The 270,427-nt window shown below is 41.2% G+C and overlaps 1 protein-coding gene across 3 annotated transcripts; it reads left to right on the top strand.

Annotated features, from left to right (window-relative positions):
- Window positions 1-41,224: 41,224 nt before the first annotated feature.
- Window positions 41,225-206,410, top strand: GABRB3 (gamma-aminobutyric acid type A receptor subunit beta3). Of its 3 annotated transcripts, none has more exons than XM_037898739.2 (9): window positions 41,225-41,489; window positions 42,188-42,279; window positions 42,465-42,532; window positions 154,300-154,520; window positions 160,063-160,145; window positions 161,105-161,242; window positions 167,858-168,010; window positions 169,874-170,118; window positions 187,078-192,108. In XM_037898739.2, the coding sequence occupies exons 1-9, from the start codon at window positions 41,410-41,412 to the stop codon at window positions 187,426-187,428; spliced, it is 1,431 nt and encodes a 476-aa protein (XP_037754667.1). In that variant the 5' UTR covers window positions 41,225-41,409; the 3' UTR covers window positions 187,429-192,108. The 3 variants fall into 3 exon arrangements, with proteins under 3 accessions (XP_037754667.1, XP_043393596.1, XP_043393589.1); XM_043537661.1 differs by lacking the exon at window positions 187,078-192,108 and adding an exon at window positions 206,207-206,410 and having other exon boundaries at window positions 41,362-41,489; XM_043537654.1 differs by lacking the exons at window positions 41,225-41,489; window positions 42,188-42,279; window positions 42,465-42,532 and adding an exon at window positions 153,246-153,264.
- The last annotated feature ends 64,017 nt before the right edge of the window (window positions 206,411-270,427 follow it).

The raw sequence follows: 270,427 nt of genomic DNA, 5'->3' as shown, positions 1-270,427 counted from the left end.
TGCTCAAGAACAATTTTAATACCCAAAGTCAGGGTCCATACTTGGATGTTTTAGACACAACAAATCCTGCATCTTGGCAGGAGGTTAGACTAGATGACCCTTGTTGTCCCTTCTAACCCTCTGATTCTATGAAAAGGAGAAGCCATTTATTGCTCTGTATGCCTTATCCTGGGACCCATACCACTACAACTATACTGCATACATTTCCCTATTATGGTTTATTGTTTGCTGAGTGTTGACAATAGGCTTGAAACTTTATAAAGCACTTCATAGAATATATAGGGCTGCTCCTGCAGGTCCTTCCTGTAACAAACTCTAGTATACTTTTAATGACATAGTCATTTAGTATTTAATAGGTATGTGATGTAACTAGAGACTTCATGGTAAGCTGAAATAAAGAAGGGAGGCATCTTTTTCCAGCTCCCCTCATACAGACAGACACACCTCTCCATAATGATGTCCCCTAAGACAGAAAAACATAAAAAGGTCTGTCCTGCATGAAACAAGCTCTCCATTCTCTCTAAGAACAACTGACTGATGATGAACATACCTCCTGTGCTAACTGCAGGATGCAGGTCATATAAATCACTTCACTGAGAGTACTTGTACTTTATTTTTTGGCCTACATTTCTTACAGATATTTAATTCAGTTGCCATTTTTCATTCTTCAGAAATGTAAAGATAAAGTTTGTGCTGATGTAATTGTACTATGTAGCATAACTATATTTAAAGATCTGTTAAGATTTCTGTTATATTCACTCCTCTTTAAAATGAAATGTGCAGGTGATTGATCCATGGTCTGTACTGCTGTAAACTTTTAAATAGTTAAGTGGCAGTTTGTACAGTTAATATACTTAATACCATTGTATAGTTAATAGTTGTAATAAGGTTCCTTGGTAATACATTACTTGTATTACACATTTCAGAAGACACTGTGATAACTTCAATATTTTATTGTGCATGCATACTAAGGATAACATTCAAAACTGAATAAACCTCTGTCAGGCAGAATATTTGGTGTACTCTTTTCACTATGCATTGAAACCATACAATAAAACTCTTAAGAGTTCAAAAGAATTGTGATGATATAATAGTGTGAGTGAACCTTACAAAAAATACACCAAGACTCTACTAGCACATCATTATAGTTCTAGTGATAGGCTGTGTGGCCTTCAGACAGCATAATGGATCAATGGAACATTTTTTTTAAAAAAATATCCATAAAAATCAAGGAAATCAAATGAGGAAAATATAGGATTTATCCTGCCTCCATTGGAGTCAATGGCAAAAAACTCATTGGTTTTGTAGATCAAGATTATGTTGGTGCATATATGAATATAGCTAGTGTCTGACTGAAAGCCCCCAAAACAAGCAAATTTAGAGTTCACTGCCAAATCCTGTAGTCCTCACTTAAGCAAAACTCATGCTGAAGATTGGGCTTTATGGTTGTAACTTTATTTTTTACTCATCTGTTTATGCATTTTACAGGTTGTTAAACATTGCACCCATAGTGGTCTTAAATGCAGAGCCAATGCCTTATATTTTCCTTGTTGTACATTAATAACTTAAATTGGTGTGAAGTTATGAATGAATATTAACAACAGACTACTCTTCCATGTGTTCTCAAATACCTATGCAAAATAAGATGGGTTAAGTATAGACAGTTTCCTTGCTTTTGTGGCTTTCAATCAGACCCTTAATTTTGTTTTGAGATTGATTTTTTTTTAATCTGAATTAATTATATGTAAAGGTGATAAAGCAAAATTTCTCATAATTAAATAAAAATCATGATTAAAGGTGCTGGCCTAGATTCTTCATTTTAACTAGTAAGAGTTACATATTTTTTAGCTCCTTGTTCTACTTTTCATGTTAATGTAGTCTAACATTACTTTCTTTAACTTGTTAGATCTTTTCCTCAGAGCCATATGCTTTGGATGAATATTTATTTAACTAAATCAAAGAGAGAAATCATTAAAAAAAAAACCCCTCTGGAAATTGGATGCTGGTAAAATGTTAGACCACCCGTAACTTCTTGAAGAAAAATGGAAAAGTGCATTTTCCCTTTAAAACAGAACATTTGATAAATATCAATTTAATTTTAGGAAATTGTGCTTTCCATGAAAAATGTCAATTTACAAGCACACAATGCTAAATCCCATCTGTTCTGTCAGCATATTTTGTTATTTAGTTGAGTATTCTCAGTAAATATGTGTAGTTTGTTACTGGACCATTAGAGGGTATCATAGTTCCATATAACCATAGTGTTAAACAGAACTGATATCTCTTGAAAAGAGCCATGCTCAGAGAATGAGGTCTGCATGTGAGGTTAGAATACTTGGTCTGATGGTAAAAAGATGGTGGAGCACTTACAATGTAACATTCCCTGTCTACTCCGCAGAGTCCAGGACCTGTGTATGCATGTGCATGTATATATAATTTTGGCAATTGCAAGTAAAACGCAAAAGATAATTAATCAAAGAGAGCGTGCAAAGTACATTTCATTGGATATCAACCAATTACCGTGCAATACCATAAATATGATAAAGGAAAAATAAATTGGCTTGGTAGAAAACGTATAAAATATAATGGGGCAAATGAGAGACTTGTGGAATTATATCAGGGATGAATTTGGTCCCTCAGTTCTAAGCAGCATTGCCGATTTTCCCTATAGCATTTTCTATACAGTACTATTGTAAAATAGAATTGACTCTGTATGCCAATTAATTTATCCATCACAACACTATATATACAAAATATGTTATTCATAATGAATGACATTCACCCTTGTCAAAATCCTATTTTGAGAGATTCAGTCAGACATTAGGTGGTGAATAGGCTTTTGTGTTGGGCCTCTGCATAGGGGAGAATTTCACCCAATGAGAATTGTAACCTTAAAATTCCTACTGATAATGGGATTTGCTTTGTCTTCAAAGAATAATATATCTATGTGAGTTTCAGTATGATTTTTTCAATAGTTGCTTTGTGGTTTATAAAAAGAAAGGAGTACTTGTGCACCTTAGAGACTAACCAATTTTTTTGAGCATAAGCTTTCGTGATCTACAGCTCACTTCATCGGATGCATAAAAGTGGAAAATGCAGTGAGGATATTTTTATACACACAGACCATGAAAAAATGGGTGTTTATCACTTCAAAAGGTTTTCTCTCCCCCCACCCCACTCTCCTGCTGGTAATAGCTTATCTAAAGTGATCACTCTCCTTACAATGTGTATGATAATCAAGGTGGGCCATTTCCAGCATAAATCCAGGGTTTAATAAGAACATCTGAGGAACGGGGAGGGGGGGAGAGAGGAAAAAACAAGGGGAAATAGGTTTCAGAGTAACAACCGTGTTAGTCTGTATTTGCAAAAAGAAAAGGAGTACTTGTGGCACCTTAGAGACTAACCAATTTATTTGAGCATAAGCTTTCGTGAGCTACAGCTCACCTCACGAAAGCTTATGCTCAAATAAATTGGTTAGTCTCTAAGGTGCCACAAGTACTCCTTTTCTTTAAGGGGAAATAGGTTACCTTGCATAATGACTTAGCCACTCCCAGTCTCTATTCAAGCCTAAGTTAATTGTATCCAATTTGCAAATGAATTCCAATTCAGCAGTCTCTCGCTGGAGTCTGGTTTTGAAGTTTTTCTGTTGTAATATCGCAACTTTCATGTCTGTAATCGCGTGACCAGAGAGATTGAAGTGTTCTCCGACTGGTTTATGAATGTTATAATTCTTGACATCTGATTTGTGTCCATTTATTCTTTTACGTAGAGACTGTCCAGTTTGACCAATGTACATGGCAGAGGGGCATTGCTTGCACATGATGGCATATATCACATTGGTAAATGTGCAGGTGAATGAGAGAGAAAACCTTTTGAAGTGATAAACACCCATTTTTTCATGGTCTGTGTGTATAAAAATATCCTCACTGCACTCCTTTTCTTTTTGCGAATACGGACTAACACGGCTGCTACTCTGAAATTTGTGGTTTATGCTCACTCTATCTGTATACTCAGCTTCCCTGTTCAATTTAAAAGGACACTCTTCAGTAAGTGAAAAATTAAGTGATCTTTACAATGATCAAGAAGGTATTCCTTTTGTTACCAACCTACATTCCATGGCAATGTCCAACCCAGCATGACAATAACCACTTCATGATGTGGTTTCGGTTTTTTAATTAGTTTGAGAGATAGTAATACACTGTCCACCTCCATTTTTCTGCATTTTGAGATGTAACATGGATCATTTGCAAAGATAAATATATTGGGCTAGATCAGGAGTGGGGAAACTATGGCATGTGAGCTGAATCCAGCCCCTCAGGGCTTTGGATCCGGCCTACGGAATTGCCATGCCCATGGCGCTGTGGGCCTCGCGCCGCTCCCGGAAGCAGCCAGCACCATGTCCCTGTGGCCCCTAGGGAGGGGGGCAGAGGGCTCTGCACGCTGCCCTCACCTGCAGGAACCACCCCCTGCAGCTCCCATTGACCAGGAACGGGGAACTGCAGCCAATGGGAACTTTGGGGGAGGCATCCGCAGGCGAGGGCAGTGCATGGAGCCCTCTGCCTCCCCTCCCCCAGGAGCCACAGGGACGTGGAGCCGGCTGCTTCCGGGAGCAGCGCGGGGCCGGGGCAGGCAGGGAGCCTGCCTTAGCCCCTCTGCATGCTGCTGCCACCCCAGAGCCGCTCAAGATAAGTGGCGCCTGGCTGGAGCCCACACCCCAACCCCCTGCCCTGAGCCCCCTGCCACACCCCTCCTGCACCCCAACCCCCTGCCCTGAGCCCCCTGTCGCACCCCTCCTGCACCTCAACCCTCTTCTCTGAGCCCTCAACCCCCTGCCCTGAGCCCTCTCCCATACTCCGCACCCCTCCCTGCACCCCTGCCCTGAGCCCCCATCCCACACTCCACACCCCCTCCTGCACCCCAACCCCTGCCCTGAGCCCCCTTGTACACCCTGCTCCCCTCCTGTACCCCAAACCTTTGCCCTGAGCCCCTTCCTGCACACTGAACCCCCTTCCACACTCCACCCTCCCTCCCGTACCCCAACCCCTTGCCCCAGCCCTACTTTTATGGCCCTGCATGCAATTTCCCCACCCAGATGTGGGCCTTGGGCCAAAAAGTTTGCCCATCCCTGGGCTAGATTATCTGCTACGCTGATAAAAATCACAGTGGAGGATAGGTTCATCAATGGCTATTAACCAGGATGGACAGGGATGGTGTCCTTAGCCTCTGTTTTCCAGAATCTGGGAATGGACAACAAGGGATGGATCACTTGATGATTACCTGTTCTGTTCATTCCCTCTGGGGCACCTGGCATTTGCCACTGTTGGAAGACAGGATATTGAGCTAGATGGACTTTTGGTCTGAACCAGTTTGTCTGTTCTTATGTTCTTATGGAGGTAGGAAACTCCTATTCTGGTATGGGCCAACAAGTTTTACACACATACCCTCTGCCTCTGGGAAATTGGCAGAAAGTACAATTCCTTGGGTAGTGGCTGTTCTAAGATCTGGGTATACCAGGAGCATCTCTCTACAGTGGCTCAGAGTTTCTGTTCAATTTAGCAAGCCACCCCTTCTTCACCGAGGAGACATGCACAAACCCCATGGGACTGAGCGGAGGTGAGTGGGAGATTCACAGAATAGGAACCATGCAGGCAGTAAACACTTTCCCATTTGCCCAGCCAATGTATTTCAGCCCTGAGCTCTGGGGTGGCAGAGTAGTTAGTTCTCCATATATTTTCATTTCAACTTAACTAATAGGGCATTAGTATGTCATAATAGCAAAAGCTTACCCAAAATCCATCCAGTGTTTTACAGCCACATTTGGCTGTGATCCTCTGTTCATGAAGCAAGCCCACTGCCTGCTTACTTCCCACATGAAAGATACCAGGGTGTCTCTTTGCAACCCTAGACATGTCAAAACAATCCTTTGATCGGTTTCAGAGTAGCAGCCGTGTTAGTCTGTATTCGCAAAAAGAAAAGGAGTACTTGTGGCACCTTAGAGACTAACCAGTTTATTTGAGCATAAGCTTTCGTATGCATTAATGCATCCGATGAAGTGAGCTGTAGCTCACGAAAGCTGAGGACCAAATAAATTTGTTAGTCTCTAAGGTGCCACAAGTCCTCCCTTTCTTTTTGCGAATCCTTTGATCTTTATTCATAAACTAGACACCCTTCCTCATAAACATTTTGCAATCTTGTTAATTTCTTAATCTTGATTAGCTGGGGGTTTAGTATGCAAATAGGTATCCATTGTGAAATATACAATAGTCTTGGCATAATTCAATTTTTTTTGTTTGCAATTTTGCTAATTTATGTACATTTTAATTGCAATCTTTTTCTCAACATTTAACCATTTTAATTTTTACAGTTGTGGGCAATTATGGGAGGGTAGGGTTGAGGTTCGGGTTCAGGTTAGGGCAGCGCTGATGGCAGGGCTGCAGGGGGTGTCCAGCACGGACAGTGGTGCTGCAGGGGACTCCAAGTGTTTCCAAGGGACCCAAGTCACCCATGTTCAAGATGTGGGAGAGGCTGTGGTCTTAGCCTGGTGGAGCAGAGGGTCCTGGTCAGGGCTGCAAGGAGGAGGACAAGCCCCTGACCCTTGGGGAGGTCACCCCATTGCTGCACATTTCCTGCCTGGGGACAGTCACCCACCTTGATTGCATTGGCCTCGTTAGCACTACAAAAGTAATTTTCCCTCTCTTGATATTCACCCCTTCTTGTCAACTGTTGAGAATAGGCCACTTCAACCTTAATTGAATTGGCCTCGTCAGCACTGACCCCCCACTTGGTAAGGCAACTCCCATCTTTTCATGTGCTGTAATATTTATCCTGCTTACTGTATTTTTCACTCCATGCATCTGATGAAGTGGGTTTTAGCCCACAAAAGCTGAGGCCCAAATAAATTTGTTAGTCTCTAAGGTGCCAGAAGGACTCCTCATTGTTTTTGCTTATACAGACTAACACAGCTACCATCTGAAATCTGTCACCATGCAAGGCATTTTGATGATATTTTCCAGTAGAGGTAGAGAACTCCTTAACTATTATCCTTACTTACATTTTACAATGGTTATGACGACCAGTAGAGACCTCACATCCCACCCTTTGCTAAATTATTATGCATGTGCTTGACCCAGGGGATCCCTGTAAAACTGTATGTGCTCCCTATTCCCTGTGCCAGTTGGCATCAGGAGGTTCCTAGGTCACAGGCATGCTTCTCAGCGAAGTGAAAGGGTAGTTACGTACCATCTTTTAGCTTGTGCATGCCTGCTACCCAATGCCATGGACAGTCAGAAAAACAAGTGTGTAACATGCTTTTCACTTGTCTGACATGCATGCTATGAACTGAACTACATTGTGTGACCTATCATGTTGGTGTTTGTAAATATTACTTAATGGAGTTATGTAATATTTGGCCTGGTTTTGATATGTAACTTTTTTCAAAAACAAAAGAAATGATTTTGCTCATTATCTGTGGTGACCCAAGTCATCTGGTACCAAAATCCATAAGCATCTGATAAAGTTCATCCCAGATAGGGTGATATTCTGTGTTTATTCAGGTTAGAAAAAAAATGACGGCATGTATTTTCTGTTTGCCAGTATAGGCTTTCTGTACTATGCCAGTAGCACACACGTAAATCCATCTCCAGATATTAGATTAGCTATTGACTGAACACTGATCATGTGTTTGAATACAGCAGATCAGGAAAATCTTTCCTTGTCCCACAGAGAAGACCTAATTCTGCCCTTAGATGCATACCACTGAAGTCAAAGGGAGTTGCACAGCATTGTGAAAATGTAGTTAATAGATTTCTTAGATTTTGAGGCCAGAAGGGTCCATCTAGTCTGACCTCCTGTATAACACAGGCCATGGAACTTCACCCAACGAGTCCTGAGTCCCCGATAGCAGTATAAACTGTGACTTTCTTGTTTTCCTCCCTCTTGTTTTGTGAGAATGCAGGCAGTTTTTTCTGGGAAGCCATGAACTATGCAGCAAATCACCTCCTCTGTGTCTCAGTAAACATATTCGTGCTGTTAACTAACCTTGGAGCTGCTCTATGTATCATTCTTTACTGACACAACATATGTAAGAGGAGATTGCAGACCAGTGAGACTGGCATTACAAGTAGAGGAGGATTTGAAATATGATGGGACACACTCAAAACTTAAGACTGAGCATCTCTGAAATATGAAGAAGTCCTGGTCTGCATCCAAATCTAAATGACACCTCTTGTCTCTGACTTTGTAATGACTTAAACTAAGGTACTAGATTCATATACCATTGGAGTTTTGAAAATTCTGGATACAGATATGAACTTTACATCTTGTTCTCTTCTCTGATATGGGTTAATATCCATTGCCATATCTGTAAGTATAGGTATCATGTTAATATATAGGAACGACTATGCAAAGGGATGTGTTTAAGCCCCTGAACAAAGCCAGTGTAAACTAGATGCATCCAAAAAGTAGAATTGTACAGTTAACAAAAGCAATGTGTTTCTCTCTTCTCTTAATCTGATTTCTTATGCAACATTACACTGTCTGTATGCATAATTCCCAGACTATTGCAAATTTACCTGTGAAACTCCCAGATCCTTAGAATTTTGCTTTCAGACAGTAACAATAGAAATCATACTGTTATCAGATTACAATTATAGAGGATGGATAGGACTGCACCTCTAGCCACCCCTAATCCTTGTCACTGATGTATTCAGGTAAATTAAACTATATTAAATCATGGTACTATGTACTTATTGCTAAGAATGTTATCTGTAGGCTCAGAACTTTTTTAAAAAAAATTAGCACACTGTCAGGCTTCAGCCTAGAAGCCCTTCTGAAATTAAATTGTCTGATCTATCATATATCAAGCAACGTTAGCCAATTTATTTTAAAAATGGCTAAATTTGTTAATCAGGATTTTTGGGTAGCTGGAGGTGCAGTCCTATGTATACTTGAAATAATAATGATCCATTATGGTAGCACAGTATATTATTTCTGTTGTATTTTCTAAGGACTAAATCCTACTATCTGGTGATCCACTGATTCACAACAAGCAGTTCATTTTTATTATCTGGATCCAGTGTGGCCCTCTTCCCAGAAGGACAGAGTATCTCCACTGTGCACATCTATAGCTATGCGATGGGGTAAAAAATAGGCCTACTCCATATTCTGGAATGTCTTAGAAGGCCAGTATACAAATCGCTTAACTCAGTTTAGAGATGTAAATAAATAAATAAAAAGGAGTTGTAAATACCTGCAAAGTGAAGGGACAGGTTTTATTTGCAAATCAGATTTGTTCTATTTACCCAGTTTTAGTGCATGGAATGGAGACTGTAACTGGAGAACACTTCTCTGTACCATATTTGTGCTATTTCTGTACAGCAGCTGGATACCAAACACTACTGATTGGTTGAAATTGTCCTTGAAGTGGCCATCAGGTTCTAGCATGGGGTCTCAACAACACTATACCCCTATGTGCAATGCGTCTTACTTCAGTTTTGTACCTGACATAACTTCTGTGAAATACCTCTTAGTCACCCTCATAGCCTACCTTCTAGAAGAGAGTAATGGAGCAGGAGCCCAATTCTAATCAGTTCTTGCACAATCAAGCCACCATAGTCCTAAACAAGGACTGCCCTTAGGATAGTGAATGCTGACCATGCTACTTTGCATAAAACTGCTTGTGAAAAGGATGTAATGTACAGCGAGCCAGTGTACATCCTGGATAATGAAACAGAGAAGAATTTAAAGAATGGTAGACAAAGACTACACAAGAGATTATAATGTGATTATAGATCAGGAAAAGCTTGGTGGGAGATGATGGCTCAAACTATGCTAAAACCAAGAGTATTTGCTTGGTTCAGATTCTGCCACCCTGACATTATTATTTCTAGGTAGTCCCACTGGTTTCAGAAATGAGGTACTACTTAGTGTAAGAATGACAGAGTCTAGAGTGTTGTGAAAAAAGGCAAACAAGAGCTTGGGGTGCATCGATGTATCTCACACATATATACGCTGTCACACAGTGTCTGTGTGCATATATGTGTGTGTTCATATGTGAAAAAATCTACTGAAGTATATTCCATGGGGCTGTCTCTCACACATTTATTACACATACGTATATATTCAAGAGAGTAAGCACCATGGAATATACTTCTATAGATTTTTTCAGGTACTTTCAGGGACTTGGAAGCTCATGTTTAAAATCATGCAATTCCAGCCATCTTACTCTACAAAGGATACTGAGATAGAAAGGGCTCCATGGAGAGCAACCAAAATGATTCAGAGTTTTATTAATATGATTCATAAAGAAAGATTAGCCAGACTTAAGCTCAAAGGTAGAGGTTCTTCTCAGCATGCAGAGATTTATCTACATAACTCTTAATGCTACTTGCACATGTAATTCCCTGTGCACCACGATGGGATGGGGGAACAAACCCTAAAAGGAATATAATAGAAATGTACAGAAGCAGACTAAAAGGACTGATGCTAAGAAATTGTTTGATAGACATAAGTTGAAATGTCCATTGAAGTTGAAGGAAGAATTTCTTTACCTAATATTGGTAGTGATATTAAACAAGACAGCATTAGAAGTCTGCAACTGTAAATCATATGCAGTTCAGATGCTAATATACAGTTAGATCATTATTTTTTAAAGTAAAAGGGCTTTGATTAACTCTATTTTTTTTCTTGCTGTTGTAGTTTCTATTATGTTTATTGAGTTTTTATATGTGTGAAGGATACATTCAAATAATACGTTATTTCTGCTTCTGATAAACACAGATAAATATTAAAAATGTCAACAAATATTAGTTCACACCATTATAAAATTTTACATAAACTTACCCTGTAATGATTCACTGTAATGAGTACAAAAATATATTAAGAAATACCATTTGGATAACAGCAGACACAACATACATTTATTTTAGGGTCTCCAATATACTGCTTTTCAGTCTGATTTAATTGGCATTGTGATGGGGTTCGGGGGTGCAATCCAGACCAGTGAGGGGCTGTGTCACCACTTGCCCTGTAACCCTGGGTGCCTCACAATGCCTTGCTACTATCATTCCCAGCCTGGGCTGCTCACAGCTCTCCTAGCATGCAGGTCACACTCTGAAGTGTCTGTGTGCTAGTCAGCCCTGGTTCAGCAGCTCTGAGCCCAGCAGCCTGTCTACAGCCCCACATTGGCTTCCCCCAGCCTTAGTTACAACCAGCAAAGTGACCCCAACACATTCCTAGTCCTGAGTTTTCCCAAAACTGTGTGCTCCATAATATCCAGCCCTTTCTTGGACAGTTCAGAGAAACAATAAGGTTCCTTTGTTCTAAAGACACAAAAACACATCACAACTTATTAACTTAACTGGGGGAAATACACCCTTCTGTTTAAACACAGCAAAGATGGTTTATATTAATAATAAACAAGTTTATTAACAAAAGCAGATAGGTTAAGTGATGCCAAGTAAAAGGAATACAGTTAAAAGAGTTATAAGCCAATACAAGTGAACAAAAGTCTTAAACTTAATTTAGCAAGATACAGGCTTTGTTCAAGATGGTTTGTCACCTACATTCAATTTCCAGAGACTTCAAGCCCCCCATCCCCCTTGATTGAAGGACCCATCCTTCTCAGCTTGTAAGAGTTCTGTTCCCTTGTGTCTGTCTAGTGATGGATACCAAAGATGGCTTTTGTCCTTGCTTATATCTTCCAAAGTGCAACGACTTGTTTCAAGGAGCAGGATGACCTCATGCTGTTCTTCCCTTCCTGCGGGCTTTCCATCCCCCTATATAATTGTAGTGTAAATGGAACTTCCATTGTTTCTGATTCCACCCTGCTTAATTTACATAGATAAATATACAGATAAATATCTGTGGCATTTCCTCCTGCCTGGGCAAACTGTAAAGCCTAATATCGATGAATACCCCTAATTCCTTATATGGCGTTAATACAAACATTTCACAATGATATCATCACCAGTGTGTCATTACCTTTCAGAAAAGACCTCACTCTATACACTTTTATAAGACAGTAATATTGTATACAATCAGTTGATTCAGTTACTTATCACTTGAGGTTTAGCCCCCTGTCTTTATAGACGAATAAATCTTTGAAATGGATTCTTCTGAAAAATAAAACCCAGACCAAGCTTCTCTCTCCTACTGGGTGTAGATGCCATGCTGTCTTCTCCCAACTTGCTAATGTGAGGTTTGCCTCCACCACCACCCCTTGTTAGCTTAATCGGTCTGTTTACACAATATGTAAATACATTCTCATCATCTTTCAAAGTACTTTGGAGGTAACTCCCAGCAGGTGGGGAGAACACATTCTTTTCTCTGGGGCAGACCTGTTTACCAATTCCCTGGAATGCCTGGTTTAAATACACTTTAGTAACCTCTTAATGCACATTACACACATATATCACCCAAGAATGTTAATGATCAATGAGTTATTCATTTTCAAATGATGTTTCACAAGGCATATTTTGTGCAACAAGTATTACAATAGTATGTAGGGAGTGAATACAGGGGTGCTTAGTGTCACAAGTGTTATGTGGAAATAAAGGTACTCTGCAGTTCCTAATCCCATTGAAGCTGATGCCTGCTCTACAGATTCAAGTGTAATTAATGTAATTTCAAGGAAAAGGAGTTTGATCAGCCTAGAATTACATGCATTCAAATTAGAAAGTGTTGTTTTTTTTTAACTGAAGGTTCATCAAAGTACCAGGTAGGATACTTTTATAACGGTTATTTTGAAATAGAAATTGATGGGGACTTAAATCATGACAGACAGTGATATACATATTATACCACAAAATAAAAATAAGAACTGAATAATATCCAACATTTATACAGCATCCATACTAATGAGGGGAATGAGATCCCACAGACAAATGTCAGAATAGTTTTGTCAGTACCATGTGAACATGTGTATGTATATACTACAGTCCATGGGCCAAAGCCTCCGCTGGTATAAATAGGCATAAATGGAAGCCAATGGACTTATGCTGATTTACACCAGCTGAGGCTGTGGTTCAATGAGCCTGATCCAGCAGTCATATTCAGATAAAACTGTCACGGAAGCCAGTGGGAATTTTGCTTGAGTCAGAAGTACATGATCTGACCTAAATATACTATCAAGTACAAAACATCAGAAAAGGTTGAAATGCTTTTCTCACCACTACTCAGCCATAAATGTATATTTTTATTCTAATCCAACTAAGCTCCATATTCATTATTGCCTTTTATACAGTATCGAGTTGAATGTCCTTCTTCTAAGCTGCTGGCCTCTACCACCTGCTCTGAGCAGATCCCTCTTCTATGTCATGTGGCTCTTTTACAGATAAAGTGTGGCTCACAGAGCCCCCCACGCTCCCCCATTCTCTGACTACCAGACTGGGGGAGTGGAGCTTGTGGCTTCTGCCCTGTGGTGGGGTGGTGGGGGTAGAGGCTTCTGCCAGAGATGACTGGTGCCTGCTGAGAATGGGGAGGCACAATTTAAAGGCCCCCCCTAACAGCTTGAGTTATACCCCCCATGCTCATCCCCTTGCCCTCAGCAGCTTCCAGATGTTAGCTCCACATGAAGAGGCAGCAGCAAACAGCTGGGAGCTGCAGGGAGGGGCTGCTGCTTTAGCTCTGCAGGGAGAGGCAGCAGCAAAAGCAGTGGCTCTCCCTGCAGCTACCAGCTGTATACTGCTGCCTCTCCAAACAGTCGCAGCTGTATTGAGCAGCCATTGAGCTACTGCTGCTGCTAGGTTTAAGAACCAGTCTGCTGGCTTCCTCAGCCAATCAGGCAGGGCGGTCCGTCAGGCAACCTGGCTGGCTTGTTAGGGTGTCAGAAGTAACAAGCAGATGCAGCTGAGGGCCTTACTCCTGACATATATTACAGTGAGAAGTGGCTTAGAAAAGACCATGAAGAAATTAGTAATTTTTTATTCATTGCAGGCTTTGGATGGTGTGTAGTAAATAAGGCAGGGACTACTAACTGAACGATGAGGATACAGTTATGGAACAGCTGCTCATTAGTGAGCAGCGTCCACCTTGTGCATTGAGTGAGGCAGGGTATACGGCCCAGCGGGTCTAGAATTCAGGCCTGTAGAGCTGTCAGGCAGCAGACAGCTCCATGCTGCCTCCAGCAGCAGCTGCAACTTGTTTATGCTCCACTATCCACAACCCACTATGGACACAGACTGTGAGAAGTCCCACCTCAAGGGGCAGCAGCCTCCTGACTCCGGACTGGGTTTATGTAGGATGGGGAACCAAGGAGTGGTCCAAGAAGCATCCAGGCATCAGTGTGGCTCTTCTGTAGCACCCATGATCATTCCTGCTCCTGAACTCGTGGCTTTGACCTTGGTTTGATTTGGACTTCGCCTCCTGACCTAGACCCTGAAACCTGACTTGGACTCTGACCTTTGGTATTGACCCTGGCTTGGAATCTGACTATGAATGCCTTCACTACTCCCAGCCTCAGACTTGACCCCACTCCAACCCTTGGTCCTGACTGCCCTTGTTAGGGTTCTGACATGGGGTCCTGCAGGGAAAAAATGTAGGTAATCACATAATTAGACTAGCATAATGCATATACATAAGGGAGCCAAATTAAGGTTGCACATCTGAATTCTGGCCTTTCCTAACTTTTGAGTGTTTGACTTTGAAAGCTAAATAACTTTCTTTGGTCTTTGTTTGTATATAATTAGGTCTATAACTGGGATCTTGCCATAAATCCTCAGCTCCCCAGATTAACGTTTTGAGAGGGTGCATGTGCCCTATACCTCATCTGTCATTTCTATCTTAAAAATAGGAGGGGGAAAATGTGGTGTTCCCTCTTTGTTCTGTTGACACCATCATTTCCCTGGTCTCATGTTGCGCTCTTCTGGACTCTCGGATTACTCCCAGGGCAGCGGATCTATTTGCTCTCATCACATAGCAGTCTTGTCAGTGAGTACAAATAACGCCCCTGCTCCCAAAATGCTTCCTTTTGCACAAATTAATTTTCATATTAGCCACAAAAATGAGCGTCGTTTCAAAGCTAAATTAATAGATCAGTGCAACTGTCAAAGTGACATAAGCGGCCTGAATTACTGAAAATAACAAGGAACACAGGGAAGCCCACTCTACAAAGTGGTAGGCTAACACTCTAGTCAGACTTTATTACAATAATTTGAACATATTTAATCTCTGGTTCTATTCTTCATTAGACCATTTCTGTCACAACTGTGAAAAGTGTGTGCAATACCCAAACCAAGCTGTAAAAATATCTCTTTGTAATTACACCATTTAGAGATCTTTATTGTCATTCTCATTTTGTATTTGTATATAGGATGTGTCAATGCAGTGGTAATGGAATGTGAATGAAGATAATCAAAGCCACAGTTCCTTTCCTTTGTGTAAGAAGATGAATGTCCTACCCAAGATGCAAGTTGTGCAAATCTGTTGTTGGTTTCTCCCACAGCCAGGTGCATAGTGGATGTGAAATCATTATGTACCAAATCGGGATCATGATATTCTGAGGACTCTTGACATAACAAGGAATCATCCACTGCACCGTGCATGTGAATGGGCACATAAAATGGGGGAATGGGTATAGTTGCCTCATAAAGGAACACATTTTATCCTATCTATGTCTACAACTTTCTAGGCATTCATATCACAATCCTCTCTGTGGTATCTGAACCCTACTCAAGATAGTTAAGTCCCAAGCAGACTGCGAAGAACTACCAAAAGATCTCACAGAACTGGGTGACTGGGCAACAAAATGGCAAATAAAATTCAATGTTGATAAATGCAAAGTAATGCACACTGGAAAACATAATCCCAACTATCCATATAAAATGATGGGGTCTAAATTAGCTGTTACCACTCAAGAAAGAGATCTTGGAGTCATTGTGGATAGTTTTCTGAAAACATCCACTTGAAGTGCAGTGGCCGTCAAAAAAGTGAACAGAATGTTGGTAATCATTAAGAAAGGGATAGATAATAAGACAGAAAACATGATATTGCCTCTATATAAACTCATAATATGCCCACATCTTGAATACTGCGTGCAGATGTGGTTGCCCCATCTCAAAAAAGATATAATGGAATTAGAAAAGGTTCAGAAAAGGGCAACAAAAATGATTAGGAGTATAGAATGGCTTCCACATGAGCAGTGATTAATAAGACTGGGACTTTTCAGCTTGGAAAAGAGATGACTAAGGAGGAATATAATAGAGGTCTATAAAATCATGACTGATGTCGAGAAAGTAAATAAGGAAGTGTTATTTACTCCTTCTCATAACACAAATTAAACTAAAAGGCAGCAGGTTTAAAACAAACAAACAGAAGTATTTCTTCACACAACACACAGTCAACCTGTGGAACTCCTTGCCAGAGGATGTTGTGAAGGTGGAGACTATAACAGGGTTCAAAAAAGAACTAGATAAGTTCATGGAGGATAGGTCCATCAATGGCTATTAGCCAGGATGGGCAGGGATGATGTCCCTAGCTTCTGTTTGCTGGAAGCTTGGAATGGGTGACAAGGGATGGATCACTTGATGATTGCCTGTTCTGTTCATTCCCTCTGGGGCACCTGGCATTGGCCATTGTCGGAAGACAGGATACTGGGCTAGATAGACCTTTGGTCGGAATCAGTATGGCCGTTCTTATGTTCTTAAAGACAATAAGGTTGCAGTAGTGTAAATCAAGGCAGAATATGGCCCAAAAGGAATATGGAAAGTGGAATATAATGCATACTATTTCAAAGCATTTGTGCTCTCTAGTTTTATTTAGAAACATCAAAGTGATATCCATCACAATGGATCACTTCTGCAAATGTTATTTTATTGTGAGAGGATCTTGCAACCAATTATGCCCATGAGTAACTCCACTCATGTGAGTTCAGTCCAACTGCTCATGTTTCAGGAATCAGAGCTTGTAGCAGAGCCAGGCTGCCTAATTGGCTACCTCACTTGATTGGCTGGAGGGTCCAGCAGGCTGGCACTTAAGCCAGCAGGAGCAGCCAGCTGGCTGCTCAGTGCTCATGCCCACCACTGTGACTGCTGCTGCCTTGTACCCAGCCTTGTTTCTCTCCTGGTCCTGCACCTGCCTTGAACCCCTCCTTGCCTGCTACCGTGCTTGCCCAGTTCCTGACCTCAGCTTGACCTGTGGTTCTGGCTTCTGACTGCTGCCTCCAGCTTGACACTTGGCTCTGGTATCCAGTTTCCTGCCTTCCAGCTTGAGCCATGGCTCCAGTTTCTGACTACTGACCCTGGCTCTGACACTTGGTGCCTGATATCTGACCGCTAGGCTAGACCACCCTCATACTGGTTGCCTGACATCATGTGTGTAAAATTATTCCCATGACAAAGTTACTAAGTGTTTGTAAGATTGTCTCCTTAGTCTTCAAGTCCCTATCTATCACTTTTGAATATAAATCATTGGTGTTCTAGACTGTGTACATCAAGTCCAGGGTACAAACAGCAGGCACACAAGTGTTTTCATGGATGGGGCTGTGACCAATACAATTTGTGAATTAAACCTCTGCCACCTTACACTGAAAAAAACATTTTGAAGTAGTTTGTACATGTCCACTACGTTCTGCAGGAAAGAAAGCATGAAAAGGATCATCATCAGTGAGATTTCAGTAAATAAATCTTCAGCTTGTTCTGAATGCAGCACTCCAGCTGCTCAAAAAAGCAGTTTGCCAGGCACACACCATCCTGTTATGCTGCTTTCTGAGTTGTGTCCCCGTTGAACAAGGAGTCCAGTTCAATTCACATTTTTATTTCCAAAGCTCTGGATGGCATTGGTGTTGGCTACCTAATATTCTTAGTCTCTTGCCATGACCATGACCTCCCACAAGAGCTGTGTTCCAGTGGAACAATACTACTGTTGGCCAATAGAGAAAGGCTCATAACCACAGGAAACATAATTGTCACAGAAACTCAGTGCCAGAATAAATAAGAATGGGCACAAACTTCACTGCACTTGGAGCTAAGTGCAAAACTCACCTCTTCATCCAGGCTTTCATATAGCAGCACCCTTAGTCTCAGTCACTGGAAAAAAAGTTGAAACTCCTAAGTCTGTGTCTTGGTGGTTGGGAAGACAAAGAGAGAGAATTGTCATCTTTTAAATTGTGGGGGGTGCTCTAATTACTGTGAGGGTGTGGACTATATAGTACCCAGATGGTTAGACAGCTAGAAGAAACTTTGCATTACTAAGTACTACCCCTCCAATACCATCTGAAGATAGATCTGTGGGTCCAACACAACACAATCTGTGGTAGCTAAGAGCAACTATACGATTGCTACTTTTTTAGATTCAATCAGTTATGACTCTTTAAATATGAGAAATTAGTCAAAGTCTTATAGTGGCAGAGATCTGAATTACATTAGCTGTGTTATCTTTGTTTCTGTATGTAGCACTCTATTGTGGGGTGAGAGCTGACTGGGAAGTCATGCTCTGATGGGGGCATAGGATTCCTGAGCTATATGCTAGATGATTAAATGGGTCTGACCACTTCAGGGTATTTATCTTCGTAAAAAAACAAAAGAAAAGCAATGCTGCTATTGGATTACCCTTAGACATGTAGATAGCTGCTTAGATAGGGAATACCAGCAGATCAGTTATCTCTATTGCTTGAGAAGCCTTCCTAACATCAATAACTGGTCTTGTTTTTTCTTTGGTTTGAGCAGATCTTTATGTATACAATTCTGTTTAAGTTTTCTTTCTCCTTATCCTCCCCCTGAACCAATTTCCTCATTGGTTAAAAGGTTACATTCTGATCCAAGAGGGCAAAGAAGAGGAGACCAGTGGTTGCTGGCTGTTGTTTCCTCTTGTTGATGGAAAGTACCCTATTTTCATTCAAGCCATTTCTCATGAAAATGTAAGCTATAACGTGTCTTAATGTAAAGCTTTGTTTAAAGTGTGAGTGCTAATGAAATGAGTACAATAGTACAAGTGGGAGTGTAATGCACTTTGGACAAGAACTACAAATACATAGGTTAATATATGCTCCCACATCACTGTAGTATCTCAGCATGTCACAGACATGACTGGGTTTATCCGTACAAGGCCCTGTGAGTTGGAGATAAATACTTCATCATTTTACAGATAGTGAAACTGAACCATGGGGAAATGATCACAGTTGCATAGGAAGTTTGGTAGAGGCTGGAGTAGAATCCAGCTTCCTGCTGAATGCCTTAACCAAAAGCTCATCTTGACTTCTGCTAAGTGAGTATGCTGGTGTGGGGAAGAGCATAGTGAAACCTCTAGCACAAGCAGCAGGGATTGCCTGTTATCTAGTGTTAAAGAGAGCCTCTAGGCCCAGCTACCGCACCGGATGGTGCATCTCAAGAGGTGTATTCTGCCAGGTTTCCCACATTCCCAGTTGACTAACTGGTCAGCAATGATGGTCAACAATAAGCACTATTCAGAGGCATGTGCCTGGTGATACTTTTCAAAGGAGGAGCAGAGTATGCTTATCAGTGCATTGCAGCTGCCCACCCTGAGGGATGTGTGTGTTGGCAAAATAGCTCTTGTATCAGATACCAACCAGTAACACCCCCTTCCATATCCCTGTCTTTCCTGAACCCCTGTGGGACAGATTCTCTGGATTGTGCTAGTCAATTTGAACTGATCAGATGGCACAAAGAAAGTCAAAACATGCCCTAAATTCCCTGCTGGGGATGTCATGAGCTCCTACACCTTCCTCCCCACAGCACCCCAGTGCAGGAGTAACCAGAGTGCCAAGAGCTCCAACTAGTGCAGTTTAGAGCAGTCTCCAAGCTGCTTTTGATTGAGCAGCCTTCAAGCTGCTGTTTGGCCAGGGCAGAGAATTAGGGCTCCCTGACAATTCAGAAGCTGGATACTACCGAGACTCTGCCCCTTAGTGTTTAGCATTCATTAAAAAGAGAACATGGAATTAAAACAAGAGAAGACCATCTGGCCCAGTGTGCCCTCAGTTTAAATAGCATGAAATCACTCAAATTTACATGTTCTTTGGGGCTTTTTGGATGAGAAATTGGGTTAACTTAAGAACGCTTTTTCAGTTTTAACTGGGGCACCTCTTGGCTTTCAACGTATTAAATCACCATCAGCGTAACAAACAGCTCCATACTAATGTGGATGTCAGGACTAATCACTGTTACTGTATTAGCAGATTACAAAGTTAAAGGAAATCTCAAGGACTCTTCTTCTTCCTCACCCTGACAGTCTCTCTTTAGGATAATATATCAGTGTGATGTATACCAGTATAAGACCAGATTGTGCAAGAAATGCCCCTACACACACAATCTTCCAGTGGACAGTCTAACCACAGGTGTAGTGTCTGCGCTTTGCTGAGTGCTGGGCCTGCTCCCCAGTAACACCATGACCTTGCCCTCTCTCCATGCTGGCCTTCAGAGGTGGCCCGCCACAGAGGGGAGCACATACTGCCTTGAAAAGGTGTCGCATCAGGTGCATGCCCTCTTTGCACCATGCAGCTCTAGGAGGCAAAATGCTTCCTGGGATTCCCAATGGACAGTGCAGCTTTGCATAGCCTCCAGGGCAGGCTTGTGTCTGCCAGGCACAATCTGGCCTGTAGTATCCACCTGTTATCTAACTCCAAAATATAGCTTGTCAGCACAGTAATGTTTTCAAAGTTTATCATTTAAAGCATTGTTCTAACTGAATCATATGTACAGGGGTCTTTGAAAGATATTGATAAGGGCATAGATAAAAAAGTAAGTTTAAAAAGGATTTGTTACGGAAGCCAATGGTTTAGAAGGGAAACTGGAAAAGACACCAGCACATGTCACAATGGAATATGCCAACTGTCAACTCTGGTTCCTTCTCTGCAGGATTAATTACAGTGGACTTGTAGCAATGTCATTTAGTAATGAAGGGCTCCGATCAAGAAGAAGAGTACAGTTAAATGTTGATGAGAACAGTAAGTTTGGAGTGTTTTCTTAGCTTGCTACTGGTTTAAAGACTGTGCGTTTAAGTCTTCAGAAAGGAATGGTGTCTCAGAAACTGAATGATAAGACAGAACTTTGCCTGGGAAATTCTCTATTAAAAGCTTAACTCTCAGGCAAAAAGTAAACTAGATCAGGTTCAGCTAAGTAAATTTTATTCCCATCGTGGATATTTCTACTGAAATGCTTCGTTAAGATTTAAGATATCTACTACTACTAATAACACACGTCTCTTTTTAAATGACAGCCCATTAGCAAACTAAGCAGTCTATAATAAAAGATATATGTGTAACTGCAAGGGTATTCGAATCTTAGGAGTGCTCCAGAACAGCTATTTGAGTCAACAGGGATTTTTTCCTCCCTAACATCTTTGGAGATATTCTAGAAAACATATGAGAGCTGCATTACCATAATGAAACTAGAGGCACTTTTAAGATGATTTAAGATTTAAGATAAAGCTAGCAGGTTGTCAAAACAGCTGGATTCTATTCCCATCTCTGCTACTGGTTCACTTTAGAACTTGGTAAATCATTTAATCCATCTGTGTTTAGTTTCCCCATCTTTTAAATGGGGAATAAACAGAGGGTTAGGAGACACCATTAATGAATGTTTATATAGCCCTTGATGCCTTTGGATGAAAGGCGCTATATATAGTTAGCGTTCAGCATTTTTCTATTAGTATTCTTATAGCCTCTAGGCCAATCAGCAAACATTCTTACTGTGTATGATACCTTTTTGGTGCTTCCAAGAGATAATACAACTTTCTAAAGTTAATTATAAACAAAACCATGCAGCATACTGATTCTAGTGGATGAATTAACACAGTGAGATCTTGACCAAATATTAAAACCACTCTAAATTAGAAAATAAGGCTCATGCAATGAAAAGGAGTAGGGTGGGGTGTCCCATTATATTCAGACCAATTTAAATGATTTTTACTAAATAATTTAGACAGATTCATGTTTTATAAAAACCTGTAAAATATAAATGGTGTTAGTTCTTCTGAGTTACTTTTCCGGACAAAGAGTGTCTCCTTGCTCTTCCATAGAGTGCCAGAACCACTTAGCTTCACTCTATAGTTCTTTCGCTTTACCACTTGATGTTAAGTAGAGGGAATGAGAAGATACATACTCTTTGTTATTGACACAAATTTGAATGAGTGATCCTTCGCATGAGAACTTTCTGATGTGTAAGGGAGGGTTGTGGATATAAGAAAACACCTCTTGAGGAGATGTTATGATGCTCTTAGATGTCCCAAAAGAAACACATTCTTAACTATTCGACCCAATTCTGAAGAATAATATAAAGATGAGAGTTGTGAGTTTACATTCAAGTTTCCTAACACATTCTGGGCCAATTTCATTTGATTTTATGAGGACTCCACCTCTAACAAAAATTATAAAATTAAATACTATTTAAAATGGTTGCTTTGATCTTTGCTTACAAAATGGGATAGTGTAAGTTGTTTATCAGGTTGATAATATTGGTTGAGTCTAAAATTAGCAAGTACAGGAAAAATGCTTTCTTGAATGTATTTGCTTAATTCAGCTCATGATTCAATCTGGTTATGTATATTTGCACACTTTTTTATGTTTGTGGGGTGGGAGCTTACATTCATGAAAATATAGATATTTGTGCAAAAATGAATACATGCATGTATAAATGAACAAGTTCATTAAAGCTGGTCAGGAAATGATTTTTTCTCCTTGAAAATGTTGATGAAAATGAACATTTTTTTAAAAAATTGTCAAAACATTTCTGTGAAAAATTTTGGTTTTTTCCTGAAAAGCCAAAAAATCTTCAGTTTTTAGCAAGCAATAACTATTTTTTTTGTTTTAAACCAATAATCTAAATCGTTAAAACATTTTTGCTTTTCAATTGTTCATCATTTTTCAGTTTTGTTGATAAAAAAGGTGAATATTTTCACTTTAAAAAAATCATGACAAATTTTGTTTTTGATGAAAACCCATTTTTCAGCAAAAAATTTTTAATTGGAAAAAAAGGTCTACTGGCTCTATTATTCATGATTAAAATGCCTGCCTGGTGCTTCTATATATTGTAATTTAATTTATACTATGATAGCACACAAAGGCCTCAGCCATGATTGTGGGCCCCTTTGTGCTAGGCATTATACAACCATAGAAAGAGAAATCCCTGTCCTAAAGATTTTAAAATTTAAGGCTCTTATCTTGAAAATCAAATTGGTATGGGGACTCCAGAACCCTTGGATGTCATGGATCCTGGGATCCATACTGCTGGGTTGCATTGACCTAAGAAAGAGTTTTTGGTAACTTGGTGGGGATCTGCCAGGAGATACTGTAACCAAATATGAAATTTTCTAGATGGCCAATAAATGTAGCTTATATGTTTCTTGCTTTCACACAGATATTTTAAAATCTAAAATGCACATACATAGGCAATTATAATGATTTATTGTCCAAAAAGGACAGGAAAAGATCTTAAATATCCTAGGCCTCTTTTTATTTCCTGCTTTCTAAAGTGTTTCCAACTCTAACTCTGTGAGAGATTCAACATCCAGTGATGTTTTGTCTCATACAGCTCCTGTATGTATATATATATATATATAATGCTAGACAGCAGGGGTGGCCAACCTGAGCCTGAGAAGGAGCCAGAATTTACCAATGTGCATCGCCAAAGAGCCACAGTAATACATCAGCAGCCCCGCATCAGCTTCCAGCCCCCCACTACCAGCACCTCCCACCCACCAGCAGCCCCACCAATCAGCACCTCTCCCTCTCTCCCCGCACCTCCTGATCAGCTGTTTCGTGGCGTGCAGGAGGCTCTGAGGGGGAGGAGGGAGGGCACGGCAGGCTCAGGGGAGGGGGCGTGAAGGGGTGGAGTGGGGGCAGGGCAGAGCCAGGGGTTGAGCAGTGAGCACCCCCCGGCACATTGGAAAGTTGGTGCCTATAGCTCCAGCCCCGGAGTCAATGCCTATACAAGGAGCCACATATTAACTTCTGAAGAGCCACATGTGGCTCCGGAGCAACAGGTTGGCCACCCCTGCCATACAGCCAGGAAACAGAAAATATTCTGTGTGAATTTAAGTGGCCAATCAAACAGCTTGAATAGTAAATTCTGAAGATTCTAATGAATACGCACTACAGTTTGCAAGAACCCAGTTGGCTCAAAGAACAATTACCAACAGTGAACATACTCAGAAAAATCATGTTTGTGAACAAAAAAAGGGGGCTATATCTGACAAATTGTTCATAACAAATAACTCAACCAGCTCCTGTTAGCATTTAGGGCTTGTCTTAATCCTCAGGATTATGTTACAGCAAACTAAGATCACTTTACTCCTAAATTAAATATGATTTAATTTATGTGCATTGATTTCACACTTTTAGTTGAGTCACCTTAACTTTTGAGTGCCACTTTGTAGACAAGCCTTTAGATATTATAGTGATAGACAAGATATTATCAAAAAGGCATTTTTATTTTACCTGCATTAGTCATCTTCCTCCTTAAGGTGGAGGAAACTATTTGTGAGACTAAAAAGAGGCTTAAGGAGTAGGTTAGGATTTTTTATGTGTATTTACTTGCCAAATGAGGGCATTAAGGGCCTGGTGCTGGTTTTGGACTGCTGAGAGTGTAGGTTCAGTATCCAATCCAGCTCCATGTTACAATTCCCATTTACTTCAGTGATACAGGATCAGGGCCTCAGACAGCTGGAGATCATGTCCGCCGCTGGCCCACATAATAATATACACACCATTTTTCCTATCCTATGGGAAACTCTCTAGGGTTTACACAAGCACTAAGGCCAAGATTTTCAAGAGTCATTAATTATTTTGGGTTGCTCAGTTTTGATTCCCCAACTGAGACACCTTAAATGGGCCTGATTTTCAGAAAGTGCTGAGCACTGCCTTCTGAAAAGCAGGCTCCTATGAAGTATCAGATTCAGCATCCAAACACTGACAGCCAATATCACTAGTTGCTTTTGAAAATCTTGGCCGAAATGCATTTGAAAGTCTCCATTTCTAAAAATAAACATACTTTGCAAAATAATTTTGTAACTCACAAAAGTTAAGAAAGACACATGATCAGCCTAGCAGTGCAGATAGTGCCACAGGGAATAGGAGCAAATATTTAAAAAGTATACAAGGAGATCTCAGGTGAAGTACTGCAGGACAGGTCTACACTGGGAATTTATATCTGCATAGCTACATCTCTCAGGGGTGTGAAAAATATACACTCCTGATAGATGTAGCTGTTCTCATCTAACCTCCAGTATAGACAGGGTTAGGTGGATAGAAGAATTCTTCCATGAACCTAGCTACTGCCTCTTGGGGTGCTGAAGTACCTCCGCTGATGGGAGGACTCCTCCCATTGGCATAGGTCGTGTCTATACTGAAGTGCTACAGTGGTGCAGCTGCAGCTGTGCCGCTGTATTGTTTTAAGTGTAGACATACCCACTGACTTAAGAAAAGCGAATCAGAATCTATTATATATATATACAGCACATGCTGATGAAATCTATAGGATCTCTGAAGGGTTGATAACTGCTTTAGTGGCATGTTCACAGTAAATTCAGGGGCATATGTTTTTGAAAGTATAATAACATAAAATAAAGTGCATTAAATGAACTCTGTGGGTCAAGTTCATAGTGTAAAGTCCGTTGAAGTCACACCAGATATTATTCGATCCTATATATATTGAGCCCACTAGTGGATTAAACTGAGAGTAAGTAAGAATCAATATCTTGACACAGTCTCACTTTTATACTTTGTCATTAATATCCTTTGTACCTGATCCCGAAATGTAAAGGAATATGGAGACTTCTGATTCATGAGCATGATCCTGAGTGATGCTAAACATCCACAGGTCCTGTTGACTTCAAGGGAAGTTGAGGATGTTTCGCACCTCATAGAATTGGACTTTAAATGTGTTGTACTGACAATTTTTGTACTGTAGGAAACTATGCTTTCTGCACTGTTTATGGGACTTGATAGAAAAAGGGAATATCCAGGGATGCAATGAAACATCAAGGAAGTAATAAAACTATCATAGTCACATGTAACTTAGGCATCAGAATTACATAAAAGCATATTGAATGCTTACTTAACATAACATTTGAATAAATCATCATGCTCACTGAAACATTTATTTCAGCTAGAACCGCATACTGTAAGCTTCTCATACATAAACATTTTTTGGCATTTATTTATGAAAACTTGGCTCATGCATGCTTTATTTATGCATTAAAAATAAGGGATAGATAAGTGAATTTCATATTTATAGCAGAATCCTCCAGTCTGCTGCCTACTGTGATTTCAACAGACTACAGTGTTAATTCAATAATTGTGTCTTTAATATCAAGGAATTCCTACACCCAATTTGTAGTTTTTGCATTTGATATTTAGAGTGTGCATTCTTATTTTTCTTGATAGGTTTCTACTCATTTAAAATAATTTATCAGCATCTATCATTACCAACTAAAATTCATATATTATAAGGCCAGAAGGAACCATTGTGATCATCTATTTTGGCCTTCTGTATAACACAGACCATAGGACCTCCATGAATTAATTCTTAATTGAATTAGAGCATAACTTTTAGGGAAAAAAATCCATTCTTGATTTGAAAATTGCCAGAGATTGAGAATCCACTATAGCTCTGAGTAAATTGTTGCGGTGGTTAATTAAGCTCATTGTAAAACATTTGAGCCTTATTTTCAGTCTGAATTTGTCTGTCACCAACTTCCAGGCACTGGATCTTGTTTTACCTTCGTCTCCTAGACAGCAATTAGCCAATTTTTGTTCTCCATGTAGATATGTATATATTGTGATCAAATGCATAACCTTCTCATTGTTAAGCTAAATAGATTGAGCTGCATGCACTCCTCAATCCTTTAATCATTCTTTTGACTCTTCTCTGAAACTTCATCTATTTATCAACATCCATCTTGGATTGTGGACACCAGAACTGGACACACAAAATGAGCAGTGTTTTCCCAGACACCCTCCCCTGCTATCAGGTGTTGAACCTTCTAGGAAAAGCTTAAGTGGTTTCACAGGTCCAGGTGCCTCATTCCCCCTACTGGATGTAAGAGAGATGGGAGTATCTAGGGTGTAGACTGACTAGTCTTGAAGTAGAAACCCTAGCAACAGCTAAGCCTGGGGACATGTTTTGAGCTGAATTTTTCTATCTTATTGCTAATTTTAGTGATAATTAAGCCAAATTCCAGTAAGGGGGTGAATTTGGACTCTACCCAGAGTGTGTGCTTCGGAAGTTGGGGAAAACACCTGCTCACACTAGCCTTTAAAGAGGTTAAATATAATGTGTCAGGATGCAGGAGAACTACCTGGTCCCCACAGAAAAAGAGAAGAACCTCATCTCAGTTTTCTCCTTCTGCACAGGTACTTGGGTGAGGACTACAAATTTGCTTTCTTTAGAGGCAAAGTGGAAATCATTACTAGGGGTGATAGGGCTCCATGTCCAGGGTCACATGACTGTTTTGAACTCCAAGGCAGAGAGTTTTCTGTTAATTTACTTTGTTTTCTTGTTATAAGCATTCTCTCTTGAGTTATAAACATTATCCCTTGCAACTGTATTTTGCTGCTGAGTTACGCCATTACATGTATATATAGTATTAGTAGTGTTCTCATGACACATTTGTGATGTTTTGTGTCCTGGCTATATTCCAGCAAAGGTAATTACATTCCACCTCCCTAAATATTCCTGAAATACCAAGTGAATATGGTGTTTTTCTTTATTCCTTGTCTTAAACTATCTTGCACTCTTGAAAGGTGCTAAACATAGCTTGTAATGTCATACAAGTTATGTGAGTTATGTAAATTTAAGATGTGTAAGTTATGTCATGTTAGGTCATAGAACACAAACACACAGTAGGTGCATTTTTTGAGTATGGAGCTAACATAAAGCGTGACAACATTTGTATTCCTTTGCAGCCCACTCCCCTTTAACAGAGACAACATTCAGGGAACACAATCCTGCTAAGCAAATGCTGATGATCTTCTTTCTGGAATCCTAAAAGCTCTCTACATTTGTATTCTGTACTACTTCTGTGATTTAAGTACTTCAGTGTACAGCGCTGTCAGTCACTTAAAAATACTATGTATTTCTTCCCCTCTCTCAGACACTATCACCTTCTACAAATAATCCAAAAGGCTGTATGCATACCGCAAGGCATTGTCCTTTACTTAGAGATCAGATCCAATGTCCAAACTCATAGTACAAAGGTAAAGTACAAGCCTTGGTCCTCACCAAGCCACCGTCTGTTTTCTGAGAGATATTCTGAATGTCTCTTATGATATTGTCCCAGAAATTCTCCATCTTGGAGAAGACGATGACTTTTACATTTAGCAGTTCACATGGCAAGTCCTAGCTAGCAATCCAGTACAGGTTGTTCACGGTGTATTTTTCTGTGTCCCATCAAGTGTGATTTATGGGGAAAAACAGTTGAGTTAATATTTTTAGTACTTTAATAAGCACAAAATTGCAAAACCTTAGCCTTTTCTAGCAACAAAACCACCACCACCAGCAGCAATACCATATGCCCTCCTTTTGATTTACCATCAATGACTGCCTGGCTGCATACAGTGTTTCTTTGCTTAATAATGGCTGTAGGCAAGTGCATGCATACTATTCAAAGCAGTTTTGTTCCTTTATTAAATCTTGTGATAAGGATACCTTATATATAATGATATTCCTATACCACAGAGTGCTTTTAATGTAAGTAGTTCATTCCTGTGGTGTTGTGGGAGGGGAAAATCATGTGATCCTTTCAGGAGTATACCTTCCATTGGTACTCAGTAGAAAGCATCAGTAGGAGATGAGGTTAATTTACTCATCATTCACACTGAGGCATCCTTTTTTTGAAGCCACTAATAGAGTTTTGCAAGTTTACTCCTGTGCCGAATAGGAGAGTTTCAACATCAAGGGGTATCTACATTTTTGTAAAAGAAAAAGAAAAGGTGTATTATTACTCTGAATAAAAGCCCCATTCTGAAATGTAACATTTAAAAGACTGCATTTAATTCCTTCAATTTTCCAGTGGCAATCATAGTGACATCATTTGCTTAAACTGTTCTTCTGATACACCTTTGATGTTATTACCTTTCTTCTCAAGAAAAAGCCTGAGTCAGTTCTTTGTGCTGATGTATGCTAAAAGGAAGTGTGGTCATGTGGCTTACTGTTTTGCATTCTCTTATGAATTTTAATTGTAGAGATATTACAGGAAACTGTCATTAGTATATCCAAGTCATTTATACCTAAGGAGAATCTTTATATTTAATTGGGTAGATTTCAAATAGACATTTTGGCCATTTATAGTTTGAATACTCAATTTGAAGCAAACACGCTTGTGCCCTCTTCTACCAGTAGTTAATTTGGCACATAAGCTATATTTATTAGGACTACTATACCTTTATTTATCAGTTACTTTTCCTAAACATACCTAGTTAAAAGACTTATTTGCCATCAAGTGTAAATGCCATTTGTCACAGTTACCTATGTCCCCTTTCTGGTCTCTCTGAGTTCACTCCCTCAGTTCTTGGGCCTCTTGCCCTAAATTGTATTGGGGTGGACTCTTGTGATTCTTCTACTCTTAGACTGGGACTAGGGTATACTGTCCTGTGTTACCAACTTTTATCACACTGCAGGTTTGACAGGATTTTAGGTACCTGCATTTCCTCCCTCTGACAACCTGTGACCCGTGAAATTGACTAACAGTCTTTGTAAAGTATTTTATTTAGCAGTTGGAACAAGGCATTAGCGAACATGATTTTAAAACAACAAATGTATATTTAGTCTCATCAAAAAATATGCTTCACTACTAGCTAAGTTTGATGGTCTTTCCTTTTGAGTTACAGGTTAAGCTGTGTACCAACAAACATGCTTTCAGGCAGCCAGGTATCTCTTGGGACCCAGCCTGGTCTCAACTGGTCTCTGAGGGTATATCTGCACTGCACGGTTAAACTAGGCTCCTATCACTGTCCTCCCCTACTTGCCCCCCCACCGCCAATCCACACATAAAACCCTCTGAACAGGGTTTGCTTTTAAATCTGGATAGCTTACTCACCTAGGGTTGTGGGTTAGAGCCCGAGGTCCAGGCTAACTCAGGCTGAAGCCTGCCCACTCAGCTGTGAGGATGAAAGCTAAATCACTTGAGAGCTGACAGACATTCAATGCCTTCTTACAATTGCCCCTGAAGGGCAGAGAAGGTTCTCCCACAATTGACACGATTGGAGCACCTCAGCACAAAGATCCATGGGATACATCCTCCAACACACATGGATGCATGCAGAAACAGTGAGGACACAGTAACTCAGGTATGACTTTGCTGTGGGGAATACTCACACCCTGGCTAGGCTAACCTAGGTGAGCAGTCTCAGGTGTCAATCATCTAGTTTAACTCTGTAATGTAGACATGGGGTATGTCTGCACTAGAGCTGGAAGGTATAATTTCTAGCTTGAGTAGACATACCCACACTAACTGATCAAGTTAACACAGTAAAAATAGAAGAGTAGCTGCAGTAGCGTGGGCAGCAGGAGAGGGTATTTGCCCAGAATATGTACCATGGGTCTTAGATGGATCCTATTCAAGTTGGCTAGCCCCTCCTACTATTTGAGTTGCTGCAACTACACTTCTATTTTTAGCATGCTAGCTTGGTCAGAGATCTCATGGGTATTTTACCTGAGCTGGAAATTACATCTCCAGCTCCAGTCTAGATGTACCTCTGTAACCTGAGAGTCTGTCTCCTGTTTCCCTAAGAAAACTGGTTTGTTTGTTTGTTTTTGTTTTTGAGCTGCCACCCTCCCTGTGCTTGTCTGGGCCCCCAGATATGACATCTTCCTTCTACCTCTGGCTGTTTCTTCCAGGTTGGCCAGAGCAGTGGCTCTCAACCTTTCCAGACCACTGTACCCCTTTCAGGAGTCTGATTTGTCTTGCGTACCCCCAAGTTTCACTTCACTTAAAAAAATACTACTTACTTACAAAATCAGACATACAAATACAAAAGTATCCCATCACACTATTACTGAAAAATTGCGTAAGTTCTGGTTTTTACCTTATAATTATAAAATAAATCAATTGTAATAAAAATATTGTACTTACATTTCAGTGTATAGTATATAGAGCAGTATAAACAAGTCATTGTCTGTATGAAATTTTAGTTTGTACTGACTTTGTTAGTGTTTTTTATGTAGCCTGTTGTAAAACTAAGCAAATATCTAAATGAGTTGATCTACCCCTTGGAAGACCTCTGCATGCCCCCAGGGGTATATGTACCCTGGGTTGAGAACCACTGGGACAGAGCATCCAGCCAAGCCATCTATAAGAATGCAACTGGTTCCTGCATTGTTTGCGTAGTAAGACCCAATTCAGCCTTAACGGCGTATAATCACCCGTGATTACCTGTGGGTATGAAAACTGTGTGATCCCTTCTGTTAGACTTAAACACATAGCACATAAATCACATTTTGGGATACAAATCAATAACTATTGCAGAGCACCTCCAACATTTATCACACCATTCTCAAAAACTATCTTGCTTAAACTTCTGTTTTTATACTAGTAATATCAGCAATGTCAACAATGCTCTGGAAACACTGTCTGGGCCTGCTCTTCCTCCCATTGAAATCAATGGAAGTTTGTAACTGACTTCAAGTTTTGGTTCTTGGCTAGTTCCTTCTGTCATGCCAGCAGAAAGAACCTAAGAGAATATGGATTTGTTTTGAATGTGCCACAAGATCAATGACTTTGTTTTGTTTTTAATTTCTTGGCAACAGAGTTATAGATACATAATTTAAAACATGTTTACACTATTTCCTGCAGATTGAAACAATCTTCTCATGGCAAAGATTGGACAAGACAACTAACGGATATTTTTTTTTTCCATATTTAGATTCTATAACGAAGGTGTGAAGATCCTGTAGGCCTAAAACTCTGTTTTATTTAGATTATGAATATATAATATATAAATAAATCACATTTACTTTCTCTTTCTCTAGGAATGCAGTTGAAGAGAACAAAAAATTGTATGCAATTTATGACACAAGGTAAGTAATGAACAATAACTTCTAATTGACATTATGTTCTTTAAATGGAGCATTGACCCTTTTAAAATGTTAATAATCTTTATGAACACATACTTAGAAAGCCACTTACTCTGAGCCACATAATGATCTTTAAATTAAAGTAACAACACACACACCTAACAGTAATTTCACTTTTAAAATATAATTATATATTTATGTGGCCAAACTTATCCTAAGTATATTTCTTGATGCAGTGGATGTATATATCCTAGGTGTACATATATTAATTTCAATAGTTACATCAAGGAAGAATTTGGCACACTATCCTGATATTTGGCATCCAGGTTCTTTCTCATGTCACTCTTGCACAGAGTGCACCAAAAACACTGTCAGCATTCTTAGTATGAAAGGGAAGAGCTGTCCAGCACTGCCAAAGGGATATATCCCGGTCAGGTGAGAGTGGGGGTGGGGGTGTGTCTTTATTCCTGAAGCTCAAGAGAAGGGCTCAACAGCACTTTGACAGGCACCAACAGGGAGTGCGTCTGGGCAGGGTGAGAGTGTGGACGCAGTCTCCTCATAGACATCTTTCCACATTCTTCAGACACTGAAGGTATTGCTTACCACCTAGTTCCTCGTGTTCCACGGCCTGTTAAAGCCATACTTTTGCGTAAGTAAGAAACTGTGTACAGGAGAGCAAAAAGGCTTAAAGCCATCTGTCATTTTATTTTTCTGTTATTGTGCATTACCACCTTCAGAACTCTTCTTAGTCTTAGCAAGTCAGGATTGATGCCAAGTCATTGCAGGTTTTTGGTTGTTTTGTTTTGTGTTGAGTCTTATTGTTTTGTCATTGCTCAGGACAAAACTGAAAAGGACATTTGGCAAAAAAAATCAGCACAAGCTTATGTCTCTTTGTTTGTTTGTTTGTTTCAGCTAGTCCTTATCCAGAGGCTACTACTGTATTAAAGTTAGAGTTACTAGTAATCAACTTGACCTTTTCTTCAGATATATGTGACATTAAATATCAACAATCAAATAACAAGCCCTTTTCTATTTTACTCTGGCTTGTGCAATGTATAGCACAATGGAGCTGCAGCCTTGACCAGGACCTCTACTGTTACAATATAAATAATAACATAAAGATTAGCTAACTTACAAATCATATGAATAAATAGTATTCATAATACTATTTGATAAATATGAAAATACAGATACATCTGATGTACCCTTATACTCTGTGCTGATATATATTCTGGAACAGAATGTAACTACTAACATTTAAATTTATTTTTATAATCTTTTGATAAAGATATTAGGGTTATTAGTGAAGGAATTTAGATAGGAACTCTTGACAGTCTCCATGGTAAATAGATCTTTCATCAACTGCCAACTCAGAAACTCCATTTTGTTTGTTTGTTCCAGACCTAAATTGTGCTTTCCCCAAGAGAGTCATTAAGAATATTATTTCTAAGGCACTTCAGGCTTCTCTAATGTATAAATGTTACTTGAGTGCATAAATATTAATCTTTATTATGAAAAATCAGGGTTATAAAGAGCCCTGACCATTTTCACTATGCCAAATTGTCAATATATTTTTATTTTGATGGGTCTGATTCATATTCTGCATAATTCAGAACTTTTGCCATATAAGAAATTGTGGTCAAGCTGCAAGAATACTATTTTAAGTCTATTCAAGTAAAGCAAATTTCAGTCAAGTTTTCTTGAAGTTGTGGAAATAATGGTCTTAGTTTTTGTAACTGAACAATAAACAATAATTCAGAACAGTTTGGGTCAAACATCACATTAAGGACCAGAGTATGTACCCATTACTCACATTGATTAAAACCTCACCTGCATGTAGCCCCACTAAAATGATAAAATCCATAGTCAGTCAAAACCTTCAACATAACTGTTTTAGTAAAATTAGATGAAAAATAAGTTATGCAACTAAAACAAATGGATTCATGCAACACCATTCACTACTTGCTATTTTGAAATCTGTAGCACTATATGCAGGGGAGGTATCACTCAACATGTGCAAGAATGGCACAATGTGCTCCTAAATATGCACACCAGGTACACATGAGATTATTCTCCTAAAGTAGTATGTCCGGCAATCATGATTCATCATCTGAATAGATGTGAAGGCAGTGTGCATGGTTGTCAGACAAGGTTCAGAGCATTCCTTATGCCCTGACCCCAGATGCACATTCTACAGACTTTTGCCCTCACTGTAAAGCTCTGCCAACACGAGGGAATTTTAGGGGAGAGGAAGGGAGAGGGGGGAAGTGAACAGTGTCTTCTTCCTCATGCAATTTCATGATTTTAATCAAAATCTTTTTGGACAATATTTTTCAGTTTTTGGACAAAGTCAAGATTTTCCATGAGGGGAAAAAAAAAGTTTTCCAATGAGCTGTATTAATTACATCTTCTCAGCAGGTTAAACCAGCAGGATATTAAAAATGCTTCAAGGCAGAGCAAACAGGCAGTAGCATACTTCCAATTTTAGTACAATTAATATCCCTAATTTCACAAAAGATACTGCTTCGGTTCTAGCAGTGATTCTCCCTTTCCCCCTTTGGATCTTGTCTGCCTTTAATTTGGGTTTCTGAACCCTTTGAGTTTACATTCTTCTCCTTAGGCACATTGTATCTTCATCAAAGTCAGCCACAAGAAGCCAAAGAAGGGGAAAATTAAGAGAAGATGCTCTGTCAGGTAGTTCTGAGCCCAATACGGAGACTGAGACATATCCATTTTGCCAGATCCAACTTGTCTGCCCAAGAGTCCCGCGACTGCCAGTGCTGTCTTACAAGGAGTGGTTGAGTCCCTCTTCCTTGATTTTCAAGCCAGCATTTCTGCTGCAGCCTTGGTGATTGATACCTTGCAGAGAATGCATGAGTTGCTTGCAAGCAGACCTCCTTAATGCATTGATTGGCTCCTAGAACAGTGATCTTCCTGTCGGTGCCTCCTCTTCTGTCTCTCCAGAAGTGTTAAGGTGGATGTTCTTGCCTACAGGGAGGAAAGCTGGAATTCTCCTCAAGATTTTGGATGCCTCCTCATCCCACTTCCACTTCTTTCAACAAGTCCCAGCGCCCAAAAAAGATTCTTAGCATCTCAAGCCCCACCCCCCTCTTCAGACAATGGTTTCCACCATAGTATCAGAGGACTACTTCCAGAGAACTACCTCACGTCTATAGGCTTGGTAGGCACATGCTTCTATATACCTAATCATCAACTGCACAGATACCACCTTAACTTTTCATACCATATCTTCCATACAAGAGGTCCAACTGCTCACATTTGGCCTATCCATTTTCCCTAGGAATAACTGTGGCAGACCTCTGGAAGAGAGGAATACAAGTTTTTCTGGTCTTGGACAATTTTTTAATCAGAAGCAGATCAGCTGCACAGAGAGTGACCCAAGAGTCCAGGAAGCTAAAGTGTTTCATCAGAATGAGCAGCTGCACCACAAATTTTCATTATAAATGGTTCCACTTATATGACTTGATCCTGAGCATGAGGGACTGCTGGTAGGGATGAGAATGGAGTTCATTCTCTACACCTGGGGTTCTCAACCTTTCCAGACTACTAGACCCCTTTCAGGAGTCTGAAGCCTGAGCCCCACTGCCCAAGGCTGAAGCATGTAACTCAGGTTTGCAGGGCCCTCGTGGCATGTGGCCAGGGGCAATTGCCCTACTTGCCACCCCTTAACATGGGCCCTGCCCTTGCGATCCCCCTGGTTGAGAACCACAGCTCTACACATATTCCATTCTGGTTCTTCTGCTAAGTCTGCCAATTAGTGACTGTTGTCATAGTGCCTCTTTGTATTGTGGACAACCGTCCACTAAGAACGGGAGACCACTTTCTCTTTTCCATTGAACATCTTTCATGTCATAATCATAGAATCATAGACTTTAAGGTCAGAAGAGACCATTATGACCGTCTAGTCTGACCTCCTGCACAACGCAGGTCATGGAATCTCACCCACCAACTCCTGTAACAAACCCCTAACTTATGTCTGAGCTATTGAAGTCTTCAAATCGTGGTTTACAGACTTCAAGGTGCAGAGAATCCTTCAGCAAGTGACCCATGCCCGACGCTGCAGAGGAAGGCAAAAAACCCCCAGGGCCTCTGTCAATCTGACCTGGGGGAAAATTCCTTCCCGACCCCAAATATGGCGATCAGCTAAACCCTGAGCATGTGGGCAAGACTCACCAGCCAGACACCCAGGAAAGAATTCTCCATAGTAACTCACATCCCACCCCATCTAACATCCCATCACATGCCATTGGGCATATCTACCCAATGAAGATAAATTAATTGCCAGAATTAGGCTATCCCATTATATCATCTCCTCCATAAATTTATCAAGCTTTGTCTTTAAGCCAAATATGTCTTTTGCCCCCACTGCTTCCCTTGGAACGCTGTTCCAGAACTTCACTCCTCTGATGGTTAGAAACCTTCATCTAATTTCAAGTCTAAACTTCCTGATGGCCAGTTTATATCCATATGTTCTTGTGTCCACATTGGTACTGAGCTTAAATAATTCTTCTCCCTCCATGGTATTTATCCCTCTGACATATTTATAGATAGCAATCATATCTCCTCTCAGCCTTCTTTTGGTTAGGCTAAACAAGCCAAGCTCATTGAGTCTCCTTTCATAAGACAGCTTTTCCATTCCTCGGATCATCCTAGTAGCCCTTCTCTGTACCTGTTCCAGTTTGAATTCATCCTTCTTAAACATAGGAGACCAGAACTGCACACAATATTCCAAATGAGGTCTCACCAGTGCCTTGTATAACGGTACTAACACCTCCTTATCTCTACTGGAAATACCTCACCTGATGCATCGCAAGACTGCATTAGCTTTTTTCACGGCCATATCACTTTGGCGGCTCATAGTCATCCTGTGATCAGCCAGTACTCCGAGGTCCTTCTCTTCCTCTGTTACTTCCAAGCAATGCGTCCCCAGATTATAACAGAAATTCTTGTTATTAATCCCTAAATGCATGACCTTGCACGTTTCACTATTAAATTTCATTCTATTACTATTACTCCAGTTTACAAGGTCATCCAGATCTTCCTGTATGATATCCAGGATCTTCTCTGTATTGGCAATACCTCCCAGCTTTGTGTCATCCACAGACTTTATTAGCACATTCCCGCTTTTTGTGCTTTGATCAGTAATAAAAAGATTAAATAAGATTGTTCCCAAAACCGATCCCTGAGGAACTCCATTAGTATCCTCCTTCCAGTCTGACAGTTTACCTTTCAGTGTGACCCGCTGTAGTCTCCCCTTTAACCAGTTCCTTATCCACCTTTCAGTTTTCATATTGAACTCCATCTTTTCCAATTTAGCTAATAATTCTCCATGTGGAACCGTATCAAATGCTTTACTGAAATTGAGGTAAATTAGATCCACTGCATTCCCTTTGTCTAAAAAAATCTGTTATCTTCTCAAAGAAGGAGATCAAGTTGGTTTGACAGGATCTACCTTTTGTAAAGCCATGTTGTATTTTGTCCCAATTACCATTGACCTCAATGTCCTTAACTACTTTCTCCTTCAAAATTTTTTCCAAGAACTTGCACCCTACAGATGTCAAACTAACAGGCCTATAATTACCTGGATCACTTTTTTTCCCCTTTCTTAGAAATAGGAACTATGTTAGCAATTCTCCAATCATACGGTACAACCTCTGAATCTACAGATTCATTAAAAATTCTTGCTAATGGGCTTGCAATTTCATGTGCCAGTTCCTTTAATATTCATGGATGAAGATTATCCAGGACCCCCGATTTAGTCCCATTAAGTTGTTCGAGTTTGGCTTCTACCTCGGATGTGGTAATATCTACCTCCATATCCTCATTCCCATTTGTCGTCCTACCATTATCCCTAAGCTTCTCATTAGCCTAGTTAAAGACTGAGGCAAAGTATTTGTTTAGATATTGGGCCAGGCCTAGATTATCCTTAACCTCCACTCCATCCTCAGTGTTAAGCAGTCCCACTTCTTCTTTCTTTGTTTTCTTCTTATTTATATGGCTATAGAACCTTTTACTATTGCTTTTAATTCCCTTTGCAAGGTCCAACTCTACATGGCTTTTGGCCTTTCTCACTTTATTCCTACATGTTCTGACCTCAGTAAGGTAGCTTTCCTTGCTGATCTCTCGCATCTTCCACTCCCTGTATGCTTTCTGCTTTTTCTTAATCACCTCTCTGAGATGCTTGCTCATCCAGCTTGGTCTACAACTCCTGCCTATGAATTTTTTCCCTTTTCTTGGGATGCAGGCTTCTGATAGTTTCTGCAACTTTGACTTGAAGTAATTCCAGGCCTCCTCCACCTTTAGATCCACAAGTTTTTCAGTCCAATCCACTTCCCTAAATAATGTCCTTAATTTTTTAAAGTTACCCTTTTTGAAATCAAAAACCCTAGTCACAGATCTATTTTTGTTTATCCTTCCATTTAGTTTGAACTGAATTAGCTCATGATCACACGAACCAAGGTTGTCCCATACAATCATTTCTTCTATGAGGTCCTCACTGCTCACTGCATCTAAAATGGCATCCTCTCTTGTCGGTTCAGCAACTACTTGGTGAAGGAATCCATCAGCTATAACATCCAGGAAAATCTGAGCCCTATTATTATTATTGGTTTCAGAGTAACAGCCGTGTTAGTCTGTATTCGCAAAAAGAAAAGGAGTACTTGTGGCACCTTAGAGACTAACCAATTTATTTGAGCATGAGCTTTCGTGAGTTACAGCTCACTTCATCGGATGCATACTGTGGAAACTGCAGAAGACATTATATACACAGAGACCATGAAACAATACCTCCTCCCACCCCACTCTCCTGCTGGTAATAGCTTATCTAAAGTGATCATCAAGTTGGGCCATTTCCAGCACAAATCCAGGTTTTCTCACCCCCCCCCCACCCCCTCCAAAAACCACACACACAAACTCACTCTCCTGCTGGTAATAGCTTATCCAAAGTGAACACTCTCCTTACAATGTGTATGAAAATCAAGGTGGGCCATTTCCAGCACAAATCCAGGTTTTCTCACCCCCCCCCCTTCCAAAAAACACACACACACAAACTCACTCTCCTGCTGGTAATAGCTTATCCAAAGTGACCACTCTCCCTACAATGTGCATGATAATCAAGGTGGGCCATTTCCAGCACAAATCCAGGTTTTCTCACCCCCCGACCCCCATACACACACAAACTCACTCTCCTGCTGGTAATAGCTCATCCAAAGTGACCACATGAGCACGTGTCCTCCAGTCTATATCTGAGAAGTTAAAGTCTCCCAGGATCACACAATTCCCATTAGTATTTACTTTGTTAAAAACATTAAAGAGGTCTCTATCCATATCCAAATTGGATCCCAGCAGTCTATAGCACACCCCAACCACTATCCCAGGGCAGACTCTAGTAGCTATCTTCCCCAATGTGATTTTTGCCCAGACAGACTTTCAGTTATTACTTAGATTGAAAGCAAGGTCCAGGAGGGCAAATGCTTCATATCCCATTTCCAATTCCCTGGCCTAGGGACTCCCTGTTGGACTATCTTTTAAACTATCAACAAATAAATGGACATGGGTTAATCTGAGAGGTCAGATAAGAGGAAGAATATTTTAACTTAAGTAATAAAATGTGATAGACTCTACAGGAGTGTTGATTCAGTCACACCTCAGATGCATTTCAAATGCACCTGAACAGGGCATTAATCAGATGTACTGAATCCTCTAAAGAATATTATTTCAATTATAAAATAGACAATCTATTTAAGAAAAGTTCTCAATGTTTTAAATGTATTATGCAATATTCTATTTTACACAAGGTGTATTCTTTCAGCATTCTCTAACCTTTTCTTTCTTCTTTTAGGTTTCTTGGTAACTCTCCCCAACTTGCACGTTCCCTTTGCAGACACAGGTTCACTATGGCCAACCCCAAGCATTCTAAAATCACATCAGGCCTTAAAATCATGAGGATCGTTCTCTCTGTGTTTTGTTTTTGGAGCCCAGGGTATATGCTGAAGGGTTGAGACAGCTAGAGGCTTGATTTCCCCCTCAGAGATGCTGAGCACTCACAACTTTAATTGAAGTCAGTGGGAGCTACAGTTGCTCAGAAGCTGTGAAAAACAGGCCCAAGATACCTCAAATTGTGTATTCAAAATGACTGGACCCTCATGAAAATTGGTTCTGTAGCCACTTCCACAAAGGTTCTCTGCCCACTCAGGGACCGCCATTCTCAGGCACTGGTACTGAACTTCTAAATCTCGCCTAACCCCCTTGGTTGGGTTAACTGCCTCATCACGCCTCTGCCAAGCCCTGCGCACAGCCGCCCACAGGTGCATTAGTGGAGTGGGACTGGGGAGGGGCGGCATTCCACACCCAGTCCTGCTCATGGGTACCAGTGAGCGGACGAAACTTGTTGCATGGGCTGCAATCATTTCTCAGCCCCGTTGGTGGGTGCCTGTGTGTTTGCACCCAGGAAGTGCAGCACCCGCTTGGCCCGGGTCAGGGGTGGACTAGTGGAGGGAGCTGTGGCCATGAGTGGAGGCACTGGCTGAGCTTGGTCCATGGCGGTGCGCGAGCGGAGGGCACAGGGCATTGTGACCGTGAGCCGCCCTCACTGAGCCCGGCCCAGGGGTGCGGAAGCGGAGGGCGCTGCGCGGTGGAAGCTGCGCTCACTTCTCAGCCCCTGCTCGCAGGTGCAGCGCTGCCCGCGCGGAAGCGGCTCGCCCCCAGCGCCGGGCGCTGCTCCCGGCTGCGCGGGCCAAGGGCGCTGCGCTCACGGGCTGCCCCAGGGGCTCAGCCTGTCCCGGGGGCACTGAGCATTTTGCCCCCACCCCCCGGCTCAGCCCGCCGGCCTTTGGGGCCGGAGTGCGCGCTGGCCGGCGGGGGCGGGGCGGGGCTACCCCCCGGGGCAGTGGCGGGAGCAGCCCCGGGGCGCCAGTGGCGCCTGCCCCGCCGCCGGGCCGGGCTGAGGCGGCTGCCCCGGCTGGTTCCTGGGAGCGCGGGGCCGGGGCGGCTGCCGCTGGGGGGTGTCCCAGCCGGGCGCCGGCTCTCGGGCTCCCCACGTGGCACCGCAGCCAGCCCCGCAGAGCTTCGCTCCCCGCCTGGAGGAGCCGGGGCAGCCGCCGCTCGCCCCGAGCCCCGGCCCAGCCCGCTCCCCCCGCCCGCCCAGACCGAGGAGCCCTCCCCTCCCCGGGCGGAGGGAGAAGGGGCGGGCGGGAGGCGGGGAGGGGGAGCCAGGCAGCCGGGCTCCGGCGGAGGGGGGAGGGGGTTGGGGGTTCCTCCGGGGCTCGGCACAGCCCGGCGCCGGGGTCTCTGCAGCCCGGCGTGCGGGAGGCTGCCGGGGCCGGGGTGGGGGGTGGGGGACTGTCGCCTTCGCCTCCGCCTCTTCCTCAGCAGGCGGCTCTCGGGTCGCGGCAGCGGCGGCTGCTGCGGGGAGGGAGCCCGGAGCGGAGGGATGTGGGGCTTTGGGGGAGGCAGGATCTTCGGGATCTTCTCCGCTCCCGTCCTGGTGGCCGTGGTCTGCTGCGCCCAGAGGTAGGGGCTGCTCCGAGCCAGCGCGCCCGGCGGCCGCGGCTGAGTTAAAGGGCTGCGTTTCGGAAGGAAAACAAGCTGATCCCCTGTTTTCTGCCCCTCTTCCCTCGGCTTCCCCCCTGCTCGCCTCTCTGCGCTCCCCCTCCTCTGCTCTCCCCATCTCCCCTCTCCTATCCTATCCCCCATCCCTCCTCTGCTCTTCCCCTCTCCGATCCCCCATCCCTCCTCTGCTCTACCCTCTCCGATCCCTCCTCTGCTCTTCCCCTCTCCGATCCTCATCCCTCCTGTGCTCTACCCTCTCTGATCCCCCATCCCTCCTCTGCCCTTCCCCTTTCTGATCCCCCATCCCTCTCTGCCCTTCCCCTTTCCGATCCCCCATCCCTCCTCTGCTCTTCCCCTTTCCGATCCCCCATCCCTCCTCTGCTCTTCCCCTCTCCGATCCCCCATCCCTCCTCTGCTCTTCCCCTCTCCGATCCCCCATCCCTCCTCTGCTCTCCCCTCTCCTATTCTATCCCCCATCCCTCCTTTGCTCTTCCCCTTTCCGATCCCCCATCCCTCTTCTGCTCTCCCCTCTCCGACCCCCCATTCCTCCTCTCCTATCTCCCACTCTCTCTCCCCAATCCTACCCCCCCTTCTTTTTCTCTTTATCTTCTTTACCCCCATCGTTCGCCTCCCGCCCCCGCTGCCCATCTATCCCACAGCGTGAACGATCCGGGGAACATGTCCTTCGTGAAAGAAACTGTGGATAAATTGTTGAAAGGCTACGACATTCGCCTCCGGCCGGATTTTGGAGGTGAGTTGCCCTGTTCAGACGGAGCTGCGGTGTCTGGCTCTTTCCCGTGTCTCTGTGTGTGAGTCTGTGTTCAGCTAGTCTCTGTGTGGACGGGAAAGTGTTTCCTGTTAGGGCAAAACGTGTTGCCAGCAACTCTGTGGGTGAGAAGTGATGGGTAGGGGCTAATGGCTTCTCCTCCTCTCCAGGGCCTCCTGTGTGCGTGGGGATGAACATAGACATTGCCAGTATCGACATGGTTTCCGAAGTCAACATGGTGAGTCCCCAGCTGGTGTCTTCTGTATGCAAACGGCTTGGGGCTGGTGGTTGTGTTGTTGTGTTTGTTTTTCCTGGTTTTGCAGCTGTGTAGGGTGTGGTTGGTCCCCAGAGAGAAGGGACCGAAGTGTATTCGTTGGTGCTGTGGTAGGAGCTCCTAGCTCTGGCTGTTGGAGGGACCAATCCAGTGGACCAAGGCTCAATGAGTAGCTGAGCACTTGTAACCAGACGCTGCCCTTAAATCAATCCACCTGGCGGAAGCGTTTGCTAGCGCTTCTAGGACTCATTTAAGAGCTGGATGCTGCCGGGGGCATTTTTGTAGGCGGTGATATGTCACAGGTGAACGTTAGGTACAGCAGGATCGAGCTGGAAACTTGATGTCCCTGGAAAACATTATCTTTGCCACTGGAACGTGCTTCATGTTGATTTGGGAAGCTATAACACGTTGGCCAGCAGCGTCTATCATGCCTCAAATGTGCCAAAGGGCAAGTCATTCTCTGATATAAGGGGTTGGTTTTGGTTCCTGGTAGCAGCTACAGTTGCGTACTGAACCACCTTGAAATGAATACAGCTCCACGCTAAGGAGCTGTCCTAGGTGCTGTAAGTGACTCTCTGTTCCCCAAACTCTTCTGTTGCTGACTGTGCTAAAAATGGTACCTGAAACAGGATTTTAAGCTGTGCAAATCATGCGCAGGTGAAAGTATACATCTCGTGTTGTCTGTCCCTACTGCAGAGTGTTTACTGAATTGCTCAGATGGACTGAAAACAGTATGGAACAAAAATAGCATTTGTTTGCTAAAAATGTCAGTTCATAGCTGGTAAACCAACTGCATTTTACTTCCTGTAATTTCATTTAAATCTGTCTGTTAACATCATGATCAACTTTTTTTGTTAATGGGGCCTACGTCAGTCTCTTGCTTTAAAAGATGCATTTGATTTTAATTTTTTTACTTAATGTGAAAGCTTTAGAGGCTGCTGGAAGCAAAGGAAAATGCAGATTAGACACTGAATTGCAGATGAAAATATAAATGTAAAAGCCATGTTTATCAGGGTTATCAATTCTAGCTATAGTAAAGATAGTGTTGAAATATTTTGATTATATGCCAAAAATGCTACATTTATCAAAGGGCAACTTTTAAAATATTTCAAATGAAGTGCAACATATATCCGAGCATTTGGAAGATAGAAAACATTATTTAAATTTAAATCTGTCTCATAAATGTTAAATACCAATAGTAATTTTACTAGTTAACATAACATTAGCCCTTTTCCTCATAAAAATGTTCCCTGCCACTATTAAACACACAGGTTTAGGCTGCTCAGCTGTGATTCAGGAGCAATCCATCTGACATTCAGGCAAAAAAAAAAATAGTAAAAAATAGAGAAATCAAAGGAACAGTTGATCAAGTAACATATAAAAACTATTTTACAGTTGGAAGAAATAATAATGGAGTTTTTTATATGCTTTACCTTTTTAAACCTTTAGTTTTGTTGAACAGGAGGAAAAATAATAGTCTTTAACCAGATCTCAGGTGGTAAACCAGGATTAGAGAAAGTAATGAGTACTCACATGTTAGAGTGTTTGGTTTTTTGGAAAGCTTTCAAACCTCTCCCCAACTTCTGTTCTTTCTAGAAGAATCAACTCTGTTTGAAGAGCTAATGAAGAGCTAAACTGTGTCATGATATAAGTTATTCTTAAATATCTAAAACAGCACTATACTATAAGTACTGTATTTCAGCCTCTCAAACTATTTTGGGGGGGGGTGGAGAGGGAGTCTGTCTGATTCATTAAAGCAAAAGAATGTGCAAAGTATTTCATGGTTCCTTGGTTCCTTTAAAAAGGCAGCATTGTCTAATAGATGATCATGGGACTAGAGGGCAGGAATCTTTGAGTCCTAATTCCAAATCTGACACTTACAGTACAGTCTTGAGTATGTCAATCATCCTCCCAATATCTCAGTTTCTCTCATCTACAAAATCAGGATAGCAATATTAACTGATTCCACAGGTCTTTTCATTACATTTATGGTATTTTTGGTTCCCCAGACTTTTGAAAGCTGAACCTCTTTCCCTTTTTAGGAAACTGAAATCAATCACTCACCCTCAGAAACCCAACCATGTGGTGTTGAAGGTTTACACATCTTGATTTATACATTTTCACACCTTCATGGGTAATCCTGTGTGCCTTTCCCTATCCCCTTGCACTTTGAGCAATGCCAATGTGGATCTTCTTAGTATACTTCCTCTCTTTCATGCTTCTTACATGAACAATGTTATAGTTAATAATGTTCACATTTAAAGTGTAATTGGCATCTGAGTTTGCACCCATTGAGATGAGTGGGGCAGTTCATACCTCATAGCTATTATTTCAGGCTTTCTACAAACTCTAGTAGATGGCTCTGCATCAGTTACATGCCATTTTTCAAGGTTTTCTCCACAATAAGAACAGCTAGACGCTTGGTGTTTTTTTAAAAAAATAAAATGGAAGATGAATCTTGTGAGAATAATTGAGAGCTCTGTCTGCACCCCTCTGGCTAGTCTGTTGGCTGCACTCCATGATTTGGAAACTCTGCATTATGGAGTAAATTAATATTTGTACAGCATTTTGTATATGTAAAATGCTACATAAAATATAAAGTATCATAGAGAGATAAAGAATGCAACGTGTATTTCTTTAGGCATGAAAGACTCTTGGTGCTAAATTCTGACTTAGCCTATCCGCCTGCACAGTGTTGTAAGGGACAATAATTACCAATCACCCTCACCTTATGCCACTGCACAGGCTAATCAGACCTTGGGTTGAGATAAAGCTACCTACTTCTACCCTTAATCCTCAAGACAGGTCGTTGAAGGTGGGAGTGCTCACCCCTTCTGACACAGTAGCCTGCACAGGTGAGCTGGGATGATAAATGTTTTTCTAATTTTCTGCTGGTCAGCAAGTTACTACCCACTCTCCCCCAGTCTCCAGAGGTCAGAGGAAACAGGTAAAGAATTGATTTCTATACTGTTTTGTTCATAGGGCATGTGACAAAGCTCCAACCTAGCACTTATTCGTTACTCATCCGTGGTTAACAGGTGTTATTTATTCAGAACTCCATAATAAAATACTAACAGGCTAAGATTTTCATAACAGCAATACATAGTGATTCTAAAAATAATATTTTGCTACAAGCACAGTGTTCATTTCTTTTTGAAAAAATTGGCAGAAAACTCTTCTAGATCTAGTTGGTGGATAATTTAATGCAACTTGAATTTTTGAAGGAAAAAAGACAACCAGAGTCTTCATTTACAGCTAGGTTCAAACAGTGGAGGTAGGTATTTTTTCTTTACCTGTTTCAGGTGACTCTGGACTAGTTTGGAATAAACCCTTAGCTATATTGAGAGGGTAGAGACAGAAAAGAGAGGTTATTTTGCTCACTAAATTATCATTTTTGAGATAGTAATTTGCAAAAATATAGGACACATTTAGTTTGAAGAACTGAGCCAATCTGTTGAACCTTCATGCTGGCTATCAAATTTTAATCTTCGACAAATACTGTTTCATTTAATTCCAGACAGCTACTACTAGTTTTAACGTTTAACCTCATTAACTATTAAAAAAATCTTGCAGGCATTACTCTTTATAAAATGTGATAACATTGACATGAATTTCTTTAATTTAAACTTTTGCTATCACGTTTTATATAGTTTAGCCTGTTAAAATTCATCTGTACATTAAAGATAAAATAACCAGAGGATTTTCTGCATATAAATAAAAAATTACTACAGTGATATTATTATACTGCTGTGTAGGCAACAACTAATGGGACTTTCGGTGATATGATGGGAACTCTTTGAAACTAAAATGATAGTTTGTATTGTTTTCTTTCCTGAATCTTCAGCAAACTGCAGATTCCAACATAAAAATCATCCTATATAAATCTTTAGGTTTCAGAGTAGCAGCCGTGTTAGTCTGTATCCGCAAAAAGAAAAGGAGTACTTGTGGCACCTTAGAGACTAACAAATTTATTTGAGCATAAGTTTTCGTGAGCTACAGCTCACTTCATCCAATGCTTCCGATGAAGTGAGCTGTAGCTCATGAAAGCTTATGCTCAAATAAATTTGTTAGTCTCTAAGGTGCCACAAGTACTCCTTTTCTTTTTATAAATCTTTAGTTACTGTAAATTACAAATACTAAGTTTTAATTAACTTTGTAACATATTGGGGTTTGGAACTTCTTTCAAGGGCAATTCTGCTGACAACTCTTAAAAATCCTTTAGTCCTACGTGACTTAACTGCCTGGTTTTTTAACATGGAAAATGGAGGGAAATGGCATTGGGCCCCCAATATTTCTGTCTCTTCTTCCTGAACTGAACTCCATGCCTCTGACCGCCATCCTTACCACCACCTCTCTCATTTCAATAAAATTAAACCAAAATCAACATAATCCAGTAGGCATAGTTAGCTATACAGTCATTCTGCTGCTTATGAGACTACTGTACTCATGAAATTAGTCTTACATAAAATCAGACCATAAAACTTTGTTGTTTCCAAAAAGGATGTAATCTCTTCTATGTTAATGCTGTAATCATTATTTTTATATTTGTTTAATTGTAAAACTGAAAGTCAGCAAACAGACTTCACTGAATTCCTACTGACTTTCTTAGCAGTTTTAAATTCTCCTGATAAACTACAGTTAGTTGCTATTGTAAGGTCATCTAACTTTATTATTTTCTAAGGAGAAGTATTGTCTACATTGCCTCAGGGGGTGGTGAATAAACAATGTTTTTTAAATGTACTACTACTGTTTCCTCATGCTGTGTCATAATAAGCAGCTCCCTTGTAAATATTGTCTTTCTTTACAATTTAAAATTTATATCAGCCATTAAATTATTACTAGCATAATGTGCATCTTGTAATAAGATTCACATTAAGTTGGAAAAATTGGGTTGGCTAGAGTAAATGATACAATTGGATAAATATTATTTAATATAAACAAAAATAAAGGTCTTTTAGCTAGAGAGAAAATCTATATGATTGGAATTCACAACTTTCTCACTAATTTAAAAGGTTAGTAGATTGCTATCAGCCAAGTGGCAACTGAAAAGTATGTATGTTGCAGCTATAAGGACAAAAGGAGTTAAAAATTAGTTTTCCATTATTATGTTAATTATCTGAATTGTAGGGACCCAGGTATGGAACCCTTGCTCACGTTGTTCAAAACTCACAGGAATAGTCTGATTGGTTTCAATGGAAACATGTGTGTAAGTATTGCCAATGTGAGCCCAGTTATGTTCAGAAACATTCCTTAGATCTGATTCAACTCCCATTGAAGTCAGTGGGAGTCTCTGCATTGACTTCAGTGGGTATTGGACTTTGGCCCCTTAGGATATGGGAAGGCAGTACTTCTGTGTGCTGGACCTTAAACTTCTCTCTCCTTCAGCTGACAATCTTTGAAAATGCTAGCACTCTGACAGATAAATTGTCCGTAAAATGCTATAAATGGTGACGATTCATAAAGAGTTGCAAACTCTTTACACTTTGCAGTTTTTCCTAATCCTTAGATGATAGGAGTAGGGATATCCAGGAATGAGTGATATTTGTACTATGTAGATCCTTACTCATGATGGTGAGAACTTATTCGAATAAGTAGTTCCAGTGAAGTATATGTCTCTAATTATACAAGAACTCAGTAGTTTGAGAAGAATAGCACAGCTGAGTCCAAGGAATTTTGGAAAATAGTAGCACCAAAGGATGAGATCAGTTAGTAAGACTATTCCTTTTCCCAACAAATATTATTTTGAATCAGGATTTGATTATCTAAAAAAATTAAATTTCAGCTGTGTCACATGTAATCCCTTAGTGTTTATATTAGTATAATAGAAGCGTGTTTTGGAGTGTTGGGGGGAGAAGGATTTAGTAATATTTGATAAACAGAAGGTGTTTTAGTCTATCCAGAACAAACCTTTTTTTATCCAAATATGACAGCTAGTCCAAAAAATATAGCTAGGAGAGGAATCAATTCAAAAGGAGAGTTCATTTAATATTTGTAAATGAATTTCACACTTCTGTATACTTACATAGATTGCAGGAAAAAACCGTAAGTGTAAGCATGCATAGCTCATTATTATAAATGTGATTGAACCAATAATTTTAGCAAAATAATTTGTTCTCTCAGCAGTTAGGAACCAGTTACAGGTTGCTTTGTTAATGTAACCTGCAATACAAATTTATTATTGTGTAAAGGGGAAAATGAAACTGAAACAGCTGTGCTGGGGGCTCTGCATTTATGTTGGGTAACTGACAGTTCCTTAGCAGTTAATGACTTTTTTTTCTTTATATTCATCTGAATGTTGAATTTTCATTAGTGTATGTGAAAAGTCTTTAGTGGAGTCCTAAATTGTCTTTTTTATTGCATTATCACTTAATTCATTTACATTATAAGAAAATAAATTGAAGATGCAAAAGAACATAAGGCCTAGGATATGGGACTTTTTGCATATATCATTATGAATTTAAAAAGTTACATGTAACACATTTAGGATACAGCTAGCTCAGGTTCACTTCTGGCCTTTGCAATTCTAGCATTTTGTCTACTATTCCTCTAGCACCAGTGAAGCTCCAGTAGTGGAAACACTCTTGTGGGTCAGGCATAGGAGATTTTTACCACTGAGAGTAGAGAATTAGACTCAGGCTAGGGAGTTATGTTGCATGGGAATTGGGCGTGCACTTTCAACTCCCCTGTTTTTCTCCCCCACCTCCTCCACAGCAATGTAGTAACTCTTAACTGAGGAGTCTTATTTATTTTTTAGGCTACCATTGTGCCATGGATTCACCATTCCCTAGAAAGCCACATATATATTCCTTTATACCCTACAAATATAGAGTAGATAAATAATATAACTGTGATGTTTATCTTAGGGCTCTATATACGTAGATGTTGTCTTGTAGAAACTTATGAACACGAGTGGCTTTGCTGGTGTGAGTAGTCCCATTGACTGTAAGCTACTCGTATGGGAAAAGTGTATGCAGGACTTACAAAATAGATATTGGGACTCATTCCGCTGCTGGAAGAGCCTGAGTGTTCAGGCACCAAAATCTGTGGATCATTCTTTTTCCATGCTGGTCTTGAGACATCTTCTGGACTCAAAGGATATCTATATTGGTTCTCACTTACTTCTACCCTGCCACCTGGCTTTCATATTGTCCCTTGACAGCATGGAGATGGCAGGATACAGAGTTTCACAGTATTACAGGGATACTACGTCATTTACTGCACACTACTTAGATTAACTTGTTTCTTGGTGGAGAGGGAGATTCAGACCCATAGTCTTCCCCTGCTTCTTTCTCACTTATGGAGGCCTTCTAAGTGGTGGAGGGGAAGGGGAATCATACCATAGAGCTAACTTTCTCCTCTTCATAACTCCCATGCTCCAAACCTGCAATCTTTCATTCCTCTCTTCTTTCAGAGTACCGGTAGCTTGGAATGCAGTATAAGTAGAGATGAATCAAAAACCAGGAGCTGGAGAAATCATAAGAGAGCAATGAGTTGCAGAGGAGAGGAGTAGTAGCTGAATCTGAAGGGAAGCAGAAGGTGTCTGTCTTTGGGCACTAGGGGCTGTATGTGTGCATGCGATTTCAGAGGTCATGCATGGACATGCCAGAGAAGTGTGTGTGTGGGGCGGGGGGGTGGGAGATGGTGCGGGTGGGCATTTGTGGAAGTATGTGGGTAAATAAAGGACATGTGTTAGGGTCAGGAAATGAATTGTAAGGAAATACGTCAGTTACTGGTTCTATCCTCCTTTTCCAAAGAAATGGCATTCCTTGTACTTTGTCAAAAAACTGGTTGGACCAGCCTGATACAGGATAGCTACTTAAAAATGCTGAGTATCTATCTTCAAGATTTTTATGAGCTCATTTAAAATGAAGAACAGGAAAAAATCATCATAATAAAGGGATGGTCAATAAATTAGAAAATGCATTTGAGAGTTGATCAACTGACCTTTACAGTGGAACCTCATGTATTATTAACCTGACAATAAAGCTTTGCGTCAAAAGTTAAAGTTGCTGGAGAACAGGCAGTGGAGCTGGCTATAAAGCAAACACTTTAACATTTTTTCCTGGCATACCCATTTGTGTGGTATTAGTATTTGCCTTTTGATTTGCATGCTGAAATTGGAAATCAAGGGATTACTTGATGCAATCTCCTTATCCATTAGCAAGATGTTTTCCTTATCTTTACATTAAAAAAAATCACTTTCAACCTCTAATGAGATCTCTTGCATTTAGTCTTCCTATATCAGTAACCTAGCCAAAACCCTGATGAGGATGTCCTTTTCCTTCCATTAGTCACATCTAAAAGGCTCATTTATAATCCTGCCTTGTTTTCTTCTAACTTCAACTTAAGATAAAAAAAGTATGTCATTTTAGTAATGTGCTTCATACAGTCTGCTTTGTCTTCCAAATGTTTTCACTGAAAAATTGTTGCTCTACTCAGGGAACCGTTCCGTTTAATTTGACCATTGATGCTAGCTGAGCAGAACTCTTTTAAGATAGAAAGTAGTTGTCTAAATGATTAACCATTTATAACTGTCTCTCTCCAAAAGTTCCTGAATGGATTTTTTTTTAGTAGCTCAAGAAAGGGATTGAATCTCTTGTGTTCAATGAAATGGACAGTTGTAATTTTACCCTCTGTTCCCTTTCTCCTATCCACCTTTACTGGCCTTTGAAGTAGGAGACCGAATTTCTCATTGTATTTATTCCTCTAGTCATTTTCCTCAAGTGGGCCTGTGACAGAGTCAGAGTAGCCTAGGGCTGGCTCACCACTCTGTGCACTTTGTAAGTGTTCCTGCATGGGCCAAATTGGGAGATAATTGATTAAGACTGGGTGATTAACCAGTTAACAAGAGATTCAGCGCCTCAGCTGAGCTCTGTTAAATGGGAGACAGGGAGGGAAAGGAGGGCTCTCCCTCCCTAAGGTGTTAAAAGTGCCAATGATACACACATGCAGCAAATGTTTGTAAAGGGAAAATGAGATGCAGTAAATGTGGGGAAGAGCATGCCTAAGAAAATTATATAGAAAGGATGGCGATCAAATGTAGTAACTGTGGTGGATATCACAATCCAACATATTGAGGGTGTATTGCGGCAAGACAAGCTAAAGACATACAAAAGACAAAATTGTTAAGATATCTTATGCAATAGCTGTAAGAAGACTCTCAAAATATCAGGCAGAGAAGGAAGAGAAAATCAGCACAGGAAAAGGGGACTGCAGAACACAGGAAAGAATATGATAAACACCAGAGACTGAATAGGCGATGATATACTGATAGTGAAAAAAGAAGCGTTTATTGCATTTATGATAGAAGTGATAAATTGCAGATAACAAACAGGGAAAAATCAGAAAAAATGAAAGTTATAGGAAGGGCAGCAGAAAAATACTTGTCTGTTATCAATCTGTCAATGGACTGTATTTATGTGATTTTTGAAAGAGGCTAATAGTGAAACATAACTAGTATGGGGATCACAATCTTTTGTTGGAATGTGTACAGTTTAATAGCAGATGGTCAAGAGCTAAAAGAAAATATCCTGGAAATGAAAACTAAACCCGATATCATATGTATCCAGGAAACATGGCTGGTTAAAAAGCTTGATTTTAAAATCCCAGGGTATACTGCCTCTAGTCAAGACCAAAAACTAGCAAGAGGAGGAGGCATTTGTACTTTCATTAGGGAAAGATTAAACTAAATAGCAGTAGAGAATGAAGAAGTAAGTCAGGAGTATAACACTTCTGAGATCCCAGTGCAGAAGAGAAATATTCCTTTAAGGATTTATAATATCTATAAGCTGTGGGAAATTAGAAAACTCAGCATTACAAGAAATAATGAAGAATGCTAAAAGACCATATATTATATGTGGTGACTTAAATAGTCATAATAAATTGTGGGGAAGTAAGACAACTGATAAAAATGGTGCAGGCTTAGAAAAGTTCATTCAAAAAAATCTAGTAGTTTTAAATGATGGAATCCCAACTAGATTTAATGCAGCAAATGGTAGTTTCTCTAGCGTTATCCTGGGAATTATAATGGGAGACATTGTATGTAGATACAGATGGGAAATATATAAAGAAGAAGGAATGGGGAGTGATCATTTCCCTATACTTATTACATTGCCCTGAAAAATAAAGTTGAAATGATTGATGATTATCTGTTCTGTTCATTCCCTCTGGGGCACCTGGCATTGGCCATTGTCAGAAGACAGGATACTGAGCTAGATGGACCTCCAGTCTGACCAAATATAGCCTTATGAAAATTACCCACATGGAATTATAAGAAAACTAACTGGGATATGTACTGCTACAAAAAATGTATTGAATTTATGAATGATCCTTGTGTGAGTGATGACATAGGTAATTCCAATGACAATGTAATAAGGGATTAATTGCACCAGCCACTATAGCCATATCTAAGATATTGAAGTATCTCAAAACTGAAAACTCATTTTCATGGTGGAATGAGGAGTGCAAAATAGCAGTTAAAGAAAGGAACAAAGTCTGTACAAAAGCAAAAAATACAATAAATAATGAAGATCTAATGAAGTAAAGAAGTAATAAGGCAATAACACAAAGAATTTAAAAAAAAATCAAAGAAAGAGTTGGAGGAAGAACTATGAGTGGATAAACAAAGATACAAAGACATCTGAAATATACAGGCAAATTAGAAGAATGACGGGAATTCAGACCAAGAGTAATCACATCCAAGGTCTAAAAGGGACTGACAAAATAGTTAGAAGTTCTGATAATGACAGAACAGAAGTTTTAGCAGAAACTTTCTGATTTATGAGTTATGGTGAAACTCAAGGTGCAGTTTTCCACCAGAATAAAATATCTGATGTTAAATTACTTTGGAAAGGTCATATAGACTATGGCAAAGGTAATGTATGGGAAGGATTAACCTGCACAAAAATCTTGCTGGGACTGCTGGCGGGGGGCGGGAGATAAGAATACATTGCAGATGGTATACAAAACCTTAATCAGATTAGTTATTGGCTATGGCTGCAAGCTTTTGGGACAGCATCATAAAACATTAGATTTCATACGAGCCCAGGCACTATGAAATGTGTGTGTGTGATATATATTACAACACCTATATGCACTACAGCGAACTTCTCGTGAAATGCCAGTTACATTATGAATGAAACTATTGTACCTAACTTTATGGGCCCAAGGTAATGGAAATTGGAATGTTGAAAGTACTAGACAAATATATGAGGACTCTTGGGAATTTGATAAGCAAACTATATAGCACATGATGTTAGCACTCCACATCCCATTTGAGTTAAAGTGTGGATGCAGAAGTTGAAAGACTAGGAAGAGCTAAACAAAGCCAAAACTTTGCTGTGGAAATTTAGTGATGGATGGAAAGTCTCATAGAATCATAGAACTGGAAGGGACCTCGAGAGATCATCTAGTCCAGTCGCCTGCACTCAAGGCAGGACTAAGTATTATCGAGACCATCCCTGACAGGTGTTTGTCCAACCTGCTCTTAAAAATCCCCAGTGATGGAGATTCCACCACCTCCCTAGGCAGTTTATTCTAGTGCTTATCCACTCTGACAGTTAGGAAGTTTTTCCTAATTTCCAACCTAAACCTCCCTTGCTGCAATTTGTCCAATTTGCAGTGTCCAACTGTGGATTTAGATTTATCTTATAAACTGAAGTGTAAAAAGAGACAGTTGATATTAAAAATAAAGTATATAGATGAAAAATTGAGACAGTTTTGTCAAATATATACAGTTGGGTGAAAAAAATAATCAGGAAAAACAGGGGCAGCATGTTATATACCAAAACTTAGAATTAGTACATCCAACATAATGTGATTTTGTAGCTGTCATGACAGCCAAACTAGTAGCATAATGCTAGCATTAAATGGGATCTTGGTTGTATGTTCAACAGTGGAGGTCATTTTTTTTTTTTTGGACTCAGTCTCACCTTTTATGGCAATGAAAAAGGGTATCTCAGTATGTGGAAGTGACTTAATCAATGAAATTATATTTCTAATAGTTAGTACAGATGGAGATACATGTTGCATTAGCTTGGATCTCAGTACATATTGGGATAATGGAATGAAATGGTAAACAAAGCAGCTAAAAATGCGTTAAGAAAAGAAGGGATTGACACATAAATTCACCCTTGAGTAAACAGGAATTTAAAAGCCTAGTACAGAAAGCTAAAAGAGGAAAGGCAAAAACTTTGGATTAATGAAAAAAAGAGGAAAATATATTTTTTTTAAAATTGTGCCCTAGAGTTGAGGGATAGTAACATACTTCAGGGCCTAAAAAGGAAATAAAGGAAGTGATTTTGTTTAGAGTACTAACTGGCCACTATGGCTTAAACAAAAATCTTTTTTAGAATAAATAGACACAAAGGTGGACTGTGCACTCTGTAAAGTGTAAGAAACAATTGATTATCTTTTATTGGTATGTAAGGACTTTTGTAAAGAAAGGGAAAAGCTTTCCGAGTAATTCAAATGTCTTAGGGTAACAACAGTTTCAGGGAAATCAGGTGTTATTAGAAATGTTCGATTATATGAAAGACACAGGGCAGAGCGAGACAATATAAACTGTTAAGTATTTAGGAGTTATAGCTGGTGGCAACTATAGACTTTTCACTCAAATCTGCTTCACTACTAAAAAACAAAACGAAAGAAAAGAAAGAAAAGAAAGAAAGAAGTGGGTTGGAAGGAAGGGCAAAAGAAGCTCAGGATCTCAGAGAGATGAGACATCTCACCTCCCCCTGTGCCTAAGTTGCAAGATGAAGCTTGGGAAAAGCTATGGAGTTGGGACATGAAACTGCAAAATATGGTGTAAATAAAATACACTGTTGTGAACCTATGTAAGAGTGGGTGAGGACTGCTTGCAAAGAGAAATCCAGGATGAGGGAGTGTGCCCTGTGACAGGGCCATCTAAAAGAAATAAATTAATTAAATTTACTCTTCTGATGGTAGTTGTGGAGAAGACAGAAAAAAGCATTGATGACTTAAACTAAGCAGAAATGCAGGCTTCTGTTTGTGGACACCAAATTAGCTTGTTATTCTGAGATCTACAACTTTTTCATGCATAAAGTGTTAACAGGAAAATCCTATTTTTTTTTTTTGCAAGACTGTATTAATGGAAACTACTAGTTGATCACAGAGAGAATTTAAAAAGCATCTTCTGTATTGTATTATGTGTCATTGAATTCCATGTGTCTGAACAAGCACTGTTGGGTTACTATGACCTCCTTTGCAATAATATAACAAAAGAGGACCTGAAATAAAATGATATGGTAAATAATATAGTTAACGGACAATCACATCTGGGGAATTAATTAAAACATAGCAATAATACAGTAACAGTGTTGAAAATTTAGAAGATGGATATAGCTAATTGCTTCTAGAGAACATAAAATGACATTGTTTATCTTTCAAAGATGAGTGAAATCTTTATACATAATGAAATAATAGGTGTGAACAATGGATGAGATGTGATGCTGATGAAGGCAATCAAAGGAAAAATGTGTCTGGGTTACTTTCAGTCTGACATTGAATTGCATCTATCATTACAATATTTTGTCCTAGCCACTGGTCCCTCTAAGCTGTGTGTGCGCACAGAGATCCTAAACCCCGTGCACACGGTGAAACACTGCATGCACAAAAATTTGCACAGAAGCACAACAATTTGCACAGAAGAAATTTTTTGTGCACATAGCCTGTCAAAAATTTGCACAGAAGAAATTTTTTGCGCACATGGCCTGTCAAAAATGAGAGGGAACATTGGTCCTAGCTTCTGCTAAGATTTGCTCTGGTATCCCTTTCTGTCTATTGTTCACTACGCTCCTTTTCATGCGAAGAGAACTTTGCTTTTCATCACTTCTTGCAACATGACCAACCCATTGCCACTTGGTCTTTTTTTCGTCATCTTCAAGATGTACTTCCTTATGGTTGGCTTCTATGGCTCAGTGCTCAGCCTTTGGCTTCTATTAATTGTCTATGTCTCCTTTTCATATCAATGTCTCATGGCTGTCATGACTAACTTGCTAATTTTTCATAAAGCAAAAAGTACTTATTTTTTAATAATTGTGTCAAGCTGCATCTTTTTGATTTATTTATTGAGACTTGTAAAAAAGCACCTTGGTGGTTAAATCCCAGGCACTTGTACAAATATAAAAAATTACAATCAAGGATAAATATTGTTGGGGATTGGTCCTGCTTTGAGCAGGGGGTTGGACTAGATGACCTCCTGAGGTCCCTTCCAACCCTGATATTCTAGGATTCTATGACAAATAGGCTTTACCACCCAGAGCCACGTTACATTTAGAACACTTGGGATGCTGCACAATATATATATATATATAGTTTATATTTCCATGAGCTTCTTTTTGGTTGGCACCAATAAATGTTGAATATTTTCTAATATTGAATTACAGAATAAAGCAGTTTTTCTTATTTTCAATTTTTACAGCAGTGTAAAGTGATTAAGTTGCATGGAGGTTTTTGTTTGGTTATGATTGCTTAACTGGACATGTTCTCCCTTCTTCAAAAACATAGTGCTAGGAAGGCAGTTATTCAGAAGGGACCATTGCCCCTATCAGATCAAGAGTATTCAATAAAAATCCCCTCACAAAAACCTGTTTGCATGATTTACTGAAAAAAATTGAAGGAATATTTTGAGGAATATTTTTTCCTTCCTTTTGGAGGGGAAAAATCTGAAGAGAAATTAACTCTGTATGTAAATTTATGCTATCACTTACATTGAAGCCATGAGAACAGAATTTGGCTCACAATCCAATATATATATATACTTATTGTGCAGCATCCCAAGTGCCAAGATTATTTAATTACAAGATTAAATTTTGAAAACATATTTTTAGAGTCTCATTTATTTTTAAAAAGCCTCTTGTTTTTTTCAGATATTTCCTGAGCTGAAATGAACTAAAACTATCCATTTGAAGGCTACTGGGAGACACCATTCTTATGGATTCTGACATCAGCAAAATTCTAAAATAGGCTTGAGCTAGCACTAAAAATAGCCACTAAAACAGCCATATGCCTTGGGCTGCAGCTCGGGCTCTAAAGTGTAGGTGATCGGGCATGCTTGATAGCTAAGCTTCAGCCATCACCGCAACATCCACAGCGCTATTTATAGAGGGATAGCTTGAGCCCCTCTAGCATGAGCCTGTCTACTTGGGCGGGAAGGCTCACTCCTATCTGCAATATAGACATACCCTGTGTAAGGAGGAACGTGTCAGGCCTATGTTGGGACGGGGCAGAGTGCATGGTGATCTGCCTGATCCTCACCTGTCACAGCAGTCCCACTCGTGGGCAGCCCATAGGCTGCTCCAAGTTATTCCTAGAGTCATTTCAATCCCTGGTCAGCCCAGGATCAAAGGAGCTGATAATTAGCTTAGAGCCACTGTCCCCCTCAGCTGTGCTGAGCGTAAATTCTGTGCACCTGAGGATTGATCCAGTAAATAAATTTTCAAAACTTTATGTTATTAAAACAAACGTAGACTCTAACAAATATATTGGTTAGTTCAATTTCTGTTATACCAACAGGGCCAACACAATTTTTCCTTGGCTTCATATCACAGGAATAAATAAACTAGGACATGAGTCACTGACAAAGGGGAAAAAAACTGATTTATTTATTATTCACTAATCTCTAGGGTTTTGGTGTCATTCAGTGTTAGTGTATATCCCAAAGAAATTATTAAACACTTTACAGTTCAAAGAAGTTACTGCCAGGAGGGGAGTGTGTGTGTGTGTGGCTGTGGGACAACATCTATAGAAACTGACTTTTAATGTGGCTTCCACTTTTGTGTGCATACTTTCTGTGTAGTGTCACCTGCATTCTCAACCGATACAGCGTGCACATGTACATGTGCAGAAGTGGAAATGGTCATGGTTTTTCTGGCATGGATACATCAAAGTTTTAGACTAGTAAGTCAAATATTAGCCTTTTTAATGCAAAAGTTTGATATAACATTCATTTGTACTCAACGTCCCCACTAACTCAGCCCAATTAGTTGGGTGAGGTTAGATGTCATTAAAATGCCCCAAAGGCTTTCTGCCCAAACCGTTGTGGGCCTCAGAATTTAAATGTCAGCTTCTCTGGGACAGACAAGATGGGTGAGGTAATATCTTTTATTGGGCCAACTTCTTCGATAGTCATTTTGGGTTTCTCACATGGTCTCCAGGTAGAATTCCTGATTTTTTTGTCCTTCTGGTGTGTGGGAGTACGTGATGATTTCTTGTTTGAGGTAGTGCCTTCCAGAGTATGAGAGGTGCAGGAGACAGTTCTTTTTTTCTGAAGTCCTTCTGCAGAGCTGATCAACATATTTGGAGTTTCCATTTCAGATGGCAAAATTAAATACCTTTCATTGTTGTTTGCCGTATTGTTGTAGTTGTTGGTCCCAGGATACTAGAGAGACAAAGTGGGTGAGGGGATATCTTTTATTATCTATAATGAAGTTGGTCCAATAAAATATATTCTCTCATCCAACTTGTCTCTCTAATATCCTGGGGACCATCCTGGCTACAACACTGCAAACAGCTTGTCTTGGAGTATTTTTTCCTTTTCTGAAAACATCTTGAGTCTGGACTGTTAGGCCAAAGTCCTGAAAAAAAAATTGAAACATTTCATTCCAAAAATGCCAAAATGGAACACTTCAATGTTATTGAAACACGGTGTTGATTTTTTTCTAAATGAAATTTCATTGAAATCAATATGCTCCTGCAGAAAGAAAAAAAATGTTCTCTTTGAAAATTCAGTCAGCTTTACTAATTAACAAGTATGTTTCATAAAATATAGTTATTTATACTGGGACACAAGGGTGCCGTAATCAGGGGGGCCAGAGGGGTCATGCCCCCTCCCCACTATTAAAAGTGACGGCCATCCACTCCCACTTTTTAACATGGATGTAGTAACCTCAGGCAGGTGTGGAGTGGCAGGGGCTGTGCTTCATGGCTTCATGGCAATGAGGAGAGCCTCCTGGCTCCAAGTATCAGGGATTCCAAGGGGGATCCAAGTCACAGTCAAGGACCTGCCTTCAAGGACAATGAACTTCGTAATTCAAAGAATGATGAGGCCCTTAATTCATTAAAGAGCCTCAGGACTACCCAGCATTCCCTGGGTCTGTACATCCCAGCCACAAGAGAAAGAAAGCAAGTCCCCAGAGCTCCTTCAGGCAGCACTCCTCTGCTAGTCTTACTGTCAGCCTCAGATGTTGACCTCAGAGTCTCACGGCATCTCTCAAGGACTCTTTCCTCCACTTTGGCAACCACCTCTTCTTACTTTTGGAAAGTCTGGACTCAGATCACCATGCACAAGAGGGTCTCCTGACAGTCCTCCTGTCCAATTTCAGTCACTTTGTACCCTACGCTCTCCTTCCCCCCTCCCATTTCAGAGATCCTTTCCACAAGATACTGGTCAAGCAAGAAAAGGACTCCCTTCCACAACTGGGAGCAATGCAGGAGATGCACTTACAGTGTGGGGGTTGGGGTGGGGTTATTTCCATTGCTCTGTCATCCCAAAGAAGAAAGGGGGTTGATGTCTCATTCTGGACCTCTGATGTCTCAAATTCATCTAACACTTCAAGTTCAGGGTGGTCACTCTGGCCTCCCTAATTCCCTCATTAGTGTAAGAGACCAGGGTGTAGGCAGTCTGGCTGAACAGTCACAGCTGGGCTGGTGTCCACAAGTCAAGCATGGACACGGAGGCAGCAGGGATCAGAGTAATCACTTGTGTCAGGATAAATAAGCAAGAGTCAGAGGCAGGCTGAGTTCAGAGACTGGAGATAAGAGGTAGAACCAGGCTGGGATCAGGAGGCAAGAGTCAGGGTCAGAGTCAGGCTAGGGATGGAGACTGGAGATCAGAAGCAAGGTGCAGTCTGGAGTCACAGTAGGCCAGAATTCTATGTGGTTGCCCTCCAGGGTTAAAAAGTGTGCTTGGCCAATCAGAAGTCTGCAAGTTGCTGTCAGTCTAGACCCTTTGGCCAGTACTTGCTGTGACACTTAATTTCACCACAGTGCTTTTTGGCTGTGGCTCTGCATGCCCTCCCCATGGTGATGTGGGAATGTCAGCCATCCCAGGCTCTGCAGACCCAGATTCTAATCCCACCCATCCTTACAATTAGATCCTCAAGAGTGGTTCTCGGCTCTCAACAGTGTCCCCTTCTCTGCACATCTACCTATCAATACTCCAGTGACAGTTACCTCCATTCAGGGTGGAAAGCCCATATAGATCACCTTCAAACTCAGGGTATGTGGTCCCCATGCTAACTAAGCAAACTGATAACTGCTCATCAGTCACTAAGAGTGCAAGTGATGTGGATCATCATTCGAAGCAGAAAGAACAATTACCCTACTTATTGTGGTTCTTCTGTATGTGTTGTCCACATGGATTCTGTGGCCTGTTATCCTTTCCCACTACTACCAAGTCCTCCTCCTTCTGAGATTCTCTTTTCCCCAGCCAGGTTGTGTAAACTGAGGGATGGGTAGGCCCACTCTACCCTTTATACCCTCAGATGGGGTGAGGGGACTAGGACATCTGGGGTGCAGATGCAGCCCCAAAGGACAAAGCTGGGCAAAAGGATACAATGTCATGAGCTGGGGGGAGGGAGAAACAAAGCTCTCTCTCTCCCTGTCTATGACAAAGTGGGTGAGGGGATATCTCACCCCTCACCCACTTTGCCGGGGACAAAACAAGAATGGAGTCTTAGAACTTAGTAAGTAAACTAGCTAGATATGCGTTAGATTCTGATTTCTTTGAATGGCTGAGAAAATAAGCTGTGCTGAATGGAATGGATATTCCTGTTTTTGTGTCTTTTTGTAACTTAAGGTTTTGCCTAGAGGGATTCTCTATGTTTTGAATCTAATTACCCTGTAAGGTATTTACCATCCTGATTTTACAGAGGTGATTCTTTTTACTTTTTCTTCTGTTAAAATTTTTCTTTTAAGAAACTGAATGCTTTTTCATTGTTCTTAAGATCCAAGGCTTTGGGTCTGTGGTCACCTATGCAAATTGGTGAGGATTTTTATCAAACCTTCCCCAGGAAAGGGGGTGTAAGATTTGGGAGGATTTTGGGGGGAAAGACATTTCCAAAAGGACTCGTTCCCAGTAACCAGTGTTAGACGTTTGGTGGTGGCAGCGAAAGTCCAAGGGCAAAAGGTAAAATAGTTTGTACCTTGGGGAAGTTTTAACCTAAGCTGGTAAAAGTAAGCTTAGGAGGTTTTCATGCAGGTCCCCACATCTGTACCCTAGAGTTCAGAGTGGGGAAGGAACTTTGACATGGTACTCTGAAACCTTATATCAACAGTGGAATCCATATAGAGAACATATCTCAAAGAACCACAGTTACTATAAAGTAATGGACTATTTTTTTTAGCCTTGATTCAGGTAAGCATTTAAGTAGGTGCTTCATTTTAAGTACATACTTAAGTGCTCTGCTGAATCAAAATGGAATTACTCACCTGCTTAACAGCCTTGCTGAGTCTGGTAGATAATCATTTCCTGATACTGAAGTGCTTAGCAGTGAATCTTTAACTATCTATTAACTAGGTTTTTTTAAACAGAATGTATGATTTGTAATATATATGTCCAGATAGAAATAGAGATAACATATCTATATGTCAGGTATAATTGATTAGTACAGGCGGTAGCTGTGTTAGTCTGTGTCCACAAAAACAACAAGGAGTCTGGTGGCACTGTAAAGACTAACAGATGTATTTGGGCATAAGCTTTCGTGGGTAAAACACCACTTCTTCAGATGCATGGAGTCGCAGTGCAGTGGGTGCCACAAGAGGAATTTATGAATGACTCATGCATCAGAGAGCATGTGTCAGTGGCAGCACCACGACTCTGAAGGGGTGGTGCTAGCTCCAGTCAGTTCTGCTAATAGGTGGTAAGGCTGTAGCCTTGACTTTATCCTACATGCCATTGCCCCTTTTGGAGAGGTTCGCATCACCAAACTACCAACAGGGCGCAATGACTCTATTCCCCAGCCAGATCGTAAGGCAGGGGAAGGTGTCTTGTGGCCTCTTTTACCCCCTGCATGCTCACGTAGGACTAGCCATGATCTGGCCTATAGTACTTTGTCCTTGTAGGCATGCTTTGGCGGATTCCTGTTTGAAATCAGTTTATTACATGTATATTTCTGTCACCAATGTTTTCAAGGGCCCTCCCTGGAATATTTTAATCTGTCTGTGGCACTATTGTACCAGCAAACTTTAGAGAATGAAACATTACTTGTCTATAATGCTTGTTCTCTGAAGATATGTGGAAACAACAGCTTACATTTCAGCATACTCCCACAAAGTTGGGGCTAAAAAAGCTAAACCAGTACAGACACCTATATATTGGTTTAACTCTATTAGTACCAATTGTACTAAATTGTACCAGGCACATCCATGCATGGAAAAATTGAAAAAAAAAATGCTAGCATCTTATCAGAAAGGCTGCTAATATAGAAGCAAGCAGGATTCAATAATTATTCTAAAATATAGAGTGAAGCATCTGTTTTAATTATATTGTTAAATTACTTTTGTCATAAAAGTTCCTTAAACCCTTTTTTTTACACTTAAAACACTGCAGATAATTAATTTTACGTGAACTGTAGTGAGGATGAAAATACTTGTCTATATATCCTAATTGCACCTGCAAGCCCCCAACCCAGACAAGCACCCTGACCCTCCAAATGCTGATTTTCTCCCACCACTCCTACCAAATGAAGCAATAGCCCAATAATAAGACATCAAACCTTCCTGCAAGAGCACCTCAAGCCTCTTTATATTCCAGCTGCCAAGTTCCCTTTTGCTGGAAAAGGTTTTCATGGGACATCCCTCCAAGTTTACATCCCTCTTTTTCATACAACTGGAGCCCTTTAACTTCACAGGTCCATGAAATCCTCCCATGACCCCTGAATGTGCATCTCCACATCTTCTGGAGAACACGCAGAGACATATCCTCAGATGGTATAAATCAGCATTTCTGCTTTGAAGTCAATGATACTCTGATGCTTTATATCAGCTCAGAATCTGGCCCTCATATCCCAATTTCCCTATGCTATGTATTAGAAACTGTTTCCTTGGAGAACTTCACACTGAGGAAGCAGTATATTGTTTCTTTACATGAGAGTTTTGAAAATGCTGGACTACATTCTGGTATGCTACATTGGTAGAAATCTGTTATTCCAGATTCACACCAGTGTAACAAAGCAAAATTTGGGCCAAAGTACTTCATTATTAAAAATAGGGCATTTGGTTGCATAGTGAGTTAGAGCATCAGCCATTCACCTCTACTGAGCCAAGATTTCTGTTCTGGCTGCTTTGTTTGACAGATGCTGTATTTTCTTCCTTTGTGCATGAATCTCTGAAATTTTCAGGCAATACTGGTAGTGTACTTGTAGACCAGAACCTATTTAAGTTGACTAGAATTAAAGATGCTTAGCACCTCTCAGAATCAGTGCTACATAAACAAGTTAATCATGCGATTGGTTCACATAGGAATACAATAAAAAGTTCCACTGAGTTCTACTGGCAAAGATCTCACCCATAGGAATTTTTCTGTAATGACTAATGATGTGAGCTGTAGCTCACGAAAGCTTATGCTCAAAAAAATTTGTTCATCTCTAAGGTGCCACAAGTACTCCTTTTCTTTTAATGAAAACGCAGTGATGAAGGGAATGAAAATTATTTTTTATAACTCTGAGCCTTGGGTTATACTACAATACCAGTATAGTATATATATATATATGCCTAAAATGAATTATTAAATAATTATGCACATAATGGTGCTCAGCAGCTCACAACATTAGGTCAATTATTTGTAACTTATTGATTGGGTGAAAGAGCACTACACATCTGAAAGGTTTTGTTGGCTGTTTGATTGATTGGTTTTTTATAAACTGTTGGTTTAAAAAAAATACTTTGAAAGTTTCAAGTAAATGTTTCCTGGCCTCTTGTAAATACCATTGTCAGTGAATTCATCAGAATGACATCTTGCCTTTTGTTCAAACTATGTTTCTGCGTGAAGAGTTCATAGGCATTTTTGTAATGTCTGAACTGCTTCGACTCATGTGATAGACTTTTGCCTCTAGGGTACAGTCCTGTATTGCACTAAATCTTCTGCAGATCCAAGTAACATTTTGGAAAGGTAAACCATGGATAAATTCTGCATTTCTAAATTGGAATGAATAAGACAAAGGTAGCAAAACTACAACTTTACATTATTGTTCCACACAGCACTATTATTTTTGTTCACATACATTTAAAATTTAATGGTTTTAAGTGAGATTCCTTGTATCAGACCTTTAGTGTTAGTGAATCTAGCTATAGATTACTCTTCTGTTGTGAATTTTTTCCATTAGTCCTCTCCCATATTATTCTAGGGTGAAAAATTGTCTTATTTTGATATAGTTTTCCTTCTTTTCCTCTCCTCCCACAGTTGTTGAAAATTCATTTTCCCTAATAAATAAGATAAAGGTAAGCCAAATGGAGAGCAGTGAAACAGATACATTTTATTCTTTAGTACAGTTCCACTCTTATGTAAAGATTTCAAAATCAGTTAGAGAAGCCTGCCTAATTTGGAGAATATTAATATATTACAGATAAAATAATGGGACATTTTATAGTGACATCTGATAAAAGTAACTAATCTAGCTTCTCCCATTGTACTAGGATTTAACATTTAAAGCCTTGTTGGATATGTAGCTAGCATTTCTGCACGTTATAGTTTTATGCAATGCAAATTATAATGCAGCAGTGCTGTGTGGGGAAGATCCAAAGACCCTAAGAGGATCCATGTAGATTTTCTGTTCCATTTATGTCAAATAATTTCTGTAGTGTATAAGTGTTTCCATCCTCATCACTTAGAACTTCTGGAAATTTCAGGATAAAATTCTCCAGGTTTAGTCTCTGCCTCAGGTGGATTTTCTTGATTTGGGATAGTTTGAGCAAACCCAGGGTAGCCCATTTGGAAACAGGAGTTCTTTTAAAAGTTAAGTTTTTATGTCGCAGTTTGTTGTTTTCTGTTCCCTGCAACTTGGAAAAGCCCAGAAGTCTGCACTGGGGAGAAAACAAAATCCTTTCTTTTATGCTAGGTCTACTGCCTTCCTCAGAACCTAGGAAAGGAGAAATTCTCAAGATGTGTAAGAAAGTGAAAGGACGGACCTCAGGATAGGAGAATGTTTTATAGAGTAATTTTTGGTGGAGAGCTCCACTATTGATGGAGCTGGAGATGAGATAGCTTAGTATGCTAACATGTTTGAAATAGTTACTCCACCTAAAGTCACCCATTTTAATTGAGGCAAGATTAGTTCAGATCTCTCCACTTAACATTTTAATAAATGCAGTGGACCTGAATGCCTTCTCCTGCAGGACACTGGGCTCAAGTGGGAGGAAGTCTCCCTAAGGTTCCCCTCACAGAGCTTTCTCTGCAATTGTTTCATCAGTTGGCAGGTTAATGGACACACAGACATACCCCTTAAGCTGTGGGGCTGGCTACCAAACCCGCAGACCCTGTGGATCCACTAGAGGAGTCAAAGGCCAGCTGGATGGAGGCTCCATGACTCTGCACTGTCTTTGGGTCTTTAGCGCTATAACAGGGCATAGCAGGGCCCCCCTGGTCCTACCTCTGCTCCAAAAAAAAACCACTCAGACCTCCTAGCTCAGCAATCACCAGTGCAGTTTATTTACAGCACATAATCCTACCACTTTCTCACCCTATAAAGTACGGGGGTTTCAGTCTGAAGAACTTTCCAGCCTCTGCAACCAGGAGAGAGAAGAGGCACTCCCACTTTCTGGCTTCCCCCTTTCTGTCTGCCTCCCTCACTTCCTTCCTCTGAGGCTTTTATGCAGCCCAAGGCTAATCATGCTGGCAGCTATTTCCCGTTTTCCAATCAGGCACAGGTTTCTCTAGCTAGTTCCAGTTTACCCCCCTTAATTGGAGCTGGAGTGACCGAGGGCTGGCTCAGCAGTCCCTGCCCAGCACCCTGTCACAAGCTCCTTGCCCTTTTTCCTGACAGCGTTTCCCATGGGCCCCTCCTTAAATGGGAATTCCCCACTGCAGCAGGGCATGGAAATGTAATACAGCCTTTATACCGACTTTATGTCCCCCATATTCTTGAACAGAACAGAGCATTAATTATAAAATATGCAAATCAAGCAGTCAGACTTCAACAAGCAGCTCTGATTCAGCAGTACCCTCAGCCATGTATGTAAGTCCTATTGAGGTCAATGAGATTTGAGCAAATTCCTAAAATTAAGCACGTTTAAGTGATTTTCTGAGTAGGGATGGAAAAATCAGGGCCACAGTTAGATTGAGCAAAAATACATCTTGTAAACATGCAAATAAGACTTACAGAATGCACAGCTACAGGCAGACTTTTTTGTTGAGGCTGCGATATTAGTAAATTTCACTTGTGCATTAAAACACAGAACTCAATTAAGTGAAAAGTGATAGGTATCTGGGAAGTAAAGCAACATCTGAAGAGATCCGGATCTATAAGCTGATCAATACTGAGCAGTTCTTCAAATGTCAGGACCAGAAACCTTGGGTCAATGGCATCTCTGAGGGAAATACTTCACTTAGTAGTTTTGAGCATGCTTGTCTCTAAAGGATATACGCAATTTCTTGTAACACCAGTAAGATTTTTTGGGAATGAGGAAGGAATGTATTTCTTTAAAGATTTAAAATATACACATTTTATTTTTGCCTTCAATATTTAATTTTGGTAAAATATTGTTATCATCCCTGTAAGCCATAGAATTGCAAAACTTATGAGGTGTGATATTGGTTGAATTTTAAAGTTCAGGTTCTTGTCCTCACTAAAGGCGTGATTCAAGATCACAGCACAGATTTTGGTGCACTGTATAAACACTTAAGTCAATATAATATAATGTAGGTTCTGGGGGTTGGGTGTATGACTGGTAGGGATTGTTCTGGCCACAGGGATGGTGCTTGATTGGGGAACTGATGCATGATGTAGGCTCTAGGCAGGGTGGGGAGTCTAATGCTGGCTGCTGGGTGGTGGAAGTTCATCCATAGGTGAGGAGGGTTCCTGCTGGGAATGCTTCTCACATTTTTTTTTAAATCTGAAATTATGGGTCTTTATTTGCCTTCTGGCTTTTGAGCATTTAGGGTTTAATTTTTTTAACTTTTATTTTCAACCATGAGGTCCAGAAACTTATTTTTTTTTAAATTAAAGTCTAAGTTCTTGTATAAGAATCTAACTCCAGGAGCTGAAGCTCTTTAAGAAAAAGAACAAATTTTGCAAGACTCACTACAGAATTGCCAGAATTAGCAACGCTGGTTTCCCCTTGCACAGGGCTCCTCTCCAAGCCACTGCCTTTGGTCCTCTTGGAATGATACTTCTCTACTCCTGAAGTAGATTTCTGTATGGGTAGGTAGGGGGTGAGGTGTGAGAGTTGCATTGGGCTTGGTTAGGGTGTGAGCTGTAATAGCTGGAATGGGGTTGGAGCAGCTGAAGGATGGGTGAGAGAGCAAGTTGCTCCTTACCTCCCCTTCGGGCACTCTCATGGGGTCTTAATAACCACTGAATATTGATGGATTTCTTTTTCTTTGCATTCTCAACCAATGGGGCATAACCCAGCGGTTGTCCTCTTGTGAGGTCATTTGAAAAGCCTTTACTGGCATGAATGTCTTATTCAAAAGTGACCAAACCGAGCAAGTAATGAAGATTCTGTGAAATAAATGGCAGCAAAGTCTCTCTCTAGCCCATTATTAACCTTCTGGACACTCTTCAACACCCACCTTTTTTTCTTTTCTAAGGTTGTTGAGAAGGGGATGGACTGAGGTGGATCTATATATTGGCAGTCCTTTGCTTTGTAATTTTTAATTAATCAGATAAGGCACCTATAGTTGCATTTCAATAATATCTAGCTCTTTGAAATTTGAATACATAAATAATAAACTCACAAATCTGACAGGGGGTCTGGGGCAAATTTTCACAACCCTCCAAGTGGATAGGGTGGCCTGGGAGAGGCTGGGCCCAAGGCACCTGGGAGATGTGGTGATTCAGTGCACCACCCAGTGAGGCTTCACTGGCCAGGCACTTTTGGAATCTTGTCAGAGTTTAAAGCTACTCTCACTTTCCGGAAAGTGGTAGCAGTACAGCTGTCTGCTCTCCCCCAGGAGTGAGTCCTTATATACGCAAAGGGGGAGAAAATTGTAATCTCTGCTCCCACACTGGTGAAATAAACCAGTTAGCCTTCTACCCCTTTTTATCTTACATGTAGCGAGGGATTTTTTTGAGTTTTTTTCATGGCGTATTATTCACCAAAAATATAGTATTAGTGGTGTTATAACTCTTCCAGTGATGATCTCTTTCAGTATTCACCGTGGGTGTGTGCATGTGCTCCATGCGCCCCAGACTAAAAGATTCTTCAACAGCCGTATACGTCAATGAATGCCTGTGCACTGCACCTCCTCATGCTCTGAACTGAGGACATAAGGGGCAATGTGTACCAACTATCTCTCCAGTTCTTTTCTACCACTCGTGGTCTGAGATGGAACTTCTCAGTGTCAGCAGCTTTGCTAGCATTCCTGTCTTCCTGATCAGGTTTCAGTTGTAAATATTTTATCTTCTTCTTATAGTTAGCTAGTTTTAGTGTGTAGTTAGTTAAGTAGCCTGTGGTTTGTGGTGCAGCATAGATCCTCACACTCTCCTCCTTTCTGAGTTCTGCTTGTGAGTCACCCACAATAAATACCCATCGAACCATCACTGGAGAGGAAAAGACAGTGACTGTAAGGTAAGTAACCTGAGTTCTTTGAGATGTGTGGTTTCCGTTGTCAGACTCTGGGTTCCAGGTGGTCAGGCCTGGTGGTTGGAGCAATGGTCAAGCACAGGTACCAAGGGTTGAAGCCAGGACATAGAGTGGGACCAGGCCTAGGGCAGCACTGAAACTGGAGTCTGGGGACAGGCCGTGGGTCAGATCCAGGGTCAGGATCAGAGTTGGAGTCTGACCCAATGCCAGCCAAGGTTGAAGCCGAGTTTGAGTCAGCTCAAGGGTCTGGCCTGGGTTCAGAAGGCAGGTACAGGGCTGAAGCAAGTTTGGAATAGGGTACAGACAAGGCTTAACAGGGCTGGAACAAGGTTCAGGCAAGGTTGGGACAGGAACAGGATTGAGGGAGGCTGGAAGTGTATGGCGCCTAACACTGCAAGGCAGTAGGAGGGTTCCTAGCCGAGTGGTACTGTTGCACAGACTAACTTGTGGCTCTGGCAGCAAGAGTGAAATACATGTGACTGGGGGTTTCTGAACTGGGCTTTGCCCATGAATAGTCTGGTGAGGTCTGAAGGGCTAGGAGTGAGGGGCGGGAGGGAAGAACAGGGTCTGCTCAAGGAAAGTGATATAGGAAGGCGGAAAGGCTTCCCTCGACTCCTGGAGTATATGTCGGGGGACTCAAGGGGTGGATAGTCCAATGCACCAGCTGAGCACTAGGGGATCCAACTCGTCCCTCTAGTCATAGTCCAGGAGGTCTCTGATCCTGGTGGTACCACCCAGGACCAACCTCCGGTGCACCAAGGGTGACTCTGCCACCTGCACACTGAGATGGGAGTTGTGAGGGGCTCTGTGAGGAGGTGCTCCTCCTCAGTGGCCGCCGCAGACCTTTGTCACTGAGACTAGCTTCCAGGTCCTGAGGAGGTCCTGGTAAAACACTGGCTGAATGAGAAGCCTTGGTCCAGCTGTGGGTTTGCCTCACACCTCTAGGCACTCCACTACCTGCTCCTCCTTCCCCTCTGTTTCAGATCATTCCTAGAGGATTCATGGGAGAGTAGGAACTGGAAAGGCTGTGGGCCCATGCCGTCCCTTAAACCTTCATTTCAGAGCACAAGGAGACAGAGGGTGCAGACTAATTACAGTTGCCATATGCTGTGTTTTTTCCAGGATCCTCCCTTTTTTGAGGTAGCTGTCCTGGGAAATCTGTAAGGGTGCTCAGTTCACACTGCCAGCTGTACAGTTTTAAGGGCTCATGATCATCCCAGATGTCCCAGATTTTTGTACTTCAGAGTTGGCAACCCTAGGACTAACAGACACTACTACTGATGAATCTTCCAGTCTTTGGAACATGGAGAGTATGCACACCCACAGTGAATACCCATAGGGTATTCTCAAAGAACTCCAGTTACTGTAAATTAAGTAACCTTTCTTTTAATTGATACAGACCAGCCTGAATAGAAATTTTAAATGTGGAATATTTTTAAGGTTAAAAGGCTTTATTTTATTATTTTGTGAAATTGAAACAAGAAGAGAGAAAATTATATATACAAACCAAGCTACTTTTGAAGAGCAGAGGGGAAAAAACAATTCTACATGTATATGTTGTGTGCAATTAATCTGTTTGAAGTATTTGAAATATTCTGTGAGTTCTTACTTGTTTTAACTGAAAATTATTCAGAAGTCTTGAGATGAGAAAATACTAAATGAAGTTACGTTAGGAAGTTAAAATCCTCTCCACCTTTGTGATCTACAAATTTGAATTAATCCAGAAACTAATAGGTAGCTGAGAAGAATCTTTCCAGTTTTGTAAAATAATTGTATTGATACTGTGACAGGCCAAGGCCAGATGGCTATAGAAAAGTAGTGGGAGATAGATATATTAGCTCAGGCTAAACAAATCCCTGGTACCAGGATAAGTGAAATGGCAGCTGTTCCAGGTCAATTAAGACACCTGGGGCCAATTAAGATCTTTCCAGAAGGCAGGGAGAACGCTAGGTTGATTGGGACACCTGAAGCCAATCAGGGACTGGCTGAAACTAGTTAAAAGCCTCCCAGTTGGTCAGGTGGATGTGGATGTCAGGAGCTGTGGGAGGAAGTTGTGCTGTTGGAGAGACTGAGCAGTACACACCATATCAGGCACAAGGAAGGAGGCCCTGAGGTAAGGGTGAAGTGGAGCCTGAGGAAGTGGGGGCTGCTCTGGGGAAGTAGCCCAGGGAATTGTATGTGTCTTGTTTCTAAAAGGTCAGCTACCATAGCTGATACTATTAGGGTCCCTGGGCTGGAGCCTGGAGTAGAGGGTGGGCCTGGGCTCTCCCCTTTGCCCCACCCCCCGATTAATCACTGAGACTGGGAGACAACAGAGACTGTGCAAGGGAGGATACCTTCTCCTCACCTCCCTCGCTGGCTTATGCTGAAAATGGCTCAGTAGACTGTGACCCTTGTCTCTAGAGAGAGAAGGGTTATGTGGAGGGTCACAGTGAGCCTCTGAGGCTAGCGAAATCCGCCAGGAAATGCGGGACCCACGGAGACAAGGACAGATCTTTGTCACAATACATACATCTGTTTGTCTTCTAATGTTCCTGAGTACTTGTTCATTTGTTTGGATAATAGTTAAGGCATGTTTAATAACTAAAATCTGGGGTAAGAAGTGTGTTTGGGAATAACTTTCTTCCTGAAAGTGGGTGATGCAATAATGAACAAATGTGTTCTGTGCCATGTGCCTCTTCCACCGTTAGTCTGATTCTGACAGAATTGTTTCAAACATCTTAACAGGCTGTCCACATTGCTTTGCGAAATAAAGGGTAGAATGACAGCTTCTGATCCATGTGTGAAGTTTACAATAAATTTTCTTCCAGTCTGTAAATGACAGCGATAGGCCCATCACTGGCCCCCAAAACTATTTAAAACCTAGTAGTGACTTAACTCAGCAGATAAATATGTCCAAAATGCTCAGAACTGAGTGCCAAAAGTTAGTTGCCTAACTGGTTTGCTTGTTGGGGGTGCTGAAACCCCCAGTTCCTCACTGAACTCACAGGGAGCTGAAGGTGAGCAGCACCTCAGAAATTCAGGATACTTTGTATTTAGGGGGTCTAATTATGGATTTAAGCATCTTAGTTAGGCATGCAGGCCTAAAAATCCAGAAATGGCTAGTGATTTGGGGTGCATCAATTTCTGAGTGCCCAGTGTAAGGCATTGTGAAGGGGCCTGATTTTCAGAGGATGGGTGACATCAGCACTTGCTAAAAATCAGGCCCTTTCAAGGTAACTCAAATTGGGCACTCAAAAATTGAGGCATCCAGAATCACTAACTGGAAAATCCTGAGCTACGTGTTTGTGAGTGTCTGAAATTATATGGAGTGTTAACAATTCAGATTTCAAACTCACAACTGAGAGAGTGTGGGATATCATTAAGATTAAGGTTATTAATTGTATATTGGATAACTTCCTGGAGATGTAGATTACCAGAAATATTAGGGGTTATTTTTTAACCAAATCAAGCACTGTGCAATAGACTGAATACATCTACAAATGCTGTTTTATCTCAATGGATAGAACACAGAGGATTGTTTTGGTAGTTTATGGCAACAATGCCTGACCACAATCTTCTAATGCTGATACATTTGTTACTGATACTTCTGACTGAAGAAACCCTCTCTGCATTTACAGCTCCTGGTAGTGTCACCCTACACCACAGGTAATGGGTCAGAAATCCCATTTCAGATTTTCACATGCTGAAATGAGTAAAATCCATTTACCGTGATATCAAAATGAATTGCTGGTGTGCAAGATCACTAAAGACTAACAGATCTACAACTCCAGCATCTTGAAGGGGAAATACTAGAAAAAGAATATACTGTAAATAGAAAGTATTGGCTACAGTAAATGTTTTAAAGATTTTTAAAAGAACAAGAAAGCATCCTGATGCTACACTGCTCAAGGACAGTTAATAGTGATAAAAATATTAGCCTCTTTATTTTGGACTCAAGTCTCTTTGATCGTGGCATGTGCCACATACCTGTGATTTTAAGAAAAACAGAGCTGGGGAGACTTCAATTATGCCTGTAAAGTTTGGAAACTTTTCTGGATATCTCATTCTTGAACTTTACCACGAGCTTCTCTGTGTGTGGTTTTATAACAAATATGATGTTGACCCTGTTACTGACTTCTGTTTTTCTCTTCAGCCTCTACAGAGGTTTGCTACAACTGCCAATAGATTGTTGTACAACCCAGAATTACCAGAGTGCAGAGCAGTCCAGCCACTCCCCTGCCCTGGTATACCCCTGATCCAGGGATTATGCAGGGGTGACAGGGGGCATAGGTAGGGACAGCAAAGGGCTGCTCCACCCTCCTTTACAGCCCTAGTATGTCACTGGAGCAGCGTAAAGCACCCATAGCAGAGACCAGAATCTGGACCTACGTTTTAGTCTGGCATTTGTGTGAGTGGAGCACGGTGTAACAACAAGATAACGTTAATAGGGCAACAAAAATGTATATTGTTGCAACTGAGCAGCTTTAAATGATTTAAAATGTTGCTGGGTATATAATGGTATCTCCTTGTGATTTCTCCCCCCATCCCTGATAAAAATATTCAGAAAAAAAATAGCTCATCCAATTTGTGGCCATATTATCACTGCCCAAGAATAGGTGTTCTGGGAGAGGTAGGGATAATATGCATGCAGAATGCAGCCATTAATGGGTTGTCTGATCATTCCCTCTACACCAGTTTGACACAAGTGTAACTCCGTTGAACTTCAGTGAAGTTACTCCAGTAACTGGTGTGATAAGAATCCGGTTCAGTGGTGTCTATCTATGCTGAGAGTGCAAGGGTACTCACAGTGACCCCAGAAAGGATAGATCTGAATGATGTAGGCCATAGTCCACATGTTGGCAAGTGGCTGCATGTAGAGGTGCTCATAGGTATAGTAACTACTGCTGGTGAGCTTACTCCTTGCATGTATCTTGCATTCCTGCTCCTCGCTTCTGCAGGTATAATGGAATGGACTTCAGTGGGGTCAAGATTTCACCCAATACCTCCATGCACAACTGCTCAGCCAGTGCACCTTCTCCTCTCTTCCTCATCCCTTGTTAGGACCATAATGAGCTTTTATTGTTGAAACTAAAGGAGAAGTCAAATTCAGCCCTGGTATAAGGGGTACACCTGCTTATGCCTGGACTAAATTTGGCTCAAATGGATTACATCCCGATTTGTAAAGATGAAAATACCTACTGTTGGCCCCTTGTCTTCACGTGAGAGCACTGTTAAACAGGAATTGAATGTTTTTGAATGGAATGGAACATAAGAATGGCCATACTGGGTCAGACCAAAGGTCCATCCAGCCCAGTATCCTGTCTACTGACAGTGGCCAATGCCAGGTGCCCCAGAGGGAGTGAACCTAACAGGTAATGATCAAGTGATCTCTCTCCTGCCATCCATCTCCACCTTCTGACAAACAGAGGCTAGGGACACCATTCCTTACCCATCCTGGCTAATAGCCATTAATGGACTTAACCTCCATGAATTTTTCCAGGTCTCTTTTAAACCCTATTATAGTCCTAACCTTCACAAGCTCCTCAGGCAAGGAGTTCGACAGGTTGACTGTGTGCTGAGTGAAGAAGAACTTCCTTTTATTTGTTTTAAACCTGCTGCCCATTAATTTCATTTGGTGGCCCCTAGTTCTTATATTATGGGAACAAGTAAATAACTTTTCCTTATTCACTTTCTCCACACCACTCATGATTTTATGTACCTCTATCATATCCCCCCTTAGTCCTCTCTTTTCCAAGCTGAAGAGTCCTGGTCTCTTTAATCTCTCCTCATATGAGACCCATTCCAAACCCCAAATCATTTTAGTTGTCCTTTTCTGAACCTTTTCTAATGCCAGTATATCTTTTTTGAGATGAGGGGACCACATCCGTATGCAGTATTCAAGATGTGGGCATACCATGGATTTATATAAGGGCAATAAGATATTCTCCGTCTTATTCTCTATCCCTTTTTTAATGATTCCTGACATCCCGTCTGCTTTTTTGACTGCCGCGGCACACTGCATGGGCGTCTTCAGAGAACTATCCACGATGACTTCAAGATCTTTCTCCTGATTAGTTGTAGCTAAATTAGCCCCCATCGTATTGTATGTATAATTGGGGTTATTTTTTCCAATGTGCATTACTTTACATTTATCCACATTAAATTTCATTTGCCATTTTGTTGCCCAATCACTACCTACTGATGTTGCCCAATCACTACCTACTACCTATTGATGATTCAATAGATAAGCATTCTGGTAATCTTTCTATTAATGCTATAATATGGTCTCGTCACTTGTATCCTCATAAAATATAATTAGGTTTGGAGTGATCGCATTCTTAAATGTTCAGCTTGAACTACCCTGTGTTTGGACTTCTCACAGATGAACGTAACTTGAAAGTGCTACTCACAGTATTCTTGTAATGTGTCACTTCTGAATATTTTGTGCTATCTATCCTTTCCTTCAAAGAAGATTTTTACTATTGTATTAGGATTTCATTTTATTTTGGCTCATTAGAGTTTAGTTCATACCTACAGCTTTTGCTGACATCAGTATGTTGTGGGTGATAAGTAGAGTTAGCCATATTTTTCATCAGAACAGTTTTTCAACAAAAAAATGCCATTTCTATCAAAATCAAAGCGTTTAGAAAAACACATCTATTTTGAAAATTTCATCTTGAAAAAACAAAGTGGAGCTTTTTGATTTGGAATGAAATTAATTGGGTTTTAATATACACTTTTTTAAAGGTTGGAATTGGAACAAAATGTTTTGATCGACCAAAAACAGATTTTTTATTGTTTACTTTGGAATTTCATTTTGCAGAAAATTTTGAAATGTTTTGTTTTAATTCTGTTTTAGAACAGAAAAAATATTTGAAATGGTGGAGTTTCCCATAAAATGGAAAATCTGATTCTCTCCTCCTTCTGCCCCCCTACCAACTCTAATGATAAGCACATCTGAAAATCGGACCACTTATTTAGGTGCCGACATATGTATTTAAGTGCCTAACTTTAGGTACCTAAGTTTAGAAAATTTTGGCTTAAATGCCTTGCCCAATGTTACACAGTGAATCTTTGGCAGAGCTGGGGCTAAAACTCAAGAGTTCTTGGCTCTCAGATCTATGTTCACCTACTACATAATGATGCCTTTAGCACTTTTATCCCACAGCACTTTAAAGACTACATGTAGTTATAAAATATTTATGGGAATTCTTCACTCACAACTGAAATATGGCAATTTGTATTCTATTCTATACAGATTCTTAAACTGTGGATTTTTTTCTACTAAGGATTTTCACACTTAAAATACTCATCAATCTGAAAAAGACAAGTGCAGGGCCATATTTACATCCTTACTATGAAAGCAACACAAACGCAAACACAAAACTGATAAGTAAGTAGCCTGTGCTGTAATTACAACCAATGCTACCTTCCGATATATTGAACTTCCACAAGTCAAGAAAAATTAAATGCTTTGACCAGATCATATTCCTTCATCAGTGCTTGTAGTTTGAAATCAATGGGATTTGTGTCCCTATGTCACTCTTGGTGCTTTTGAAAATCCCACCTAAATATGGTGTTAGTAGTTTAACTTTTAGGCTCCTCTTTTTGAAAAGTTTGTCCTGCGTATATAAAACACACTCACAATAACTTTGTTAACGTACTGGATGTTGAAACAACCTTTCACTGGTAACAGTGATGTAATCTTGTTTTGAAGTGACAACAGTTTTTTGCCACTCAGAGAAAAGTTTTTAACAAAAATACAGTTCTAGTCCCTGATTCTGGTAACATTTATGCCCAGGCTTAACTTTAAGAACACGTGTAGTCCCATTGGAGTTAAAGGGATACAATTATGAAGTTACATGCACACTTAAATGTTTGTAGGATCAGAACCTGCAATAGCTTGAAGTTAAATGGACTGTTGGAAGAGTAAGGTACTACTCAATGAGTATGGGTGCCAAAATTGGGTCCCTTAGATAATGTAAAATTATTTGGATCCTGTGAAGGGGGACACTCTCCTCCTGAATTCCTCCTGTAGCTACTTGTGGTGCTGCATTCTTTCTTGGCTCTGGTGCCCCCTAGAGGTTGGTGCCTTAGTGGGTCAGGTCTTCAGTGGCTCAGACTTCTGGCTAAGTTACACTGTCAGAATTGATGAGTGAACTCCTTCTGGGGTAACAAAGGTTCAATACATGGTATGCCCCTACTAGGGTCTTCAGCACTGTCTCTGGGCTCTTGTATATCGCATCACAGTTCCCATGTCACTTTAGGACCTATTGGATTTGTCTGGTGGTATTTCTTTACTTTCTATTCTCACCAGTCATATACTCTTGCTCCACTTATTTATCACCTCCATTTCTAACCTTACACTTAGGGCTTGTCTATACAGTGTGTTAATCTGTACTAGAAAGTATAAATTCTAGTGCGCACTAGCATGTTGCATACTAACTATCCCATGTGGGCCCTGTTGGGTCACACTAAAAGTTCCCTAGTGAACATTAATGTAGAATTGTTTGAAATGAGACAACATTAACGTTTACTAGGGAACTTATAGTGTGTGTCAGCAGCATCCATATGGGCCAGTTAGTGTGTGACATGCTTGTGTGCACTAGAATTTACAGCCCTCTAGTATAGACTAGTGCACCTGGTAGACAAACCCCAGAGAAAATCTGCCATGTTTAAACAAAGTAGTAATCCTTTGGCAATGACATTAGTTTACTGTTGAATGAGGATCTGATTACATGAGACAGCAATAAAGTCTTTAAATATAAGCCACCAAAATGGTCTAATTGAGCAATACTTGATTTGTCAATTTTGTTCTGTCAGCTTTAGATGGATGGCGCATCATGATGCGACTAGAGGATGAAAACAAGCGTACTGGGCACAGAAGTGAAGTGACTCTGAGATCACTTTTGAAGCTGATCAGTCTTCTTAAACTGAAATTGGTCTTTGACCAGATTGTCTGGACATGTCAGATCCATTTTAATTGGATTCCAACATATTCCTAACAGCCGAGACTGCCATGTCCAGGATGAGAAAATCAAAACTGGAGATCTCAGCTAACTTATTAGAGATGGAAGCGTCCTGTGACAGATTTTCTGTGAATAGACACACAGTTGGCCTTGACTGAGGTAGTGCCACTGTTGTGTATACTTTTCACAAATATTACAACAATTTGAGTATTGCTCACTGGAATGCTCTGAAAAGGAGAAGTTTAAGCTTGCAAGCTGAAATATATACACACTGCAAGTGGTGCCTTTTACATAATGATGGGGCACTGTTTATTAACAAAACTCTCTTGCTCACAGGCCTTAAATTCTGCTACCCTTAATCACTTCTTAATCCGTGTGCTTAAAATCTTGGCCCCATTGAAGCTGATGGTAAAACTCCCTTTGACTTAAATGGGGCCAGGATTTTGCTCTATGACGCATTTGCAGAGTAAAGTACTCTATCAACAGTTCTCAAACATTAGCAACCCGAGGACCCTCATTTTGATTTAAATTTTTTGGGGACCCCCCAAGCACCCCTGCTCAGCCCCAGGCCCTGACCCCATTCCACCTCTTCCCCCAAGGCCCCATCCCATCTCTCCCCGCCCCCAGCTCACTCCATCCACCCTTGCTCCGTCACGTGCTCTCTCCCACTCTCACTCACTTTCACCAGGCTGGGGTAGGAGGTTGGGGTGCAGAAGGGAGTGAGGGGTGCAGGTTCTGGGGGGGAGTTTGGGTGGGCTCTGAGCTAAGGCAGGGGGTTGGGGTGCAGGAGGGGGTGAGGGGTGTGGGAACCTGCCTTAGCCCCACTGCACTGCTGGACTTTTAGCTCCTAAAATCTCCTAGTTTGGCTTCAGTAGCCTCCGGGAGATAGAGGGAGGGGGAGGAGTTGATCAGCAGGGCCTGCAGACCCCCTGGAGTATCCTCGGGGACCCCAGGGTCCGCAGATCCCAGTTTGAGAAATGCTGTACTATATGATATGAGTGAAGGTGGGAGAATCTGGCCCATGATGAGCTTGACAACAACCTGATTTGATCCTTCACAGCTAGGACTGCACATATTCACATTTAGGTCTAAAATGTTTGAAAATATGTGCTACATCTCCTTAAAACTGTTATTTTCCCTTCAAGATACCCTATTGGTTTGTTCAAATATTCTTCTGACTATAAGAATTATGCGTATCCATTCAGAGAACAGAATCCATGCCTTACAGCTTTGACCAATTGCGATTAGCCAATGCTGCTCAGATTTCAAATGCTTGGTAACGAATACTCAGAACAAACTGTTTCCAATCAAGCCACACAATACGAAAAATTGCAAATGTTATGTAAATTTTGAATAACAAGTACATGTGAGGAAATTGTGATGTGCTTACAGCCGTTCTGGAAACAGAAGAAGAGATGAAATTTGTTAAATAAATTATTCTCTCTGATTTATTCACTGAACTTTAGAACCAGTGATCAAGTATCGTATGAGCACAGCAGTTGCACAAGATAAAACATAGGTTTTTAAATTAGCTTTAAATGTCAGAATGTTGACATGAATTCATTCCATCCTAAACCCTGAAACTTGTGACAGCTGCATTGCATATTATCATGGCACTAAAAGATCACTGCAATCTATTTACTTTTTGCTTTTAATTTGTTACTTCAGCACATGGCTTGTTTGTGATTTTTAATATGTATTATGGTTCAGATTCTTCACTGAGCTCATACAGGAATTTGTACAGAAGGTAGCAAAACTACTGTAGCATTCTTTTGCTTGTCCTCACTTTTTATTACATTGTGGAAGTGACGGTTCCCATGCATGAATCAATTTGTTTTTAAGTAGCCAAGTGTGTGATCAGTTTTTGACCTTTCAACTCCTTGTTGTTTTAGTTAGAAAATTTCTCTCTCATCCTTCCCTTATTTTTCCCGTCCCACATTGTGCTTATTGTGGGTAATTTCTATCATCATTGTTCTCTCCTCAACCACATGCTAAACTTCAAGGGGTCAGGAAAAATCAAATCAGTACTGTTTTCATCCCTGCTAACTTACCTATACAGTCATATTAATATAACTATTTTTTGTTTAAAAAGTATATAGTTCTAGATGTTTTTTTATATTACTATATCAAATCTTCTGTGAACTGTAATTGAACATGGCATAATAAAACTGCATACAAAAGGAAAGGAAAATGTTATTAATTTACACTTAAATAATGACAAGTAGCAGGTGTGAGTGCATTTCAAAAGCAATTTTTCTCTTTGCCTTAAATATTGTTCAGAATTTCTTCCAGTCAGATCTATTTTTTTAGCCTAAACCAGCATTATGTTAGAATTTTTGAAAATGAGATTCTAAGAGCTTGATTCTGATACCCTCACTCATGCTGCTCAGTGTCTTCTCCATGCGTGTGGGCTTGTTGAAGTTAATTGGATGACTTCTGAAGTAAAGTTCTAATAAACCAGAGTAAGAATATCAGAATCTAGACCTTAATATGCTTTTGCTATATGACCTTAATGCTTCTTCATGATTATCTTTTGCATAACAGATAAGGTGCATGAAAAGACGCTTTCTTTCCTGCTTTTGGCTATCTTGCATTTTGGCTACAAATGACATATCAAGAATTTCATGACTCCCTTTATTAATATTCTTTATTAATACTTTCTGAATGGGATAATTTTCCCGATATACATAGCTGCAATCCCGCTGGAAAAAAAGCTGTTTCTTTTCTGTGTTTATTCTAGGTAACTAAACACTACAATATCGCTTTCTTTTGTATTCAGTCTCTAATAAGCCAAAAAATCCCATTCATCATTGAAATATTTATTAAAATTCTTAGTCAGTGGATGTAATTAAATAGACTCAGACTTCCCGCAGGGCAGTAGACACGGATCACTATTAAAAAGGCAGGACATGTAAAATAATTTCTGCCATCGTTTAATCAAAGGAATGAAAAATAGAGAACTTTTGACACACAATAGTGAGTCTAATTACTTTTCTATTCACTTTAGTAAAAATTTCCCTCATCCTAAATAAGTCGATAGCATCAAAGTTCTGTTTCTTTCTTAAGAATTTTGCTGGGCATGGGAAATAATGGGAGATTAGTTTTTACTGTTATGGTTTTTTTTCCTTTCAGAATCAGAATTTACATGGTATGTTTTAACGCAGTTTAATATATATCATGTCCTAATTTGTGTCTCCTTTGGATTTCCTCAAGGTTATTTAATGTGCAGCGCATTATATATTAGATCTATTAAGAAAGGTTCAATGGCATTTATCATTTCCACTGACTATAAAAGTTGGAGAACGAATTTTTAATAGTGAAGTATAAATACATATGTTTTAAAGAAAAAGGGCTACATTGTGTCTTGGGCTATATGCCTGGCCCAAGAGAAATAAGGGGGAGTAAGACCCCCCTTGCACTCCTGGGTGTGCGACCTGCTTATTTCATCCTGAGCTCCTGAAGCGGAGAGGCAGGAAATGTGCATAGTTTTGGCAACTCTAACTGAGCCAGCGCAAAGGGTGTTGTACTTTTGTTGTTGGGTTATACAGCAGCAAAATGCTATCACCCCAAAGAGGAAGTGGGAAGAGAACTATGCCTCAGAGGAGTGTCTTAGAGGCACAGTATCTGCTGTGGCTTCTGGGGTGGTGGAGTGTATGCACCATCCCTTTCTCAGTGCTGTGTGTAAAGACACAGTCTAGCCCAGGGGTTCTCAAACTGGGGGTCGGGACCCCTCAGGGGGTCACGAGGTTATTACATGGGGGGGTTGTGAGCTGTCAGCCTCCACCCTAAACCCCGCTTTGCCTTCAGCATTTATAATGGTGTTAAATATATTAAAAAGTGTTTTTAATTTATAAGGGGGGTTGAACTCAGAGACTTACTATGTGAAAGGGGTCACCAGTACAAAAGTTTGAGAACCACTGGTCTAGCCCAAAGACAGAACACTAAGAATGAGCTAGTCTGAGAGCTAAGTGGGGAATTTTACAAGTTCAGCAGCAGAGTAGAGGCAAGCAAGAATGCTAATGGTGCAGAACATATGATTCTTTAAAACACACTTACATTCATATTCAGTAGAGTGCTTTTGTTTTAATCAGAGCAAAAATATCAGAAACCTCTAGGATTCTATGGTAATCTCCATAGCACAGTTAAAGAAAATTGATGTGTAACTTGCCCTTTTTATTATGCAAGCATTTTTTGCTTATTTGGTGCTGCCTCAACATTTCTCTTAAATAAAGCTTCTATTAATAAAAGAAATTTTCACTTTAGTGAAGAAATGTAATATAGCAGATATTGTTTAATTAAATGGCTTGAGCCAAAATCTTCCCTGATAGTGTCACTGGAATTACACCAAGGATGAATTTGGCCCAAAGTTTCTACAGCACTAAATTACTTGGCAAGTTACTATTTGAAACCAAAAGGCAAAAAGCTATTAATGGAAAACAGCTTGCGTAGTCCAGTACCATAAATACGTTAGTGGTCTAATGATTTCAGCTATTGTGCTACTTCAGCAATTTTCTAGGGAATATGCCAGCTGAAGAGGGTATAATATAAAGTAACAGCACTGACATGTTATATTTAAAAACTTTTACAATTCCTTATCTGTACAGTACATTTCCATAAACTATTAAACATAAAACTGTCCTCATACTGTCCCCAAGTTAATTGTTTCGTTAATGCTAGAGCATATAAGACTTTGTAAAATTACCTGTGATAAGATTTTTAAATCCCTTTGCCACCTTACCACAGCACTAATCTATCTAAAGTTATACACCCTGTTTAATTTATACTTCATAGAAAGGAAGGCGGATTACCGAATATTTAATTAAATTAAAGGACCAAGTTGTCTCAGTCTAAACCCTTTAGATCCAATACCATGTCTGACTACTGAACCAGTGTTACTGAAAGCTTCCATGCACATATGTGACCCAGCCAAATACTGAATTGCCAGATAGTATGTTTTGGTTAGGTGTGGCAGAATTAAAAACAAAAGTACTTCTATGTCTTCAGCAATGTAAAGATATTATACATAAAGTAATGAAACACTCATCAGAATTTAATTTTGTGTGTGTGCTTTGACGCTTTTTTTGTTTTTTTTACATTTTGAAAAATATTTGAACTAATTGGGAGCTGGCAAAAAAAAAAAATCCTTTTAAGAGGGGACCATTACCATGCATTCTGTCAAAGACTTCCAGTGCTGGCCTTGTAACTGAAAATGAGGTCCTAGAGTCAGTACTTCTCAGATAAGCCAATGCACGTTTTCTACATATTTCATCTGTATCCTACATATTCCTCTGAATACTATTTTTTATTTTTAAAAAAGGCTTTATTCTTCTGTACTGTTTTGTGCACAATGTTCTCTTTCCTCCACTTTTGTTTCTAAGGGCTTGTCTTCACTACTGTGTTACATCAACGGGAACATGCTCTCCTGTCAATGTAATTACTCCATCTCAACCAGAGGTGGAAGCTATGTCAGGGGGAGAGCATCTCCCGCCAGCATAGTGTGATGTAGACACTGCTTTAAGTTGATGTAATTTATGTCGCCCGGGGTGTGTGTGGTTTTTTTCACGCCCCTGAGCAACATAAGTAACATCGACTGAAGCGGTAGTGTAAGACAAGACCTAAGTGTTTTTCTTACAGTTTTTTTAAAAGAATGTCATATGTTTATAGTAATATGTTCAAATATCATAGAACCAGTTTTGCAATGCTTCAGTACATTAATAATCTTTGATAAAGGAGGATCCTTTTATAATAGAAACTTGAAAAGGAAAATAAAACACACATGCACTTCCACCGCCCAAAAAGAGACTCAAAACCCTACAAACTATGTCTCCTAATATGCTAAGGTAGGCGTGGCTTTTAACCTACTTTAGTAATGCTACAGTAGAAGCCAAACCTTGCTCACTGTACACAAGCAACCCCTCTGAAGTCACTAGGACTGTATTAGTAAAGTAAGACAGATTTGACACAAAACATACATACACACACACTTTCTCGAGAATTAAGGACAAAATGCCTACACCCTATTTGAGTTAAGCACTGGAGTAGCATCTTTGGAGACTCAGGGCATGTCAACTAGGGGGGGCCAACTTTCTAATTTGTGAAAACCGGACACTGAGTGCCAGAACCTCCCCCACCCCCTGATCCACCTCTTCCCTCTAGGCTAGGGATGGGGACCCTACAGCCTGCAGGATGGATCTGGACCGCTGCTTAATTTAATCTGGCCTGCGGCAAGTCTCCACACTGTGGGCCAGAAGCCCCAAGCCTTGGCACCGCTCTCTGGGGCTCGAGCCAAAGTGCCAGCTCGCCCTGCTGCGCGGGGAAGCTAGGGTTGGGTCTAGCTCCCAGAAGTGACCAGCATATCCCTGCAGCCCCTAGGTGCAGGGGCAATCAGGGAAGCTCCGCGTGCTCCACCCCCAGTGCTGGCTCCACAGCTCCCATTGGCCGGGAACTGCAGCCAATGGGAGCCGCGGGTGCGGTGCCTGTGGGCGCAGGCAACGCGCACCATGCAGGGCCCCCTGACCCTTCCGCCTAGGGGCCGGATATGCTGGCTGCTTCTGGGAACAGTGCAGAGCCAGGGCAGGTGGGGAGCCTGCTTTAGCCACACTACGCTGCAGACGGGGAGCTGCCTGAGGTAAGCATCCCCTGCCCAGGGCCCACACCCCGAACCATCTTCCCCAGGTCAGAACTCCTCCCACACCCAAACTCCCTCCTGGAGCCTGCACTTCAAACCTCCTCCGGCACCCCAACCCCCTGTTCCACTGCTCTCTCTCCACCTCTGTCGGCCCATCAGGCGAGCAGGGCTCAAGAGGTGGAGGTTGACTGGGGCAGGACAGGGGAGGGAGAGCTGCATTCCGGGAGGTGGGGGGTGACTGGGGAAGGATGGTGGGCAGCACTCTGGGGGTGGATGGGGCACAAAGGAAGCTGAGAAGGGGTCCCAGGAAGTGAGCCAGGCCATTGGCCCCACTCCTCAAACACTGCATGCTTCAGGATTTCTCCCTCCGGGTGCTGTTCACGGTACCTCTGTCCACTGAAGCTGGACAGTTCCTGAGTGTTCCTTCAGCTCCAGCAGCAGCTACTCTTCCCACCTTCCCAGCAGTGGAGTGGAAGCTGACTATGGATGGTTACTTTGGACACCAAAGGTCTGATTACCTGTCAGTATACTGTCAGGTCTCCTTTTTGACTGGACTTTCTGATCAAAAACTGGACACCCTAATGTCAACACTGCATCTGGGAGCAAGCCTCCCAGCCCAGGTCCACAGACTTATGCTAGCGGGACTCGCATTAGTGCTCCAAAAGTAACTGTGTAGACATTGTTTTGATGTTGTGGCTTGGGCTGGAGCTCAGAATTTCAGGTCCTTCCCACTTTCACCCAAGGCTTGAGAGCCCAAGCTCCAGCCTAAGCTGCAACATCCACGCAGTTACCATGAGTCCTACTATCACAAGTCTGCGGACCTGGGCTGGTAGGCTCACTCCCCAGCACAATGTTGGCAAACCTTATCCCTTTGAAGTCAGTGGAAGTTACTGTTGACTTCAGTGGAAACAAAATAGGGCCCCTACTGAGCAAAGCTTTTAAACATATGCTTAAGTCCCACTGAAGTCAATATGACTTAAGCACATGGTTAATAGCTTTGCTGAATGTTGTCCAAGATCTTTTTTCATAAAGAGCAATGTAAAGAATAACACTTCTTAGACAGAGGCCTGCCCCAGCCTTTAAAGGCAACCAGGAAAACTGGCTTAGGCAGAGGCCTATTCTAGTTTAGGTAAACTAAGGTTAGCCTGGAAGCCTGGCAGAGGGCTGTGTAGTATTAGGGGCTGTGCCTTTAAGAACTGAGCTTCCTAGAGAGAGAGTCTGGGGCAGAGCACTGTGAAGCTGTTGTTGGTGTTAATATTATGCACAGCCACTTGTAACTGGATGCTGCATAAAGCGGAGCTCTTGCAAGCAGCACAAGCCCTGAGTGATCACTGAACGCTACAGGCTGCACCAGACTGAAAAGATTTTCTTTAGCCTGCACAAAGGCCTGTTCTATCTCTTGGGGATTTTTCTTTAGTTGGCAGTTATATTGTTAGGAAGTTGCTATGGGAATTTTTGTTACTTAAGTTATTCAGTTTCTTCAGGACCTACAATTAAAAGTAATATATTTTCCCCCCATATTCTTAATGCTCCTGAGTCTTTTACTGAGCCTTCTGTTTCACAGTATCTGAATCTACAACCCACAGTTCACATGCATCAGAGATTTCAGAATTTCTGGACAGTTTGTACCTTAAACTAGCACTAGTGTTAGATTAGGGTATGCTAATTCCAAATATTTTGTGATGTGTCGCTGAAGTAGAAGATAACTAACTGTAAATGAAATTCACCCCGAGCACATTACCTATGTACAACTTAATCCCATTTAAGCACTGCTCTGAGTGTTTAAATAGGACTTGGCAGTGTTGCCAACTCTCAGAATTTAGTCACTCTTGTGATGTATGGTGCTTTTCTTAAAACCCTATGAGGGTAAATGGAAAATCTCAGTTTTGTTTTGTTAAGTAATTTTTTAGCCCTCTTGTTTGTGGAGAAAAGCTTGAAGGTGTGAGATAAGAATACTCTAAAGGTTTTGAAACCAGAAACTAAATGAACATAACCCTACATTTATTATTTTGAAAACTCTCATAGGTTTTTAAGCCAGTCTCATGGTTTTTGGGTCCTGACTCATCATTTTGAGTGCTTCAGGTTGGCAGTGCTGCTTAGGTGGAACATTGGCCTTCTGCTGACTCTTTGCACAGGGGCAAATCCCACCTTATCTTTGTGCCCAATCCAATCATTTTGTATTTACCCTCAGCTCTTGTTGACTTTGCTGGATTGGGACCTTTAGATGCTGCATCAGACAGTTTTCAGGTGTTTGTACAAAAACATGACTTATTTTCCAACTTGGGCTTTGTGATTCTGAATAGGAAATTATATCTGTATAAGAGAACTTCCTTGATGTACATAGCTGTGGATTGGTTGTAAATAAGCTCCATTTCTGTTTTTCTTCAGGCAATATTTAAGTCCTAACCAGAGTTGATCCTTTTGTCTTTAATGTGCTTTGAGATCCTTGGATGAAAAGTACTAAATATTATTTATTAGCACCATCTCACTCAAAGTATCCATTATATTAAAATTCTTTTTCACTTGGGTTTTTGGTGATATTGCAAAGCAATTGAGTTGCAGTTTTGTAATGTAGTATGATATATAATGTAACAGAATACTTCAATGTACTGTGCTTGTAGCTTTGTAGTTCAAACATAATTGTCTGTATATAATTCATTCATCTGATTCTGAATACTCTTTTACTTTACATCACTTTTATCAGTTTCACATAATACATTGTTGCTTCCTTTTTTGGGTTTTATATATTTCTTTTAATTTCATAATTTTCACAAAAATTATTCATTTTATATTATCTTAATATAGTTAGCTTTAATGGGAAAGTTAAAACATTTGTTTTAGATGGGTTAGTTGTGCACTGGGCATCACTAAAAGGTTCTCTCTTACCTTTTAAGTGGCAGATAAAGTATTACTAGTTATAATAGTATTCCTCATTATGGACCAGGCTCTGAACCCTGTACTTACACTGAGTGCTTACTCACACAATTAGTCCCACTGAAGTCAATAATCCCCAATCTGAGTAAGGGTTTCAGAATCTAGCTTTCTGAGTATTGTTAGTATGTTCTCAAACATCTCAAGAATCTTTCTTACTGGTAAAAAGGCATGAGATTACTTTACATCTCAGCCACTTTTATTTCCTCAGAAGAGAAAATTTAAAGAAATATCAGAGCAGTCACCTGGATCCCTCCACCTAGATCTGAGATAGGAAGATCTCTGAACATATTTCATAGCCGCACTGTAAAATAGAGCTAGTTGAAAATTTTCTGACAGAACAGTTTTCTGCCAAAAAAATTGCTAATTTGACAAAATCAAAACATTTAACTGGAATATACGTATTTTGTCAAAATTTATGAAGAAAAATATTGAAATATTTCGATAATGAATTTATTCAGAATTTTTGTTTCACAAGAAATTTTGACTTTTCATTCTGATTTGAGATGAAAGGAAATTGTTGAAACTTCGAATTTCCACCCCATAGGAAATTCCATCATTTCAAAATCTCTGTTGTAGCAGTCATGTTGCAGGCCCTCGAATCATGCTATGTCAGAATAATCTCCCATTAGAGAAAGGGAGTTGGTGCAAATAGACTGAATAGCTGGCATTTCAGGCTTAACTAATAAAATGAATAGCCCTCTGGCTCCCCTTCAGTTCCTCTTTGCTTCTGCTATATAAATAATAGCTCTGAAAGAGTGGGGAAAGATAGAAGGAATATGTGGATCTGCAGAGATAGTATATTCAAAGAACTATGATTACAAATAAAGTTTTCTTTTCTTCATCTTGAAATTGTCTCTGCAGATCCCTAGTATAGTAGATTAGCAAACAGTATGCCACCCTAGAGAGAGGCTGAGGAGTGCTCAGTTGAACAAAGGTGAAAGACTGTGCTGCCAAATTGAACCTTTGATCTGGTCCCATCAAGAGTACAGCATTGAGTAAATATGTGGATCAAATTCCAGCCTTACAAATCTCTGGAATTCACCAAATTGCAAACACCTGGAAGACAATAAGTAACAGTCAGCATGGATTTGTCAAGAACAAATCATGTCAAACCAACCTAATAACTTCCTTGGACAGGGCTTGTGGATGGGGGGGAATTTGTCTTTAGTAAGTCTTTTGATACTGATTCACATGATCTTCTCATAAAAAAACTAGGGAAATACAACCTAGATGGAGCTACTATACAGTGATAGCATAACTGGTTGGAAAACCATTCTCAGAGTAGTTATCAGTGGTTTATAGTCACACTGGAAGGGCATATCAAGTGGGGTCCCATAGGGATCAGTTCTGGGTCCGGTTCTGTTCAATATCTTCATCAATGATTTAGACAATGGCACACTTATAAAGTGTGCGGACGATACCAAGCTGGGAGGGTTGCAAGTGCTTTGGAGGATAGGATAAAAATGCAGAATGATCTGGACAAACTAGAGAAATGGTCTGAAGCAACTAGGATGAAATCCAATAAGGCCAAATGCAAAATACTCCACTTAAGAAGGAACAATCAATTGCACACATACAAAATGGGAAATGACTGGTTAGGAAGGAGTACTGTAGACAGGGATCTGGGGATCATAGTGGATCACAAACTAAATATGAGTCAACAGAGTAACACTGTTGCAAAAAGAGCAAACATCATTCTGGGAGGTATTAGCAGGAGTGTTGTAAGCAAGACACAAGAAGTAATTCTCTCTCTGCTCCATGCTGATTAGGCCTCAACTGGAGTACTATGTCCAGTTCTGCGTGCCTCAATTCAGGAAAGATGTGAACAAATTGGAGAGAGTCCAGAGAAGAGCAACAAAAATGATTAAAGGTCTAGAAAACATGACCTATGAGGGAAGACTGAAAAAATTGGGTTTGTTTAATCTGGAAAGGAGAATACTGAGAAGGGACATGATAACAGTTTTCAAGTACATAAAGGTTGTTACAAGGAGGAGGGAGAAAAATTGTTCTTAACTGCTGAGGATAGGACAAGAAGCAATGTGCTTAAATTGTAGCAAGGGAGGTTTAGGTTGGTGTGACTGGGGCCCCAGTGTTGGCCAGCTGTGGTCACTCAATTAGGGTGAACTGCAAAGAATGGGGCAGACAATCCCCAAAAAGCTGGTGGATATTCAAATACTTAGATTTACCAAGCCAGCATAAAACAGCTTCTTTATTACCTTACTGGTTATTCAGAAGTCCAAACAACACAGTTTCCTTAAAGTGATCCAGCCTCAGGCCTCCATCCAGGTACGTAAGTCAAATATAATGATTTCTGCAAATGTTATTTCATCATATAAAAGAAAAGGTTCTATCAATCCCAAAGGATTGGATACATTACCTCCCAGGTTATTGAATATTCCAGATCTTACCCAAATACATGCTACAGCCAATTCTTATTAACTAAACTAAAATGTATTAAAAAACAAGAGAGAATATTGATCTTTTAACCATATACATACAGACATGAGTTCAGCTCGCTGAGGTTCAGCTTCATAGCAGAGATGGTGAGCTTTGTAGTTGCAAAGAGTTCTTTCAGAAATAGTTTATAGGTTATAGTCTGATGTGCAAATATCATATTCAGGGTGTACGAGCATAACTGGGACCTCAGTTTTGCTACTCAAACTTCCCCCAATGAAGCTTAAGCAGATCTGAGATGACAGAATCAGGACCTAAGGACCTTTTTTATACAATTTTATGTTCTCTTTGACAAGTTGGAGTTCCTAAGGGAACAAAAGGTAATTATGATAACTTTGAAGGAGGTCCATCACCAGTACTTAGCTTTACGAATTTAACATAAGGCAATTAGCTTGTTCCTCCACCATTCACAGATGATTTGCTATACATTTCAAAGAGAGATGAATACAGAGCTATCCTGTGTTTACAATTCATTTAAATCAGGGGTGAGCAAACTACGACCCGCGGGCCAGATCCGGACCCTCAGGGCTTTGGATCCAGCCCACGGGATTGCCACCCCCATGGTGCCATGGGCCTCGCGCCATTCCAGGAAGCGGCCAGCACCACGTCCCTGTGTCCCCTGGGGGGTAGGGTGCAGAGAGCTCCGCGCACTGCTCTTGCCTGCGGGTACCTATGGGTACCTCCCCTGAAGCTCCCATTGGCCAGGAACAGGTCCGTGCATGCCACTGCCACCGCCACCCTGGAGCCACTCCAGGTAAGCAGCACCAGGCCAGAGCCTTAACCCCTCCTGCATCCCGCACCCCAACTCCCTGCCCTGAGCCCCCTGCTGCACCTCACACCCCTTCTGCACCCCAACCCCCTTCTCTGAGTCCCCTCATACACCTCGCACCCGTCCTCTGCCCCAACCCCTTGCCCTGAGCCCCTTCCTACACAATGCACCCCCTACCCCAGCCCTGCATGCAATTTCCCCACTCAGATGTGGCCCTTGGGCCAAAAAATTTGCCCACCCCTGATTTAAATGGTTGGATGTTCTTTTGATCTCTGAATTATCAGAATACAGCATAGACAGGGACTGTTGATAACATTGTGGACCCTACCCATATACATGTATATAGGCAAAACCACAAACATTATCTCCCCATGTATTTAAGAGTCGAATTTGAGTGGTTTATTTTGCAGGATGTTTGACCCTTCCTAGCTATGCGTCACAGTTGGACATTAGAAAAACTTCCTAACTGTCAGGGCGGTTAAGCACTAGAATAAATTGCCTAAGGAGGTTATGGAATCTCCATCATTGGAGATTTTTAAGAGCAGGTTGGACAAACAGCTGTCAGGGATGGTCTAGATAATATTTAGTCCTGCCTTGAGTGCAGGGGACTGGACTAGATGACCTTGTGAGGTCTGTTCCAGTTCTATGATTCTCTAATAGATTGGAGTGCCCAAGGGGCTTGTCTATAACTGCATGTTAAGGCTGATATAGTGTCTGAGGAGTTCACACTTGTTACATGGTTGGAGAAATTTAAGTATAGCCAGGTTGGGGTCTGTGACTGTGCCCTTATTTCTAAGAGTTTCCCTGGAAGTTGGCATTCACAGTCTTGAGTCATTCTAGACAGCTTGACAATATCAGTAGGGAACCTAGCACTGTCTGTACTGGAGCTAGGATGACATAGTTACATTTCCCAGGAGTAGCTACATCAAGGCCCTTTTGACATTGTTTGTGAAGCCTAGCCTCAGCGGGTAAAGTATGGGTTTGGAGGAGGAAAAAATGGCAAATAGTTTAGTATAATGATAGAACCACCTTAGGCAGGCACGTCAGATGATGAGGTTGCAACACCATTTTATCTTTGAAAGAAATTATGTGGGGTCTCTACCCTCCTGTCTTGAATCTCAGGTAGGATATAGCAGCTCTACACTACCTTGGGATCTCCATGCCAGGAGAATCCTCCATCAGCTGCTTAAACCAGTATTATGGTTATAACTGCTTCTGCAGAACAGTGTGGCCAAGGCTCTGTCCCAATGTGTTCTTTGTATTATTGTCTTTCTGTCTATCTAATCTGTCAGATTGGTCACAGTGATATAAACCAGAGCATGACACTGGCAGATCATTCTCTGTGAGGACATCATATGGAATCTATACCCTTATGGAATTTGTACCCTCCATTCCCCTTGATCTGTAACAGTTCAAATCTGATGACCTTCAGGGCATGCTACAAACCTCATCTGTTTTCCAGAAATTTGAAAATGGGCAAAAAAGTGAAATATTGGTGGGAGTGGGAGAAGCATCTGACATTTTAAGTTGCATGGCTCACTGGTTGTGAATTATTTTAAATGTATACTACTGTACTTAAAATGTATTTTTAAGTTTTATGCCCAGGTAACTGAGAGTGTGGAGAAAGATATCCTTTTTAGCCTTTCTATGGGCTAATCAATAAATATATTCCCAATTGATAATCCCCTAAATTTGTGTAAATTCCTAGCCTAGATTTTTAGTTAGACATATTGACAAATTTATTTTTGTTACTTTTCCACTCACTTTGTCTGATGTTTAACTTATTATTTCTGGAATTATTAGGGAGGAAGAAATCTAATGTGATCACCCTGGAAACACACTACAGGTCCACAGATATCAATCATAGGAGACTTTTGAGGCCATAAACTCAATTAGGGATTAATCAAATATAGGGAAGTCCTGTGCTACAGCAGGGAGAAAGAGAGGCAAAGGAGCCTTTAAGACAGCACTATGCACCAAGATGATCCCCCTTGCAATCAGGTAACTGTCCAAGGGCCAGCTCTATGGCTAGATTCCAAGTTTCATCAAAAAATTCTGATCAGCTCTAGTGAAGTGTGAAACCTCATTTCTCAATGGGGATCTGATTGATCACCGTTTTACTCCAGTTTTATGCTGATGTAACTAGGTTTACATTAATGTAGTTAAAACTGCAGTAACAAAGTGGTGAATTGGACCCTAGGAGAACTAGATCCTTCTCTATTGAATATTGATTCCAGCAATGAGACTCTAGGTTTACACTGTTTAACAGAGAACGGAATGTGGCCTAGAGGCTCCAGAAAGATCATTTCAGGTAATAGGAGAGACTAGGAAGAAGCAACTTCAACAACAGGGAGAATATAATCCTTGTAAAAATTAGAAATATCTGCTGTAGATTTAAGATACAGAAGTATCAATTTATGTTTAACATACAAAAGTATCATCTAGTCTAAACTCTGGTTGTAACTCATTTTTTGTTTAATTTGCTTTTAATAATGACACATCAGGCACCATTAAAAAAATAATACTATGTCGTCTCCAACACAGAGCAATACCTATTTGAAAAACCGGAGATTTGAAGGAAGAATACTTCTCATGTATGAAATCTATTATTTATTTTTTGTTGGTTCTACTCAAACTCTTTTGTGATTACAGTTAGATTAACAAAGAGTATGACATGAATTCCAGTTTGGAAGGCAGTATTAGGTGCACTCCAATAAATCTTCATGTACTTCATTTGACTCTGGCCCTGTTCCCCAGGTGAGTGTCTCAGGCCTCAGGTCATGTCTACACTACGAAATTAGGTCGAATTTATAGAATTTGGTTTTGTAGAAAGCATTTTTATACAGTCGATTGTATGTGTCCCCACACAAATGCTCTAAGTGCATTTAGTTGGCAGAGTGCGTCCACAGTACCGAGGCAACTGTTGACTTCCGGAGCGTTGCACTGTGGGTAGCTATCCCACAGTTCCCGCAGTCTCCGCTGCCCATTTGAATTCTGGGTAGAAATCCCAATGCCTGATGGGTCGCGGGTGGTTCTGGGTACATATCGTCAGGCTCCCTCCCTCCATGAAAGCAACGGCAGACAATTGCTTCGCGCCTTTTTTCCTGGGTTACCCGTGCAGATGCCATACCATGGCAAGCATGGAGCCCGCTCAGCTCACAGTCACCGTACGTCTCCTGGGTGCTGGCAGACGCGGTACTGCATTGCTACACAGCAGCAGCTCATTGCCTTTTGGCAGCAGACAGTGCAGTATGACTGGTAGCCGTCGTCGCCGTACTCCAGGGTGCTCTTTTAGCCGACCTCGGTGAGGTCAGTAAGGGGCGCCTGGGCAACCATGGGAGTGACTCAGCCAGGTCATTTCCCTTTTACGTTTCATCTCTTGGCGATTCAGTCCTGCCAGCAGTCCTACTGCATCCTCTTCTAACGAGCAGCCAGGAGACGATGATGGCCAGCAGTCGTACTTCACCATCTCCTGCCAGCAAGATGTATAAAGGTAGATGAAGTGGATCAAAGCAAGAAATAGACAAAATTTGTTTTGTATTCATTTTCTCCTCCCTTCCTCCATGAAATCAACGGCCTGCTAAACCCAGGGTTTTGAGTTCTATCCTTGAGGGGGCCATTCTGTTTCTCCTTGCTGCAAAGCCATCCCCTTTGTTGATTTTTAATTCCCGGTCAGCCAACGCTGTAAGCCATGTTGTCAGTCACCCCTCCCTCCGTCAGAGCAATGGCAGACAATTGTTTTGCGCCCTTTTCCCTGCATTGCCCGAACAGACGCCATAGCACAGCAAGCATGGAGCCCATTCAGCTCACCACAGCAGTTATGACCATTGTAAACACCTCGCACATTATCATGCAGTTTATGCAGAACCAGCACCTGAAAAACCAGGTGAGGAGGCGACAGCAGCACGGTGATGAGGACATGAACACAGACTTCTCTAAAACTGCAGTCCCTGGCAATTTGGAGATCATGGTGTTACTGGGGAAGGCTCATGCCATGGAATGCTGATTTTGGGCCCAGGAAACAAGCACAGAGTGGTGGGACCACATAGTGTTGCAGGTTTGGGATGATTCCCAGTGGCTCCGAAACTTTTGCATGCATAAGGGCACTTTTATGGAACTTTGACTTGCTTTCCCCTGCACTGAAGCACAAGAATTCCAAGATGACAGCAGCCCTCACAGTTCACAAGCAAGTGGCAATAGCCCTGTGGAAGCCTGCAACGCCAGACAGCTACCGGTCAGTTGGGAATCAATTTGGAGTGGGCAAATCTACTGTGGGGGTTGCCGTGATGCAAGTAGCCAACGCAATCATTGAGCTGCTGCTACCAAAGGTAGTGACTCTGGGAAATGTGCAGGTCATACTGGATGGCTTTGCTGCAATGGGATTCCCTAACTGTGGTGGGGCGATAGACGGAACGCATATCCCTATCTTGGGACTGGACCACCTTGGCAGCCAATACATAAACCGCAAGGGGTACTTTTCAATGGTGCTGCAAGCACTGGTAGATTACAAGGGACGTTTCACCAACATCAACGTGGGATGGCCGGGAAAGGTACATGACGCTCACATCTTCAGGAACTCTGGTCTGTTTAAATGGCTGCAGGAAGGGATTTACTTCCCAGACCAGAAAATAACTGTTGGGGATGTTGAAATGCCTATAGTTATCCTTGGGGACCCAGCCTACCCCTTAATGCCCTGGCTCATGAAGCCGTATACAGGCACCCTGGACAGTAGTCAGGAGCTGTTGAACTATAGGCTGAGCAAGTGCAGAATGGTGCTAGAGTGTGCATTTGGATGTTTAAAGGGTCGCTGGCACAGTTTATGACTCGCTCAGACCTCAGCGAAACCAATATTCCCATTGTATTGCTGCTGGCTGTGTGCTCTTTACTCTCACAGAGATTGTGGGGGAGACGTTTATGGCGGAGTGGGAGGTTGATGCAAATCGCCTGGCCACTGAATACGTGCAGCCAGACACCAGGGTGGTTAGAGGAGCACAGCAGGAAGTGCTGCGCATCAGAGAAGCTTTGAAAACCAGTTTCATGACTGGCCAGGGTACTGTGTGACACTTCTGTTTGTTTCTCCTTGATGAAAACCCGCCCCCTTGGTTGCCTCTAAATTCCCTGTAAGCCACCCGCCCTCCCCCCTTCCATCACAGCTTGCTTACAGAGGAAATAATGTCTCTATCGTTTAAAAAACATGTATTCTTTATTAATTGATTATAAAAATAGGAAGATAACTCACAAGGTAGCCCGGGTGGGGTGTGGGAGGAGCGTAGGAGGGAAGGAAAAGGCCACTTTAAAACTTCTTGAATGACAGCTTTCTGTTGCTTGGGCTGTCCACTGGGGTGGAGTAGTTGGGTGCCCGGAGCTTCCCCCCCACCCCCGCGTTCTTGGGCGTCTGGGTGAGGAGGCTACAGAACTTGGGGAGGAGGGAGGGTGGTTAAACAGGGGCTGCAGCGGCAGTCTGTGATCCTGCTGCCATTCAGGAACCTCCACCAGACGCCAGAGCATGTCCGTTTGATCCCGCAGTAGCCCCAGCATTGTCTCATGCCTCCTCTGATCTTCCTGCCGCCACCTCTCCTCATGTTCATCGGCCGCTTTCCTGTACTCTGCTATTGTGTCCCTCCCAGGGGTGAAAGTAAGTTGAGTGACTTACTGGTACTCTGGGGCCAGCTCTGGCCCCCGGAAGGGGCAGGGCCTAGGGCGGAAGGGACAGGGTTGAGGGGGTCAGAGCCAGCCCCAGCCCACCCTGTAAGGTAAGTGCCCCCCACTGGGGTAGCAGCAGCAGCCCGGGGCTCTGGGGGCTATTTAAAGGGCCCGGGGCTCCCCTCTTCTACTGCCCTGGCCCTTTAAATAGCCGCCGGAGCCCTGGAGTAGCGGCGACGGGGCTCCAGTGGCTATTTAAAGGGCCCGGGTGGTAGAAGCAGGGGAGCCCCAGGCCCTTTAAATAGCTGCCGGAGCCCTGCAGCCGCTACCCCAGGGCTCCAGCAGCGGGGCTCTGGAGGCAATTTTAAAGGGCCTGGGGCTCCAGGAGGGCCACATGAGGACTAGTACATTGCCCCGAGGGCTGCATCACTGACACCCTCCCCACCACCCTGTTGCCCCTGGCCCCGCCCCCACTCCACACCTTCCATGAGGTCCCACCCCTTCCCCACCCTATTCCAACCCCTTCCCCAAATCCCCACCCCTGCCCTGCCTCCTCTCCGCCTCCTCCCCTGAGCGTGTGGCTCCCTGCTCCTCCCCCTCCCTCCAGGAAAGCCCTAAGCGCCACCAAACAGCTGTTTGGTGGCGGGAAGCACCTGGAGGTAGGCAACGGAGCTGGGACATGGTGCACTGGGGGGGGTGAGGGGGCGGCAGGTGAGGGGAGCTTGGCAGCCACAGGAAATAACTCGGGGGGGCAGGGAGGGGCCACGGGGAGCTTGGCGGGCTGCAGCAAATAACTCCACGGGCCACATGTGGCCCACGAGCCACATGTTTGAGAACCCTGCTTTAGACTGTAGTAGTGGGGAATGTTATGGATTAGTTCACTGATATTTGAAAAACTGACTGGGAGTAGAGAAACCAGAAAGCAAGTCTCCCTATTCCAAACAATGAGCTGAAATTTGAGAAAGACCCATGCTTAGCTGCTTTCCTGAGCCAGAGCACTTGCCTGAATCTGGGCATAAGAGATCCTGTTATGGACAACCTCCTGAGAACAATAGTTTATCCCTTCGGTTGAATATCAGTGTTAATGTGAAACATCCCTTGATTCTGACAAAAAAATAAGAATTCTGCAAAACAAAGTATTGAAATTTGAAGAATCAGAACACAATCCATGCTAGATGGCATGTCTCATTCTAGCTTTACTTACACTGTTCAGTAAAGAAGGCTATAAGAATATATACAGTACGTGTGTCCCAGAACTGTGCATAGGTGCCCTCTCTCCAGGCATTAGGACCCATGCATCACCACCTACATCCTCAACCCATGTGGGCTTCAGGGAAGAAAAAAATTACAGGGAGGTGCCAGCCCCAGGAGCTAAAAGAAACTGAAGCCAGTCGGAGCAGAGCCAGAAGCACCCTCAGCAGTTTCTGACCCTGCTGATGTGAACAGACTTCTTTCCACAGTTTCACGTTCAATGTTTTCCCCCTGTCCGTGGTTGGCTCTTTGCCCCAACCACCCTCCCCGCTTTGTCTCTCACAGTCTAATCACTTAAACCTCACTCCACTTATCACCCATTCTTACCTACTTTCGTTCCCTCCTGCCCTCCCCTCCTCTACTCTGTTCCCCTGCACCTCCCTCCACTGATCCCATTTCCTTCCCTTTGTCGTTCTGTTTAGCAATATTGCCAATATCAAACATTCAGAAATCATGACATTGGCCTAGAAATCAAGTGGTTTTTTACAAACAAACAAATATACATGGATGGCATGTGAGTCACCTAGGGTGACCAGATGTCCCGATTTTATAGGGACAATCCTGACATATTTTAGGCTGTTTCTTAGACAGAAGCCTATTTACCCCCTCCACCCCCACCCCCTGTCCCGATTTTTCACAGATGCTGTCTGGTCACCCTGGAGCTGCCTGTTTGGGGAGGCTAGCCCCCAATCCCACCTCTTCTGCCTGAGGTCCCATCCCTCCCCTGCTCCTTCCACCTCCCTTCCCCCGCTGGAGCCCTGAGCACCCCACCGCAGCCGCCAACTCCCCCACACCCCAGCCCCAGGCCACCCCGATCAGTGTGCCCTAGCCCCAGAGCACCAGGTGCCTCAACCCGAGCACCCCCAGCACCAGGGCCTCCAGCTCCAGAGCACCGGATGGCCCCAGCATCGGCCCCAGCCACCCTGAGTCCTGGGCCACAGGCCTGCCCACCCTAGCCCTAGCCCCAGCCTACTTCAGGGAAGAGGAGCAGCCTGTCTGGGCTGGAACCACAGGTGGCAGCTGCAGAAAGCAGGAGGGAGCCTCAGGGAGGAGCGTGGGTGGGGCCACGCCTGGCTATCTGGGGAGGCTCAGCCTCCCCTGGCCTGTGATACTTGCCCCACCCGCCATGTAAATATTGTTTTCTTTTTTTTTTTTTTTTGCCTTCTGGTTTCTGAGTCTTGGAGATACACTCGTGTCACATTTTCAAGTTTTTCTCTGCAGCCATGAGGACTAGAAACATGCTTTCATTTTTAATTAAAATTCCAGGACCTGGGCTTTAAGGAATACACAAGGAGACCCACAATAAAATCACAAGAGTTGGCAATAAAATCACAAGAGTTTAGCCAGCCCTCTCCTACAATCCTGCCCCCCAAAATATATATGAATAAATTATGACACTGATGTGACATTTGCTGCTATCATGTTATTCACCTTGCTTGTGTGTTCTATTTAAATTGTAAGCTCTTCAGGGCAGGAATTGTCTGCTATTCTATATACCTAGCACAGTAGGGCCAATAATCAGTCAGTCCCTAGGTGCTACCTTAATACAAATCAATAAAATGAAAATTAATAATGTGTTATGAATACTGTGGTGATGAATCAATGCCATGCAGTTCTCAACATATTGTAATGATTTTATATTGTGGGGGAGGAAACAGGCTAAAAGAGGAGGAAGACTAGAACAATTTACTTAAATTTATTACAATATTGTATTGGGATTTTAGCCCTTGTGAGAGATTACGGTTCAAATGAATTTACAGCCATGTACATTCAAAATTCGTTTTAATGTTAAAATATCATTATTTGTGTTCACCCAGTATAGTAGTATAATTGGTTTTTAAAAAAAAAACAGTTTATTAATTTAGATAAATTAGCAACATACGATTAAAATATTATAGCTTAAGTGAGGGAACATATTTTTAATAATACTCATATCTTTGAAATATTATCAGATAAAGTATCAACATCAAACCTATGTACAGATTCTAAGTAGGCCACTCCTGTTGTACTTAAAAATTGTCTGATGATACTTGAATATAGTGGAAGAGTGATGCTTTCATCTGAACAATTCATTGTTTCTTGAAAACTAAAAATAGCTTCTTATTCAAATAGATTATGTAGCTGTGTCTCAAAGAAACCATTTTTCTCTATAGTACTTATGTAAGCGTACTTTCTGTCAGACACTGGCTTCAGGCTGAAGGGCACAATTGTATTTTTGTTAAATTAACAGTTTAAGATCAGGATGTTTCGCCTTTGATTACTGTGAAGATACAGGTTTCAGAGTAGCAGCTGTGTTAGTCTGTATTCGCAAAAAGAAAAGGAGTACTTGTGGCACCTTAGAGTAACCAATTTATTTGAGCATAAGCTTTCTTGAGCTACAGCTCACTTCATCGGATGCATTCAGTGGAAAATACAGTGTGGAGATTTATATACATATAGAACATGAAACAATGGGTGTTACCGTACACACTGTAATGAGAATGATCACTTAAGGTGAGCTATTACCAGCAGGAGAGCCGGGGGGGGGGGGGGGCTTTTTGTAGTGATAATCAAGGTGGGCCATTTCCAGCAGTTGACAAGAACGTCTGAGGAACAGTTGGGGGTGTGGGGGGGAATAAACATGGGGAAATAGTTTTACTTTGTGTAATGACCCATCCACTCCCAGTCTTTATTCAAGCCTAAGTTAATTGTATCCAGTTTGCAAATTAATTCCAGTTCAGCAGTCTCTCATTGGAGTCTGTTTCTGAAGTTTTTTTGTTGAAGAATTGCCACTTTTAGGTCTGTAATCGAGTGACCAAAGAGACTGAAGTGTTCTCCGACTGGTTTTTGAATGTTATAATTCTTGACGTCTGATTTGTGTCCATTTATTCTTTTACGTAGAGACTGTCCAGTTTGACCAATGTACATGGCAGAGGGGCATTGCTGGCACATGATGACATATATCACATTGGTAGATGTGCAGGGGAATGAGCCTCTGATAGTGTGGTTGATGTGATTAGGCCCTATGATGGTGTCCCCTGAATAGATATGTGGACACAGTTGGTAACGGGCTTTGTTGCAAGGATAGGTTCCTGGGCTAGTGGTTCTGTTGTGTGGTGTGTGGTTGCTCATGAGTATTTGCTTCAGGTTGGAGGGCTGTCTGTAAGCAAGGACTGGCCTGTCTCCCAAGATCTGTGAGAGTGATGGGTCGTCCTTCAGGATAAGTTGTAGATCCTTGATGGTGCGTTGGAGAGGTTTTAGTTGGGGGCTGAAGGTGACGGCTAGTGGTGTTCTGTTATTTTCTTTGTTGGGCCTGTCCTGTAGTAGGTGACTTCTGGGTACTCTTCTGGCTCTGTCAATCTGTTTCTTCACTTCAGCAGGTGGGTATTGTAGTTGTAAGAATGCTTGATAGAGCTCTTATAGGTGTTTGTCTCTGTCTGTGGGGTTGGAGCAAATGCGGTTGTATCGTAGAGCTTGGCTGTAGACAATGGATCATGTGTGTGATCTGGATGAAAGCTGGAGGCATGTAGGTAAGTATAGTGGTCAGTAGGTTTCCGGTATAGGGTGGTGTTTATGTGACCATTGCTTATTAGCACCGTAGTGTCCAGGAAGTGGATCCCTTGTGTGGACTGGTCTGAGGTTGATGGTGGGATGGAAATTGTTGAAATCATGGTGGCATTCCTCAAGGGCTTCTTTTCCATGGATCCAGATGATGAAGATGTCATCAATATAGTGCAAGTAGAGTAGGGGCATTAGGGGACGAGAGCTGAGGAAGCATTGTTCTAAGTCAGCCATAAAAATGTTGGCATACTGTGGGGCCATGCGGGTACCCATAGCAGTGCCACTGATTTGAAGGTATACATTGTCCCCAAATGTGAAATAGTTATGGGTGAGGACAAAGTCACGAAGTTCAGCCACCAGGTTTGCTGTGACATTATCCGGGATACTGTTCCTGACGGCTTGTAGTCCACCTTTGTGTGGAATGTTGGTGTAGAGGGCTTCTACATCCCTAGTGGCCAGGATAGTGTTTTCAGGAAGATCACCGATGGATTGTAGTTTCCTCAGGAAGTCAGTGGTGTCTCGAAGATAGCTGGGAGTGCTGGTAGCGTAGGGCCTGAGGAGGGAGTCTACATAGCCAGACAATCCTGCTGTCAGGGTGCCAATGCCTGAGTTGATGGGGTGTCCTGGATTTCCAGGTTTTTGGATCTTGGGTAGCAGATAGAATACCCCAGGTTGGGGTTCCAGGGGTGTGTCTGTGTGGATTTGTTCCTGTGCTTTTTCAGGGAGTTTCTTGAGCAAATGGTGTAGTTTCTTTTGGAAACCCTCAGTGGGATAAGAGGGTAATGGCTTGTAGAAAGTGGTGTTGGAGAGCTGCCTAGCAGCCTCTTGTTCATATTCCGACCTATTCATGATGACAACAGCACCTCCTTTGTCAGCCTTTTTGATTATGATGTCAGAGTTGTTTCTGAGGCTGTGGATGGCATTGTGTTCTGCACGGCTGAGGTTATGGGGCAAGTGACGCTGCTTTTCCACAATTTCAGCCCGTGCACGTCGGCGGAAGCACTCTATGTAGAAGTCCAGTACTTGTGGCACCTTAGAGACTAACAAATTTATTTGAGCATAAGTTTTCATGAGCTACAGCTCACTTCATCAGATGCATTATCACCTAACCTGCATGTCTAAGTAATATATACTGTACTGTGCTCATACCACATTATGGAAGGGAGGCAAAGGGGATTCTTAGGGTTTGTCTATACAGTGTGCCATAATGAGTCAGAGGGCTGTGATTTGTAAAGCGGACTAAGGCACTGTGCCCTAGCTGCCCCGTGTAGACCCTGCTGGCATGCTGTAAAAGGTACTGAGTTCTCATTAACTCTGTATACCTTCTAGAGTGTGCCAGAACGGCCTACACATGGCAGTTAGAGCACAAAACATTAGAGTGTTTTACAAACCACACCCTTTTAGTGCACTTTGCCTGTGCAGTGTCGACATGCCCTAAGTGAATAGTTGAAATGACATTTATAAAGTGCATCCTTTTGTATGGCCTGTATATGGCCCTGAAAAGGGGGGTGGGGTGGGAGCACCATGCAGCCCTGCTCTGCCCCCAGCTCTGCTCCAGTCCCAGCCACAGATCCATCCTATCCCCCTACTCAGCCCTCATTCCCTCTCTACCCCCAACCCAGCTCCACCTCTAGCCCCAGCTCCTCCCCCATCCCCAGTCCTGCCCCCAGCTCTGCTGTTGGCCCAGGCTCCTCTGCTGAGGAAGCCATGGCTATGCAGTAATGGACGGGGGGGAGCATCGACAGACTCCATTACTGGTAAGGAGGGTATGACAGGAAAAGTTTGTGCACTGTTCTAAGGTCATAGCTGTAGGGTGGAGTTAAAGTTGTTTGGATAACTGTGCATTTCAGTACTTTCAAATGTTTGGGTTTCTCTTAAGTTTAACATTAACCCTGAAATTCCATTCCATCTAATGACTGTTTTTCTTTCATAACTGCAATCTTTGTCAGGATCATTACCTTTAAGTTACTGATTTGTGTTCCCAACTTTGACTCCAGCTTAATAAAGTGTTTCTCCCCTTCCCTGGGAATTGCTCATGCTCTCATGCCTCCCTATCCACTTCCTGAAGCGCTTCATAGATGCTGACTCCGTGAGTGCTCCAGGGCTGGAGCACGCATGGAAAAAATTTAGCGGGTGCTCAGCACCGATTGGCAGCCAAGCTGCCCCCCCCACCCCCCCCAGTTTCTCCTTCCCACCGGCGGCCCCACCAATCAACTCCTCTCCCTCCCTCTGAGCGCCTCCTGCACACCGCAGAACAGCTGTTCAGCAGTGTTCAGGAGGCGCTGGGAGGAAGGGGAAGGAGTGGGTATGGGGCGTGCTCGGGAGGGGGTGGGAAGAGACAAGGAAGAGGCAGGGTGGGGGTGGAGTGGGGGCAGGAAGTGGCGGGGCAGGGGTGGGGCCTTGGGGAAGGGGTGGAATGGGGGCGGGGACAGGGGCAAAGCAGGGGTGGGAAGAGGCAGGGCAGTGGTGGGGGCTTGGAGGAAGGGATGGAGTTGGGGTGGGCCTGAGACAGGGGGAGGTGTCGAGCCTCCGCCCCTTCCTTCCCCCCCAGTAGAGAGGAAGTCAGCACCTATGGGCTGCTTTATCCAGTTCTGCAGCTTCCTCATGCTCTCTCAGCCTCCATACATTGATTTCTGCTCTCCCTCCCTGAGGCCCTTCAAAAGTATACAGGTGTGACACGTGGGGATGCTTTTTGGTGATTGTTAATATAGGACTGGATCTGTCACTATTGTGGCGTCCCATAAATGGGGTACATATTTCACCCTAGAGGTCTGACTGTGTGGCACCTAGGGAAAGAGAAAGGAAGCCCTTTCTAAGAGCTTGTCTATACAAACACTTAGTTTGCATCAAGATGGAGATAATTCTATCTCACACTAGCTTGCCACCCATTAACTGTCTGTGTGAACCCCGCTGCAATGCATTAAATGTTTACTAGTGCACATTGTCTTACTCCCCTGTTTCAAATCAGGGTAGATCAAAATGCACTAGAGAACTTTTGGTGTGTTGCAGCAGGGTCCACACAGTATCTGGCAGGCTAGTGCAAGGTAGATTTACACCCCGCCTTGCCGTGAACTAAGTGTTCATATAGACAAGCCCCAATAGATGTTTAATAGCTTATACATAAGAGTTGTTAAGAGATAATGATAGAACACGTACCCTGAGTAGCTACAGCCCTCACAGGGAGTACCCAAACCAGTTTGAACAGGGTGGTTCTGACTGGGAGACCCTGACTGAGGCTATGTCTACACTGCAGAGTTAAGTCGACTTCAGATACATTGATGATCATAATTACATTGCTTCTGCATGTTCACACATGCTCCTTGTGTCGGCCAAGCGCATTCATAGTTGGTGCTCTAGCACTGACCGAGAGAGCAGTGCACTGTGGGTAGGTATCCCACTGTGCAATTTGTCACCTTCTGCCACGAGGAGTTCTGGGAATGGAAAACAGTGCATCATGGGAGCGGGCTCACCATCCCCTGATGCAATTTTCTCCATCCCATCATTCCATGGGCTTCCGACTATGTTTCGTGCCTTTTTTCAATTGCCCCAGTAAATTGTGCATCTGCCATCTCTGTCTGAAAGCATGGATCCTACACTGCTCTCCAGTATTGTGGTGAGCATTATGAACACAACATGGCTGATCCTGCAGTATTTCATGAGCTACAATTCTGACAATGAATCTGTGTGCCACGGAAAGAAGCAATTCAGGATTGATGGTGGCATTCACAGAGCAGCTGCACACGGTGGACTGTAGCTGTTGGACTCGGGAAACAAGCACTGAGTGGTGGGATTGCATCGTTAAACAGGTATGGGATGAAGAGCAGCAGCTACAGAACTTTTGGATGCGCAAAGCCACTTTCCTGGAACTGTGTGCAGAGCTCACCCCTGCACTACAGCACAAGGACTCCAAAATGAGAGCTGCCCTCATGGTGGAAAAGCGTGTGGTGATCTCTGTGTGAAAGCCGGCAACTCCAGACTGCTACCAGTAAATCCAAATCAGTTTGGAGTTGGGAAGTCACCATAGGGGTTGCAATGATGTAAGTGTGCAGGGCCATTAATCGCCTCCTGCTACGAAGGAGTGTGACTCTGGGCAATGTGCAGGAAATAGTGGTTGGCTTTGCAGCAATGGGATTCTCTAACTGTGGTGGGGTGATAGATGTCACGCATATCCCCATTTGGCCCCAGACCACCATGTGATGGAGTAAATCAACAGAAAAGCCTACTTTTCTATGGTATTGCAGGCGCTAGTGGATCACTGGTGTCTTTTCAATGACATCAGAGTGGGGTGGACAGGGAAGGTGCATGATACCCGCATCTTCAGAAACACTGGCCTGTATAGAGAGCTACAAGCAGGGACTTTCTTTCCAGACCAGAAGATTCCAACAGGGTGTGTGGAAATACAACTAGTGATCCTGGCAGACACAGTCTACCCCTTACTTCCATGGCTCATGAAGATAATCAAGGATGCAAGGGTGCATCTCCTGCATGCATGCAGCTTCATACTAGGTCTGTATGCTGCTCACTTGTGTCCTGTTGTGGTTCCTGCAGAGTAATTGCTGATTGACGTGTCATAGTTTCCTATGGGGGAGGGGAAGAAACAAAGCAGCTCTGCCGAGGAACTTTCAGGAGAAGATTGCAGAGTACCTCCAAGAAACATTCCTAGAGATCTCTATGGAGGATTCTTGGGACATCCCAGTGTGCATTAACACACTTTTCCACAGGGCCCGCACTGCATAGCTGCACAGGGGAATGAGAAGCAGATGCAAACAGTCCTAGAGTTGTTAATTATTATCCCTTATCCTACCTCTACCATGTAATGAAATAAAGGAGAGCTCTATCTCATGTAACTGCGCAGTATCAAAGCAAAATGAGTACCTACCAGAACTCCCCTCTCCTGCTTCAGGTATGCCAGAGCTGGAGTACTGGGACTGGCTAGATCCCACCAGAGTCAAAAAGATGTCCTGGCTTGCACGTCACCGGACAACCCTGTCGCCTGTCCCACCTCCTCCTCCATCTCCACTTCCTCTTCCACCACTTCATCCACAAGGCTTGTGTAGGGGGAGTTGCTGCTGAGGATGGCGTGCAGCTTCTTGTAAAAGTGGCAGTTGGCCTCCCTTGCCTTTTGGTGAAGCTGTGACTGCGCAGCCTCCTCTCCCCACGGACCCAACAAATCCAACAATTCTGGTGTACTCCAGATCGGACCACACTTGCTGCGACAAGCCGGCATGTTCATCTTGGAAGATGCTGTGTGAACTCTCCACACTGAACAAACAGGAAATGGAATTTCAAAAATTCCCAGGGCTTTAAAAGGGAAGGGTCTCATGCTTGTATACCTGGCTGCAGGGCAGTGGAGTTGAAATTGCTGACCAGAGCAGTCATGATGGGCATTGTGGGATACCTTCTGGAGGCCACGAAGGGCGACATAAGCAAGCGCAGTGTCTACACTGATACTGTGTTGCTCAACTTAATTGCAAAAATCCCTATGCCTCTCGTTGAGGTGTTTTATTATGTTGGCATAGCAGGAGAGTTAAAGTAACAGGAGGAGCATTGCGGTGTGCAGACCTCCACTGTTTTGTCGACGAAAGCTGCCTTTTGTTAACAAAACTGTGTAGTGTAGACAAGGCCTGAAAGTCATACAGACTCACAGGAGGATCTGGTCTTATTAGGAGAATGTAAGTTGGTTCTCCTCTGTTCCTGCAATGTTAGAGGAAATGTAACTTGTTCTTCTGCATAATATTAGGGGAAATTAAAATGGCAAGTAGGATATTTGTTATATAAAAATCCTTTAGGGCTTTGTTCCAAAATAAAATACTTTGTTTTTACTGTTTTAGTGGTCACAGTTTCATGAACGGAAGAAATACAGGTACCCAAAACCAAGTTGGACCTGCAGATGTTAAGCAGTTGGTACATACAGGGTAGTGTGCCCTGGGCCTGGTCTAATAAAAGTGGAAGAATCATAAGTAGGGCCCTACCAAATTCATGATCAATTTTATGGTCATAGTTATATAAATCTGAATGTTCTCAGTGTTGTAATTGTAGAAGACCTACCCAAGAAGGGAGTTGTGTGGCGGGGTCGCAAGGTTACTGTAGGGGGCTTGCAGTACTGCTACCCTTACTTCTGTGCTGCTGCTGGGGGTGGTGGTGGCGCTACCTTTTGAGCTGGGCGGCCATAGGGTGGCTGGCCAGCAGCACAGCTCTGAAGGCAGAACTGCTGCCAGCAGCAGCGCAGAAGTAAGGACGGCATGGTAGGGTATTGCCACCCTGACTTCTGCACTGCTACCTGCAGAGCTGGGCCCTTAGTCAGCAGCCGCCGCTCTCTGGCAGTCCAGCTCTGAAGGCAGCAGCGCAGAAGTAAGGGAGGCATGGTATGGTATCGCCACTCTTATTTCTGCACTGCTACTGGTGAGGCACCACCTTCAGAGCTGGGCACCTGGCCAACAGCCACTGCTCTCTGGCTGCCCAGCTCTGAAGGCAGTGCAGAAGTAAGGGTGGCAATACCACAACCCCCCCTAAAATAGTCTTGCGACCCCTACAACACCCTTTTGGGTCAGGACCCCCACTTTGAGAAATGCTGGTCTCCCCCATGACATCTGTATAATATAGGGTAAAAGCACACAAAAGACCAGATTTCACGGGGGGAGACCAGATTTCAGTCTGTGAAATCTCGTTTCTCATGGCCGTGAATTTGGTAGGGCCCTAATCAAAAGGTTCCATGCTGAGACAGGAAAGAGCAAGAGGGCCAAGACCTAAAGGGACACATTCAGAGATACCATGAAGGGAACAGAGGTGCAGTAAGTCATGTAACCATGACAACGTAATATGTTGTGAGCCTTAGTACACTAAATCTCTTCAGGAAACATCCCCCCAATGGGATTCTGGTCCTCCAGTGAGAAGTGGAAAGGAGATGAGTTGGATACTGCGATGAGCTCTACTGACATAGCTACGGAGCTAAAAGGGGAGTTCCTAGGGACTGAAGACTTGTGTTTGTCCTATCTAGGACATTGGGTAGGTGTGGTGTTTAGATGCTGCTTGTAAGTCTGTGGCTGCTGGGAGTCTGAAAGGACAGGAAACAGGAAGCTGGGGGGAGGAGGTTGAGTGAGAGCTACCAAGGGTGCAGCAACAGCTTGGTAAAGAGGGTTCCACTTTAAAAATAAAGTCCTATTGAAGTTTGTTAGTATCTTGCCTGGTTGCTACAATGTTTTGGCGATGAGGATGGATCTTCTGCCTCTGCACTCACCTGCACCCTTTCTGAAAAGACCAGGTGAGCCTCCAATTGCTTTTACTGCATGGATCCATATGTTTAAGACTTATCTGCTTGCAATCACTGCTACAGAGATTTCTGACGTAAGAAAGCGTGCTCTGCTAATCCACTGCTTTGGAGCAGAAGGGCAGCATATATTTTACACTTTTCCCCTTGCAGGTGATAAATATGAGAGTGCACTCACTGCATTAAAGAACTTTTTTGTGCCAAAAGTGAATGTAGTAGCTAATCGCTACAGATTTCGCCAGAGTGAGCAGAAAGCAGGGGAGACTATAATGCAGTATATTGCTTCCCTGAGGAGTCTGATTGTAACTTGTGACTTTGGGAATATGGCAGATGAGATGATTAGAGACCAGCTCACTGAGAAACAACCATGCTTCATGTAAGAGAATGCTTACTTCTAGAACCACAACTTACACTAGAAAAAGCAGTAACCATTGCTACTCAGATTGAGTCAGCTACAGCTGAAGCCAAAATAATAAGCATGGATACAGGAGGCACAGTCCAAGCTGTGACTCCTTTGCAGAAAAGTTCACTATCGCTGCAGACAAACGATTACAAGAGGAAAACTAATGGAAAACCACCGAATCAGCAATACAGTAAATGCATGCATTCACTGTGGATCCCTACAACACCTTGCAAGCTACACAGGATGTCCGGCAAAAGTAGCTCAGTGCAATCATTGCAAATAGATTGGGCATTTTGCTAAGGTATGTTGCAGCAGCCAGTTCAATCAACAGGTGCATGCAGTTACAATACCAGATGTTACTGTTCTGAGCGTGGACAAAATCACTACTGCACATATTCCAGAACAAATAAAGTGCACTGTAAACATTTCCACCATACCCTCAAGCCAATGGGGAAATTAAACGGTTTAACAGAAGTTTGAAAGAGAGTTTACAAATGGCTAAACTGGAAGAGTGATTGTGGATAATCTTCACTACTGACTTTTTGCAAGCATACTGGGCTACACAACATGCCACAACGCAAAGATCACCCGCAGAGTTACCGCATGGGAAATAGATGAATACTAAACTGAACATTCCTGGATTGTTAAAGGCACGACCTGATGCCCCAACCAAGGACGATTTGAGAAAAACAGTTGAACAGAACTAAGCAAAGTATAAGGCTTTCACAGACAAGCGGCAGGGTGCTAAGGAACCAAAGTTTGAGTGTGGTTCCTTTGTTAGAATATGAAAACCTGGAATTTTATGCAAAGGGGACCATAAATTCACAGCTCCTCTTAAAATCATAGAGAAGAAGGGACCTTACACCTATTGACTTTCTGATGGGCGGATATGGAATGCTTCTTATCTTGCACCTTATCAGTCACCAAGAGGAGACTGATGCCAACACGCAGTCTGCATTGGGTGACTTCACTGTAATATCAACACAACAAGACATTGCACGGGAACCGGGGCTTGAGAGATGGCTGGTCAGACCCAGATGACCACCTGTCTGGACTAGAGACTATGTTATGTAGTTTCTACAGTGTTTTCAGTGTAATATTTCTGCCAACAGTATACTGTCTTGTTTCATATTTGTTCCTGTGGTTAGAACAACAGTGTTTATTTTAATTGGGAGAATTTCTTAAGGGAGGAGGGAATGTGGTGTTTAGATGCTGCTTGTAATTATTTGAACTGGGAGCACTGGCTGTTGGGAGTCTGAAAGGACAGGAAACAGGAAGGAGGTGGGGTGGAAGTTGAGGAGGTGGAGTGAAAGCTACCGAGGGTGCAGCAGCAGCTTGGTAAAGAGGTTTCCACTTTAAAAATAAAGTCCTGTTGCAGTTTGTTAGTACCTTGCCTGGTTGCTGCAACAGTAGGGTATGGTATGAAGGAGGTGATGCCAGAAGCAGGTGATTTAGTTAATTACCCTGGCTGCTGGTGGCTAGTAGGCAGTGGGTGGAGATGGGGATGTGAAATTCCTTGAGTACGTGGCAAACCTTCTTGACAGTAGACTTCAAAATGTAAGCTAATCTCCAAAATGAAGACAGACTGATACTCCACTGTAACATGGGTATAACTCCATTGTCTTCTGTAGATTTACACTCACATCTTAATCAGTGTAACCAAGTAATGAATCAGGTCATTAATAAGTCATTTCACATCCTTTAAAAATCTTCCAGAGCCCATCAGACTCTTCTGACTGTCCTAACTGGCAGTGAATAATGTCCCAAAAATGCCTTTCTCCATCTCTTAATAGGTGTGTGAGCTATAACTCACTAATATCTTTCAAATAAACCTAATTTAAAATTTCTAGGACAAACAATTTTTTGAGATACAATATGGGAAAAGTGCTAGATGAATCTTCAAAAATTAAGACCTATTTATTTCTGAGTCTTGTATCTTGAAGCTAGCTTACTGAATCACCTTAAGTTTGGACAAAAATATTGTCCACTGACAAAGAATGTATGCAATATAGGTGGGTGGAAGGGTCGAGTGGGCGGCAAAATTAGTTTTATAATGGAATGCAAACATCAAAGGCAACTGTGAAGAGGTTACTCTGTATGTGTGTATCTCTCTCTCTTTTTCTCTCTCTCTCTCTCCCCCTCTCCTCCCCTATTCCTTTTGTACTCTAGCAGTATGTTTAAAAGATCATTTAAATTCATTGTATTCATGGTTTCTGAAAGGCTTATGATACAAGTTCATAATAACAAATCTCAGCTACCATATTATGTCAAAAATATTACACTGAAATGTTGTGTCTCTAATTGTACAAGGAAAATTAACTCAAATAGATAGCATGTTTCCCCTAAAAAAGCAGATTAAAAATACCAAGCTGGTAAAGCAGTTCAGTTGTGTAATTGCCTTCAGCAACAGGATTCTTAGTACCACTGCATTTTCCATTCACTAATGGGAGGCAACATGACAGTATTACTGTGCAAAATTATTACATTTAATTGCAATGGCTTTACTTTGCCTTTCTTTAACTGGAAAATGTTCATTACTAAAAATAGAACCATTCCTTTCTGATGCAGATATAACATCTGTAGAAAGTTAACAGGTTGTATACTGCTCAGCATTCAGAGGAACATAGGAGTTCACATTTGGAAGGTTCTGACTTGTCAGAACAATGTTTTTTTTTTCTCTCTGCCTCTTCTTCCTCACCCCCTTTTCCCTTTTATTTTTAACTAACTGCTATTGACAGATGACATTTTCTCCTGTTCAGAAAGGTGTGGTGTGGACCTCATTCAAGTTAAATTCATAGGTAAAATTAGATGACTACTTATTTGCCATTTTGCATGCATCTCTCTCTACTGAATAGAGGACAACTCAGTCCCTACAAAGAGCAGAGACAGATAAAAAAAGCAGTGCCCTATTTCCATTCCTATGCATGTAACTAGGTAGGAGGAGATACCTTGTCAGTTCACCCCTTCCCACGCTTGTCAAGTTGACTTACTGTGCCTCCATCCACTCCTCGGTGCTGAGCTGCTTTTCTCTGCATAACTCAAACAGGTGACTTTTTTCAGCTGTTCATAACTCATTTCCCCCCTCTCTTTTCACTAGTCTTTTCCCGAAATGACGGAGACTTTTCTCTGAGCTTTTGCCTTCTATAGTACTTGCTTTCAGTTCTGTTGGCACTTATGTCAATTCAAACTGTCATATATCCCACACATGCTAACAACATTTATGTCATCGTTTCAGGGTAATCACACCTGTATTCCCTCTCCGTGGTCCCCCAAGAGCACCCACTTAAAGGTTTCCAACTCCCAGTTATCACCTCTCTTGGGTGGAGACCTGCATCTCATTCCCTTCTGATTAGTGGTTTTAAGGCTGTACAACTCCCTGATCTACACTGCAGTATCTCCAGCAAGCTAGTCTTCCTAAAAAGCCAACTACTTGCGTTTTGCTTTCTCCAAGGGCTTTAACCAGTGTAGTGCCAATAGTTACACGTTACCACACAGTTCTTTATCAGTGAGCATATTTTTTTCTTAAGGGACAAGCATTACAGAGAAAACATCAGAAAAACAATAAGACCCTTAACACATGCAAAAAAGCTTACCATAGATAACCCCTAACTTCAGCATGGGGCTCTGGTAGGTGTCTGTCCTTCAAACCCCACAACTGCTTTTTCCTGTGGTTACAAGTTCATATCAATCGTTAGATGAGTAATCAGAATGAAGGCCCCAAGTCCATTTAAGCTTGGGCTATTTTTCCTGATGTCCTTTCATTGTTCGTTGGTCCCTAGAGAATCCAATTTAAACCAGAATATGCAAGTCTTCCCAGGAGGTTGTGGTACCTCTCTGGAAGTGTTATAACCTGAACAATTTGCCTTAATCATCTGCTACTATTCTCACTTCCTGGAGGAACTGTGCTAACTCTCCCCTCATTGAGTGCATACAATCGCTGTTCCACAATGATACAAAAAACATTCATACACTCAATGCAAGATTGTGTCTCAAAGATATTGTGGGAAGTTGCCTTGTCTGTCACATTGTCAAGCAACTGTACTTATTTTAAAAAATTTCTTGTTGAGACAATATGCCTGATCTTTTCTTACAAGCTGTGGTATGCCAGGAAAAGAATGACTTTTGTCTTTTGATGCAGAATAGCCATGGTAGTACAATGTACAGAAAATAATTCAAAACTCTTCAGGGTAGCTTTGTACCCGCAGCTGGTGCTCAGAGATAGTAAAAATATGAATATTGTAATCTTAGACAGCAAAAGATGACATTTTCTGGAATCAATGTAAATATCACTTAGTTACCCTATTGGCTACTTACTTCTGCAAATTTGTAGGAGTATAAAAAGTCTACTTCTTTAAAAACAAATATATATTTTTTAAAAAATCAGTGCTTGTGCAAGATGCACTACCAGACTGCTAGTCCTGAGGGATGAAGTCTGCTGTTACTCTACCCACCAAGTACGATAATGGGTATCAGCAATCAGTGGCAGTATTAAGAATAAGCAAGGCAGGCAACTGCTTGGGGTGCTAGATTTCAAAGACCAGCAAAATGCTCCTTCTGAAAATCAAGCTCACCGTCCCATAATATCTGGCAGTACGAGGTGGCATGCAGTGCTAGCTGTGCTCCTGCAACTCAATAGCAGTCCTCTCCTCCCCAGCCCTTGCGCCAAAGATATGTTATTGAATGGCATGTGTTTTCTAAAATTTTTACACAGAGATGATACTCTTTCACCACCCGAAGCAGGTTTTCTTTCCCCACATTTCTCCAATTTCTGCAAACTACTCTCCAAACACTGTATACAAATACATGTTCAGCACAGTATCCATAGATTTTCAGTTTTATTTTTATAGATATTTCTGTGGGTAGTTTTCACATGCTAGGGAATAGTATACTTACTTCAGGCTGATGGCTCTAGTTGTTTGCAGAGTCCCAGGACTCCTGCAGTGCCAGTGGAACTATGGGAAGGGGTTGCCATAGAATCTGTCTTCATTGAATGTCCAAACCACTAGGACTGGCACTATTAGAATGCAAACTTCTCCACACAACCCTACTGGTAAAACTCTATCCATTCCTGGAAGAGGCTATCTCTATGGGTAAAGTGGTAATTTATTCTCTATGCTTTTGTCCTCCCTGCTCAGTTTCCTAACACAGTTGTCATTTAAGCCTCGATTGAACAAAGCATTTAAGCATGTGCTTAAGTTTAAGCATGTGAGTGGTTCAGTTGACTTTGATGTGATCATTGCATAGGCTTAAAGTTAAGTATGTGCTAAAGTGCTTTGATGAATATGAATTGATTTTAGTCCGTGCATAATATTAAGTATGTGCTTGAGCACTTTGCTTGGGTCTTAATGCTACTTATGATGTGTCCCCTTGTGTACTAGGGAAATTGACTGGTACCACCAAATATTTTGCACAGACCATTAAACACATTTGAAATGGTAGCCATTTTCTGCCACTAATGTAGAAATGACCAACAAGGGCAAGGCTCTGAGCCATTCAGTAGTTGAGGACTATTTCAAAAACATTTTAGAATCTCCAGAAGGGGGATGCTCATGTATTGAAGATGTTATATTGATAGGAATGTTCTGGTTGCTCAATGTTTTTTCAGAGTATTCCTACAACGTTTTGTTCTGATGCTATTATGCAAATTATACATATAGGAATACCCCTGCACTTTTTATAAGAATTTGTTTTGTTTGGGAAATGTATGTTCTTTCCACCGCATATTAAGCCAACTTGCAAAGTTTAAATTAATTTGTATTATAAATGTTAATCACATAACCGTAACATTTTGGTCTTTTTTATAGTTTAAGATATTTGGGAATGCTTTCTTGATTCTCTTGAAACCTCCCTTCTGTACAAACACAGTAAAGATTATTTTGTTTTGATTTTTTTAAAAATGTACAAGATAGAAGCCTACACAAATATTAGAATCCAGCTAATTTTGTGTGCATATTATGTGCAAATAGTCAAAGAGTCTAAGCGCAGAAGGGACCACTAGATCATCTAGTCCAGGGGTTGGCAACCTTTCAAAGAAGAAGAGCCACTTTTTGTCTTTGACCAAAATAATTTGAGAACTGCATCACACGCAAAGCTACTTGTACACATACACAAAGATAGCAGGTATACAGCAGATGACAAACAAATTCTGACTTAAATAAACAAAATAGGTGATGGAATAAACTGGCCTCTGGGATGGAGTTTGGTGCAGGAGGGGGCTCCGGGCTGGGGCAAGGGATTAGGGTGTAGGAGGGGGGTGCACAGTCCGGGAGGGAGTTTGGGTGCTGGAGGGGGTGCGGGGTCTGGGAGAGAGTTTGCGTGCAGGAGGGGACTCTGCACTGGGGCAGGAGGGGGTGTGCAGTCTGGGAGGGAGTTTGGGCAGGGGGTTGGGATGCAGGAGGGGGTGCGAGGTGCAGGTTCTGGCCAAGAGGCGCTTACCACAGGCAGTTCCCAGCCAGTGGCACAGCAGGGCTCAGGCTGCCTGCCTGCCATGGCCCCACACCACTCCCAGAAGTAGCTGGCTGCTGGCATGTCTCTGCATGTCCCTTTGGGGAGGAGCAGGTCTCTGTGCACTGTCCGTGCCTGCAAGCACCGCCCCCGCAGCTCCCATTGGCCGGTTCCCAGCCAATGGGAGCTGTGAGGACGGTGCTAGGAGCAGGGGCAGTGCACGGAGCTGCCTCCCCCCCAGCCAGGGACACACAGAGACGCGCCAACAGCCGGCCGCTTCCGGAAGCAGCGTGGGGCCACGGCAGGCAGGCAGCCTGCAAAGAGCCGCAAGGGGGCAGCCAAAGAGCCGCGTGTGGCTCCAGAGCCGCAGGTTGCCAACCCTGATCTAGTCTGACCTCCTGTATATCACAGGCCACCAGCATCATCTAGCACATACACACTAAACCCAACGACTGAAATTAGACTAAAGTGTTACAGCCCACAGGAGACTAGACTGTTATGTGCCATAGGCAGAGAAAAGCAGGGACCAAGTTGCACCAGTCTGCATGCCTTTTTTCCTATGACATTTGGCCCATAGAGTTCTGTGAAAGGCAAATCATTATAGATTGGTTAATAAATAATATCTAAAACTGGACAATGAAACAAAGTTATGTTTTATCCTCAAAATCTGTGTTCACACAACCTAAGTGATGGAACTTAATATCCTTCTGTATATAGGTGTTCAGTATTGAAATCTGGATCTAGTATGTTTGAATTGCTTTATCTCCACACTTAGAACCAAATAATTCCCTTCACCATTGTGGGTGGGATGGCCAAGCTGTTCTTGTGATATTTCAGCCATCTTGCCTGGTCCTGAACAGAATTGTATTTCATCCACTTCTCCTACTTCTGGATTTGACCTTTTTTGAAGTTACTTGAATCCAGAGGTTTGATTCAGGCCCATCTCCATTGTTAAACAATATATTTGCTCTCATGACTTTGGTCAACCTGTGGCCCTGCCCTTTATTACGTTGTATGTTTCATATATTTATGGCTATGCTTTATTCCATTATTTATTCTTCCTTTCATCTTTAAACTCAGAATGCATCTCTAAGATACATTTCTAAGATCTGTCATCCTCTTCCTGTCCACACAGATAAAATTATGTTCCAGGCCTTTAGCTCAAATCTCAACTGTTGTAACTGCTTCCTTTCTGGCCTTGCTGACATTCATATCAATCTTTCCAAAATGTAGCTGTTCACCCCATGCCCTTTGCCAATAACTCTGAAGACATCACCCCCCTCTTTGAATCTCTCCATTGGGCCCCCATTTCACCACATCAAGTTCAAACTCCTTGACCTCATCTCTAGGGCCCTTGACATATTTGTATTTTTTGCTGCTTGCCCACTCTTGCGTCTTATCACACGCTCTCCTTCGCTCCACAAAGGGTGCTACCTTCATCTGTCTGTCATCTTCTCACATAAACATCTTCTTCCATGCTGCCTCTTAGCACTGAATTGGTCCATCAGGTGTCTTCATTCTCCTCATTCAGATCTGTTCTCATGACCCACCTCTGATGTGAGGCCTATAAGAGATTGGCAAATTAATGATCTCTAGGTTCAGAGGGAGATGGGGTTATTGACTCAGTCTTTATTATTTCTAATAACAGAAAATGCAAATGTATTTAAATTATATATATTCTTCTCCTACCACCTTTTGTATGTCACTTTCCTTCTTAGACTATTAGGGGCAGATATTGTCTTCATGTCTGTCTAGCACAATGGGGCCCTGATCATAACTAGGATCTTTGGGCACTACTGCAATATAAGTATGAAATAACAAAAAGGGATGTTTATGAATTGATAACCCCAAGTATTATTTGAAGTCAGCTGTGTTATTGCTTTATGCTACTTTGCTTTCCTGGCTTTTTCACATTGCCATTTTAAGCTTGGAACACTCAGACTGTTGGGACTTTAACATCCAGATTCACATGGAAAGTTATTTGCTCTGTTTAGCATTGTGAAGTGATGCTTTAAAGAATTTTATGTGCTTCAGTGCTAATTTTACCTTATGACCATATGAAGGTTGCTTTAAAAATGTAAGATGTAATGAGAAAAGTATGGACTGATCACAGGACTGGGAGAAACAGGCTCCCTCAGCGGTACAAGAGAAGTTATCCAGCTGTTCTGCCTCAATTTCCCCATCTGGAAAATGAGAATATTTGCCTAACTAATGGATATTCTGTGGTTAATGTTAAGTAATGTTTGTAAAGGGCTTTGAAAAGAGAGTGCTAATAATAACAGCAATAGTACCTAGCTCTTATATAGCAACTTTCATTCATAGTTCTCGTCTTATCAGTAATTTATATTGATCAGTAAGAGACAGCAGAAACAATATTATGGAGAAATGTTATTGAACTGTGGATCTCACATGAAACCCTTCCAACAATTCTCAGTAGGATTTATGCATAGTCACTTTGTTTAAACAGCCCACGTTTCATGGTTCACGTAATCAAGCCTCAGAGGGCTGTGCTTCTACAGTCTGCATTCACAAGACAGACTTCTCCGAAAAGATCTGGGACTAAGGACTCTAGCAAAAGCCCCACAGTAGAGTGGAGCAAGAAGTCACAATTGTAGCCCATACAAATTATCTTATGCATATTCTGCTGCCTATGTTTCTCAAGAGCATAGCCACTGATCTGCATGTAGGATTTTCAGATACAGACTGATTAAAACTGCGGCAGGCCTTCACTCATTAAGAAGAAGCACTGATACCTAATATAATGATCTGACCAATAGTAACTGCCTTCCAAATAAATGCAGGCAGTCAAAATGCCATGTACTGTGTGTTTATCAACCATGACTGTTGAGAGCAGGATTCACAGCTGTGAATAGTATCCAAATGGCTATTCATCGTGAGTATATTTACATGTAGTTGATGGAATGTATTGTCTCTAATTTATTTCTGTTTTGAGCTGGATGGATTTTCAAAAATAAAGCCTAGCATCTGTGGCAATGTAAATTAAGTTCATGCCCCATTTGAACTGGGTAAGTGGGTGGAAAGAGACATGAGAAGCATTACTGGAATTTCATCTCTCTGCTCCAGGCATACCAAGCTTTCCACTCCCATCTGAGCCCCTTAGCCAGCATTCTGGACCCCATTTTATGCTCTCCGTATGTGTACACAAGAGTTGCACCCCATTTCATTGCAGTAGTCATTGAAGAGTTAATGTCAGAGTTTTATGTAAAATGTAGGTATTTACAATATTAGAATACACATTTAAGGGCCAATAAGCATGAGAATGTAACCAAGTTTTGATATACTGTAGAACCCTTAAGGCTTTAGAAACTTAGATTTGCAGTATTGGAATAAATGTAGTTGTCATAAGTTGATGTTACCCTTTCTGTATCTATGTATATAGTCCTGACAATATAAATCATGGATTGCCATATGCTGCTTGCCACACACTGAGACATTAACATTTATCCAAACTGCTTTGGTTCTTCTTTATAAAACAAATTTTGATAACAACACATCCTGATATTAGGCCCCTGTAGTGGGATTTCAAATTATGATAAAGTATAATTGTCCCCATGCCAGCTGTGTAGTGAGAACAGGATAGGGTTTTAGGATGAACATATTTTTAATATTATATGGAGTGTTGTTGTAGTCGTGTTTGTCCCAGGGTATGAGTGAGACAAAGTGGGTTTGGTAATATCTTTTATTGAACCACCTTCTGTTGGTGAAAGAGACACAGAGCTCTGTGTAAAGCTTGAAAGCTTGTCTCTCTCACCAACAGAAGTTGATCCAATAAAAGATATTACCTCACCCACCATTTCTCTCTAATCTTTTAAAATTAGCCTTTTGTTACTTTTTCTACTGTCACAACATGAAGATCAATTTGGGTTCAGGGTTTTGTTTCTGGTACTGGGTTTTGGAGGGTGAGGGGGTTGGTTTATTGTACACCACTAATCAGGAAATTCTTTTATTTGTTTATTAAATAAACAAACATAAAGAATGAAGAATATAAACCCAGCTCATTTAAAACTTAAAAGCCAAGAAAGTATTTTAACAAACTCCCTTTGTGGTCCACTCCCAATAATTGATGAGAGCTACAATTCATTTGCAAACTTAACTCCATTAATTTGGGCCTGAATAGGGACCGGGATCGGCTGGCTCACTACAAAAGCAATTTTCCCTCTCTTGGTATTGACACCATCTCATCAATTATTGGGAGTGGACCACATCCACGGTGACTGAATTGGTCTTGTTATCACTGGTTCTCCATTTGTAAGGTAACTCCCTCCTCTTCATTTGCCAGTATATCTATGCCTGTATCTATAATTTTCACTCCATGCATCTGAAGAAGTGGGTTTTTTCCCCATGAAAGCTTATGCCCAAATAAATCTGTTAGTCTTTAAGGTACCACCGGACTCCTCATTATTTTTGTTAATTGTTGATTCTGTGCCTTGGTAAAGATGAAACAAGATCAATGTACACTAAGAAGGGGTAAGGAAAGAATAGCAGATGATAGGGCAATGGAGTTTTTAGTGTTAGTGCTTCCAGTTCAATTGCTGAAAGACCCAGGCACTGCACATTGCACAAGACACAGTTTACCCTCTCCTGGACCTGGCCTTACCCCCTGACTCTGACAAATGTTTGATTGGATTGTATGAGAGAAAGGTTGGGTTTCCTGTGTACTTGTTTTTTTGCAAACTCTGGCTGTCTGAGATTCGAATTTTCCTTGCTAAACTGGTCACAAGAAAATGTTTGCAGGTTTATATTTAATGTGGCCGGTTAAGCTGGACAATAAACCATTTAAGGCAAAGAGAGAATTACAAAAGAGGTATAAACAAAGAGGGGGGATAGGATCGCAGAAATTGTAGGCTCACACTTCAGTTGTTCAGGGCACAACCATGAAGATGGTGATGCCATCTGTTTCTCTTTCCTTATTTGGTCTGGTTCAGATATTTTTTTCTGATTCAGGAAGAAGAAAGCTCACTTGTGTGGGGCCCAGTGGATGCCCAAAACTGAATAAATTGCCAAGCTATACAGAAAACAGAAATATTCAGTTGGGGCAGAAACTGTTTCCCATCAATGTTTAATGAAAACAAATTCCCAATGGTCCATATGTTAGATGGACACCTTCTCTTATCTCAAGAATATTCTGGTCTGTTGCTATAACTACTTTGTAACCTCCTCAGAATAACATAATAAACAACTAATTTAGTCCATGGAAACTCAGCTCACACCATTTCTTTGATTCCATTCTGTGCTTTCTTTCAACAACAGTTTTACATAACATGCAGAGAGGGTTCAAATGACCTTCCCCCAGAGATTTCAGCCAAAGATAGTGTTCAACACAACAGTTCAGATGTCTCATTTTCTCCATGATTTGGTTTTGCTGGTGATGGTATTACAGAGAAAGTTAGGGTATGGCAGATGATTTTAAACAAATCAACAAACTGTACTCACTTGTTCTATGAAACATAAATTATGGTATTGTATATGTAAGATGACATTTTATCCCTTGATATTGTAGAATACTCCTGAATTTTTAGGGTTGTGCTCTACCCTGCTATGGTAAAGCTCACTAATGCGGGAGAGTAAGCTCAGGAATTTTTGCAAGGTTCATCTTTGGTATTTGTTGTGACTTTGTATAGAATGAAATTTCCATTTTGACAATCTACCTTACCTTACCTGCTGATGTGATGGCAACAGACATGATTCTTAAGCCTGTGTGCAATGTTGGAAAAGAGCACAATCAAGTAACATTTCTGTTGCTGACATGCAGCTGGTGTGTTTTCTTTGTAGGAGAGTCTATATTTCAGTTTCAAATTTAACCCCTTTCAGTGTTTCTGTTGGAAATAAGAGGGTTTGGGTCCCATGGAGGTAGGCAGAGGAACGGCCTTCACACCTTGTGGATAATGTGGGGAAACGAATCAAGAGCCCTGCAGTGAGCCAGGCCCTTTGTGGGTTGCCATCTCTTTCCCCTGGGAGCACAGCTATTAGGCTGCCATTGACTTCCCCTTCTCACCTACATGGGGAGGCAGATGTGGAACAGGAATTAATGCAGTTTACAGTAGGACTAAGCCACTTGTGGAGATATATATCTACCACCCCCATGTTTAAAGGGGAGGATACCAAAGAGTAACTATTTCTTCAGCCGTTTCCCCTGCTTAACTACACAACCCCATTTCCATGGGCCTGGGATAGAGGATCTTCCATCAAATTGGAGAAAAGGCCACTGAGGATCATATTCTTTTTTGAGGACTTGGAATGTGTTATTTGAACTTTATACCCATTGTATTCCATTTTTAATGTTCAGAGAGAGAGAGAGAGAGAGCTTTAATTTAGCCCTTGTTAACTAAATGATTTAAATGAACAAGACTTTTACTAACATGGCTGGTTTTCTAATCACATCTGGACACAGCTCAATTTCTGATCAGATGCATTTTGAACTCTTACTAAGATTGTTATATTTGCTGTTTAGTTGTATTAATTATATTTTATGTTCCTGGTGGGTACGTGACCACAAATATTAATGACAGCATTTTGCTTGGTTTGTGCATACAAAAATAAGAGCTTCTGCCTCCAGGTTTGTGTGTGTGTGTGTGTGTTTGTCTTTATTCAAGCCTAATTTAATGGTGTCCAGTTTGCAAATTAATTCCAATTCAGCAGTCTTTCGTTGGAGTGGATGGGTCATTACACAAAGTAAAACAATTTCCCCATGTTTATTTTCTTCCCACCCCACTGTTCCTCACATGTTCTTGTCAACTGCTGGAAATGGCCCATCTTGATTATCACTACAAAAGGGTTTTTTTTCTCTCCTGCTGGTAATAGCTCACCTTACCTGATCACTCTCGTTACAGTGTGTAAGGTAACACCCATTGTTTCATGTTCTCTGTGTATATAAAATCTCCCCACTGTATTTTCCACTGAATGCATCCGATGAAGTGAGCTGTAGCTCACGAAAGCTTATGCTCAAATAAATTTGTTAGTCTCTAAGGTGCCGCAACTACTCCTTTTCTTTTTTTCAATTAGACTAAGTAATTTTATGTAGAATTTTGTGATTAAATAGTCTCTATTCCTTACATCCCCTCCCCCCTCTGATTTATGAGCCTTCACAGATTACTTTCCCACACACTGGTTGACATGAATAGGATATAAGTACCGCTGTACTCTGGAGATACACACATGCATGAATAGTTAAATGCATTCCTTCCATAAAATTATTCATTTGGTCATGTAAACAGATTTCAGATCTACTATTGATATAACTAAATGATCATTTGGTTGCTCCGACTCCTAGTAGAACAATGGACCAATTGAGACCAAAAAGCACTGTTGCATGAACACTCGATGCCAGGCCGGCTCTACAGTTTTTGCCGCCCCAAGCAGTGAAAAAAACTGCCGCCGCGGACGGCAACAGGAAGAAGTTGCCGCTGATTTGCCACCACAGACGGCAGGCAGAACAGAGAAGGTGCCGCCGATTTGCTGCCGTGGCCGGAGGAACTGCTGCCCCTTTCTAACTGCCGCCCTAAGCACCGGCTTGGAACGCTGGGGCCTGGAGACGGCCCTGACTAGATGCCATCTAACTATAAAGAATAATATAGCATCAGCAAGGGTCATTCCATTTTGGTGCAGAACCATCATTTGCAGGTGGTAATGTTTAGTGGTATATTTCTATCTGCTACAGAAATATTAGACACAGATTTTTGTACCTCTTCAAGTATGAAATTCTGTTGTAATTGAAGTTAATGACAATAGACTCATAGACTATCAGAGTTGGAAGGGACCTCAGGAGATCATCTAGTCCAACCCCCTGCTCAAAGTAGGTACACTCCCCAATTACCACAATACTCCTATTGACTTCAGCAAGGTGGGGATTTCACCCTCTGTGTCTATATTACCAAAGTGCACTTGTCCTGAAATGCTTTTAGATCTCAAAGTTGAAATTAACAGGCTTATATGAGTCTCAGACTGTTCTGTCTAACTGCTTGGATTTATGGGAGCAGAAGTTGCAAATGAACCAGAAGTTAATTGAAGTGGAGCCCCATATGTGAATCATTTTCTTGTGTCCTTTTCTCATTTACCCTATTTTGACTCATTTAGGAAAAACTTTTTTAGTCCTGACTGAGCAGTGGATTATTTCTATGACTGAACACAATAGAATAGGAACTGGGGGAAATACACAAGGGAATTGCATTTGTTTGACATCGAAATATTTGCCCTATGCTTTTTCCTACAACTCATAAGATTCTTGTGATTTACTTGGCTGTTCCAGTCCAGTGTTTTTGAGACTGTAGAAATGCTTTTTCTTTTACTCCTGTAATAGACTTTTAAGAGACATAGCAATGGTATTACTACATGTTGATCTAAAGTGTGATAGTGAGGTCCATAAAAGATCTGTGAATGCAGATGTCCACCAGACTCAAGGAGAAAGTCTGAACTAGTGTTTCTCGAAAGCATAACTGCCACAGATGTGTGTTATTTCTAGAATACATAACTGCCACAAATATATTTCTGTCACTTAGTTCGGGTAGCTCCATCTTTTTTTACTTTTTCAGGTTCTACACTGAAATGTATTTGATAAGTTTTTTTCAGGGAAACAGACACCAGAACAGATCTGTTGTCTATCTAGTCAATTATCGTGACTGATGGATGGATACTTTATCCTCTGAAGATCACTTTCCTGTCAGAGGAACAATTAATTACAGCAGAACAGTGTATATATACCTTCCATTTATTTCACTTCTATTTAATATGTTGAAACTACAGTGTAACCCAAGTAAGTGGAAAGGTTGGTGAATGGAAATTTTGCGCCAAGAAATACACATGGGCAGCAGGTGTGATGTTAGCCATCACCAGTGTATTATTTACTCAGAGTAATATTTGAGATAGAGGGATGCTCTCATGTTTAAAGAACTAGAATGAGACAAAAGAGACTTGGATTCTATTTCCAGCTTTGCACAGAGTTCCTGTGTGACCTAGCATAAGGAAATCTCTCTGCCTCATTTTCCCATCTGTAAAATATACTTCCCTACCTGTGAGCTAACATCACTAGTATATGAGGTGCTCGGATCTTAGGTAATGAGTGCTTAGGTAATGAGTGTAAATATGGAGAAATAACTGCTACTGCAGATACTACTGTGTGGTAAAGTTTTTGTGTATACTTTGAATGTTTAATGTGTTGACTTTTGGACTCTGACCTGATGTTGGGAGGTCTATACCTGAGAATTACAGTAGTCTTTATGTTAGAATAAGTTAAGCTGCTTAAGATATACTATAATGCAAAAGGGGGGACACAAATATAATAAGTAAATAAAATAGGCTTTGCAATAAGCTTAATTAAGGCCTGGTAAAGGTACAGTGGTTAGCATGAGGCCTAGCAAGGCCTTGCAGGTAGCATAAATATTTGACCTAGTGTTATAAGGTTCATAGGAGCTTTTGAAATATGTAGCTTGTGATAAACAAATACATCACAGATGTACAGATTGTGGGAGGCTTTTTAATATGTATAATCATGAGGTTAACCACACTGATGTACCAGAAAAATTGGGAAAGGTATCAATGCACTTGGCTTGTGTCAATAATCGAAACCCCAATTATAGTTTCCCAGACATTCATATGTGAACTGAAGGCCAGAAAACAATCTAAATGTGGTCACTGGACATGTGTTGGTGTTCAGGAAAAGGAGGTATAAGAGAAGATGTAAGTCCAACCTTTAGTTGGTACATCAGGGATGGCAGCATAGTAGTAGCCTTAGTACTATCAAGCCAACTTAAAGTGTTCTCCATTTGCTTTTCTTCCCATCTTTACTTCTAAAGGTCTCCATAAGATTATGAGTATTCACTGTGTAGGTGGATTATTTTGTTATATTTATCTTGTTTTATTATATTTTTGTATGATTGCAATTATATTTGCTTGCTTGTATCTGCGTATTGTTTCTGTGTGTGCCTATCAGTCTCATCGTTAATAATCTTATGTAGCTACCTGAGCAAAGAGCCTACTGTTAGTGACTGGTGCAATTTGCACTCTAAACTTTTCAAAGGCTACAATTGGCAATTACTGCATGTTGTCCGTGGTGGCAGACGACAGAATAAGGAACAATAGTCTCAAGTTGAAGTGGGGAGGTCTTGGTTGGATATAAGGAAACACTATTTCACTAGGAGGGTGGTGAAGCACTGGAATGGGTTACCTAGGGAAGTGATGGAAACTCCATCCTTAGAGGTTTTTAAGGCCCGGCTTGACAAAGCCCTGGTTGGGATGATTTAGTTGGTGTTGGTCCTGCTTTGAGAAGGGGATTGAACTAGATGACCTCCTGGGGTCTCTTTCAACCCTAATATTCTATGATTCTAGAATTCTATGTGTGGAAATTGAGAAGTGATGCAATAAGAGATTGGCATTTTAACCTCCACCACAGAATTTCATAAGTAGAAATGCATACAAAGATAAAATTGGTGTTGCAGGGTGTGTGGGGTTTTTTTTTTTTTTTTTTTTTGGTTTTTTTTTTTTTCTCCTCCCCCACCCCGTTTTTTGAAAGTATCTTAGGAGGGAAGGCCATGACAGATACGAGGCACCAGTGGTAGTGACCTGAGGAATGGAAGAGGCAACGAAGGTGACTGGATGTGGAAGCTGTGGGATGTACGTTATTCTGGACAGGGTATCTGAAAGGTGCTTTGTTTGTATGAAAAGTCACCTGATAGATCTGATGGAAGAAAAGATCTGAGGTGTGGAGATGCAGCTAGAAATTGCGGTTGAGTTTTGAAGGGGATTCAAACAGATGATGGAAGGAAGGAGAAAGGAGTCTTGAGAGAAACCTCGAGATTTGCAGATGCATGCTGGACCAGCGAACTGTGAGGGTAGACTTCTGGATGAAGAAAGTAGCTAGTGGAAGCATGTGACTTTGAGAACAAGACCGATGAAAAGACCGACTAGTGAAAGAGAAAGACCATCTAGTGTTAGAGCTGAGGAACAGGCTTGCTGAGTTGGAAAATGAAGGGGAGAGGCAGGCAGTAACAGAAGATTGGAGAGCAAGAAAGAAACGAAGAGTGACTAGTCCTATAAGAAAAAGGGAAGAGACAATGAAGATAGCCAGAATTCAGAGCCTAAGGAGGACAGAAGATGACTTGCAGAAGATTCCATGTGAGAACAGAAGGCAAGAATACTTGAAGCCAGAAAGAACAGAAGGGGGAAGGTTGGAGAATCACACCAATGCCAGGAAGAGACAGGTATACATGATTGGGGACTGCCTATTAAGAAGAACAGACAGGCCATTTCACCAGAACTGATCCAGAGAACGGAAGAGGGTGCCATCTGCCAGGAGCTAAGATACAGGAGTGGATCTGATGCTCAAGCTAATAGGCACAGGAAAGAATCCACTGATTATCCTTCATGTGGAAACAAATGATACAGCTAGCTTCTTGCTGGGACACCTCAAGAAAGACTATGCCTGGCTAGAGAAGATGCTTAAAGAAATGGAGGCTTGGGTGGTCTTCAGTGGGATTCTACCTGTTGCAAGAAAAGAAGTGCAAAGGCAAGACAAGATTATGATGATCAACAGATGGCTCAGACAATGGTGCTATAAGGAGGGCTTAGGGATGTTCAGCCACTGGGAGGAATTCTCAGACAAAGGACTGTTTTCTCATGGGATGGACTTTGCGTGAGTAGAGAGGGAAAGAAATAGACTTCTGGGATGGAAGTTGGCACAAATGATTAAAAGAGCTTTAAACTAGGAATCTGTGGAAGATGGTTGGGAGATGGTCATGCAATCTCCATGCCTGATTCTAATATTGAGCGGGAAGAAAATCATGTAAAAGAGGATACAGCACTGGAGAGAGGAAAAACAGAGGGTAGGAGAAGGGACAGCAAGAGGAAAATGCCAATACCAATGACACTAACAGTCAGGTAGGCAATACTGGCAGTAGAATGACTATACCTAATCAGGTGAGGTATCTGGGCAAAGCCAAACGGAAGCAACTAAAGTTTCTGTACACCAGTGCAAGAAGCCTGGGTAACAAAATGGAGGAACTAGAACTACTGGTGCAGGAAGTGAAACCAGATATTATAAGGATAATGGAAAAATGGTGGAATAGTAGTCATCACTGGAGTACAGGTGTTGAAGGGTATGTGCTGTTCAAGAAAATACAGAAATAAATGTAAAGATGGTGGAGTAGCATTGTATGTTAATGACAAGGTAGACTAAAGAAATTAGAAGTGATGGAGTGGATAAAACTGAATATGTTTGGGTCAAAATCACTTTGGGGAAGAAAGGTAACTGAGGCTCCACTAGGATAGTGCTTGGGTTCTGCTATGGACTTCCAGGATCCAATTTGGATAGATTTAGAGACTTCTTTAATGTTTGTAATAAAATAAATACTAGTAGGCATTGTGTGATTATGGGAGACTTAATTTTCCCAGATATATATTGGAGGACAAGTGCTTCTAATAATGGTAGAGGCCAGATATTCCAGGATGTGATAGCTGACAGATTTCTTCACCAAATGGTCACTGAACCAAGCAGAAGTGATGCCATTTTAGATTTAGTATTGTAAGTAGCCAGGACCTCATAGAAGAACTGGTTGCAGAGGACAACCTTGGTTTGAGTGATCATGAGTCAATTCATTTTTACACTAAATGGAAGGATAAAAATAGATCTGCAACTAAGGTCTTTGATTTCGAAAGGGCAAACTTCAAAAAAATTAAGGGAATTAGGGAAGTGCACAGGACTGAAGAACTCAAGGATCTGAATGTGTGGAGGATGCTTGGAATTACTTTAACTTAAAGTTGTGGAAATTATCTAATGCCTGCATCCCAAGGAAGGGGGAAAAAACTCATAAGTAATGATTACAGACCAAACTGGATGAACAAACATCTTAACCAGGTTACCAGAGAAAGCGAAAAGCCTACAAGGAATAGAAGAAGGGATGGATCATCAAGGAAAGCTACCAAGTGAGAATTGTTAAAAGCTAAGTAGAGTTGGACCTTGTAAAAGAAATTAAAACCGATAGTTTAAACAAGGCTCTTTGTTAAAAGAAAACAGTGGAAGTGGAACCATTAAACACTGAGAATGGGGTGGAGATTATTGATGATCTAGGTATAGACCAACACCTAAACAAATACTTTGCCTCAGATTTTAATAAAAGTAATGAGGAGCTTGGGGGCAGTGGGAGGGTGGTTAATGGGAACAAGGATATGAACATAGAAATTACCACATTCAAGGAGAAAGCCAAACTCAAAAGCTTTAATGGGATGAAATCGGAGGACCCAGATAATTGATATCCAGGAATATTAAAGGAAGTAACACATAAAATTGCAAGCCCAATTGCAAGGATTATTAATATATCCGTAAACTTGGGAGTCATACCTTATGACTGGAGAACTGCAAATACCTATATCTCAGAAAGGAAAAACAATGATCCAGGAAACTACAGGCCTGTTACTTTGATATCAACTGTTTGAAAATTTTGAAAGACAGAGTAGTTAAAAATAATAGAGGTAAATGGTAATTGGGATAAAATACCACATGGTTTTACAAAAGGTAGATCATGCCAGACCAACCTTATCTCTTTGAGAAGATAGCTGATTTTCTAGACAAAGGAAATGCAGTAGATCTAATATACCTGGATTTCAGTAAAGCATATGAAACAATTCCAGATGGGAAATTATTAGTTAAATCAGAAGACGTGGATTAATATGATAATTGAAAGGGGACTAAAGGGGGGAGGGGCAAAAAAACTTACTGTTTTTAAGACTGAGCTTGATAATTTTATGGAGTTTATATAGTGACTGCTATTAGCAAAAATCTCCCATGGCCAGGGATGGGACAGGGCTCTGATGTGGAGGGCTCTGAGTTACTACAGATAATTCTTTCCCAGGTATCCAGCTCATGGGTCTTCCCATATGCTCAGGGTCTAACTGATCACCATATTTGGGGTGGGGAAGGAATTTTTCCCGAGTAAGGTTGGCAGAGACCCTATTTTTTTTGTTTTTTGTTCTGTTTTGTTTTTCACATTCCTCTGCAGCATGGGGCACTGTTCAGTTGCTGGTTTGAACTACACTATGTGATAGATTTTCTGTAACTTGAAGTCTTTAAATCAAGAGAGAAGGCTATTACAGTAGTGAGTGGGTGAAGTTCCATGGCCTGGAATGTGCAGGAGGCCAGACTTGATGATCATGATATTCGCTTCTGGCCTTTAAGTCTATGAGTTTATACACAACACATATTTGTATAGTGAATGGTAGTCCCTTCAGTGAAAGTTTTAGGTTTGTTGGATTTTTTACGTTTGGTTCTCTAATGTTCAGAGATAGAATCAAGGGCTTTGAAGGAGATTTTCATAAATTACATAGGCATTTACAATATAGAAACATTGTACAGTATCTGTAATATGCAAATAGATCTTTCTGTCATATTACAAAATGACTGCATAATTGTACTCAGGAGAGGTCCTGAATTGGAATACTTTATTAAGGGTACTGTGGCTCAGGACTGAAATTCATTGGAAGACTCTGTGGGTGAACTTTCACAGCACACTATGGCTGTCAAAAGTCAGTGTTATAAGGGCCTTTTCAATGCCGATTGAAGACCATGGAATGTCTTTTGATTGACTTCAATGGGCAGTGGATCAGGTCCACGGTTTACTTTGTCATGTTAAGAAAAGTGGAAAGAAGAGGGGAAGGGAAGTAAATTCAGATTAGACAGCTAATAATCCAGATTGATAGAAAATGTAGAAATGGTGCCCTAGCCTTGTTACTTAACGTTGTGAAGATATTTAGTTCATTAGTCATCTTGTGTCCAAGTCAAATAGAGCCAAAATGTTCTTCTCTTGATACATGTGAGGTTAGGGTGACCAGACGTCCCGATATTTCGTTGCTTGTCCTGTGTCCTGACCGATGTATGGTCGGGATGCCATTTGTCCTGATATTTTGCTTCGGCGGCACTCTGGCTTTTTTTTTTTTTTCCTTCGGTGGCACTCCAGTGTTTTGTTTTTGTTTTTCGCTTGGGGCGGCAAAAAACCTAGAGTCGGCCCTCGTGTGGGGGTGAGTCTGTGGCTGCCCCCCAGGTGTCCCAATATTTTGTTCTTGTCATCTGGTCACCCTATGTGAGGTACAATACTGCAAAGTCGTGAGCAAGTAACTGGGGGTCAGTTTGAGAGATCTCAAAAGACAGAAGTTTCAACACTAAGAAGACACAAAAGTTACTTATAAACAGTAACAGTAAAATACCTAATGAATTCTGTTGATTGCATTCATCCAAGGGTTACTGTATTTATCAATTCTAAATTTTAATTGCTTTAACTCACAATATTCAGATTATTGGCCAATTAAAAGTTAATATTTCTGAACCAATAGACTTATATTGATGTATTTTTCAATATCAGCTTCAGAAGGAATTGTCTTTTTAAAATGTTTTGTTCATATTAACGTATTCTTTAAATTAACATATATTCACATACATGTCTCTACATACATACATGCATGTGCATGCACAAACACACAAACATATGCATCCTCAAAACAGCAAAACAAGGATTAGTCCTAATCAAAACCTTATGGAAAAATTCCCATTGACTTTAAAAGGATTTGGATCACACTCTACATACACAAAATATAACTAAGGGGTGGCAGTAATAATAATAATACCTAACTGTTAATTTTTATTTTCAGTGATTCACAGTTGGTTTTGTCATCCCTACTCTTACCTGAAGAGCCAGGAAGGATAAAACAAGTAATTACTGCCACTGATTTTCTATCCTTTTTATACTACTATGTTTTGTTATTTGTGTTAGGTGTGAAAAGAGAGGGAAGAATGTTTATTGGCATTACGTTTAAGGTGACTTACATAACTCACTCATGAGTAGTGAAGCCACAAGTATTGTGAGGTCAACCCAATCTCATGCCAATAAAATGTTGTATAGTCCCGCCACATATCTTATTAATGCCACAAAGTTAGAAAAAGCTGTTTTAACAATTTGATACTGTTGTTCATATCCTCCTCTAGGAAAATTGCCTTGCTTTAGATACTATTGATGATAGTAGGAAAAGCAAACCAGCTGTAGGAGAAAGTGTGAATACTAATACATTTTCTAAGACTCTAAAAACATTCTGAAATCATTTTTTACAATTTAAAATAATCTCAAATAGATTATGATGAGATAGATGAAACAGGGGAAAATAAACCATTTTTGAGATAGGTGCTTTCTATTTTAAAAAATAGCAACCACAGCAAACTTGCTTGACAGGATAGAGATCTTAGAAATAGTGCCAATAGGGTTAGATTGGTGGAAAGAGTGCAGGAGAGAGATATTCATCTGATGTAGAGAATGTGTTTATTCCATGTTTACGGTCATACTTATGATATGATGCATATAAGTTTGTACAGCACCTAGCACAATGGGGTCCTGATCCATGACTAGGGATCCTAGGCACTAAGGTCATACAGTCAATGTATAATAATATATTAAATACACATACAAGCTGTCTTTATGGCATGTGGGGTGTTTCTTGGCTAACACTGACACTGCAGCAGATTGTGAAAACTCTGCAACTTGATTAATGTGATTTTTTCCCCTCCAGTTTTAGTTTAGGATTTTAGTTGTAGCGATGGAGAAAAATAAAAGAACAGATAGCTACTTAACACAAGCATTGCATACTGCTGTACAGACACTACTAGCAGCATCAGAAATATTATCCATTTATGCCTTTGGCTGTTACAAAGTCAAAGTGCTGAGAGGAAGGTGAGGAATAAATAATAAATACAAAAGTCTTGCATCTGCAGTGCATAATATAAACAGACTTACTGTTTTCTAGGAGAAATATAGTAAAATCTGCATAGCAGGCTGACAGCTGTACTGCCCTCAGCTATCACATACTTCTCCCCAGCTTTAGCCAAGTTGTATCATTGCTTCTACACATCCGTTGTGTCATCTGACATTTTACTGCTTTCTGTTTTCTGCAATCTGAGATGGCAGTCACTGATTTGGGAAGAAAGAGGTATTTTCACCTGCTTCCAACAGCAAATGCTGGAGAGGTTCGCTATTTTTGTATAAGGAGCCTCCCTGTTTTTGTGCATTTCATTTGTAGATTAAAAATTCCTTTAACTGTCTCAGTAGAATACTCATGTTGTTAATGTGTACATTTCACATCCAAGAAATGAGAAAATCTTGTACTTTCATATACATTACATTTAGTAGGTTGCGTCCTGATGCTTTCCTGAACTGGAAACATTGATAGTTTGGCTCCAGAAATGAGGTGGTTCAATACACAAGCAATTATGAACTCCTTTGTTTATTCCCTTTTACATTATAAGTTTCTGGAATAATGTTGTCCCTGTTCCTTCAGAGATCTACAGGGTTTAACTAACTAGCCAGTTTTCTTTTACTTAAGCTTCTGAGATTTAATAAATTGTTGAAGTGAAAAAGAAAGACTTACTGAAAATGTACTTTGTAAATAATACAAATACATATATTACATATACACGGCCTTTTAGTGTGCTTTCCTACCATTTATATTCATATGGTATTTAACCTGAACAAAAGATACTTAGTACACTTGTGGACTTTTACCAGCCCTATGATTGAAGGTTGCCATTAACACCTTGCAGCATAACAGCATATAGGGTCAAATTTTCAATAAGTCCAATAATACAACTTTACTGGCTATGGGATTTTTCATACAAACTACATTCTAAAATGCTTTACAGAATTAAGTAATACAGATATGGAAAAAATAGTGTGCCTCTTCCGCAGCTGTCCAAGAGAACAGACAAGGGAGAAAATATACATTATCAATAGTTTCTGCTAAAATTTTAAGTGAGATGAAATCTGTGAGGAAGATTCCAAATTATTGGAAAATTCCAGATGACAGAAGGCTCTTGCACTAACAGTGGGGAGATTAAGTGTGCAAAACAAAGGAGAGCCCAGGTCTAGATGAGCAGAGAGAGTTGGATGAGGAAAAAGAGAGACAGACATGATCTGTAAGGGAAGCTACAGTGAGACCATAAAGCAGTAGTGGGCAACCTGCAGCTCACGGGCCGCACACAACCCATCAGGGTAATCCACTAGCGGGCCGCGAGACCGTTTGTTTACCGGCGAATGGGAGCTGCGAGAAGTGGTGGCCAGCATGTTCCTGTGGCCTGCGCTGCTTCCTGCAGTTCCCATTGGCCGGGAAAGGTGAACCGCGGCCACTGCGAGCTGCGGGCAGCCGTGCAAATGTAAACAAACTGTCTCTCGGCCCACCAGCAGATTACCCTGATGGGCCATGTATGGCCCGCAGGCCGCAGGTTGCCCACCACTACCATAAAGGATTCTAAAATCAGACTCCAGTAATGAATTTCTCTGAAGAGAAAGTGGAGCTGCTGGAGCTGTTTGAGAATATGTGGGTTAGTCACACTTTTTGATGTCTTTATTTTTACTTAAATTACAGTAGCACCAAAAGGCTTCAGTCACATCAGTGACGCATTGTGCTCAGTGCTATATAGAACATAATAAATGAAGTTACAATCTTGGGCCCAGATTCTGCAAACATATATGCATGTGCTCAACTTCAAGCACATGAGCAATCCTGCTGACTTCAATGGGACTGCTTATGCGATTGAAGTTAAGCACCTACATTACTGTTGGTATGCTCAGAACCTAAATTAAAATTAGATGGGTATAATAAACGGAGTAGAAGAAAATGGGAAAGGGTATAATGGATCAGGACATGTGGTTACACAAACTAGCTATGGACACAATTTGCTGGTCTTTGATAAATCTTGCACCATGCTTTAACAACTTGAATTTGTACTAGCTTAGCCTGCCATGCCAGTTGCACTACCTGTTTCAGAAACAGCTTAGACATTAACTGTAACTCTTTTGAAGTTCCTTGTATAACGCCCCCACTACTAGACAATTTCTTTAGTGTGTTATCAAAGTCGGGGATGGTCTAGGTATACTTATTCCTGCCTCAGCATGGCAGGGGGAGGGAGGGAGGAGAGGAAGATATGATCTCCTGAGGACCCTTCCAGCCCTATATTTCTACAATTCTATCATAAATAATCACAAAAAGAATTGCTTTCTTTTAACACTGAACAAGGGACAACTTTATCCTTAAAGCAACTCTGTCTTTTTTGCATCACAACAGATCATCTGCATAGAACCTTTTTAGCCACTCTTGCATGGTTGCCTTTTACAGTTTAAATAAACAGTACACACATCCTCACATGTTAACACTCATTTACACTGGTTTTGTGTTAAGTGATTTCCTCTTATGAATATGAAGCGACCGCAACACAAAATGAACCCAATTTTACCACCATAGGTGTAGGCCCTGGTAACAACACATTGTAATTTGCAAATGATTAGAGGAGTGATAGGCTGCAGTTACATAGTATTAATATAGTGTCATGCCTGCAGATTCCTGTGAGAAAGAGCCCACAGTGGCTGAGAGTTGTGGAAGGAAGTCAATCAAGTTTAAAAAAGAAAAATAAGAACAAACTCTTAGCTGTTCAGGACCAAAGTTCCTGGGGATTTTCTAGTAAAGTTTAGGAATGCAAACACTTGAAAGTGATTAGCAAATGATATTTATAAGCAAAGGAAAATAAATAAGAATTTGAAAGGTTATGTCTTAAAGACATATTTTGAGATATTTCTATTCATTTGCTTTTTTCACGAGGAAGAAAATAATTCTGTTGAAAGGCAATGTTCAGAACTGGAGTTACTAACAGTATGGAAAGAGTCTGAGCCAAAATTTTGTTTTAGCATCCATCCAATCAAGTAGACCAGGTGAATAGCAGGTGACAGTGAGTAATGTGTGTTTGAGGGAAGCCAGCTGTAAAATGGAATTTGTTCCAATAGATGGAGGGTGGGCTTAGGGTAAGAGAAGGATCTATCCATTTAGTGTTAACTACATGGTTATTCCATATGGTACTGCTACTTGGCCAAAATATATTCTCTCTGTTATATCCATGCAACTCCACTGAAATCAGTAAAGTTGCATGAGTGTATATTGGGATCCAAATTTGGCATATCATTTGTAAAGTTTTTCAAGCATAAATTTAATCTAAAATAGAAAATATATAATAAAAGTTTCTAATATTTTTAAGACACCATTAGAGCTACCAAATGGGGGATCCCATTCCACAACCATAAATCTCATATGAGAGTCTATGATCCCAAGCAAGATACCCCAGTTACCTCTGTAGTCTCTTAAACCTCACAATGGAACCAGGTTAAACCTCTCTAGAATGATGAGGTAAACAACAATAGTTAAGGCTACGTTTATGTCACGTTGGTCATGGAAGTCACTGAATCCATGACTTCCAGAGACCTCCATGACGTTCTCTGCTTCAGCCCCATGGGCTGTGGGACTCTGGAGCTGGCAGCCAGCGGGGCCCTGGCAGAGTTCCAGCGACAGGCAACAACAGCGACAGGCAACAGGCCACTCCCTGCAAGGTTCCAGCGATGGGCGACAGCCTCGTGCAGGGTGAGGGAGAAGAGGAGATGCCTCAGGTGAGCAGCTGGTGGTGTCCTGTTGTCTCTTGGGGAAATATGGTCACCCTGCAGCTTCCAGCTGCCATGGGCAGAGGGGGAACCTCACAGCTCCCAGCCGCCACTGTGGCAGGGGAAACCATGGAGCCGTAGCAGCAAAAGACATGGACAGGTCACGGCTTCTGTGAATTTGTGTTCATTGCCGGTGACATGTCCCTGACTTTTACTAAAAATAACCATGACAAAATCTTAGCCTTAACAATAGTGTATAGTTGTTACAGTGTAATACCCCTGCATTTGTGTGTGTGTGTGTGTGTGAAATGAATCTGCTATGACTTAATTCCACCTTCTCCTACCACAGAGTATCACTGCAGAAATAATCTATATAACACAATAAAATGGTCCACTTGTCTACAATGTCTATCAGATGAAGTGTCAGACCTGCTGAAGAGTGCAGTCCTACCACTGCTTATTTAGTCTTTTAAAGTGCTTACTACTCAGTAGCTTCTACTGTTCTGAATGGGAGCTGCTGTGTTCTGGGCAACTTTTAAAGTCTGGCCATATGAAAATGAAGTGCTTGTCAGATAAAACCGGATAAAAGGAAGAGATCTGATGTATGATTAGTTCACACCAAGCACCAGAAATTTCACACACATTTAATTTCACAATTTTAAATATGGCTCTTTTTCATTTTATATAAATCAAATGAAATGGTAATTCTATTTCTGTTGGTAGCTGATCATTGTAATTCTAATTAGCAAAAATACAAACTGTATTTCTAATCAGCATGGAAGCAAATTAATTAGCATCATGGGTTACACTCATCTCTGTCTGGTTGCATAAACAGAGATAGAATCAAAAATCAGTGTAACTGGACAGGCTGGACCAATATTTATTTGTTACCCATTGATTTACACTGGAATTTGATCTGGCTTCTGGTGCATCTTCATCCACTACTAGTATTTGAATCCAATCTTAATTACTCTATGGGTATCACAAATTTTAATACTAAACTTCATTAGGAACAATATACTTTAGTATTTACACTAACAGGAACCTGCAAGTTATTTAAAGGTAAAACAAGTGTTTAAAATACAAAAAGTTCTTAAGATCTAAAATCCCTAGCAGAAAACATGTATAGACTTAAAATATATTTATTTAGAGAAATGAAATATTTGAAAATCTCTTCTTTAGTTGCCAAGTCTGTGTTTCATCTATGAGAGTTGATAACATTACTTACACTTAATTTGAGGTGAACAATGCAGCTCCCTGCTTTGTTTTTGTTGACTGTCATCAGTTCTTGCTGGTGAACAATTTTTGGAATTCAGACCGAAGAGCCCTGATCCTGCTGTTGCATTTGCATGAGCAGAGCACCACTACAGTCAGTGATGCTCTAAGAGGATACCAGTGTCCGTTTTCATGGATCATTTCAGAATTTATCCTTTTTAGCCTACAAGTTATATTTGGTTATTAGTTGAGATTAGTCCAATTTTAAACTCTAACATAAAAAAAGCACTTTGTTTTTGTCCATGTACATGTAATAAAATGTAAACCGTACACAAACAAAAATTACCTCCACCTTAGTTGTAAGATTTATGTCCTCTAATGCCTTGCAGAAGCAAGACTCTGCTGACTACTGTGTTGCAATGGGAACTTAACGTTAAAGGAGATTACACCAATCAATGAACATGTATTGACAAGAATGTGTGTATACGTGGATATCACAGTGTTTAAGTTTAAAAGAAAATGAATTTAAATTCCCAGTTAAACAAATAGAACTGCCTTATTAAAACAATATTTCCACTTCTGAATCAAGTAGTTATTATTTACTAATTTCCAAAGTATAATATAAATATTTAATAGTCCAATTCATTCCAGTATTTGTTTGTATCCTAGGCATATTACCTTCGCTTCATGCAAACTTTGTTTTTTCATGTTATGCATATACAAGCATTGAAAGGTAATAATTAGGGACATCTGCTTACATTTGCCAGGAGCAGATGTTGGTTGAATTAAAATGAACACAACTATCACTCAGTATCATTAAGGAATGGAATCTATAAGGATCCTGAACACTAACAGGCAGTTAAATATTCTACATTGATATCTTTATGCTATTTGCAAAAATTTCATGTACAAAATTATCTTCATAACCAATTGAATCAAAACTGAATTGCACCAGTATTTCAGGACATCAATTTCTACTTCCTTTCCACTAGAAACATAAATTGTTTGTCAGCCATGATGTCTAAAATTGGTAGCTTGTGTTGTCCAGTTGATAATAATGCTTATTAACGCCTCAGGACAACCAAATCAATTCATGAACAACTCAGCAGTATTCTAAACAACTTAATCATGCTCTGAAGTCCCATAGTTAGTAGCAAAAAACACTGCTAACTGTGCTGAGCTGGATGATCAATGATGAGAATTTTGTATATGAAGAAGCCATCTGGTCGTCATATTTTATCTTCTCTTTCGAGTGCTAATCTGTGTGAGAGACAGATAAAAACAACATTAAAGTGTGTAAATGTTAGAATATACTTCTATTCAACTGTTTATTGTTCATTTGAAGTCCTGGGAGGGAATAGAAAGAATGTTTTTTTTCCTCCCATGTAGAATATGGGAAACAAAAGGTACAGCAAAAATGTGTCATTTGCAGAGTTTGGGCTGTTTGACAGTAATAGATAAATTATGTAGCTGGTTTCTCAAGGACTGTGAACTGTATCCGTGCTAACTAAACTCTGGGCTAACTAAGGCTTCAGTCCTGTACATATATAAGGCACATGCTTATCTATTTATGCACTTGAATAGTCAGTCACAATGAAACCAACATATCCAGCAAACACTATCAGAACTTTACTGGGCAAACAGCCCTGTTCACCCATTCTACAATAAGAGTGTAGATGCAATGAAGAAAAAACAATTTGGATAAGGAAAATGACTTTACTTTCATGCTTTCAGTGTGTTTGTATCAATAGTGACGAAATACAAATATTTTGACTTTGTCTTTTCAATTAGTAATAATTTTGGAGGAATCTCATATCACACAAAATTAGTCATTTCACCTTCAGATATGTAAGGTAAACATTTTATGTACAATATATTCACAAGAGCTTACCCTATTAAGCATTTTCTTTATTTCTATATTGCATACACATAATAATGTAAAATTACTTATAAAGGCAATTTGTGTACTTTTATTATGGGTAGATTAAAAAAAGGAATAAAGCAACCTATTTATAGTACATTGCAAATTCTTTTTTTACATAATCAAAATAGATAAAGGAATATATGACTGTACTCCATCACCAGAGAACTCCATTTTAAAAGGAGTACTCTGGATACTATAATCTTTTTCAGTTACATTCATATGCACATTAAACATTTACATCATAGCAATTACCATTTCAGATCTTGGATAACATTTCAAAGTTGAAGCTACTCTATTTATGTAATTATCAATAACCTAAAAAGAAAAGCCACAAGGAGATTTTTATAGCATTTTCAATTCTACATACATTACAAAAGGCATTCCCTTAGCAATCTGTTTTACCTGTAAACATGCTTCAGGCCCAGTATAGCAAAGATGGATATGTGTGTGGGAGGGTTCTTCTTTGCAGCTTTTTGCAACAAAACTCTCGTTCACACATCCAATGTGATATATGCCATCATGTGCCAGCACTGCCCCTCTGCCATGTACATTGGCCAAACCGGACAGTCTCTATGCAAATGAATAAATGGACACAAATCTGACATCAGGAATCATAACATTCAGAAGCCAGTAGGAGAACACTTCAACCTCTCTGGTCACTCAGTAACTGACTTAAAGGTGGCAATTTTGCAACGGAAAAGCTTCAAAAACAGACTCCAATGAGAAACTGCTGAACTGGAATTAATTTGCAAACTAGATACCATTAACTTGGACTTGAATAGAGACTGGGTGTGGCTGGATCATTACACAAATTAAATCTATTTCCCTATGTTAAGTATCCTCACACCTTCTTGTCAACTGTCTGAAATGGACCATCTTGATTATCACTACAAAAGTTTTTTTCCTCCTGCTAATAATAGCGCATCTTAATTAATTAGCCTCTTAGATTTGGTGTGGCAACTTCCACCTTTTCATGTTCTCTGTATGTATATATATCTTCTTACTATATGTTCCATTCTATGCATCTGACGAAGTGAGCTGTAGCCCACGAAAGCTTATGCTCAAATAAATTTGTTAGTCTCTAAGGTGCCACAAGTACTCCTGTTGTTTTTGCAGATACAGACTAACATGGCTGCTACTCTGAAACAAGTAACATGTATATTTAGGTGTGTGTATATATATAATATTTTCCCTTGAATACCGTGCTTGGCCTCATTTATTTATTATTTTGATTTGATGCCAAGTTTTCCAAGTATAGCTGTCATGTGACCAATATATCCAACCTGCAGCAATAAGAAGTTTTTAAAGCATCTATTCAGATTCATTTTCAAGTTAGCATGAGTAGTGCATTTAATACAGCAGGCTATACAACTTGTTTTAATATTTCACTTAAATACAGAAGGAAGAATGATGTAGGGTCAGAAGGCCTGGAAATTAAAGTAGCTCTTGTGTTGAAACTGATTTTTTGTTTTTAGATTATGCATTGAGCCCCTCTATTCGTTCTGGTATTTGGCTACTCAAAATCAGCTGCCAGGTGAGCCCCCTCAATGCTCCACTCCTGGAGAAACTTCCCCCCCGCCTTAGCTTCACAAATGTTATGCAGTGCACAGCAGACTGCTATGACCAAGAGAATATTTTTCTCATCGAAGTCTAACCTACCAAAAAGGCAGCACCAGCAACCCTTTAATCTGCCAAATGCATATTCAGTGGTCATTCTGCAGTTGCTGAGCCTGTTGAATTGCTCCTTGCTGCTGTCAAGGTTTCTGGTGTAAGGTTTCGTCAGCCCTGGAAGTAAGGAGTAGGCTGGTTCTCCCAGCATCACTATGGGCATTTCCACATCCCCTGTTGGAATCTTCTATTCTGGAAAGAAAGTCCCTGTTTGCAGCTTTCTATACAGACCAGTGTTCCTTAAGAAGCATGTGTCATGCACCTTCCCTGACTACCCCGCGTTGATGTCAGGGAGACGACCCTGTTGATCCATCAGTGCCTGCAATACCGTAGAGAAGTAGCCCTTTCTGTTGATGTACTCCGTCACAAGGTGGTCTGGGCCAAAATGGGGATATGCATGCCATCTATCACCTGGCCACAGTTAGGAAATCCTATTGCCGCAAAGCCATCCACTATTTCCCGCATATTGCCCAGAGTCATAGTCTCAGGGGGCAATTAATTCCCTGCACACTTGCATCACTGCAACCCCCACAGTGGACTTCCCAACTCCAAACTGATTTGCGACTGACCGGTAGCAGACTGGGGTTGCCAGCTTCCACACAGTGGTTGATTGCCACGCGCTTTTCCATTGTTATGGCAGCTCTCATTTTGGAGTCCTTGTGCTGCAGTGCAGGGGTGAACTCTGCACAGAGTTCCAGGAAGGTGGCTTTGCACATCCAAAAGTTCTGTAGCCACTCCTCATCATCCCATACCTGTATAATAATGCAATCCCACCACTCAGTTCTTGTTTCCCAAGCCTAACAGCTACAGTCCACTGTGTGCAGCTGCTCCATGAATGCCACCATCAATCCTGAATTGTTTCTTTCCATGGCACACAGCAGGGCAGTCACCACAGATTCTTTGTCAGAGTTGCAGCTCATGAAATACTGCAGGATCAGCAACATTGTGTTCATAACGCTCAACACAAGGCTGCAGTGCAGAATCCATTCTTTCATGCCAGGTGTACAGTTTACGGGGGCAGTCGAAAAACGGTGCAAAATGCAGTTGGAATTCCTTGGAATGATGGGACGGAGAAAACTGAATACTGGGACAGTGATCCCGCCCCCATGATGCACTGTGATCCAGTCCGAGAACTCTTAGTGGCAGAAGGTGGCAATTTGCACAGTGGGATAGCTATTCATGGTGCACTGCTCTCTGTCAGTGCTAGAGCACCAACTGGGGAAACGCACGGCCTACACAAGGAGTGTTGTGTGAACATGCACAAGTGATGTAATTACAGCAATTTATGATCATCAGTGTAACATAAGTCAACTTAACTCTGTAGCGTAGACATGGCCTAGCTCTCAATGCTTGCAAGAGGTGCTCAGACCTCACCAGTTTTAGCCCTAAATCTCAAAAATTACTTTCCAAAGGTGCATAAATGTTCCTTTTATAACAGAATGTGTAAAGGTGAAGAGACACATATTTCAGTTTGACCTTAAGGGCGTGTTTGTCTTAGTTCAATGTATACAGATATACTTCTGTTTTATTTTTAAAATCTTGAGTAAGAGAAAATTGCATGAGTTATGAAATGCCCTCTATAAACATGTATTTTGAATTACACAGTGAGAGCAGGCTGGGCTATTTGCACAGCTCTTAAACGTTAAATACCGTTTTTATTGAAAATTGTGCAGGTCAGTTTTGATGTTTTATGTTATCAAATGATAGGTCCAACACTATGCATATATGATTATGATATTTAAAATATAATTGAGTTTGTGGAGCTATCTGTGAAGGTTCTTATATGGTCCCCGTCAGTGTAGTACTGAGTAGTTTGCAAACATTAACAAATTTATCTATACAACACTTCCTTGGAGGTAGGAAAGTATTGAATAAACAAATCAAGTTGCATCAACTCATGTAGTTGTATCCCCCCCCCCACCCCAAATTTACAATATAGGGGTATTTCAGGTAATACCAAAGAGGTATTCTAAGAGCTAGAAGCATGAAAATTCCTTCTTTTCCCACAGGTACATATCCTAATTCTTCGGCTCCCAGCTCATAAGTGGCAAGAACTCCCACACCTCTAGAATAATAGCTAACTTCCCCAAATTGCAGGTGGCACATTCCTCTCTTGTCTAGGAGTTATAGCACATTTAACCACTATTCTTTTTTCACTGAAGTCAAATAAGAAGCTCCCATTGACTGTTGCTGCATCAGTCACTTGAACAGCTGAAGGCTAATAAAACTGCATTTTTCCTTAGGTTCTAATCAGTATTTAAATTAATGAAATTAAATGTAACTATTTTCTTGAGATTCTGTCAACTTTTTTTAAAAAAGCAAAGTGTATTTGTGCTGCACAAAGCAACTTCAGTGCCTTGCTCTGCTTAATGTTATTTTTCTATCTGATCTGTAGTTTTCTAGGATATTTGTGTTCCTAACTATATCTCTCATAGGGTTTTCTATAGTGCTCTATGTTATTGTATCTAGGCAGCTGATATTCCTATTTCTTTTCTCCTTCGTTGTTTTTTTAGGAGGATTCCATCATTTGAAATTTTATATCTTAGCTGTCCATACATCAAATGGATTTTATTTGCATCTTACCACCAAGTTTGTAGGTGGGCTCCCAGGGGTATATCAAACTGGCATATTTCTGACACTGGGCTATCTCTCTGCCACCAGATCAATGAGGGTATTACACTTCTAAAGTATAAGGCAGGGATGAGCAACTTTTGGCACATGGCCCACCAGGGTAAGCACCCGGGCGGGCTGGGCTGGTTTGTTTACCTGCCGCATCTACAGGTTCGGCCGATCGCGGCTCCCACTGGCCTCAGTTTGCTGCTCCAGGCCAATGGGGGCTGCGGGAAGTGGCATGGGGCAAGGGATGTGGGATATCTTCTGCTATCTATCCATGGTGACTGGAAACTCCAGGTTGCTGAGGTCTCAGCAGGCCTTGTGGGACAGATGATATTCTGGATCATGGAGGAAATCATAAAGAAATCTTTTCCCTGTCCCCAGCTGCAGATGATTTAATAACCCAGAGTGAGACAAGGTGGGTGAGGTGTAATATCTTTTAGTGGATCAACTTCTGTTGGTGAGAGAGACAAGCTTTTGAGTTACACAGAGCTCTTCTTCAGGTCTGGGAAATATACTAAGGCCATGTATACACTACCACTTATATTGGCAAAACTTACATTGCTCAAGGGTGTGAATAAACACCCCCTGAGCAAAATAAGTTATGTTGGCATAAGTGGTAGTGTGCACAGCACTATGTCAGCAGGAAGCGGGAAAGCTTCTCCTGTCAGCATAGAGTGGCTACATGGGAGATCTTACAGTGGCGCAGCTGCATCGGTACAGCTGTGCCTCTGTAAGCTGTCTAGTGTAGACATAGCCTAAAACTGTCACAGCTAAATACAAGATCAAACAGATAGTTTAGCATAAATAACACATATTCTTAAGGTGAAGTGGCCCATTAACATCCAATTCATAACTTTGCTAGACACTAAAAATCATGGTTTTAGTAAAGACATGGATTTATGGTTTATCGCAACAATCTGCAACCCACTAACTCCCTTTTTTTCCCTATGACTACAGCAGTGTTGATGGGTCACTTCACCTTGAGTGGTTGCTTAGAATATGTGCTAACTGCTTATGCTAAACTATCTGTTTGATCTTGTATTTAGCAGTGACATTCTTAGTATCTTTCCCAGACATGAAGAAGAGCTCTGTGTGGCTGGAAACCTTCTCTCTCTCACCAACAGAAGTTGGTCCAATAAAAGATATCACTTCACCAACCTTGTCTCTCTAATATCCTGGGACTGACATGGCTACAATAACCCAGAGTGACTCTGTTGCAGGCTTGATTGACACTCTGCTGAAACATTTGCAAAGGCTCTTTCTCTGTGATTATATGCCAAAATACACTTCAAGCACCAGCTCTCTTGCCAGACAATCCTCCAATTTTGGGTAGGAAACACCCAGGCAGGGAAGACATGCCATGACATTGCTGTGAACACAGGCAGAAAAGACAACATCCAGCCTCAGGAGAGCTAACACCCTTGTGTAACCACCCTCTCTCAAGACACCAACATAACAAAGTGAAGGACTAATATTGGGTGCCCGGGCATTTCCTCTCTTGCTGTTCAGAGAAAGCTTCTCTTCTATTGCTATTGTTACCTCTGTTCCCCTAAAAACCAACCCAGGGTCACACTTGTATGAGTTTTATTACGATGCCACTGTTGGGTCAGACAGAAAAGGGATGGAGCTTATTTATACATGCACGCATTCACCGCATTCATACCCTCCTGCACTCACACACTTACACAGGCAGAGAGTTACTGGAGACAGCATGGGAAGCTGAGAAGCTGAAGCATGGTAGATCTGGTGTGTCCACCTGAGGTCATGGATCCGGGCTGGTGAGCAGGTCAAGAAGAAGCAGAGGGTTTGTGTGCATGCCTATTGCCATGCTGGTACTGAGTGGCTCCTGTCACGTACATGGAGTTTTCCTTCTGTGTCCGTCAGCGAGAAACATTCCCAGACCAGTTCCTTTCATGCATACCAGGTTCTTCTTTTCTTTACAGCACCCCACGATTGCCTTCTCAGGGCAGATTACATCAGATGCAACTGGCTCCTGTCTCCAGGCTCTTTTCTCCTTGTAGTTCCTCTCCGCCCAGTCCCACATTCACGCCTTTGTTCACACTCCCTTATCTCCCCCCCACATACTCCCTTGTTCACACACTCTCTGAATATTGCAAAGTTTGGAGGTTCATACCAGTGATAACTGAAAAGGTACAAAGCTTGCAAAGGTTACAAAACTTAAATGGCTATGCTAACAATAACTGAAGTTACAAAGTCTGCAAAAAAGTTAATGATACAAGTTACAGATCTTACAATTGCAGTTGAGCGGAGGCTTTACATAACAGCTATAGCCACCTTCTTTCTTTCACATGCCGAATGGTAGGCATCTTTGCCTGGTTGCTATGTCAACCATCCTCCCTTTGCATGCGGAATGCCTAACAGCGGTTGATATGGCAACCTCCCTCAGAACATTTATACATGCTGAGTATGTGACAAACACTTTGGAGAAGGCATTTTTGGTTGCTCAGCATGTTGGCATACCACAGGGCAGCAGCCTGGGGCCGAGTACGTTCACACAACCATACATTGAGGAGAAGTGCAGACATTCAACATGAGCTGTGAGCAAATCTTGAAGTGAGGGAGCCAAGATAAACCTGCTGCCTCCGACTCCCACACCTGCCTGTTTAAAAACATCAAGGATAAGGTCCAGCTCTGAGTGTTACCACAGACCACTGATGAACGTAAGAAACCATAATGCACAAGATGATAACCAACATTTTCAAGTGGGTGCCTTAAACATATGATGGCCATGGCAAGCCTCTCTTCCCACACATTCAACTGCAGATGGAAAAGAGGCTTCCTGAACATGAAATATTCTGGAAACTTTCTCTGTCTCCAGCACCAATTTGCTTCTCAGAGGCTGCATATTTATACTCTGCCCTCTGTGTGCAGTAGTAGAGCTAGCTGAATTTTTTTTTTTTGACTGATACTTTTTGCGGTGAAAAATGCAGATTCAGGTCAACTGAAATATTTCATGAATTCATGTCAAATTCACCAAATTGGTTTGGCAGGGGGAGGGGATTGGAGGGCGGAGTGAAAACACCCTGTAAAAATCCAAATGTTTTGTTTCAGTATTTTCAAAATGAATTTTTTTTTATATTTTGGTGTGGAGAAACTTTTCATTTTGAAATGAGCTTCACTTGTATTATTTAAAAAATAAAATAAAAAGGCAATACCTTGAAAAATGAAATGAAATGTTTTGTTTGGCCTCAAACAATTTTTTTCTCCAATTTTTTGGTTCACTGAAAAAGTTTATATATAATACACACACACTATATTTCAGGTTTATTTGAATTATTTTTTTCAGTGTTTTGGTATGGCCAGTAAACCAAAATATCAGTTATTCACACAGCTCTAATCAAAAGAAGATAAAAAGAAAATCATGTAAATCTTGTAACAAAGTGTCAAAAATTGAGAGCCTTAGAATCAGCCTTTTTTTTTCAAGGTATTTGGTGTACCTGTGTCCCGAAAGCCTCAGTGCAGCCAGACCTCATGGGGATCCGTAAAATCCATGCATATGTTCTACTGATGCTTTCAGCTTCAGCACACAGGTGCCCAATAACTCCACAGGGGCCCAATCATGCTTCATTAGGAGGCCCCCAGTACTCCTGTCTGGTATTATGAGCTCTGCATGGCTGGTGGGTAAGCAGTGTACAGTCCCAAGTGCTACAAGGAGTGCCAAACAACAGACACTGCCTTGTAGTCAGGGAAGAGGGTGTCTCACTGCATAATCACAGAGTGCTTCAGTGTTTCGAGTCAGAACTTGATGTTTACAGGACTCGAGCATTTCAATTTATCTGAGATGTGCTTGACAGAGGATAATGTTTCCATTACCAGTGTTTAAGGCCAGTGCCTTTCACAATGCCAGGGATCAACATGCAAAGCTTGCTCCACACCAAAGTATCGAGATGCAAGAAATGCATAGGAGGGCGAAGTCTGTGTAGAAAGACCTTTCCACACCTTACCGAGACAGCAATTTAAGACTAAATTTTCAAAAGTGCCTAAGTGACTTGAGAACCTAAGTCTCATTAGCTTTCAATGGGACTTAGGTACTTTGAAAATTTTACTCTTTGATATTAATCAAGATGCTTTAGCATTGAATTTCTTTTGGTAATAGAGCAATATTTTAACCAGGGAGGACAATTCTCTTGCTGAGGGAATGTGTGACATGCTTCCGTCCCGTCATTATTTCTCTGTTAGTAATCCTACAGTTTCAGTATACATTAAATTAGTACTTTCCTTGTAAGGACATGGCTGAACAACCCTAACACTGCTAGATAACTTTTGTTGACTCATTGAGGTAGATGTGGCTTTTTAACTCCACCAGGATATAGTGGAATGGGATGGACAGAGACTCGTTAGGAGGCAGAGGAAACCAGGGTCTATAAGAGAGAGGTCTCAGCTGGGAACTATCATGAACAGAAAAGCTTGGGGAGAAAGCTAAGCGTGAGGTTTACATAGCATTATTATTGTTAAAATTACCCTAACGCCTCCCTTACCTTTACACCCCCTTTCCTGGGGAAGGCTTGATAAAAATCCTCACCAATTTGCACAGGTGAACACAGACCCAAACCCTTGGATCTTAAGAATAATGAAAAAGCAATCAGATTCTTAAAAGAAAAATTTTAATAGAAGAAAAAGTAAAAAGAATCACCTCTGTAAAATCAGGATGGTAAATACCTTACAGGGTAATTAGATTCAAAACATAGAGAATCCCTCTAGGCAAAACCTTAAGTTACAAAAAGACAGAAAAACAGGAATCTACATTCCATTCAGCACAGCTTATTTTCTCAGCCATTTAAAGAAAACAGAATCTAACGCATATCTAGCTAGATTACTTACTAAGTTCTAAGACTCCATTCCTGTTCTGTCCCCGGCAAAAGCATCACACAGACAGAGAGAGCCTTTGTTTCTCCCCCCCTCCAGCTTTTGAAAATATCTTGTCTCCTCATTGGTCATTTTGGTCAGGTGCCAGCGAGGTTATCCTAGCTTCTTAACCCTTTACAGGTGAAAGGGTTTTTCCTCTGGCCAGGAGGGATTTTAAAGGTGTTTACCCTTCCCTTTATATTTATGACAGTACCAATATGAGATTTCTAAAGATAGTTACAACACTCAACCCAAGGTTTAAGAATCTGAAGTGCCTTTCAAAATCTGAGAGGGATGAGGTGTGGAGCACACTTTCAGAAGTCTTAAAAGAGCAACACTCCAATGCGGAAACTACAGAATTCGCACCACCAAAAAAGAAAGGCAACCTTCTGCTAATGGCATCTAACTCAGATAATGAAAATGAACATGTGTCGGTCCACACTGCTTTGGATTGTTATCGAGCAGAACCCTTGATCAGCATGGACGCATGTCTCCTGGAATGCAGGTTTCTTAAAAATAATTCTACATTTGTAAGTTCAACTTTCATGATAAAGAGATTGCACTACAGTTTTTGTATCTTGAAAAATACTATTTCTTTTGTTTCTTTTTTACAGTGCAAATATTTGTAATAAAAATACATATAAAGTAAGCACTGTACACTTTGTATTCTGTGTTGTAATTGAAATATATTTGAAATGTAGAAAACATCAAAAATATTTAAATAAATGGTATTCTATTATTAACAGTGCAATTAATCGCATGATTAATTATGATTACTTTTTGAAATCGCTTGACAGCCCTATTTTCCTTTTTCTCTCTTCTTACTGTTAACTAACAAAAATAAATATATGAACTGTCATTACAGATATCTCCTAAGGAAAAAAACTGTGGTAACCTCATGTAACACTGTGCAAGGCAATTGTTGGTGAATGCTGACTTTTTCAGTGCTGACCAGTGTGTGTGTTTTTATTATATATCTATTTAACTGAAACTTTATTACAAAAAGTTCTGAAATGCACTTGTAAATTCTTGAATCCCTCATGTTTATGCTGGTGTGCCTAGTAGGGTGTGAAAAGTCAGAAGCATGTTTTCAAAGTACAGAATGCAGGAATTTAGCTCCCATTAGCTTTAATGGGAATCATGTAGTTCAGTCATTGATTGAGGCTTTAAAAATATGCCCCTTACTCTACAGAATCCATATCTAATTTATGGGGAGACTACTAGATGGATTTTCCTGGTTTATTTTTCCTTTGAATGAATGAGCTGCATGGTTCCATTCAAAAATAAATTGTTTAAAACAGCTGGGGATAATTCCATTTCCCTGTAGGCCAAGAAAGGATTTGATGTGTATTTACATTAAAGAATAAATCTAAGAAAAATTTTTGCATTTCAAGAAGGTATAAATCAATCCTCAGGAACACCATAATAAATATTTTAACAAATAATTTAAAATCATTAATAGTTATATTAATATTATAAGCTATTGTGATTATTAACTATAATACTCTATTAACAATAATTTGGAGACATACACCATTTTCTACAATTAATGGCCAGTTTGTTAACATCCTCCATGTGTAGTACCCTAAAATGGACTATAAAGTGTAATTGCAAATTTTATGGTATTACTGCTGTGGTACATATTGTTAATGTTATTTTTGATATGCAAATTATTATATATTTATTTATATTTGTTTTCATTTTATGGAGCATTGAAGGTAAAGCCAAAAATAACTACTTTGTAATAGGAAATCAGTTCTTTTCTGTTTATACTTAATATATTATAGTTCATTAGTAGATTAGTAACTATAGTAGGTTTTGACTGGCTGAAAAGCTAGGTAAGAATAAATAATATAGTGTACTTTCTACAGATGTGTTCAGTCTGTAAAGAGAGGTACCATTTGGGGAATATTTATTTAATTACCATAAACGCCTGCAGCATACATAAGGATATATTTTGTAAGACTGTATTATGCTCACTTATTCACATGTGTTGGAGATAATGAATAATACTTTCAAAGAGCATAGGCACATTCTATTCTATTCTATTCAGGTTCTTACATGGCCCTCATCACCTTCGTAGCTGAACACCTTCTGGAAGTAATGGGAATATTATCTGCCATGTTTGGTTCTTTCATTCTCCCTTCTCCTCAACAAAAAATTGTAATGAAAAAAATATATAATGTATACCTGTACTATGTGTTTATATTCACAAAAGCAAGGTCAAAGAAGTGCACCTTGCACTGGAAACAAAAGGTAGTGAGATTTGTTGTGGCATTTAATTCCTGTGGAATGAATTCCCACAGTCTTGGACTCGTCTTGTGCTGTCTCCTGCACAGACAAGCTTTGTCCTTGCAATGGACAATTCTACTGTACCTGAGGATAGGAGCTACCAGCTGCCATCCTCATCTTGAAGCTTTGGGCAGTCTTTTAGGTAGGCTGGGCCCAAACCATTGAGTGCCTTGAAGGTAATGGCTGAGTCCTTTGAATTTGGGAAGCCAACATCATGGTTTGATGTGCTTATGGAAACCAGTGGTGCTAGTGAGGAGACAGGCTACTGTATTCTGTACCAGCTGGAATTTTGTGAGGCTAACAGCTTCATGGACTATAGAAATAGTCCAACCAAGAGGTAACAAAACCTGAGGCTAGGTTATCATTCATCAGCATGAGATGCAGCCTTTTAGCCAGCCATAGATGACCGAACATGTTACTTGCAGATGTCGCTCCATGAAAATGCATCATGCATCAGCAAAGCATTCAGGAGCACTCCTAAACTGCAAGTGGAATTGACCAGTTGCTTGTGCATTTTCAGCCAGTGAAAACTGCATTTTGTCTAAAAACCCCGCAAAATACTTTCCTCTGCTAACCAGCATAACCTCTGTCTTGTTCGGTTGAGCTTCAACCAGTTGTTCTTCATCCACGTGTAATCTCATCCACTCACTAGGCCAGCAAAGAGACAACGGTGTTACTTGAGAGCAGCATGTTATTTGCATATTGTTGGCTCATGAGTTCATGATATCTTTCCACTTCGCCAGTAGCCGCATGTAGGTATTGATCCTAATCTGGTACAAATCAGTGTAACTTCATTGAAGTGAGTGGAGCTACGCTGTTTTGCAGAAGTTGAGGATGTGACCGCTAATGCCCACCCTTTTCTTACTCTTTTTCTATCAGAGTAATTTCAGCAGTTTTATCACATCTATAACTTCATACTTTTACCTTCAATGGAAACATTTTTTCCATCAGAATTTGCCAAGTTTCATGTAGAATTGTTTTGATTTTAATGAATTTCTGATGGAAAAATACCTGGAAAAGTACCTGGTTTCATGCCACCTCATCTAACTCATCAGCTAATTAGGGCAATCGGCTAGCTGTTAGCATGTATCTTATATCATGCAAAAGGGTTCTTCTTGAAATTCCCTTTCCTATTGTTCAGATGCTCTGTTTCAATTACATTTGAGTGACAGCTGGTTACTCTTTCAGTGCAGTAAGAGATCACGCTAGTGGTTTTGTGCCTTTTTTTCTGCTCCTTCTAGGTTATGCAAAACACATTTTATTATATATTATGCATTTTACAATACTCTGTATGTGTCCAATATTTCACTAATTCACAGCCTCCTGACATTGGACATTTGAAGCAAAACAAAGTACTGTGCTATCTTTATGATTAATAGAAACATACATTAATCAAGCCACAACTGGTAGAGGATGTATTTGTTCTTATTCATCAACATCAGAACGGGAGGAGGTATATAGTCCTCCTGGTGCACTAATAGGAGCTATGCACATGCACTGAGAGCAGCATAAATCTTTTCCTTTGATGAGTGATGATGATTAGTCCCACTAAGAAAAGCTTTTCAACCAAAAGATTGGATCAGGTTATTCTCAACAGGCATGTCAGATTTGGCCTTTAAAGCATGAACTGCACTCAGTTCCACAAGGACCTCTTTTCTCCTACCATTTGGTTCCTTTGTTTTAAACGCTCTTAGCTTCTAGAAAGGGAACAACTTACCCAATGACTAGAATACTGTATTTGCCAAGCAATTAAAAACAGTTTCTTAAAGCAAGATATCTTGCCTCATTAAAGAGAATGATTCACTCAATAAAAATCCCAAGAACTCTGAATGTTGAAGGGGATTAGTAGTTTTGTTTGATTCTGAGGAGGAATGTTTGGGTCTGATTAAAGCACTGGGTAGGATTGATGCCTGAAACTAGGATTTCTCAGCATGAAACACTTTCCCAAAAATGGACATACAGGCTGCCACCAGCCCTAACAGTTTTACTTAGATTCATTGATGATAATTCCCACCCAACCTGAGAGAAGCAAGCCTGAGGGTTTTTGTATCACCAGTTTGATAAACCACATGCAAATGGAGATATCTTGTGGCTTGCACACCTCTAGTTCACTGTTTAAATATCTGTTTGGAAATTACATTAACTTCTCAATGCTACATGAATATTTTTGCTATTTAAAGCACTTGTATATTATTGAAAATCAGTATTTTAATAGGCAGTATTTGTGTTTTTATTGTAAATATAGTAACAATATTATAAGGTCTGAACACAAATTTTCTGTTTTGTCTTGAATAATCAATTTGGTTTTCATACAAAGAATTTTGAAAATAAAGGATCCTAAAAAGAAAATGCCCCGTCAAATTTTAAAATAGATGGAAAAGAAGATATTTTGAAGATTTGTTTTCCCTTTGTCTGAACAGAAAATCTTAGTATGAAATTCATTTTGACTAACTTATTTTCCTAGTGTTATAAAATATCCACATGCATTTTTATGTTTTTGTATAATATCCTACATCATTTTTCATTTGCAGACACCTAAAAAATTTCACATGGAGGTGCGGACCCCCTAGGGGGTCTGTGGACCGCTGGTTGAAAACCATCGTTCGATGGTAATGATAACCTTTTGCAGATCCCTTAGACTTAGTCTGCAGACCCGAGATTGAAAACCACTGTCCTAGATTCAGTGCATGAACCACATAGCTTATGGTTTATCACAGAGGCTGGGAACCTCTTCCCAGCATGTTAAGTGTGGTTTTATTACTGGCATGATCAAGTAAAATTTGTAACATCTTAAAACAGGAAAAGATTTATTAAAATGGTTGAATAAAGTTTGGCTCCTATATCCATGTTTAGGCTCCTAAATAAGAGATCTGATTTTCAAAAATGCCAAGTACCCAGCACCTTCAATTGACTCTACGCACAAAGCCATGCAAATCAAATATAGAAACTAGTATAATCAGACTAGCAGAATGTTAGCTAGGGTTTACCTACTGCTTATGTATATTGCAGCCAGCCTAACTCATGGTGGTAGAATCTTTACACTATGCCAGCATATATTCTCATTTTATAGGCACACCGCACCTTTCCAATTTTGCTTTCTGTTATAATTTTGACTGCTGTTCAAAATATTTTGCATGGGGTGCCAGAGACTGGCAATTTGGTCCTATCTGTGTCTGTTTCACAATCTGTAAAATGGGAATTGTAACAATATTTACCTACTATTTAGTTACCCACCCCATGAAACACCGTTCATCTCTCTCTTATTATGAAGCTATCACACAATTTATAGTGGTAATTTGTGGGAGGAAAAAAAAGAGAGAGAGAGAAAGGAAAGATATCAAAAGAAGTTTAATTTGCTAGAGGTTTTGAAATACACATTTAAACTTAATTGAAACCATTCCTGAATTCTTTAACATTATTTAAAGCTTTCATGTCTAAATTGTTTTTTTGCAAGGTAAATGTAACTCAAAATGTAGCTAAAATTGAGAACAGGGAACAATGAGGATGTTAAACTAGTGTTAGTAAGAATTTATTTTTTATACAAGGTGTCACCAAATATGTAAAGTTTGTTTCCTCAGTAATGAATTATTGACTCGCTAATCAAGCACTGACTGCAGGGTTTTTTTATTTCTTTTCGCCACCAGGATTATACCTTAACAATGTATTTTCAACAATACTGGAGAGATAAGAGACTAGCCTATGCTGGGATACCTCTCAACCTTACGCTTGATAATCGAGTGGCAGATCAACTCTGGGTGCCCGACACTTACTTTTTAAATGACAAGAAGTCATTTGTGCATGGAGTTACAGTGAAAAATCGAATGATTCGCCTTCATCCAGATGGAACAGTGCTGTATGGCCTCAGGTCTGTACTTTATGATGAAGATTTCATAGCCATTGTTTCGTACTGTTGATATTTGTTTCCTGGTACAAGGTTATTACACACTGTATGTAGCATATTAGGTAACCTTCACAGTAACCCTGAAAGATGTCGGTAGAAAATAAATAACACACTCAATGTTTCTTAATTTTGCCACCAGTGTATTCAGTGAGCTTTTATCTGTTTATACAGCGTCACCATAACAGGAAAGCTCTGCAGCAACATGGTTTCTGAAAGGAAACCATGAAGTGCAAACCTAAATATTTCATTCAAAAAATATGGGGAGTAAGGTTTAATTTGGGTGCTGAGTTCCTCTCTTGGTGTACCACTACTTGGTAGTGGAAAAAATAAACCCAGGAAAAGTGAAGTCTACAACATTAAAACATGATTGTGTATACCCTCTGGATTTTATATTTACTCTGGAAGTGTAAAGGAGCTTTAAAGGACACTGCTTTATATCCATATTAAATCCCTGTACCTTGCCAGAGCAGTAAAAAGGGGACTTAGTGAAATGAGAATCAGGCCTGGAAAGTTTAATTGAAATTATAGAGAGGGTGAAACTCTCTACAAATTGGGAAGGAATGAGGATGTGGAATATTCCCACCACAATCATTTTAGTATTTACCAGAGCTTCTCGTTTTATCAGGCGTTGAAGTTTTATTTGACTTTGGCATTGACTCATCACTTTCCAAGCTTTCATTCTGTATAAACTAAGGAGGTGTGAGCCTGTTTATATAAAATAAAAACAGCCCCACACCTTTATGGAAGTTCAACAAAGTTGGGTACATGCATGTTCAGCAAGTGATTGCTGTACCATAAACTATGTTTAGTGAAAGGAGGCTTTTGCTTTTGCATGCTATGTACCCATGTTGCAAATGCTGAGATGTTTTGCAGCAGCAGCAATCTGAAATATTACTTTTGAATTCTTCCCTTTTTGAATTTAAATAAACAAACAACATAGATGTGAATCTTTTCTTTTATTCTTCTTCAAGAATTAGCCTCACAGACAACAACATAAAAATATATGAATATTAGCAAAGTACAGTTATTGCTTTGAATTACAAATATTTCATTGCAACTTTGTGTATAAATGTTGTGGCAATGCACCTCTTTCATGCCATCAGGGCTCAGCATTTCTCCCTCTGGCATTGAGGGGACTTGGGGCAAAACAATCCCACTTTGGACGTTTAATACTTCACGTTGGTTCATTTACAATGTTTACAGGGTAGGCCTGAGGGTTGGCCTAAGGGTGCCTTTAAACAAAAACAAACTAAAATATTACATTTCCTAACTTCCTGCAGTACAGCTTCTCGTGCTGGCCACCAGTTGCCAGCTGCCTCTCTCGCCCACTCCAGGCCCAACTATGCTGGGAACCAAGGCCACTTCCCCAGACAGAAATAAACACAAGATTTGCCCTTATAGGGAAAACCAGCTCTTTACCTAGGAGAAGCCTTTTCCCCTTGCTGCATACAACTCTTCTGCAGCTTCTTCTCCTCCCTTGTTTCACTCACTGGAAGAGGTTTTCAAAGGTCACAGGCTGCCCTTAATTAGACTCAGCGTGTCCTTAATCAACCGGAGGTAACATTTTTCCGTTCATAGGAAAAAGGGCTTTAACAATTCTAAGACAGATACACCTGCCTTCAACCGTTCTCCCAGAACTGTCAGGTCTGACTTTGTCACAAAGTGTTCACAGCACATTCCCAAATCAATTTGCTGAATATTAGTTATAAAATTAAAGCTCAGTTTTAATCGGTAGAAAATCATTTATTTGATAAATTTAGTCTGCTCTTCTGCAGACAGCGAATGCCCATGAGCAGATTACACTTTCCTTGAACGTATTTGTTGTTTGAATTTACTCAATGAGAAGAGACAGAGAGACATGGACTTCAGTGCCAGCGGCACATATATGATACCCAACTCACAATTTCTTTCATGCACAGATCACTCTTGCCCAGCTTTTGCTGAGCCTACAAGAGAGAAGAAGCTCCTGACATTAAATCCTAGCAAAAAGAAAGGGAAAAAAGTTCTAAAGACTGGTCAAAACCTTAACCTAGCATTTAGTTGCAAAGGTGGTTTGCAGACTTGTGCTCCATCTAGGCTCTGCTGCTTCTGAACAGTCAAATGGCATCAGTAGCCAAAAATACCTTCTGCCATCTTCATCTGGTCATGAGGCCTCTTCTTTAGTGAGCACCTGGCCTTTGCAATTTTCATGTTTGACTCCCCCAGCGCTCAGTTACTACAATGCACTGGATGATAGAAAATATCATGAGAAAGCTCCAGGTGGTGGTCCAACTTTTGAGCAACACAGATCCCTGAAAATGCCTGACGAAAGTGACCTCTATGCCACACTGGCTCCATGTTAAGTACTGGAAAATTCAGAACCCTGATCTTCAAAGTCTTCAAGGGATTGAGCCTTGGTTATCTCAGGTTTCTTCTCTGCCAAGGTTCTCTTCACAACAATTATCCATGAAGAACAATGGAATTAATAGTTCCAAGGTTGGACTTTCTCAGAACCTGATCCATGGCTATGCAACTCCCTTCCAGTTGTCTACAGATGTCACTGTTTGCAGCACAAAATGTAAAATGCACATTTCTATGCAGCGGTTTTTCCTCAATAATAATTTAAACAAAAAAAAAAGGTAATGGCATTTACAAAGAGGGGATAGAAAATAAAGTATCCTTGCCTGTTGTATGCTTACCGGATGCAAATCTTTTTGCCCTCAGACACTATGGTGATGGAGCATGTTATAAATACCTAAAGTGAGAGAGAGAATTGTTTTGCAAGTCTTTTGAATCTGTGAATTGGTTATTTTCAGTATTCAATGCTCAATATTTGAACATTCAAGCTATATTGGTTAGTTATGGTTGGTCAGATAAGGAACGTGACATTGCTTCTGTTCTTTAATTGAATGAATGTAGTTCTCATAAGCAGGAGGGAAGGATATCTGAATTAGCCACTGGGACTGTGAACCTCTCAGAGAGAAGTTCTGAGTGTACTTAAATTTACTTAGACTGTAAGCTCTTTGGGGAAGGGTCTAATTTTTTATGTTTCTGTACAGTGCCTAGCGCAACAGATTCAGGCCTTTAGGCAACACAGCAATATAAATACAAATAATAGTAGTAATAATAATAATAATTAATAAGGTTGCAGTTCAGGGAGAGGTGTCAGGAGATAAACTAATTTAGGAAATTTTGGAAAATTGTCAACCTTTCCTTTCTGTATTGCGTGCATACAAAGTGTGTGTGTGTTTGTGTGAAATCCGATCTTTGTCTGGCTCATATAATTGCTTCTCTACCAGTGTGCTGCTGAGGGGTTTGGGAATCCTACCATCCTGCTGTGCCAGACAGCATCTCTTCCATAAAAAACAGAGCTCTTCTTCTTGCGCACATAAGCTAGCCTGAGTGAACAAAACTTTCCTTCAGCGAGCATGTGTGCAAGGAAAAGGAGGTTGCCTGAAAGGTCACAGAAATTGTACACAAATGGAGTTGAGCATTACTGCAGCAAATGATTTTGTACATTTGAGTAAATGTGGTATTTACCTATCTGGTTTTTTTTTAAAATCTTTAGTTTGATGTTTTGGACTTACACATCTGTGTCTTGATTTAGTACATAAATATCCTATATAGCTTCGATGGAGCATATTCTTCCTGACAATACAACCTTGCAATACATAGATATTGGTGGGGCTTAGGACAGAGTACATTATCTAAAAAGTCATAAAGCAACCTAATATGTTAAAGACAAATATAAATTTGCAAGCCCCATCATTTCTAGTAAATATACCAAACTTATCTTTTATAAATATCCATATATAGTTAAAGACGCTAATATTTGAGAGACCCTGATACTGCAACTGCCTCTGCATGAATTTAACCCATGTAGATGCCATGGCAGGGTCTGGAACCATGTGACCTATTGTTCAATGTAGTAAATATTTTCCATTTAAAATAGAATGGGATAACAGCATAATAATCACAATTACATATCACTGATTTTTCTTATTGTTTTGAATTGGAACTACCAATATTGTATTATATGCAAAATAATTTGATTTCATAATAAGTGTGACTTTGTAAAGTTCATAATTGTTATGATTGTGTAATTTAAAATGTTCTTGCGGTGATCCCAGATAAAATGTTAAGTAATTTTTTTCCCGAGTGCATTACTTGGTGCTAATTTTATGTGCTATGTCAGAGTTGCTAACAGTCATACTGCGGAGACACTAGTTTCCATAATTAATAATCCTGAATCTAGCACCTTGCCTGAGGAGCCAGCGGGGCACTGGGCAGATGTTCGATTGAGATAAATCCTTCTCCTAAGCCACAGAGCAACTGTGGAAGCTGCTCTTCGTAAACTATTCCAGCCCACTGGGACATGTGTTAAGCCAGAACATCTGTCAGGGCAGGCATGCCATTGGGCAGCGGAAGGAACATGTAAAAGGGGCCATCCGAAAGAATCCCTCCATTGAACAGTACTTAGAGAGGGAAACTTACATTAAAAGAGTGGCCCAAGGTAGACAGTGATGGCAGAGCTTTGTTCATGCGTTAAATGACCTTTGACAGCGAAGGAAGGATTCAGATTTTTGTTTAGGAATGAACCATTTTTCAAGTTTGTGTCTATTAACATGAGAAAATGGATTAATTTGGATTTAAAATGTTGACCTAATTAAATATAGAAGGTAGTTTAAAGATGAACTTCACATGAAAGCAATATTAGATAGATGGTGTACCCTTAGCACATGCTAAAGGCTAAGACCTCAGTTCAGCAAAACACTTAAGCATGTGCTTAAACTGAAACACGTGTTTAAGTTCATTGCTGAGTCAGGGCCTACATGTCTGTATTAATACATTCTTTTTAAAATTAAGATCTAATTCTGAGACAACATGTGGCTTAATATAATTGCTTTGAATGCATACATAAATTTTATTCCTTTAAATTGAGATTTATAAAAATCGTTTGAATATATTGATCATTTCGATATTTACTTTACATTGATTGTAAAATTATGCTAGATTTGGATTGAGTGCACAAGTTGTACTATCACATTTAAATAAGCGTAACTATTTTGAATCTATCCTTCCATTGGCTGCTGTGGATTTTATTTCTTTATATGGGTTTTGATAAAACATAAACACAGTAAAACCATGTTGTATGGTACTTAAAAAAGAAGACAAAGAAGAAAAGACAGAATGCAGACAGAACACAAATGTAGCATAGTAAAAAGCATCATCATGACATGTGTAGCAAACTTTTATGGTTAAACACTTTCCGATATAAAGACATGTTCTGTACTCGGGACAAATGTTTAAATAGTACTTACACACTGAGCCCCCATGTGATCACTCAAGTGCCATTTAGAGTGAGTAATCTTACTGAAGTCAGTGGAACTACTCATTTGAGAAAGTTCTGCTCAGTGTAAGAGCTGCAGAATCTGGTCTGTAGTCAATGCCTTTCTTTAAACATTCCTCACTTTTAAAGAAATAATGAATGATTGGCCTACTGTAATTCCATTTGTTTGTATTTCAGAATCACAACTACTGCAGCTTGTATGATGGATCTGAGAAGATACCCATTAGATGAACAAAACTGTACTCTGGAAATAGAGAGCTGTATGTATATATACAGATACAAATAAAGTCCAGTTCAGTTGTGTGGGCAGTTTTCCCCAATACAGCCATAGAACAGTCATCCTGATGCCTAACGAACATGTGAATTCTTTAACACAATGACCCTTTGGACTGTTTATTTGATTTTATGCATCATTTAGAATATAAGGGAATTATTAATGTCAGGTTTGCATGTTGTGTTGATAAAAGTTGGGGCTAGGAGATAGAAAGAATGATACAGTTCAGCACTCCAGACTGATTAGATAGAGGTAGTGACTGGATATTTATTTACAACAGGAGAACAAAGGTTCATATTTTAATCAGATTGACTTTGAAGAGCGCAAACACTGAGATTCAATTTTCTTTCAGTGTGCTTTATTATGCATGAATGGCCTTGCCATGAAGAACACATTAATGAATTATTTGTTTAAATTACACTTGACTTAATACCAGTCCCATTGGCATTAATGGGGGTTTAACCATTGATTTCTGTGGGAGAAGGCCCCCTCTCTCTAATATCTTTGTTTGCATTGGTAGAACATTCTCTCTTTTCCTGTTAATTAATACTAAGTGCATCTGATATCTGAAATTGCACCAATCTGTAAACAGACTCCTCTAGTCAGTATTAGGAGCCACTTCCTGGTCGTATCTATGTCTTGACTGTACTCTATCTGGTTGCCTTCATTCTTGCCCTGAATTTCATCAGAACTAAAAAACAAAACAAAAAACTTGCCTCAAATACTTGTGAACTCTTTTATTTAATGGAGACAGCCCTTTAAGAGAGCAACTTAAAATGGTAATATATTTGAAAACCACCCATATGGAATAAAGTAGTGGAACAATTGTAGCTGCAAAGCCTTAATCCACTCTGTAATCTTCTGAAATGATACTATGTACTAGATTTTTCATGGTAGAATATAGTAGAGGTTTTTTCCAACATTACATTTGTGCTTTGTTTGAAGATGGTTATACAACCGATGACATAGAGTTTTACTGGAGAGGTGGAGATAATGCAGTCACAGGCGTAGAGAGGATCGAGCTTCCACAGTTCTCCATTGTGGAATACAGACTGGTGTCAAAGAATGTTGTCTTCGCCACAGGCAAGTGTTCTTTTGTTTGCACGTTCAGTTTGTTCACTTCCTTACGTATGCCAGTTACTATTTTACATAATGATAGTGCTGGATACCACATTTGTGATAAACGATTAGCTGGTAAAGCCATTATGCAGTAATCCATGAAGCAGGAATACTTCTCCATTTCTTTTTACAGATGAGTAGTCCATGAAAGCCTAGGTTGTGTCGTACTTAACAGAAAGGCTAAACGTCTTTGTAATTGGGTATGAAGCCTTTCACTTTGGGCTGTCAGTTAACCCTAGCCCATAGTGACCTTACAGAAGTATGGGAATGCCAGGTTAAAAATAACAGCTTTATGATCATTGATCTACAACTTGAGTGTGTGTTTGGATTGTGTCTCAGTACAGTGTATGCAGTGTATTTGATATTGTGTTGCATTAAGGTATGTGCCTGCATGTAGCAGGCAACTGAAGACACCTAGTTTCTACACATCCAAGGGCTCCTATAGTCAGTTTTGGAGTGCTAAATCTGGGGTAAGAGGTCCTCTTCCAACCCGCCCCTCTCCCTGCCCCCTGCCCTCCCCCACCACCAGAAACATAGTTTAAATTGATAGAATCTCACAGCATCTCTGAAAACTAGACCACTTACTGAGGTGACTGAAGACAACATGGATATAAGTGCTTAATATCTTTGAAAATGTTGGCACGGGATGACTTGCCTGTGGCCACACAGTGACTCCTTGGCAGAGCTGGGATTTCTGCTTAGGAGTTTCAAACGCTCGGCCCTCTGTTCAGATCATGAAACCATGCTGCCTATTGAACCCTTGATCCCAAGCATTTAACAAACTAAGCATATGATACATTTATGGGACTCTCTTCACCGATTCCTTGATCATAGCATCTGGTTCAAAGTGCACAGCAGCACTACTTGTATTTCATTACAAAACATAAGCATTGGCAGAAGAGCAATTGATATGAGTTTGTTTGCCAAATGCTGTCATATTTCTTTGGTCATAGTTAGGAAAAGAAGGTTTTGTTTAAATGGAAAAGGAAACAGATGTGTTAATCCCTTACCACTCCTCTCTGCAACCTCATGCACTCCTAGCATAATCACACACTGAAGGTGGGAGTTTTTGTGAGAACTGCTTTTTAAAATATTGGTTGCATGGCACTGACGGAGAACCTCATTTTTGCACTGGTTACAGGAAGTTGAGAAAAGATTTTAGTACAGGATAAGCGAAGTTTTAGTTCAAGAAAGTGTGAAATGTTTTTTATGATGAAATCTGGAATAATTTACAGACAGAGTCCTGTTAAACACAGATGAAATAGAAATCTAAAGAACTGTGTGACAGCCATATAAAAGAGATTGAAGAGGCAATAATAAACAGGAGTGGACATTTATATGGATAAAAAGAATATTCAGCATTATAATAGTTACTGCTAACAAACATGTAAAACTCCAAAAAGAAAAGGAGTACTTGTGGCACCTTAGAGACTAACCAATTTATTTGAGCATAAGCTTTTGTGAGGATGCATCCGATGAAGTGAACTGTAGCTCACAAAAGCTTATGCTCAAATAAATTGGTTAGTCTCTAAGGTGCCACAAGTACTCCTTTTCTTTTTGCGAATACAGACTAATACGGCTGCTACTCTGAAACCTGTCATTTAAAACTCCATGCTTCAGGGTTTAAAACAGCCTAACTATTAGGGATTAGGATGAGATTTTTGTGGGAGGTAGATTATCCCACATGCCTACTATAAGGTTTCTTGTACCTTCCTCTGAAGCATCTGATGATTGCCAGTGATGGGGACAGGATACTGGACTAGATGGACCACAGACCTGATCTAGTATGGTAACACTGTTTTTATGCAAGGGAATAAATCTTTCACCAAACCATCTTTACGTTTCTACGACAACAGCCCCCATGCATGGAATAACCTCCCTGAACTGATCCACATGGCCAAGTCCTTCCCTTTCGAATCATTCCTCAAAACCCACCTCTGCCATACACCACAATAAATTAGCCAGCTAATTAGTGCTTGATGGAGAATGCAGTTTATATTAATTATTATTAGCGTATATTTTTCGTTTGTATGTTTTATCCATCTTCTTGAATGTCTGGCCAACACCCAGCACACTGTGATCATAACACAAATAATTATTATTATTAATAATAATACATAATAATAAAACTAGGGATGCTATCTGGAGGGGCTGGTGGACTCCTCAGGACCCTTTACCTCTCTCTAAAGACTCGGGAAAATAACCACTGACTTGGCTGCTGCTGCTGAGTTTCTCTGTCTCTGTGGAAAAGAAGGCTGATGCTGTCCCTTTTGTCTCTGAGGCTATCGGGTGCTCAAAGGCAGATATTAGATGATTCATTGAGCTATAGATAAGATTTCAGTGTAGTAATAATTCTACTGGTTATGCAAAAAATAAGAATGCATTAGGTGTATTAAAGAGCCTTGATATAAGCATTGTTTCAGATAAAATGAGTTATTCCTCGTGTGCTCCCCAAAATAGCACGACTGTATATTCTTGTGCAAAATATAATGAGAATGGAAACACTGTCCATACTACTGTCCCTACTAAGGAGCAATTTAAAAAACACACATAATGGCTAAGACTTTCAAAGCTGTCTAGATCTGCATGCCCATTAAAATGAATGGGAATTAGGCATTCACATAATGTAGGCAGCTTTGAAAATTTGAGCCACTGATTTTAGCAAATTCCCAGCTTCTGAACTCTTCAACTTTCCTACTATTCCTACTTCAAACTATGCATAAACTGTTGCTTATTTTGTAACGTGGTTGCCCACAATTTAGATTAAGATAATTGGCTTGAATGTACTTTTAAAACATCCAATTTAAAAATTATAGAAAAGAAAGTTTAAATCAGAACTATGAAAACTATTTTAAAAATTGAAGTAGTCAATCTTGAACTGAGAATAGCAATGATTTTCTGGAAAGGTTCCATACTGCAGCCACAGCCCTACTACAAGAGACTAAGAAGGCCAACCATGCACCGAAGTGGCTCCTGCAGTGGCTGATCTGACAAGCATTAGAAAAAATCAAAAATGGTCCAGATAAACTACACTAAGGGTATGTTTTCACTTCTGGCCGGATTGGTGGGCAGCGATCGATCCAGCGGGGATCTAGTCTAGACGCGATAAATCGACCCCCAAGCACTCTTCCGTCGACTCCTGTACTCCAGTGCCACGAGAGGCGTAGGCAGAGTCTACGGGGGAGTGGCAGCAGTTGACTCACCACGGTGAAGACACCACGATAAGTCGATTTAAGTTTGTTGCATAACTTAGATCGATCCCGCACCCCAATGTAGACCAGGGCTAAGAGACTGACCTGAAAAGGGAAGACATAACCCACTTTCGCTGGAAACTTCAAGACCCATCATAGTCTCTAGCCAAATTAGCTACTTTTTTGAAAGAGGAAGGTACTTTTAATAGGCTTTGACATATAATTATTTGGCATGTTCTGAAAGATCAATCTTTAAAATACATTCTAATTAGCAAAAGAAATATCCTGGAAGAACAGATTTGAATATGAATTCTGTAACTGGCCATCTCTGATATCTTGGTTTTTTACTTGGATAAAACAGCAAGAGACTAATTTAGCCTAGGAGCTAGGTATTTCAGCTCAGCTCCCTGTCTTTTAATGAAATCGAAACAGGCACAAGTAATTGCTTTTTACCAAGCATTTGAATAAATGAGAAGTTGGGGTTATTTGTACTCAGATTATTGATTAACCATTTATTTTCCTCTCTGCATTCTCAGTCATATCTGGCCTAAATATTTAAGGCCAGATTCTGCCACGCTTACTTGCAGTGAGTCAGTACTGTACTCTTCAAATTATCCCTCTGAAATCAGTGGAACTCCTAATGCTGAATGTGAGGGAGGGTATCAGAATCTGGCCCCTAAACATTAACACATCTCAAGATTAAAATATATTTTTGATGTAATATATAAGAGCTAGAACCTCCAGGTAACTAGTTGATAAATAAATTGAGCCTTAATTAACAAGGCATTATCCCACCAAAATCAGGCCAGTTACAGTAATAATAGTTGAGCAAACCAGGAAATAATGATTGCACAAAGTATTTGATTTCTGCTTAAATATTTAAGGATTTGTTCATAATCCCTTGATTACATGTGAGTGAGGCCCCTGTGCACAGACCTTCCACACAGAAAGGGCAGAGTCAGCTGCCTTCATAGCAAAGTTCCCTCCCTGTCATCCCTCACAGAGTTCTGTGGTCTGCATACTGGGGCAGTGTGGGAGTAAATGAGAGGGAGTAGGAGTCAGCAGGATGGAGATTGGGCCAATTGGGTGATGCACCATCCTTCCTCCAACTCTACAAAGGTGTAAACATATTATAGCTTAGGATAATACAGACATTGGTAGTTCCAGGGTCAGGCATCATCTAGGGCAGCCCTGATAGCATGGCACCATTGCTGTCTGGGAGCAGTAAGGGTGGTTTCCAGGGATACAAAGCCAGCTGTGGCCTCTGGATGGAACTGATCTGTGAGGTGCGAACCCCACCGCTTCCATGGGCAAAATAATTTGGGAGAAACTCCCTGAGAGGAACCTGGCAGAGTTTTGCTCCACTGTCACCCCCTACTGCAGTGGGTGGTTCAGTCCCTGATTTATTTTTAAAACTTATTTTACAAGATGGGACGTGTGCTTTGGTTTACACAGGTTACCCAGGAGGCCCTCCAGGCTATTTTATTAGAAAATCAGATGAGAGAATTAAACTTTGTTAGCAGAAAAGTAGGCCTAGTTTCAAGGAGAGAAAGAGTTTATGCTTGGAAGTGAGACATTGTTCATTAGAAAATGAATGTGATAAAGCAAACAAATGCTTCAGGGATTGTTCACCAAAAAATATAGACTCTGCACAGTAGCAAGATATATTTTTTTACGTGAATATTTAACCAACTGTATTTGATCAAACAAACTTTTTAAAGGAATTGTTGCATGTGGGTGCATGTGCAGTTTTTCATGTGCACATGTAAAACTACTCAAGATAGTTAAGCCCAAAGCAGACTGAGGAGAGTTACAAAATGGATCTCACAAAACTTGGTGACTGGGTAACAAAATGGCAGATGAAATTCAATGCTGAAATATGCAAAGTAATGCTCATTGGAAAACATCTCAACTATCCATATAAAATGATGGGGTCTAAATTAGCTGTTACCATGCAAGAAAGAGATCTTGGAGTGACTGTGGATAGTTCTCTGAAAACATCCACTCAATGTGCAGTGGCAGTCAAAAAAGCAAACAGAATGTTGGGAATCATTAAGAAAGGGATAGATAATAAGACAAAAGATATCAAATTCCCTTTATATAAATCCATGGTACGTCCACATCTTGAATACTGTGTGCAGATGTGGTCACCCCATCTCTCTCTCTCTCTCTCTCTCTCTCTCTCTCTCTCTCTCTATATATATATAGGAATTGGAAAAAGATTCAGAAAAGGGCAACAAAATGATTAGGGGTATGGAACAGCTTCCATATGAAGAGAGATTAATAAGACTTAGACTTTTCAATTTGGAAAAGAGATGACTAAATGGTGACATGACAGAGGTCTATAAAATCATGACTGGTGTGGAGAAAGTAAATAAGGAAGTGTTGTTTACTCCTTCTCATAAGACAAGACCTAGGGGTCACCAAATAAAATTAATAGCCAGCAGGTTTAAAACAAACAAGAGGAAATATTTCTTCTCACAATGTGCTGTCAACCTGTGGAACTTTTTGCCAGAGGATGTTGTGAAGGCCAAGACTATAACAGAGTTCAAAAAAGACTAGATAGGTTCATGGAGGATAGGTCCATCAATGACTATTAGCCAGGATGGGCAGGGATGCAAACCTGTGCTCTGAAGTATCCCTAGCCTCTGTTTGCTGGAAGCTTGGAATGGGTAACAAGGGTTGGTTCACTTGATGATTGCCTGTTCTGTTTATTCCCGCTGGGGCACCTGGCATTGGCCACTGTCGGAAGACAGGACACTGGGCTAGATGGACCATTGGTCTGACCCAGTATGGCCATTGTTATGTTCTTCTGTTCTTTTTCTTACTATTATTCAAGAGAATTTATTTCTGACACTTGAGGTAGCATATTTCACCTATTTTGCATCTATTTGAGAAGTGTCAGTTCAGGAACAGCTATTCTATGCAAATAATACATTACGCGAAATTAATTTTAATTATAATGTATTAAAATTAATTAAATTAACTATATTCATTTGACTGTTAATTATACTAATCCTCTCAATAAAGTGATATATGAAAATTATTCATTTAGATAAACATTTTACATAGAGATTTAAGTATCACATTTTAAAAAAAATCCAGTGCTCAGCCAATTGTTTTATAATTAAAAATTAATGTTATTATCTCTTTTCTCAGTAAAATTCAAACTAGTGTATTCTCTGCAAAAAATCCAAGATTCCTTTTGAATAGCATGCATTTAGCTAACCGGTAGTACACTAAAGGCATTTTCCCTACTGTTCTATAAATGTCATAATATCCCATCAAAGCTGCATGATTTAGTTTCTATGGAAACTAAAGAAAAGTATTTTGTCTACCAGGGTCTTTTTTTCAGTATAAATAAGTGTTTTTTCCCCCTTTTTCTTAGGTGCATATCCAAGACTCTCACTGAGTTTTAAGTTAAAGAGAAATATTGGATACTTTATTCTTCAGACCTACATGCCCTCTATACTGATTACCATTTTATCGTGGGTGTCATTCTGGATCAATTATGATGCATCAGCAGCAAGAGTTGCCCTTGGTATGTGATAAGGATGAGCTAAATGTAGCCTTCAGAAGTTGTTAAAGACTGCAACATGTCAGTATACTGATATTCCAAGCTCACTTATGCCAAAATCATGTCACTCTGTATTGAGTCAATAGTGCTTTGTTCTCCCCCCGAATGCAGAATGTAACTATCATAAAATCTCTAAAGTGAGTTCCTCATATAGAGCCCAGTCTTCCTCTCATCAGAGTAAAGTGGCTCCAAGCTACCTTTCCACATACCCCAGATCTTGGGGCTGGCCTGGGACCAAGCTATCCCTTGGCTCATGTTTTAGGGCTCTTCTCACTTACATGGCAGGAAGAGTCCACAAAAACCATTCTCCTACTCAGAACTTTCAGAATGTAGGGTGCTCCAGCCACCACCTCCTCTTAAAGGTCAGTGGAGAGGAGGAATATTTCCTGTGGTCCAACCAATATCTCTGTTTTAAGTTCTCATCATAATTGTGGTATTGAATAAACAGGAATAGCTAGACAGAAGTCACCAAGCCATATCACACTCCTGCTACTAGCCCATGCAATTCTCTTCTCAGGGCACCTGGAAAGAGAGAGACCTGAGTAAGGCTGCTGGCCTGTTTTATTGTTTGTTTGTTTATTTTTTTGGCTAGTCATGTATCAAAAGATTGCCCCGCTTTCATGAGTTCTACCCCAATGTAGCGGCAGGAACTAACGTTTTGTCCTGTGTTTGCACAGCACCAATCACAGTGGGGTCCTAGTCCACATCTGGGGCTCCTAGGTGCTATGGTAATGCAGATAATAAATACTAATAATAACAATCAGTCAGCTACACCCAAAGGAGTCACAAGAGCCCCGTTAGTCTCAATCAGTAGGAGAGAGAGACCGCCCTTCAGAGGCCAGAGATCAATCTAGTAGGTTCTTTTGAGAAAGCAGCCAACCAACAGTATGCATGAGTTATTATGAAGTATGCCACCCAGTACCTGTAACCTGTCCCCTTGTGCTCCATAATATACAAGACCATGAGCCTGATCCTCTATTACCCTGTACCTTGTGTAGTCATTTACACTAGTGCAAAGTGGGTGTAAAATGCTCTCAAATCAGAGTGATAGTGTTTTACACTCACTCTGCACTGGTGTAAATGACTACAGTACTATGGAGTATCAGGCCCTATAGCTTAGATACTTGCTAGGGAAGGGATTCACTCATAGATCCTTGTTGACTAGGAAAAAACTTTGCTTTTTGACTTCTGCAAGAGGCCCTGTGTTCTCCTAGAGGTTAAGATCCTCTGGTTAAGCCTCTGAGGGTATGTCTACACTGCAATTAAATACCCTAAATACCCACGGCTGGCCTGTATCAACTGACTTGCGCTCGTAGGGCATGGGCTGCAGGGCTGTAAAACTGTGGTATAGATGTTTGGGCTGGGGCTGGAGCCCAGGCTCTGGGATCCTCCCTATCATGAGGACACAGAGCTCAGGCTCCAACCTGAGCATGAACATCTGCATCACAATGTTGTAGCCTGTAAATCGAGCCCTGCATGTCCAAATCAGCAGACATGGGCCAGCTGTGGTTGTTTAATTGCAGTGTGGACATATCCTGAGGGACGGCTGATAAACAGTTTAATATGTTCCAGGGTATGTTGAACAAATTCATAAATGCCAACGCCTGACACAGGGATCAGTTTGATCTCACCCTGATTTGGATTCCAAATGTTAATGCATTGAACCAAATTCTGCCCTTATTTGCACCTGTGTGATGTCATTAACTTCCCCATGGTATTTTTAAGCTATTGTAAGCTGGTGAAGGAAATTTCCCAAAATGGAAGCAAAAACTAAAACATGATCTCCTAAAACTTGTAAGATGCCCACTGTTCTATTTCTTTGTTTAGGAATTACAACTGTGCTGACTATGACAACAATCAACACTCATCTTCGCGAGACTTTGCCTAAAATTCCCTATGTTAAAGCCATTGACATGTATCTTATGGGCTGCTTTGTATTTGTCTTCTTGGCCTTACTTGAATACGCCTTTGTCAATTACATCTTCTTTGGAAAAGGCCCTCAAAGACAGAAGAAACTTGCAGAAAAGATGGCAAAGGCAAACACCGATCGCTCAAAATTTGAAGGCAACCGGGTAGGATTCTTTTATCTCCTAAATGTAATACAGTGACTTGTTCTATTACAAACAAACAAACGAACAAACAATGAAGAAAAACACAAAGAAAAACCCTCTCTCCCTTTTCATGCAAGCAGTTTGTGGGCACCATTTTTCCTTTTCCATCTGAGTGCACGTCTGCATCCATAAAGAGGTATTTAGATATCTAAATGACATACATTGTTCCCACAAATAAACATGGGTGCAAAAATGGAGATAAGTTTAGGATTGGCCTGAAAACCAAGGCCATAAATTGAAAAGGTATGATTGTGACTTGGGCTGTGTGCCTGCACAAGGGAATAAGGAGAAATAAGAACCCCTTTGCCCACCATCAGTCTGGGCATGCCCGCTTACTACCTTCTCCTGGAGCAGGTGGGGAGGGAGTGGCAGGAAATAGCTGAAGTGTTGATCCTATCCACTAATTCATTGGTCAGCACAGCTGAGCCAGTGTGTGTGGTGGTATTATTTATTGCTGCTGTAGGCCAGCAGCAAATTTTTACTCTTCAACGCTGTTGGAAGTGGGTATGTAGCAAGGGAATTGTACCTCAAATGGCTGTCTGAAGCCCAAGGCATCCTGGGGCTGTTGGTGGGTGGTGCATAAAGGCACAGCCTAGTTCTGTAATAGTGTTCCTAAGCAGATCATCCTCATGGTTATCTTATAAGGAAAGAAGATTTTGGAGGAAGGTTTGTCTGTGAATGAATGACAGAACATGCACCTGCCAAGGGACAGCTGGGAGGGGAGGGGAAGAGTATGCTGCACCCTGTAAAGCAGATTACTCCTGTTTCTCAAGTTCAAGAGGGAGCACCAAAGGAACTGTGCCTCAGAGGGGTGTCTCAGGCACAATGTCTCCTCGAGCAGTGTAATTTACACATCAACCTTTGCTGAGGGCTGTGCCTAAGATCACAGTCTAGCCTGAAAAGAGTAGAGGCAAGCTTGCTTTATGTTAATGTTGTTACAAAGAACATCCCAATGTTAAATACCAGAGTGTCATGATGACAAGAGATACCAGGAGTCTATAGGAAAAAGGTCTCATTGGTGAATATAGTGTATTGGTATTGTCCAGACTCAGCTGAGTTTGAGGCCAGGGTGGAAGATGGAAATTCCATTTGGAAAAAGGATTTCAAGATTTTTGGGAAAAAATCATTTCTGGTTAGTCAAAGTGTTTCACATCAACAAAAAAAGTTTCATTTTGATTTCATATTATATTAAAAATAGAAATAGTTATTTCCAAAAATGTCATAATTTCCAGTTTCAACACTGTCAGAACTTGTGCTTCAGTTTTTCTTTAAAACTGAATGTCAATGAGATAGATATGATTTTGTGAAGAAGCATTTTGATTTTATGGAACTGCATTTTCCATAAAAAATGGTTATGCTTAAATGTTTCTGACCAAGTCTACTGAGTATTACTGTATATTCTACCCCCTGTATCATTACAAATGATCACACTGACAAATTAACTAGCTGTTTCTCAAGTAGCTGTATAATGTAAAATAATTGCAATGTACACTTTATGACTCCAGGACTATACCTCATTCTAAATATGTCAGAGACTTGTGCCTGATTATCAGGAGCTTATTCCTAGTAAAACTCTTCAAACTAATAAATTCATTGTAGTCTGACCATACTATGCAACCAAGACTTTATCACAGTTGGCAAGTATTGTTTAGGACTAAGCTAGCATGGAGAATGGATTTTCTCTCCTCAAAAGACAAAATGGAAAAGAAGAGTATCATTATGAAGGCAGTAGTTGAGGTTTAGCTAGAAGCTGGTAATTCTTCCAATCTGAACTGTCTGTCAAATGTAATCCATTTAAATCATTCAGTGTAAGTTTTTTTTAATGAGACCAATATCTGCCTCTCCATGGCTCACTGTTCTTCTGCCGTGAGATCAACGAGTCCATCTTTGTATTGTTAGGAGGAGTGTGAGTATCTCTAGTACTAATGAAAGTGAGGTGGTAATAGTGCTGCTGATTTAAGCCAGGTGTAGTGTGGATGGACACTGTACAAACTCCCCCCCCCCCATACAGCTCACCAATTTAGGGCACTCCTGACCTACAGTACCCTTGCTATTACACTTTTGCCCCTGCCCCTCTTCACAGAGATTGTGAATTGTTCTGAACTTTGTGGTCGTTAAATAATGTGCACAAATGGGGACCCAAAAAACCTAATTTTGACTTGTGACCTGATGTCAGGATATGAATTCAGGTCTCCAGAGAAGAAAGAATACTGTTCAGCATAGCCCTCTTAGGGATCCTCTTGTGAAGAGAAGTCTGAGTAGTGTTGGAGAAACAGCATGTAAGCGTGTTGAATATGTTCTTTTTGGTATTCAGAAATACTTAGGATAAAGAATGTGGCATGTTCCCATTCTATGTGCTGAATATTTTGTCCCCAGTCCTCAGCTGGTGTAGTTTGTCATAGTTTCATTGAAATCAACAGAGCCAATGATTTCACTGCAGCGACACCTGTTTACATCAGCTGAAAACTGGGGCCATTAGATGACCATCAAATTATATATTGTCACAGAAATTGTATTGGAATTATCTAATTCACATTTTAATTTATACCATCATAGATATTAATATATTTCAAGTTGAGAATTCAAGAAGATTTTTAGCTTTTTCTAAATGTTTTAATGACCTACTGTATTTGTGTGGGGTTTTTTTTAATAATCTAGCCCTAGCTTATATGCATCCTTTAAAAAAAATCTATTTTCCATTTATAGTCAAACTAGAAAGGAAGAAAGGCTAATGAGAGAACAACATAACAGTTCTGTGAATGTCAGAATTCAAGACCTCAGCTTGATTCACAGATTCATAGATATTTAGGTCAGAAGGGACCATTATGATCATCTAGTCTGACCTCCTGCACAATGCAGGCTGCAGAATCTCACCCACCCACTCCTGCGTAAAACCTCTCACCTATGTCTGGGCTACTGAAGTCCTCAAATCGTGATTTAAAGACTTCAAGGAGCAGAGAATCCTCCAGCAAGTGACCCATGCCTCATGCTACAGAGGAAGGCGAAAAACCTCCAGGGCCTCTTCCAATCTGCCCTGGAGGAAAATTCCTTCCCGACCCCAAATATGGTGATCAGCTAAACCCTGGGCAAGATTCCCCAGCCAGATACTACAGAAAATTCTTTCCTGGGTAACTCAGATCCCACCCCAACTAATATCCAATCACAGACCATTGGGCCTATTTACCATGAATATTTAATTACCAAAACCATGTTATCCCATCATACCTCCTCCATAAACTTATCGAGTTTAATCTTAAAGCCAGATAGATCTTTTGCCCCCACTGCTTCCCTTGGAGGGCTATTCCAAAACTTCACTCCTCTGATGGTTAGAAACCTTCGTCTAATTTCAAGTCTAAACTTCCTGGTGTCCAGTTTATATCCATTTGTTCTTGTGTCTACATTGGTACTGAGCTTAAATAATTCCTCTCCCTCTCTGGTATTTATCCCTCTGATATATTTATAGAGAGCAATCATATCTCCTCTCATCCTTCTTTTAGTTAGGCTAAACAAGCCAGGCTCCTTGAATCTCCTTTCATAAGACAAGTTTTCCATTCCTCGGATCATCCTAGTAGCCCTTCTCTGTACCTGTTCCAGTTTGAATTCATCCTTCTTAAACATGGGAGACCAGAACTGCACACAGTATTCCAGGTGAGGTCTCACCAGTGCTGCAGGCAAGAGGGTCAGCAAATACTGTGGGAGATAGTATATCTACCTGGAAATTAGAACCTTGTGTTAATTTCACTAGTAGTCCCTCTAGCTAACCCAAGAAACTGCCACTGACCGGCTATTGAGGGAGCTGTGTCCAGCATTCCTGTGCTAGAGAGGGAGGTTTGTTTCTATCAGGGCCCTTTTGGATGGGGGAAGTAGAGAGATAATTATTGAAGGAAAGCTTAGAAGACACGTTAAATGGAGGAAAGAAAGTTACAACTCATGCAATGCATACGTTCAATGCTGTTTATTGGTACAGAAAGTAAAGACATAGAGCCTGTTATGGCAGTGCAGAGTCATCAGACATTGTTCCATGAGGATCTCCTCTGTCTGGGAGAATCCTCAGTGGGTATATTGATGCTGTAGTAACTCCTACGTCACCCGCATCCCTTGGCTCCTGCCACAGGGGGGAGTATGTCTGGGGGACAAGGGCATGGGCACTGTCTGCCTACTCCTCCCTGGTCATCAGAACAACTTTAAGCTGACAGTTGGCCTGCCCCAGAATGAGGGCAATAAAGGTGGCATAATGCTGTCTGGGCCCCTACAACCCCAACCTGCATTGAGCACAGCTCAGCCAGACCCCAAGATCAGGGCTACAAATTTTCAAGCAAGTGGAAAAGGAAAATATAATAATAATAAATAATTAATATCAGTTGCACATCTTATTTGTTTTTAAATAGAGAGCTATAACTTGCAGGCTAGAGGCAGAGCAACTTCCTGGTCAGGATCTGAGTTTGATCCCTTGATCTTAAAGTAACAGAGGCTGGCCATGCTATTGAGGCAGTGTCCTCTTGAACAAAGGGGACAGGAGGAGGAAGAGGAATGTCACATTACTGTCACTAGCAAGTTTTCCAGCCGTTGAAAGTAGTAGCATCACCATGAAGGATGCTTATACTGTAGCTCAGCTTTTACATTTCATAGGACTAAAATCTAACATACAAACTGCCAGGCTTGATTGCAAATATTCCTTTTAGATATGTTGCAAAAGGGCTTTGTATGGTTTCATGGTCTTATTTGACCCCCACAGCATGAATATTTTCAATAATAGAAAAGTTATGTGTACTAAAATCCATTGGTTTGGGAGGTTTTTTTACTTGATGATTAAGTTTGAAAAGTGGCTACAGTTCAGGCTCAGTAACTATGTTTCATAATGGCTTTGTGGACACTGTACCATGTCAGAAGCTCTTGCATTTGAAAAGCTGAAACTGTGTGTCCTAGTTATCTCCATGTTGGTCACACTGCCACAGACATGCCTCTCAAATGCCATGTTTTTAGGCAGTTTCTCTGACTTGTTCCTGATCAGCTGTCACCAGGTCATGCCGCATTTAGGAGTGCTATACATGCTGTTATCACGCTGCCTGTCTGTTCCACTCCAAGCAGTTGTTGCTTCACGTCCCACTCTGCCAATGTGTGATGAGCAGAGAGAGAGAGAGAGAGGACGAGCAATAGCTCCAATCAAAAGATAAAGTGTTCCCAGGGACCAGCATGAACAGTGCTCCCTCCTGGTACAGAGGGCAAAGGGCAGCAAGGAGAAACAATGGGGGAGAAAAGAATATTCCATACTCTATCTTACTGTGCCCCAAATATCGACACTGAAAGTTACATGGTGACGGGAATGAATGATTCACAGACACAGTGAAATGGAAATTGGCATTTGTTTTCCTTTCCCAAATGGAAATGTGTCAAACTGCTCTTAACATTTATTTATTTATATTTAAATAATAATAATGAAAAAAAAAATACCAATACAAGGCTCTAGGCAACCTAAAACGTAATTAGAACTGGCTGAAAATTGGAATTTCCATCTTGCAAGAAATTCTGATATTTCCACGTTTGTTTTCATCTAGAATTGGGAAAAAAAGTCGAAATATCAAAGCTTTTCATGGAATGGAAAGTCCCAAAAAATTTTCATCCAGAAATGCCAAAATATTTTGCCTTCAGATCAGTTCAGCATTGAATTGTGTCCACATCAGCTGCCATTGTGCCCCATGACCTCACTCTTATCTATGCATGGGGTTCCTCCGCTGGACTACATCTTTCATGATGACTCGAGATCATGGGATTCCCATAATTTACCAAAGCAGTTCAAACTGAAAGAGAGACCACAGTGTATCATGGGAGTTGTAGTTCAGGCAGGGAGCCCTTAGAGGAGACTGGAAATACCGGAACTACAGCCCCTATGATGCATCACAGCAGCTCAGGAAGAAAAAGATTAATATCAAACTGACCTGAAATGAAATATTTCAATCCAGGTGCATAAACAAAAATGCTTTTGAGTCAAGTCAGGTTGATCTGAAACTAAATATTTCTTTTAAAAATTTTCCTGATTGAAAATAATTTTTTTTAAAATGGAAAATTAAAATTTTCCTGCAGAAAATTTCAGTTTTGTAGGAACTACATTTTTTGTTGACAGATTTTTCATTGGAAAATTCCCAAACAGCTATATAACTAGTACTACAACAAAAACATTAAAATAATCATTTGTAAGGAACTCTGCAAGCCCACCACCTACAAGAAAGCTCTTTTCCACTCCTTCATCATTGTGGGAGGCAAACCCTTATCCCTCTTCAAAAATCCTGCCAAACAGCTGTCTTTTGCAGCCTACTCAGAAGCTCACCAAATCCAGGCTATTTCAGATCAAAGTGGGGGGACATGTTCCAGTATCCTGGAATCCACCGTGCCAGCCACCTCCAGCTCAAGCATCCCTGCCAATCACAGTTGTGGCACATATTCAATTAAAATATCATCTTTGTTCTCTTTGCCCTATTGGTATGAAGATCCCTGCATGATACCTCACAAGGTAGCCAGCACAGTTCAGGAAGTGTAATGGTTCTGCTGACATTCTGTTAGGATCATATTATCATGGAAATCATGCCATTCTGCAACTGTAAGGAGAAAAATGCAATACCTGAAAAATCTTGTAGTAATTGTTGTGCCCTGGCAAATTACCATGGCAGTTTTGGTTGACCAGGATTGTAATTAGACTACTTCTGATAATTTTACATGTGTAAGCCAGTTGTTGAAACAATTAATATACAGCACATTTTTGGCTAAGAACCAATTTCCCTGTTTTGATCTGCCTAGATCTGACCAGCTATAAATTAGATAATAGTATGATACTCCTATGTTCAGCGCACACACATACAGAAGTTAGATAAAAACATACAAACTCTTGCGGTTGCAGTATAATGCTACTTTATTTCTTAGAATTCAGAACGATTACACACAGGAAACCCAAAACAGAGAGAGAGAGAGAGAGAGAGAGAGAGAGAGTCTGCCCCCAAGACAGCAAAGCACAACTTCACTCCACTGTGATTTAAGCTGTCTCTTTCCAGACTGACTGCTGCCAAATCCACACTTCACTGCGGACCCCTGCAAGCAACACCCAAAAACTACCCCCTCACACACTCTTAAAGTGATAGCTTGCAGATTCAACTTGGTGCTCAATACAGCACAGATACCTCCATTGAATAGCATGCAGTGGTGCAAGTAGAATTCATTTCTCACCAGTTTGCTGCACTCATAGGAGGGACACAAAGGGGGGGCACCAGCTAACAGGGGGACACTTGACCTCCTGATGTGCCCCTCCCACGTGACTCCTTCCCGCCCCCAGCCTGGGGTCCCCGCGCTCTCCCCATCCCTTCCTTATGATCCGTCCCACATTACCTGGGAGGGGAGGGGCTTTGTCCTTCTCCCACTGCACCGGAGACTGCTGAACTGCAGGGCTTTCCAGAACCGCAGCTGCGAAAGGAGCAGAATGTGGGGCTGCCAGCAGCTCCTCTGGTGCGTCTGTACCGCCCCCTGCCCTCCCATGCAGCTGCGTCTCCTGCTTGGGGTCTGTACAACAGCCCCACCAGAGGACAGGGCTGGGGTGGGGGGGTACAGCGACTGGGGTGGGGGGATACAGCGGAGGAACTGCTGGTTCCCGGGAGAGCCCTGTTCTCCAGCGGGGCTGCTATACAGACCTCAGACAGGAGACACAGCTGCGTGGAAGGCCTGGGGGCGGAGTTGGGGGCGATATAGCTGCATTGGAGTTGCTGCCGGCATAGGGCCGCTAGACAGCCCCACCTTCTGCTCCTCCTTGTCTTTCCGGTACACAAGACCAGCTATAAACATCTTACTCATACGGCAGATGAGACCAGACCAGACCGATGTACCTACACCACTGATAGCATGTCAAATTAATGAGAATTTTCAGTTTTCTATAAAACAAGGTCTTAGACTGGAGTGTCAAGGTGGTGGTTGTTATCTGTTTTCCTTTACCATTTGGTGTATTGCCACATGTCAAAAGGTTCCCCAACATTTCTGTATTGTACTGCTGCATTTCTTTGCCACAGTCGTAGATTCCTTGTACTTCCACTTCACCCTACACTTTCGGTTGTAAAAGCTGGTCCCCAACTCTGAGATCCCTAAAATCTGCAGTCCATGTATCTATTAAAAGAATGTAATATTGACCTCAAAAAGTGATCTTGTGAACACACAAATTATGATTGTTGTAATTATACCTGCCATGTAGAAGTTTTAATTATGGAGATGAGGCCTATTATCTCTTCAAAATCATAGGCTTGCTGATAATACGATGATCAGTGCCACTATGAAACCCTAAGAGAGTAAATATTTATAAGAGGGTCACTAAGGAAAAACTATCATTCTGATATTATTCACACCTTCTTAATTCCTTCCTTTAATAAGCTAAGCAAGTTTATTAATTTCATGCCTAAAGAGAAGGAAATTCATGCCTCATCACATTTATATCAAATTACATTCAATATTTAAAAATATAAGATCAACCACTAAAAGAAAAATAGCCTATATTGTGTGCCATGTATGAGTAATTTTAATACCAATAAAGAGTTGCTATGTGGGAACAGGTGGACAAGAAATACAGAGCAGGTCAAGTGTGAAATCAGAGAGATTCTTAGCAGCAAATTATTTATGGATTAAAAGATGGTAGAAAAGAAGCCATTGCACCTGGTCACTTGTTTTATTGAGCTAGCTGAGCACTTCTGCATCTTATTTGTAAATGGTGTCATTTATTTTGCTTTACTGCTAGCTTTAAAGTTTCCTACCTCATGAGACCTCTTTCAGAAGAATCTTTTAAGTAGGCTTAGTGGGATTCTAGTTAACTCCATACATGTCGGTCAATGTCGATTTTGCTGCCACCCTGAAATAGGCAGAAAAAATATTAATCGGTAACAGTCGACGCAAATGCAGCCTCCCCTCCTTGCACCTGCAAGGATCAGGTGTCGCCGGCCCTGTGGCAGTACAGGGAGCCCTCTGCAGTTCCACTGTCATGGCCCCGCTCCCTCACTCCCATGACAGCGGGGCTCCACAGGGTTCCCTGCAGTGACACAGGACCCGTGACACCTGAAGCCTGCAGGCGCAAGATGTGGGGAAGGCTGTGGTCCTGGCGGGGCAGGGCAGAGACCTCCCAGCCAGGGCCACAAGGAGGAAGACAAGTCCTCAGCCACAGGAGAGGCCACCCCAATGCTGAATGGCTCCTGCCCAGGGACGGAGTCATTGAGCAGCAGGGTAGACTCCCCTATGGCCAGGGGTCTCTGCTCTGCCATGCCTGGACCACAGCCTTCCATGCACCTTGCACCTGCAGGCATCGGGTGTCACTGGCCCTGTGGCCGAGAATGGAGATCTCTGCAGCTCCACTGTCATGGCCTCACTCGCTCACCCACTGGCCAGAAGTATGGAAGCCATCCCCAGGCAGGAGCTGTTCTTGTCACCCGCAGCCAGGATTGCCAGGAGGATCTCTGTTCTGCCAGGTCAAGACCGCAGCCTTCCCTGCACCTCATGATCCCCAGTGTGTTGGGCCCCTTAGCCATGCAGGGAGTTCCCTGCCACCTCACTGTCAGTGCTGAGAACCCTGTGTAGCCCCAACATCAGCACTTCCCTAACCCCAACCCTACCCCCCCCCACACTTCCTTTCCAGTGACTGTAAAAATAAAAAACTGATAAAAATCAAATAAATATGTTAAATAGCAATCTATATTCATCAAAATTAGAAAAATAAAATAAAATAGAAGTCTGCCAACCCTAGTTGTAAGCTCATGTCTCTCAAACTTGTTAATGCCACACCACCCAGTTGCAGTTACTGGAGAACAACATTGGATGCTCCTTCCCCATGTGGTCTAGTTTTTGCAGTACTACTAATTTAGGGATTAAAAAGAAACGTATCTTGAAACCTTTGTAGACTGGCTCATATCTGAGGACAGCTCCCGAAAGTAATAAAGTAATCACAGAACTACAAACGTATCTTTCAATAATATATTTACTCTGCCTGAGGTATTTGTGGCACAAATACAAAAGTTGCATTCCTGTATTTATAGAAAAGCGTGCACAAAAGGAGAGGTAACCTCAATTTGGTTATGGTAAAAATACATTCCCTTAGAAATTGATTGCCAAGATTACACAATTATACCTATTCTGTAGCTATTCTTAGGGTCATGTAGTTGGGGAGGCTTGATGGGGGGAGGTGTCATCTGATCATGATGCAGAGATACCTATGTTCTGCTTTAACTTGTACCCCTCTATTCAGTTTTAGTTTTGCTATGCAGTTTGTTTCTTTTGAATAAGCTTTTCTGCACTAGGAGTCTGGAATTTGAGTGATCTAGAACTACTACTCTGCTAATGCTGCAGTTCCCACCTTTTTTGGGAGAGGATGCTGCTGTAACCCACTGATGAATATGGGGTACAGGTCTCCCTCTGTGCTGATTTTCAAAGGGTATGAGTTGTTACAGCCCCTAGCTACAGAGCTTTAGCTCAAGCTGTAGACAGTGATACGTTTAGCTCTGGACGTCCCCAGGTCAGTTCCTGGTATGTTGGCCAAGACAGCAGCTGTCACACTGGGTCTTATCTGCGATAGCCCCACCAGTACTACTTATGCCTTTGTAATATTTAAATAGAGTGTCAATTTTACCATTCATTCCCATATACTGAATTTTTGCACTGAAAATGAAATTATCTTGCTACTAAACACAGAAGTGACAGCATTATATTAAGGTTTGTGTTCAGAAATTTGAGAATAACAGGGTTGGTTTTATTTTTCAGAGATTATTCATTTTTCCTGGATTCCTTTTTAGTATTGTTTTAAAAAAAACAGTGAAAGCGTGAGGACTGTGTACCAAGTTTTCAAAACGTGTCAAGATGTTGGAGGAAACACTAATGTCATCGCACACAGGATATGGATGTTCAACGTGTGGAGACTCATGCAATATTACAGTACTCTGCACAAATTAACTCTTAGGGCCTGATTCTCTAATGCCCTGCGCCTCGTGTAGTCATTTACATCAGTGTAAACTGAGTTTACACTACTATTTTGACCTGGTAGCATTTTGCACCCACTTTGCACTGGCAAAAATGACTACACAAAAGTGCAGGGCAATGGGCGACTCCTACTCTTCATTTTCTTTTCAACATCAGTGCAAAATAGTCATCATTATTTTAACAAACTTCATTTTTATGTGGTGGACAAGGAAAACAATGTATTATCGTTTCATAGGCTTTTCCCCTCTCCATAGTTTGTAATATTTTAAAATCCTTGACACGTTTCCATTATATTTGCAAACACTGAGTTCTTCCTTTATTGACAATCAAAATGAAATTAACATGGTTCTCTCTTTTACTCTCTTGTGTGTTCACCAGCATGAACAATTGTGTCAGAGCAGCACTGACAGAAAAGTTAACTTTCAGACCAGTGGTGAGACTTCTCTACAGTGTCACTTCTGTTGTACCCACAATTATAAAATGTTCTTAAAGTTCCCAAAGGCAAAATAGTGAATGATCTTTTTTTAAAGCAAGCTAGATGTCTATGGTCTGATCGTCCACTGTTTTGCATATTGGATAGCTATTTACACAAGAGCAAAGTGGCTGGAAAATTATACCTTTCTGATTTATACTTTGCACAGGTATAAATGACTACACAAGGAGCAAGGCAGAGGATAATCAAGGAACCGGAATCATGAATCCAGTTTCTACCATCTTCTAATAAATTTAGTGCATGTCAAATGTGGGGGATAACCTACATGAGTAGAGTCACTTTAATGTAAAACAGAGCAAGATGACAACATCAGAGACATCTTTTTTATGCTGTTCTTAAAGCTTCTGTTTACACATATATTATTCAGAATGAACAAAAGTGTCTGTATTGTATTTAAAAAATAGGGATTGATGAACTATTAAACATAACCGCGGAATGAATGAGCAGGCAGAATATTTCCTCCTTTTCCTCTGGTGGAGTACAGTGATTGACTTGTAAGGAAAAGTTATGATTTTAAAGAACCCCTCAAAATTGGGGACATAGTAAACAGAACTAAATGGATCTGAAATAATTCAGACAGCACAAATTACCTACCAGTAAATCAAGCCTCATAGCAGTTTCTTACCATAATGAAGTGTTTCAAACTGGCGTTAAGGCTGAATTGATCTGATTTGAAAAACAAAACAAAAAACGCTGTCTGAGAATCTTGATTACTGCAGGGTATTTAAAGACCACTCTTTCCTTCCAGTTCTTCACTAAAAATACAGTACTTAAAACTTAGAGCTCCACAGTGGTATGCTTGACGTATATTTGTTGTCTAGTGTTAAACAAGAGATCTTGGTTTTTAGCAGATGTAAACATCTTACATCAGGGTTTTAGATCAGCAAAGTGCACTTATTCTTTAAACATTGCATATTGCATTGAGTAGATATGCATCCTAAAGACTAACAGATTTATTTGAGCATAAGCTTTCGTGGGTAAAAAACCCACTTCTTCATATTCATGGAGTGGGTTTTTTACCCACAAAAGCTTATACCCAAATAAATCTGTTAGTCTTTAGGGTGCCACCAGACTCCTCATTGTTTTTGAAAATATGGTGCTTCTTGATTTTTCATCCATCTCAGGCTCTAAGTCGAATAATGTAAGAACCTGTCACTTCACACACATCCAGAGAACTCTCATCCCTCAGAGGTGGGCAAGATGTGGGGTTGAGTAAAATTGATTCTGAAACAAGATACTAACAATTTGCACATTTAGTCATCAGTGATTCAGCAGAGAATTAATGAATGATTTGGTACTCGGCTGCTTCTGTCTGCCTGAAAGAGCACTTGAGGCTTCTTCTTAAGCCAGGTGGTCTACACTCAAAAGTTAGGTCTACATCACTCCACACCCCCTGCGCAAGATAGTTAAGCCCACCTAACCCCCAGTGTAGACAGTGCCAGATTGATGGAAGAATTCTTCCATCGACCTAGTTACCTCCTCTCAGGGAGGTGGATTTACTATAACCATGAGAGAACCACTCCAGCTGCGGCAGTGAGTCTGTACCCGGAAGCGACGCGGCTGCAGCCCTACAGCTGTGCTGCTGTCGTGTTTCGAGGGAAGAGACTCTTCACAGAAACAACTGGTCCTGCAGGGAGCGGCAGTGGGGGCAGAGAGAGGTGCTGAGGCGGAAAGGAAATTAGGGGTGGGATAAAAAGAGAGGAGACTAAAGAGGGGAGGAGGAGAGGGGCAAATGACAGTAACCAAAGGGGGCCACAGGCAAGAAAGCAGAAAGGTATAGGGAAGCAAGGAGGCATAGGGAAGCAAGGGCAGAGAGGCCAGGAGAAGCAGAGAAGACCAGGAAAGGAAATGTCAGGGTTAAAGTGGGGATCACAGTACTGATAACCTCAAGATATCAAAAATCATGAATCAATTATGCATTTTTAAACAAGTTAGACCAAATCCTCAGCTGGTGTAACTCTGCATAGCTCCATTGAAAGCAATAGGGTTACATGGATTTGCACCAGCAGAGGATCTTGCCCAAATAGTACAATTACAAACCTTAATGAATCATTCAGTATATAGTACCCTGGCATTAGCAATACAGATTTTCAAATTCTTTGAGAATAGATGATGCAGAGAGTGGGCATTTGCCAAAGTTTTTAAGTCTTTTAAAACTTACTTGGTGCCTTATTTACACATGAAATGCAACACTTTCCATCCATTAGCTATTCATTCTTCACAACACCCCTACCAACTCAGTCAAAAAGTATTACTGTATTGTTCTTGTTTTGCAGAGAGTTTAAGTGATTTGCCCAAAGCCCCTGAAGGAATCAATAGAAAAGCTAGGATTAGACTTTAGGAATTTCTGTCTACTAGCCCCAAACTCAGTTCTTTCAGACCACACTGATTCTCTCTTTGTGCATTCTTGTTTCTTTTGCCTATTGTCATATAAGTTCCTCAGTGTACTAGCTTTCAGATAAATTTGCAAACTAGCACCTTCTAATTAGTTTCATCTGGCATTTCAGATAGATATATATCATGGCACAACTTTACGTAACCAAATTATATTTTCAAATAAACAAAGTGATTGTTTTTCATGTGAACAATTTAGTTTTCCTGATTTTTAGGTTGGATATATAAGCAGTAAGTCCTAATTGTATTATTATTTATTATTAAACAACAATAATAATAATAATAATAATAATTTTGTATTGTGGTAGAGCCTAGGGACCATAATCTTAGGTTTGGAGTTCGTTGTTCTAGACACTGTACAAACACACCACAAAAAGACATGCCCTACCCTGAGGAGCTTAAACCTAAGTATAAGACGAGAGACAACAGATGGATACACTAAACTGAAACGTGACGAGCACAAGATACTGGTCAATATGTTCACAGCACACCAGCTGTCATGTCCATTGTCAAGGGTTTTTGAGGGAATCATGGCAAAGGAAAGTTTTATTTGAATTTGACAGGAGACAAGGAAGTGGTGTGTGGATGTCTATAGGGAGCTCCTCCAATGCTTATGGAGCAGCATGGGAGAAAGCATGAAGGTCCTTGTTTAACATTTTAATAAGTGGATGATGAAGGCAGAGCAGAGGCAGGAGTTGTATCTTGTTAGTTTATGAGAGATCATAGTTAGGGTGCGGATAGCCACCTTAAAAGATGAGTAGTTTTTGTTTCATGTGGTGGAGAAATGGGAGCCAGTGGGAGAGATGCAAAGAAAGGGATGACATCATCAAAGCAGTGAGCCAGGAAAACAATCTTTGCTGCGCCATTTTAAATAGGACAAGATTTCATTGTGAAGGCTAGGGAGGAGGTGTTTTCACCCATCAACATGAAAGATGTTGAGGGCCTGGATGAGAGATTTGACTTTATGGTTGGTAAAGAAAAGACAGATCTTATAGATGTTCTGCAAAAATGGCATTTCAAATCCTCTCTACAATTTGAAAAAAATCAATTTGGATCAATTATTTTTGGAGACAACTATAAGTGACAATTGTAGGCAAAAAAGTTAAGTTGTACTTTACAACTCTGCTGAATGTCTTTCACTTCTCCTGCTGACTGCCTCATTCTATGGACCATGCTTCGACTTGGCTACCTTGTCGTCATTTTTGCAAACCTCAGCTCCATATACTCATACAAACAACAGATCCAGATTGTTACTGTGGTGAAAAAATGGGACTTCTTCACCCCCAGTGAGGCTTTTTAACCCCACTGCTTCAGTTTAGTTTGTTTATTTTTACTTCTAGGTATCCATCACTATAATTTGGTGTCTAAAGCACTTTGCTCCCCCCCCCCAATTTATTCTTATCGTGTTTGCATACAACTTCACAAAGAATTAGTGCAACCATGCCGTAATTGTTTTCAGTGGAAAAGATAGGTTGTTGCATCTGTAACTCAAAGAATAATCCATCATACAAGACTTTTTAACAAGAATGAAATAAACTAAATATGCCTATATTAAGACACTTGTATACCTACACTTGTAATACATAATCTAAGGCTTCCAAATTACTTATCAGATGACTGTTCAAGCTTCAGAACACCAGTGTGGTGAAGGAATCACTTCATCCATCTCTAAAGTACAGCAACTTCTGGAGTGGAGATGTTTAGTTGTACAAAGAAGGATCACACAACAGTTTAGGGTTGAGAGTAAAAAAAAAAATATTGTATGCAGTTGAAATTGCAGGATGAATTTTAGCTGGGTAAATTTAATAACTAGAACTGGAAATTCGCCTGGACACCAGGGATAATAAAATATTCTTACACAAACTGACATGGAAGGCCATGGAAAATGGATTTAAATGGTCCACAGAACATTCTTTATGTACAGGGGAGCATTCCACTGGCAAAAAGTTGGAGGATTGGAGCTGACTCCTGCTCCAGCCTTGCTCTCCATCCCCAGCTTCCCAAGAAGGAAAGGACAGATTGGACACAGGGAGGGATGTGGCAAAGTGGAATCAATTATACTCAATTCTCCACTGATGTAAGGTAACTGAGGAACCCAAAGCCAATGGCATTACTTAGAACTATTTCTCAGCAACTGTAACTTCCACTGCGGCTGGGAGGCATGGGAATAGGGAACCACAGTTGGCTCCCTGGTGCTCCCCCGTGTCCACTGCGTTGAAGTGGAACAGTGAATCTGGCCCAGGATCTTGAATGACCATAAAGTTCTGATCCTGTAATTCATGATCATTCAAAAAGACAGTCCCTTCCAAACAACACCCTGTCCACCAACACCACGCGCATCATTGGCTCAGTACAGGCTCAAAGGAAAGAGTGCCATCTTCTGACTCCAGTCACTGGTTTCCCTTCCTGCATCCTTTTGCTGTTGCTTTATGGTCTCTCATCCAACTGGAAAGGCCTTGAGTTTATGCATTGCCCTGATTACAAAACTGTGTAACTGACTTTGGAATGGAAAGTGTAACAGAAAAGTTGTAAAGAAGTCCACTGTGATTCCAAAATGTAAAGCATTCAAGATTTCCTTAGAAATACTTCAGTAATCAAAGCACAGCTGTTCCTTTCATCTGACTCTGTGTGTGCACTTTGTCTCATGGGGATAGTCGTAAATCTAGTGTGGAAAAGCTATAGCCTATTCTAGTTCTATTTACTTCCTTATGGTGCAAGAGCTGTCAGCATGATTCTCCACCCCCACCCAGCAATGCAGAGAAGTTACTGAACTACACCTAACCCTCTAAAATGGAGTTTTTCTAAGGGGTGGGGGAGCGCTGGGCTGTGGTCAGTGTGCAATTGTCTATCATAAGCTACTTTTTATTATGACCCTGATCCAGCAAAACACTTAAGCATGTGCCTAATTTTAAGCATATGAAGAGTACCATTTAGTGCGATTTTAATGGGGTTGCCCATGTGTTAATGCCAGAAAACATGCTCTCCAATTTTGTTGATATATGAAAACAAGTTTGGAATCCTAACGCTGTGAATTTCCTTTCGCAAACAAGGTGGATGCCCATGGAAACATTTTGCTAACATCTCTTGAAATTCACAATGAAGTGGCAAGCCATGAGGTTACAACCAGCGTTACTGATGCTAGGAATTCAACAATATCCTTTGACAACTCAGGAATCCAGTACAGAAAACAAAGCACGAATCGGGAAAGCTTTGGAAGGCGTACAATGGACAGAACAGTGCCCCACAGCAAGAAGAGCCATTTACGGAGGAGGTCTTCACAGCTAAAAATAAAAATCCCTGATCTAACGGATGTGAATGCCATAGACAGATGGTCGCGGGTGGTGTTTCCATTCACATTTTCTCTTTTCAACTTAATTTATTGGTTATATTATGTTAACTGAGTGACTGTACTTTTCTAAAAGACTTCAATAATAATACATGAGATATTGCTCTGCCTGTCGAGTTTATGTATAATATGAACTTTTATTATATATAAAATACACATGTATGTGTGTATACATATATTGTGGAAGTGCGTGTATATATAGAAACGTGCACAGAAGTGTACTCTCTCTATAGATACACGCACGCGCACACACACACACACGTATATATATATATATATATATATACACACATTCTGAGGTTATGGACAATTCAATATAGAATGCACATCAAAAGAACTTTTTTTAAATTGAAAGACAGGTGTCCTCAAAACAGTAAGCCTTGAGAAAATTGAGTATCGTATAATCTCACTTTGACTGTCATAGAAATTTTCAAACAGTTGTAATCGTATATCAAGTCAGTATTCAGAAACATTGCTTGGAAAAACTGACATACAAGTTGAACATAAACTGACACCTTTCCATTGGTAAGTTTAAAATGTCATTTGTATTGCATATCAGTGTTACTTTCAGCAAGCCAAATTAATTTTCCTTGCTAATAGTTCTAGTTTTTATATGTTGTAAGATTTTTTTCCTGTCAATTTTCAGTCATGGCTTGCTTTCTCTTCTGCAGTAAGTAAGTCTAATCATAGGACGAGTGTTGCTTTAGTGTTTTGAAGAAATTCATAATGTTTCCAAACATCCGTCTTAAATATCCATCAGCAATGAAAGGAATTTTTTGTAAGTACCAAAATGTACAGTGCAATTTTTTCACTTGGACTGGTTCCAGCTAAGATGTCATTCTGAAAAACAAGCACCTTTTTAGTGTAATGTAGCTAAGAATTCAAACACTGCCAATGTGTTCTGCATCTGCTATAGATTTTAAAGGTAATTATTCCAGTGAAAGCATAAAGACATCTCAGGTTATCTGAACCCATCAAGCTATATTCTTTATTAAACATGCATTCACGTGATCAAACACTCTTATAACATTGTATGTTAAGGTAAATTGTATTTGCATAATATGCATATATATGTATATTTTATCAACATTTTTCTTTTTGTGCTTGCTATTGTGACTGCATGCTATGTCATATTTTTGTTTCTGTGAAGTTACAACTTTTTGTTATCTAGACTTAAGCAGATAGAGCATTTCTAATATTTCAGTAACAGCATTTTCATATTTTATTTTGTACATATAGCATATACAGATAAACTCACAGCTAGTATGTTCCGGTCACAGATCATATCATAAATGATAGCAAACAATAGGTCTTGTTTCAGCATTAAACATGATCAGGCATTTTCTTTATGCAAATGTGGCCACTTTTGTTTTCATTCCACTTCAATCCCTCATCAGTATCCAGACTTTTCCACTCTAGTAGGTTCTAGTAGTAAAGATACACCAGTTTCGGAACTGTAAACTTCATTTACTATTAACAGAACTAGATCTTTCTAAAGAAAAAAATGATATATTTTTTGTAAACACTTTTTTTATCACATACATTCATAAATAGAACCAAGTACAGTAGTAGACACAGATCGAAAAAGACGTTAAGAGCTGGGTCTTGCCAGCTCTCTGCCTACAGAATTCCTGTTGATGTCAATAGGAACTTGGCAGGTGTTGTTTCCAGTTTGGAGTGCATTAGCGGAGGGAAAACATGTGGATATGCAACTGCCAACTAAGCAAGATAAGATGAACCTAAAAAGTCTGCCTTTGATCTAAAATATCCTATGTTTTCAAAATATCTGACTTGTTTGTAAGTACAAGTAAGTGATATTTATGCTGCTGCCGTATAAATTCTCTATTCCCATTTTAATCTGTTCCAAGGTACGTAATTCTTCTGTGAAACTTTGTTCTGAGCTGAAACTCAACATAGAAACTCAGGCTGCAAGATCTGAGTCGCAGTCTGATTCTTGGGCTGATCGGTTTGCAATAATGTGTTCTCCCATACAAGTAGCTTGTGGCAAAGCTGCAATTTAACCCTCAGTTGCTACTCACATGAGTAAAGTTAGACACCTGCACATGAGATCCTGGAATTGGGGCCTTAGTGCTCATACATATTTGGTTACAGTGGGTTAGACAGAGTGCCTGTTACTGTCGTATTCAAACACAGATAAGCTTTGTCAACAACATATGTCGAAGAGCTTCAAAGAGGCCCTACAGCTGGGCTAAAAAAATCCAGTTTTTAAAAATTCCCCAATACAAATTTGCATTCTGGAGCATGACATATTTTGAGCTTTCTAATAACTCATACATTTGCAAACTGACAAAGAGAATATTTGCAACACTGGCATCATTACAAACACTTAAACAATTTCAGAACTAAAACCACATTTATGCAAATATTCTGATTAATAAAAACCAGTTTATAACTTTCCATATTTTTTTTAGAAAAAATTATATCTCTAAACCTATCTTTGAGCAAACCTTGCAAGTAGTGCTCTGCGCAACTGTGCTGAATAATTGGGTTAAATTCCTTCTTCCCTGGGCCCAGATATGCAAGGTGTTGAACACAGTACTGCCAAATCTCATGAGTTTATCATGAGTCACTGTACTTTCTTAAAACCCCAGGTCCTGGAGTCATGTGATCATGCAAGACTCAGCTTTCATTTAAAAAAAAACAAACCCCAATACTAAGTTTGTAGCTCTCATGATTGTGGAAGAATACTTTAAAATTTGACCCCTAAAGGCTCAAAATACAGAAGGCAAATAAAAAGAACCCCAAATGTATTGTTTAAAATCTCATGATGTGTAGGCCAATTTGTAAGCCATTTTGAAGGAAGCTTGACTCACAATTTTTGAACACGTGCGACTGGCATCTCTGGGAGATGTAAGCTCTTCAACTCTCATTGAAGTTAATGGCAATTGAGGTTGGTCGGACCCCCATTTTATCATCCTCTTGCTTCCAGGCAAGCAAGCAGGGCCTTCCATTGGTTAACAACAACGCTTCTAGTCATTTAGGACCCAATAGAAATCCAATGAAATCAATGGTGGGCTTTTAACTGACATCAGTGCTGGTCGGATCACGCTCTTGGAGCTAGATTGTAACCTGACAGTCTGCTGTGAGTCAGAGGCAGTGCATATCTATACTAACCCAGGAACAGACTAGAGAACAATTTGGGTCTCAGAGAATGACAATTCACTTACTTCCTGATTCCTTCTTACTCGGTTGCGGGGAGAGTAAGTTAGTGCACCCTTTTTCATGGAGCAGTTTACTCCTCCATCTATTTAAAATATATAAGTGAATATTTTAAGTGCGCCACAGGATTTTGTCTGCATGAGTCTAGCTGAATTCCACGGGGGACACACATTTCAAACCTTGAAACCTTAGGTCAATCTGATAAAAGCCAGGAAACTCTAAATTAAGGCTAACACTCCATCCTGACACCATTGTGCCTTTGTCCATCTTCCGTCATCTCCAGCCTCACCCCTCATGGGCACGCACACACACACTCCACACATACGCCACATGTTAAGAACAGTGTTTGTCTTAACTTTAAATTTTCTGGCTTGTGTGAATGTCTTCCAGAATGTTATTTAACTATAGGTGATTTTAAACTAACACTAATTATTCTAACCCAGTTACACCAGTGTAATGTATTTCGTAGCCAGTTAACCCTTTTCTAATTCACAGTGTAACTAAACAGTCATTTCCTCATCTTTCATTCAATAAAGGCATAGAGGAAACTAGGATTATCCTGTGTCGTAGCCCAAAGGTTCAATAAGAAGTAGAATTATTATGGTGGTTAATTCTAAGTTGATTTCATCCCATTGTCAAGGTAAACTAAAACCCTGTCTTTTGTGCTTAGGGCACATTTATGTGTTTTTGGTATATTTCAGTCATGGAAAAAACTAGAACAGCGAAAACTGAATGATGATGAGATGCTATATGAACATGTTGATGAATGAATACTCAATCATTAAAAAGGGACTTAAAGATTAATCACTTCTCTTTTACTTGGTGGGGAATAAAGTATATTTGGTGAATTTATGTTTATTCTGATTTTACATGTCCCTGATGTTTAATCAGATATTCTTAAAATAAAAGTTGAGCAGAAAATGATTTCCCCAGTTGAGATGAAAGTCAAAATAAATGCTTCTTCACTCGGAATCCACCATACCCTCAAGTGTTTTCTACAGCATAATGAGAGGAGTGTAAAGTTACATCCACTTTTACTTCAAGAAATACTTTGTGGCATAGCCAGGGTTGGGAAGAAAAGGCATAGTCTGGTGCGAGCCATCTTCACTTCCTATTGAAGACTGCATGATCTTCCTCCACTTCATGTGTAGCTTCTACCAGCCCAGGAAGCAAAAGAGAATGTGAGATCTGAATGAGACAACGCCCGTTTTTGACAGCAGCATTCTGTACACTGGCTCCATTAATCAAGTCATAGATTTTTTTTTTAAATCAAACATTTAAATGTAGTGATTGTTCCAGGAGTACTAATTGTAATCAATATATTTTTATTATTGATGTAAAAATTGTTAAGAAGACACAGAGTACTGAAGGACTCCAGTAGATTTAAATAGAAGTAATCTACATAACAGTTACAGGGAAGATAAAAACCAAAGGAAAGAAGGATATTCAGAATGAAGACTGGCTCAAGGTCCTCAAGTCCTGGATCTCTGGGAAAAGCTAACAGTATGTGTTCAGAACAGACCACCTTCCTCCGATTTGAGTCTGGAAGCAACTAATGGTTTGTGTCACAACCTAAACAATAATTAAAAGTATTAGACTCTGTGGGTCTTCTCCAAAACTCAATGATATCAATGAAAAGATTCCTATTGATTTCAAAAGGCTGTGAATCAGCTTGACGTACAGGGAGTTTTTCCAGAATAGCTATTCCTGATTAACTCTATGTACAGATGCTTTTAATCCAGAATGAGCAAGCCTTATTCTAAATTAGTTTAATTCATTGGATTAAGCTAATTTAGAATAAGGAACTCTTATTCCAGAGTAAGTACATTCACAGGTGGAGTTACTGAGGAATAGTTAGACTGGTTTAAATCCACATCCAATCTTCTTCCAGATTTATTTTGAGTAGACGGTCCCTACTCAAGTATAGATCATGCTGATTTCACACATATTTAGGATCTTGTAAAGAATTGCTGAAATGCACATTTTAGCATTTTGAGTGTGAGAATTTATGGTTAAATGCGTCTTCAAGTGTATTCATTTTGAACATACTGTACAGCTAGATATGTATGGTAGATATCTATTAAACCCTTACTGCCACATCTAATAATTGTTAAGGGAATTGAACTCCCATTGCAAGTGAATGGGTGTTTTGCCTAAAATTAATAAGGCCATTCATTGGCACAGCATTTTGGGATCATTAGCTTGCCTGCCACAAATGAAAAATGATAGTTTTGTATCTAACTATCTCCATAGAAAATAAACTAATAGACAAAATAAAGCATGCATCTGAAAAGTAAGTCTAAGACTAAAAAGAGCCCTCACACTTGTTTTTTATTTTGTGGGACAAAGGCAGCAATGCTTACAGTTGCCTTCAAACTCTCTCCAAAAGTATAGGGCTTAAATTGTCAAAATGACTAGTGGTTTTGGCTGCCTCAATTTTTAAGTGCTTTCCTTGAGACACCATATTTTTAGAAAAGCTGAGCACCAAGCTTCTCAAACTGGGCTCAAAATATCACTGCTTACTTTTGAAAATGTAGGCCAAGGTGTGCTGAAGACAAAGTGATATGGAGAGAATCTATTGTGAAACAAATCACTAAAATGAACTGCAAGTTTGAACTATTCATGGTTAAACTAAAAATGTGAAATTCCAGCAATTACCTACTCCACTGCAAAGAAAATATTAAAGGGGAATGTATTTGGATGACTAATCTAACATTTGTAATGTGCTTTTATAGCATGGCTCTGTCCTGCCATTGCAGTATAACTTACATTGCAGTACATCCTCTCCCTTGGCATCACAACAGACATAAAGCTTGATTGCTCAGATGTAACTCCACACACTAGCATTTCAGACAGTACCTATCCAAGCCAAAATAAAATGCGAGGGGTGAAGCAGTCACCGTGCTACAGGCAAACACTGGCTGTACTTGTCTGTCCTTGACATCCTAACAATCTTCGGGTTATTAATGTTAAATTCGGGGTTACTGTATTTTGTTTTATAAATTAACCATTTGGTGATAATAGGACTGGTGCTCCTCTCGTTGCTGGCACTGCATTTTATATGTACATATTGATTTCAGGGGAATCCTAGGGCTTGTCTACACAGTGGGGTAATGCAATCTATATGGTGGGGAGGGTGATTTCTAAAGCCTACTAATATGTTGCACACCAGTTGGTCCATGCAGACCCTGCTGAAGTTCACTAAAGGTTCCCTACTGCTTCAAGCAGCATTACATTAAAATACACCAGCAGAGTCTCTATGGACCAATTAATGCCAACCTGTTAGTGTGCTTTAGAAATCACACCCCATAGAGCATGTTACTCCACCATAAAGACAAGCCTCTAGCATCAAATGGTGTTTGCTGCCCAATTCCCTAGGACACCTCTGGACATTTTCTGTATTTTACATCCACATTGCAGGTGGGTGTTTTTCCACCACTGAACCAGCTTGTAAACAGATGCCTAACTTATCTGTGGGCTCAAGCCGACAAACACTTGCTACTGAGTAAAGTGATTACGAGGAGGGCCAAGCAAATTGATTTTTTTTTTTTTTAGTTCAGCAGCTGAACTGAAAAATCTGAAAAAAACCCAGTTTGTTCCAATCTGAAACGGATTTTTTTCCCCCTCACTGAAACAACTGAGAAAAAAAAAGTGCAGCTTGAGGAAAACATTTTGAACATCATTTCCAAATGCGGATTTGAAACATTTTTAAATGACATATGGATCTGAATGGACAGTTCTTTTCTAAATGGTTTGTTTTGAAAATGTTTTTTATCTTTCTATGTAAAACAATGTTAAACTTTGTATTGATTCCTGAAAGTGTTTTTCTAGTAGTGTCCATTGTTCTAAATCAGATACCCCTTCTAAAGCCCGGATTCAGCCAAGCATGTAAGCAGGTGCTTAATTTTAAGCACGTGAGTCGTCCAACTCAGGTCAATGGGATTATTCACATACTTAAAGTTAACCTCATGCTTACATGGTTGACTGAATCGGGGCCCAAGTGAGAAATCCGCTCAGTTAGAATATCAAATTTTGGAACCCAAAACAAAAAGAATTTTGGCTTTAATCCCTTAATTTGCTGCAAAAATAACTTCCAAAGAAGCTTTGAGGCTGTGTAAATCAAAAGAATTTTAAAAATATCTGGTGCTTCTTCAAGGCACACTGTTTCCAAAGCTGCAGCTGCTAATGTTTATAGTGACTGGGAGTGTGATGATAAATAAGCAAAGATTTCCTCCCAATGGCCTGAAAGGCAGCCAGATCACTCCACCTGGGGGTTCCCCAGAATTGGTTCTGCTGTGGCAACAGTACTCCATGCCCAGTACAGGCGATTGGATTTATCCCACAAAAATAGAAATAACTCTGTCTGCTTTGCAGAGGTGCTGGAACGAGGGGTGCTGGGGGTGCTGCTGCACCCCATGGCTTGAAGTGGTTTCCATCATATACAGGGCTTACAATTTGGTTCAGTGGCTCTCAGCACCCCCACTCTACACATTGTTCCAACACCCTTGCTGCCTAGAGATGGACAAACAGAAGCTGGTTTGATCTGCAGCATTTTGTTTACAGTCAGCAGATCCAATGCCAATAAAACACAGCATGTAGAAGATACAAAGCCACAGCGTTGTTCTGCTCACCTTTCCTTCCCTTTGCAGCATCTGGGATGGTAAAGCAAGATAAGATGATTCCAGCTCAGTGACAGTAGAATACATGCATACAGCACTGGCTTGGTGTTCATTGTCGTGTTGGCTGCTATAAAATCACCTTTTCTTATGTTTTGAGATTGGAAAGCCTCGATACGAGTTTATGTCCATGTCATTTTCACAATACAAGATTAATTCTAAAATCATAAAGAAAAAGAGGGCATTTCTGAAAGACCATTACCCCTATACAATATGTACCCTATAAAAATAAGGAGCAGCCACTGGGAACCGTTTACAAAAAAGGTGCAATTTTGAGAACCGTTTTCCCATATCCCCATATAATTGGCACTTTTGACTTTACCTGATATTAATTATTATACAATAGTTTTATAACATTTAAGTTATTGCAACATTTCATAATTTTCCTCATCACCACCTTCAACCAGAAATACATTCTTATTTTCTAGCAATAAAACACAATAGCCCATATGCAGCTCAGATATCAAGGTGTACATTGCATGGTTAGTGAAACAACCACACCAGTAACAGCAACCTCTTACTCTACGGGGCATACATTTCAAATTACTATGTAAATGGTTATACCTGCAGAGTGTTCTTGGTTTGTAATGATATTGTTTGGATTTTACATATGTTACTTCACACAGTACACTTCCATGCATCTCATTTGCCTCTACAATACACATTTTAATTGAGCAAAGATTGGTTATAATGTCCTAATGACCTCAGGGAGCATGAATTTCTCTTTATCATTGTTTCTTGCAAATGTGTAAAATTCCAAATGCAGATGACAGTTTTAACATTCACAAAGATGTAGTTTTAATTACCATGTTGATTACTCGATCTGAAAAGCCAGATGCCTAAATATCATGAAAGGTCGAGTAAAACAAATCCTGATAGTTCGTCTGTTTCAATATTAGAGGCATTTATTGAATGGGAAAGTGATTTTAAAAATATTTAATTATTTTGAATATCAAGGGCCTTATTTTCCTTTGCACACTAAGGTACCACATTTGCAACATTCTTACACAGTATTAAGGGTCTTAATATAAATGAGAATCAGATCCCCAGGATTTAGAAATTGAAACTGAGGTATCCAAATATATGTAATTTTCCTCAGATAGAATATAGCTAAGAATGACTCATGCTACATAAAGAGCTGCTATCTTTTCCCCATTTTCCATTGTAAATGACATTTTATTATTAGGAGATTTACATAAAATACCATGAACTTCACCTCTGACAGCAGAGAATTTGTCAATATTGTTTGCTTTTATTTCTGCAATTTACAAATCCATGTTGCAAAGAAAATCAGCTGTCATAAAATCATATCATTTTGTACGCACTCCTCACACATGGTGGCTTGTCAGAAATGTTATCTATTGAGTAGAGTGTGAATAAATGTCTACTAATCATTACTTTAACCAGCTAGAGGATAGAACCAAATGATTTCTATAAAAGACAGGATCCATAGCTCATTAAAGCCAATAGCAAGAGTCCCATTGATTTCAATGGGTTTTGATTAAGACCTAGAGTTAATGTCACCTAGGCATGATGTCAATTTCCTTCATTAACAACGTAGCTCTCAATCTTTTGCATAAGGTTAGTGACTTAAACAGCTCTTAAAATATTTATCTGAGTCACAGATTCAGCAGAGGTGTGTACAGCATCAGGTCAATACAGAGCAGAGGTTTAAAATCAGAAATTCTACTAGGCATGAGGGAAAGAAATGCATGTGATTTGGGATTAATTAAATATGCAAGCACTGAATGGGGAACAACTGGCTAGGCATCAATCACACTGGCCACATAACATACATTTCCCCTCTTGTTCCTGCAGAGCAAGGATATTCAAGCAGCTCTTATGCTAGTTCTTTTGATATCAAAGTGACTGCCTTTATCTTGTGTGTTGAATGGTGGCTTCTATACCTGGAGGAGAGCTGTCAGGGTAGCAGCATTAGTGTGGCTAGCCTAGAATGGATGGTGCGTCCCCACTTCAAAGCCCTACCCATGCCAGACTCATGTAATGGCATACAATGATGCTGTACTAGTCCATGTTCTGGGATGGATCCAGGTGGGATATTCCATGGTTCTAAGTGGTGCTCTATGAATTCATTTGCAGCTTCCCTCTCTGCCCTAACATGTCTGTGGCAGTGCCATGAGAACAATACTGTATGTAAATAACTTCCAAGTGGAGTTATTCATTAAAGCAGACAGTTGTAAAAGTGAAAGCAAACAGCATTTGGCAGCATGAACTTCTAATGAGAATGTGATTAAGGGATTCAGTTTCTGAACCACAAAGTGATTCATAGCACACTTTCTTGAATGGCATCTGTATTCAAATGCTGTGGGAACATAGCAGAAATGGAGCAGGCAGATGTGGAGTTAAAATGCTGAGGCAGTGTTGGTGGGCAACTGTTTGAGGCAGCAGGACCTGTTTAGTTAGACAGATTTCTTCATTCAACTTGAATTCAAACCATTTGATGATCATGTGGAGGTCCTTTATCAGAATGGCACCCACCTTCTTTTCAATTTTGACAGTGAGGGATCACGTTTCAGTCCCATAGGTCAGGATACTGACCACTAAACTTTCATCTCTCTATTTACCAAGGTGTTTATGTGGAAGACGCTCTTGACGAAGTGCCCCATTACTGATGACCCTATTGGGGTGTGGACTTCAAGTTCTTGCTCAATACTACCCATGTTATCCACAAGAGCGCCAACCAACATTCCCTAAGGTGGTATGGTCTTTTGCTTTGAATGCCTCCAGCTTCCCTGCGAGAGTTGGCTTTGACTTCAATCCAGCGAAAGCAGGATAGAAAAGACTCCCCCCCAGACCCCTGAAGACCTAAAGCACAGTGGTTGGACAGTGTCAACAGACACCTGTCCCTTACAGGCATTCTACCTCATAATACCTGGTTGAGGACAAAACATCATGGAGGCACATAGTGCGTTCTGTGGCCTGTACACTGTCCAGATAGCATGAGAATTAACTTTGTAGGTGACTTATAGTGAAGAAAGGAGGAGGTAGATAAGAAAATACAGCCCAAGTGATTATCATTGTGGGATAGCAATGGAAGACTAACAGCACTGGGCTTGATTAGCCTGCATTATCATTGCAAAGTAGGCAAGTTGCCAGCCCAGACTGAAGCAAAATCTGAATTTAAACCTACACCTTCCACCATGCTTCCAAACTTGGGTTTGAGGTTTTTCTGTGGGGATGAAAGGGGTGATTAGGGGCAATGTCCAGCTATAGCTCAGACTAACTCGGCAGTGAAGACATACCCAAGCTACTTCATATAGAAACATATGGTTCTGGCATGTGTCTGGCTATGCTCTGCCAATATGCATTTATAGGCACAAGCTCATCATGGCAAGAACTTGGAATTGTTGCTACACTTTCATCCACACACGATTCTCGGTAGGAGACTGATGACCTGTTAACTTTTGATGAGGCCTGCTGCTATGCCCACCTAATTAAAGGCTGATTATCAATTAGAACAAACATCATACGCTTCATTGTTCAGCCATCAACAGGGACCAAATCCTTCCCCCTGAGCCAGAGAAGTACACGATGGAAAAGGAATCCTCCCCGCCCAAGCCATACAACGGTTGCAGTCCTATGACCTGATTTTCAGAGATGCTGTGCAAAATCCAACTACAGTCAATGGTAGCTGCAAGTGCTGAGCATCTCTGAATATCTGGCCCCTCATGCTCCCTCTGCTGAGGGTTGGGGGTGATGGCAAGAGGGTAAAAAAAAAAAAACTAGCAGACCTTCTGATCCAGCCCCCCTATAACAGCCCCATCCCTCTTTCGTCTACTGGGTCCCTGGGAGCTTCTATTGAGCTTAGCTCTGTGCCCTACAGGAGCTGCACAGACAAGGCTTGGCCTCCTAAATTTCATTGTCGGGGTGGACAGAAAAGGAAGCACAGGTGGATTTACACCTGTGCTTTTTGATGGCAGGTGGGCTGATCAGAGAAGATCTCCACACTAGATGTCATTTAGAAGAATTAATTTGGAAGGGTCCCGTTCATCAAAACACCTGGCAATTCAGCATTTGCTATGAGAGATCAGCCCTTATTGTTATTTAACTCATTTGGGAATGAAACAAATGCTTACCTTCTTCTAGGGGCTGATTGGATTGACTCATGCTTTGTTTATACTTTATCCCATGACAATGAGATGACTCTTGTGAGAAAAGTGAGCAAGTTTTGGCCAGAAATGTGCATTGCTTTACTGTGTATAAAAAGGAGACACTCAAGTCTCTATTCTCATTTACACTCAGGCCCAATTACAGTGTTTTGAAAGTGGAAAGGGAACTTAAAGTGAGTGTAAATGAGGGATTGGAAATCACATCAGGTGGAAAGGATGAAGGCCTTCCAGTGTTGTCAAGCATCATGGTACAGCAAATTTAGCAAGCATATTGTGATCATATAAAAAGTTTACAATTTTTGGCAGAATTTCTGTTTAAAATTAAGTGACCTACTTAGCATGAAACTCTAGCTGACATGTCAATTGCATCTCTTGAAAAGCCTTTTTAATACCCTTAGCTACAATAAGAAAAACAACCACTAAATGATCCAGTTCCTGGTGGATGGCTGTCCACAGCACAAAAGCCACCACGACCACTTGGGCTAACTGGCACCTTCATCGGCATTCCCATCAGCAAGATCACAGCCTGAATGCACGTGGAGACCAAGTTACTTCCTCGTGGTGGTCTGTTCAGAAGAGGGCTGTGGTCCTCACACTCAGAGAATCTTAATCTGCCATCTTTCGCAAGCACTGATTTCACTGGAATTAGTAAAACTGAGCCTTTTCTATTGATCCTGCCCTTTCCCAGCACCTCAGTCAGCTTTCCCAAATTAGCAGTGCCTGTCAGTGACAGAGTAGATGCTTCCTTTCTGGTGGGCTTGATTTTCTCTCTTTTTTTTTTTTCTTGGCTGTTTTTCTACCTCTTCTTCAAGCATTTAGTCTCTTCCTCTTTATTTGTTCTCATCTCTTCCTTTTATTTTTCTGTTCCTGAACATTGCCTCTGACATACTCTCCTCCTCCCCATTGTCAGTCCTTTCTTCATCCCTCCTCCAATATCTCTCTTTTCTTATCCCCTCACTCATTTTCGTTCTTCTCCCATGCCTCCATCGCCCCTGTCCCCATGCTGTCTGCCAGTCTTCTTCTGACTTAACGTCTGTGTGGGACTTACAGGGGAGCAGCAGCACCTGGGCAGGAAGCCAGTGTGGAGGGGTCCCACTGAGAGACACTAACTGACCCTCGCCAGGAAACATGCAAATGCCTATTTGCTTTGAATAGAGACTGAACTGGAGAGGCACCCCAGGCGCTAGTCCTGAAGAGTCCCAGCTGGACTGCCCTAGGGGCTCAAACAAGACTGCTATGGCTCACTTTGAATTGTCCCTGTGTAATCGTCTCTACCTTGCAGACGTTCCCTGCCTGATGCAGTAAAATACCCTTTCCCTTAGCCACATGTCTGAGTGGTTATTGGAACCCACTAAGGCGAGTGCTTAGCTGCAGTAGCGCCTACAGTACTTCCCTCCAAGTGGCAGTACGTGTGGCATGCTACTGGCACCGTAGGGGTTTGCTGTACTCAATTTCTGGGCAGCCTTAGTGTTTACACAATTACTGTAAAGCAACAGGCCAAGCTAAGCTGGGCGGTTGCATAACACAGAAATATTTTAGAACTGAACACCATTCTTGCAATGAGCGAAATCAGTTTTATGAGTGTCAGTCTTCTCCATATAGTCCACTTCCCAAGCCCTGAGAGGTGGTGAGTGCCTTCAGCTCCCCTTGGCTTTAGGGAAGCCTACAAGCCACCCTGTACCCTATGCTATTGGTACCATTTGCTCCGGTGAAATCCAGCGCTGGCACAATAGATCAGTATGAAGTTCTTTGGCAGAGCTGAGTCACGAGGTTTGCATTATGACTGCACCTTGCTCAGTTAGGAGCCAGGTCTGCAGTCAGTTCAAGTGAACAATTATTTACTTCTAGATGCAGTATGGTTATTTGTTACTGCTGGCTTTCCGGGGTCCACGGCCGATACACAGGTGCTTATAATGGACCCTGAAAAGATGTTATATATGAGGTCAGCTGCACTGCAGAGAGCACTTTTTTATTATTATAGATTGACAATGTTTGGATTCCTTTAGAAGCCCTAGTTTTACAGTGTCATGGGCAAATCAAACCTTAAAATGGCAGCAGTTGCAAGCTATGTTATATAGTATGAAAGTATGCACATCACTTTCTTACAGGGCAATAGTACTTATCCCAGCTGCCGTTGTGGGTTTTTAGAATCTAATTCCTGACATGGAATGCAAATGAGTACAAAATTTCAGACAGCCCCCCAACCTGAAGCAAATACTCACCAGCAACCACACAACAGAACCACTAACCCAGGAACCTATCCTTGCAACAAAGCCCGTTACCAGCTGTGTCCACATATCTATTCAGGGGACATCATCACAGGGCCTCATCACATCAGCCACACTATCAGAGGCTCGTTCACCTGCACATCTACCAATGTGATATATACCATCATGTGCCAGCAATGCCCCTCTGCCATGTACATTGGCCAAACTGGACAGACTCTACGTAAAAGAATAAATGGACACAAATCAGACGTCAAGAATTATAACATTCAAAAACCAGTCGGAGAACACTTCAACCTCTTTGGTCACTCGATTACAGACCTAAAAGTTGCAATTCTTCAACAAAAAATATTTCATAAACAGACTCCAATGAGAGACTGCTGAATTGAAATTAATTTGCAAACTGGATACAATTAACTTAGGCTTGAATAAAGACTGGGAGTGGATGTGTCATTACACAAAGTAAAACTACTTCCCCATGTTTATTCCCCCCCACTGTTCTTCAGACATTCTTGTAACTGCTGGAAATGGCCCACCTTGATTATCACTACAAAAGTTCCCCCCCTGCCCCCTGCTGTCCTGCTGGTAATAGCTCACCTTAAGTGATCACTCTGGTTACAGTGTGTATGGTAACACCCATTGTTTCATGTTCTCTATGTATATAAATCTCCCCACTGTATTTTCCACTGAATGCATCTGATGATGTGAGCTGTAGCTCACAAAAGCTTATGCTCAAATAAATTGGTTAGTCTCTAAGGTGCCACAAGTACTCCTTTTCTTTTTGCGAATACAGATTAACACAGCTGCTACTCTGAAACTAATCTTTTCTTGATTTTTGTTCACATTAGTCTTCTTTCACCACTAATAACGGTTGACTGGTTTTGCCCAAATACTTCCCTAAAAGGTGCTGGGAGAAAACAGACATAGGCCAGTGTGGCACCAGGAGAAGATAAGTACCTTGATGGTAATGGACAAGGCCATCAGGAATCAAGGTACTATGATACTATGGTGATGGGCACAGTTTAGGAAACTAGGTAGAAGCCAGCCTCTCTGTCTCTCCTTAAGAGAGATGAAGCCTTTTGTGCACAGATTGTTGTTTCCTAGAAGAGATCCCAGGCATGATTTCTAGGGCTTGCCTGTATTAACAGAGTTTCAGCAAACTGGGGTATAAATCTACCCTGCACTAGCCTGCTATGCCCTAAGTGTTATGTAGACCCGGCTACTGCTCACTAAAAGCTCTGTAGTATGTTTTGATCTAGTCTGCTGCTTTGAAACACTAGTAATCAATCTAAGGGCATACCAGTTGTGGTTCCTGAGGGTCAGAATAGCTATGGAAGTAGGCTTGTTACCTGCTTATAAGTGCCACTAGCATTTTCATAAATTTCCAACATAAAACAGGTCAAACAGAAAAATGAAATTTGTTTTTGACAACAGTCCTTGATGTTCTGTCTGTCTTTATCTAGCTGCTGGTATGGCTATCTGAGAAGAAATTGTCTAGGACGAGCTAAGACACCACTTCAGAATTTAGACTGTTAATAGAAAACTCAGCGAGAAGCTTGCACTGTGAAAGAGAGCCTGTTGAGGTGCCTCTCTTCCGAGCACAAGTGACCACTGACTTCTAGATTGGGAGGAACAAGGCGTACAAGATTGGGAGGAACAGGTACAGGCTTAGGTGGGACTTCTAGAGCATGGCAGCAGTTTTGCTCTGCAGAGGTCCATGCAAATATATTCGTTTTCTTTTGGATTTGATCTGCATAGATTTGTGTTCTCCCCCCACACACACCATCTTACTCCCTGGCCCAAAATTTTGATTGATGCTCCAGATGCAGCCAAATTTTCCTTTGAGTTTTAGGGTCGGTTGGAAACTGCCACTCTTAACCTTTCTCCAGCAGCTTCATGGGGTTTTACTTCCAACCATGAGCCAGCGTGGCCTATCACACTTGTTGATCTGTCTGGAAAGCAGAAGGCATGATGACCTCCTAGTCTGCTCCTCTAGTGATATTGTCTAGGGCAGTGAGCTGTCATGTTCCTCCTTTCTGCAGTTTTTAATGTGGCTGCCAAGATCTGGTCATTCTCTCTCTCAGTTCAGCAGAAGCAGGACTATGAACAAAAAACCAGCAGCTGACAAGGGACAAAGATTTAATCTTTCCTCAGTGTCTAATATGGTGCCTTGCTTCTCCTCACTATTAATCTCTATTACCGTCTCTGTTAGTCAAATGCTTCACAGCTCAGAAAATTGTGACAAAACCCACTCGTTCTCATGGGAACTCATAACCAGGTGAATTCTGCATGTTTTGAATGTAACAATGGAAAATTTCCCCAATTTTCATGGGTAATCTCAGGGTCTAACACCACAAAAACAAAACAAACAAACCAAAAACAGCTGATACACACAATATCAAACCCTCTTACAAACCTACAGCAAACCTAACTTGCAATGTTCCTGGTGATCGCTATTCTAGTCCATATTAAGAGATCTGAGGCAGAGTGACTGATACATGCTGATGTGATATGTTGCAGTGAGACAACACTGGGACATTTGCCAATAAACTCCACTTGAGATTGTTTAACAATTTTAAAAATCACCCGTTTGTTATGCTCACCATTTTAGTGGGGGTAATTATGAAGCAGAAATACCTTCTTGAACATTTGCTATCCCAAATGCTTATAGATGTCTGGACATCTCCCAGGTCCGTCAGACATATACCAAGAGTTTACTGCATGTCAAAATGAGTTACAAGTGAGGGCATTGCTGCTGCCTCTAAATTGTGGCTGATGACCAAACGGGATCCACCTGTCCCCATAATGGTTTTTGAAATATTTGAAACACTGAGTTGTTTAAACTCAACTGCCAAGGAAAGTTGAAAACAGAAAGAAACACTGCGCTAGTCAGACAGCAAGAGTAAGAGTCTAGATGAAGGATGAAATCCTGGCTCTGTTGAATTCATTGGGTGTTCTGCCGTTGACTTCAGTGGGGCCAGGTTTCACTCTAACGGGACACCAAATAGCCAGGAAGGAGGAAAGTTAGAGAATTAGATAGGGACAAAGCATTCTTGTGGAAAATAGATACCAAGAAAGGAGGTGCAGAAGGACTCAATCGTCTTCCAGTGTATCAACTTCTATATGAAACTATTGGAAGAGACTTTTAAGGGGAGGAAAGTGTGCTGGCACCATATGGGCAGACAGAGGAACATAATTAACCAAACACACATTTTATTATTATTATTAGTAGTAGTAATCACGTTAATTACAGTAGTTCTGAAGAGCTAACCAAGAGTGGGTCCCCATTGTGCTAGGCACTCTACAAAAAAGAGCCATGTACAAAAACTACAATAGAGACCATCCCTGCCCTGAAGATCTTACAATCTAAATAGACAGGGCAGATATAAGGTGGAGGAAGGGGTAGACCATGCAAGCTGAGTGAGCAATGTGATGGCAGCAAAGAGTATGTTAGTTCCATGACTTATTCGGGTGATGTTACTTAGAAGGAGATAAGCTAAATGGAATGAAGGGGAAAAGAGGGGATGAGGGGGACAGGGCAGGGGAGGAGAGGAGAGGAGAGGAGAGGGTAAAAGGGGCAGGTGTGAGTGAAACTGAGATGAAGAGACTAGGTGGGAGGGAAGGAGGAGGGTTGGAGCAAGCAGCCCATCAGCACAGGGCAGAGAAAGCCCAGTCAAGACTGCAGAAAGTTCTCTGAATGTCCAAGGGTCCCTGCTTTGGCTGCTTCTGCTTCTATTGGAATTTGGCATTTTCCCCACGGCCATGGGGTGATGGAGAGGCACCATCTGGGTCTTAGTTTCCCTAGAGTGTGTGTGTAGGGGTCTCCCCTCTACAGTTCTGGATCAGGGGGTGATGGGGAGAAGAGTGGCCCTGTTTGGGCCCCATTTTACCCCTTTTCTCTTCACCCCAGTGTGGCAGTCCCTACTTTGGCTGCTTCCGCAGCTGCTCCGACTTGCTGTGAGGAAGACAGCAGAGGAAGGAAAGACAGCAACATATAAGCTTTGGATGATTAACATTTAGCTAACAGACATCACTAGGGTTAGTCAGACATCACAATGGTTTACCACTACTACTGCCACTGTTCTGGACTTAAAATCTATGAATGAGTGTGGTATGAATGCCTAGATACATTGTGTGCCTTGCATAGGTGCCAACTTTCTAGTGTGCTGGGGGATGCTCAATCCCCAGCTCTGCCCCGGGCCCCATCCCCACTCCACCCCTTCCTCCAAGGCCCCACCCCTACCCTGCCTCTTCCCACCCTGTTCCACCGCCCCCCCCCCAGTGCCTCCTGCATGCTGTGGAACAGCTGATCGCAGCGGGTGGGAGGCACTGGGAGGGAGGGGGAGATGCTGATTGGCGGGGTCACCGGCGGGTGGGAGGCTCTCCAGGGAGGGGGAGGAGCTGATCAGCAGGGCCACCGGTTGGCGGGAGGCACTGGGAGGAGGGGGACGGGGAGGAGCTGATTTGGAGGGCTGCTGGTGGGTGCGCAGAACCCACCATTTTTTTCCCTTTGGGTGCTCCAGCCCCAGAGCACCCACGGAATTGTCACTGATGGTGCCTTGTCCTTGCAATAAGGAGTCAGCAAAGGAATTAGAACTCATTAGTTAATTTTACATTAACAGGTTGGTGATGTGGGAAAGTGAGAAGAGCAGGCACAAAGTCTCCTCAAGCCTTTTTTTCTGGTACTTTCAGAGTGGTTATACCAACCCTAGTCAGAAAAAAGAGCAGAAGCTTCATATTTGGATCTACTTCAAATATTGCTGGTCTACTGTACGGTATCCAGGACTACCTCAAGCACACCTTTTGACCAATGTTAAAATCGCTACAGCACAGAGAGTTTGAAAATGTTCCGCTTACCCTAAGAGGATATTTTATGAATTTCATGGTTGGACATATTTATAACCTGGGATACTTTGAGAAAATTATTGCTATGATAAATGAATAACTGTGTGGGAAAGCACAGAGGTAGACAGAGGCATTTTCTGTAGCCTTCTTCTAAGGAAAGTCTTGGGTATGAGGACATCAATGGGTATGTCTTCATACATGATAGTTGGCCTGGCCTGGCCCATCAATTCAGAAGCAGGGGTCTATTACTGTTGTTGGGGATTGGTCCTGCTTTGAGCAGGGGGTTGGACTAGATGACCTCCTGAGGTCCCTTCCAACCCTGATATTCTAGGATTCTATGATTACATATCAATTTTATTCTAACTAATAACTTTCATTTTTGTACAAAATGCTGCACAGTTTATGTGAAACTCCACCACGCTGGCTTTCTTTTTGTTTCATTTACTTTACTGTCAGTTTAAATTTGAAACTTTAATGAAAATAAATGACTCCTAACAATTCAGAGACAGCAGGAGAACTGGCAGTAAATAAAGCAACATATTTATGGTTTCAAAAAGCAGGAAATCAGTCACTTTTATTATTTCCATAGGAACTCGTTTTGTGTCTCAATAGTTTACCCACCAGAAGGCTAATTTGTGAGTCAAACACGTCTTTGTTACACTGGTGACAGCTATCTTCCTAGGCCAGCATGATGCATGTCACATTATTTTCTTAGAATGACTGGAAGCCTTTTCCTGTGGTCTAATAGCTGGAGGATATTGTAGAACAGTTGAATTAGCAAAGTAAGCCTATTAATTTTTGTTACCTTTTATCTTCTATTCCATCACTCTTATTGGTCACCAGTCTTCACCTGTGCATCTTACTGACCATGTGAACATTTTGGCAACACCTTCTAAAGACAGCCAGTCCTTTGCCCTTCAGTCTCTCACCAGAGATTAGAAGCATAGTGTTTCTTGTCCCAAAGAATGATCTGTTTTGAAGTCCCTCAAACCAGACTAAAATATCTTAAAGAAGGCAACGTTTATCAGAAAGTGAGAGAAACTATATTAAATCAAAGGAAAATGGTATAAAACCATACTAATTATACAATTAATAGCTGCTTAACCTAATAACTTGTATTGTGGTGGTGTGTAGAGGTCCCAGCCAAGATGAGCGTCCAATGGAAAAGAGAAATGCTCACCTTTTTAGGCTGCTGTCAGTTTCTGAGAACAACTTCCTCTGATCAGCTTGCACCTGCGTCCCTTGATATCAAGGCTGCTAAATGACAGAGCCCTCTTATCCCTCTGGTATCCTTTTCATGAAATATCCCTGAGACCATCTGAACTAAGGCTGTTAAAATATATACCATAATAGCTAGTGAGAGATTAGTGTGGAATAATTAACGCTGGTTCAGGTGTCGTCTCTTGGCACATCAAACTAACAATACCTACTGGATTGAGAGAAGAACAGAGGCATTGTATATAACTGATCCCTCTTCTATATCTGTATTTGTTTCTCTGACTTTCTTTCTTTCCTGAAACCTAGCAGTTCAAATGCTTCATTTATCATGCCCATATTTTGATCCAAATAAAATGTTATGGTAAATGGGTTCCTCATTTGGATGTTAATGGGTGTTTTTCCCCCTAGGGGTCTGGATGTACTTTCCTGTAGTGGTATGCAATAAATCAAACACTTTTCAGTTATTGCCTTAAAGTTACAGTGGCCATTTGAAGACATTTGGTGCTGTTTTGCACTCCCAGGGCTGTTTTTTGAAGATGCCTATTTTAAGTATTTAATACTAAATTCTGATATGATGTAAAGAAAGGCCAGACTAACAGTTGGGAGGCCTACTGCATATTTCTGAAGTTTGTGAATTAAAGCAAATGAACACTCAATTTAAAAACAAACAAACAAAACCACTCACCAAGGGTAGTGTATCACAAAATGAACATTGTTTTATTCATTTCGTCTGTTGACAATCTTAAGTGTTCATTACTTGATAGAATTTGGAAATTTATTACTAAATGTACTGTAGAGTATTTTGTATGGATACATTCTTACTAATTAGACTGCACCAGTGCACTGACTTAGCACATTTTGCTGAGAAGTGAGGAGAGACTGGGCCTGATTCATCACAACACTCCTCCATCAGTGTAGCTTCACTGATGTCAGGGTAAAACTGGAGTAATGCAGAGGTGAACCAGGCTCAGACTGTACAGACTAGTAAGCATGGATTAGTGAAAAACTCTGTCGGAGAGGTTGCCTGTTTCATCTACTTCTGCACTGATGAGACTGTTCTTTTCTAATGAAGTTTATGAACTAAAATCAGATACAGTTTTTTTTGGGGGGGGTTGACATATGTGGAGCCTATTGTGATTTGCTGGGTGCAGTCCTTTGGTAACGTTGGATCTGGGTCCCATTTAGTCTTAAGTACAGACTGCAGAAATGTAGTAATTTTTATGATATCCCTACATGGTGTACATACAGTCATACGATGAGTGGACAGAACGATGCGATACATTACATTTATCATGCAAATTGAATTGTCGTACACTTGGCAGGAATCCATCTCTACCAGGGCTACTTCAAGAATTCTGTATCCCAGAACACATTCAAACTGACACTATTTGTTTTATACATCAGCCTACTGGAGGAGTATTTCCTTACTCTTTAATGTAGAATTTCCTCCAGAAAATTCACAATAGTCAAAGGCCCAGGGTAGACAAAATTCAGTCCTAGACCAGCAGTGATTTGTTTAGGACCTATAACAGGCTGGTCTACCCCTTTAAGGGCAAGGCGCCAGCTATCCCTGTTTAATTATCAGGGGGGATGGGGGGAGCGGAGGGTCAGGAGGTGCCTATAAAGGGCTGAGAGCTCAGCTGGAAAGAGAGAGGGAGGCTAGTTTCTGTGATGGTTCTGGAGCAGAGCAAGGTAAAGAGTGAAAGGTCTCTAGGCCCCTGCAGCCTGTACTGAGTATGGAAACTGCTTTGTTTTGTATTACTTTGCAACATTTGTTTGTTTGAATTAATAAATTGTACCTTGAGGAAAGGGCCTGAAAGAGATCTGGGTATGATATGTAACACCCTTCCTGGGCTGGGGAAACAGGGCCTCTAGCCCATGACTGCAGGGCTGGCAATAGGAGCTTTGTACCACCGGTGAGAGGAGACTCCCACTTTCCAACAGATTCATTCTAGCCCTGGAAGATCTAGAGGAACCTGATCTCTATGTGTAAAAAAGCGATTTGAAGTCAATTGTCAAAGTTTGACTCAGACTCACAATTTATCAGACCACTCTGTTTTATTAGCAAAGCTGCTCTGCTAATACATTTAGAAGTGAGCCCCCGAATGGGGCTTGTGTCTCTTAATTTATACAGTTTTTTGGAGAACAAGTTACAGAGAAGTTACAGACAAAAGAAGAAAAAGATTTTTAGTCACCACCCTTCGAGATCCCTGAGACCAGTCACGTATCTTCAATTACCTGCCACCCTTAACAATCTCCTTTAACAGCTTCCAGTTAACTTAACTAATTGCCCTTCACACCTTCCATTCTGATGCCTGCTTCTTAGATGTGCTGGCTCTATCTTAATTGCTTCTCCATTCAAAAGCTAACTGTCCCTACGTTTGCTCCCTCAGATACTTTGTAACATGTTTTGGCATGCCCTCTCATATAAAATGTATCCAGCATGTCCCCTTATACAACGTTATACTTATACAATGTTATACTTCCACACATTTGTCGAGATTTCTGTATAGAACCCTATGGGGTGGGACTCCTAACAACAGTAACAGGCTTTTCAAGTGACCAGATAAAGGAAATTCTTAATACAGGTACTTTAAAAATCTCTCTAAAGCAGTGGCTCCTTAGCATATGCAGCCTATACACAATGCAGGATGGTATATAGTGTACTCAAAGGTTTTTACCTGTATTTATGCAGAATAACCTGCTAAATTGTACCTACATTGCTTTTTAAAATAATGCCACCAAATCCAATTCATGCTGCTAAGACTTGTGTCCCTTCTCACTGTGTGTACACACACGCTTTTTTAGAGTCTTTTTGGCCCCAGTCAAGGAAGGCCCCTCAGCATCTGTTTAACTTTAAGCATATGAGCAATCCAACTTGATTCAAAATCAAACTGGACTACTTATGCTTAAGGGTCTCTGTAAATACAAGGTATTTTAAATGGAGAGAAACGTAAAACAGATGCAGTTAAAAGCTTGTCTTATGAGAGAATAAATTAGTTTTGAACATGTACTCGATAGAATTAAAGAATGTCCTTTAATAACAAACCTTATATACATGCTGTCTGAAAATAACTGACTCTTCAAATACAATGGCATATTTATTAGGAAATATATCTTTGGGAGAGTGTCTAATTCAGTCATATATGGTGCAAAAATAAATTCTCTTGAAGATCATAACATGTCTCAAATAGGTCTACATATAGCTGTATTAAACCCTTATCATGAGCGCAGAGAGTACACTAAATTAGGGGGCTAACTTCTGCTGGGTTGTAAATTTAGGAAAGGGATCATTCTGATGGAAATCTAAGACAATTTTAGAATAAAAATCCATGTGTTTATCTGTGATTGCTCCATCTCCAATTCCGGAGTGGAAATGTGATCGCTGTTGCTTCCAGAACGGTTAAGATTCCGTAGTAGCTCCATATCATTAATTAAATCTTGTGAACTTCAATTCTCATCTGCCATTTCCTACGCGGCACCGGCTTTATTTCACACGCTAGCAATGATGGATGTTTTTATCGAGATGCTACTCTTATGATACATTAGATGTTCTGGTCAGGTAACCCATAAAATATATTAGGCTACCACTCTACTTATTTACGGAAGTACAAAAGTAGCAAAATTGGGAGTTCCCTGGTAAAACGGACTACACTGTGCTTGTCACAGTAACATACACGTTTGCCAGTTGCAGAACATTTTTCTTCACCTTGGCAAAGAAAAACAAACACTTGACTTGTTCGCTTTAATTTCTAATCCTGAATCACTTACAGCCTGATGCTGCTCCCAATTAAGTTAACAAGAATTTTGTCTTTGATTTCCTGGGGGTAGGATTGAGCCTTTACCAAGTAAGTAAACAAATCCTGAGCTAAACACAATGTTCTTCTGGTACCCACTTGGCTATTTCAGCTAGGACTGATATATTTTTTTCCCCTACTGAAATGATTAGACTTGGAAGGATTAGATTTTTATTGGTAAATGTTCATAAATATTGATTTCATGGCACACAGATAAAGTGATGAAAACCTATTTCCCAAAATGTACAGATTAGCAAAGTAAGAAAAATGCTGCTTGAGAACTTCTTAGAGTTTGACTTAAGGTTATTTCCTTTGTATATGCTGAGGCGACATTGACACTTTGTGTGTTAATGGTTATCAAGCTCTAACTTTTTTGAATCGCAGTGTCTGCTGTCGCTAACTAACTGTCTGATCCCTTACAGTTTCCCACAGCATTTCAATGATTTTAAACTGTTTTCCATTTTTATTAAACTGATACTATTCATCAAAATTGTAAATAAATATAAAAATTGAGTTCTGCCCAGCATAGAAATAGTTAAACTGTGTGGCAATGGCCCTAAATTAAACATATAGAAACATTCATTTTAAGAGGACAGCAGCTACTTTGGGCTTAGCTAATCAGCAAGACCAACGCCTCACATTTTTAATGATATCTTTTTAAAAAACAGCTCATAACGCACTCCTTCAAATGTCAAGAAGTGCTTCCTGAACTGATGAAAAGCCCCCAATTTAACTGGATGACTGAGAATTGAAACAAGGATAAGCTCATTGCCATGCCAGCTTTTGATATCTTCTGTCAAAAATTCTGTGCCTGTTGGCCGGTGCATCCATCTGCCTGCTGAAAATAATCCCTTTAGGGTGGGTTTTTTTCCCCATTTCTGCTTGTATTTAACTTCTGTGCTTACCACAGGCAATAACCAAATCTCTAGTCTTTTCCAAATACTCACTCCGTTTATTGTTTACCTTTTTAATGACTTGGTTTCAGTAAAGTAATCGCATCCCAATGGCATACTCCATAGGCATACTGGAGCTTTGTACATCTGACAAATGCAATTGAAGTGACCGTCACGTGTATCTCAAATGATATTGGTGTTGTACAGCCTTCACAGTAAAGAGAACATAACCAATTCGCAAAGTCCATTCTCATTAATGTGTGTGCAAGCTGCTCAGTATCGTAGCTGAACCATTGTACATATGCAACAGCAGTTCCATGTCAGTCAAAGAAGAGTTTAACAGAGCTAATAGCTGTGCAGATCTTTGTCCCAGCACCAATTTCATTCAACTTTCTTCTCCTTTGGACAACTACACACAGGAGTTAATCCCTAGTCTCCATCACCTCTTGGCTCTGGTCTAGGGTTGCCAACTTTCCATTTTTTGAAACCCCCTGTTGCTTAATCCCCCCACCCCCATCGGAACTCACCTGCCACCTGTAGAGCTAGGATTGGAGGAGCTGATGCGGAGCCTGCCTGCCCAGTCGAGGTGGGAGGGCTGTCTGTCCCGGGAGTGAGGGGCTGGAGAGAGCCGGAGCCCCAGGAGACTGAGAAAATGAGACGGGCCATCACAGGCAGCAAGTCCAGCTTCTGGCCCCACTCCTCAAGCGCAGTGCACTGTCAGGATCCCACCTCCTCCAGCAGCAGCTGCTCTTCCTGCCCTCCTGGAGACAGATGCCAATCACAGTTACTACAGTAACTGGACTTTTATTGTCCAGTCAGCAGTGCTAATTGGACACTGTACAGGTCCCCTTTTGACTGGACTTTCTGGTCAAAAACTGGGCACTTGGCAACCCTACACCAGTTGTCAGACTCGAGTTGGTAACTGGAAATGCAAGGTCAAATTCTACCTTCATCCACACGCATGCTGCGCCATTTAATTCAATGGCATTTCAGGAACTTTACAAAATGGTGCTAGGGTTTGGGGCATTCTGGGTGCTGATAGTGGGGAACAAATTAGGGAGGTGTTGGAATGCACAGTAGTAACGTGACTGTAGCAAAGTCAGGCTATTCTTGGACTGATTCAGCTATTGAGTATCTTTAACGTACGAAGAGCTCTATATTAGTGTATCCTAAAGGCATTATGTTCCGACTGCAGTATTTATTAGCCTTACAAATATGATTTCAAAAAGGAGCAGGGCAGAAGAAGCCTATTGCACCAACCTTGTGAGTCATAAAAAAATTCAATTGATGGCTTCTGACCGTATCTTATACAGGGCAGAGCACATTTTAAGAAAGTAACTCAATATTAATGTGTTTAATGGATGCTATCCATCTAGAATGCTTAATCTGATACACCATCCAAAAAAACACTTGAAGAATAATAAGTAGTCTGAGGATATGGAAAACCACAGGTCAGGAACTGTTCGACTATGCCATTGTGACAGGCTCCCCCTGGCATGCCTCCAGGATCTGGAGCATCACCCTACTTTACAAACAGGGGCCGTGCTGGGGCAGGGGTCAGTTAGTATCATGGTCAGTTATGCATGATAAGAAGAAGGGGAACCTTGCTTCTCAGAGGGGTGTTGGAACATGCCTTGGTCACAGTACAAGTGCGTTCAAGCATTCCCATGCCCTAGTGTCTGGCGTCTCCCCGCTTGGAGCCATGCTGCTAGGAGTGGGTGAGGGATCCACTCCAGCAGCTGCACAAACATAATGTGATGTCTCTTTGCAGTGGGGAAGTGAGTGGCTTGTGGTCTTAATTGGAAAGTTCATGAAGCGCAGGACAGTTGCAATGTCATTTTCTTTCCTGTTCCTTTCTCCATTCTTGGCTGGATGAAAGGGACAGATTTCCTGGTGCTGCAGGGGCTGGTTTTGGCACAACTGGGCATTTGCAGTGCTTCGCTTCTCCCTGCTCCATTCAGGCTCCATCTGCTATCTTAGGCTATATTCTATTTCCATTCAGGTTGCCTCCTAGTCCTGTAAGCATGTGTCAGCAAATTTCTGGTGCAGCAGAAACTCCAGCTGGTTCTTAAGGTTTAACAGGAGCACAAATGTGCTTGGTCCTTTTTCAAAGCTCCCCAAACCCCTCCGCTTGGCAATAATGTAGAGGGGTGACAAGTAGCACAATATCTCTCTGGCATAGACTGCTGAATTCCTCACCACAGGACTGGAAAGCCGCCTCCCTTTCAGAACTGTTATGATCTCTAAATGATGGCCAGCCTTAAAAGAAAAAAAGGAGAACTGTTAACATTGCCCCTGAAATAAAAGCTCCAGTTCCAGCAGCGACTCCTTTCTCGGGGGCTGCAAGAGTTGTCTGAGAACCAAGGGTACTGAAATGATCACAGTCCTGAAATGCTGGGAAAATATCAATATAGTAGCCTTCCATACAGTTACGTTAGGTGGGGGGATTTCTTACCTGCTGTCCAAGGTAAGAAAAAATATATAATGCTGCTTTTAGAATTGAATTGGTAGGAGCTTCAGCTGAGGAGAGTAAACCCATTCTGCCTGGGGCCCAGGAGCAGCAGCCCAGGGTCAGTAGGGGGAAATGGAGAAGGACACTGGAGGATCTGCTCTTTGGGGTTGATGGAGCAGTTTGACTTTGAGGGAGTGTTTCGGGGGTAGAGGGGAGAGGCACTGTGATGGGATGCCCAGGGTACAACCTGGAACTGTGGGACCGTAGTGCGCCCTTAACTCTGCAGCCTGCGCTGTCTCACACAATGCTATGGCAGTGACAAGCAGCAAAACTCCTCCAAGCCTGTGATAATTCAGCCATCCACATGCGGAGCTCCACACTCAACTAAATTGCATGAATGCTCCCTGAGCCACTCACAAATCATATAGAGAGAAGCACCAGCAAGTCACCCCAGCCCCCAATCTTGCACCCCAGAAGTATTCCATCTTACACTGCTCAAGAATCCCTTGGACAGTGGTAATTAGTTCACCACTCTGACAAAAGGGTAGTGGACGTGTAACAGCCCTTGTTAACCTGAGCTGAGATTCCCCAGGTACTTCGACCAGAACCACACTGCTTTCGGTAAAAAATAAAAGAGATTTATTAACTACAGAAAGAGAGATTGTAAGTGATTATAAGTAGCAGGCATAGAAATCAGAATTGGTTACATAAGAAAGAAGAATAAACTTCCAGTCTTAATTCTACGGACTAAACAAGATTTGAATCATCCTGATAGATGTTACAGGCAGCTCACAGTTCTCAATGCACAGGCTGGATTCCCTTCCCAGCCTGGAACGAATCTCCCCAGTTCAAAGTCTTCGTCTTGCAGGTGGTCTTCAGGTATTGAGAGAGGCCCAGTGCTGATGTCACTGCCCCTCTTTTATACTTCCTTCCAGCTGCTAGAAAGGTCCTTGCAGCGATGTCGGGTTTAGTTAGCCTTCATTGCGTATGTGCCAGAAGCTTCTGGGGTAGTGGATTCTTTTTGATGGCCATTAATGCCTGTCTGGCCTGTGATAGTTGCTCCTTTATCCCTACTGAAAGGCTGGGTGTGAGCATTCCCCACTTCACAACATATTTGAGCAATATATGTAGCAATATTTCATAGCTTCTCATACAAGGATAGTACATACAATTTAACAGGATATTAAGGTTCAACAGATCAAGACTTTTAAAATGATATCTCACAGAGCATGCATTGTACATAATAATATGACAGTGGTGAATATGTTGGTTCCAGGGTGCTATTTTGAGATACAGAGTTTCACAGGTGCGAATAGTGTATTCACCAGGAGGGACAGTCTAGCAGCAGAAGACACATTTTTTTCCAAAGGCAGGAGCCATTAATGATCTGGTTCCTGGAGCAGGATATACAGTACAGGGAATGGGAGCTTCCCAAGGGGACTGGTATCAGTCTGGTATCAGGAACTACAAAAGGGTGGTGGAATAGTCTAACCAATAGAAGGCTAAGGGGAGATACGATTTCTCTCTATAAATACATCAGAGGGATAAATACCAGGGAGGAAGAGGAATTATTTAAGTTAAGCATCAGTGTGGAGCCGAGAACAAATACATATAAACTGGCCATCAACAAGTTTAGGCTTGAAATTAGGCGAAGGAGTGAAGTTCTGGAGCAGCTTCCCAAGGGGAGCAGTGGGGGCAAAAAACTGGCTTCAAGTCTGAGCTTGATACGTATAAGCAGGAGACGGTATAATGGGACTGCCTACAATGGCGTGTGACCCACTGGCGATTGCCTGTAGCAAAACTCCCCAACGTCTGGAGACGGGACACTAGATGGGAAGGGCTCTGAGTTATGACAGAGAATTCTTTCCCAGGTATCTGCCTGGTGGGTCTTGCCCACATGCTCAGAGTCTAACCGATCATCATATTTGGGGTTAGGAAGGAATTTCCTCCCGGGTTAGATTGGCAGAGACTGTGGGGTGGTTTCACCTTTTTCTGCTGCATGGGGTCACTTGCAGGTTTAAACTAGTGTAAATGGAATTCTCAATAACTTGAAGTATTTAAACCACATGATTTGAGAACTTCAGTAACTCAGCAAGAGGTTAGGGATCTATTACAGGAGTGAGTGAGTGAGGTTCTGTGGCCTGCAATGTGCAGGAGGTCAGACTAGATCATCAAAATGGTCCCTTCTGACTTTAGTAAGAGTATCTGAGTAAGAAAATACACTACAATTTTAAACCTAACCAGTGTCCCATAAGTGACTTGCCACAAGATGTCAGAACATGTTAGTATTAGAGCTGAGTGGGTCTAATATTTATTTAATTTTCTTTCTTGATATAGGAATTAGATACAATGCTCCTGTCAGATATTTCTATGTTATTATCTGCAAAAACACAAGCGTTTTCATTTGCCTAAGTAGCCCCTGGAATCACAGTTAAATTTGTACCCATACCTCCAAATCTGAAATGGTGCCCCCCATGCCTCCTCATGCAGCCCTGTTGGCCTGACTGGAGCTGCCCTACTTCCCACACCCCCAAATGTAGAAGTCAAACTCCGCCTATGGGTCATCACCCCAGGTTTCCAAAACAATATGAAAGTACTGTTTTGTGGCCCAGTATATACTGTCCCTTGACTGCTTGTTAAAAGCATAAAATGCTCTAATCCATCACTTTACCTCCTTTCTCCTTCCTTCACCATCTTCAAGTCCCTTTTTAGGAGGTAAAATTATTTAAAAGTGCTCTTTTGGGGCACAATTCATGGTTGTCTTTAGGCTGTCTTGTGCCCTCACTTGCACATTGCACAATGCCACTTCTGTGCATACAGCAAGAAAGCCATGCAACTTGACTTCCTCACTTAGCTGGAATGGCATTCTCTTTTTGAGAAATACCTAGACAAAAGACTCAAAGATACTTCAAAAGGGATAGGCCAGAGTCATAAAAATGAGTATAACGGTCAAGTATAGATAGACAGAGGTTGCCCCAAGGAGCATGTAGTTCTCAGCCCCAAAGAAACAAGAAAGCTGGAACTGACAAAAAAGGGGCAGTACCAACACAATCCTTAGAGGAGAAACAAATGCATCAGAAAACGAGGTAGAATCATCAAGATTTTCAATGTCAACTATTGATTCTAGAACTTCTTGTGAGCCCCTTGAAACACCCTAAAGAGGGCTGACTTTGAGGATGGGTCATCAGCTGTCAAGATGATTGGGTTGGGTTTTTTTATTTTTGTTTTTGTTTTTGAAAATTGGGCCACTTTCAGAAGTTTCAAATTGAGCATCCATAAATTGAGCTCCAAAATAACAAGTCAATGTTTATGTCTTTGGGGGGGGGTATTGCAAGTAGTGTAGATTTCCAATGTGCTCCAGTAGTTATTTCCTTACTTTCACAAATCCCCAAGCATGTGACAGGAAAGGATATTTCTAATTACCTTAATTTTTAATTTTTTTAATTTATTTTTTAGCTTTTGAAATTAATCTTTCTCTTGTGTAGGTAAATGAAGATAAATGGCTAGATCCTCAGCTAGTACAAATCATAACTTTGACTTCACTGGACCCACCCAGACTTATTTATCAGTTAGGGATCGATCCCAAGGTTTTTAAAATACCTTATCACTATGATAGAGGAGTTTCCAGATTACTGAATTAATGGAGTTTATAGACCTATTGTTGAGATAGTACAAGCCAAAGGATGGAAGTCAAAATTTCAAAATGAGTAATTTTTAAATGACTTGGAACTCAAAAAGAGTTTGTCTAGTTTTCTTCAAACACCGGAAGCATTCACTTCGTCCTTCAATGTAACTCCTGCTATTTTTAAGCCAAACTCATAGGGAGGACTAAAATAGCCCTATAGATGGCTATGTAAATATGGAGCAGCTTCCATCTCTCCATAGGATGTAGGCTGTTCATACTGTGCTTTCCTTCCTTGTTATGAGCTGACTTTGCACGGATCCTTGAAGGAAGCCATTTGCAGTAGTCAACTGCACGACATTTTATTGGTTGCAAATTTTGTAGGAACAATTCTGCATATTCTTGAGAACCACCTATTAATATATACAAGACGGGGCACTTTTGTATCACTCCTCTTTATTCAGATTTCAGCTACCTAGATCAAACTTAGTGAGGTAGCCAGTTCTTCGATGGATTTTTTTTTTTTTTTATGTATTAACCTTTTCCAACTAAAATGTTTTCTGGTTCTGCTCCATGGCTGCTCCCTGTTTCACAGGTGGCATTTCCATTAATAGCATTAATGTCTATGGTGGGAGGAACAGAACTTGTAAGAGTAACACGGGCGGGGGAGGAATCTGGCACTTCTCCTGTGCACAGAAAAGTAAAAATCATAAACATAACCTAAATCTTATTTCAGGGATTTCCAACCTGTAGGCCATATCCAAAGGGTGCGGGCAAACCTCAGAAGTACCACCGTGATCACGTGGTGTAGCTGCATGTGTGCTCAGCCTTCCCAGGAGTAGTACCTGACACTTCCCCTCCTGTTACTGCATGCAGTCACTATTGTAAGGATTAGCCTGGAGACTGAAGCATGATGTCATGATAGCTTGTGGTGGAATCGAAGAAGCCGGGAGAGGCATGACCTAGCAGAGAGTGGAGAGGTCCTGCCAAACTCAAAAAAGGGGGGAGAACTGAGGATGGGGAAGGAATTTGGAGGGAGGGAGAACTGGAGGTGGGAGGAGAAGAATAAACTGGAGAGCGGGGGAAGAACTAGAGCTGAGGAGGAGAAAAATGAGAGCCTATAGAAGAATGGGACATCAAGTTGTCACTGCAGGAGGGAGAAGAAGTGGAACAAAATATGGGTTGAAGAGCAAAAGAATAGTAGAATTAGGGAACACATTATGAAAAGGTTAAAAAAAGGAAATAAACAGAAAGGCAAGCCCTCTGGGACAAGTGCCATTTCTTTTCTATGTGCTGTAGAACATTTCATGCACTATAAGTGCTGTGATAATACTATGAGACAGGACACAAAGAATGTCAAACTGCAGCTGATTTACCAGGTCTTAGCATAAGTTACATGGTTGGGTGCATCAAAGTGCTAAGAATCAAATAGCCAGAAATATAAAAACATAACCAGAGTCATCAGCTTCTCTACTATAGGAGTCAGACAAGTGGGAGTGTTCAGGAATGGATTTGTAAAGGGCCTTGAAGGTGGATGGAGATTGATTGAATGGCTGGTAAATAACCTACAGACTGAAATATATTTGCATCCAGTGTTTGCTGAACAATTTCTAATAACAAAAAGTAAATTTAAAGCCTTGTACAGAAAAAAAGCCAATCAAATCTTCAGTTACCCAGATCTATTTGTATTGTAGGCCACGAGGAACCTGAGTGATCACATAAGGAATGATCTGATGTCTGCCCTCTTTATCTCACTACTCAAACTTTTAAAACCCTTTATTCAGTAAAAAGTTTAATTAAAATGGTGGAGCACATCTAGACAGAAATGCAGATAATCATTTCCAGTACAGGGTTACATTAAAATCCTTTTTCTTTCTCCAAAATGGCTACCCCAATCTTGAAAAGAACCCTAGTTCTGGAGAAACTGGAAAAACAAAAATAACACTTAGCACTTCCATAGCATGTTTCATCTGTGAAGGGCCTTACAAACATTAAGAACATAAGAGCAGCCATTTTAATTCCCTCAAAATTCCTTGTGTGGCTGAAAAAGAAAAATAAGCACATAAAACTTTATAATGTTTTGTTATTTTTATCCCCTGAGAACATATTTTGAAAGCTCTCCTGCCAACTGGTTTTATATGGATGAAGTTTAACTTCATTTCATGTGCTCCTAACAACCAGAAGACAAATGACTGAAATGAAGACTAAATGGGCCAACATTTACATTAATAAGCCTGAGACATTATCAAATACTACACAAAACATCTTGTTGATTCTCCTACTGTCACTTGCCATACAAATTGGTCCATTACTGAGCAGCAGTTTTTGAGATGCTATCACAGCCCTTCATCAAGGTGCCATGACTAAAATACAGCAGTTGTCAAAGAAAATAAAATAATTGTGCATTGGCTCAATAAATCACAATTGAACCCACTACAGCCTTCAACTGGGGCCTGTGTTTTGTAATTCATTTTTCCCCTGAAGACATTTAATACCATTTTATGCTAAAAGTTTGCATAAACTACAGGCTTATTAATATATCAAGTGAGTGTAACAGGAGATGAGAGAAGCGAGCTTGGATCTAAAAATCTCCTCCTCTTCCTTCCCCACCAAATAATTCTCCTTGTTTTCGTTATACAAGAAAACTTTTCCAGATGTCACTTCAAAATTCTATCCTTTCCCTGTTTCTTTTTTAGCATGCAGGGAACTAACTGACATAAAAAGAAAACCGATGGAATGGAACTGCACAGAGGAATACAAGAAGGACCAGCTGGGGCTCAGGACTTACCTGAGCCAACTTAGTTTACCTGGACAAGATAGAGCGAGGGAAGAGACAGTGTGCATGCACGTGCGGAATAATTCAAGAGGTCAAATTGGGAAACTAGCAGCAGTGGCAGACCAAAGGCACTGAGAAATTGAAACCCATCCAATGATATAAATCATCAAAGCAAACAGGGCTTGGGGAAAGAGGGGCAAGTAGGCCCAAAGAAATTGAGAAACTATAAGCTTGGTCCCAGGAATCTGAGCTAAGGAGCCCAAATATGAGCTGACTGAAGCAATTAGCCAGAAGGCCCATCAAGTAGACAGAATCAGAGAAAAGGTCAGGGGGAAGCCCTGCTTCCAACAGAAAATCCCCTGGAGAACTTTGTATTCGTGAGAGTCTCCTCAAGAGCTGCATACTGTGCCAGCTGCACGTTCTGAATGTCCTTCAAGGGTAGCCTCAAGCAGAAATAAAGCTAGAAATCACAAAGGCATGGATTACTGTAGGGAGTTCCCAATCCAGAGGAAAAGATCCTAGGTTCCTACTGGTATCTGACCTGCTGCAGATGTAAAAGGGAGCTACTAGGTCCAACACCATCTAGGATTTGAAGCGCAGGGATCTATGGTAAAAGCACCAAACCTTGAACCTCTTAACCCCCACTCACACAAAATATAGCCTCTTAGAAGAGGTAAACAGTGACTTATACTACTCTGGGACCTTCTGGAAAGGTGAGTGTGAAATAGCTCAATGGCAGTTGTGTCTAGACAATAAAACCTCCTGTTTAAGGATATTAAATCTGTCAGCTGCTTTTGATAAAAATCAGCATAGACATGTGGATGTCTTTCACTATTAGGAGAAGAAAATCAAGTACTCAGAACAATTCCCAAGCCTAACGCCGACTACCTACCAGATGATACCAATGTTGCTTCACAAAGACCTAGTCCATTTACAGAGAACCTGGGGGATGAGAAAGGCAAGGAGGGCACTGACAGGAGGCTGCTTCATATTTCTTTTCTAACTTTAGCTTGAACTAGTGCTGAATTCCATGGTAAAACTCTTAAGCAGGATCAGACCCGTAGGTAATAAATGTAATTGTAGAAGAGATTTCTCAAGAAATACTTTTTCATTTTTCAAAAATGGCCACATCCTGGTGCTCAAGAAGCCTGTACATTATTATTGTATTTTAATCTCCAAAAGTATTGCCAGTTATCTGAGCCATATATCTTTCAATTGCCCTACTGTTATTGTCTAGTGGCCCCTTTTGGAGTTAATGGGAAAAATAATGTTTAACAAAGTAGTGTCAAAGCAACTAGAACACCAGAATGGCCATAGTCAGTCAGACCAAAAGTCCATCTAGCCCAGGTGCTTCGGAAGGAGTGAACAGAACAGGTAATCATCTAGTTATCCATCCCCTGTCGCCCATTCCCCCCTTGTGGCAAACAGAAGCTAGGGACACCATCCCTGCCCATTTTGGCTAATAGCCATTGATGGACCTATCCTCCATGAATTTATCTAGTTCTTTTTTGAACCCTGTTATAGTCTTGGCCTTCACAACATCCTCTGGCGAGGAGTTCCACAGGTTGACTGGTTACAACTAGTTGACTGATTGTTGGCTACAGCAATATTTAAAAAGATTAATGAGGAGGCTCCTCAATTTCAGCACCAATAAATCTTGTTTTAGACAGTTTAAGTCAGGCTCCAGATGTCATTTTAATGTAGTTTTTCTTTTATTTTGTAGTTAAACAATCAGCACAGTAGTGATCAGTAACTGTGTGCACTTGAAGCTTGTCTGACTACAGACAATGTATCCCTAAGGGAATCTGAAGGAAGTACATATAAAGTAAATGATGTTGCTAAGACACCCATTAAGTGACAGAAAGTATGTGGTTAATTGACAGTGAATAGCCTGTTAGTTATTGGGAACATTTTCTTACAAACTCTGTTTAGTGTGGTGTGCAAATGAGATGACGTGTAATGGTTAGTGCTGATGTCAATGGTGTTCAATTTAAGAAGAGCACACAGCAGGATATGTGAGAGCCAGTAATTACCAGATAAGAAAATTATCATTGTTTGCTTTCACACTGGCAACATTATTCAGGTGACATCAGAAAACTTGTAATTACTTTGCATGAATGAAGGAAAGCAAGTGAAAAATGTAGAAATCTGAAAGTGCAGTGAAATGGATGGATTTTGAAGAACACACTTATTCCCTTAACACTTTCACAACAACAGAAGATGTTCTCTGCGCAGTTGGAGAATAAAACTGAAACTAATTTTTAAGTGTATTTCACGTTCATGGCTGGTGTCTAATCGACGACAATGGAGAATAAAATTAACTCCATGGTAAATAAATGGAGTTAATCACACAGGCTGCTATGTACTGGGTTGGTAGGCTCTGTGTGTGGGCCTGTGTGATATATCTGTAATTGTATGTGTTCCTTCTGCAGGCCTGGAAAGTTTATTGCCTGCTTTCTGTTAGAGGTAGTTGCATGCTAGGAAAATTAATGCTTGAATATTTTCACAAATAAAAGCACTGACAATTCATTTTGATAAGGTCAAAACTTTTTTTGACATTTTTAGAACAGTACACTTTGAAAGTTTTCAGTCTGAAATTTATTTTATATTATCAAAAACAAAATCAAAATGAAACCATTTCATTGACCTTAAATGATCTTTTTCCCCAGAATTTTTATATTATGTTATATTTTTTTGTTCTGATTCAGAATGAAAATACATTTGAAATTGAAAAATTTCCTGCAAAATAGAAATTCTAGTTCCCTCATAGTTCTAATGCAAAGTAAGGGTGACAGAACATTGCTTCCAAAAACACCCCCCCAAAAACCAACAGATTATCCACTTTCCCTTGTGCCGAGAGGGCTCATTAAGATAGTAGACTTCCATGTGTCTTATGTTGTAGCCCCCCCAAATTTAATATTCCTGCATTTACCCCAGAATTTGACAGTCAGCCATTTTGCATGTTCAACCACTGCCAGCTGAAACCAAAACATCACATAGCTAGACATAGAGAGGTAAGGTCATGCACCTGCATGTTTGCAGTTTTGCTATCAGAATAGGAGAGGTTGGGGCAGGGTGTTAAGGTTCCATGAAAATAGAAGAAATGTTTGGACGGCCTTGGTTTTAGGTGCCTCTGACAGGCAAGTTTTATTGTTGTTATGACCAGAAATGCTTTGATGATAAGGAAAATAATGAATTGTTATTGGCTGTTGCTAAGGAAATTATTAGCCTATTAGGGGCTATTATGAGTTATGTGCTTTGTTTGGAGAAAAATTTATAAAACACTAAAAATAATTAAAAATCTACTAGAATTCGTTGAGGGGGTCAACAAGCATGTGGACCAAGGGGATCCAGTGGATATAGTGTACTTAGATTTTCAGAAAGCCTTTCACAAGGTCCCTCACCAAAGGCTCTTTAGCAAAGTAAGCTGTCATGGGATAAGAGGGAAGGTCCTCTCATGAATCGGTTAAAAGATAGGAAACAAAGGGTAGGAATAAATGGTCAGTTTTCAGAATGGAGAGAGGTAAATTGTGGTGTTCTTCAGGGGTCTGTATTGGGACCAGTCCTATTCAACATATTCATAAATGATCTGAAAAAAGAGTAAACAGTGATGTTGCAAAATTTGCTGATAATAGAAAACTACTAAGATATTTAAGTCCTAGGCAGACTGCAAAGAGCTACAAAGGGATCTCACAATACTGACTGAGAGTGACTGAGCAACAAAATGTTAGATGAAATTCAGTGTTGATAAATGCAAAGTAATGCACATTTGAAAACATATTCCCAACTATACATATAAAATGATTGGGTCTAATTTAGCTGTTACCACTCGAGAGAGATCTTGCAGTCATTGTGGATAGTTCTCTGAAAACATCCACTCAATGTGCAGGGGTAGTCAAAAAGCTAACAGAATGTTGGGAATCATTAAGAAAGGGATAAATAATAAGACAGAAAATACCATATCACCTCTATATAAACCCATTGGTATGTCCACATCTTGAATACTGCGTGAAGATGTGGCCACCCCATCTCAAAAAAAGATATATTGGAAATGGAAAAGGTATAGAAAAGGGTAACAAAAATTATTAGAGCTATGGAAAGGCTTCCATTTGAGGAGAGATTAATATGACTGGAACTTTTCAGCTTGGAAAAGAAATGAGTAAGCTGGGATATGATAGAGGTCTATCAAATCATGACTGGTGTGGAGAAAGTAAAGAAGGAAGTGTTATTTACTCCTTCTCATAACACATGAACTAGGGGTCGCCAAATGAAATTAATAGGCAGCAGGTTTAAAACAAACAAAAGGAAGTATTTCTTCACGTAACACACAGCCAACCTGTGGAACTCTGTTACAGGATGTTGTGAAGGCCAACAGTATAATCAGGTTAAAAAAAGAACTAGATAAATTCATGGAGGATAGGTCCAACAATGTATTATCCAAGGTGGGCAGGGATTCTGCCCCTAGCCTCTGTTTGCCACAAGTGGGGAATGGGCGACAGGGGATGGTTAACTTAATGATTACCTGTTCTGTTCATTCCCTCTGGGGCATCTGGCACTGGCCACTGTCAGAAGACAGGATACTGGGCTAGATGGACCTTTGTTCTGAACCAGTTTGGCTGTTCTTATGCTCTTATGTGCTTTGGAAGCAGTCCGGAGAAGCTTTCTTTGGGCAAGATTTTGATATTTAAGTTCTTGAGCAGCTAGATGGAAGGAGGGATCCCCCCACCCCAGGAAGCCTGGTTGTTGATTCCTCTAAACCATCTCTTAACTTTACATAAATATAAATGTTTTGAGATGCTCTGACAGCATATGTCTGTGTGTGTGTGTGCTTACGATCTAATAAAAAGTAGTTTTAGGTAAAAGCATTCTGGTTTGTATCAATCATATATCAGATTGAGGAGCTGTGTCCCCATTGATTTATTCCTGACATCGCAAGGAGACAAACAAGTTACCACTGATTTGGGTTCTGAAAACCCTGGGTAACAATGTTGGGTCATATTTAAGCTCTGTATGGAGAGAGTCCTTCACTGTAATCTAAAAGTAGGGTTTTTGCTAACCTTTAGTGGTTCAGTGACCTTCTCTTTGTGAATGCCCCAGCCTTGATCTTTGGGGAAAAGGTTCACCCCATTGCCAGGTGAATGAGGTGCAAGAGGGAAGACTTGACATTCTTGCTGCTTTTGTTAGGCTGCATTAGAGCAGCAGCACACCTGAAAAAGCAACAGATGAAAGGAGCAGCAACAGAAAATGAAATACAGTGTTTTTTTCCTGTCCCTATCAAGTAAGGGCATTTTGGAAGGAGTCAGCTTGTATTGTGATCAGTGGAACTGGAAGCAGAGGGCCAGAATTCTCTGGAGGGAGTATTATAGCTGATTCATAGATATTTAGGTCAGAAGGGACCATTATGATCATCTAGTCTGACCTCCTGCACAACGCAGGCCACAGAATTTCACCCACCACTCCTACAAAAAAACCTCACACCTATATCTGTGCTATTGAAGTCCTCAAATCATAGTTTAAAGACTTCAAGGAGCAGAGAATCCTCCAGCAAGTGACCCTTGCCCCATGCTACAGAGGAAGGCGAAAAACCTCCAGGGCCTCTTCCAATCTGCCCTGGAGGAAAATTCCTTCCTGACCCCAAATATGGCGATCAGCTAAACCCTGAGCATATTGGCAAGATTCATCAGCCAGATACTACAGAAAATTCTTTCCTGGGTAACTCGGATCTCACCCATTGGGCCTATTTACCATGAATATTTAATTACCAAAACCATGTGTCAAGGTTCCTCTCCCACTCTGAACTCTAGGGTACAGATGTGGGGACCTGCATGAAAACCTCCTAGGCTTACTTTTACCAGCTTAGGTTAAAACTTCCCCAAGGTACAAATTAATTTTATCCTTTGTCCTTGGAATATCCACTGCCACCACCAAACTCTAACTGGGTTTACTGGGAAACGTAGTTTGGACACGTCTTTCCCCCCAAAATCCTCCCAACCCTTGCACCCCACTTCCTGGGAAAGGTTTGGTAAAAATCCTCACCAATTTGCATAGCTGACCACAGACCCAAACCCTTGGATCTGAGAACAATGAAAAAGCATTCAGTTTTCTTACAAGAAGACTTTTAATAGAAATAGAAGTAAATAGAAGTAAAGGAATCACCTCTGTAAAATCAGGATGGTGGATACCTTACAGGGTAATTAGATTCAAAACATAGAGAATCCCTCTAGGCAAAACCTTAAGTTACAAAAAAGACACACAGACAGAACTAGTCATTCTATTCAGAACAGTTCTTTTCTCAGCCATTTAAAGAAATCATAATCTAACACATACCTAGCTAGATTACTTACTAAAAGTTCTAAGACTCCATTCCTGTTCTATCCCTGGCAAAAGCAGCATATAGACAGACACAGAGCCTTTGTTTCTCTCCCTCCTCCCAGCTTTTGAAAGTATCTTGTCTCCTCATTGGTCATTTTGGTCAGGTGCCAGCGAGGTTACCTTTAGCTTCTTAACCCTTTACAGGTGAGAGGATTTTTCCTCTGGCCAGGAGGGATTTTAAAGGGGTTTACCCTTCCCTTTATGTTTATGACACCATGTTATCCCATCATACCATCTCCTCCATAAACTTACCGAGTTTAATCTTAAAGCCAGATAGATCTTTTGCCCCCACTGCTTCCCTTGGAAGGCTATTCCAAAACTTCACTCCTCTGATGGTTAAAAACCTTCATCTAATTTCTAGTCTAAACTTCCTGGTGGCTAGTTTATATCCATTTGTTCTTGTGTCCACACTGGTACCGAGCTTAAATAATTCCTCTCCCTCTCCGGTATTTATCCCTCTGATATATTTATAGAGAGCAATCATATCTCCCCTCAGCCTTCTTTTAGTTAGGCTAAACAAGCCAAGCTCCCTGAGTCTCCTTTCATAAGACAAGTTTTCCATTCCTCGGATCATCCTAGTAGCCCTTCTCTGTACCTGTTCCAGTTTGAATTCATCCTTCTTAAACATGGGAGACCAGAACTGAACACAGTATTCCAGGTGAGGTCTCACCAGTGCCTTGTATAACGGTACTAAAACCTCCTTATCCTTACTGGAAATACCTCTCCTGATGCATCCCAAGACCGCATTAGCTTTTTTCACAGCCATATCACATTGGCGGCTCATAGTCATCCTATGATCAACCAATACTCCAAGGTCCTTTTCCTCCTCCGTTACTTCTAATTGATGCATCCCCAGCTTATAACTAAAATTCTTGTTATTAATCCCTAAATGCATGACCTTACACTTCTCACTATTAAATTTCATCCTATTACTATTACTCCAGTTTACAAGGTCATCCAGATCCTCCTGTAGGGTATCCCTGTCCTTCTCTAAATTGGCAATACCTCCCAGCTTTGTGTCATCCGCAAACTTTATTAGCACATTCCCACTTTTTGTGCCAAGGTCAGTAATAAAAAGATTAAATAAGATTGTTCCCAAAACCGATCCTTGAGGAACTCCACTGGTAACCTCCCTCCAGCCTGACAGTTTACCTTTCAGTAGGACCCGTTGTAGTCTCCCCTTTAACCAATTCCTTATCCACCTTTCAATTTTCCTATTGATCCCCATCTTATCCAATTTAACTAATAGTTCCCCATGTGGCACGGTATCAAATGCCTTACTAAAATCTAGGTAAATTAGATCCACTGGGTTTCCTTTGTCTAAAAAATCTGTTATTTTTTCAAAGAAGGAGATCAGGTTGGTTTGGCACGATCTACCTTTTGTAAAACCATGTTGTATTTTGTCCCATTTACAATTGACTTCAATGTCCTTAACTACCTTCTCCTTCAAATTTTTTTCCAAGACCTTGCATACTATAGATGTCAAACTAACAGGCATATAATTACCTGGATCACTTTTTTTCCCTTTCTTAAAAATAGGAACTATGTTAGCAATTCTCCAATCATACGGTACAACCCCTGAGTTTACAGATTCATTAAAAATTCTTGCTAATGGGCTTGCAATTTCTTGTGCCAATTCCTTTAATATTCTTCGATGAAGATTATCTGGGCCCCCCGATTTAGTCCCATTAAGCTGTTTGAGTTTTGCTTCTACCTCAAATATGGTAATATCTACCTCCACATCCTCATTCCCATTTGTCATGCTACCATATCCCTAAGATCCTCTTTAGTCTTATTAAAGACTGAGGCAAAGTATTTGTTTAGATATTGGGCCATGCCTAGATTATCCTTGACCTCCACTCCATCCTCAGTGTTAAGCAGTCCCACTTCTTCTTTCTTTGTTTTCTTCTTATTGATATGACTATAGAACCTTTTACTATTGGTTTTAAATCCCTTTGCAAGGTCCAACTCTACTTGACTTTTAGCCTGTCTCACTTTATCCCTACATGTTCTGACCTGAATAAGGTAGTTTTCCTTGCTGATCCCTCCCTTCTTCCACTCCCTGTATGCTTTCTGCTTTTTCTTAATCACCTCTTATTGAGGAGAACAGGGAATGTGAGGAGTTGGGTTGGCAACAATGCAGCCACATGGACAGAGAAGTTCACGGGGTTTAATAAAATTCCATTTGTTCAACTTAATGTGCACTCAGCTCCAGTCTTTGCTATGAAAAACAGCTCTGTGTTTTTCAATGGCACATTTACAGCAGTGTCTCATGCAAATTTCCCTAGCATTAGTCTGAGAGCAATGGCTCTCATGCCTTTTAGGATAAGCAGAGAGAATGTCAGCTTTATTTGTTGTGAATAAAACATGGTGGCAATGTCTGAGTGGTGAGTTCTCTGAAATGCAGCACCTGGCAGCATGAGCGATGGAACTTGGCCTGAAGTCCCCGGTTCCTCAGATCTCGAACCCCTGGAGACAATCATGGCAAAGCCCCTTCTTAGCGCTCCAGAGAGATAGCAGCACATGTTGATGCGATACCTGCACTAGAAATCAGGTATTTTCTAGGACAACTACTGGTGTTAGCTGATATCCTGAGCAGGGCATATATACCCAGCATCAGCAAGTTGGGGAAAGGAGATCAGAACATTGTGCAGCATGTATATGGATTCAGTCACCCAGTTCCAACAGTGAACCTGATGGAAGTCAAAGCGGCTACAGAAAAGGACATCCAACTACAGGCAGTCAAGACAGCAATCCTAGCAGAGTGGCCAGAAGACAAAAGCCACGTATCAGTAGGCACAGAACTGTATTTTCAAATTAAAGATGAACTGAGTGTGCGGGATTGAATCATATTTTGAGAACAGAGAGCTGTTGTTCCTGCCTCATGCCAAAATTACATGCCTCACACCTGGGCATTCACCGCTGTCTTAGCAGGCTTGAGAGTGTGTTTACTGGCCAAGAACGAATACACGATTCCACTTCTGGACAGAAGGGTATGACATCTGTTGGTTGTGCAATAACCACCAGAAGAAAAAGACCCTGTTACCGCATTTGCTGCCCACCCAACTGTGGGAAATGGTGGGAGCAGTTTTATTTACCTTCTATAAAAAGCAGTATTTTAATACAGTGGACTACTATTCAGTTTTGGAAAGTCAGTGCCCTGCCGGATACGAGAAGCAAGTCAGTGATTGGCAAACTGAAGGCCCACTTTGCAAGATATGGCAGCTCAGGACACTGTATTCACCACCAACAGACCCCAGTCTTCTTCCAGTTTTGGAAGAATTCAGGGAATTTTCACGCAAATAGGAGTTTGACCTCTACATCACCTCCCCAGTATGCCCACAGAGTAATGGTAAGGTGGAATCAGCTGTGAAAACAGCTCTGAGACTGTTACACAAAGCTGTCTCTCGTGATCCCTTGTTGATATTTTGACACACAAGAATACCCCATCGTAGGGGTGCCAAAAGACTCTGGCATGGCACTAATGGGGCAAAGGACCAAAACCCTGCTACTATTGAGGGGAGACAGGTTGCAGCCTGAAGGATGGAAATACTGCCAAAAGCAGATGTCCAACAATCGAAGAAAGCAGGCACTAGAGTACAACAGGTCAGCCAAGGACCTACCAACCCTGGAAACAGGCTCTCATGTGAGCATCAGGACACTAGAGGGACATCATAAGGAGTGGACTAATGGAGTCATGAGTAAGGAGGCTACCTGTCTGGTATCAAACCGGACAGTCCTCTTTTTGAGAGGTTTGTCCCCCATCCAGTACTGGGACAAAACCAGACATGTTTGTCAGGTATCAGACAGGGGTTGCCATTTTAAAAGCACACTGCTCCACCTCCCCCGGTGTGATTTTGCATGCCTGATGTGTGCACGGTCATGCTGATGGGGGCAGGGCAGCACACCAGTGGGGGTGGAGATTACACACTCTTAAAGATGACACCCTCCCCCCTTGCAGCATGACCTCACACACCCCGTTTTGCAAGGTCACAGTGGTGGGGGTGGGGTCATCCAGGTAGGGCAGACCCACACCATTCCCAGAAGTACTGGAATGTTTGGAACTCCGGGAACATGTGAGTGGCCACCTTAGTCATGAGAGGTGCAGTGGCACCCAGGTCATACAAAGTGACTAAGCAAGAGAGACAAATGATCAAATGATCTGATGGAACAGGAGACACTTAAGAGCCAGCAGACAACACACAGAGAGAGCCTACCAAGGTCATCACAGAAAATCGTCTGGAGTCCAACCCCGCAGGAGACTCCACAGAGAGAAAGTTTGCTAGAATTTGACAGAGGTGACAGGAAGACAGAGAGAGGTTGCTCCTAGAGTGGTCACCGGTTGAGAAGACCCAACTTTCTCAAAGAGTATGTAGCTTGCTGAGTCTACGGTAAAGACAGGACTCCAACTCAACTATGCACCAACAACCTCTAACCAAAGGAACAGGGGGTGGGGATCAGGGGTTCAAATGTTTTTTCAATGTGTATGTTAAAATGTTTGTGAAATAGGAAAGATGGATCATGATCAGTGGAATTGGAGTCAGAGGGCCCACGTTCCCTGGAGGAACATTTTACTGAAGTCACAGCAGGAAAACGGGGAATCTGAGGAGTTGGGTTGGTGGCAGCACAGCCACATGAACAGAGCAGTGCACATGGTTTATTAACGTTACACTTGTTCAACTTAACGTGGATTCAGCTTCACTCTTTGCTAACAGAACACGCTGTGTGTTTTTCAACGGCACAATTACAGTAATGTCTCATGCAAATTGTCCTAACATTAGCCTCAGAGCAATAGCTCCTGTGCCTTTTAGGCTAAGCAGAGAGAATGTCAGGTTTCATCAATATCCACTAAAGTCCTAGAAGATACTTAATGCTCATGCTTACAAATTTTTTCGAAGGGAGTACACGTGTTAACTAGCATTCTGCTCAGTAATCCATATTTGTAGGGCCAGGTCCTCAGAAGTTTAGTACGAGAATTTTCAAACTAAACTAGACATCCCTGTTCCAAAATGTAAGAAATTATAAAGAGATTATATTTTATTGAGCTTTTCAGTCCTTTTTCACATTACAAAGAGACTGATGGGGAAGGCTTCTTAAGAAGATGAATCTTTCATAAGAAAGAAGAATCATTTGCCAAAAGTCCCAAGAAGAAAATTCTCTTCATAGATCTTCTCAAGGATTAGATTAATATTGCTTAGATCATCTCAAGGATTTGGCTAGTTGGAATTATTTTTGCTCATACTTCTTTCAGAGATGAGTTTACCTCACTCACTATCTTCCAATTACAAATTCAAAACCTGGCAATAAAAACCTTTCTACTGATCATCTCACAATATACAGCATAGTTGGAAGACCATAAATGATTATCTTAAATAGTTTCATTACATTTCTTTAACTAGATTATCTTAATCTCTGGGAAACTTCTAAAATTTACTTAACATATGTATAGTATGTAAAGGCTATCTAGTTGTTTAGGATTCAGATGTTAGTATTGTAGAATGTGGAATGTACCTTTCTGTATCATTCCAGTATGAACACAAACTCTTGGAACTCTTGCATTCCTTCTTTTGGAGAAACATTCTTTCCATGCTCTGAAGTATCTTTAGCCTCTGTTTGCCAGAAGCTGAGAATGGGTGACAGGGGATGGATCACTTGATGATTACCTATTATGTTCATTCCCTCTGAAGCACCTGGCATTGTCCACTGTCAGAAGACAGGATATTGGGCTAGATGGACCTTTTTTCTGACCCAGTATGGCTGTTCTTATATTCCAACAGGATTAACTCAATTTCATTTCATCATAAACAAAAGATATGTACAATTCCATACTCAAGCAAATGTTTGATTTAGAACAAGAGCTGAAGATATCTTGTACCAACATCCTATGGTGTGAAATTCATAGCATCAAAAATATATAAACATAATTTTGTAACCTGAAAGATATTCTGTTTCTTCCCTTCCCACCTTGAAACAGGCCTTACAACTCTATTAGCAACCCAAGTAAATTATTGTCCTGCTTAATCAAAAATTAGAAGGAAAATTAATTTAATCATCTACCTCCCCTCAAAGATATCTGTGCTTGAATAGTTTATGAAACTAAAGCTATTAACTTGATGATGAAGGAATCCTGCCAAGAACAGTACATGACTGCTCCTTTGGGACTTCTAAATACTATTAATACTTTTTTCAGTAAAATTAATCCCCCTTCATTGATGCAGAACACTGATTGAAATCTGTTTGCCTAAAACTGTGAGCAGAGCTAGGACTAGCTTTATAGTCCTTAGTGAAGGGGAAGGTGCCAGGCTACGATTGCTTTAGGAGCTCATTTCTGTGAGAATTTTTGAAAAGGGCTTTGCTTTCTTGCCGATAGGTTAATACGTGCTGGTTCCTTGCCATAAAAATATCTCACAGGATAGGTTCTTCAGAGGTCTGTCATATCACAAGCATACAATTCCAATCTGAACAGCTAGAAGCAACCATCATGTCTTATTTACAGACCTTCTTTACCAAAAATGACACAACCCACACTGCCTCCAAAATCATTGTTCACATATGTTGCAATGTCATTCTTTCCCGAACACAAAATTTAGGTAGAGGATTTTAAAGGCACAGAGGGCAGTTAGACATTCAACTCCCATTTAAAGTCATGCTGTAACCTCAGGGGGAGCTGCATGAATGGTAGGGTAGTGGAGAGAAATTTGAAGCAAAACGCTGATATAGACACAATAATTTAGAATCCCTTACATCTGCCAACTTTCATTTACTGTTGGGTGAGTGAAAGGAGCCAAAATTGATATAACTTCTCCCTTTTGATTCAAAGGAAGGATTTGAATCCACATCTCCTACCTTCCACATGACTGCCTTAATCACCAGGCGACAGTCATTCTCTCTTGGGTCCTGTGAATATCTAAGTATTTACAACAAATGGAGCAACTACAATACCCACCTGCTGAAGTGAAGAAACAAATTGACAGAGCCAGAAGAATACCCAGAAGTCACCTACTACAGGACAGGCTCAACAAACAAAATAACAGAACGCCACTAGCCGTCACCTTCAGCCCCGAACTAAAACCTCTCCAATGCATCACCAAGGATCTACAACCTGTCCTGAAGGATGACCCATCACTCTCCCAAATCTTGGGAGACAGGCCAGTCCTTGCCTACAAACAGCCCCCCAACCTGAAGCAAATACTCACCAGCAACTACATACCACACAACAGAACCACTAACCCAGGAACCAATCCTTGCAACAAAGCCCGTTGCCAACTGTGTCCACATATCTATTCAGGGGACACCATCATAGGGCCTAATCACATCAGCCACACTATCAGAGGCTCGTTCACCTGCACATCTACCAATGTGATATATGCCATCATATGCCAGCAATGCCCCTCTGCCATGTACATTGGTCAAACTGGACAGTCTCTACGTAAAAGAATAAATGGACACAAATCAGCTGTCAAGAATTATAACATTCAAAAACCAGCCGGAGAACACTTCAATCTCTCTGGTCACTGGATTACAGACCTAAAAGTCACAATATTACAACAAAAAGATTTCAAAAACAGACTCCAACGAGAGACTGCTGAATTTGAATTAATATGCAAACTGGATACAAGTAACTTAGGCTTGAATAGAGACTGGGGGTGGATGGGTCATTACACAAAGTAAAACTATTTCCCCATGTTTATTCCCCCCCCCCCCCCACTGTTCCTCAGACGTTCTTGTTAACTGCTGGAAATGGCCCACCTTGATTATCACTACAAAAGGTTTTCTTCCCCCGCCCTCCTGCCCCCCCTCCCCCGCTTTCCTGCTGATAATAGCTCACCTTAAGTGATCACTCTCCTTACAGTGTGTATGGTAACATCCATTGTTTCATGTTCTGTGTGTATATAAATCTCCTCACTGTATTTTCCACTGAATGCATCCGATGAAGTGAGCTGTAACTCACGAAAGCTCATGCTCAAATAAATTGGTTAGTTTCTAAGGTGCCACAAGTACTCCTTTTCTTTTTGGGAGAGAGTGAGTGAAATAACCTGGTGTTTAGGGCACTCACCTGGTATAGAAGCAAAGTGAGTTTAAGTTGCTGCTCTAAAGTGGGGATTCAAACCTGGGTCTTCCACATGCCAGGAAGGGCCCTAGCCACTGGGCTAAAGATTACAAATAGTGCCCTTCCATACAGGGCTTTCTGAACCTAGCCCTGAAAATCTTTTTCCCCAACCAGAACTAACTGGGTCTGATTTGTGAATAGTTTCAGGTTGACCAAAACTGCACTTTTTGGTAAATAAGCTATTCAGTTGAAAACCTTCATCCACTTCTAGCTACACCAGCTTTAAAAATCAATGAGTGTTGAGTGCTGACCTCCTCTTGCTGATGATGTGAGTTGTTGGATTATCACAGGAGGTTAATCAGAGGTTAATGGGGCTAAAATCAGAGGTGAGTGTGTTTAGTGGAAATCAGAGTTGGCATAACCCATGCTGATAGGCCAAAAGAAAGGAGTGTAGCATGAAAACAACTAGTTTTAAGTCAAAGTAGGCCACCTCATACTATAGGGAACTTTCTCACACTTATTTCCTATTGCTCCTTGTTCTCATTCACGCATCTCAAAGTGCCATGCTAAAGAATTACTGTTTATTTTGTTTTTCTTTGGGGGTTGGCCAAAGTAAGCCATGCTTTGCTCTAACTATGGTCTGAGAAAATCGGGAAAAGACTCTCCCCTCCCCCACTCTCCACTGGCTCCTGTTTGGCCCTCAAAGAGGCAGGACTGTGGAACACCCTTGAAGGACATAAATCCACACCGTGTAGAGGTCAAGCATAGGAGTTTATTACATACAGCGCTGACGGAGTGTCACCTCGCTTATTAGTCCCAGAGACACTGTCAATCAATTGATTACAATGGAATATATGGATTTTCCATGGGCGGGGAAAGTGACGGGGTAGGCAGTCCCACACCCCCGGATAGGTTTAGCTGCAAGACATGATAGCACAGTAGCCAATGGTCAAAAGGTTACATAATGTCTCCACCCATGGTCTCAAGTTAACAAATTAACATTTAGCATTTAATTAGTACTTTAATAAATGTATCACTATAGAATATATGCTGGATTCAATTTGGGGTCCATAGGAATGAAGTAGCTCCTTTGATTGTCCAACAGATACATATCTAGGGGTAAAAGCAAAGAAACAGTGAAAGTATATGGCAATAAATATTGTCTTTCAAGTTGTTCATTTTTGTTTTAAGGCAGGCATTGGTCCTTGGGAAAGGGAGGTGGGAGGAGGCCATGTCTTATACTGACATGTTCCAACCTTTTCATAAACTCAAGGTTGGATGTGTGGGAAGAACATCTCCCTACAGAAGAAAGTAACACAACAGAAAAAGGGCTTCTTTGTTCTATTTGCAACTTTGAATAAGACACAATTATTGCCCCCAACATCTGGTGTTTTGCTGACCAGGCATATCTTAGCAAAAGCAAGGTTATCTTTGGTTATTTTGCTTTTTCTTAGCTATCGCTATTTGCTAGGCTTCTGATCTCTTGATCAAACTCTGGACTTTGGGCCTGTACACAAATCCATATACCAGGTTATTACATTAGCAATGGATTTTAACCCTTAAGTCCCTCCTCTTGACCCTAGGGTTCCCTAACCCGCCAGGTCAAGTATACCAATTTCAATGTACCCAGTCTATTTTGGAGTCGCCGGTAAAGCACCAATACCATCAGGAATGTCAGTATAGACACTCCCCACATAACTTGACAAAATAGCACCCAGATCCATCCCCAGGGGACCTCATCACCTGAGATGGCATCGCCCATGATCATTGCTTTAACCTCCACTGCCTGGTTCCACGCCTTCGAGTACTTCACATCTGCCTGGTCCACGGTTTCCCCTATCAGGGTGTACCTCAGACAGCCTTCCCCAATGTGCCTCTCGGCCTGGGCCACCAACTCCTCGATCTTCACCTGCAGGGCCTATAGACCCTCCTCTAGATACTTACTGCCATAGTGCCTTTCCGGATCCCATGTTAGGTTACTCATCGTTGGCGGAGTACGGTGGAGCAGTGTCCCACCAACAGTCAGTGTTGCCCTTCGGGGAACTGTCATGCATACGGATGGATGCCTCGAGGGGCAGGGCTTTCCATTTAGCTCAATGGAGTGGTTCTGGGCAGTCACACACCAGTAGGTACCGTTCATCTGGACCAGCTCTGTGTGTACCAATTTCTCAGTGATGGCCACTTCGAACCTAGAGAGATTCATTAGAATATTATATGGGCATGTACACAGAATTTCCTTATCAGAGTGGATGCAACATTCACTAGGATACAATGCTCTCCCAGCAACCTCAGAGTATGCAACGCCTTCTATCTTAATAACATGACCCCTCCTCCATACTGGCAGGGAGGTCACCATCCTGGCTCACTGTAAATGAGGGATGCCCAGAGGTACCAGAAGGTTAAAGAGTATACTTTGACCTGTCCAAACTGGTCTTTGGACTCTCATTGATTCTCTGTTTCGCCATGCCCACGGAGGGGTACTCGGGAGATAGGGTCCCACCACTTCCATAAGGGCTGGGTGGACCCAGCCATCAAGGAGATCGGTTACAATTCCCTGTGTGGTGATGGCCAAAGTTTGTCCTGCTCTCCAACAACTCTCCTCCAGTGCCTTTATTTTGGTACCATGTCAGTATAATTGGCACACTACTTGCGTCCTTCCCCATGCACCACAGGGACAGCAGGAGCATTAGCAGGAGCCTCCCAATGGTCGCTCTGGTTGTCCTGGTCACCCTTCAACCCTATTTGTGGTGTTAGATGTCAACAGAACCTCCCCACTCTAGGCTGTGGAACATTTATGTGACATGTTAGCTGTTGTTTGCCCTCCTGGCAAAAAACCTTAATACCATAGACCTTTTTCTGCAGCTGAGAAAATGTAGAATATTGATACTCCAGTCCCTGGATGGTGGAAATATTATAAAAAGGCTGCATCTCATAGGCCAAAAAGAGACATTGAAGAAGCCACTAGGAAACAAACTTAACTACCAAGACATTCTATGAATTTTGCACAGTGCCTAGCACCCTTGGCCCTGATTTGGGGATGGAGTATGTATGGCAGCTACTACAGTGTAAATGGTTCAGTTTTATTTAGACTTGTCTAAATAATGCTGTGATTGAATTATTCAATTTCACTTTTTCCAGACACTAAATGCAACATGATATGGTGGATAGGGCACTGGGTTGGGATTTTGAAGACTGGTTCAGCCATTGACCTACTGTGTTACTTAGGTAACATTTTCAAAAGCTCTTAAGTGACTTAGGAGCATAAGTCCCATTTTCAAAAAAGACATAGGCATTTAGGGGCCCATAATCATAGGGAGTTAGGCACCTAAATACCTTAAAAAATCTAGTCTCCTAAGTGCAAAAATCTCTTGAATATGGGACTTATATTCCTAAGCCACTTAAGCACTTTTGAAATTACCCTTTGTGCCTCTGTCTTCCCTTCCAACCATGTCTATTTAGATAGTAATAATGCCTGCTCCCAAATATTTTACACACAATGGGACTTGAGACTCAGGGCCTTTAGGGTATACTGTAATATAATTATTAATAATGGTGCCCTGTGTTTGGAAATACTCTGACCCTGTTTAACAAGTTTTCCCACTTCTAGAAACCGGGAAATATCAAAAGTGGTAGAACTGGGCTAACTATTCATTTTGGATAATACTTATTTAGCAAATAGATCCTGAACCAATACTGATTTTCTTCTAATGAATTTAAATATTTTTTTAGCTTACTGGTTATTCACAGACTAATTTGCTTCATCTGCTTACTATTCAAAACTTCCTCTGGTTGATCACCCAAGCACATGGTATTGCTTCCGCTCCCTGATTGGAGGACTGAAATGCTCAAACAGGAGAAATGAAATAGTGAAGAACACTCTTGCATGAATTTGTCCAATGAATAAACACTTATGCTAACATGAATATTTTACAAATACCTTGCAGCTATCTGAACACTCACAAATAATGAATGACCACATATTATTGACCTAAACTTTGCACCTGTAGCCATGAAAATACTTGAAAATCAGATTTGTTAGACCAGCTCGAAAAATACCATTCTTATTCTCTGTGTTCTCTCTGCCTTGCTTCTACGGCAATATCTATTTCTTTAGAAATGAGGCAGTACCATGTCTCTTCTACATCGAGGCTGATTATTCTGATTTTGTACCAGTGAGTAACTGCTGATTTTAGAAGTCAGCTCTTCAGTCTGTCATTCCACTGACAATTTTTTTTAATAACAGATCTTTTCTGGAATCCATATTTCTCTCTCTCAACTGCTACCCAACAGCTCTGGGGACTATTTAAGGGCTCTGACCTGTCTGCTGGTGCTGGCAACTGATCCACCAACATTTCCAGTTACATCCTGCCTTCTGATTCCCTGCTTTTTGCTAGCTGAAGCATTGAGAGTTCTGATTTTGCATCTGGACCTCAATACAGATTGTGAAACTCAAAACATGTAACATGCACAGTTTTGACATTGAAGGACTCCAGTATGCACAGACCCATTACAGGGTTGTGACTTTAAAGTAAAAGCTGATTCTTATTCCTACATGATACAATGTGCTACTGTTTTGGGGAAAGAAGCAGTATACAAAAGTTATATAAAATATTTTCCTTTGAATTTCAGGATTTAACTTTTGATAGCACACATTTAATTTAAAGTGTATATATACATAGGGGATGCTGACTTGAACATGAACTTCTAATATTTTAAAAATGCTTGCATTCAAAAGTATCATTCACATTCAGTTGCAGAATTCCAGATTAAAACCTTGTTTCCTGCTGCCCTTTTTCTTACTACCGCTATGTGTTGTGCACTAAGATATCCTGTGACCTCCCATGCTCAGCGGTTGGTCCCACCTACCTGCTACGTCTTGTCCTTCAAATTGTATGTTCTTTGTGGCAAAGACTCTTCCCTTGCTATATATTTGTGCAGTCCCTAGTAGGGGGACCCCAACCTAGTCAAGGCCTTTCGGCACTGCTGCAAGTCAAATAATTTACAGTAATAAATCCCTTCACCTCGATTGCACCACCTTTTTGGAGGTCTAGACACCCCTTTTGTCAGACATGGCAGACATTGGTCTAGACTGGTGACGTGCAAAAGTGGCCCCAAAACCCCAGAATTTTGAGCACTCTTTTATCTGAGCCTCCTTACACCCACACAACTTATTTTTTCTGCAAAATATTAATGACCTGGATATCATCTGCATGGAGACATCTCTAAATTCAATAGCAGCCTTGTGGCAAAACTTGGCACAGGAACATATGTGCTCTCTGGCTTCTCTGACATTTTTCTTTGAAGTGTTCATAATGGCAGGGATGGGATAGCTGGGTTAAAATGAAAATGCACAAGCACAACCCCACATTCACTTTGGACGTAGAAAGTTAAGCTAGCCGAGGTTACAGGCTTAGTGTTGCATGACAGCAAGGCACTAGGTTGCCTGTCTGGTAACATTTTTGATACAACCTCAGCTTGGTTGTGCTGTGTTCCTGGAGTGTTGCAGGGTGGCAAGGTCTGATATGTAGAGGTATCTCGTTAATATGCCTCCTCCATTTAAATAAGCCTTGGGAACTTTAATAGGCCATGAGTCTGGTAGATGCCTCGTAGGATGACGGAGCATCAGCAACAACCTCACCTTCAAAAAGCTCAATGTATTGGGCATCCAGGTCTGTCTGGTGATTGTAGCAGATACATGGCTGAAATTGACCTCCGGTGCTATGGTTCTGTTAGAGAGCTTCTGTAAAAGCCCCATTTCTCAGCAGTGCTAGTTAGTCTGATGCACACTGGGCATCACTTTTCACACTCTCTAAACCCTGCTATTTTATTTTGCAGGCATGCAAGTTGTTAATGGACTGCATTTATGGGAGAGCAGGAGAGTTTAGTACCACTAGCATTATCCAGAAATATTGGTCATAAATTCTTTATTAAAATTCCTTCTTTTTCTACATAAATTTGTCAGCTAGAACCTGGCAACAATACAAATGGAGATTATTGAAATTCAGTTCCCTAAAGCAGCCATTAACTCACTTTTTTTCCACTCGACAAACGCCGCTCTGTAAGTTTTTAATTGTCTAGATTGACAGTTTTTGACATCTTAATCTCTCCTGATGAGGTTGGTGTCTTAAAAGAGCCGAGCTTGCATACTAAATTGTACCTCACAAACAGCAACAGTGGGCTGTATGTTAATCAGCTGCAGCTGGAGTCCAGTTTACGTTAATACTTTCTGACCCTGATTCCACACTCACACTTTCGTAAAGCTGTAACTCCATTAGTTTCACTGGGTTGTTCTCTGTTTACACCAGATGAGCTGAGAATCAGAATTTGTCATCCTTAAAGTCTTTCTAAAACAGTAGATAAATCTTCAACCAATCAAAATATACCCTTGAGCTAAATATTACTGGACCAATTCCTGCAAATCACTGCAGCTCCGCTGAAGTCAACACCATTGACTTTGGTGTTGGACACCAGTTCAGGAATTGGTTCATTGCATTTATGCAGCTTCTATTCCTTGGTATTTCATTAAGTATACGCTCTTCATATGTTCTCCACCTTGCACAGCAAATACATTGTATACTTACTCTTTCAATAAGTAGAATAACTATTATCAAGCCAATTGATATTTTCCAGAGTAACTGATCAAAATAGTTGTCATACCTCTACATTGTGTAGAGGCAACAACACTAATCCATTGTACAAATGGTTGCAAACCAACCTTGTGAATCCCCAGGAATGGGGATATTGTGAAGGTGATGTGCTTGGTATATGGAAAGCGATAAAATTGGCCTTGTTCCCACCACAGGTTTTATAGGAAAAATTGGAGAAGTATGTTTGATGCATTAGAGCAGGCTACACATTCTCTATGAAAATGCCTATTAGGAGGAGGCAGATATGATAGGGCTTAACACAATTTTACCCAGAACAATTATTAATAGTTTTTTCCATTAATGTTCACCTGGTTTTGTTATTGTAGTAATAAAGACTGATAAATTCCAGGGAAAATGAAGGGTCCTAAATATTTATTATAGGGCTAATGTGTTTGATTTTTCCCCATATTTTTTAATGGACCTAATTTACTACAACACTGAATGTAAATTCCTTTTGAACCACTCGTGATGAACTAAAGAGAATAGGAAACCAAATTAGCGGAGTGTCAAATTGTGACCAAGAGACACAGGAGGCATTCAACATGGCTAGAAGCATCAACATGTTACCAGAATCTCAGCAAGTCAACTACCAAGGAACCTGTCTCTGGAAGAATGGAGAAGAAAGACACAGGGGACATACTTGATGGGCTGGAGAAAATACCTTAAAGAGCTCAATCTGTTTATTTTATCAAAAAGAAGATTGAGAGGTAACTTGATTACATATAAGTGCATTCATGGGGTGAAAATACCAGGTACTAAGGGCTCTCTAATCTAGCAGAGAAAGGCACAACATACCAATGGCTGGAATCTGAAGCCAGACAAATTAAATTAGAAGTAAGGCATACATTTTTAAATAGTAGTGGTGATTAAACATTGGAACAAACTACCAAGGGAAGTGGTGGAATCTCCATCTCTATCTTAGTTTGAAGACATCAAGATTCAGAGATTCTTGGTCTTAGACTCTATGAATCTTGATGTCTTCAAATGGAGATTGGATGCCTTTTTGGAAGTTATCCTTTAGTCACACACAAGTTCTTGGGCTCCATAAAGGGGTAACTGAATGAAATTTAATAGGCTGTCAAATGCAGGAGGTCAGATTGAGGTGATCTAATCTGTTGGTCCCTTCTGGCCTTAAATGCTGTGAATCACCCCTTTCCCAGAGAGGTAGAATAAAGCCATGAACGTTTAGGTATTGTAGGTTGACAAATACATTTTTTTTTTCAGTTTTATCTGGAAACTTTTGTGGAAAATAAAAAGCAAGATAGTTTTTGGAAGAAGAAAAATCTCACTCTTTGCTAAGTGAAAACTGGCACAACATAGCTACACAACTGTAGAGAAAAGGAGGCAAGAAAACCTGTGCGTGTGGTATGTGTAAAAAATGTGGAGAATGTCTGTATTATTTATTATAATATGTGAGTCTGTAAAAGGAAGACAGGAAGGATAAAACCATTTTCACAGATAAAGAACATTTTCTCAAACACAGTAGTCAGGTTTTTAGCTATGAAGAGGGTCCCTCAGCCTCAGCTATGGTAATGAGGTTGTTTGGCATAAGTTGAGAAGAGAGAGACTGAAAGACACTGAACTGTTGAAAGGTGCCAGTGGCAGAGAGGAAAGGGGGAAAAGTGTCAGCAGGCCATGAGACTGACACACAGAGACTAAGGGCTAGTCTGCACTAGAAGCTTCTACACCAATGCAGCTGCGCTGCTGTAATGTGCTGGTCAAGATGCTCTATGCCAACAGGAGAGAGCTCTGCCATCTGCATAATAAAATCACCTCTCTGAGAGGCAGTAGCTATGTCGGTAGGAAAAGCTCTCCCACCAGCATAGCGCTGTCCATACTGGCGCTTAGGTCGGTGTAACTTACGTCACTCAGGCGACATAAGTTATACAGACATAAGTGGTAATGTATAGAAACCCAGAGCCTGCAGGAAGCAAGCTGTAACTTGGTGCCAAGAGAGAATGGGGGCAGGGCTCCTGTCATAAATAAAGGGAAGGGTAAACCCCTTTAAAATCCCTCCTGGCCAGAGGAAAAATCCTCTCACCTGTAAAGGGTTAAGAAGCTAAAGGTAACCTCGCTGGCACCTGACCAAAATGACCAATGAGGAGACAAGATACTTTCAAAAGCTGGGAGGAGGGAGAAAAACAAAGGGTCTGTGTCTGTCTATATGCTGCTTTTGCCGGGGACAGAACAGGAATGGAGTCTTAGAACTTTTAGTAAGTAATCTAGCTAAGTATGTGTTAGATTATGATTTCTTTAAATGGCTGAGAAAAGAGCTGTGCTGAATAGAATGACTATTCCTGTCTGTGTGTCTTTTATGTAACTTAAGGTTTTGCCTAGAGGGATTCTCTATGTTTTGAATCTAATTACCCTGTAAGGTATCTACCACCCTGATTTTACAGAGGTGATTCCTTTGCTTCTATTAAAAGTCTTCTTGTAAGAAAACTGAATGTTTTTTCATTGTTCTAAGATCCAAGGGTTTGGGTCTGTGGTCACCTATGCAAATTGGTGAGGATTTTTACCAAACCTTCCCTGGGAAGTGAGGTGCAAGGGTTGGGAGGATTTGGGGGGGAAAGACGTGTCCAAACTACGTTTCCCAGTAAACCCAGATAAAGTTTGGTGGTGGCAGTGGAAATCCAAGGGCAAAGGGTAAAATTAATTTGTACCTTGGGGAAGTTTTAACCTAAGCTAGTAAAAGTAAGCTTAGGAGGTTTTCATGCAGGTCCCCACATCTGTACCCTAGAGTTCAGAGTGGGGAAGGAACCTTGACAGCTCCTAAGGCTAAGTCATGTCTACCTCGGGGCTTGTGAGGAATGCCAAACATAGGTCAGACAACATGAACATATATTGCTTCTGGTTATTTTTAAACCTACTTCTCTAAGCTCTGCATACCATTTGGGCAAAACAAATCATACTGCTTCTGTATCACTGCATGCTGTTACTCTCCACAGGCCCCAGAAGGAGACCTCTGGCAAGGGCCAAAGCCCAGTTGGACCTGCTAAGTAACAGTTGGCAACAAGGGAAGGGTGTAATCCAGAAACTCAGTCAGAGAGTGATTGGATCATAGGATCCCACCCCAAAGAGAAGGGGAAGTATGGGCCTGTCACTTGCAAAGAATGCACTCAAGGGAATGGAAAGGGTCTCAGAAGCAGTAGCCTACTCAGGGACTGTGACAGAGGATAGATCATGGCTCACCGCAGGAAAGCAGCTCAGAACTGAAAAATTGCTCTTGAATTTGACTCTTCATAGGGTATTATGCAAGTGAATATTAAGAAGACAGTGATTATTTAGATAGATTAATATATTCAGAGTCATGACTGAACAAGCTATAATTTAAGGAACAAAAAAGGCTCTGGGGTTTGTGAGCCTTTTTTTAAATATTATTGAAATGGAAAAGTTAAAGAAGCCTGGGTTTTTCAGATTGTTCTGCTCTTCGATACAAAATGATCGTTCTTTCTTGGGGGGAAAGAACCTTCTGTGGTTGTCAGCTAATATCACCAGGTGCCACTCAGAACCTGTCATATAACAATAGCTGCACTTCTTGTTATTTGCATTATTTCATTACTTGTAAGACTCTGTCAGGTCCATTACTCACCTTGCAATTGATTTGGGTTAAGATGAGGTGGGAAGGGGGTTGTTAAAATTGAAATGCTGCATCTTGGGAAATTGGATTAATTTCCATTCAAATGCAAAAATGAATGTATGCAGTGAAATTAACAGCACTAAAAGTCCTATTTGTATAGAGCCAAAACTAGTGCTCGAGGTGAGGGAGCATTCCAACCCACTTTCAGCATTTACAAACACCTCTCCGTGCACTGAAGAATTCTGCTTTCATAAAAATAGATAACTGCCAACACTAGGGAAGAGCTGAATTTGTCACATGAGGCAGAAAAAGTCCTTGGTCCTAAATCAAACTGGGTGTGCAGCAGATAACAGAAACCAATACATTTTTCAGGAAAAGGATCATGCGGAGGAAGTGTTTCAGAGGTATAGTCTTTTTAAAGTCTCGCTCCGGTGTAATTGTTATCAATACTGCATTCTGCTTACTACAGGGAAACAAAGATGGAGCAGCTCACTCTTTGTGATGTTATGCACTTCAGTTCGTTGCCCTTCAGCTATTGACATCTTTATCTCCATAGCCAGGAATGACTGTTCTGACTATGAACAGCTCTCTGATTTCACTACATATACAATTCATATGCTTTTTTGAATGTGCTATTCAGAAACCTAGGAATTCTGCCCAATGAACTGAAGCCAAGTGTTCTCAGTGTGTGTTCCATCTCCTGTTTGTGTCACAGCTGCTAGGGATATCTTACAAAATGTTCTGTCTGTTTAATAACATCAGAAATGTCATGTACCAGCAAACATCTTGGTAATGCAAGTTTTCTTAGCTTTGCATTCTGATTTCAGGGCTGAACTCGAGACTTGAGTAACAACAGAGATCTGCTGGATCCTCAGCACTTCTGAAAATGAGGCCTCTGAAATAGATGCCTAAACATGGATTTAGAAGCCTAATTTTAGGCACCTGCCTTTGAAAATCTTGGTTCCAAGTTACCTCTGTGTTTGCTAGCATTTTACACTTTATTTTATTTTATTTATCTATTTATTTATTTATTTAATGGAAATGCTTCTTGCTAATCTCTCATTTCCAAAAGTCTTAGGAATGCAATGGAATGGGGGTAGGGTGCAGTGGCAACATGAGCCTTCATTCCACCTCTCGTATTGATATCGTTGACTCAGCTGTTAACATCTAGCCTTAAAAAGCAGAGGGTGTGGGTGCATATTCCTTTTAGGAGGCAAGTTTGTGGGAAAGAATAGGTTCTGTTCCATTTCAGACAACATTTCTGGCAACCAATCTAAAAGAGAATAGAAAAGAGGACTGTTTCTGAGGAACGAAACTATTTCCTTCACCGTTTCTTAGTCACATACATGCTTTCTGATTCTTTAGCACCAAGAAATAAAAAACATTTTTGCAAATATTAGTCAAACGTGCATAGACAGCCAGAATGACAATGGTTGATAGCGTCGCACAAGGCATTGAGTAGTGAAGTTACCACATCTGTCTCAGTCCTGCCAGCCCACAAATCTCTGGGACAGCTACATGGGATGCATCAGGGAGTGCAGCCCTTTGCACACGGATGGAGGGTTTGAGAGCATGACGTGCTGGGGTGTTTTTGACCGTCCTGGCAACATGGCCGAAGAGCAGGCAATGCTTCTTTTGAGTAAAGTGAGTGATAGAAGGAAGTCCAGATTGCGAGATTGTGAAATTTGCAAAAAGACAAGCCACTTTATGCTCAGACTTTTCTCCTGACAGCACGTGTGGACTACTTCTAGCAGCTCTAAGTCTGCCTGTAAGAGGGTCCAGGTTTCTGACACATATAGCAATACAGGTAGTATGCCGGTTTGATCCTAAACTTTGTCTCACAGCAAAGACATTTTTGCATCTGGAAGCAAGACATGGACTTTATGCAGGAGCTGGAGAGAGCTATTCATCTAGGAACATCTGGTTTGCTGCAAGTATTAGAACTCTGCTTGCAGCCTAAGTAGATGAACTCATCAGTGCTCTCTATGGTACTTGACTCTATATGCACTGGGGGTTCTGATGGCCCGACGCAGACGTTCTGGTCCTTGGTCTTCTGACATGAGACGTTCAACCTCATACCGCAGGCAGCGTCTTGGAGACTTTGGAGGGTGGGGCTGAAATTCTCTGACTTCTAAACAAGCACGGCAGCAGCAGCAGCATAGTCTTGGTCAGTAACCCATTCTTGACAAACCTTGCTTCAGATGTGTGGAGCAGCATGTTCTAAGATCCAGCTGATAGTTTGACAGAATAGCACAAATATCAGTCCAAGCATAAGCCTTTCATTATTTCTTTGTATGAATAATTCTTGTTCATTTATTGACCAGGTCACTAACACTTTGATTCTGTTAAAAACTATGTATAGGCTTAACGCTAAGGCATAGAGACTTGGTTGCCAAGAATCATAACGAGTTATATACTTTCTCTCTCTATATATATAAATATAGTATATATTGACAAATCATGATTTGTCAATGCAACAAATGAAAACATCAAGTAAATTGGTTCAGGTTTGTACCAGACTTTGAAATTGCAAATTTAAGTCTTTCTGTAGAGGTCTATTTTTCTTTTGACTGACAAACTGGTCATCGCACAGTTGTGGGGAACCTTTCCCCAGTGGGAATTTGACTGAATAGGAATGGGTCCTGATCTTGATTCCATTGAAATGAATTGCAAAACTGTCACAAACCAAAGCAAGACTAACCTGTACTGAGGACTTGATGATTTGACCTGTGATCAGGGACCTGTTTCTCTAGCCACACCATATGTAGAATTCCCATTAAGCTCCAGGAGTTTCTCAAATAGTAATTTCAAGCTTGAAAAAGGTGATTGTTAGGAAACACAGGCTTGATCATTTTAAATATCAGAGTGCATCAGTCAGTGCAATTCTGAAACTAGTCATAACAGCTAGTAGTTAACAGGTTAGCAAAGCTAGGAACCCTTGGGAAAACTTCCTTTGAAAAAATGCCTGTTTAAAGATAAAAACCTAAACAACACTTGAGATTATGTTATTGGTTTTGATGTAACACACACAACTTTCATTCCAAACTTTGTTACATTTGTATGAGTGAAATTAGATTCCCACATTAGTACTTCAGGGTAGCAAAGCAAATAAACCTTGCGTTTAGTAGTAAGGAAGGAGGGGAAAAGGCAAATGTAATCTGAGGCTCCAATTCAGGAACGAATGTAAGCACCGTATTACACTGGTGCAATGTAGCTGCAGGGATAGTTTGTACTGCTGTAGGGACACCAGTACTAATTGGGCCACTCTATACAGGAGATAAATGGCATGTTACTGAATAAAAATACAACTAACAGGACAAAAACCCCACCAAAAAGAAAAGAAAACCCAAAATCCTCTGGACTTTGAAAGGGAGTATGGAGTTCATTGGAATTTCTGATACCCACCTGACCCATTAGCCTCCCACTGGTGCTGAGATGCCTGGATGATAGGTGCTTAAAGATATCAGAGAAAGAGATTCATCTAATGTGCCTCAACTAACACTCTAAAAATAGCAGCGTGGATTTGGTGTCTCCTGGGGAGACTCAGGCTAATCACCCAACCTCAGGCCTAGGGGGTCGGGTGGGCTTGAGAGCCAAAGCTGCAACAGCCATGCTGCTATTTTTAGCACACTAGCTGAAGCCCTGCTAGCGCGAGTCTGTCTATCTGGGGTGGGAAGCTCGCTCCCAGATGCAGTGTAGACAAACCTAGGGGAAGTAAGTTACAAAGGTCACAAAGGAAGCCTGAGAAGGGCACAGACTTGACCTAGGTGTCCTGAGTCCAAGGCTAGTCTCCAAACCACTGGGCCTTTCTTACAATTTGCATTATGTTACAGTCAAACCCAACTTCAAGCCACCAGCAAGCCCTTACCACCTCCTTTTATAAACAGGACACCGGTCAGTTCCCCCGCCCCATCCTGACCGAGCTCTCCCTCAAACCAAACCACAAATGTCCCCCCACATACTCCAATGATTTTGGGACCCCATTCCACAATGATGTACATCTGCTCAGAAGACACACATGATTTTTGGCCACACACAAATGCCACATGGTGATGGTGACACACTCACCTACACAGAGTGCTCTCCCTAATTCCAAACCAATGCTGCCCCCACACATTACTATGTGTATGTTCCATGGCATGTCTCCTCTGCACTCCTCTATGGTAGGCACTCCAGGCCAAATTCTTCTTAATCCTTGTGGCTTTCCCAGAAGGAGGTCTTCCGATTCCCCCACGGAAGATCAGCAGATGGTGGTAGGGGGAGCTGCAACAGCAGCACCTCTCTTTCCTGCACAGAAGTGAAGCCTCGGAGCAGTACTCCTGTCCGGAACATTCCCAGGCTGGTCAGTTACAAACAGGAAATTACTGGAGGAAATTGTATGTGTAAGAAAGAGATGCTAAACATATCTTTTAAAATTGCAAACTTGACTTACCAATGTCCCTTTAAAGCAGTGAAATAGCATTCAGTCTGTTTCATGAAATGCATGCTGGGTAGTACCATGAAAGGACTCCAGGCTTGTCAAAATGAACTGGCTCTTTAATAAAAGAATTATTTGCAGAGGTGCTGCAACTGCACCTAGCGTTCAATCCATGTGCATGCAGACCAACTTACTGCTGTCTCCTCCAAACTCTTCTCTTCTGCAACCAACCTGTGCCCCTCCAAGTGCCATGGAGGTTGGTACAGACTTACCTCTTGCTTAAAATGCTTGTAAGTGTAATGGGGAATACCTGGATGTGAAAACTAAATGCTATCACATGTGTAGGTGTTCTTTTTCTTGCAAAAAAAAGTAATTAGTGCAGTCTTTCCATCAAAAAAGGCATTTGCTGCCACCTTTATAGCCTCTTCATGAGGAAATAACCCTTCTAAGATATAGAGTACCTGTGGAATTTTACATGTTCTGTTACTCACTGGCACAGAATGTAGAAATTAAACTAGAAGTCTCTTGAGCCAATCAAGGATAAACTGCAACCTGACCCCTGCTAAGCAGGCCAGCCTCCTCCGTTGCTGGCCTGTCTTGTGCTTTATGCCACTTCTTTGCTTTGATCTTATCCAGAACTTCTTTAATGATCTGCATTTCCAACGTTGGTTCCCTGCCCTGCACTTGGTCAAAGTGGAACCCAGGAAGACATGTCAAGTCAGAAAGGAAGGCAGTGGAGTGAGAGGTTTCTCAGCAGCAGAGAGGTGGGGTGAGTTGGGACACACTCTAGTCATCAGTCATGATTTGCTTTGCTTCCCAGTGATCATGACCAGCCAACGTGGTTTTAAAGGTACTTATACTCTATGCCAATTCGTGTTTAAAATTATGTAATCTCATATTTGAACTTGTGTTACCTATCGTCTTATTCTAGATCCAGCCCAAAGGTTCTATAGCACCCTTGTGTGGATGTACTGAAACGTAATTGCAGCCTTTTGCTACAGTTCATAATCTGTACAGAGTACGTGTCCGCATTTGGCTTAATTACCATCAAAATTCCTCCCAACATTTAGATTGCAAGACCTCTGGGGCAGAGAGTACCTTGCATGTTAAGTCTGTAAAGTGCCCAGCACAGTGAGGTCCTGGTCCTGACTGGAGATTCTGGACACTTTGGTAATAGAAATAATGTATAAAAATGGAGCATTCCAAGCTAACCACTTGCAAATAGATTCCCTCCATGGTGGTACATTTTTTTCTTTATGTATTTCCAGTGGCATCACACCATAATCATGCTTGAGCAAACCATGAGGGATATATTCATAGTATTAGATTATTTACTAGTTTCATATTTATCTGAGTTATTTCTTAAATACTCTTTAAAACACAATAGAAAGGCATTTATTAGATGTGGTAACAACCTTTAAATATGGAGTCCATGACTAAGAAGCTCTGAGGAAGAGTGACTAAAGCTGCCTGTTAGAAATTTTTAAAGAGTCTCACATACACTAGGCAGAAAAGAAATGATTGGTTGGGTGATGGAAGCCCCATTCTTGGAAGATTTATGCAAATTTTCAATCACTTCATGCTGGTTACGTTCTTTGATGATATGGTATGTGGTTTGGTCACATACAATTCTGTGTCTGATGCGCTCATTACTCATCCAGATGATACCCCAATGATCTTTTCAAGATCTAAGGTTACTGGTGCTTAGTCTCCTCATTAATACCACGGTCAATGTGGCTCAAGTTGTACATCAAACACAAGGATATCTGACAAAGACAAAATGGATGGCTTGCCATCAAAGTGTAAAAAAAAATCACATACTGAAATAAATGAATGCACATAGCTTTATCGAACTAAAGCTGTTGCTATACAAATTATAAAGAATAGAGTATTGCCAAAATGAATCTCTCCCTTGGGTCCATCATTTTCCAAATGGGCTCTCACATGCTGCTGTGGTTTGAATTACAAGCAGGGGCTGAGGTAGCATCCTGATTCAATGCATTTACAGAGATAGGGGGACAGGGAGGGTCTTCAGGGGTCAGAGAAGGCCTAGGCCTGTGGGGTCACTGCCCTCCACAGAGGGATGGGGGGAGTTCTGACCTGCATGTGGTGAGGAACACACCTGGTTCTACCTCTCCCTGAGCTCCGGTTCCACTGCCAGTTGGGAGTGATACCCCAACCCCGCTCCTACCTCCAGGCTCTTGACCTGGGGGGTTGCCTCAGGCCCAGTGCAATGATGCTAGCAGTGGTGATGGTGAGATCTGGGCCCTCCTGGGGTGGGCAAGTTGCTCCCCACCCTATTGACGGTGGGCACAAAAACTGAGTGGGTCTGTGACCCCATGTGCCATGTCAAAGTTGGCCGGCTGCCCATAGTTACACCATTTCTCACTCAAATTTGGTCCAGTTACCCAAGGTTGCAACACCACTCACTCAAATTTGGCCAGGCCACCCTTCCAGTGGCTGGGCCAAAACTGAGATGGGAGCCCTGTGCAAATGCACCCAGTGCACATTGGTTAACACAGGTGTGATTTCTGTGGGTGCAGTTGCACCGATGGACTCCAGCTAGAGAAGCCACTGATTATGAGTTTCATGCTGACGTAATCTGTACTTCAAGTGCATGGGTTTTCTGAATGGTAGCTTTGTAGAAAAATCAAAACATGTTACGGCCTTGAGAATTAGTATAGTAAATTTAAATTAACAAAGACTGAACATTTTGGTTTCTTTTGAAGGGCATGTTGCTCTTTAAAAAACCCAAACCTCACTGCAAACCTAAAGAAAATGAACTAATGTATTGATATTCATAGTGTCCCTGGAGTTTTAGGCTTATAATCAGAGCTGGGGAAATAATTCACAACAATTCAAGAAATTTCATTTTGCTTTCTGTTGGCATATTATCCACAAGCAGGTAGCAACTTTCTTGAAAGTCTTCAAAAGTATCTGTCAAAAACGTTCTGGGTATAATTCTTGCTCACTAATTTGTAGCTATTCAAACTGTTTCAATGGGCACCTAAATCCAGATGGTACGTTTCCGTTTCCTGATAGGATTAGTCAGCTTTTTTCAATAAAGTGAATTTATTTTTCATAAATTAGAGTTGGTCAAGAATATTCAGTCCATATTTTTTGGATGGAAATGCAGTTTCCTCAAAATTTTCTGTGGGGAAAATTATGATTTGCTGGAATTTTTGCAATTTTTCTATCAAGAAAATTGAAACAAAATTTTATCTGGGATCAGGTCAATCCAAACATTTCTGGTGTTTTTTTAAAATCAAACTGAAATGTTTTGGGTCAGTTTGACATTAATCTGTCTGCAGCAGGGCCTCCTGGCTGTTGATGTTTGGGTGTCTCATGTCCCCACTCTCCTCTATGACCTGGGCTCCATCTCCTATGACCTACAAGTCTCATTCCTGGGTTAAGTGATGTGTTGCATCATGGGAATCATAAAACTTCAGCACAGCAAAACAAAATATTCCAGCTCCGGGCTTGTCTACACAAACACTTTGTTTGTGGCAAGCTGGGGAGTGAATCTACCCCTCACTACCCTGCTGCAGACTAAGTGTCTGTGTTGACCTTGTTGTTGTGCACTAAAAGTTCCCTAGTGGGTTTTCATATACTCCAGTTTCAAAATGGAGAAATAGTTGGAGTCATTTGGGCTAGAGAGAGAGAGCCAGAGAGCACAAGCATACGCACCTGAGTGAATCTCTAGCCTGGTGCTTAGCACACTCACCCTGGATGAGGGAGATCCAGTATCCAGTCCCCCTCCATCAATAACTCTTTACATGTCCAGAGTGCAATAGCTTCAATAGGGGAAACTGAGGGAGCCCCATATCCGAATACCCCATAGCCCAGTGGTTAGGGCATTCACCCACCTGAGAAGTGGCAAATCCTTTCTTTCTCTTGGGGGAGAGACTTGAACCAGGAATCTCCCACATCCCAGGTGAGGACCCTAACATCTGGGCTAAAAGTTATGAATAAGGTCCACCTCCTTCTCTTTCTCCCCAGCTGGTTGCAAAAATGGTCTAGGCACATAACTCCAAAGAGGGTTCCTGGCTGTGAATCGCTAGCAGAGCTAGTTAGGTGTCTCTCTCCAGCCTGGATGTAGGTGCTTACCTCTGTGAGGGGGTGAGAGGGGTGGGACATAGCACACACCTCTCTCATTGGCATTTCCCACCGACTTAGTTTAGCCAACTTTCTGCCTACTTTGGTGGCTTTTGTGAATTGCAGTCTAAGGTGCCTATTTCTCCCCATTCAGTGTGTAGGACCTTAGGTGCCTAACTTAGCCCTGGTCTACACTACGAGTTTAGGTCAAATTTAGCAGTGTTAGATCGATTTAACCCTGCACCTGTCCACACAACGAAGCCATTTGTGTTGACTTAATGGGCTCTTAAAATCAATTTCTGTACTCCTCCCCGATGAGGGGATTAGCGCTGAAATCGACATCGCTGGGTCGAATTTGGGTAGTGTGGATGCAATTTGATGGTATTGGCCTCCGGGAGCTATCCCAGAGTGCTCCATTGTGACTGCTCTGGACAGCACTTTCAACTCAAATGCAATAGCCAGATACACAGGAAAAGCACCAGGAACTTTTGAATTTCATTTCCTGTTTGGCCAGTGTGGCGAGCTAATCAGCAGAGGTGACCATGCAGAGCTCATCAGCAGAGGTGACCATGGAGTCCCAGAATCGCAAAAGAGCTCCAGCATGGACCGAACGGGAGGTACTGGATCTGATTGCTGTATGGGGAGACGAATCCGTGCTATCAGAACTTTGTTCCAAAAGATGAAATGCCAAAATATTTGAAAAAATGTCCAAGGGCATGAAGGACAGAGACTATCACAGGGACCCGCAGCAGTGCCGCGTGAAACTTAAGGAGCTTAGGCAAGCCTACCAAAAAACCCAAAAGGCAAACGGCCACTCGGGGTCAGAGCCCCAGACATGCCACTTCTATGATGAGCTGCATGCAATTCTAGGGGGTGCCCCTACCACTCCCCCACCTCTGTACGTGTACTCCTGCAAGGGGGGAGTCTCACGCAACAGGGATGAGGATTTTGGGGATGAGGAAGATGATGAGGAGTGGGAGGTTGAACATAGCACACACCAGGCAAGTAGAGAAACCGTTCTCCCTGACAGCCAGGAACTGTTTATCATCCAATACCCTCCCAACCCGGGCTCCTGGACCTTGAAGGTGGAGAAGGCACCTCTGGTGAGTGTACCTTTGTAAATATAATACACAGTTTAAAAGCAAGCGTGTTTAATGATTAATTTGCCCTGAAGACTTGGGATGCATTTGCAGCCAGTACAGCTACTGGAAAAGCCTGTTAACGTGGCTGGGGATGGGGCGGAAATCCTCCAGGGACATCCTAATGAAGCTGTCCTGGATGTACTCCCAAAGCCTTTGCAAAAGGTTTCTGGGGAGGGCAGCCTTATTGCGTCCTCCATGGTAGGACACTTTACCATGGCAGGCCAGTAGCACGTAGTCTGGAATGATTGCATAAGAAAGCATGGTAGCTTGTGGTCCCGGTGTTTGCTGGCATTCAAGCAACATCCGCTCTTTATCTCTCTGTGTTATCCTCAGGAGAGGCATATCATTCATGGTCACCTGGTTGAAATAGGGGAATTTTATTCAGGGGACATTCAAAGGTGGCTGTTCCTACTGGGCTGTTTGCCTGTGGCTGAAAAGAAATCATCCACAGTGTTAGGTGAGGGGGAGGGGTGAAGCTATCATCTCAGAGAATTGTGTGTGGGGGGAGGGTTAGTTGGGTTTGTGCTGCACGTTAACCCAAAAATATCAGCCCCTCCTTTTAAATGGCTAATGTGTCTTTTTCAATTTTAATCTTCCTTCTTTTCCTCCCACAGCTACAAATGTTTCAACTCTGTGACTGGTATCTCTGTCCCAGCGGCTAGCACAGATAAGAAGGTGGAGAAAACGCACTCACAATGAAATGTTCTCTGAGCTCATGCAATCCTCCCGCACTGAAAGAGCCCAGCAGAATGCATGGAGGCAGACAATGGCAGAGTCCAGGAAAGCACAAAATGGACAAGAGGACAGGAGGGACATGTGAGAGGATAGATGGCTGGAGCAACAGGAGAGGTGGTGGCAGCGTGATGAGAGGAGGCAGGATGCAATGCTGAGGCTACTGGAGGGTCAAACTGATATGCTCCGGTGTATGGTTGAGGTCCAGGAAAGGCACAGACCACCACTGCAGCCTCTGTGTAATCAACCGCCCTCCTCCCCAAGTTCCATAGCCTCCTCACCCAGACTCCCAAGAACGCGGGGCGGGGGGGCGGGGGGGATACGCTCCGGGCACTCCACCCCAGAGGACTGCCCAAGCAACAGAAGGCTGGCATTCAATAAGTTTTGAAGTGCAGTGTGGCCTTGTCCTTCCCTCCTTCCCCACTCCACCCAATGCTTCCCTCCTCCCCTACCCCTCCCGGGCTACCTTGGCAGTTATCCCCCTATTTGTGTGACAAATTAATAAAGAATGCATGAATTTGAAACAACGACTTTATTGCCTCTTCAAGTGGTGATTGAAGGCAGGAGGGGAGGGCGGTAGGCTTACAGGGAAGTAGAGTGAACCAAGGGGGCGGGTTTTCATCAAGGAGAAACAAACAGAACTGTCACACCGTAGCCTGATCAGACATGAAACTGGTTTTCAAAGCTTCTCTGATGTGCAGCGCACCCTGCTGTGCTCTTCTAACTGCCCTGGTGTCTGGCTGCGCGTAATCAGTGGCCAGACGATTTGCCTCAACTTCCCAGCCCGCCATAAATGTCTCCCCCTTACTCTCAGAGATACTGCGGAGCACACAGCATGCAGCAATAACAATGGGAATATTGGTTTCGCTGAGGTCTAACCCAGTCAGTAAACTGCACCAGGGTGCTTTTAAACGTCCAAATGCACATTCTACCACCATTCTGCACTTGCTCAGCCTGTAGTTGAACAGCTCCTGACTACTGTCCAGGGTGTTTGTGTACGACTTCATGAGCCATGGCATTAAGGGATAGGCTGGGTCCCCAAGGATAACTATAGGCATTTCAACATCCCCAACAGTTATTTTCTGGTCTGGAAAGTAAGTCCCTTGCTGTAGCTGTTCATACAGACCAGAGTTCCTGAAGATGCGAGCGTCATGTACCTTTCCTGGCCATCCCACACTGATGTTGGTGAAACGTTCCTTGTGATCCACTAGTGCTTGCAGCACCATTGAAAAGTACCCCTTGCGGTTTATGTACTGGCTGCCCTGGTGCTCTGGTGCCAAGATAGGGATATGGGTTCTGTCTATGGCTCCACCACAGTTAGGGAATCCCATTGCAACAAAGCCATCCACTATGACCTGCACATTTCCCAGAGTCTCTACCCTTGATATCAGCAGATCTTTGATTGCATGGGCTACTGGGATCACAGCAGCCCCCACAGTAGATTTGCCCACTCCAAATTGATTCCCAACTGACCAGTAGCTGTCTTGCGTTGCAAGCTTCCAGAGGGCTATCGCCACTCGCTGGTGAACTGTGAGGGCTGCTTTCATCTTGGTATTCTGGCACTTCAGGGCAGGGGAAAGCAAGTCACAAAGTTCCAGGAAAGTGCCCTTACGCATGCGAAAGTTTCGCAGCCACTGGGAATCATCCCAGACCCGCAACACTATGCGGTCCCACCAGTCTGTGCTTGTTTCCCGGGCCCAGAATCAGCGTTCCACGGCATGAGCCTGCCCCATTGCCACCAGGATAGCGAAATTGCCGGCCCCGTGCTTTGAGAGAGGTCTGTGTCCATGTCTTCATCACTCTCGTCACCGTGCTGCCATCGCCTCCTCCCCTGCTTTTGCAGGTTCTGGTTCTGCACATACTGCATGATAATGCGCGAGGTGTTTACAATGCTCATAACTGTCGCGGTGATCTGAGTGGGCTCCATGCTTGCCGTGGTATGGCATCTGCAGGAGAGCAGAGTGGCAGCGGAAGCGGTCGTTCACTGGCGATGGTTTGCAGACCTACTGCACTGTCTGCTGCCAGGACACAGCAGCTGAGCAGGCTGCACGCTTGCCATGTTATGGCAAGATAAGAGCAGCTGAGCAGAGTTGCAGCGGAAGTGGCCCTGCGAAACCACCAGGAGAGCAGGAGAGCAGAGTGGCAGCGGAAGCGGGAGCCCATGACAGACAACATGGAGAAATTCGCTATCAGGACAAGAGCAGGACAGCACCGTCTATCCTACTGCACCGTCTGCTGAAAGCAGTATGGCACCCACCCAGAAAAAAGGCGCGAAACGATTGTCTGCCATTGCTTTCACAGAGGGAGGGGCGACTGACGATATGTACCCAAATCCACCTGCGACAATGTTTTTGCCCCATCAGGCATTGGGAGCTTAACCCAGAATTCCAATGGGTGGCAGAGTCTGCGGGAACTGTGGGATAGCTACCCACAGTGCAACGCTCCGAAAGTCAATGCTAGCCTTAGTACTGTGGACACACTCCACCGACTTAATGAGCTTAGTGGGGACACACACAATCGACTGTTTAAAATCAGTTTCTAAAAAGTGACTTCTATAAATTCGACCTAATTTCATAGTGTAGACATACCCTTAGTCTTTGTGAATCACACTGATGGTTTTCCAGAAGCCCCATAATTAGGGCCTAACTTATTTGAGCATCCAGGTGTAAGTGACTTGCTCAGGGTCACATAAAATCTGTGGTAGAACAAGGAACTGGACATGGCCTAGTGCCCCAGTCACTGACCCATTCTTTCTCTCAGTTCCCGCCTCCTCCCCAGTTATGCTTTGCATCAGTGTGGTAGGTAGGGCACCTGGTATAAGAATAGCAGGTAGTGAAATCACAACCAATATTCTTCCTCTCTAATATCTATATTGAATCAAAATTCTTACTCATGTCAATAGATATTTTCTCTTATTTGTTTAGGTACATGGGGGAGACTTGTTTTTAACCTTAATTATCCCTAGAAGTAGCAAGAAAAAATTGGCTTTCAGTAATTTAAGTCCTGGGTAAGTAATTATGGTCTGTTACTTATTAGCTCATAGACTCTTCTTAAAAAAAGAGCCATCTCTGCAGAATCCTCTCCGGAGGTTACAAGTAATAGGACTTTAGGTACTATTCTAACCATCATTTCTCCAGAGAGGGCAAATTCAATTAGTTCTGAAACTTTGACTGTAATGGCTTTAAATAATAATGGGTCTCAAATGTCTGGATATTTTTGTGCATCGAATGGACATGAATTCAGTGATTATGTCTGTCATAACTGGACTAAGGGACAGTTCAGGCTGAGAATGGCTTCAGCCACATATAGCTGTTAGGGGAAAAGCGTATAAAAAGATGGACCTGATGAGAACTAGGAAGCCAGAAGTTAATTATCTGCTTATGCCACATCTCATAGGTTGGAGTAACAAACCAGGGGTCTGAAGAGAAGGGCCAAATCAGTCCACTGGAGGGAAAAAGGACAACCATTATGACAGCTGTTCATTAACAGAAAGAAGGCTTCTGAGGAGGTCGAACCCTAGAAGGCTAGGTTATAGCCTGAACAAGGGTTTTCTGTTCATTTATGTAAAAACCTTTGTTTCTTTCTTTTATAACCTATGCACACTACAGTTCAGGAACAAGGCCCTGAAGAAAACCATGCTTCATGGGACTCTTGATGCTGAACCAGCTGGCTTAATTATACAGCTTACACACTCTTTTCCATCACATTGTTAGCTTGTCTTCCCTGCAATTACTTCACCAAGATATAGTTAACTTTTTAATCTTGCTAAACTTTTTTGCTGTTCTCTGAGATCCCTCCAGGTGTCAATATCTTTCTGACAATTTGGTTTTCCAGATACAAAACAATGTTCAAGGTGTGATTGCACCAGAGCAAAATAAAGGCCTATACCTTCCTTCTTCATGATAGCACTGCATATCCATATCAAAAAATTACATTGGCCTGTTACCCCCTGTATATTACCTGGCAGTCTTGTACATAAGCTTTTGTCCAGTCACATTTAGATTTTTCAAAATTACCACTCTCTCTCTCTCTCTCATTTAATCTGTATTTCAATACTGTTATACTGCTCATTATATTTTATATTTAAATTTTTTAAGTGTCTGAGTTGGAGTGGGATGGGGAGATTAATTTTCCTTCAGTATTGTGCTGTTCAAAGTGCCTTTAATAATCACGTCTCATAGAATGAGGCTAGTCATAGGAGACAGGCCTGCTAGTTAGAACAGGCAAGTTAATAAAGGGAAACCATCTTAAAAGACCACAACAGTTGTCTGACTTTAGATTTCCAACATATGACAGAAGAAGGCTGTCATCTGGTGGTCAGCCCTTCGAAGGAAGATACCAGGACCTAAAGGATAGCAGGCTCCTGGTCCCCCTCCTGTAAATCTGCCACCATAAATGAGAAGAGCATGTGGAATGCAGTGGGGGTAATGTTTGGAAATGGGCAGAACCTTGCTGGATCACATTGGGATTGATCTGGGAGTTAGAGGAAGCAGCAGGAAGGGATGAACTCTTATAAAGCAAAGATCCATATGAATGCCCTACTAATAAAAATAGCCTCTGGAAATATACAAAATATAGACAGAGCTATTTCTAACTCAAATTCAAAAATAAAACAGACAGAGTTTGGTCTAAAATTGTTTTTCAGTGTTTTCCCTGAGTGATCAGAGGTTTTATCTGAAGTATAGTTCATTCACATTCCCTCTGTGAGTTCTTCTCCTGGTTATTGAAAAGTCAGACTAAGACTACTTTTTTGAGTCGCCTTTCATTTTTCCCTCTTCTATGACTCAGTGCTACTGCAGTTCTATTGAACCTTACACTCTTTTTTTTTTTTAAATAGTCCCCCTTTCTATTTCCAGCTGCAGGATGTCTCTTCCCTATTATAGTCTTGTCCCTATCTGCTGAAAATAACGTATCTTGCTTCCGAAGCTGGATCCATTAATTGGCTTTTTAGTGTCTTCTGACTTTTTCCCCCTGCTTCTTCACATAACATGCCCTTTTTGCAGTATGGATACATTCACTTCACTTCCTTTCTTTAATGCCCTCTTTCTTGCAGTGGTTCCCTCCGTATCTCACTAACCTTAGTCTATTTTCACATTCTAATGCCTTAAGAATAAAGTGTCAGCTCTAATTTTATTTTCATCCTGAAGATGGGGTAGGGTGTATCTGGACTGAGTATAAAGATTCACAGTGGAGCTGTTAACCATTAAGTGGATCTCTATAGTAGGAAGAACAGAAGTGAAGCAGCAGGTTGTGCCCAATAAGGAGAATGGGTTGAAACTGATGGATCATGCCCTTTCCTCTTACTACCTGCTCAATCTTTGTTCACCCCACACCTACCCCACATCCCCATAAATGAGAGCTTCTTGCAGTGCAGTGGAGGACTGAGATGTAAGGACTTTATTTGGTTGATAGCCATCATACATATGATTTATATTTTGTTAAAACAAGATTCAAGGTTTGAATTAAACTTAGCATACTCTTTGTGGAATGTTTCATAGTGCACTTGCAACTCCAAGGGTCTGGACAAGGGTTGTTCCCACAACGTATTGACTCCAAATTAAAACTAGGTTTCCATTTTCCTCCCTCTCTTCTTAAGGTGCTACCTTAGCTCTTATTTATTAGATTTATAAACCACTTTAACCCCCCCCCCCCAAAAAAAACTCAACCCCAACCCCCCCCCCCATATATTGCTATGGGCATCCTAAAGAAACAGTACTATTAAAAATAAAGCAATCCCTCATTTAGAAACTCCACTTCCAACAAAACCAGATAAGAGGCTCTCCTAAACCTCCTGTCTACCATAAAGTGTAGCTCCCATCAGGTCCCACCATCTCTTCCAAAGGCCAGGCAGAAAAATAAGCTTTGCAATTTGCCGTAAAGTTCACATATACTACTCTAAGTGTGGAAAACTGTTCCACAATTGAGGGTCCTTCACAGAATGTTCTACTGCTAGCACATGGACTTTAATGGGACTACCTGTCCGGTCCGGTACAACGGACTGGAAGTAAAAGTGGAGGGCAGACTCAGACCCTTTGGAGTCTATATGGAATAATATCCATCCTTTTCATGTGGCAATCTTTTACAACAGGGAATTAAACCCTAATTTACTTAATAGTGTATCAAAACAGAAGTCAGCGAAACTTATTTTAATACTTTTGTTATGCCATAGTACCAAAATTGATTCATTTTTAAAATATATGTTCCTTGACTCTCCTCATAAAATTACTATAATATTCTATATTAGTAACCTAAAACACTGCAGCAAGCCTATGGTAAGCGTTAGTGTTTAGGACCCTTCCTGTAAAGTATTCTAGTATTGACTATAAGAGTAGTAGTGCTATAGCTTCCACTTAATGTTTCATTAATTTCAGGAAGCCAAAGCAAAAGCAAATTGTACAATAAGTCAGTGGGAGTCCTGTCACCTGTACCTCCTCCAATTTACTAGTTCTGTTTTGTCTTAAGGCTTCTCTGCATTCACCTTTTGCAGCTCTTTACATTGCACCTCGGTGGAAGAGGTCACATCTATCCATGTCCCCATCTGACATAGTTCATGAATGGGTGAAGTTAGGTTCCAGAAACTCCTCACACTTCAGTACCTCTCTAAAGGCCGTGCGTTTCTTGTCTCTTTGAGACTGTCTGCTTGAAGTTACCCATACAGCAGTAGTCTTCTGTGATGGGGCACGTAGCCCACCCACACTGGAGCCGGCAAGCTCAATTAGTGCACCTGGTTGAAGATGAAGCCCAGCTAGGGGAGAAGCTGTGTGGTGAGCATAAAGGAAGGAAGCCGAGAGGAGAAGGGGACTATGAGATGGCTGACAAAGCAGCAAAACTTGCTCTAAAAATGAATAGGTGGTATTAAGATACCCTTAACTAGACAACAATTTAAAAGTGTGGGCACGAAGGAGCTTGTGAAGGAATGGCAAGAACTATGGACAAAGGAAACAAAAGGATGGAGGATCTACAATGTATGCGCAGAAATCAAAGATAATATTATACTCCACAGTCAAGATAAGAAAAATGAAGTAGTCATTTTTAGAGTGTGAACAGGTCATTGGGTCTTAAATGATAAGTTAAACTTATTAAAAAGACCCAAAGACAGGCTGTGTAATGTGTGCAAAACCAAAGCAACTGTTGGTCATGTTCCGTGGCACTGTGGGCAATATTCTATCAAAAGAAAGTTTCTTTATGAAGAATTGTGTTGGCTTGGAATCAAAGATTTTTCCTTTATGGAACTAGTGAGACTGTCAGGGAAATGGAATAGTGCCAAAAAAGCTTTGCTGCATCTCCTTAAGGATTCTAGACTGAGAAAAAGGAAATAAAACAGTAAAAATAACCATGGCTTAAAAGGAAGGAAGGAAGTGGAGCTCATAGCCTCAGCTGATAAGGCCGTTGCGTCAAAAACCTAAACCAAGTCAAGACAAGAAGGGTGCTGCTGGGAGAGAGGAGAAGAACTCTGCTGTCACTCTGTGGTTGCTAGAGAGTGAAGGAGGGATCTAGAGAGAGGCAGATATACAGCAAGTCCAGGGAGGAGCTGAAGGAAGGCCAGAACAGGAAGAAGTACAAGGAGATGATGAGGAGTCTGAGAGAGCAGATCTTCGCTGTTGATCACAGGGTCCCTGGGTTTCCCTACTCATCACTGGAAAAGGTGGTACATAAATACGCTGACAAAAGGGGGAGAAGGACTGTTGAGTTTGGAGCTGGGCATCAGGATAAAAGCCCTAGGAGGTGTTGATCTTTACAAGAGTGGGAGTACAACCCTGCAGAGCCCAGGAAGCGATGAAGAATCTGTGGAAGAGTGAGCCTGAGTAGGGGGTGAAGAGATATGTTTAATTTATTGGACTGTTTGTTTCTTCTCAAAGGCTGGGGTTTGGGGAGGGCTATAAGTGACCTGGCTGGAGGACCAAGTGACCAATGGCAGAGGGCACTAGAGAGGACAGAGCCTGCTATACCATGTCCAACCATGAAGGGGTACACCAGTGGTGAGTCAACCCTTCCACATCTTAAAAAAAAAAATAGAAAAGAGAGGGAAAAGAAAACGAAACCAGAGAAATGGCTTGTATAATATACCTCATCTGAATACTTTGGAATGTGCAACGAGGTAGGCTTCCATGGCTTAGTTGCAGAAAAAAGATTTTTACATTTCTGTGAATCAGTACTCCGATCATTTCTCCTGTCAGCTATTCATACTTCATGACATTCAGTCCTGAGAGCAATTTTTCCTATACTCCTTGACCCATATAGCAATGTTGTTGCAAAATGACCAGACTAGTCTCCTTTAAACTTTACACTTTATATTCATTTTTTATTCTTTACAGATGGTGGTGGAGGGGGAGAGGTGATTTCACAGTGCACTCCTCTGCCAGAGATTCACAAAATTAGTTTCAGATGTTTTCAATTTTTCAGTATTTGTCTATTTTGCTTTGCAATCCCTCAGACTATGTCATCAGTCATAACATTCATAAGGGGAGCATCCATATGGCATCACAAGAGAAATGGAAGGTAAACATTTGTCATCTGTATACACATAAGCGACTCTTCCTTCTTTGTATATCCCTTCCAGTTAATTAACCCCCACCTCCCCAAAAGTGTAATAGCTGGAGTCTCCTTTATTATTATTTATCTACTCCCAAAGAGAGAGTAATATTTCTTGACTCTAAGAGCCAGATCCTTATTTACAGTAAGACCCTTCTGGCAGTGTGAACAGGCCCTTACAATATAATATACGCCCACATTTTAAGGTTACTTTACACTGTCAGAGCATCATAAAATGGCCTTATGTAAATGAGAACCAAGCCCTATTACAGTATGTTAATGAGAAGCCTATAGCGGCACACCACCACTATCAGGGAGAACTGATAGCTAAATGTGGTTACTCTTTTAAAAAATATGCTTTAAAATCAGAAATATACAAATGATTTTGTATTTTCTGGGCTTCTTTCAACCAAACTCCAGTAACAAATTAATCCCATAGATTCAAAATTCAGAATCCCCGCTTTTATTATGTCTGGGAGAGGAGATGATTTTTTTGCCACTGTTTGACATCTTAATGTCGTTCCGCTGGGAAACCTCTGTTCATGAAAAGGGAGCTATCTGAGTGAGAGCATCAAATTCTGCTGGCGGATCTAAAGGTTTCGGGTGTCCTGTAAAGTGAGATTCTGTTGCAGTTCTGCTAGGTGAATTCAGTGAGACAGAGCTCTGGCCAGCTGACTAGTGTACTTTATTGCCAGATGCCCTATCAGAACAAGGCCATGCTTCTTGCCTGCCACAAAACAATTCATTTTGATACACTACTGGATATATTATTTTTTAAAAATGCAGCTTCTTTGACAATCTTGTTTAAAAAGTGACTCTTCCATGACCTGATTTTTCACTTACGAGGGCATTTCCAGTTTGAAAGGAAATGCTTTAAAGTAGCATTAAGGTACAACAGAGCTAAAAGCAAATAAACATCAGATGCCCCAATGATTCATGAGCTCATCTACAATCTAATCAGAGACTTTCTAGGCATATTGACTTACCATTCATAATAGAAAGATCTTTGAGAAACTGAAAGTAGGAGGTCCCTTGAACTCTGAAGACTGTGAAATCCTTAATGAAGGGGAAGAAATACCTCACAGCTGGAAGAACATTGAACTGATATGCACTGAACCTGATTCTGGTCCTTCTTACACCTCTCTTGAATTGGTGAAACTCAATTGAGTGAATACTGATTTACAAAGAAGTCAGGATTGACTCTAATTATTTTACTACAGCAAAATAAATAAATGCATTTGCAAATCTAGATTCATAGCCCAATAGATTTTCAGGCCAGAAGGGTCCACTGTGATCATCTAGTCTGACCTCGTGCACAAGCCAGGCCATAGAACTTCCCCAAAATAATTCTTGTTTTGATCTTTTATTAAAGATATGTTCTAGTTAAATCTTGATTTTAAAATTGTCAGTGATGGCGAATCCACCAGGACCCCTGATAAGTTGTTTCAATGTTTAATTACCCTCACAGTTAAAAATCTACACCTTAATTCCGACCTGTATTTGTCTAGCTTCAACTTCTAGCCATTGGATCTTGTTCTGCTTTTGTCTGCTAGATTGAACAGCCCATTATCAAATATTTGTTCCCCATGTAGACACTTATAAATTGTGATCAAGTCACCCATTAGCCTTCTCTTTCTTAAGTTAAATAGATTGAGTTCATTGAGTCTGTCACTACAAGGTGATAGATCTAGCCCCTCTGAGATCCTGCGATGATTTAAGCAAGCGTATAATCCCATTATTGAGACTAGTCATGGGTGCAAAATTACACACTTGCTCACATCGTTGCAGGAGTAGGGCAATAATTGTTCACAAATAAAAACTTTGTTAGAATTGAGGTTGAAAGTGTAATTCAGGGGAGTCCAGCTAATATCCCACCCAATATTGCACTTCATTTTCCAAAATTCTCCTTTTAAGAAACCTAAATGGTAAATGTTTTGGAAATGAACAGTTAAGAGAACCAGCAAGTTCCGCGCTGGTGTAGAATCTTTCATCATTCACTATAGCCCCTTCCGATGCACAAATAATCAATAGCAGCCAGGGCTGTGAAGGGCCTTGAAGGTGAAGACAAATCTGGAATATGATGCAATAGAAAAAGAAGAGTCAGTCAGAGGGATTCAAAGTTGGGAGAGTTCATGTAGCCAGAGCAATGGGAAATGAGAGAGAGGCTACCTTAACGGACCAAAGAATCTGGACAATAGTTGGTGTTTTTTATTTCCTCATTGGAGGTGTGTAATACATAGGATTAGTTTTCAGCAGGGAATACTCAAATTTACAAGTTCAAAACTCTCTTTCTATACATACTTTCTTGGCTTAAAATTCTAGTTTCTACAAATACTTCTATCGAGTTACTCATTCAATAGATTATTTCAGAAAGAGCACAAACACAGACAAAACACAATCAGGCTTTGGGTTTGTTTTGGTTTTTTGTTGTTATTTGTTTGTTTGGGCTTTTTGAGCAAATAATTGTGGAATATTTATTGAGGTATTCACACAGCTTGACTTGTGACCCAGGAACTAGTAAACTATGTAGTACATCTCACAAAGTTCAGCTCTTCCAATTATGGGCACAGCATAGTCCATACCATAGGATTACTGAGGAAAAGTGTATAAAATACTTCTCAGTTATTACAGGCAATTTAAGGACAAGGGATGAGCACCAAAATATGGTATCATCATTGGCCAAAGCAAGGGTTCCCGTGCCATCCTTCAATTCCCTAATGTTCTTCTGTATAAGAAGAGGAACCTTCCTGGTGCTCTTGGAGTGTAACTATTCCTTTCCCAGAGAATTGTTTTTTCTATTGGGCAAACACCATTTAACTCATTGCAAAATAGCTATAAAATAATTTAAAATACTGCAGAACCCATCTGAGCAGAGCTTCTGGAGCTGGATCCAGCAGCCAATAAATTATTTTGTGCACTTTGGAAGCAATGTAAGACACTGTCCTGAAACATAATTTGTAAGGAATGCATACTTAAAGGCTTAAAACTGTGCTAGCAAGTTGTTTACAGTGTGAAGCTGCTCCTTCTGTTACAGCATGAGACAACTTCCCAAAGAGCTTTTGTAAACAACACCACAAAATGCAGAATAATCTACATTGACTGCAGTTGTTTAACAACACTCCATTACATAAAAGCACTGGACCCTAAAAAGTGTCGTGACTTAACAGGTGAAAGGTCAAGTCTTTCCTTGACATAGAATTCACATAAGAGTTTAGTTGCACACATGTATAATCACATTTAACACACGGCCTTGAGTTCATACCCAGGGATACTAAATCAAAGGTGGTCTCTTTTGGATGACAAGATGTGAAACCAACGCTCTGCTTTAACTAGCTTCCAGTTTAGTTTCCAGGTAGAATTGTTGGTTTTGACCTGTGAGCATGAATAAGTGGAGTTAACTTGGAGGATTATTATTTCCTTTGATTGAAATGCCAGTTTATTTTAGGGAAAATATATAAAAGTGATAAATTTTATATTTAAAAAAATCAAATGTAGTAAAAAGCAGTAATTTCCGTATAACATAGCACTGGGTAGCAATGACTAAAATTATACTGCAGGACTATATTTCTCTGAAAGGGCCAGATGATGTACTGCTTATTACCATTTCTGAGCTGTTACGGGACTATTCCTGGGAGTAATTGCTCCTTACTAGGGTTAGTAAGGGATTCACAATCTGGCCTTAAGTGACTTGTCATTTTTAGACAGCAGTGCTAAACTAGGACACTGGCTCTGATCCTGGGCCACTGGTTCTGATCCTGATTGCTTTGTACCACTCTAGTGACATAAAGCAACCATAGACCCAATAGATTCAGCCCCCAGAATATTTCCCTTGTGCAGGTAGATCTTCAGGTGGCAGAGAGTTATTGTAGTGGCTCCTACATCACCGTCCCTCCGGAATGCTACTACTGGGGACAGAGAGTGGGCAGAACTCTTCTGCCATATCAAAATTCACATAAAGTTACACTGGCAAGTTCATAAATGGATGTGTGTGACCCAGGGGCAGAGGGCAAGTGACACTCTGATATCTGGTAATGAATTTCAGCTGGTGAAACCAGTTCAAGTGTACCCCAATTCTTGAATGTCATGAAAGGTAGCTGATAAGCGTCATGCAAGGGTATCAACCAAAAGCACCTAACTCACTGGTTATTAGTCTCATTGTGTAATGTAGGTGCAAGTAACTGATGCAAAGTTATGGACATGAACTGAAATGTGTTTGCCAGCCAAGCAGGAGCTACCCAACCCTTGAGAAAGGAATGTGTATCACCTTGGAGTTACTTCCAAGTACTTTGAAAGACTATACGAATGTATTTATATATCATGTAAATGGACCCATCAAGCTAACAAGAGGTGGAGGTATACCTCACACTATCACCGTGGGGGAGGAGATTGATAAGGACATGTTTAACTTCATTCAATTGCCCCAGAGGCAGCAGGAATGAAATAATTTGCATTTTAGCAGACAACCCAGTGGGAGGAGAAGCAGCAGGACACTTCCTTCAGGAGACACTCCATGTTCTCTACCTCACAGCTGGAAACAGACTGTTATCTGGAGGTATCCCTCAGAAGAAGCCATTCCAAAGATTCAATGGGCTACACAAAATAAGGGTACAGAATCCCAAATTATCTATCTTTCACCTAAGAATACAAAGGTACGAGCCCTTTTACTTTGGAGGATAGATCCTGACCCAGGAGTTCAGTCACTCATCTTGATGGAAATACATGGTGAGGATTTTACCTTGAACCAAGTCTAGCTCGTTAAGTTTTAGTTACTAGAAAGTGTTTAATCTGTATTTCTCTTGTAAGCATTTCTGACTTTAATCTTTATCCTTGGACTCATTTAAAACTTCTCTCTTTGAAATTAAATAAATCTATTTTATTTTTAATCTACAATCCAGTGCTACGTTTGAACTGAACTGTTTGGTAACTATTTAAAGTAACACACTGTTGAATACTCTTTAAAGAAGGAACAAAGCTTAACATTCCTCTGATTGTTCCAGGACTGGGATGGGCATTTCAGAACAAGTTTTTGGGGAAATTCAGCACTGTGGAGAATGTGGAGTCACCTCACCAGTTGTTAACCAAGCCTGGTGGAGACGAGTGGAAGTCTTTGGTATTGCAGGCAGGCTCCTGGATCCAAAGCACTGGACCACACCTGCCCAATATGTAGACGTAGAGTGTATGTATTGCTGACTGTGGGCAACCCAGACAGAAAGCTAGAGTAGCAAAACGTTAAGGTACTTAAGGGTTACAGAGTAAGAGGTGAAACAATCTTCACCTTTCTAGATTGCATCCTAGATTGTAACAATGTGCCATTGGTCCAAGTCTCATTGCAGAATTATTTCGAGATTCAAAGAGTTAGGTAATCTCATTTAGAGGTCATCTTGTTTGTCACTAATAATATATGCTAGTTCGTGACCAGTTACATATGAGAGAGAGAGAGAGGGAGAGAGAGATACTTTGGCTCCCAGCAGACAGAAGGTTTTGGTTGAAATCCAAATTTATGATTTTCTTCTACCTTAGGAAATGCTTAGGTGGTCTAGCATCTGGAAATATGTGAAATAGGTTTTGCTTTAAAAAAACTGGGGGACCAACTTCAAAACCAATGCTATTAATACAAAGGTATACCCCTTAACCAAATTCTATAAATTGGGCAAAAATTCTTGCCCAAGAAGT

Source organism: Chelonia mydas, chromosome 1, assembly GCF_015237465.2.
Source record: "Chelonia mydas isolate rCheMyd1 chromosome 1, rCheMyd1.pri.v2, whole genome shotgun sequence".
NCBI classification, from domain to species: Eukaryota; Metazoa; Chordata; order Testudines; family Cheloniidae; genus Chelonia; species Chelonia mydas.
Note: the sequence above shows the minus strand (reverse complement) of the source record. Positions and strands in the feature narration are given on the sequence as shown.

Bases quoted from the DNA above. Each gene is read 5' to 3' on its own strand.
- GABRB3 (XM_037898739.2), top strand. From the start codon at position 41,410: ATGTGGGGCTTTGGGGGAGGCAGGATCTTCGGGATCTTCTCCGCTCCC. The intron at 42,533-154,299 runs GTGAGTCCCCAG...TTTCGCCACCAG, and splicing joins TGGTTTCCGAAGTCAACATG to GATTATACCTTAACAATGTA. The intron at 168,011-169,873 runs GTATGTGATAAG...TTCTTTGTTTAG, and splicing joins AGCAGCAAGAGTTGCCCTTG to GAATTACAACTGTGCTGACT.